At 36.4% G+C, this 243,793-nt stretch overlaps 8 protein-coding genes and 2 long non-coding RNA genes across 11 annotated transcripts; 5 read left to right on the top strand and 5 right to left on the bottom strand.

Moving 5' to 3' along the window:
• The first annotated feature begins 518 nt into the window (after positions 1-518).
• LOC123875696 (G-protein coupled receptor dmsr-1-like) lies at positions 519-31,695 on the top strand. Its single transcript, XM_045921683.1, has 7 exons — positions 519-622; positions 16,744-17,155; positions 21,865-22,023; positions 26,544-26,680; positions 27,699-27,801; positions 29,317-29,888; positions 31,498-31,695. Exons 2-7 carry the CDS (start codon positions 16,838-16,840, stop codon positions 31,517-31,519), a joined length of 1,311 nt encoding a protein of 436 aa, XP_045777639.1. The 5' UTR covers positions 519-622; positions 16,744-16,837; the 3' UTR covers positions 31,520-31,695.
• An 8,079-nt stretch (positions 31,696-39,774) lies between these two features.
• Positions 39,775-40,605, top strand: LOC123875850. The gene has a single exon (XM_045921898.1). It carries the CDS (start codon positions 39,775-39,777, stop codon positions 40,603-40,605), a length of 831 nt encoding a protein of 276 aa, XP_045777854.1.
• Positions 40,606-63,230: 22,625 nt separating this feature from the next.
• LOC123875700 (ejaculatory bulb-specific protein 3-like) lies at positions 63,231-65,793 on the top strand. Its single transcript, XM_045921687.1, has 3 exons — positions 63,231-63,245; positions 64,393-64,597; positions 65,474-65,793. Exons 2-3 carry the CDS (start codon positions 64,408-64,410, stop codon positions 65,671-65,673), a joined length of 390 nt encoding a protein of 129 aa, XP_045777643.1. The 5' UTR covers positions 63,231-63,245; positions 64,393-64,407; the 3' UTR covers positions 65,674-65,793.
• Positions 65,794-69,889: 4,096 nt separating this feature from the next.
• On the bottom strand, positions 69,890-82,958 carry LOC123875703. The gene is made up of 2 exons (XR_006798198.1): positions 82,909-82,958; positions 69,890-69,982 (listed from the first exon to the last, which is right to left on the bottom strand). It is a non-coding gene; the product is annotated as an uncharacterized LOC123875703 (long non-coding RNA).
• Positions 82,959-90,703: 7,745 nt separating this feature from the next.
• On the bottom strand, positions 90,704-148,427 carry LOC123875697 (G-protein coupled receptor dmsr-1-like). 2 transcript variants are annotated; one of them, XM_045921684.1, is made up of 8 exons: positions 148,256-148,427; positions 121,774-122,145; positions 103,532-103,690; positions 102,019-102,155; positions 100,957-101,059; positions 99,753-100,327; positions 98,108-98,179; positions 90,704-91,004 (listed from the first exon to the last, which is right to left on the bottom strand). In XM_045921684.1, exons 2-7 carry the CDS (start codon positions 122,062-122,064, stop codon positions 98,155-98,157), a joined length of 1,290 nt encoding a protein of 429 aa, XP_045777640.1. In that variant the 5' UTR covers positions 122,065-122,145; positions 148,256-148,427; the 3' UTR covers positions 90,704-91,004; positions 98,108-98,154. The 2 variants fall into 2 exon arrangements, with proteins under 2 accessions (XP_045777640.1, XP_045777641.1); XM_045921685.1 differs by lacking the exon at positions 98,108-98,179.
• Positions 139,472-140,089, bottom strand: LOC123875848. The gene has a single exon (XM_045921897.1). The coding sequence runs from the start codon at positions 140,087-140,089 to the stop codon at positions 139,472-139,474; it is 618 nt and encodes a 205-aa protein (XP_045777853.1).
• Positions 148,428-150,448: 2,021 nt separating the features above from the next.
• On the top strand, positions 150,449-161,995 carry LOC123875702. Its single transcript, XR_006798197.1, has 3 exons — positions 150,449-150,616; positions 151,479-151,482; positions 161,523-161,995. It is a non-coding gene; the product is annotated as an uncharacterized LOC123875702 (long non-coding RNA).
• Positions 161,996-166,447: 4,452 nt separating this feature from the next.
• LOC123875692 (tyrosine-protein kinase hopscotch) lies at positions 166,448-189,306 on the bottom strand. The gene is made up of 22 exons (XM_045921678.1): positions 188,843-189,306; positions 187,723-187,874; positions 186,275-186,433; positions 185,669-185,846; positions 184,954-185,108; positions 184,072-184,164; positions 183,420-183,539; positions 183,015-183,163; positions 182,365-182,499; positions 181,315-181,442; positions 180,670-180,806; positions 180,073-180,270; positions 179,480-179,630; positions 178,784-178,922; positions 177,998-178,072; positions 177,601-177,713; positions 176,937-177,161; positions 176,073-176,225; positions 175,451-175,624; positions 171,388-171,560; positions 170,706-170,855; positions 166,448-170,178 (listed from the first exon to the last, which is right to left on the bottom strand). The coding sequence occupies exons 1-22, from the start codon at positions 189,077-189,079 to the stop codon at positions 170,040-170,042; spliced, it is 3,333 nt and encodes a 1,110-aa protein (XP_045777634.1). The 5' UTR covers positions 189,080-189,306; the 3' UTR covers positions 166,448-170,039.
• Positions 189,307-190,091: 785 nt separating this feature from the next.
• Positions 190,092-200,616, top strand: LOC123875695 (ATP-dependent RNA helicase vasa). Its single transcript, XM_045921682.1, has 11 exons — positions 190,092-190,206; positions 191,426-191,461; positions 192,689-192,800; positions 193,241-193,378; positions 193,979-194,259; positions 194,647-195,231; positions 195,468-195,663; positions 196,447-196,644; positions 197,609-197,739; positions 198,646-198,771; positions 200,034-200,616. The coding sequence occupies exons 2-11, from the start codon at positions 191,429-191,431 to the stop codon at positions 200,091-200,093; spliced, it is 1,860 nt and encodes a 619-aa protein (XP_045777638.1). The 5' UTR covers positions 190,092-190,206; positions 191,426-191,428; the 3' UTR covers positions 200,094-200,616.
• A 5,424-nt stretch (positions 200,617-206,040) lies between these two features.
• On the bottom strand, positions 206,041-215,757 carry LOC123875861 (proton-coupled folate transporter-like). Its single transcript, XM_045921915.1, has 8 exons — positions 215,294-215,757; positions 214,080-214,340; positions 212,796-212,970; positions 210,831-211,008; positions 209,558-209,936; positions 208,713-208,953; positions 207,337-207,401; positions 206,041-206,379 (listed from the first exon to the last, which is right to left on the bottom strand). The coding sequence occupies exons 1-8, from the start codon at positions 215,400-215,402 to the stop codon at positions 206,372-206,374; spliced, it is 1,416 nt and encodes a 471-aa protein (XP_045777871.1). The 5' UTR covers positions 215,403-215,757; the 3' UTR covers positions 206,041-206,371.
• Between the last annotated feature and the right edge of the window lie 28,036 nt (positions 215,758-243,793).

Raw genomic sequence — 243,793 nt, 5'->3', positions numbered from 1 at the left:
TTTCATAGAACCTGTTAAGTTTCTGACCCAATTCCGAACTTTGAACACTGAAACCAAACTGACATACGAGATAGGAATAAGTTGTTAGGTAGGTACATTATAGTGTCCGAACTTGTTTCGGACACTAAACTAAACTACTTTACACTACTAACTTATAACATAACTGTGTTTTAACTAAATTTCATGTGAAATTTAGTAAAAAAACAGTTATGTACTAAATTTCATGTGAAATTTAGTACGTAACTACAGTATATACTCATGTGAAATTTAGTAAAAAAACAGTTATGTTATCAGTTTTAACTCCCACACTGAAAAAAAAAATATCGTAATGCATTAAACCTTTTTATTTATGACCGAATTCCGAACTGTAAACATTGATACCAAGCTTAAATACGGGGTAGAAGAGTAAACATCGTTAAAAAGAAATTCGATGTGCGTTTTTACAGGCACAGTGGTATCCCGCGATCTCGTACAATGTACACAATGTGAAGTGGCCGGGATGCGGCATCAGTTGATCACAGCCACGCGACTCGCACGCTGGCTTCAGCCACTTACCTACTAATTTACTGTGTAAATCTTGTTTTGTGACACGTGGAGACTGTAATGTGACTGAGAGAACGATGTAAGTATCTAGAGTGACACAATTATTGAGAAGAGTTACACAAATAGCTAGGTATATCTTAGTTATTAGCGTAGCAGTGTGGTTGTTTTGTTTTGGTTTTGCTAACTTTGTCATAACTTGGATTAATTTTAACGTGCAGCTAAAGTGACTTAAAATAAAAAGTATATAAAAATTATGTGGAAATTTATTTAATGTACAGAATTAGGTATAATAATAATTGACAATTCTATAAATTGAACTTAAGTCTAAATTGTCCTTGTTGTTAAAAACCTGTTGATTGTCCAATTAAATAAAAAATTAAAACTTAAATTCTATTTAATTTAAACTTTTCGGTTTATATTTATGTTTATGTACCGTAGGAACCTACTTACGTTGAAAGCCGAAGTAGGTATAAACCTAACTAAATACAGAACGTGAATTTCAAGTATTTAGCTCTATTATCTTAGCTTGCCAATTAATCTACTCACATATAGTAAGTGAGTAAGTTAATTAGGTAGGCATGCCTCTAAGCTATAGGAAATGCGAATTATTAAACAATGCACCGTAATAGGCATTTGAGGAGATTAATAGTTAGATAATTAATTGATGGACTTGTTGATTGTATCAAACCAATGCCAATGTACCTAACTATGATATATTTAATAAGCTACATATTATACTAATACGGTAATCATGAATTTCTATTAATGAGGTGTACATGAGGAATATATTTATAAATTAATTAACCATTTTTTATTAAATATATATTTTTATCTAAATAGAGTAATAACCTCTATTTTACTAGCTTATATAGCTCGAGTACACAAACGCAATATTTTTAACCCCCGACCCAAAAAGAGGGGTGTTATAAGTTTGACGTGTGTATCTGTGTATCTGTCTTTGGCACCGTAGCGCCTAAACTAATGAACCGATTTTAATTTAGTTGTTTTTGTTTGAAAGGTGGCTTGATCGAGAGTGTTCTTAGCTATAATCCAAGAAAATCGGTTCAGCCATTTGAAAGTTATCAGCTCTTTTCTAGTTACTGTAACCTTCACTTGTCAGGGTGTTATAAATTTTTAATTTACACTTGTACTCCCATTTTCTTAGTGGATGTCTACCTACGTCATAATTGCTATCTGCATGCTCAGTCCGATCCGTCCCACCTTTTTCTTTTTTCGTATATTAAGATAAGATAACATAAACGTATCTGAAAATCTAAAAAGAGGGGGATTTCCTCTTCTGGAAAAGTTCAAACAGGCTCATAAAGAACAAACTGAACAACTTCCTTTACGTTTTCTCCAAGCTACATACATTCCATTGATGAAGTAAATTGTACTTGGTGGCACAAAAAAAACCACTAAACAAACAAACAACAACAAACGTATTTGGTTTTTTTGATAATTTGATTTAATTTAATGTAAGTACGCGTGTTAAATGCTTCCAATAAATACTGTTTTCTAGTACGGAGTTTCACATAGCAGAGAACATATAATTTTATACCAACCTTTGTAATTGTTTATTGTCCCAAATAAATAAAAATAAAAATAACCTAATTACGTCAAAATAATTACACTCACTTACAGATTTTTCATAAAAATATGTTTACGGATCCGCGTCCCATTTCTTATTTGACGGATAAAATGTGCGCTTATTCAAACGTATTAAAAGCAAAAAATCGAAAACCTTTTCAATGACCCTCAAAACTTTAAAGAGTAATGAAAAAATCTCGTTACGTGTCATTCGTCCCTCGAGAACCTCTCTTAACAGGGCTCTCTCCGTCACTTACTCCATACAATCGTAGTTCCGTTTTCATTTGAATATTAAGCAACCAAAGTCCATTGCAGACATATTCTAGAAACTAATATCTGTGCCTGTGGTGTTTTAGATTTTTCTAAAAATATGTAGTTTTAAAATTACAGGGGCTCAAAGATTTGTATGTGAATTTTTAAGACCGCGTAACTTTGAAACCAAATATTTTAACGGAAATCTGGAAAACCACAGGCATAGATATTAATTCCCGGAACGTTTCTACAAAATTCCATTGAGTACGATTGGTTAGTATTCCAATGAGAGACGAACTACGTTTGTATGGAGCGAGTGACGGAGAGACCCCTCTTAAAGAGTATTGAAAAAATCTCGTTACGCGTCATTCGTCCCTCGAGAATTCTTAAATATCGGATTATTCAATTAACTTACCGTTTTAAAAAGAAATTAATTTATTGATAGAGGTGTCCCGTGTCTGGTATAGATAGAGACCCTAGAATTCCAACAAGACTTTTGATAGTTTACCAACTAAGATAAGTAATATAGACAATAGAACTTTAGCCTTTCAAAATAATATGCAGTTTTGAGTAATTGAGGATCGAGGATCAAAGTTTATGGTTTTAGAATATAAAGGTAATAATCTATGCAAGTAAATGAAATTGTAGTCTTTCTATAAATTAGAAATAAACTCACATAAGGATAAAATAAGCTCTTTTATTTTTATGGCACACACTACGAAAAAAACACCATTTTTTTTTAAATTTTCAAATCCTGATTAGTGTCTAAAATGGCTGTAGGTATAAAATAACTTTGTATAATTTAGTTTACAGCTAATTTTATCTACAATAACGTATTTTTAAAACTTATTAGTCCAGTTCAAGTAACTTCATGCTTAGTTGAGTTGAACGACGATTACAATATTTTTACTCATGTCTAAAAAATACCTACCTAATATTTATCATCATTATCATCTTCAACCCAGTGCTGGTTCTGAGCACGGGTCTTTTCTCAGAATAAGTCAGGGTTGGCCACAGTCATGCCATGCTGTCCAACTCTCAGGCTTGTAAGTTTCCTCACGATGTTTTTCTTCACATTTACTGCAAGTTAGAAGTTAGGGGTGCGTAGTCCGTACCTACTCAGGATCGTACCCCCGATCATCCAAATAGGATCTTAACCACTAGGCTATCACGGTTTAAAACCCCTGAGCCCTTAAGTGTATTATTTTTATATTTAAAAAAAAACGGGTTTGCGAGTCGGACTCACACACGAAGGGTCCCATACCATCGTACAAGAAATAACACTTTTCAAGCTTTTTGTCGATGTATCCACAAATTCAAGGATGTCGAATTTTTCCCTTTACTAGTGCTATAAGACATTGCTGCCTGCCTTTCATGGTTCTAGGTCTACGGGAAGTACCTACCCCATAGATTTTGATTCCCCAACGGGAAGTTCCCCATTGGTTTTAATTTCCAGACTGACAGACATAGGCGAAGTGATCTTATAAGTGTTCCTTTTTTCTTTTGAGGTACGGAACCCTAAAATTAGTATACAGCTACTACATCATACACTTATTGACTGGATTCTATCAAAAGAGTTTTATTTATACTTCGCTTCACTCTTTATCGTTATACCTAAAGGAGTGAAGCGAAGCAAAAATAAATATTCAGTATAAATATCTCTTTTTCGCTTCATTTGTACGATTTCGATAGCGAAACCATAAGGTACAAAACGTGTACATTTAGATATAATAGATAACTGAAACAATATTCCATACCCATAATAGGCTTGTAAACTAAACAAGCGCTATTATTCTCAGAATTCCATCCGTTGCCTCAAAATCATTCACGTAATGAATACACGTGCGAGTAGAAATTGAAATTACAGCTGTAATAATGTAATCAAGTATTAATACAGCTTATCTCATAAAATATAATGACAGTGTAAGTATTCAGAAACAGTTGTTACCATTGTTCATACGAGTGCTTCATTTAGCAGAATGGGTAATCCATTAAGGGTAGATCGATATGACGGGATAATTAATGACATGGTATTAGCTTTAAGTATCAATATGGCGGCTAGCTAGAGGCACCATAGCGCGTTTGAGACAAACATTTTTTTTAAATTTCTTAGGTATAATATCTTTCTTAAATGTGTCGACAAAAGTTTTTTATCATATCATGTAGGTACTTAGTAAATAAAAATAAAGATTTTAAATCTATCTTGGCAAATCTCGATAAAAGATGGCGGACTCAAAACAACCATTGTTTGGTGACCATTATAGAATAGGGACTTGAAATAAGACAAATCCGTCCGGAAAATGATAATATGAATTACTCTCAAAAAGTTTCGTTGCGAGTTACACACGATAGTAGGACGGACTCGTTGCAATTGTCTCGTCCGTGCAGATGGCCCTAAGCCTCCGCTTTCCATCCTGTAGTAAAACGACCAGCTGCTCGATAGTGACTGCTTTATTACTTTAATTTCTAAACTACCTACATGATACATACATAATTAATTACTAAGTAGATTTTTTTTTTTTTTTTTTTTTAACTCTTTATTGAAAAGCTTAGTCACTAAGTGACTATGTCGCTTTATTATTTACAATCAACTTCACACTTACATTAACTTACTTACTTCGAATCTTAAAAAATATTCTACTTAACTTATATAGTAATTTAGCTTGATCACACGCAGGAAATGAAAGAAACGTAACACAATCAAAAATATTAAAATTTAAATCAAAAATATTACATAAGCTTAACCTAAACGATTCATTCCGAACACACTCCAACAACACATGGTAAATATCTTCAATTACTCCACACGTGGAGCAATTGGAAGAATCTGACTTTTTCATGAGAAAGGCAAATTTATTAGTAGGAATGTGTCCGGAGCGAAGCCTAAAAGCTGTAATTAGGTCTGATCGACTGGTTTTGTATTTATCAAACCAACAAAACCTCCATGGTTGGGACTGCATCGTCCTGTACCAGATGCCCTTCTCCCTGGATCGCTCATCAAAATACTCGTTCCAGAGAGAATAACACCTCACTCTTACATGCCAAATAAGATCTGAAAAAAAAGGTTCTAGTGCCATGTTCACACCATCGAGGCAGGCTTGTTTAGCAAGGGTGTCCACCTTTTCATTGCCGGTAATGTCAACATGCGATGGAATCCACTGTAAATAAACAGACTTAGATCCTGAATTAAAATCCAAGATTTGTTTTATAATTTTGTAGGCAATCGGGGAGCCTCGATAAGTCGAGGTGCATCGAGCCAAATGCTGCAGGGCACTTTTCGAATCGGTAAGGATAACAATCCTGCTGACATCAACTGATTCAATGTATGACAACGCTTCTGAAATAGCCAATAGTTCAATAACCATTATACAATGGTTTTGATCGTATTTAAATTTAGAGTAGCTATTAGTGTGCTCATCATAAACTGCAGCACCAGATGCGTCGTATTCTTTTGATCCATCTGTGTAAATTGGGTAAAAGCTGTTATAAGAATTTGCAAGAAATTGCTCGACTACTGTTTTTAATTGGTGTGCAGTATACTCTTTTTTAGGTTTATTAATAGAGGGAATATCACATCTAACAAAGTCATTAACATTCAAGTTGCTCACCCAAGTTTCCAGGGAAAACATTTCTAGTTGTCTACTTCTATATATGGGGACAGAATTTAGTTCTTGATGAATCATTACTAATAGAGGTTTACGTTTATTTAACCAATTACTTGGGGTTTCACATAATTGAGATAATTCACTCAGCAGGTCTATCACCTTATTACTATGAAAAGATTTAGCTTTAAACCAAAACTTGCCCGCTAAGTAACGTCTGCGAATATACAGCGGTTGTAGAAACAGCTCGCTTTCCATAGCATGTATGGGTGTCGTTTTAATGAAGTTTCCTATTATTCGCATGGCTCGATTTTGTACCATATCCAGCTTCTTTAGATGACATTTCGCAGCGTTATCGTACAAAAAACTTCCGTAGTCTAACCTGCTCCGAATAATAGAAATGTAAAGACGTCGTAAATGCGTAGGGTGGACACCCCAACTAGACCCTGTTAAAATTTTGAAAATGTTTAAAAATCGTAAAACTTTTTGGTTAGTCTCCTTTATATGTTTACTCCAACGTAGCGAGCGATCAAGCCAAAGCCCAAGGTACTTGACATTTTCCACAAGTTCTAGTTGACAATTATCGACCTCAAGGTGTATAGCACTTTGTCTTCTACCTTTCGAGAATAAGCAAATTTTACTTTTGACTGGAGAAATGTCAAGACCTAAATTATTGATTAACTTATTAAATAATTCTAGTGCTATTTGTACTTCGTTTTGAGCACGAGTGAGATTCTTATCTGAATAGTAAATTACATAATCATCAGCAAATTGCGATATCTTGACACTGTGCAAGGACTGAATCTGTTGACATATCTGTATTGTTGCCACATTAAACAATAGCGGAGACAAGGGATCTCCCTGTGCTAATCCTAAACAAGCAGTTCTGCTTATTTCATCGTCATGAATACGAATTTTAAGTCGTCGCTCGTTAAGGAAATTCCATAAATAATCACATATCTTCACACCAACACCATGATCGTGTAATGTTTTCAAAAGCATTGTTATATTGACATTATTATACGCATTATTTATATCGATAAAACAGGCAAGAGTTGTTTGGTTATGGGAGAAAGCCATCTGTATGGTAGACACCAATCGACTTAAACTATCGTGACATGATCTAGCTTTCCGAAACCCTACTGTAGCCTCGGAGAAAAGATTATTATGTTCAAAATACCACTCTAACCTTTTATGTATAATTGAATGAAATGTTTTACACAAACAGGAAATTAGTGAGATTGGTCTAAAAGATGAGCTTAAATTAGGATCTCTGCCTGGTTTTGGTATTGCAATTATTGTTATATCCCTCCATTGCCATGGAACTACATTAAGTGAAAAAAACAAATTATATAGCTGCAACAAAATAAGCAGTCCCTTCTTGGGTAAATTCCGTATCATAGAGTACGATATACTATCACATCCAGGAGCTGTGTTTTTAGATTTGATTGAGTTTTCCACTTCACATATGGATATAGGGCATTCTAACTGTGGGTTGTTAATATTAAAAATAGGGGCTGGTAGGGAAACATAGTCGGGGGTAAAAGATTTTAAAAAAGAATTAGCATTTTCGTTATCAATATAGGGCCTCGAAACTCTGTGACCTTTAAACCAGCGCATGCGATCCCACATTTCTTTAGCGGTTGAAACCTCATCAAGCGACGAACAATCTTTCTGCCAAGACAATGATTCCGCCCTTCGTATTAATCTTTGGGATTCCTTAATCTTGTTTTGAAGTATATCTAAATTAGCTGGGGTAGGGTTTTTTCGAAATTTTGAAAGCGCCAACCGACGTTCAGCAATTATTTTTGATAAGTTTGCATTCCAATAATGCCTAGGGGTAAATTTTTTAGCAGGGTTCTCATTAATTTTAATAATAGGTATGTATTTATCTGCTGCTTCAATCAAATGATTAATAAAAAGATCATATGCTTCTTGGGGGTCGAGGGGTAGGATAAAGTGAGAAAAAATATTATCCAGATAATCCCTATATTTCGGCCAGTCCGCTTTTCTAAAATTTCTTCTAACAGTGGGCTTAAATGATGGATTAAAGTCTATTGCAATTTTAATAATTAGGTGATCACTGCCTAGTGACTCGTTACACACATTCCAATTTAATTTGAGAGCTAAATTTAGAGATGCAATCGATAAATCAGGAGCAGATTTTTGTAACCTACCATTAACGAGCTTAACACGTGTCGACTCTAGATTGTTTAATGTGACAAAGTTGCTTTCAAATAAAGCATCACATATTTGAGTACCTCGAAGATCCGTCCTATTAGACCAGTTGGAGTGATGGCCGTTAAAATCACCTAAAATTAAGCTATCTTTATCCACAATAGACAACACAAATTCCCAATCACTCTGACTTGTTCTAATAGAAGGAGGGCAGTATACAGCAATTATATCTTTTAAAACTGGACAGTTATAAATTTTAACATGCATTAACTCGATACCTGTATTACTCGTATTTAATATGGGAACTGTTTTTGCTTTAACAGATCGATGAATAAAAACTGCAATGCCCCCATAGCCATCCCACCGATCTTGTCGGAAACATTCGTAACCATAAATATTTAAATTTGTATCGACATCTAACCATGTTTCACATACAACTGCGATATGAATTTTCTCTTGATTTAACAATTGTTTAAATACGACTAATTTGTTTTTGATACTTTGAGCATTCCATTGAATTATTTTTAGACTACTTTCCATTAAATTTATTAAATAACTGTTTAATTAGAGCAAGGCTAGGAAATTTATCTTCAGCAAAAGTTAAAAACCATTCCCATATTAGTTTTAACACTTCTACAGTCTTCTTCGTTATAGAATATGACTTCATAAATAATATTTCAGCAATTCTTTCAAGTAGTTCAGCACAAGAGGCTTTCTTTTTAGTTGTCTCTTCATCTCCACTTTGTGCAAGATTGTCTTTCGTATCTCCTCTTCTGTTCCAAAAATCATCCTCTTCAAATTCCCTATCTTTCTTTTCTTTACCTTTCCTCTTTTTCTTCTTGTTGGATTCATCTCGACGAGAAGTTGTAGGTTTAGGTTCATCACTATAATTTTCTTTAGCAGCTTCGGCATAGCTTCTTCGAGGTAGAGATTCCATAGATTCGGCATGAGATAGGTCAGTATCACAGGATGCAAATTTGGGAAAATCTTTTTGATTCGGCGGAGATGGCGGAGCATACATTGTTGAAGCTTTTTTGTAAGTAACATTAAACTGTGACATTATTTCACGTATTTTTTTCTCTTTTTTGTAGATCGGACATGACTTATTCAGTGACCAATGTGGGCCTGAGCAATTAACGCACTTGAAATTCGTAGTTTCGCAATTATCGTGATTTCCTGTACATTTCGGGCATACAATTTTTTTATTTGGGCAATTATTTTTGCTATGGCCAAAACGCCAGCATTTGGTACATTGCGTGACTGAAAAAACATACTTTTCGATTTGGATTCTCATATCGCAAACATATACATATGGAGGCACTGCCGTACCTTTGAATCCAAGGCGAATTGTTTCGCTTGGTAACCATCCAGTTTCGTCATCATTTCTTCGCATGAGTCTTTTCACTGACACTAGTTCGTGTTCTGTGCGTATGTTTTCTTTAATTTCTTCTTCAGGTAACTCAATTTCTACATTTCTAATTATCCCATATGATATCCCCACTTCATAAGTTTTTTGTATTCTCCATCCTTTTTCTAAAAAGGTATTACACGAAACCAGTTTTTCAGCGCTTTCTATATTACTAAATTGGATACGGACTTTGTATGGATTAACGTATCTAATTCTAGTGACGTCAGTAATATTTTCGCTACGAAGCAATTTAGCCAACTGAAACTGTTTTGGAATCGACTCCTTAGAGTAAATTCCCACTTCTATTGTATTTTCTTCTTCAGTGTTCTTCTCTGTGTACGTTCTGGCCCTTCTTTTGCCGTGTCTACCAACATAAGTCCATCCATTCGTAGAGTCTGACTCCCTCGCTCTTTTATTCGCCCCTCCTGAGTTAGATTCTTCGTTATTATTCATGTTGGAGTGTCGAGATTCGTCGGACATACTCTCGTCCTCAGGCAAGGGCGGATCCAGCATTGTTCAACTTTATACGCCCGAGCGACGCCGTCGACTCCGCACGCGCAGACACTGCCGCGAACGCGCTCTTTCGAATACTATCGGAGCAATAAATACACACCCTCGAGACAATACCGCTCTGAGCGAGCGTTCGGTGCGAACTGAATTACTAAGTAGATAAAATTACGTATATACAATACATCCATTCGTCCGCCCGTCCGTCCGTCTGTCTGTCCGTTTGTATGTAGAGAATTGAAATTTTCACAGAATTTGTATTTCTATTGCCGCTATAACAACAAATAATAAAAAGTACCATAAAAATTGGTTGTCTGTAAAGTCGGTTTACTGACGATAGTTGAACGTGACAACAAAGGCCGATTGTGCTTCTTTGTCGCTCGTTCCGCGCTCTCGCTTGCACTTCAAGCCTTACATGGAACGCCTCAGAGCGAGGTAACGCCGCATGAGTCATGTTTTTTCGTGCGTGCAGCCGGCTCTATCGAATTATAAGACGTTGTCACGTCAAAAAAAATTAAAGTGTTATTTCTTGTTCGATGTTACGGAACTCAGTGTGATCTGGATCGGTTTTCTTTGAGGTGGTTGACCGCACTACCTTCCGCCTTCAAACATACAATTTATAAATTTGGGAAAGGAAAAAACAAAAGAAAGTTTCAAGGAAAACATTGAATAATTTCTAACATCCCATGCATAATAATGAGCTTGTAATAAGTTACCAAGCTTATGTTAAACTAGCTTACTTGCTCTGTCTTCGCATGGATGCCCGCAGCATAAATATGTAAAAGGAACCTTACTAATTTGAATGTCTTATGCATGAAACCTTTTGACTTACAAAAGAAAATTTGCACTCAGTAGACATGGAAACTTACCCGTACGTCATAGCAGTAGCTTACGATTCGTTTGGTTCTGTTCTCTCCGTAATTTAATATTGAATTAATTAATATGTAGGCAGGTGTACATATAATAGATTATTAAGTACGCTACCATTAAAATGTATTTAGCAAATTCCAAGCTCCAAATATTTTTTGAGGATTCTATTAATGAAAACATTTATGGTTTATTGGAATTGGTCTTTATTCGGGGTTTTTGCCCTTGTGTGGGTATTCGACATTAAATGAACAGAGTACTTTATTTGCGCGATCCGGATTTTTAATTAAATAGATTTTATTAGATAGAATACGCCAAAAATATTCTCCTCTATAAATCCATAAGTACCTACGTATAATTATACCCATACTAATATTATAAATATGAAAGTATGTACGTCTGTCTGTCTGTTTACCTTTTCACAGCCAGTCTGTTTAAAGTGTCTACTTTGACGAAAGTTACACAGGTAATAGGTACAGATAATATAGCATGCATGTCGATTTTTTTTATGTGGTAGGCTGGTGTAATATAAGCAAGTATAGGCTCCTATTTATCGCAGAAAATCCAAAAGTTCCTACGGAATTTAAAAAAAATTGTGTAAGTATGTATTCGCTTTTAAAATTAACCGTTCTTAGTTTACTATACCTACTAGATGGTTTGTAACATACATTGCGTGCATTGATACTCGTAACTACACAAAGCTCATTGTGCATGGGTGCTAAATCCGAGGCAGTCAAAGTTACGTCAGTGTCTCGCTATCGAAACGGAAAACAGACCCTAAGCCCCAACACAGACTTGATGTGAGCAAAGTGAATTTCAAAGCAAAGCCATGGTTGGATGGAAACAGGTGTTATTGTGCAGAAGGCCATGGTACACAAGAAACAACAAGCTTGACTCGCTACACTCCGATAAAACTGACAAATCTCTATGGTAGGTACAACGTGCAGTATGCATTATACACCGCCCACCCTTCCATCACTCAACACGCAGGAAAAGCAAGCAAGCAATACCACACCACACAACACCGCAAAACTCTTTTAAAATACACTCATTCTAGGTTCATTTCACTCCGACAAGATACTCCATCTTCAGGAGTTATAGACTGCACAATGCACAAGTCAAAGTCTAAGCCATTTATTCATAATAGGTACCATTGTACAATTTTTTATTTATTTTTTATCTATTGTTGAATTCGTATGATATAATTGTTATTTCTACACGCAAACTTATAAAATGAAAGCTACGCGGGTTCCAAACGCGCCCTGGTCTAAGAAACCCACTACATACTCAGCCGGGTATTTTTTTACCTAAAACTTATTAGAAGTCGTTCTTTCTCTAGCTTTCTTATCATTGTCAGAACTCGCATACCAAGTGAGGATACCTGCATACCTGAGAGTTCTCCATGGGGTCTTTCAAAGGTGTGTAAAGTCTGCCAATCCGCCTTTGGCGCTAGTGGTGGACTATGGCCAAACCCTTCTCTTTCTGAGAGGAGACTCGTGCTCTGTAGTGAGCCGGCAATGACTAAGATGATGATGAATCTGTAGCTATTTAAGACACCACCATTTTGTTAAAAATTAATTAAATTCTCAGAAAAAAATGGTTTTTACATTTTATAAATAGCTACTCAGTAATTTGTTGTGAATTTTTATCCAACTTTTCATACAGTTCATACAAATAACTCGCAACATCTGTTTCCCCTGCAGTATTTTGTTCAGTTTGGAGTTCACACATAGTTATTTGTCGACCTATTCCATTTAAAATCTGGTTCAAAAACACTTTTATCACAAATCATTTATTAACTCTTTTGAATGGTAATTAAACATAATATATTCCATATTAGCAATTTTCCTAGCGCACTGGTTTTTTTAATCGATTATAAGTTAGCCTTTAACTGCGATCTCACCTGAGGATGCAGTCTAAGATGGAAGCGGGCTAACTTGGAAGGGGTATGGAAGTTTTTATTAAACCCATACTTACCCCCTACTGGTTTCTACACAGCAAACCGCTTGGCGGCATGGCTTTGTCTGTAAGGTGACAGCTAGCCACGGCTGAAGCCTCCCACCAGACCAGACCAAAGACGGAATTGACGCCGGGAGCTACCTCTTAGAAGACCACATCGCTCACCACTGCACCAAACACTGGTGAGCACTGCAGTGGTCTTACAAATGGGGTCAGGGTTCAATTCCTGGCAGGAGCGATTAAGACATTTGTTAATTCTAAATTGTCTCAAGTCAATTCTGGTTCAGAGGCTTCAATCGTAGCCAGTAATCGCCCTACCAGTAATGGTAGAAGAATAAGTGGTAGAAGAAGCCCGCATTGTATATTTTTTATAAAAAATCTGTCCGTGTTTTGGTATTTTCAGCTCAAAGATGTCTGTTTTCCTAATTGGCTGACCAGATAATAATTTTACAGAAAGGAAGAAAACGTTGTATCGAGTTATCCAGATTTTAGTAAAGAGTAGATATTAGAAACACGCGTAGGTACAAAGTAGCGAACAAGCGCAAGTCTACAATATAGGTACAAATTACTCGTACCTATTAACTTTAATTAAGTGCTTTTACTTTAATTGCATTGTATCTCATCAGAAGGAAAAGCTAATTGGAGGTTACTGGTAATGTCTCTACCGAGAGAACTCTCCTGCCAGATTTAAATTACTTAGGTACTTAGATGCATAAAATAAATATTAATAAATATCTGCTAGGTTTTTACAGTTATATCGTCTACGAAGTTCGCTTTCTTATTCATTTTTATTAAGAATTAATGAATTTAATGACGATACTTTTGAACTTATCTCATAAAATGGATAACTTATACCTAACATCTAGGTATAAAAAGTTCTGTTTATTTTCAATTTTAATTTGGTTCCTTGATGGGCAACGTACAAAACGTTTTTAGCTAGAAATTGGGATCGATTTTATTCATTCTTTTGAATGATAAGACCTTTTAAAATATTTTTGAAGCAAACGTACCGATGAAACATTCATAGAATTAAGAAGAAGGTCTTTGGAAACACCTTGTTGTCTGGGCTCTAATTAAATAAACGTGGGTCAATGCCACCTGGGTGCCTGGTGCACTTCGACCGCCCGTTGTGCCAGATCCTTTTTTCCACGCACATGCAAACTGTGGAATCAACTCCCATCGGTAGTGTTCCCACTAGATTACAACGTGGGGTTACATACAGCGGTACATCTGGTGCTGTAAATGTTCATGGGCGGAGGTAATCACTTCTCATCAGGTGACCCGCCTGTTCGTTCGCTCGCTATATATATATATATTAAGTTAATAATGCGACAATTTGAATGATAAAATTGTCGCATTGTCACGACAAGCGCTGTTTAATAAAACCGACATTTATATATGTTATACCTACTTACTAATTAAATGTAGTCGAATTGTTTCACAAACCGTGTTTAGCAAAACCCTAAAATTGTTAAATATGTTGACTGTGTAGCCGACAAGACAGGCAGGCGACAATAAAAGTGGCTGTTACTGAAAAAATAGTTATGATAAAAGTTATATATCAATTATTTTTAAGTATGTAACAATCGGGTTGTCGCTTCCGTGGATATAGTAAATCTCACTTCACATTGTTTAGTAAAGCTCAAAAACTGTAAAATATGTACACAAAAAGAGAATAAAACTGGCTGTTACTTGACGAAAAAATTGGTATAATTTATTCGACCCATATCAGGTAGACCAAGGATTATTTTTAAGTTTCAAATATCAATCTTTCTTAACCTATAAGACATCGGAGACCGGAAAATAGCTTTTTGATGTAAATTCTGTTTCACCTGAGATGACACGGCTCTATAATGGCGAACACCTTTGAAATAATAGCAGTGGAAAATTGCTTTACTGAAACTTGATAAAACGCTTACTTACTACTCGTCTACTGTGATCGTAAAACAGTGTTCGATCATAAGTTATCTCGAAGCAACTTATCCTTTAATTTTTTTGTTTTGCTATTACGCTGGGTAAGCAACGTCTCAAATTGGTGACTGGATGGGTAACCGATCTTTTAGAGAAGAAAACCTGTATCACCAGTAGCTTTCCTACAGATCAATATAAAAATTTATTCCTATTATCTAGTGAAAATATCCATACCCGCAAGCAAGAGTTTCCAAAGTTCGATTTCCGGTTCGCTCAGTTAAGGAAATGCTATTTTCCAAATGGGGTCGGGAAGTCGATTCCTATCTACTAAGCTTTGCAAGCGTTTCGGCGAAGCCTTAATGGGAAACAATTTACTAGTTGCTCTGTATGCTATGCTGTACAAAGGCCGTTGCAAAACCAAACGCGCCTAATCCCATAGCAGTTGACCTGGCACAGCTTTGCAGAGCTGGGGCTTATTTTGTGGTGCTATTCAATATGCTATACGAGTGTGTTAAATATCATTACCCATATTACAAATGCGAGAGTTCGTTTGTTGGTTTGTTCATCAGTTACGCCAAACTAGAGCCACGCCGTTGGTACGGATTTTTTGGATGGATATAGTTGAAGACCAGCCCGGCTAACATGGGCAGTAGATAAAAATTATGTCCCCCGATTATATCCACTGATGTCATAGAAATCAGTGGATAATATAATCGGGGATATAATTTTTATCTACTGCCCATGCTAGCCGGGCTGAAGAGGGGCATATGCTACTTTTTGTCTCGATAAATCAAAGAGTTTCTACGGGATTTTCAAAAGCTAATTCCTCGCTGACGAAGTTGGAAGCGTCAGTTTGTTGTTAATTTTTTTAAATATAGTGAAATATAGGTATGTTTTAAATTATAGCGAAAACTGCTCATTCTTAGCTGAGTTTTCAATAATTAGCATAACCCGATAAAATAATACAGAATGTTATTTCTATGAAATTTATTTTCGCGAACTCAGCTCCCAGTTTTCCCACGATAAAATTCCACAACTAGATTCTGGTACAGATTCCATTGAATTATTCATCTTTCGCTACACCGAATTTAATTCGTAGCTGCAAGTAATAAAAATTCAAGAAGCTTCGCGTCGGAAGTCGTTAAGTATAGGTAGGGTAGTATTGATTTTATTTACCACGTTTTCATCCCTAATTTGCCCCTAAGGGCTATGGCACAAGTTTGTGTTTAAAAAAAGTTGTAATGTCTTGAATACTTAATGCATGGGTTAAAAATTTTTGAATATAAAAATACAGATAAAACTTTGTCAATAAACCTACTTAAAAATAGCTAATAATCTGGAACGACCACGGCAACGATACCCATAAAATATAATATATCTATTTTAACGCGATGTTGTATCCAAACGGTAAATCGTTTGGCAACACGACTTTGTTGGAGCCAATTGGAGCCAACTTATAAATTAACGATTGCGGAATTAAACTCGGGAACTACAAATAATACCACAGCCGTATACCGAGTTGGCGTTTTGCAACGCGGCTTTGGCGTTCCACAATTTGGCATATACCTACTAAGGCATTCTGCGTACCGTTTTTTTGGCGTTGTGCGAAAGTTAAAGTAAATTTAGATTAAGACTATGTAATAACTCAAATTTGCTATAAATTGATTGATTGATTAATTTATTGCGTCTAAATGGTCCCCATTGCATCAAGAAAGTCGTTAATTTCTAGTTAGGTACCAACCAATTTCATAGTATTATATGTTAAGCTGGTCATTGACTCTACAAAACAAGGGCTTATTTGCACCTGAAATAGCAAAAAAAGTACAAAATAAACAAGAAAAGAATAAAAGTGTGTTTCCCCATAAAGCTGTGTCAAAGGAAAGTTAGGTTGTTGACGGTAATTTATGAATATTTTCTGACTTGTTACAGGCATCCGAAAACTTTGATCACGGCCGCTGCGCGCATGAATAGTGATCATTCAGGTTCAACGGTTTGGTAGAAAGCTGTTTATCAGACGAAAGAAATGGCGTACGAAGAACGTAGTACCTCAAACATAACTCAGACTCTGTCGAACTTGTTTGAGGAAATGCTATTAGCTACAGAAGAGTCTAATGAGAACAAAACCGTTGATGTGTCGAAATTTTTGGTGGCTTTAAAAGACAAATCTACGAAGAGTAACCATGAGTCCATAGATTTTGGGACGTTAGTGAAACTGGTTGATGGGTGGCGGTCGAAGTTGAATTTGACTAAGCCTACGGAGGCGCCGTGCAACTATTGCGATGGAGGGATCAGGGACGTGGTTCTTGCGTACAACAATATGCATGGATATTTTAGCCTAATTGTAAGTAATGTATTTTTCATAAGAGTGGTGTTAGCCAAGACGTTGGTCTTCTATTCAGAGATCTCTTACTTTTCCAAGTTTCAATTAAATACTTGCTTTGACTGTGAAGGCAAATATCGTGAAGAAATCTGCTTGCCTGAGAGTTCTCCATAATTTACTCAAAGGTGTGCGAAGTTTGACTATAATGGCCTTGACGCTTCTCATTCTGAGAGGAGATCTGTCTCAGTACTGGGAAAGCAATGGATTGATGATGATAATGATACTGACCTACCTTGCGTCTTGTGACTTTTATTTTGTTTTATTTATTGGTAGGCCAAACTGTACTTCTATTTTTGTTGTACACGTTTTTCCGTACCTATTTGTTTTTTTGAGCTGATGTAAGTTGCACTATGAAGCATAATATATTATTCATTTATTCATTCATTGCGTTGTGGCTTTTGCGCCTCTTGTATGTAGAACTGACAGACAAAACTTCTCAGCAACTTCAATAAAATTGTAGGAGAGATAAGTAACAAGTAATTCTTATCTCGTCTGGCACGCGCTGACTCTCTCTCGATCTCTCTCTAATAGAAAGTTGTAAAATACAACTTCAAAACTTCAAAATGAATTTCTTCTCGTCAGTTCGTAGAAAATCTTGTTACATGGTCTTGTCGGTACATGGAGCCTTGTTAACAACCACATATACCTACTTAGTTAATAACAACGTGAAAAGAACCTGTATAAAAATAATAATAATTAAGAACAGCATTGCTCAGCAGAGACGGTATTCATTACAAAAATTTTAACCTACCATAACATTTCATTATGTTATGTTAAATAAATAAAAAAGTAAAGGTTAATAGTAGCGGTATAGTTACTAAGAGGATTAAAGTTATACTTTTATCGTTACTTAACAGTAGGTGAATGTAGGTATATTACAAAATTAAATAAAAAAATAATACCCAGGTATTTTTGAACAAACGTACTCTATCCATATAGGTAGTAGGTACCTCTAAAATATACACTAGCGGAAGATAAAAACTAAAGCGTTGTTCACACCAATAAACGAATTTATACATACTACGCCGGTACATTGAATGCTGCATCCTACGTAAAACTCGTCGGAATAATGAAATTTCACCGAAAATTCGTTTTATTTTCCATATATAAAGTCCCCTGGCGTTTTTTTTCTTTGTATAGTTAGTTTTGTTGAACACAGCGCACAACGCATAATCTTTTGTAGATGTGGATCGCATACAGACGGAGAGACGGAGTGAAGTGCAGCTGATTTTATCCGCAGAATTCTGTGATATACATATGTATGGAAAGCACTTGTTGAGCGTAGTTATACTTTTTGTTCACGTTGATGCGAATTTCTATTATTGCAAAATTTTCTCAGTCAAAAATACCCTCTCACATTTTGGCTAGTAATCAATTTAGCTGTAGTAACAAAAGTTTTGTGAAACCACTTAGGTAACTGAGTTTATAACTCCCTTCCGTTTACATTTAATCACTCCTCACTCCACTTAACAGTTATAAAGTTTGTTTGAATGACGTAAGCCTGACCTTTTGTGGCGGGGGCTATCTCAAAAACCTAACTAGGTAGTAAGGAATATGAAATTTCGGTATATTATGTACCACATACTGTATTTAAACAACAAATATTGAAAACAACGATTTATGAAATAGTTTAAAGCTGCGACCAAATGAACGAACATTTTGGGTTTTTATTTCACGGTTTATTGCGATGTTCTAGCTAGGACAAGAAATATTTCATAAACCCAAAATGTGATACATATTCATAAATTATGTACGAAACCCTACGAGAGCGACGCCCGATCCACACTTGACCGGTTTTTATTCTTTTACATAACTATGAAGTAGGTAGGTACCTATATTCATTACATGTACCTAATAATGATGTTTACCTCAACACGGGGCATTCAATTTGCATCGCTGCCATCGCTGTTCATATACTAGAGACGAATTGCATGAACCGCAGGAGTTGAGCGTGACGCATTTTCAGTGCGTACGTTTTAGTCGTGCTGATAACGTCATTTCCGTCTTCAGTAGGATTAGTAAGAGCTACAAGCTCTTACTAATCCTACTGAACTAACGATGACAAAATTCGAGCGTCGAAACAATAATGTAAAATAAATAAATGAACTATTTAGGTGATGCTTTACTGTGAATGCGTGACTTTAGTCATGCATTCTTATTTCAGTACCGTCGATTCTTAATTTGCAAGCTTTCCGCTTGAAACGCTAGCTGTAGATCTATGGATGAACTTGAGCCATTTTACTTTGATTTCATCAGTACTACTAAAAGGCGTCGAATAAAAGCTGCTGTTGTACACGCATGAATTATGTGACGCCGCCGATGCGGCCAACTCGTGCTGCTGTATCCATTCTCGTTTGAAATTTTTCAGCATTACAATAAGCTCGCACATTCGGTGCGGAAGGGCGTGCTATTTGAGCTGTTGACAACGTACTTAAATTATAGTACTGTAGGGTTAGTACGACTTTGAAAACTCGCCAACGTTGATAGAATATCGAGCATCGAATCACCTTAAAGTTCAGAACGTGATATAGGTGATTGTTTTAAGAACTGATCTATACATTTTATACAAGATTCGAACGATAGAGATTTGTTTGAACTCTACTAAAAGATTTCGTACCCTATCTTGGGCGATTTGTTAAAGTACGAACGACATTATAGGCACGTGTAGAAAAAGCAAATAATTCATGTAAACTTGTTCTCATATAGAGTCGGTATACCATAGAATAAGTTGGTGTCACTGAAATCCACATAATTTAATGGAAATGGTATATGCAGTCAATAGCAATTTTCTCACACAAATATTTGAAAGCTCTGACTTCCAAATAACGAAAATTAAACTGGAATGCTTTGCTTAACTTTGCTTAATTCTTTAAAAAAATTGAACTAAGTTAATACGCTGGCTCAGTGACTCAAAGAGGATTTTGACCTCAGAAATGATTGTAGTGGAATATTATTCTAACCATGCCACAGCCTAACGATACTTCATACAGTCGGTCGACAGAGACAGAGCAATCCTATAGGATCACACGGACGAGATAGGGGAGGGATCATATCGATCTGCAGAAGTCGGTAGAACAAACTGTAATTATTTTTCTTAGTAATGGATCAGTCACGTCACACAACTTGATAGAATACGAGCATCAAAACATGCCAGCATCAAAGTATAATGAAGCTTAACGCCTTGTTTTAAAGTTCAAGTTCATTAATTATACATCTACAGCTAGCGCTCCAAGTGGAAACCAGGCGAAATTAAAACCGGTGGTAATGAATTTTCTACTTTATATTTTTATTTATTTATTTGTACCGGAAAGTTATAACAATAAAAAAAAAAAGTGGACAGGCAAGCACTTATCTCTACCAGTGACCCTTGGCAGTACGAGAGGTTGTAAAGGGAGTAGAATACTTACAACAAAGATAGAATGTCTTCATAAAAAAGGTTTTTAATTCAAGGAAGTAATAGGTTAATTATTTTACTCTGACGTTGTTGTGCTTATACATTCGAATTCTATTAACGTTGGTGCAGATCCCAAATATCGTGGGTCGTCTCTTAAGGCGCATTTTCACTAGGCGACATGTCGCAGATACTTGTCGCTCGACATTCACGTAGTTGTCTCTGTAAAAGTTGTGGGACAATGTCCCGCGACATATGACTCGTTCTCATTGGCCAGTCGTGATCAGTATGTCGCCCGAGGAAGGAGTGTTGTTCAGTGCAGTGGAACACAAAGCGACACACGTTCTCACCACTCAAAGCCTGTCCGGCAATTGTCGAGGGACACGAAGGTCGCGCGCGTCGACGCTCGCAGACCATCGACTCGCGACAAGTTGCGCGACACGTAAATGTCCCAAGCGACGTCGGACGACGTCGGGCGACATGGCGCGGGACACGTGAATTTCGTGTCGAGCGACAGAGTCGCGCAACAAATGTCCCCTAATGAAAATGCGGCTTTACTGTATATATTTACGCTGTGCCTTTACTAAGCATATTAGCTTTTCAAACCTAGCCCGAATATTAACCATGTGTAAATTGGTTTGATACAAAAGTTCACGAACTAATTTGAAACTTTATGTTATGCTTGTTCCAAGCAAATATTATTACGAGTAGTTCGCCCAGTACCTCCACCACCTCTATTCCACGGAAAGAAGTAAGTACACTGAGATTTTTGACATGACAACATCTTATAATTCGATAGAGCCGGCTGCACGCACGAAAAAACATGACTCATGCGGCGTTACCTCGCTCTGAGGCGTTCCATGTAAGGCTTGAAGTGCAAGCGAGAGCGCGGAACGAGCGACAAAGAAGCACAATCGGCCTTTGTTGTCACGTTCAACTATCGTCAGTAAACCGACTTTACAGACAACCAATTTTTTTCTATCATATATGGGATTTCGTAACAGCGAGAGTCCTCCTACTAACTTCTTTCCGCCACCGTACACCGTCCAAGTGATCATTCAATAACTAAGGTACCCAAGGTTTAATTATGTAACTTGACTGTGATTTTCAACACAGAGCCAGAGTGAAATGTAACAAAGCAGAGTGATCTGTGTTTTGACTTTTGACTAGAACATTTTTATTACAGCGCGGTGTGCTACAAGGTAATACTAACGTGCCAGTCTTCTTTTCAAGATATATGAATGGATAATCAATTAAAACAGATGATTTCTTCACACAGGTATGTTTGTTCGGTAGTTTAGCCAATGCGCTGAACGTTGCAGTGTTAACAAGAAGAGACCTGGCAGCGGCACCAATCAACCGCCTGCTCAAATGGCTGGCAGTCGCAGATGTGTTTGTCATGATGGAATACGTACCTTTTGCCATATACAGATATCTAGTGAGTAACTTTGACGTTTATTTTCATTATTGATGTTGTCTTTATTAGTCTGATGACAAATTCATCATCATCATCATCACTATCAACCGATAGACGGCCACTGCTGGACATAGGTCTCTTGTAGACGTGTATGTGTGTGTCTGTGTATCTGTGTATCTGTCTGTGGCATCGTAGCTCCTAACAAATGAACCGATTATAAATTAGGTTTTTTTTTTGTTTGAAAGGTGACTTGATCGAGATTGTTCTTAGCTATAATCGAAGAAAATCGGTTCAGCCGTTTGAAAGTTTTTATAAATAAAATATAAATTTTAATGTTGTAGTACATTTATATTTATGAACTCAGAATTTTCTCTTCTTTCATTTGACACCCCACTCGACACAATAGCAAAAAAAATTTTTGGAGACCCCAACTTTTTTTCATGTAACATCCGTTAGGTAAATTTTTTTCGTATAAAATGTAGCCTATGTCACCCGGACCTTTACGACGAATCGATTGACACCTCATTCATCAAAATCGGCCCAGTAGTTTTGGCGCTACGGTGGAACACACAGAATCAGGATACAAACATACACACATACATACATGCATAGACTTCTAAAATCATAACCCTTCCTTTTGGCTTTGCGGCAGTCGGGTGAAAAAAAAAAACCACTCGGGAGCTCCTATTTCGATTACTATGCCAGAGAGGTTGTCAAGTTCTCCTCAGTATTTACCTAATGTTTTTCCGCTTATCATAAATCTAGTGAATATTCATATAATCTAGTGAATTATCATAAAGCTAGGTTTCGGCATTCTGCCAATTGACCAGTTCGTAAAGTCTTACGACATATTGGAATGTTCTTACAATTATACTGCAGAATATCTGCATCTTTGAGTCACTTAAAACCTTGATTAGTATTGTAATGAAAACAGGAAAAAATAGAGATCAATATTATGTATTTTGTACAAGAAACATTATTTAATATAATAATTTGCTAAACTAGATCATTATAATATAATAAAAATTTATGTTTGTTTATATGTTAATTAATTTGTTCATTTATTTCCTATATATGCGTTCGCGCATCTTTCATCCGGTAAGTCAAGTTCAAACTTTGTAAGTTTTTGTCGACGCGCGCAAGTGCGTGAAGGTTTCATGCACTTGCGTTGCACGCAAGTCCCAATACTATACGCCCCATGCCAGACATTAACTAGTACTAGCCGATGCCCGCGACTTCGCCCGCGTGGATTTAGGTTTTTCGAAATCCCGTGGGAACTCTTTGATTTTCCGGGATAAAAAGTAGCCTATGTGCTAATCCAGGATATTATCTATCTCCTTTCCAAATTTCAGCCAAATCCGTCTAGTAGTTTTAGCGTGAAGGAGTAACAAACATATACACACACACACACAAACTTTCGCCTTTATAATAATAGTGTGAAGTGTGAAGTGTGATTAGTGTTATGAGAAGTGTGATAGTACCAATAAATGGTCCAACATGCAACATAACATAAACGCACTATAATTCATTGAAAAACTAACTTGGTTCTTTTGCATTATGGACTTACAAAAAGTAACACTAATCAAGGGCGAGTATATTTACAAGATACGTTCAATATAGGCAGATAACACTAGGAAAAAATCTCTCATACTCATAGTATTTTGCGAGATTATGCGGAAGCTGTGAATGACATCGAGTGGCGAGCTTGACTGCGATGAAGAATGCACGGAAAAACATTTGGCGCATCAAAACAGATTTGGGTTTCCTTTATGACGTAGACGTACGAGCGTTCGTCGGCTATATTTAATCGTTATTGTAGGTACTTTAATTTTACGAACCACCTAGTATGTCCGACCGAAACTTAAGCACTGCTTGTTTTGTATAGTTATTGATAACTATTCTAACTTTATGAATTAATTAATTGTTTTTTTTTAATTTTTTATGTGTATATGCGCTTTATATCAAACCAATGTACTTACTTGAAAAATTCTTCATGAATAAAATATAATCAGTAAATGAATTATTATTATATCAATGTAACTATAAATGTTCGACAAGCAGTGTGTGTGATCCACCAATTTTAATAACACAATCTGAAATGTTTGATAAATATTTTTATTTTGGACATCCACATACCAAAACAAAAATATAAATCTTGGTTTCAACGACAGCAAAGTTTAGAGATATCGTCAGTGCATTTCCGAAGTTTATTTTTTAACGTTTTGTTGCTGTTAAATAGTGTTTTACATAACTGAGTCGCATAACTTTGAGAAAACTTTTGAAAGGTTTTTCTCCAAAATTCTGTGACATACCTACGGAAATTTTAACGTGTAAAACTCCGCAACCATGTATTGCTGCAGAATTCACCGAACCGCGTCGTGATTTAAATTGTTTTATGCACTATGAAGTAGAAACTAAGACAGGTAGGTAGTAAGTATGGCAAAAATAGCGAGGAATTATAAACTGCCAGAAAAAAAATCTCGCGTATTCATTTCGCAGTGTGAGTTTGCCATCTTTTTTTTTTGTTAAAGAATATTAGCCATGTTAAATGACTAATATTCCCCTTTCCTCTCCAACTAAGCGTCAGGCTTGTGCTAGGAGTAGGTACGACAATAGTGCAACGGGCGGGGTTTGACCGTCGACCTTTTGGTTTTCAGTCCACTCCTTTACCAGTTGAGCTATTGAAGCTCGAAACTTACTTCATTCTAAATTCCAAATCCATAAGTGTTGTAATTAAGGGTCATGTTGAAATCGACCTTTGTGAGCATTTAATTGGCAACTTTAGTCAACAAACAGCTGTGTGACCTCTTAGAAAGTAATTAGATAGGCAGGATATTTGTAGCGACTAAGGGATGAAATATACATTAAAACGAAATGAGAGTTAAGGAATGCTAGAATATAAACAACGATTTATTACTAAAACTTCATTGATCCTAATAAGAAATATTGAGCAAACTTACAAGATACGATAAACGGACTAAGGTTCAAGGTAAAGATTTGTGAGTTATAGTCGATACTAGAGCTAATTTCTCAAACTGGACCCTTTCATGTAAAGATTTTTATTTAAAACTGTGAGGATGATACTGCCATTGGCGCAATTAAAGTGACATAAGCCTACTTTGTCGTATTAGTTTACAAATTGCGAAAAACCAAATTAAATTTGAACTTCGCTGGCAGACCCGTCGCATCCACCTTAATTGCCAGACATTGCCAAACAAGTGTAAATTAAAAATTTATAACACCCCCGACAAGTGAAGTTTACAGTAACTAGAAAAGAGCTGTTAACTTTTAAACGGCTGAACTGATTTTCTTCGATTATAGCTAAGAACACTCTCGATCAAGCCACCATTCAAACGAAAAAACTAAATTTAAATCGGTTCATTAGATTAGGAGCTACGGTGCCACAGACAGATACACAGATACACAGATACACGTCAAACTTATAACACCCCTCTTTTTGGGTCGGGGGTTAATAAACTTCAATTGAGGGAGACGTTAAAAATCTGCTAAAATTTCATATTAGTTAGTTAGTCAATTAAAATTTATTTGGCTACTAAAAATATAAAATCTGCCCTTATTAGTTTATTAATTTTTCTACAGTGTGGACTAGCGCTTGGCCACATATTTACCTTACGAAAAACTTAATAATGTGACGCGCTTATCTTGGGTATAATAGTTACTGCTTACTCATTTTCAATGTGAAGTGAGATCGAAAACCTAGTCTTGCGTATAAATAAAGAAGACGCAAACGGCTTTGTACGATGATGGTAGGATATCGATGACATAGGGATAGAAACAAGTGTCGTGTCTCACGCGGTTCAACGGTGAATTAATAATAATAATTGTTTAGAAACTGGATGATACCCGCGACTTCATCCGCGTGGATTTAGGTTTTTAAAGATCTCGTGGGAACTCTTTGATTTTCAAAGTCAAAGTCAAAATCAAAGTCAAAGTCAAAATCATTTATTCAAAGTAGGTACAATTGTACTCCTTTTGATAGTCGGAATTGTTATTATATTTCCGAAATGAAGGTATCTCATATGCAAACTATCTCTGTACAGCTATACGAGTACCAAAAAGATCATAATCTATCGTTTTTTAAGTATCCCGTAAAAATTCTTTAGTTTTCCGACACATAAATAACTCATGTACGTCCCCAAGATGCTTATCGATGTACCTAATTCTGTCGAAATTGTTCAAATAGATGGGCCATAAAACTAATAGACGGAAACACTTTCACACTTATAATATTAGTATGGATTAAAATCACACTAATTGAAGGCGAAATGTGTGTGTGCATGTATGTATATTTGTTATTATTTCACGCAAAAACTAGTAAACGGATTTCTCTGAAATTTGGAATGGAGATAGATTAGACTCTGGATTGACACATAGGCTACTTTTATCCCGGAAATCAAAGAGTTCCGGCGGGGTATTTCGAAACGTAAATCCACGCGGACGAAGTCGCGGGCGTCGTCTAGTAAGAACGAATCCGAAAAGGTTTTCATTTTTTTTATGTAACCATTCTATTATTTCTACAGATTTTGCCCGGCCAGCGAGAAATGCCATACAATTGGGCAGCATATCTTCTCTTCCACATGCATTTCACTCAAATCTTCCACACCGCTTCTATATGCCTCACACTTTCTCTTGCCGTCTGGAGATACGTCGCAATAAAGTGAGTGAATTTTTTTAATACACAAAGATCATTTTTTTTATTCTATGTCACTGTTTAGGGTTACGTAGAAAAACATAGTTAGTACATATAGTTTCGTCCAATCTGTCTGTGCGTCAGTCCGTGTGTAAAAGTTAATTTAAAAATAAACTATACCTAAGGGTTGTAAAGTTGAAAATAAGCACAAATAAATCTGTCAATCATAGAAATCTTTTACCCATCTTCAAGCGAAGCAAGGTCGGGCTAGCTAGTTGAGGGATATAAACAGAAAATAGGGAGAAATATGTGACGTAATTTTGTATTAGAGGCATTCCCATTAGTCACATAATTGCGTTTTTCCGTTGATATGGTCTGGCTTTAGAGGATACATTATTGCAATCAATGTAATAATTACTACGTTCCTAAATTAATGACATGTATTGGATTAGATAAGCCTCAAGAGTCTCATGATTACAACATTCAATAATTGTTATCTTCGGTTATTACTTACTAGCCACCCGCATCGGCTTCGCACAGGTAGCTCATTTACAATTTTCATAGGGATCTCTAATTTTTTTGAAAATAAAATATAAATAAGTTACTCAGAAATAATGTAGCTTTCGACTGGTGAAACAATTTTCAAAATCGGTTCAGTAGTTCCAGAAATTACCCCCAACAAACAAACTTACAAACTTCACCTCTTTATATAATAGTGTAGAAGATGTAGATTATTCTTGCTCCTTGTACAACTTCTAAATACATGTAGGTATAAAAGAAAAAACTAACTGACTGTTCTATCAACGCGCATCTCAAACTGCTGGCAGTTTTGGGAAAAGCAAAAATGCATTCTTTAAAACAACATTAATTTAAAACGCGTTTTATTTTGTACCACAATGCAGTATTTCACAGTAAAAATCACAGTTTTTTAAGTTATAGTGACAATTCCAGCCACAATAGCGTGCCCATTATGCTACAATTAGTAGCCTGCAATTCGAACGTGACCTGTGCCCAGAGTCATACTAACCGATATAATTGTCCACAGATATTCTGACCGCAGCCACGTATTGTGCACGGAGAGGCGTTGCAGCACGGCCATCCTGACCAGTTTTCTAATACCACCTATACTTTGTATTCCCACATTCATGGTAAGCCTCTTTTGAATTTTAAAGCCGTATAAACAGGGAAATGAGGAGATCCGCTGGAGAACCAAGGTCACTGACATAGCCCTAACTATTAGCAAGCCGAAGTGTCAATGGGCAGGCCATACCTGTCGTAGAGGTAGAAAGTTCAGTGTAGACCGCGTATTTAAGCAAGCGTAGAGTGGGACGCTCTCCAGCACGATGGACTGACGATAGCGGCTGGCGGGAAGTGGCTGGACGAGGAAGGCTGAGGACCGGATATGATGGCGCTATGTAGGGAAGACCTATGTCCAACAGTGGACGTCCACAGGCTGATAATGATGATGATGATAAACAGGGATGTTTTTTTATCGATCACAAGTTAGCCCTTGTCTGTAATCTGACCTGGTAAGTGATGTGCAGTCTAAGATGGAAGTGGGCTAACTTGGAAACGGTATGGATGTTTTTTTTACTAAGCCCATAACCCCTATCATGGCATCGTACCAGAACGCTAAATCGCAGGCGACAAGACTTTGCTGGCAGGGTGGTAACTAGCCACGGTCAAAACTTTCACCAAATCAGAGTAAAGACAATTCGGAAAATATAAATTCCCACATTACCCCTGCTGGGAACAGAATCCGAGTCCTCCCTCTTATAAAAGACTTCTGCGCCAGGGCGGTCCTCTGACCTAGTTGTGACAATAGATATTCTGACCATAGCCACGTTTTGTCCACGGAGAGGTGTTCAGCACAGCTATCCTGAGCAGCAGCTTCCTACTACCGTCTATATAAATTTATTACAGTCACAGTTTTTGTTATGAGCTGTGATAATCCACACCAATAAATTTAATTTAATTGAACTTGTAACCGTTTTTACTGCTCGATGCCTATAGCTAAAGTGTGAACCTCTTGATATATCAACTCAATTCCCCGAGGAAATCCCAATCGAAACATAAAAAATATAGCAATAGATCTATCCCAGATATATACCTTTCTCGTACAGGCGCGAAAAAATGTCTCCCTTGCCGTTCAGTAAAAAACATCTCTTGTTTATCTTTGAAATAGATACCCTCGTTTATAGGTGCCCTATTTATGTAATAGACACCGGCTGTAACACTTCCATCCCTCTATTAAACGACGAAAAAGGTAAACGTTCGCATAATGGCAACACTCCTACTGATTTCACTCGGTTTATTTTTATAACTCTCTATTGTATTTTATATTACACATAAACTCCTATGGGATTAAAAACCACAATGGCATTCTATTGCGAGGGTATCCGTTCAATGGCCCATAAAGACGAAAGGAACCTATGTACATTGTGAAAAGGTTTAATTGAGGGCAAAAGGTTACTGTGCAGTAAAAAAATCTTCCTTGAAGTTAAAGCATTGTAAGACGATAACGAGCTTGTAACCATTTTATTTGGGCCACTAAAACCGAACGAGGCGGGGACAAAATTGTAGCAATTTACGGCCCCGTTTCCCAAATTAATACTTCTAGTTAATTAAAACGGGAATCCTAACAGTTTAATTTTACTCGGCAGGTTTTCGATGTGCACACAGCTGTCATTTTGGAGCCGAATGGACCGATGATACTGTACCACGTGGACTCGGACGAAGAAGGCCAATTGTATCAGATAAACTTTTGGGTCCACGCAGTAGTGATCAAACTCCTACCATGCTTCATACTGACAGTAATAAGTTTATGGCTGATAAGAGAGGTTTACAGCGCGAATGAGCACCAGAAGAAAATAAGGGTATACAACGCCTGTCCGATGAACGATAAGATAATAAAACGGCAGTGCAAGGGAGACAAGAGGACGAATAGGACAACGAAAATGCTGGTTGCAGTGCTCCTTCTATTTCTGGTGACAGAGTTGCCTCAAGGGATATTGGGTCTTCTCAGTGGGGCGTTAGGTCGATGTTTCTTCAAACGCTGCTACGATTTGTTCGGGGAACTAATGGATGCACTGGCATTACTCAACGGAGCTATAAATTTTGTGCTGTACTGTGCGATGTCGAGGCAGTTTCGGATGACGTTCAGACAGCTGATGTGGCGAGCGCATTTACACCGATGGCCTCCACCGCAGGCTTCCCAGTCAGACGCTTTGAATTCGTAAGTAAATTAATATAACTAATTTCTTAAAATTTTGAATGTATGTTTGTGAGTTTATTTATTCGACCATAACTTCTAAATGCCTGAACAGATTTGGATGTATGGTAGGTATAATGTCGTTAGAATCCTTACATCATCCCGAGTGACACTGGCTCATGGATGTACAAAATAATAACTGTTCTTATCTACGAAGTATGAAGTGTACCTACGTACTGCCTAATTCCATGCACTGGCTATAATTATTTGAAAAAAATTCTATGTAATGCCCGTATTTCTCTTTACACAGTTGCTTAAAATATATCAAACAAAATATTAATAAATCGTATAGGAGCCGTTTTGAACAATTTTCCGTTGCACCGTGCTTATAGCCTAGCTTTTATCTGTTTTAGCATTTTGGTTTATTTTTTCTCGTAGATGGTATAGAAATATATAAAAAATGTCTGTAGATTTCTAAGCAAATAGGTTTCCATGCTTGCCTTTGTGTTTAATTTACATTGTTGCGTTTTCATTCATGGAGTTTCAAAAGAACAGAAAATACGAACGCAATTATTTTTTTACCTTTGTTCCATTATGCCGCTTTGATTCTGAATTTTGTTTTACGCTACGATAAATATCACCAAAAAGTATTTTTGTAATACTTTCTTTCAGTTAATTGTTATATTTGTCTTGTTTTCATTCGTATAAGGTTTGTTCATGACCGTGATATCAGTTCATTAAGTAAGAATTTATAACACCCCCGACAAGTGAAGGTTACAGTAACTAGAAAAGAGCTGATAACTTTCAAACGGCTGAACCGATTTTCTTCGATTATTATAGCTAAGAACACTCTCGATCAAGCCACCTTTGAAACAAAAAAACTAAATTAAAATCGGTTCATTAGTTTAGGAGCTACGATGCCACAGACAGGTACACAGATACACACTTCAAACTTATAACACCCCTCTTTTTGGGTCGGGGGTTGCGGGGATAGCCTAGTGGTTAAGACGTCGGCCTTCTATTCGGGAGGTCGTAGGTTCCATCCCGAGCACACACTTTTAACTTTTCCGATTCACTTTTGTATGTGCAAGCAAGCAATTAAATATCACTTGCTTTAACGGTGAAAGAAAACATCGTGAGGAAACCTGCATGCCTGAGACTTCTCAATAATGTTCTCAAAGGTGTGTGTCTGCTAACCCGTACTAGGCTAGACCGACTATGGCCTAAAGCCCATTGTGATAAGAGACGCGTGGTCATGGGTTGATCATACTATTATCTAACTAGATGATGCCCGCAGCTTCGCCCGCGTGGATTGCTCAGATCCCCTGCAGCATCAGGATTGAGGAGTTAGAATCCAAATTTTTATGGAACAATGTCGCAAAGTTCCCTTAACGATAAAAAAATTACGCAAATTGGTTCAAAAATCTGGGAGATATCAGTGTTTATAGGTAGAAAAACACAACTCCTGCATTTTTCAAAGTCGGTTAAAAAAGTAACCTATGTTACTCCTTGGTTAATCCTCTACTTGTCTGCGAAAGTCCCGTCAAAATAGGTTTAGCACACTTCAATTTTATTTATTAGCCTATAGATAGTTACAGTGTAGTTCTAATATAACGCTATTTTCTGTTTTCAGGGCTAAAACATCGATTCCTTGAAATAGGCTGGCAAGGGAGCGGCAAGAGTTTGTTCTGCAACAGTTCGTATAGTGAATACTGAAACCCCGATTTACCTAATGTTGTTTTTATAAGCGGTGTATTATGCATTTAATAACGTGATACCTAGTCTTTTACCTGAGACTCTAAGCGTAAGTTTTCACGTAACAAGTGTAAAATAAAAATTTATAACACCCCCGACAAGTGAAGGTTACAGTAACTAGAAAAGAGCTGATAACTTTCAAACGGCTGAACCGATTTTCTTCGATTATTATAGCTAAGAACACTCTCGATCAAGCCAACTTTCAAACAAAAAAACTAAATTAAAATCGGTTCATTAGTTTAGGAGCTACGATGCTACAGACAGATACACAGATACACACGTCAAACTTATAACACCCCTCTTTTTGGGTCGGGGGTCAAAAAACATGACACCGGAGTGATGTAAAGTTAACAGTGTATAATCACGTTTCGCCGTCCATACTAGAAGATGACAGATTTACGCATAGTGGCCTTTAAAAGCCTCTGAATTTCCTTCCCGCTACTCTTTGCGTGGAGTCCGAATGTTCGTGTTTTTGAACCGTTTTCAAAATTTATTGCGTATCGGTTTTTGCACACTGTACCGCGACGTCACTGGGCCAGGTCTCATATGTTATCGTGATATACACGCTGAAATTTGAATGGTTGTTTTCCCGAAGCGAAATGATTTTATTATAGTAAGTAAGTACTAGAGGATGCCCACGACTTCGTCCGCGTGGATTTAGGTTTTTAAAGATCCCGTGGGAAGTATTTGATTTTCCGAGATAAAAAGTAGCCTATGTCCATCCCCGGGATATAAGCTAACTCTATACCAAATTTCATCAGAATCGATTAAACTGTTGGGCCGTGAAAAGGTAGCAGACAGCCAGACAGACAGATAGACACACTTTCGCATTTATAATATTAGTATGGATTACAATTAATTTATAAGTATAAAATATTATTAGAACCAAAAATGGCACAATCGAGAAAATAAAACTCGAAAGACACCTATAACCAATGGTAATACCGCGTGCGTGCAGGCTAGTTTATACCATACCACTATGTACGAGAGCTTTATCGGCAACGCGGTTCGAGTGAATATACCTACCTACTATTCATGTTATGTCTAGTGAATCACTATTGTTTCTCGCGCTTTCGAGTTAAATATATTTTTTTAATTACATATTTCAAATCAAAAACATTTTTACTTTTTAAGTTTAACTCTATGTGTTGATAGTATTAATGAAGGTAAATCATTCTGTCGCGGGAAGACAACCATTAAAATTTCAGCGTGTATGTAAATATGTAATTAAGCTTCATTTACGCTAGAGCAACATAACGTGACATTGCGGCATACCACCAACACAGGGCCACATGGCATATTAATTATTTAAAATGTATTAATATTCTTCTTGTCCTTTATCTCAAGCTATGTGGGGTCGGGTCGGCACAACATGTGTTTTTCTTCTACTATTAAAATGTATTAATGTAAATATGTACTCGTAAATGTCGTCTGTCGTGCCGTAATATTCCAATTTTACAGCACGGCGTTGTCTCGGCATAAGATGTTTTTTTTAATGTTTCTGTTTTTAAGCATGCCGGGATGCCAGATTGTCGCTTGTTGTTTCTCTAGACGAGTAAACTGCCTATAATGATATTGATTATATGTATTAAATTAAGGTTCAAATCTTTTATTGCCACATTTTAAGTGATGATTAAATCCATGTTGACTGATTTTAAAAACAATAGCTGTCATTTGCTGATTAAAAATCGGCAGTTTATATAAAATCAAAGTGGAGTGCGCAATCATTCTAGAATCTGAATTAATATTATGATTTAGGTAAGACTATTATTATATTATATAATTATTGTGTTATAGATATTAATATTATATGTATAACACAATAATTATTATATATTACAATGACTTAGAAAGTCATTGATATATTATATAAGAATTAGATATGGAAAATATTGATATTATTAAATCTAGTCGTCTTTATATTTATGTACCTAGCTGTCCGTATAGTTAATAACAATAAGGTTAGGTTAGTAGGCACCTAATGTTAAACATTTAGATAAAGAAAAGTTAATAATTTTATTTTTATGGTAACATATTATTTATGTCTTATTTCTATATATTTATGAAATAATTACGTAGGTCAAGAAGAAAAATGCTGTTACATAGCACAAAAGGCTGTTTAAGTTATATTAAACACAGGCAAATAAAATTAACCAATTATGTAGGTACAAACTATTGATATCAATGAACAATCTGTATTAATGTTAGCTGTTAGTTAGCAATAAGTTTCAATCTATTGTTTAACTTTATCTTTTATTGACAATCAACAAGACATTCAAAATTTAATCAATCGATTAGCGAAATAACAATATGTGCGCGTGCGTGTACATACTACATATGCAGCTATAAATAATCAAATAATTATGTACATACACAGTTAACGTTTTAAATAAAATGAAATTAATTTTATACGATGATTATATTAGGTATTATGCATTTTAAAGTGTATGGTAGGTATTATTTCATTAAAAAAATATACCCAATATTCAAAGAATGCAAATAATATAGACTATATCGTAAAGAATACAATAATATCACGCACAAGCATGGCATTATTATTTCTAAACGTCATGTAAGAACAAGTTTTATTTTAACGTAGGTATATGGGGAAAAAAAATTTTCATTCAACGATTTATATCATACGTTCCTAAAATAATATTCAGAGTAAACTCATATATTCTCTTTATAGTAACTCTTTATAACGAATTCAAATGAACCGATCAAAATATTTTCGTTTCGTATAGGGGGCGTACCTACTTGCCTATCTAGCTAATTTCAATGTTATATAGAAAGTTTACACAGTAACAATAAAAAAAGATTTTTAAATTTAGTTACTTTAATCTGTAATAGATTTATGTATAAATTATAAAGAAATGATGTGATGTGATTGAATTTATGAATGCTTTAAATACGACAAAGATGGACTAAGATTAGATATAACTAATAAAGTCTGTCAAATGAAAGCTGAAAGTGATTTATTAGCGTTTTTAGAATCCTGCAACAACATGGAAAATGTTGTTTATTGTTTTTATAACCTTACCAGATTTTGATACTAGATTTAGGCCAGGCAATTAGGCTTATATTCTAAAACATACTTATTTTTGTCATTCAAAATTCTATATTATTCCATTTTAATATTGTATATAATACATGTATATATATTTTTATATTGTAGTCAAGTTTAAATCCTACGTTTTTTGCTATGTGGACCTCCATAGCAGAAAACAGGATTAACACATTCAGCATACGTAGTTAATTAAAATATAATGTATCAAATATGTTTATTCTAAGTTATACATAGGGATACTTGACATAAGCTATTTCTCACTTATCTTTCACTAGACAGACTCTATTTTATTAATAGGTTTGGTACACAAAACTTCAACTTAACAGGGCTCTCCCCGTCACTTACTCCATACAATCGTAGTTCCAATTCCATTTGAATATGGAATAATATAATATAAATATAATATAAGCAACCAAAGTCCATGAAATTGTGCAGACATATTCTAGAAACTAATATCTGTGCCTGTGCTGTATTAGATTTTTCTAAAAATATTTAGTTTCAAAATTACAGGAGCTCAAAGATTTGTATGTGAATTTTTACGCGCAATTTTGAAACCGAATATTTTAACAGAAATCTGGAAAACCACAGGCATAGATATTAGTTTCTAGAATATGTCTGCATTTCATGGACTTTGGTTGCTTAATATTCAAATGAAATTGGAACTACGTTTGTATGGAGCGAGTGACGGAGAGACCCCTCTAATGGATAGGATTATGGCAATGACCTAGGTAGGGTTTTCGTTTTAACTAAATCATTAGTACCGCATAACTGAGTAGGTTCCTGCGGTAGTGGAGCAGAGAGTTGTGATGAATGTTGTATAGAAGCAGGCGTTATTTTGCGGAAGTCCAAGATATACAAGAACCCAAAACCTTAATCACACTAATATTATAAAGGCGAAAGTTTGTATGTGTGTGTGTGTATGTTTGTTACTCCATCACGCAAAAACTACTGGACGGATTTGGCTGAAATTCGGAATGGAGATAGATAATATCCTGGATTAGCACATAGGTTACATTTTATCCCGGAAAACCAAAGAGTTCCCACGGGATTTTGAAAAACCTAAATCCACGCAGACGAAGTCGCGGACGTCAGCTAGTTTGCTATAATCCGCTAAACCAAACAAATCTGTATGGTGTAACATGCAGCATGCCATATGCATATGGCATTGGTTTCTTGGTTGAGGCCGAACTCTAACCACTAGGCCACAGAGGAAGGGCTATTTCTATATACTGTGACTAGGTTAACACCATTTTTCGTAGCCCATCCGTTTAACCGATTTTGACGGGGATAGATTAATTAATTTAGTTTAAGCTTTGTGTACCACAGAATTGATATACTCGTATCTTCAATTACTGACATAGATATATGCTAATTGGTCTAAGCTGTCTTAGCAAACTGAATTATGTAAATGTCTCCAATGTCTCATGAGTAATCAACTCGTGATAAATTGTTATGTCCCAGGTAAAATTAAACAATAAGTAAAGAATATTAAAAACCTACGAATTAAAACTACACAGTAGATTTTAATAAAGTAACGTAACGTACATACTTGGTTTTATTTTCCTTATCTATTTTGTAGTTGGAGTGAAGTTCTAACAGTGCCAAGTATTTTTTTCCATTGGATGAAGAGAATATTCACCCGCTTTGATTCGACCAATCAGAATCATTTTAACGTATTTTATTACATTAATAACTTAATAAACTTTTTCAAAATATTATACATAAAGGGTTGCTAACAATTTTTTTATACAGTTTTATTACTCTCCTGTAAAAACCTGTTAGAACTTCACTGACGATAACTAGAAATGTATGGCATTCGCAATGTAGTGGTCTCCATTACAGAAACTAGATGTCTCCACGAGGTATTCAACCTCTCGCTATAGATTCGCAACCGCACTAACGAAATTTCTCTGCGGAGCACTAACCGGAATCGAACACCTAACCCCCCAAATAGAAGGCCGAAGTCTCAATCACTAGGCTATCACCTCGTAGTATATCTTCTATTATGAGTCATTTGATGGAGTCACAACTCTCCGAAATGACATGACGTGGGGAGGGTGGAGAGTCGATGAAATTGTTCTTACAAGGAACCAAAAGCTTAATTTGCTATAATCCGCCAACCAACGAAATCTGCATGGTGCAACATGCAGCATGCGACATGCACCGCCCGCCCTCCCACTGATAAACACGCAGGAAAAGCCAGCCACCAAGCAAGCCACACGTACCACCACCACGCAGCACCACACAAATCCCAACACCACTCGACGCGCGTTTCGCCCCGACACCGGAGCATCCTCAGGAGATGTAGACCTTACAGTGTCTAATTGCAAAGTGAGAAATTATTGTTCTTGTTTCTATCAGTAGATTTCTGTCCTGCTTGTCCAACATCTCCAAAAGTCAAGTACTATATGACATTTTATTAACATGAATTGAACCGATCGTTGGATGAAGATTACTTATAAATAGGACATATTAATATGGAAACGTTTGAAATATTAGAGGCAGGGTTTGGAACTAGCGGAAAGTATGCGAAGCAGAGTCCAAAAATAACAAAATAATGGTGCGGAACCCTTTATGTGCGAGTCCGAGTCGCACTTGACCGGTTTATATTTGTACTCATCTCACTAATTCTCTCATGATTTACTTGTTGTCATGGGCGTTATCGGCATTTCTGGCAACCGATATATTATAGTTTCAATATCGGAATTGAGAACCGTTGCCGAATACCGGTATTAAATTTGTTTTTCAACAGCTAATATGCGCATCATAACAAGTTGTTAAGTACCTACTTATGTCTGTTTTCTTTTCGCATTCCTTTTCTTTTTTCTTTTTTTATTTGTACGAGAAAGATGTAACACTAATAATAAAAATAAAGTGGACAGGGAAGCATTTATCTCTATATTAAGAGATCTCTACTATACTCTCTATCTCTTTTCTTAAATCTTCGCTAGTTTCATAGCCCTAATGTTTTCAACAAACACACTATAATGTATGTCTGAATATATTAATGGAGAACGTCTCGTATTGGGACACAAACAAATAGGGAGACATATTAAATGGCATAATGCCGTCAAATTGAATGGCTCTTAGTGATAACCTTGGATCCCTGACAGGATTGATATGTTTATGTTTAATACGCTCACAAGAGTAATTTCTTTTCTTTTGGCCTAACTGAGGCGAAGCACAAAAAAAGGATTATGCGTTTGACCTGTATGTATGTAAGTATATTATATTCGTACCAATATTCACTCGTAACTAGGTACTCAACGGTTCTACTGATTTTGATACATCATACGTCAATTAGATTTGTCTTTATGGCGCTTAACAGGGTTCTCTCCGTCACTTACTCCATACAATCGTTGTTCAATTTCATTTGAATATTAAGCAACCAAAGTGCGCCAAAGTGCATGAAATTTTGCAGACATATTATTCTAGAAACTAATATCTGTGCACAGTGTTTTAGATTTTTCTAAAAATATGTAGTTGTAAACTTTTAAACTCCAATCCAAGGTTGCATGGGAACGGCCGAGCTTTGCATTCAGCTTACCACAATGTTACGAAAATAGTTACAATATGTATATTGCTGTAACATTTTATATTTAAAAAAAAAATTGCTGATCCGGCTTTTCTCAGTAGAGCCTACTTTCCAAGTGGTAGAATCTTAGCACAAGTTAAAAACACAAGTTGAATGAACATGAACATTTCTACAAACTTAATAAATTATTTAAAAATAAAAATTGTTTAATAGGTGGTAGGTATCGTAATATAAATACGGTTTGGAGATTGTCATAGAAATAAACATTTTTAAAGGGCTAGAGTCTAGACTCTAGACGATACTCCTGCGACTTCGTCCGCATGGATTTAGGATTTCAAAATTACCGTGGAAAGTCTTTATTTTTCCAGGATAATAAGTAACCTATGTCAGTGACATAAAAACACCTATGCATGCAAAAAAGTACGTCGATCCATTCGCTATGTGGCGTGATATATTATATAGATATAAAAATAAAATTATATGTACCTATGTAATATGTATAAACGATCAGTGTTATAAGTTTATTGATCTGCGATCTAATCAGACCGGTCTGGTTTGGTTGGTGGCCCACGGACGGCACAAGTTAGACAAAAAATAACTGTATCTTTAATAGGGTGCTTTTCCACAGACCACTTCACGACACGACAAACGACTTTACGCATATACATTCTATTTTTCCTAAGCTAATATTAAAGGTTAACTAGTCACTCTTCGCATAACCGGCGAGGGACGTGATATGCATGGTACATAGTTGTAACGATGCAATGAAATGAATGCAATTCAATTCATAGAAGGCTGCTGCCTAAAAAATTGATAAATGCATCTCTTTAAACCCTTATTATAATATGGGTAATCTCTTATATCTTTTCCTCACATAAAAGATAGAGTTCTGAGTTACGCGAGAGCCGTCGAAGGAGCGCGCCGCCGCCGCAGATTTATTTCTCGGGTCGCGTGATCAAGTGAGCAAGGTCTGATTCTTCTCGCGTCTGCCCCTCAATTTGTAGAATCGTGGCTTCCTCGAGACCTTCTTCACGATGTTGCACGATCTTCCCTATTTTAGGCCGTACGAAAGGCATTATAGGCAGGCAATGTCTGATATCGTAACCGCAAATCGTGTCGTGAGGTGGTCCGTGGAAAAACACCATCAAAGCCACCGTGATTGCGTCATTCTAACTACTACATAGTTACAGAAGTTATAGGTACCTAATTGTTACCGCACCTTAGGTAACCAATATCATGAAACGACTGTGGCGAACTACTCTACGAGAGTGAAGTAGGCGCGTGACTTCGGCTATGTTCGACACGGATCGGGTTCTATGACGTGACGCCAGTCGATACGAACTTCCGACACCGCGAGGCCGCGCACGCAGGCCATGTTTGTAAAACGCGACTCAAAAACTCTTTGTATAACATTAATGTACAAGTAACTATTAATAAACAATTTATATATAGATAGGGGTTTCATTCATACGCCTATACCCCTACAGTGGTGACTTTCCGACGATTCAGTTAGTTTTTTTTTCCGTGCTTGTTACCTACGTGCAGTGTACAAAATGGAGGACAAGTCGAACAATTTTACGAATATCGAGACGGTGCGCGTTAAAGTCCCGCCATTTTGGCCGGACGAGCCGGCTTTGTGGTTTGCCCAGTTAGAAGGACAATTTTCGTTGGCAAACGTGAGTGCGGACTCCACGAAGTATAATTATGTGGTTTCAAGTTTAGAATTTAAGTACATTACGGAAATCAAAGACATTGTAAAAAATCCTCCGAAGGAAAACAAATACGAAAAAGTAAAAGCAGAATTGATATCGCGCCTGTCATCCTCACAAGAGCAGCGCGTGCGGCAGCTCTTAACACACGAAGACATCGGGGACCGCAAGCCGTCGCAATTTCTGCGGCACCTCCAGGGGCTTGCGGGGCCGAACGTGCCGGACGATTTTGTGCGGTCATTGTGGGCCGGCCGCCTACCTACGCATATTCAAGTCATCATCGCATCGCAACCTAAAAGTAGCTTAGACGAGCTGGCTACTTTGGCGGACACGATAACAGATGTTATCGGTACATCGCAGATACATCAGCTGGCCGCGCCGCCCGCGCCGCCCGCGCCGGCCCCGGCGGCCGCGCCGGCGAGCTCCGAGATTAAGGACCTTAAACGGGCGATTACCGAATTGACGCGGCAGGTGGCCGCGCTAGCTTCATCGCCACGTACCCGTTCTCGATCGAAGTCGGGCGACACGCGATGGCGCCGACGCTCCCGGAGCCAGTCCCACGATGACGCAGCGTCGGAGGCCTTCTGCTGGTACCATCGAAAGTTTCGCGAGAATGCGACTAAGTGCCGGGCGCCGTGTACGTACACGGCGGAAAACGACAAGGGCAGTCATTGATGGCGGCGGATGGCTGTCTAGAGGTCGCACCTAGCCGCGTTTTCGTGACTGATAGAAATAATAATATTAAGTTTTTAATAGATACCGGAGCGGACTTGTGTGTATTTCCGGTTAAAAATGTGAGTGGTGGTAAAAATAAGGTCTTGGTCAAAACGACCGACTATAAACTTTTTGCGGCAAATGGAACAGAAATTAATACCTACGGATTTATTGTTTTAAATTTAAATTTCGGATTGCGTCGTGAATTTCGCTGGCGTTTCGTTATAGCCGACGTAACCAGGCCGATTATAGGTATAGATTTTTTGTCGTACTATAACTTGCTCGTAGATGTAAGAAACCGTAGATTAGTCGATAATACGACTTCGCTTATTGTTAATGCTATACCTGTTAATTCTTCTTCCGTGTGTTGCCAGGTTAAAACTGTTACAGGTACTTCTCGGTATCATAAATTACTTAGGCAATTCCCTGAGGTCACGCGACCCTCTGGTGAGCCAGGGGTGCAAGAGGTCAAGCATAAAACGCTTCACTACATCCGTACTACGCCCGGACCACCTGTGTACAGTCGACCACGCAGATTAGCACCAGACCGACTCCGCCGAGCTAAGCGCGAGTTTGAAGAGATGGTGAGAGCAGGTATCGCACGTAGGTCAGATAGTCCGTGGGCGTCGCCACTTCAACTAGTACCTAAAAAAGACGGAACCGAACGACCTTGCGGAGATTATAGAGGTATCAATGCGCGAACAATACCTGATCGTTACCCAGTACGACACATCGCGGATTTTTCACACAATCTGCATGGGTGTACGGTGTTTAGTAAAATCGACTTAGTGCGTGCGTATCACCTAATTCCAGTTAACCCGGCAGATATACCAAAAACTGCTATAACCACGCCTTTTGGGTTATTTGAATTTCCGAGGATGAGTTTTGGATTGCGCAATGGAGCACAGTCGTTCCAACGGTTCATGGACGAGATTTTAAGAGACTTGGACTTTGCTTTTCCGTATATCGACGATATTTTGATCGCGTCACGTGGACACGAAGAGCATGAGCATCATGTCAAGCTCGTTCTTGAACGTCTTCAAGAGCATGGCGCTGTTGTAAACTCTGCTAAGAGCGTTTTTGGTGTTCCAGAAGTCGAGTTCCTCGGATATCTGGTTTCGGCAAGTGGCACGAGTCCTACGGCAGAGAAGGTCAGTGGTATTCAGAACTTCACGCAGCCAAAGACCCTAAAGGAGTTAAGGAGGTTTCTTGGCATGATAAACTTCTACAGAAGATACTTGCCAAACGCTGCAAAGATCCAAGCGCCACTGCACCGACTCCTTGCTGGCACAGACACTAAACCGAATACTCCCATCACCTGGACGGACGAGCTGGAGCAGGCGTTCAATAAATGCAAAGAGAGCCTCATGAGTGCTACCCTGCTCGCTCATCCTCACCCAACTGCGGAGCTGATGCTAGTGTGTGATGCATCCGACGTCGCTATTGGCGCTGTTTTACAGCAGAAAGCTGATGGTAAGTGTCAACCGCTTGCTTTCTTCTCTAGAAAATTAACTTTGGCCCAACGGAAATATAGCCCTTTCGATCGGGAGCTACTCGCAATTTACGAGGCTGTCAAACATTTTCGTTTCATGGTAGAGCTGAAGCCGTTTACGATCTGGACGGACCACAAACCCATTGTGGCTGCTTTTCGTAAGACATCAGAAAAATGTTCTCCACGTCAGTTTCGACATTTCGATTTCGTGTCACAATTTACGACCGACGTGCGACACATATCCGGACACGACAATGTCGTAGCTGATGCGCTATCTCGGATCGAAGCTATTTCTGATGATATTAGTTTGGACAAGCTTGCGTCTTCTCAAGAGACAGACAACGAGTTGAGACATCTTTTGCGCACTACTTCTTCTTCGCTGGTTTTGCAGAAAATTAGAGTTTCTGATTCGAGCGCATGCAAAGTGTATTGCGATGTTTCCAGTCCGAAACCTCGTCTGTATCTAACACCGGAGTTCCGCAGACGAGCTTTTGAATCTGTCCACAGCTTAAGTCATCCTGGAGCTGCACCTACTATACGACTGATGGCAGAAAGGTACATTTGGCCTAGCTTACGTAAGGATTGCAGAGCTTGGGCTAAAGCCTGCCTCGCATGCCAAAGATCGAAGGTTGCACGACATACACGAGCTCCAGTTCAAGCTTTCTCTCCTCCATCTTCACGTTTTAGCCACGTCCACATAGATCTGATTGGACCACTCACTATATCGCATGGCTACCGCTATTGTTTGACCGCGGTGGACCGTTTTTCGCGCTGGCCCGAGGTGGTACCGCTTGAAGATATGACAGCTGAGAGGGTAGCCAGTGCCTTTGTGAGTGCATGGGTTGCTCGTTTCGGGTGTCCGCAGCAGATTACGACGGACAGAGGTCGACAGTTTGAATCGCATTTGTTTAAAGAGCTTGCTAAACTTACCGGATCTAACCACCTAACCACTACTGCTTATCACCCCGCTGCAAATGGTTTGGTAGAAAGGTTTCACCGTCAACTTAAAGCTGCAATTATGTGCCATGATAATGAAAACTGGTATGAGGTGCTTCCACTAGTGCTGCTTGGAATACGCAGTGCCTGGAAAGAAGATATTGCATCGACCTCCGCAGAGCTAGTTTATGGCGAAAGTTTAAGATTACCGGGAGATCTTTTCCTGCCTTCTACGCCTGAAGTCACAGACTACAGCGATTTTCTGTCTCGTCTTCGCAATCATATGCGAGACCTGAAGCCGACACCTGTAGTTCGTCATGGTATTTCGAAAACCTTCGTACACAAGGATCTATCTTCCGCGACTGCTGTATTCTTAAGGCAAGACGCTGTTCGCAGACCGTTACAGCCACCGTATTCTGGCCCGTATAAAGTTATTGAGCGTTCAGAGAAGACTTTCAAGATCGATATCGCTGGAAAGGTAGTCACAGTTTCCATAGATCGTGTGAAACCGGCATACGTCATGCACGATCCCGAGCCTGACCCTCTTGCACTCGCGGCTCCGGAACCGCCTGCCTCCAGGCCTCCGTATGTTACTCGCTCTGGTAGGCGCGTTAGATTCCCTCGCGACATTTACGACCTACGGTCTCCGGGGGGGCTGATGTGGCGAACTACTCTACGAGAGTGAAGTAGGCGCGTGACTTCGGCTATGTTCGACACGGATCGGGTTCTATGACGTGACGCCAGTCGATACGAACTTCCGACACCGCGAGGCCGCGCACGCAGGCCATGTTTGTAAAACGCGACTCAAAACCTTATGTATAAACAATATTTTACAAGTAACTATTAATAAACAATTTATATATAGATAGGGGTTTCATTCATACGCCTATACCCCTACACGACCAATAAATGCGCCTAAATTGCGTATTTATTCGGCAAAAGTTATGGACCATGATAAAACACGGCAGTTTTATTGACTGAATCAATAACATTGGTAATCCAGGCTTTGAATTGTTTGGGAAATAACTCAATAACGGCCACGGGCTTAGTAAGTGCTCATTGCATTTTAGTTTACGAGTTTATTTTTGGCAACGTTTTGAACAATTAATTATAATTACTGTTTTTAACGGTGGAAAGTTATTTTGAAACAGAGCTAATAATTGCCATAGCAATGTAATTAAATACCTACTTTGGTTTTCGAATGTAAACGGTAGGTATTAATTTGATGTTTTGAGGAGTTTTCAATTGCATTTTGATTTTTAAATATAATCACAAAAATATTTACAGAAAATGTACATTTTAATTATTTACACGTTGTAGACATTAAAGAATAGAATAAATATTGGTAAAGGTTTATAATAGGTAACCAATATAACTAAAATACGTATAATTGCGTTATGTTCATGACTCGTCGGCACTATAATCCAGGCTGCCAAGTTCGATTTTCGGATATAGGTATGTCTTGATTTAACGTTGATGGAAAACATCGCGAGGAAACCTGCATGCCTGAGAGTTCTCCATAATATTCTTGAAGGCGTGTCTCTAAAAGTCTGCTAATCCCCAATCGGTCAGCGTGGTGGACTGTGGCCTAAATGGTTGTTATTTCGAGAGGAGACCCATGCTCAGTAGAGGGCCGGCAATGAGTTGAGTAGAGCATGATAATGTTAAGTATACAACTGAAAAATCTCGGTAAGTATTTAATTTGGTATCTGAATAGTGTTATCTCAGTGTTTCCTAAACACCTCGCCATTATTCCCGATCAAGTGAAGCGATAAGAAATTCCAGCCGGAGTTAACTAAATTGGAGAAAATGTAAATTGCCCCGTGCCCTGGGTGCCGATATGCTCCGTGATAAGAATGTCACTCAGTCCTCTATGGCGTACTATTGGAAGACGATCCAAAAAATAGTTATTTAACTCGAATATTTATCTAGGTTCCCTCAAAAGTGGATTCGAGAGCGAGGCGATCTTGCTCGGAGATGATACGTCGGGTATCTTGTAAACACCCCCCTCACTCATCGAAGCCTCCGTTAGCAAAAAAAGTTTCTTAACGACTTTTACCAAAATAAAACAAAACAAAGGCAAGACCCTCTGTCGAGGCAACGCCGCAATATCCCTAGATATCAAGACCAGAATTGACTATTTCATGACAATGGCTTACTCGTACCTACTGGCCATACCTATTGTTTATTCCTCAACATTTGTCAATTTGGCCACCAACATTTGGCCATATCATAAATGTTGGATGCTCATGACAGACTTCATAACTAATGCACGAGATCAAATGTGGCTCAGAACGAAATCGGAGTACTCCACCCAGCTCAGTCCACGTACTCTAGTCTGTCCTACGCCTAGTGTTTTTGTAAAGCTCGCGAATGATGTTAGCCTACGTGGCTGAGTGGAGCGAAGTGGAGAGGTGGCGAGCGACGCAAGCTGGTGATATCCACAGCGAAAATAGGCCCGAAAAATCTTGAAAATGTAAAAAATAGAGTTAAAGCCCTATTTTTTTCATGTGCTGGTTGGTAGTCATGGTGCTTTAAAACATTTCAATAAGAGATAGTGGCCTCAAAACAGCTGTTCTGTTTAGCGAATATTTTAAATACGGACGAAATTCGTTCGAATTGTTCACGTTAAAAGCTCGAATAAATACCTAAGTTACTCCCACTCCTAAAGAAGTAAAACTGCTTCAAAAATATTTTATTAAAGCAAAAGAGGTTGCTTAAAATATAATTTCAAAAAACGAGTTCGTTTAATACATAAAATTCTCATTCCTTAGTAGTGGTATCCCTTAACAGGTATGTCTGGGATCTTTATTGTTAGGTAATTGTTATTGCAGCTATTGCGAATCCATTTGTTGGGACCGTGTCCCTAACATAATAATGATTTGGCATTACATGACTCTGCTACATGAACCATCATCGCTTCAACGGATAGACTTCCCTGCTGGAGAAAGTCTCTTGCAAGGGTTTCCACCGGTCTTGTGCCTTTTGCGTCTAGTGATTCTCAAGGTGCTAGAATAATGACCTCACATCGGAAAATGCTACGTTGAAACTCCCTCACTAAGTGGACAAACGACATCAAACGAGTCGCAAGGAGATGCTGTGATCAGTTCAGATGGCGCAAGACCGTAACGAGTAGATGTACAATACAAGAGTGAGGATACCTATGTCCAGCTGTGGACGTCTATCGGTTGACGATGATGATGATGGACTTTATTTTTACTTAGGTTAGTAGTAGTGGGTAGTAGTACGTAGTAAGTAGTATTACTACCTACCTACTATACTACTTAGTTTTATTTGTTACAATGTGAAGACGCTTCGTGTTAACACCCAGTGGAATAAGCTGTTTCGTACTCAAAATCAGTAAACACCGCCCACACTTATTCGGTTATTCTTGGAACAATTAAGTTCTGGCTTGGCATGGAAATATCCTTGTTAACGAAATAGTATGAGTAATTCAAACAATAATAAGAGTCGAAGTCCAATAGAATGGTAAACAACAAACAATAAAAAATACCCAAACACGGAATTGTTTCATAAAAAAATTTCAACGTCATCGTCATAACAATTAAATGGAACGTACTTTTGTATCTCAGCTTCAATCATTTTCGTATTGCTTACAAAAACAAAAGCCATGAGGTGTCGTGGGAAACTCGACAGCAGCGAAACTTCTTTCGCATTGTATACAAAATCTTGTACTTTTGTTCAATCATATGGACAACAATAGGTCATTTCATCGTCGCTGTCGTTGTTCGTATCATTTTTTGCGTGTTGGGTTAGGTCCTCACTTACCACCTGAAGTGTGCTACGTTGCTAAGGTACAGATGCGTCTAACATCTTTCTATTTAAGTATTATCTTAATATTCACCTCGCAGATCATTCTAAAAAAGCACCCTGCTTACGTAATATTATACTTACTAGCAGAAAATTAACATAGAGTTATTTATACGAAAATTTCAAGATCCAATTTTATTAAACAAGAACTCAGCAGCAAGAAGACTTCAACCAGAATCTACGATACGAACAACCATTACCTTAAACGGATCCAGAATATTGCCAAGAACGTTTTACAATCATGGGGTTTTATGTTAATAGTGCCTAAAACAGAGAGATGCCACAATATTACTTACTAGAGGAGAAAACCTCATCCATCACGTCCCAATCCTATGTTTTAAGCGTTCTCATGTAATTGATCAATAGCTTAAAAGTAATTACTTACATATTTCATCTGAAAGTTATATAAATGTAAGTACATTTCGCATTGACATCAACGAGTTTTTTGTAAGGTAAACTTAAATCTAAATTAAAACTCAAAAAAAAACTAAAATGATTTAAATTAATGATAATAAGTATGTATTAAGTATGGAACATAATACCTATATTAAATACGAAAATGGGTCTGCCTGTCTTTCAGCCAACTTTTCACCCACCGTCAATATAATGGCGATATTATTGACCGATAGACTGACAAAAAGTATTTAGCATAAAGAGGTTGGCAGGAAGTGGCTGGACGAGGAAAGCTGAGGACCGGGTGTGGTGGCGCTCCTTAGGGAAGACCTATGCCCAACAGTGGATTTCCACAGTCTGGTGATGATGATTCTGATCGAGGCGGTAGGTCATTGTGGTTGCCGTTTTGGAACATATATTACACCCTCTAGTAATATCATAATAATTATCTCTTTGGTCTACTATGCATGAAATGAAACTCTTACGTGGTAACATAACTTGTGTGCATATTACGATATTAAGTGCCAAAAATGTCTTTGTATTCTTGGAATTTCATATACAGAGCTGACTTTAAAGCCAATATGGAGGATAATAATAGCGAGCAAGTGGTAATCTCAAAAGTGCTTCAAGCATGAACGCATAGTGCTTTAATCAATATTTACGGGCGGGACATACGCAAGACTGAGATTGACGATGTTTTATCAACACAAAAAAAGTTATTAAGTATTTTGAAAACTGATCAACATTTTTAAGCAAACCTAATACATTATTATTAAGTAAAGCTTAAAGTCATTAGTTTTGCAGTTTAATTATTTTTAACCCCCGACCCAAAAAGAGGGGTGTTATAAGTTTGACGTGTGTTTCTGTGTATCTGTGTATCTGTGTGTCTGTGTATCTGTGTATCTGTGTATCTGTGTATCTGTCTGTGGCATCGTAGCACCTAAACGAATGAACCGATTTTAATTTACTTTTTTTTGTTTGAAAGGTGGCTCGATCGAGAGTGTTCTTAGCTATAATCCAAAAAAATTGGTTCAGCCGTTTAAGAGTTATCAGCTCTTTTCTAGTTTTCTTGTAGAAAAGAAGGTTAGATAACCGTTAGGTTCTTAATATTATTTCAATTGACAAATTTATGTCAAGCTGTCAAGATGCCTTCACTTGTCGGGGGTGTTATAAATTTTTAATTTACACTTGTTAAGTACATGGCTTATTAAATTTTCACCCCACACTTGGACGAAGGAGCGATCCGAACAGCTGGCCTACGTAGTTAGATCTCTGTGATACTGTCATGTCGTTGTTTTGGACGTTGTCGGCCTTTACCACGAGATCACAGGCGCCGGACTACTGGTGTCTCTCTTTAACCTTTATACAAGTTGACTGGAAATGCGATACATTCCTTGCTAGGGGTGAAAGTAGAGCTCATTTGTAGCTAATTTTGTCAATTCACAACCAACCCCCAGTTTCAAGTTAAAATGTAACTTGAAAACTGAGAGTTTCGATTGAAATCATTAAATCTTGATAAACTCAGAAATAACCCGAATATGAAAAAAATAGCTGAAAATGAGCTCTACTTTCATCCCTTGCAAGGAATGTATCGCATTACCAGTCACCCTGTAGAAGGCTGCATGGGTAGTTTTCCGCGCCCTCTATATTTGCCATCTTTTGATATGATTCCGCGAAAGGCCCACTCTTGTCATATCGGCTTCTGCAGAAATAAAATTCTAGGTATTACATATCTGAATGGCTTCTTTTGGCATAATATATCTCGTACTATTGATGCTGACTTCCTATCTTCTCTACGTAGAACTGTAGTGTCTCAGAGCTTTTTCCTTATCAGCGGGAAGTTGGTGGCTTTATTCCATTCGTATTTGAGGTAGAAATGAAGTTCCATTAAGTTTTCAATTTCTACTTAATTCCATTAAGTTTTCATTCCCGTTGGATCAGGGAGAGAAAATTCTGAGAAAAAAAAATAATATACTTACCTAGTATCTAATAGGTATTGCCTATTAACGTTAGGTGACCTACTCTTCTTGAAGTCTGAACTTTCGCGGAAAATGCCGAAAATATTGCAAGGAAATATTTGATATAATAATATGTTCGTAAATAAATTGGATCCATCAAGAAAATACGAGTATGTATCGTTAGATCACGTTCGTACGTTATCCTTTCATGTTATCCTTATTTTTTACATCTTTATATCCTTACATTAAGTAAATCGTTATAATATTTTTATATCTTTTCTTCAACATATGGAAGATCCATGTTTTCCCTGAAGCTTTTGTTCTGTTTTTTTGAATCATCATCAATCGATACACGCCCACTGCTGGACATATTCTCTTGCAGCAATTTCCACACGCCACGATCTTATGCTGCCTGACACAATACACGCACTCCGAAATGTCGCCGGTTAGCACCCCAGCCGTTGCACTATTGTCGTACCAACTCCTTGTACAAGCTTTACGATGAGTTGGAGAAGAAAGGGGAATATTAGTCATGATTAACATAGTTAAAATACATAACTAAAAAAACTATTCGAAGACTTTAATCGTCAATCAATAATGCTAAATAATAAATACTTACAGATAACATCCAGGCAGATTGAGAAAAGTCGCGTCGTGTCGCTTCTACTCTTCTGCAAGTATTTCCCATTATTTCTGCTCTGAACGTGAGGGTTCTTATTGCTTCACCCCAGACCAGATGTCGCATAGTTATGCAAACAACACGCCATTTTGTCAAAATGTGTACAACATGGTACCTATTTATTATTGTTAGTGACTAACTCGTTAGTTTAGTGGCTAGCTTATTCAGCTGACCGTCAAGTCCTGGATCAAACCCCGAGGTTGGAATTTACTGTCAAAAACTATGATAGCAGCGCGTAGTTTGGAAGTTGGCGGTGTCACGCCGCCACCGTGCCTTGGACCTTATAATCCGTTGATGATGAGAGTGAGGGAGTAGAAAGTGCACCTTCGTTCACGTACACATGACTATGACGTACTGATTACGAGTAGATGTCTTGTTGCTGAGGATCGTCACCGCTTACATTCTGATGAAGTGTGAACGCATAGTACCTACTCTGTGACAATGTCATTGTATAAAATATGTTCTGTGGCAACTGTCAATCCTTTCTCTTGTTGGCTACGTCCGAATAAATTGCTGTCTGTCATAGTGTTATTTTATTTAAATAATATAATAATTTCTTAATTCACAAAATAGTTCCTTCACATTCAATAACGCAATTTCTTCGTAGAGATAATCGTAGCGGGCATCAGCTAAAGCCTTACCCATTAATAAAGACAGTATGTATAGGTATGTTTTGGCTACACAGGCTCTGCAAGTGTGTGCTGCGCCTGTAAGTAGACTTATGAGCTTATGATTAAGTGTAATTAGATGTATAAGAGATTACGATACATAAAAACTAATTAGAAACGCATTTTTATTTTGGCAGAAGCTAAACCACGAGATTGATTACCCGTCATGAGAATACGTACGTTAAGTTTTACTTATTTATATACCAACAAGGAAAATCGTTTCTTTCGAGTATATTTGCGTATTTTTCTTTTATTTATAACTTTACGATAATACGTCCTATTTTTAGGGTTCCGTACCTCAAAAGGAAAAACGGAACCCTTATAGGATCACTTTGTTGTCTGTCTGTCTGTCTGTCCGTCGGTCCGTCCGTCCGTCCGTCGTGCCTGTCAAGAAACCTATAGTAGGGTACTTCCCGTTGACCTAGAATCATGAAATTTGGTAGGTAGGTAGATCTTATAGCACAAGTACAGGAATAAACCTGAAAACTGCGAATTTGTGGTTACATCATTTAAAAAAAATGTGTTTCAATTTTCAAAATAAGATAACTATACCAACCGTTGAGCTATCGCGAGGCTGTTATGGAGCATGTTAACAAAGGGTCGATTTTACCGGGTAAGTAGCGTTGACCCAAGACGGCAACTTGATGGGTGACTCTTTGTGTTACTCAAACGGCTCACACTCAAAAGGCCCTTTTTCTTTTTTTCCGCAAAAGTATTTTTTCAGCAGTACTAGCAAACTCGCTACAAAACATTTCTTTTGACATAGAAAAACATTATCTCTCCAATTCAAATATATAATGAAGCTAATTCCGTTGTACATAATTTCTAAACTAGACTAAAATGACAGATCTAAATTATTGCTACCCCTTTCATAATGCTCCCACTGCTGCTGCTATTAGTACTTGCAAGTATATTATGTAGGTGTGTAGTTGGTAACCTAAGAAAGAACCGGTCAAGACTGTCGGACTCGCACACAAAGCGTTCCGAGGTTTTCTTGCCATACTCGACAGATAGACGAACAGACGCAAAAACAGACATACAACAAAGTATCAAGGGTTTCTTTTTTTCTTTTGAGGAACGAAACCCCAAAAATACTATTCTTACTACCTAATAGTAACAAAATTAGTAGTAATTCTGCGAAATGCCGTGTTGGGCATTTTCCATTTGCGGGGCATCACTGTCTCTATTAAAATAACAACTCTCGGCTATTCTTATAGCTAACTTCATTTATATAGTTTCAGTAACCTAGGATACTGAAAACCGTCTCGTTTGTTATGTTTTTGGCATTTTGCCCATACAGAGTATGTCGTGAACATCAAACAGTTATAAAATATATGAGTTTATAAAGTTGCCCTAACTTTAATAACCCAATTTGTGTGTTTTAAACAATTAATTAATATCACGTGCATCAATGGTGAAGGAAAACACCGTGAGGAAACGATGCCAATTTGTTCTTGGCCAGCGTGGCGGACTTTGGCCTAAAACCTTCTTATTCTCATATATTCTGAGAGGAGACCTGTTCTTAGTAGTGAGCCGGCGATAGGTTGACTTGAGTACAATGTTTATGATGAATCTTGACGAAGTTTTGTACAGAAATCTCAGAAAAAAAATTTTCACGATATAAAGAAATCTAGTTTTTAATGTAAAATTTTTAATATTTTAGTTAGCGTAAGACCACATAAATTATGAAAATTCAAGCTTTTAAATACATATTTTATATTGGGATTAAAGGTGGTCTCTCCGTCACTGGCCCCATACAAACATAGTCTGCCTTTCACTTGAATATAGTTAGTTTAGTGGCTGGTGAACGGACCATAAGGTTTAAAGGCTGTTCGACTTGTGGACGATCTCAAACTAACTGGCTCGCTGGAAAGCCTGGAGCACCGCAGAGACGTAGCTCACTTTGCGTTTTCTATCGCCTTTATAATGGAGAGTGCTCTGAAAAGCTGTTTGACCTCATTCCCCACTCAACCTCTACTTTTCTACAACCGCACCGCACGCCACCATAAGGAATTTCACCCTTACCACCTGGATGCCTGGCTGTGCAATCCTATCGGCGGTGTTCCCACTGGATTACAATATGGGCCATTCGAGGGATGGACCAACAAATTCCTGAAAGACCGGCAAGTGACAACGCATTGGCGGTTCCACTGGTGCTGCAAATATTCATGGACGGCGTTAAATAATCACTTACCATCAGGTGATGCACCTGCTTATTATTAGTTACTAAAACGTGTCTACAAAATTTCATTGTGTTTGATTGATTAGTATTCAAATAAGAACCAAAATACATTCGTTTGGAGCGCACTACGAAAAAACTCCTCTTAATTCTGTAGTAAATGCAAATGCTCACCGCCTTGAAGCATCAAGCCCTCGGCAACAAAGAGGTTAAGTAGGATAAGTGTGGAGCCGTGGAACTTTTCGCTGAATCAACTCGACTTATCGTGATGCCCTTAATTAAGGAGTCCACCGAGTATCTGAATGACTTACACTAATTACTTTTTCTAAGGGAGCTTAAGGACACTGAATGACATTAGGAAAGGTCTATACTAATCGTAAAATCGCATAGTTCACGCGATCTTGAGTCGGTTCTGTTTACCAAGTTTAGTGAGGAATCACAAGAATAGGGATGTTGCCTGTACCAAAAATAAATTATTTCCCTTTTTTCTGCTCTGAAATGTGAGGGGTTTTATTGCTTCACCCCAGACCAGATGTCGCATAGTTAAGCAAACAACACGCCATTTTGTCAAAATGCGTACAACATGGTTCCTGTTTATTATTGTTAGTGAATACCTCGATGGTTTAGTGGTTAGCTTATACAGCTGTGGATCAAAGGACCCGGTCCCGGAGTCGAATTTTTCTGTCTATACAAATTTGCTACAGGCCGGGAGTTGGAGAGTTGGCCTCGTCACCCCGCCGTGCCTCTCGAATCATACCTATAGTTCGCGACAGGTTGAGATGGCAATCGGGGAATGAGGCGTGCGGGTGTGCGGGGCATCCCCACCCCGATTGCCATCTTGACCTGTCGCGTATTATACCTAACTACCTACTTTGAAATTTCAAATCCCGATTTTCCCCTTTTTTTTAATTATACAAAAATAATTTTTGATTTATTTTTATCCGAATGATGTCAAAACTATTACAATATAAATACAAACATTATAAATACAAACTATTTCAAGTTTCATGTCGTTAGCTTTAATAGTTATGAAGTAATCGACTATGACAGACAGACAGACAAACGGACAGAGAAAGTCGCACCATAAGGGTTACATTTTTTCCATTTTGGTACGGACACTAAAAATACGTGGCTACACCTGTGTATACCTACTAACGTCATACTTGGATAGTATTGCGTAAAGAAGTCGGTAAAAAATCTGATATTTTAATATTTGTGGAAACGATAAATTAAAATTAACGGAACTAAATAAACGGAAATTATATTAAATAATTAAGTTAAAACAATATTAACATTTTTATTTAATTGAGTGTACCTAAACCACAACTTGAGGAATCTTCATTAGCAATTTTTTTTTTGCGTCGAAATAAGATTAACTACATCCTGAAGAAAAATCAGATAAGGTTTCTTGTATTTTATAATTTTATTACAGTGTTTAACCGATACTTTGCTTGTGTATTTAGACGAACTAAAAGTTTATTTTTTGTAACTATAATATGTTTGGAAACCAATACAAAAAACTTAAGAGTTAACGCAGATGATTGATAATACTGAATGAAATAAGATGGGCGAAAATAGAATAAAATTTTACTATTAAGCGTTTCAAGTAGCAAAACCATCAGCAAGGTACTTCGTGACTCTTGGTAGGTACCAATCTTTTTGCCTCTTGCAACAATTTTTGTGATTCGGTTTGTATTTTGATTTTTTATAAATAAACCTACAAAAATACAATATTTGCATCAAAGTTAACTAGGATAACTGAGAAATTACAATTATATAATCCGATTACCTACATCGAACCACATTCGATGTAATCGGAAGAAAAAGGGCGCCAAAATCTAAAGTTTGATTAGGTTAGGGTAGAACATAAATAATAATCATGCCCCCGGCCGGTTCTATTGGGTAATATTATCAGATGCTCAGTATTCTATGATATCACTAGATTTTTATATTGAAATAGTCTAATATAAAGTGTTGTCGTTTTAACATCTCCCGGGCGTTAGCCATATCCCTAAAGGAGTTGGCTAACTCCTGGCATATGCCATTTCGCTGCGACATATACATATATATCTTGGGTCACGTGACCGATTGAGCCCGGCCTGATAGAACTAGACTTAGCGTTGAGTAAGCATAAAATCGGACACCCTTTTTAACCCCCGACCCAAAAAGAGGGGTGTTATAAGTTTGACGTGTGTATCTGTGTATCTGTGTGTCTGTGTATCTGTGTATCTGTCTGTGGCATCGTAGCGCCTAAACGAATGAACCGATTTTAATTTACTTTTTTTTGTTTGAAAGGTGGCTTGATCGAGAGTGTTCTTAGCTATAATCCAAAAAATTTGGTTCAGCCGTTTAAAAGTTATCAGCTCTTTTCTAGTTTTCTTGTAGAAAAGAAGGTAAGATAACCCTTAGGTTCATAATATTCAAGTGTCAATTGACAAATGTCAAGCTGTCAAGATAATTAGTCCAAGTTAATTAGTCCAAGTTAGTTAGTCCAAGAAAATTGGTTCAGCCGTTTGAAAGTTATCAGCTCTCTCTTTTCTAGATACTCTAACCTTCACATGGTCGGGGGTGTTAAAATTTTTTAATTTACACTTGTATATTGTGGCTTCAGTGATGTCATTGATGTAGAGAAGAAAAAGAAAGGGGCCTAATATGCTCCCTTGCGGAACCCCAAAGTTATTGTGCTTGAATTCTGATTGGAATTCTTTAAGTTCCCTGTCGACAATCCTTTTAATTATAACTGATTGTGTACGATTGGATAGGTAAGATTCAATCCATTGAAGCACCAGTCCCCTTATACCTACATTGATATTCTTCTCCTGATTTTTTTAACCCCCGACCCAAAAAGAGGGGTGTTATAAGTTTGACGTGTGTATCTGTGTATCTGTGTATCTGTCTGTGGCACCGTAGCGCCTAAACGAATGAACCGATTTTAATTTAGTTTTTTTTGTTTGAAAGGTGGCTTGATCGAGAGTGTTCTTAGCTATCGTCCAAGAAAATTGGTTCAGCCGTTTGAAAGTTATCAGCTTTTTCTAGTTACTGTAACCTTCACTTGTCGGGGGTGTTATAAATTTTTAATTTACACTTGTTTGGCTTTTAGTGTGGTAAGTGTCTTCTATAGCCTATTCTTATAGTATAGTGTCACAGGTCTGGGAGCATGTCAGCAAAATCCCATAGAGTAAAATATAACATAAATAGATATAATATTATGCTCGGTTACATTTATAGAAATCATAAGAATATTTTCCACGAGAAATAACAAAGTGAGAAAGATAAAATTTGGAATGCGCAAATAAAAATTTTCCTTCGTAAAACTTGTTGTATAAAAGTTGTTTTGCGAGTGAAGGAAACTTCGTAGCAATGCTATTTAAAGTTAATGGAACATAATATTTCATTAAGTTTTATATTAATTTTCGGTACAGACGCTTTGGTCGTATTGTTGAGCAGATTTTTTGGACCAAATCAGCCTCGTAACTTGATGTTTATCTCTCGTTAGAGATAAGTGATAATTCTCAAAACCCACATAATTATGAAAAGTTAGAGTTGCGTGCCCAACATCGAACCTCCGATCCTCCGAATAGGAGATCGATGTCTTAACCACTTAACTAGGCTATCGCCGCTTTTAAACCGACTTCCAAAAAAGGAGGAGGTTCTCAATTCGTCGGGATCTTTTTTTTTTTTATGTATGTTCCTCGATTACTCAAAGGCCCCTGGACCGATTTGGAATTTTTTTTGTTTGTAAGGTTATACTGTGCAGGTGGTCCCATATAAATTTGGTGAAGATCTGATGAATATCTTCGGAGATGGAGAACAGAACTCCTCAATGGATAAGAGCAAATTGCTCGCGATCAGTGTAATACCTTAGTAAACAGTAGGGTTTTAACTGGGCATAGCATATTATAGTACAGTGAGGCCACTAAAAATTGTGAAATAAAAAATTTTCAAAAATTATTTCCCATCTAAAATATTAACGTTGATTACGTCAATCGGTTTTAGATAAATTACAAAAAGCGGTCGTCTGCGTTATTCAGTAGTAACTAATAACGTTATTATGTTCTTGAAGTTTCTACTTAGGTGTGAATTGTTATTATAGAGTCACCACAAACAGGCGACTTTATAGTGGTATAAGAGGTTAAATATAGTATCTAGAATGTGTGAACTTACCAAACTAAGTAAGGGATTTTAGCAGTTTGTGTTGTTGTTCGTACTCCTATGTATGTTTATTTATCGCATCGGGACTCTAAGGCTGAAAATCTATAAAGCGCACTTTGACTTTGCTCTGACTTAAGATTGAGTTAAAACGAGACAGATTTATGTGAGAGATATAGCTCTATCTCGTTTTAACTCTGTCTTAAGTCTAAGCAAAGGCAGAGCGCGCTCTATAGATCTCACCCTTAACTACTTACTTACTGTACTTAATAGTTTTTAGCAAATTGCAATAGGAATTTTCTCAGTGTTCAATGGTGTTCATTGTTCAATGGTAGTTCTAGGATAAAATTTTGATCAGCTGAAGGCTAGATACGTCATGGTTGAATGACTTTTGTATTTACTTTTTTTTACTTCCTTACGACGACCCCTTTGTCATCAATCTTCCAAAGTTTCTTGGGATTGAACCCTTGTGACATATTTGAGTCATTTATCATAATATTATCCGTCATCACACTTTATTTGCCTTGGTCATCATGTTTAAATATGAAATTACTTTTTTAATATCATAGGGGGTTTTATCCCTTAGGGGGTTTCTTATGTAGCCATTTTTTCCGATGACCATGATGTCATCATAATCAGCAAATAGCCAGCTCACTACCGAGCACGGGTCTCCTTTCAGAATGAGAAAGGTTTGGCCATAGTCTACCAAGCTGGCCAATTGCGGATTGGCAAACTTTCACACACCTTTGCGAATATTATGGAGAACTCTCAGGCTTGCAGGTTTCCTCAAGATTTTTTCCCTCACTCTTAAAGCAAGTGATATTAATTAATTGGTTAAAACACCCACAACTCGGAAAAGTTAGAGGTTCGTGTCCAGCATCGAACCTCCGATCCTCCGAATAGGAGACCGATGTCTCCGATAGTGGAGACCACTAGGCTATCTATAGTATCTATCATACCTATATATAGGCTATATCACGGTTTTTTCCCTATAATTAATACTAAATTAAATAAGTTGCAACGGTCGTTAGTGTGCGTTAGATGTTATAAATTAAAACCTACATAATAACTACATTATATTAAACGAAAAACAACCATACTATAACATCCTTACTTACTTACTTCTTACGTACTTCATTCAATGCTGATGACGAATGATTTATCTCCCGGAAAATAAAGGATTTTACACGTGATTCTTAAAAACCTAAATCCTCTTATCAAGACTTGGTACGGATACTGCTTGCATCCTGGAAACGGACATAATTAGGATACTTTTTATCCCGAAAATTAAAGATTACCCATGGAATTTTCAAGAAACGTAATTCCACGCGGACGGAGTCGGCGGCATCATCTAGTATTGTCATAAAGGCTATGAGTTTACCATTTATTATGTGATAGTTGATGAAAAATCATCAACTATCGTTACATTTTAAGTTTTCTTTTTGTTACCTGTCATATTTTGTGTTTTGTGGAGCAATAAAGTATATATGCATACTACATACATATTTTTCTTCACTATCTGCATAATATACCTAGAATCCCAGATCGAGTTCCCGTATTCCCGTATCAAATAAACTGCAAGGGAATGTACCTAACTCGTCGCTATTTCATTTATGGAATATCCTGCCTGCACTAGTTTGTAGCAGGAATATAAGCTGCCTTAAATAGAATCGCTTCATTTTCACAGCTTAACTCAGCTCTGTGTCTCGCTTTTATATCCCGAGGAAAAAAGCCCACTTATAATTTTTTATTAATTTATTTTCAAACCTTCGCACTTATTACAAAATATATTTAATAAATACTTACTGGCAAACTAAAGCTTAGTTCGTTTTTTAAAATTATTCTAGGCATACTTTATTCTAGAGTTTGATTTTATCTACTGATTAAAATGCATAAAGTTTTAATTAGGCTCAGACTAACATGATTATCTACTGGCATTGTTATTACTAATTAACTTAAATATTTTAATTAAAAAATCATAAGTATTGTCTTCCGATCGTAAAATGGTTGATTTGAACAATATTATTATGAAAATTGAGTAGGGGCTTCGGTCGTGGCCAGTTACCACCTACCGGCAAAGAAATATCGCCAAGTTAATAAGCATCTCGGTAAAGGTCTGCGATATCAATACGGGGTATGGTATTGCTTTCCTCCGACTGTATCATCATTCATCACCACCAGTGAGACCGCGCAGTCAAGGGCTAACTTGTTACCTACATTACAATATATTTATATTATACCTATATATATAATGCGGAAGTGGGTATGTCTGTCTGTTTGCTAACTTTGTTTACTTGGTACAGAGATAGCTTACATCCCGAAGATGAACGTAGGTTATTTTTATCTCAGACTAGCAACCCGCCCCGGCTTCGCACGGATGTAATTAAAAAAAAAATTCTCGTAAAATAGTTTAGAATTAAACTGATGCTTCCCTCACTCTAGTTCACACTGACGTCACCCCTATTACTCAAATACCTAATATTTTACAGATTTCGATTCAGGATCAAACAGAGAGCTGACTCACTCTAGTTCACTCTGGCGCCGCGATGTCATCACGCGATGTGTTTGTCCCATAGGTTTGTCCAAGTATTGACAGCTAGAAACCAGATCAAGAATCGTTCAACTTATTCAAAAGGGCAATGGACGCTTAAATTTACCTTTTCGTAAAAAATAAAAACAGCTAGCCTAGCAACAACCGGTCTAACGGCTACTTAGCATTTTAATTTTTAAACTAGCAGTTTCTTACGACTATGTCCGCGCTGGATATTCAATTCATTATTCTATGGGACCATTTTTGGACAAACAGCTTTCACTGTCTTTTTGTCGTGATCCTTAGTCATAGTAGGAAAGGGTTTTCTTTGATTTTTTTTTGGATTTTCAAATGAACTGTTACCTACCTATTTTAAAAATTATAATTTCGTAATTTATAAATTAAAACCATAAATCGGCACTCCTAGCACTATTAACATCAGCATGTTGGTGTCTTGTCCTCAAAGTTTTTACCCATCCCCAAATCGCCCAATGTACCTAAACAAGTTTTCATTTCAGTAGCCTCCAGATTTTTCCACATTCAACTCAAGTCTACTTAGTCCCCACCTATACGAATTTCTGCTATTAGATTTAACGATCAGACTGATTTCAGTGATAACATAACAACAAATACCGACGCGGTTTAACGAAAAGACTAAAATATTCACTCATCCAGGTACCAATTTGGGCAACTATTTCAAAGTAAGGGCCGGCGCACATTTGCCGGAGCGCGGCGGAGCGCAGCGCAGAGCATGCCCGCGAAGTTTTTTAATCGCGTGACACATTAAGCGAATTTCTACCAGAGAATGCGCGAGCACGCGTGGGACTGCCCGCGGATGCGCGAGTATTCGATCGATTTTAGATATTATTTCAATGAGGACAATATCGATAATATTTTGCCTGTGAAAAATGCTCTGCGCTAAGCTTCGCCATATTATGTGCGCCGGCCCTTATAGAGACTTAATTCTGTTTGTATGCAAAGCAGTCGGCGAAATACGTTACTAATCATATATCCATTTTTTGTCGTCCTACGAAAACAAAAACAGCTGTTTATAAATCCATACTATCCATATTAATACTAATACTAAAAATGCGAAATTGTTTGTCTGTTACCTTTCACGGCCCATCCGTATCACCGAATCTGACGTTTGGTACAAAGATATCTTACATCCCGGAGACGGAATGAGGAACTTTTTAATCCGGAAAGTCAAGGAGTTCCCACAGGATTTTAAAAATTGTAAAAGTCCAGTCACTTAGCCAATTTTGACGAAATTTGATAGGTACAGACTACAGAGACAGTTTGCAACTTAGATTAATTTTATCCCGAAAAACAGAATTTATAAAAACCTAAACCCACGCGGTTGAAGTCGTGTACACACATCATCCTAGTATTATAATAAATCTAAAGCAATTTTTGTTACATCATCATCATCAAAAAAATCTTTAACACTAACGTCGTATTTTGTAACTGAAGGAGTTGCCGTCGCGTCGGGTCGGCCAGACCCAGTCAAATAACTTAAGAGTATGATTCGTTCAAAACATTGTTAGGTGGGTACAAACAATGGTAGAGTTCCTGGAATCAAAATGCGGTGACTGTTTAACAAAATGAAAATTGGAGACACTTTTCTTTGGAGGTGCACGGTTTCTTTCACGTTCAAAAAAACCGGTCAAGTGCAAGTTGGACTCGCATAAGATGGGTTCCGTATATTTTAACATTTTCATGTGAAATACTGCAAAATAATGACAACAGTGCCATCTATATGTGATTTAGCAAATATCATATAGATGGCGTTTTAATAATAGAACACATTTTAATTTTTTTTGCGTGATGTAACCACAAATTCACGGTTTTCGGATTTTTTACTTTACTTGTGCTATAAGATCTACTTACCTGCTGAGTTTCATGATTCTAGGTCAACGGGAAGTACCCTATAGGTTTTCTTGACAGATACGACAGACGGACAGACAGAGGGTTCCGTTTTTCCTTTTGAGGTACGGATCCCTAAAAACCACTAATCTTGTACCTGTAAGTAGGTAATCTATGGAATGTGTGATTTGGATGTTTTTTTACTGAAGTTACGTAAACTTTAATAATATAGTCAGCATAGAACGGCAATATCAACTTACTGTAAACTGTCAACTTTAAAAGTTAGACATAAAATACTTAGGGTCTCTTTGAACCCAGAAGCCTCTGTTACAGTGTTAACAAAAAAACGACCAGACATCTAACGAATACGGTGTGTCATGTAAGTAAAAAATATTGACAAACAGCCATGGAAAAGAAAAAAGTTAGCTATTGTAAGAAGTTGAATCAAAAAAAAACTAAGTATTATTATTAGGAAGGTAGGTAACTTAATGAGATCTTGTTTTGTTCTATGAATCTGTTTTTATAGCAACTATGGAAAATTTTAATTACAACTAAGTATGCAACGTAAAGTTCGCGTTACCTATTTATTACGGGCTTTCCTGTTGAAAAAAATTATTTAAGTACGGTGTATTTTTAATAATATTATTTAATAAATGAGTCAGGAAACTTAAATTTATTAAAGAGAAAAAATTAACACTTATGACAAGTGAATAAAATAATACTGAATCATCACGATGTCATCTTGACTAAATTTTTTAGATTTCCGGATTCGAATACGGGCTCTTATAGTTTTGCAACATTTGTCCGTAGCTGTCTGTAGGTATGTTACAGCCATATCCATACTAATATTATGAATGCGAATGTGATGTCCGTTACCTTTTATTCATCCGTTTAACAGATAATGAAAAAAAAAAAAGAGAGATGGCTTGCTTCCCAGAGACGGACTTGGGCTACTTTAGGTATATCCCGAAAATCGAAGTTCCCTTGGAAATTTTAAAAACCTAAATCTCCGCGGACAAAGTCGCAAGCATCATCGAGTTATCCATAAACCACGTATTAAATGTGCTGATGTAGTACAGTTACCCATCTCTTGAATATAAAATTATTATACCTATATACTTGGCTTATGTTATTTTTGAGTAAAATAGCTTGCTAATGGTAAAAGAATTATTAAAATCGGTTCAGTAGTGTCAGAGTTTATCGTATATAAAAAGAAACAAATCTTTCCTCTTTTTTATTAGTAGGTACCTGCTTTTAGAAATATGAAGTTATACTCTCAAATCATTATGAGGTTCATACAGTTTTTCGAAATAACTGCCGTTTGCAAAATAATCCATACTAATATTATAAATGCGAAAGTGTGTCTGTCTGTCTGCTACGTTTTCACGGCCCAACTGCTGAACCGATTTTAATGAAAGGTACAGACTTGGGATACATCCCGGGAAAGGACATAGGCTACTTTTTATCCCGGCAAATAACAGAGTTCCTACGGGATTTCAAAAACCGAACTCCACGTGGGTGAAGCCGCGGGCATCCTCCAGTAAGCAATAAAGTCACTAAAGTTGGTGGTGTTTATGTCATCACCGTACTTCGTGGTCTCTCCGAATCTGCTATATATTAAAATCTGAGAAATCCTATAAAGAATGTGAAGACATGCATGGGTCCATGGGTATGTTATGAAAACAACAAACAAGCCTATTTGTTATGCCGCATCCATGACTAATAAAAACTCCCCAAGTGATTTAGGAAAAAAACCTGTATGAATTCGGTCTCCAAAGTTGATTTATAGGTTTTTTGTACCCTCTACGTCATCCTAGCGCTACGCAGCCTAGCAGTCAAGGACCCCAATTTCGTATTAGTATAAAAAGAAGTCGAAATAAAATCACGCATCATATTGAACTAAGTTGTAAAACACTGAAGGTGCGTATTATACTTATATCATTTAAACAATTATTTATTTTAGTGATTATCAAAAAATAAATATTTTAGTGTATATTATAATAGTACGCTTTTTTGGAGACTATTTTCCCGAGAAATTTTTAATAGTTTTTTCTTTCGACTACTATAATTAACAAGTGTCACACCTATAAAACTTAAAATTATGAGTCGTCAGGTAGTGCAATAATAATTATTTTTTATGTTGCCTAAAACTTTTAGTGAAACTAACATTTATAATTGTCGCGATTTCAATATTTTATTAAATCTAAACTTTCTATGTTTTTAACATCTAAGTTATGTGAAAGAAAATTTTAAAATACATCATATATTTTGTTATTTGGTTCTGAAGTTATTGATCAAGGCAACAATTGTTTAATTTATAGCATTATTTAGATCCGTTCTGCATTTTAATCTATGACTGGGTATCTTACTTTAATCATTTTTAAACTTATATAACTTTGTTGGTAAAATTTTAATTAGGTATATTGTGTTCAATGGATTAGCCTTTAGGCTCGGGTGAGCTAAATTCCTGTACTGTCTAATTAGTATTATTGCTTTTAATTAAGCAACGGATTATTTGCAAGCGGAATTTCTGAAAACACTTTTATTTAGTCAGCTTTTAAGTTTTACAACTTTATTCCACCTCTCATTTATTTGTTATTCTCATATTATCTTATTTTTAAAAAATGTTTAAAATTATAAAATAACAGAAATAACATTAAATAAAATAGCAGAAACAACAAAAAAATTAAATAACAGAAACAACAGAAAACTAAAGTGATTCTTCCTATTAATATAATTTTTATTGCGAGATAGGCTTGCGCTTGACGACAATCATACATTGTTCATCGTGAAAAACTTACAAGTACCCACACTGGTTTTAATGGTTTTATATGTACAAATATATAATAAAATATTAATGAAGTAATTCATAAAGATAGGTAGTTATACAAAAATCATCAATAATAAAAAAAAGAGTGCCTCACTAAGAGCCCAATAAAAAACAATGATGAGTTCTACTCTGCAATTGACTAGAAGATGCATTTTCACTCTTACCTTGAAGGTGTTTAGTTTATACGTTATAATTACTAAGACCGGGAAGAATCAATATGTTGTTTTTATTTTTCAGCTAAAACTTATAATCATGAAGTTCCTAGTGATCCTCGCCCTGGTAGCCTTTGTGGCCGCGCGTCCAGAAGAGGAGAAACCTGACTACAGCCGCTACGAAAACTTCAACGTGGATGAGGTCATCGACAATGACCGCTTCCTGGCCGGCTACTCCAATTGTTTCCAGAGCATCGGCAAATGTACTCCTGAAGCTAGCGACTTCAAGAGTAAGTACATTCACATCTCTAGTCTCTACCACATAACTGATCGTAAGAAATTCACACCGCTTGCTGGTCCGTGCACTGACTCCACGCAGATTTCAACATAAAAATTTATATCTTACTAGCCGACTTCGCCCGCATGGATTTAGGTTTTTAGAAATCCCATGGGAACTCTTTAATTTTCCGGGGTAAAAAGTAGCCTATGTGCTAATCCAGGATATTTTCTATCTCCATTCCAAATTTCTGCCAGATCCGTCAAGAACTTTCGCCTTTATAATATTAGTGTGATTCCGTGTAGGACAATTATTGTCTCTTATGATGCGTCTGTGGCTCTGCCAACGGTTCATAGAGCAGCAGCTCGATTGCAATAGAATGACAGCAACAATGTCACGATCGCAATCACCTCTGATTGGTCGATGCTCGCTCACTATTGACTTCAATGCATTGTTGCAACAAGAATAACATTTTAGCTAATAACAACAATTGCTATTGTAATAATGATTGATGCATGTTTTACGGAATCGAGCTACATATTTACTGAGAAGAGCCAATAAGAAACTCAGCAGTTGCTCTTTTCAAATCTTAAAACAATCCTACATTATTATCAATGCTCACTACAACATATTGTTTGCAACTAAAAGCTCAGTCAGTTGTTTTCACGCAACGTTGTGTTAAATTATTGTATGACATACTTTGACATCCGAGAAAATTCTAATTGTTTGGAAACGGGACTATCGGGAAAAAGTTTAAAAAAGCGTAGAACACGACGATAGACACAACTCGCTGACTGAAAGTCAACGAAAATGTACAATGCCGAAGCTTTGCTTCTGTCCCATGTCCCACAAAACAGCTTTTATTGATTTTTACGCTTCTTGTTCACAGAATGGATTCCTGACGCGGTTCAATCTGACTGCAGCGGATGTTCAGAGCACCAGAAGACTCTCGTGGCCCGCGTCATCAAAGCGATCATGGACAAATTCCCCAAAGACTGGGTGAAGCTAAACGAGATCTACAACGCTGAGGGCAAATACACCGAAGGCTTCAAACTATTCGTTGACAAATACGCTGCAGTCAAGCAATAAGTACTTTTAGGACACCTTGATAGGTCTATGCCAAAAAGTGTGCAAAGTAATATAAATGAGTTTTAATTTAATGGAAACTTGTGATACATCTAGTAATAATTAAAAAATTTAAAACAACTTTATCTTTTATTATTAACCACAAGCCTTTCTATTTTGGGTGTGGTTTTGTGGTTTTGTTGTTTGTGGTTAGTTCTATTAGGGGTGTTATAAGTTTGACGTGTGTATCTGTGTATCTGTCTGTGGCATCGTAGCTCCTAAACTAATGAACCGATTTTAATTTAGTTTTTTTTTTTTGTTTGAAATGTGGCTTGACCGAGAGTGTTCTTAGCTATAATCCAAGAAAATCGGTTCAGCCGTTTGAAAGTTATCAGCTCTTTTCTAGTTACTGTAACCTTCACTTGTGGGGGTGTTATAAATTTTAAATTTACACTTGTTATTAAATTTAATTCTCGCTGGTATCCATTTCACTCATATTACGTTCATTATTATTTATTATGACATTATAGATATTAATTTTCCCTTAAAACTAAAATCCGATTTTAACTTGTAATTAACTTCAGTAAGTCCTGTTCTAAATTTATTATCTAACTTGAATTAGTAGAGATCGGTTGTGTGGACATATTACTGTGCTGTATAGCTTATCTGGTAGTCGTTACATTGAACAAACTAGTTGTGTGCTTGCCAAGTTACCCTCAGCTCGGTAACAGTACAAGCATTAACAACATAGCATAGTGACAGGAAAATGAGATTTGAAAAAGTTGATAAAAATCCACAACTCGAGTATCCATGGAATTTTTATTTTCTGAAATAAAAACTATCCTTTCCACACCCCCGACAAGTGAAGGTTACAGTAACTAGAAAAGAGCTGATAACTTTCAAATGGCTGAACCGATTTCCTTCGATTATTATCGCTAAGAACACTGTCGATCAAGGCACTTTTCAAACAAAAAAAACTTAATTAAAATCGGTTCATTCGTTTAGAAGCTACGATGCCACAGACAGATACACAGATGCACACGTCAAACTTATAACACCCCTCTTTTTGGGTCGGGGGTTAAAAAAGTCTAGAGACTCGTTATGTTACTTATTTCATCCAAACTCTGGTACCAGTGTTTATTATTTTGGCACATTGCACGGTTCCGTAAATCGTAAATATAGGTACTTAGGTTCAAACGCATATATAAACCTGCTCGTAAAATAAAACTTAATTATTATAAAAATAACGTAATTCTAACAGGAGAGTTTCGTTGACATGTTGATGTTTCAGCGTGATTATCTGAATCAATTATTTCAATATGAAATAACTTACGAACAAGTATGTGCATACCGATAGCACACCGCAGTCAGATATTCGTGCTGTTTGAATTTCAATTAACAAACCAAAATGAAAATATAACAATTACATACCGTAACGCAGTACGCACATATCAGTTCTATAGGTATCTATCTGTCTGCCTGTCTGTCTGTCTGTCAGTCCGTCCATCCCTCCGTCCGTCCGTCCGTCCGTCTGTCTGCCTGTCTCTTGGCGTTTTCCCGGGATGCCTTCTTGTTCGTGTGCGAGTCCGACTTTCACATCGCTTGACCATTGAGCATGGCCGTAAAATACCATATCGTCACAGTTATTTTAAGAGGGAGCAGTGCGACGCAGAATTAAATCATTAATTAAGTCCCACACTAAACTAGAAAGCTCCGGTAAAAGCTTACTTTCAGGGTTCCGAACTGCCAGAGAAAAAGGAACCCTTATAGGATTACTTCGTTGTCTGTCTAACCTGTCTGTCAAAACCCATCTGGTACTTCACATTGACCTAGAATTATGAAATTTGGAAGGTAGCAATGGGTTACAGCACAAATACCTAAAGGAATTTTGAAAACCATGAATTTGTGGTTACATCACAAAAAAAAAATTAAAATTGTTCACGATTAAATAATAGGTGTACGCTTCGTGTGCAATCCGACTCGCACTTGACCTGTGATCTTATTATGAAGTATTTTACTTCGAGGACTTAAATAGAACGGGGACAAATAAGATTTCCGTTAAAAGCTCAAGGCACCTATTCGTCCAGAAAAATAATTGGAATTAGCAGCAACAAGATCATTTTCTTATTAGACCCTTGAGTAACCAATAATAAAAATAGTTGTCCTTTGAAAAGGTGGGTTTATCTTAGAGAAAATCACGTTGAAATTGCAGGAAGTTTTCAATTACTTTACTAAACTTAGCACTAACATTTTTTATTTGTTGACAAGCTGTTGATTGCGATCTCAATTGGTGTTAATTATTATTATCAGTGATTATCTATGGTGACGATAATGTCAGATTGAAGCGAGTTAACCTGGAAGGCCATGGCTGTTTAATATAAAACCTATACTTACCTTAATCAGTTCCTACGCAGCGTTGTATCAACGAATTTGCTTCATGGTTTTCCCGGTAACGGTTGAAACCCCCACCAGATCTGAGCCAATTTCTAAATTATGAATGCCCAAATTGGTGTATGGAGTGAAAACGTGGTCACTGACAGTTCGTCCACAAATTAAAAGTCGCTCAGCGCGCTATAGAGCGAGCTATGTTGGGTGTTACTCTCAGGGGTTAAATTAGGATCAAGGAAATTCACAGAAGAACAAAAGCGATTGACATAGCTCAAAGGATTAGCACGGGGAAGTGGTATGGGCAGGTCTTGCCTGTCGTAGAACGTAAGCGCAATGTGGGACTGGCCTACCCACACTGCGCTGCCGCAGCCCGCTGGACCGATGAATTGTTGTTAGATAGCAAACTGGTAGTTCGAAGAGGCAGTGGAGATCTAGAGATAGCTGGATAATGGAGTAGAGAAGGACCTAAAAGGAGGTAAGTAAGAGTTTGGAATGAAGCTTCTTCTGACCTAACGGGGTGGTGTGTTTGTCTGTTGGGAGGCTTCAGCCGTGGCTAGTTACCACCCTACCAGCAAAGCCGTGCCGTCAAGCGATTTAGCGTTTCGGTATGATAACTTGTAGAAATCAAAGGGGTATGGGTTCATAAAAACTGCCATATCCTTTCCAGGTTAGCCCGCTTCTATCTTAGACTGCATCATCACTTACCACAAGGTGAGATTGCAGTCAAGGGCTAACTTGTATCGAATAAAAAAAAGCGTAGATCATAGATGCATACCTAGACTCGTAGCACCCGCAGTGTGACGGTTACTGTTTGACGATCGCAATCACCTCTGATTGGCAAACCCTCACCATTGGTTAATATTCGTAGTTGCGGCAAGAATACTAATTCAACCAATCCGAAAATAAAATCAGAAAATAATTTAGAAAGTGTCTTTGTTTGTTAACTTGTTGGTTTGTTTTGTCCTTCAATCACGCGGCGTATGCGTTTTAGTCTCTCAGATTCTAAATACAAACATAGATACGAAACGAAACATAGGAACGAAATGTGCACAAAGTAAGTACCTAATACCTAAATACTTCTAAACAGATTTTCACAAGTTATTTATAGCTTAGGCTATTTTAGACTCTCTTGGAATTTGGGATAAACAGAATCCCTATAAATCCATTTTGATTATCTTTGTAAGTCGCGAAAATAAAATTCCTTTGTATAGGAACCTACCCATACTTTTTTATTTTTAGCTTAAAACAACCTCAAAATAAAATTAAGTATAACTATCATATGATATCACATGCCTTCGTGATACATCACAAACCACGTTTATATCAGCATTTGATTTATTATGATTAGGGTGCTTTCAGATGCACCACGCCCACAAATAACGGAAGCGACGTTATCTGTGAATACACCACAACTACACACACAACAAAGACAAAAATATTGTACAGCTCATAAATATTATGAAAATGTATAGTTTACATGTAAAAATATTACAAGCAAATGATGTAACTTATGAAAGTTGCAGTCGTATTCAACGTCTGTCGCAATCGCGTGGTCAATATCTTCCAATGAGATCGCAGATACAACCAACAACGCGACACTCATACGACCACCGTATCTCCTCCATGTAAATGCTAAAGTGCGTCTGTGTGTCTGTCAGTCTGCTAGCTTTTCACGGTCCAACAATTTAACCGATTTTGATGAAATTTGGGACACTGATACCTTACATCCCGGAAACGGACATATCAAAGAGTTCCGAGGAGATTGTTAAAGGTCCAACTTGTACCAACCAATTTGTATGAAATAAGCCACAGAGGTAGCTTGCGTCTCGGCAATTGAGATGGGTAATTTATTTCCCCGGAAATTTAAGAGTTCCCATTGGATTTAAAAAACCTAAATCCACGCGGACGAAGTCACTGGCAACATCTAGTTCTTAATATTTTGTGGCTATGACAATGCAACTTCAGACACCGAGACCATTCATGCAAGACCACTACAGATGACATTTTTGCCGCTATGTGTGGTTGAGATGTGGTCCGTCTGAATAGACACTTATATGGCAATAAAAACACCTTTTACGGATCCATTTATCACCTAAACATATTATTATAACCCGGCTAGGGCTGTTTTGTGTCTAGTGCACACAGCAACGCGACCGGGAATTTTGTGTCTTTTAGTGTAAGCAGACATTTTTAGGGTTCCGTACTTCAAAAGGAAAAACGGAACCCTTATAGGATCACTTTGTTGTCTGTCTGTCTGTCTGTCCGTCCCTCCGTTGTAGAAAACCTGTAGGATACTTCCCGTTAACCTAGAATGATGAAATTTGGCAGGTAGGTAGGTCATATAGCACAAGTACAGGAATAACTCTGAAAACCGCGAATTTGTGGTTACATCATTAAAAAAAAGTAAAATGTGTTTCAATTTTCAAAGTACCCAGTAGTAAAAGTAGTGTGTTTCAGTTTTCAAAGTATTTATACCCAGTGGGGTGTCATAGTCATAGGGCTTTACCTATAGATTTTTGTTTATTTTTACGCACAATAGTTTTTGATTTATCGTGTGAAATGTCAGAACAATTACCCGAGGACGGAACCCTCGGTGCACTAGTCTGACTCGCACTTGGCCGGTTTTTTAATTCGAGTTATTATGCGAAATATGATTCATACTCGTAGTACACCGCCGCGTGGATCCCAAATATTCTGTATACATCACGGTTCGCTAAACCGCGGACACCACAACGCGCTCCCCAGCGTTTTCCGTACAAATGTTATACAAAATGTAGTTTGTATCTCATGTGAATATTAACCAAACTCAATGAAATTTTATGGACACGTTCTAGAAACAAATATCAGTTTCTTTGGTTTTCCAAATTATCGTTTTAAATTTTAAAGTTACACTGGCTCAAAGATTAGTGAGTGTTCAAATGAAAACCAAGCTACGTCTGTATGGAAAGCGCTGTGAGTGCTAGGGTTAGATACTTCTCTTAACAGCCCGGTTCGTTCTAACCTGAACCCGAACAGCTCGCCCACACAATATTATCGTTAGTGCATTAAAGCGGAAGTGGCTGGATGAGGAAGGCTGAGGACCGGGTGTGGTGGCGCTCTATAGGGAAGGTCTATGTCCAACAGTGGACATCCACAGGCTGATGATGATGATGATGATGATGATTAAAGCGGAATTTACATTACGAAATTAGTGGCATGAAAGTAGTTTCACGACATTAATTTCATTATCAATTGCACGTGTAAACGTTTAATTTTGAAACTTTACGAAACATTATGAAATTAGACATTTACACGTGCAATTGATTGATTGAACTACTTTCTTGCCACTAATATCTTAATGTAAATTCCGCTTTAGATTGATTTTGGAATAATGGCAACCAAAGAGTCTGAATCTGAGTCCTAAGTTTAACTATTCAAGTCTATGATTCAAGTTAAAGTTCAAAAGTATGGAGTTCATACTAAAACATGACAGAATTAGTTTACTTATTCAAAGAATTATACTTGTTACTATAGAAAGGCATGCTTAGGTACATGACCTACGCTACCTTTTTGCAGCATTACCGAAGCAATTAAGTAAGATTTGCGAGTTCAGTTCGTTTACAAAAAGCCGTATTGATCGCCAGGGAGTGTACCTTCATCCATGAAATTATTAATTTACGACAGGCAAATGTACTCAGCTTGCGTCATAATATGCAGATTTTATGACGCTACACTTTATTATAATTTTTAACCCTATAAACCATTTTAAGCGAAGCATTCATAAATATTCATTTAGCAAATCCAGGGCTGCTTATTTTTCTATACCTGCCGGATTTGATAGGACGGACGGACGATCCGTTTTTATGCAGAGTGTCTGGCGCCTGCCTTTTGAATTTTGATTTCTGCATGATGACCTCCTTGGCGCAGAGGTCAGGTTTGTGGTCTCCTCAGTGAAAGGTGAACTCGGAGTTCAGTTCCTGGCAGGGACATTTTTTTTTAAGATTACTAGCCATGCTTATCATGACTAATAATCCCCTTTCCAATTCAATTAAGCGCAAAGCTTGTGCCAGGAGTGGGTACGACAACAGTGCAACGGGTGGGGTTTGAACCGCCGACCTTTCGGAATTCAATCCGCTCCTCAACCGTTGAGCTATCGAGGCTCTAAAGTGAGAATTTATTATTTCTAGATTTTCTCTGGTTTGGTCTTGGTGGGAGACTTTGGTCACGGCTAGTTACCTACTGGTAAAGCCGTGCTGCCAAGCGATTCAGCTTTCCGATACGTTGCCGCGTAGGTATATATTAGTTTAATGAATCTATTATACCCCTTCCAAGTTAGCCCGCTTCCATCTTAGACTGCATCATCACTTACCACCAGGTGAGATCGCAGTTAAGGGCTAACTTGTGCATGAAGGCCTATTAACCATTAAGTAGTACGTACCTATTTACACCTTATTTCGACTCTTGGGGTATTGATTAAAGGTTGAAGAAAGAATGCTATGAAGGCCAAAGCAAAAAAATAGCAGAATAATTCAAAAGGAATCTGTAGTTTTGAGTAAGTTATTTAACTAACGAATCTACCCATTTTTGTAATAGCCTTTACGAATGTTAGTTTTACTGTAGCAATATAAGAACAGATAATCTACATGATAATAAAAACGTAATAATTATTATCATGGAAGACTTGTTTTATCACAGTTTTTATATGAAAGATGATTTAACTCTTTTCGTGAAGGTTTTTACGAGTTCTTTTGTTGCGATGCAAGCCTCATTAATTCTAACAAAAAATATTTACCTATTTTTAAGTTAAGTATAATTAGTATGCTGTTATTTATTTGTAAGTGTAAATAGGTATTCGTTTACTTAATATTATATTTATATGTTCACAAAAAACTTCCAAAAAATAATAATCTGATATATAAGTGATATTTAAAAACGTACTAATGGGTTATTAGTAAGTATTGTAATACCCACAGATATTGGCACAACTAGATTGCGCATGTTCATTAAATATTTGATACAAAAATTAACCGTGCTTATTTTATGGGTATATATTATTTTGATCCTCTAAAATACTAATTGGTATATTCAAATGAGCACTTTTCAAAAGTATATGATAAATTTTTTAGGGTTCGGTAGGGTTGTTGTCTGTCTGTCCATCTGTCTGTCTGTCGTGTCTGTCAAAAAAACCTATAGTCTCAAACGGGCTCACTGGACGGGCGTGGGCGGCTTGCGATATCTAACTAATCCAAGTCCGTGGTAATACCATCATCATGACATGATTGTTTTTTACAATCTATTCACATGTTTTTTTTTTTCTCTCTCGTCTGGCTTTACAAAGATTAGCCAATGTCAAGTTTGTAGTTATTTGTAACAAGTTAGGGAAACTATATAAGTATGGACTTCGTCTGTGCCGGCGCCCGCTGACACACGCGCAGTACCCCCCTAGAGCGCTTCCCAGTCAGTTTTAACAAAAAAAACACTTCAAAAAGGCACAGCACGCGCGCCAGCTAACACCAACATAGACGAAGTCCATTCACATGTTTACTTATCACACTAATCGCTAGTGACTTATCTTATCCATTGAGGAGTTCTGTGCTTCTAAAGACAAGAGAACCTCTTCTTTTTGTAGAAGTCACTTTAAAAAAAATTAGAAAAAAAGAACACTGGACGGCTCGATATGATACGGTGACGATTCCTTTCCAAGTTGATGTATTGTGTGCTGTGAACTATAAATAATAACTGTGAAATATAAATATAATAATAGCTAAGTATAAATCGTCAAAGAAGTCGTTCACTTTATATGTAATAGGCTAATTTATCAGAAATCTTTTATATTAATTGATGAACATCTTTGCCGGTAGGGTGGCAATAGTAACTGAGATTAAGAAATTATAAAATCCCAAATTGACCATTACAGGAATTGAACCAGGAATATTTTTCTTATTAGACTCATGTTTTCTTTTGCTAGATTAATAAACAAACAGCCACTTTATCTAATTAAAGGTAAGTCACAAGATAAAAAATGTTAAAGAGCTGTCAATAATGATTAGCACCTAATATGAGCAAAATAAGACATTCCTAAGTAATTAATTCGAGTGGATCTAAGAGAGTGATAATTTAGGTATTTGAGATGTTAATTAACATGTAAATTGCGTTAATGAGTGTCTCAGTCTAACGTCTAATATTAAACCGATCTCACACGATGTGGTTAATAAAGTTACAACAGGCTTCAAAGCTCAAGAATATACTAGCAAGCTAAAATCTGAAACGTTCGAAATTGCGAAAATGTTTCTTTGTTGTAAAAATCTTGTTGTAAAATTGTGTGTAAGAATATTGTGTTAGGTATTCAACTTTATTTGTATTGATTTTATAATATTAATCGATCACTGAATACTTAATAGGTGCCGTATACTATAAATATCCCTCAATATTGTACCGCGTCTAGTAATCGTTGAGAGCACGTCGTAGCAATCGTATTATGTCCAGCTGTGGACGTCTATCGATTGGATCATGAAGCCCTCGGCTACCTGGGCGGTCTACTCGGCTTTTGGAGTGAGTTTGGAACGCACGCACAACAGACGGAAACGTTTAAGTGCGGAAACCAGCCCAGAGAGAACTGCAACTATCGGTTGGTAATGATGATGATGATGATAATAATAATATTATACAAGTACTTATAATACAAGTGTAAATTAAAAATTTATAACACCCCCGACAAGTGAAGGTTACATTAACTAGAAAAGAGCTGATAACTTTCAAACGGCTGAACCGATTTTCTTGGATTATAGCTAAGAACACTCTCGATCAAGCCACCTTTCAAACAAAAAAAAACTAAATTAAAATCGGTTCATTTGTTTAGGAGCTACGATGCCACAGACAGATACACAGACACACAGACACATAGATACGCAGATACACATGTCAAACTTATAACACCCCTCTTTTTGGGTCGGGGGTTAAAAATAATATACAAGGTCTATGTAGGTATCGTATTTTGTGAAGAACATTGTTTTTATAATAGAAGGGGTACTTATTCCGAATATAAAGAGTAAATAGATACTTCTTGTTTTACAAACAAACCGTTTTAGGTACTTTTCGTAAGTAATCTTACACTGCACCGGATCCTCCCTTTGAATGTTAAAAAGCTCATAGAAACACCTATAAGATTTTATTACGCCTTGTTCTCAATACCGAGTTTAGAGTTTCCCGTTTCCTCGATACATTTCGAATCCTTACTATATACCTGCTATATTTATCTTAAAAGCTCAATCGCTATAAAAGCTGCTTTAACGGTTCGTTGCTTCGCATTTTAACGCATTGCTACAATAAAGTAAGCCAAGTTCAGACTTGTAGAAGGCAATTCTGCCAATTACAACTTATAGTATACAAAACTTTCAGAGATTCACTTGCTGCGAGTATTTACACCGTCAAGTAACTTGCCAGAGCTGACGTCTTGTCATTGACAGGGCTCTCTCCGTCACTTACTCCATGCAATCGTAGTCCTAATTTCATTTGAATATTAAACAACCAAAGTCCATGAAATTTTGCAGACATATTCTAGAAACTAATATCTGTGCCTGTAGTGTTTTAGACTTTTCTAAAAATATGTAGTTTTAAAATTACAGGGGCTCAAAGATTTGTATGTGAATTTTTAAGACCGCGTAACTTTGAAACCGTATATTTTAACGGAAATCTCGAAAACCAGGCACAGATATTAGTTCACGGAACGTTACTACAAAATTCTATTGAGTATATTCTCAATATTAATATTCGAATCAAATTTTTAAAATTCCGTGGGACCTAAATCTGAAATTATAAGTAGCCTAAGATGTCAATCCTAGATCTTTAACTATATCCATGCACAAAAACCATGAACTTACAGCTAAATTATGTTATCTACGTAAATACGTAGATAACATATATATATAAATATCTACGTAATAGTGGAAACGAGTGACGGAGAGAGCCCTCTTAAGAGGGCTCTCTCCGTCACTCGTTTCCACTCGTTTCATACAATCGTAGTTCCAATTTCATTTGAATACTAAGCAACCTAAGTCCATGAAATTTTGCAGACATATTCTAGAAAGTAATATCTATGTCTGTGGTTTTCCAGATTTCTGTTAAAATATTCGTTTTCAAAGTTACGCGGTCTTAAAATTTTCATACAAATCTTGGAGCCCCTGTAATTTTAAAACTACATATTTTTAGAAAAATCTAAAACACCACAGACACAGATATTAGTTTCTAGAATATGTCTGCAAAATTTCATGGTCTTTGGTTGCTTAATATTCAAATGAAATTGGAACTACGATTGTATGAAACGAGTGGAAACGAGTGACGGAGAGAGCCCTGTTAATGGACTCACCTCCTATTCCTTATCAATTCATTTTACTGCAGACAAGTGACGGTAAAAAATGATAAAGTAAAGTGTTGTGCCATAAAATTTACATATTATCATGACGAAAACACATTTTCCTGTGTCATGCAGTAAATTAATAATTTCACGGTTGACAGTCCATACTTTCAGGAGGGATGAGTTGGATTTTGTCTGGATTTTGTTGGAAAAATCCTAAAACCATACCATGACAATGGGATTAATAAATTGTGCATCTAAAAATGAGCGTGTTCTAAATGTGGCACGTAATTAATTATTTAACAATTTACATAATATTTATTTCATTATTTCGTCCGCGTGGTTTTCACAAACTCTGGAAATCTTTAATTTTCAGGCATAAAAAGTAGAGGTCGTCTTTACCTATAACCATGAAAAAAATTACGTCGATCGTTGCGGCGTGATTGAAGGACAAACCAATAAACAATTAAATACAAATGCAAATGTGTATTAAATAAATAAATTCGTAATCAGCACCCTAAAATTTCTCGGAAATGATATCACACATAATATGTATTTTCTTCAGTTTATTCAAAGCATCGTCGGTCGGGCGGTCAGTAGACAATTTCTTTTGGATTGAGTTAAATACCCATCAAGGAACCTCTCTACTCTAGGTAAAAGAAAAATATTCACAACAAACAACAGCTAACTTGCTACCTTTTACTACTAAAATTCATTTATATGCAGTCCATAATGTTCAGGTTAGCCAACTTCCATCTTAGGTTGAAATCTATAGACAGCACTTTGTGTTTGCTTAGACTTAAGTTTCAGTTCGAGACAGATTTATGCCAGCGGTATAACGCTGCAAAGTTAAAGTGCGCTCTATAGATCTCAGCATTAGACTGCATCATCACTTACCACCAGGTGAGATTGCAGTCAAGGGCTAACTTGTATCTGAATAAAAAATAAAAAAGACAAATAGGTATCTATTCCTTATATAACATCAGTTTATAGCATAATAATTTCTGAAAAATACTTACGTCCCTCAGAACCATCGAAGTAACCCCATTACATATTTTAGCGTCATCAACTTCGAGCTCCCATTCACAAGGAAATCCTGAGTGCCCTTGTAAGAATTCCGCTTTGTATGGCTCAAATTATCAAATACTAGCTTACGTCCGCGACTCCGTCCGCGTAGACTACACAGTCAGTCCTTTTTTACCCTCTTAGGGGTTGAAATGTTTAAAAATCCTTTCGTAGCGTCATAATAGATCTGCATACCAAACAGCCCGATCCCTCCAGTCGTGCGTTGATAGACCAGTCAGTCAGTTCATCATCTTCATCTTTCGCTTCTTATATTTAACTTCAACTTTACTCAACGGGCATGATTTGTATCGTAATTAGATAGGGCCTAGCTATAAGTTTTATTGTAAAATTTTCACTTGACATACCTATTTAGCTTTTGCCTGAGACTTCGTCCAAGTGAGTATTGTTATAAACTAATTACCTAAGGAATTCTTCGTGTTTTCGAGGATATAAAGTATTTTTTTCCGTGCCTAGGATACCAGCAGCTGTACTCATCAGAATCGGTTTAGCGGCCTCACCTTGAAAAGATAAGACGGATAAACTTTCACATTTATAATAAATATTTTAGTTATAGATGTAGTAGAATGATAAAATATTATATAATAGATAAAATATTTAAAATGTACACGAGCCTTTTACAAGCTTATAAAGAATAGGTCGCCCTGAAGACATTTTTCCTTTGATAAGAAAACTTAGAAACAATTATTCCTTCAAAACACAATTTTAAACAATTAGAATATTAAGATGATTTGGTAGAGTACCTACCTATTCTTTTATGTAATTGTATTTGGTGTTGGTGAATGCACTAAATAACAAGTATTGCGTATTAAAATACCATACCTACTTGACTTACATACATTCAAATTTGAATTCTAATTTTTTTTATTATTTTCCCTGTAACTATTTGTGTGTTAAAGATAAAGACTTTCGCATTTAAAACAGCTATATAATTATAATTAAGTAGTACCAAGTATAAAATACTCAAAAAACACGAGCTTTTTACAAGCTTGTAAATAGGTCACCAGAGGAAATTGTTTTCCCCGTACAATTTGTATGTTAAAAGATAACAAGCGATATCAAAGTTGAAGTGGAGGCGTGTTCCATAAGGACGGATAAAGCGTAGATAATAACTACGCTTATCACGGTATCGAATAAGTGATGAATAATTGCAATATTTTCTACTAGCTTTTGTTAGCGATATCGTCCGCTTGATTTTACCGAAATAGCGGTTACGCACTCATCTGATCAGAGTCCGTGAAAATACGTTTCGAAGTAGTCACAGAACTATTTGTATGGTAGCTTACGCACTTGATCCTACTTTCGTCATCCGAGTTCTAAATCTCGGATGTGCCTCAGATTCAAATATATGTGATAGATGCCCACTCAATAGCTTGGATTCAGATCAGAGATCGGATTAGTGCGTAAGCAATATCCGAATCCTGTCCCAGTTTTTTGGTCCGTATTTTCACGGATTCGGATCGGACGAGTGCATAACCGCTCTAAGACATCGTCATGGTTTGCACCCGTATGCAGTCGAATTTCCACACATAATCAATAGTGAATAGGCATCTTCTAGGCAAGCGCGCTCCAATTTTATGTAGGCTACATCATCACATGCTAGCAGCATCCAGCCCTAGTCTATATATTAAAAAAAAATGCCTAATAGATGATGCCTGCAACTTCGTCTGCGCGGATTTAGTTTTAAAAATTTCCGGGGTAAAACTCCTTGATTTTCCGGGATAAAAAGTAGTCAATCTAAGTCTCGAAGATGCAAACTATCTCTGTTCCAAGGAGATGATCCTTGCAACTTCGTCCACGTGGATAACCTTTAAAAATTCTTTGATTTTCTGGGATTAAAAATAGCCTATGCCCATCCCCTGGATGGAAGCTATCTCAGTACCAAATTTCGTCAAAATCGGTTCGGATGGACTATGCAAAGCTAGCAAGATAGCAGACAAACAGACAGACAGACAGATAGGCACACAGATACACTTTCGCATTTATAATGTAAACTTTGGACTGAGTCTAGCTCTCGGGGATCAGTGAATAAACAGAATCCGATCATTATTTTCGCAGATTACCCCCTTATTATTATGAACATCTACTTACTCTTACTACTTTTACTTTTTTTTATTGAAATTCTAGCTAAATGGCTAAAACGTAATTCGATCGACAGCAATAATTGCTACGCAAATTCTTTTGCTTCTTATTATCCTTTGTAACGGCTTTTAGGAGTACGAGAACAATCTCATAAGCAAAATTTCATGTCACAAAAAAAATTACAAGGGCTTGCCTCTCTTGCTTTGGCTTTTCTTTTGAACTTTTCACTAAGCACGTTCCGTTCTTGTTCAACTTAAGAGTTCTGTTGACGTGAGAAAGGGACAAACAGTCTAGTAATTGACGCGAAGATCAGTCTGACTTCATAGTACAGTGGAGGTTGAAGTGGAGGTTTTGAGCGTGACTTGAGAGGGTCGGTCATCAACGTCTTAGAGGGTGCTTAGCTGTGGTCGCCTTGAGCATTATTGGAGATCAGGTATATGTATATGGAGAAATATAATAGGCACATTATTTTTAAAAACATGTATATTATTACTACCTAGGTCCATTTTGCCAGCGTTGAATTTGACCATTTTTTAGGGTTCTGTACCTAAAAAGAACCCCTATAGAATCACTTCGTTATATGTTTGTCTGTCTGTTTTTCGGTCTGTCCATTCGTCATCCGCCAAGAATAAATAGCTAGCCGTTGAGTCAAATAAGTGCCAGCTCTTGGGTCACCAGACGCGTGAGTCAGCTTTTATAAAAGCTTTCGTGTCCGATGACCATGGGCCCAAAATTAATTACGCATCCCACTTTTATTTTTATTGGTACCACGCAACAGTACCTAGATCAGTATGATTTGCAAAATAAATAAGTACAACGGTCGGGATTTATTTTGTATGCTTAGACCTATTAAATGTAGTCAAAAAGGAAAAATAATTAAGCATACGAGAACAGCGAAATTAATGATCACCGTATGAGTCGAGTAGATTGTTTGTACGTTGCAACCACTCCATTAAATTCACATCAATAAATTCGTTGGGCGCGTAACTTCGCCGCTGCAATGCAATCGGCTCGCCATCCACGTTCATGAATTTTCCTCAGTTCCTATATTTATTTTATACCTACACACCCTTTGAGTTTAAGTGGAATTTACATTACGAAATTAGTGGCACGAAATTAGTTTCACGACACTAATTTCATTATTATCAATTGCACGTGTAATTTGGCGAATGCATTACAAATTAGACGTTTACACGTGTAATTGATAATGAAATTAATGTCGTGATACTAATTTCGTAACATAAATTCCGCTTTACTGTAAGTATTTTTGTAGGTTAAAATTAAAATAAAAGTTAAGTTTTGTTGTCTTCATTTATATTAATCATAATCTAAAGAATTCTTAGTGGTGGGCCCCGGCCGGCCCAACGGGTCTCTTTTCTAATTGAAAAAAAAACTTTTTTTTGGTAGACTTATCAATACCTTACTCAGGGGAACTCTCAAGCCGACGACTTAACCAGTAGGCTTTATTATTTCATTATTTACTGTAGCATTATTTACTGTATACTGTGTACTGTAGCAGTTTGATTATTTACTGTAGCAGTATAAAAAGATTATTTTCGTGAAGCGTTCTCGGGAAGCCCTGTATGAAATCATTTTCCGATAAAATCAATCAATCGACCCGATTGCGTCCACTGAATACTCTGTCAGTGGACGCAGTTAATTTTAAACCTTCCAAGCCGTTATTTTATCTCTTAACTCATGGATGTAGAAAGTAATAATTCGGTCATTGCGTAAATTTTCAATGTTTCTAAAAATTAAATTAAATCAAATTAGTACCAAATTGAGGTCGTCAAATAACTCTATTCTAACCTAGTTAACAAAGGCCTTAATTTTTCGTTATTATTCTCTCCGCAGACAACCCTTTTAGAAGTTATAAAACTTCACCAGGATAATTCAACCTTTTTGTAAAATGCTGAATGAATAAGGGATAAAAGGAATCGTCTGTTTGCACGTTGCCTTTGCGTAATTAATTATCACCTAAAAAATCTTCCTTCAATGCAAATATCAGACTCATCAAAATGATCAAATTACTGCTATACATTTGATCATTTTGATGAGCCTAATATTTGAATTGAAAGAGGATTTTTAGATCATAAATTGTGCTTACTTGCTGCCTACTTATTGACTTTACTGATTCTTTATATTTTCTTTGTCTAGCTAGAGATATGAGTAGGCAATTACATTTGCGATTGTAAAAAAATCCGTTTTAGCTCAAGTTTTATTAATCAATTACTTAAATGAAAAAATGTACAAGTTAAAATCAAATTTTAATTTAGTTTATACGATACAAAACGTTATTTATTTCACTTTTTTAAGAAGGTCGGATGAAGGACGCGTATAATTTTCCGGAGAGGGACAGACCATAAACAGACTTGCATGCTCTCCCATGGGTATTTTGTGAATTTGGCAAGACCCGACACATCCAAAGCCACATAAAATTCCCTTTTTTATTATATGAAACAGATGGTAAGGGAACTAATATTTACTATTAAATACTGAAACAAAAATGAACTGGGTCCAAATTGTTAAATACGGCATACCCTTCAGTAAAGTAAGAAAATAACTTTACTACTTACTTCCAGGCCCAGGCTCACATAATCACATGCCCCGCGAAATATTATATGGTATCTTATTTTATTTATACTCTTTTTTACCCGACTACGGCAAAGCCGAAAGGAAGGGTTATTATTCAACACAAAGGCCGTGGTCGTGCGTTGTCGACAGCAAAAAGAAAATATTCTAATTTGGTAGACAAATAAAATCACTGGGAATTCCGTCAATCAAGGATAAGAAATACGCTGTCGACAACGCACGACCACGGCCTTTGTGTTGAATCTCAATCAAGACGATGATAGCACTAAGCACAATCTTGTTTCTTTCTTTTTAGTTTATTTTACTTGTACCAAGTCGGGTTCAAGTTGTCTTATTTTTTCCGTCGTCGGGTTGTAGTTTTTTCAACTTTTTTTTATTAATATGTAATATTTTTTTGATTGAAAATTTACAGCTAGCCTTATCTAATAATTACACAAATCATGCCCGCGTGGAATGGTACCAATTTCCGCGCTGGACAGCCAGGCTGATCCGTTGCACAAAACATGAGCCAGCCCTTCTGTCACCCGATGAGGTTCGTGGTGAAACGTCTCGTAAAAAAAATTTTGCACTAAGACTCCATGGCCCCAGGGTCTTCACGGCAAATAAAAAAAAATGTAACTCTTGATAAGAATACTTGTGCCGTTTGCTGTTTTCAGCTATTTCTGCTGCGGCTCCCGGTCTTGATGCTATTTCTCTGATATGTTCTCTCTTACCATCATCCCGACTAATCTTATTATATGGTAATTATGGTATCTTATCAGTAATCATCAGTAAATACTTACTATCACCTGTCTTCTTTTTGCTAGCATTCTCATTACATCCTGTATAATATACGTATATAGTTTTGATAAACACATTTTTGTAAAATAGCACTATAGTTTTGTAATACAAAACTTATAACGTTTGATAAACAGGACACAGTATAGAATGTCTTTACTATATAATAAAGATAAACGCTGCAAAGGAGTTCTTAAGAGAAGTAAACAACTAACCTACGTTTAGTGAGGATTATTCTGTATTCAGACTTCAAATAATTAAATCTTGTTGAACAATCTTGAAGATATTACTTACGATAATAATTGTTCAAGCGTTGAGCGTGAGCGAGCGGTTGGATGCTGAGTACTTACCTAACCAATGACCCAAAGAACATTGATCTACGTAATCCAAGAGATTTGTGCCTAGGCAAGTTTACGTAGCAATTAAAAAGGTTTCCTAACTGAAAATTATTATTGTTTCTGCCCATTTCGCAAAAAGAAGAGTGCCCAAACTATTTAATTAACTTTTACGCTCTTGCTACGCTCATATATTATGTCTCTTCCACTTTTGGCGGGGCTCAACTACATGGTGTGATGAACTCCGGGCTATAGTCCGCTACTATCCTGTATTGAATCATCAATTACTGAATTGCCAGATTAAATCGCTGTCAAAATCTAACTAATAACGTGAATTCAGCCAAGATTACCTAGTCCAAAGCTTTGAAATTGTTGAAAAAGAATTGAAATTGGGTTTCGGCTTTGAACTAAAAATTTTGAAATTCCGGGAATGGACCAAAAAGCAGGCTGAAGCCAAAGTTTTCGCTTTGATCTAAGTGATCTAGGCATCCCTGGGAATTGGCCAAACGCAATTCGCCAGCATTTCGGCTTTGAACTATACCTAATATCATAAGTGTTATACGTATAACATATAAATAAAACTACTGAACATTTCAAATAGCATTTATTCAATAAACATCTTTTACGAATTACAGAACAAATACATTAAAATAGCTTAAGACTAGAATGTAGACCAGAATAAACATTCAAATACATTAGTGGTTAGATACCTACTTTAAAAAAATTGGAACGGATTAACAGCAATTTTTTTCATGAATATTCTCATATTTACCTATAGGTATATAGGTATATAAATTAATAATTAATTGTTTTTTCTTAATAATAAATATATTTGTCACTATCTAAAAAATTATTGAGTAATTTCATAAAATTCAACAATTTTTTTTTCAAATTTCTTCGTGAAATATTAATAGAAAACAGATTCGTTAGCCACAATGTTGCGTTTGCAATTACCTACGTAAAATTAGCTATACTAAGGTAACAGTCATTATAATCTAAATTTTAAATTCATTTGTGTATCCATTCTTAATATTTACAATAGAGCCTACTCATCAAACATTCACATAGGCGCAAAGCATATTGTGAGAGAATCAAAGCTTCCCTAGTAAATTGAAATTTAGCTCTACATTTTTACCTGGTGTAAAAATGGAAAAGGGGTACAAATGCGTGCAGTTGTATTAAAATTCAATTTTGAAAAGATGCATCGCTTCATTTTGATTTTCCCCGCACTCTATCTACCTTCAGCCTTATTCAGAATAATTAATTTTAGAGCAAATAAATGTAACCAAAAACCAAGATTACTACAAGCAAAGTACGCCCTGGAATGAGGTTAAAATACAATTCAGAGCATATTTACAAAATATAATAAGGTTACTGAAAAAAGATTGTCTTCGTTTATTGGTATTTGTTACGCATTAATATTAAATAAAAAAGAGGGGAAATTATTATAATAAATCATTGTTGTTAGGTAGTATTAAAAGTAAAAGTATACAAATAAAATAAAATTTTGTTGAGTTTATTTATAAACCATATTTTAATATAACAATAATTGAATATGAATGACTTATGTCTATAAAGGGATCACAAAAACTTATTAATACAGTCCAAGGAATAAAATACTCCTCTTGGAAGTAATCACTATGTAGAAATTGATTGTATTGGAAAAATAATGAGCTTATAGCACCTGTTCCACCGACGACGATTAGCGAGAAACGAATTGAGCTAAAAACTAGAAATAAATTGGCGAGCAACGAGAATCGAGTGTATAGTTGGGATCTAAGTTTTGTCGCTGGGCTATGAGCGAGTGTGCGAGTGCGTCGGAGACTTGCATTCGCCGGTCGCTCAGATAGGCAGCCGAGACATAAATAGGTACCTACATTCAATGCCTACGCAAACTGCATGAGTGTTTTTCACAGCCAAGAGGGCGTCGCCGAGCGACGTTTTTTCTTTGAAAGCTCTTGTTGTTGCAACAAACTAGTAGAAAGAGAATTCTCGCTGATCGCTAGCTACGCATCAACTATTAATATATTTAACTCTTTTACAGACCTGGAATCATACATCAATTATTGTACGCGTCTCGAGCGAGAAAATAGTCGATAGCTAGTAATTTTTTCGTCGCCGGACAAACAAATGCCTAGCTCATTATGATGGCATTTATCCGAAAATAAGCGATAGTAAGTAAAAAATTCGACCAATAAGATCGATTCATGCCCTAAAAAACTCTTCTGGAGACCTAGCCTTATTATAATAATATTACCACAAAATACCTTCCAGGTTATAACACTACTGGCTGGATAAAATAATGGTCATGCAATGATCCCACATTAGGACATTAATTTCCTTTCTCTTGGTTTCATTTACATGATGTAATTAGGCGAGCCATTTGCACTCTTTGTTTACTTGCCACGATTGATAAAACCTCAAAATAAACAGGAGTGTTTCTAAAATCAATGGATAAAACATACGTTTCATTTGATTAACAGATGGGTGAAGAAGGCCGACCTTTTTCCCTATCTCGCACAGCTATCTCGTAATACAAGCTGAACAATACGATGAAACAGGGAATTTGGCCGAGTAACCGTAGAATTAACTTCTTGATTGCGCATGTTAAATTACATAGATTGTAATATGGGTGCTTAACCCACTGTGATTGAAAACAAAAGATTACCTCCCTAATCCTCGACTTCATTTAACTTACTCTAATCTATGATATATCGCCTATCTACACTCAGTTTATCGAACTTCGCAATATACAGAGATTGTAGATATCATGATACTCTACACTTTAAATTGTATCGTAATATGCTACTTATACAGATACTAGGTATATGGACTATACCTAAAGCATATCTTTGAAGTTACGGACAAACGGACGCACTGCGAAGGCTTAGTAATAGAGTTCCGCAAAATTCAGAAAAGAAAAAGATGGAACAAGAAATAATAATTATTTACTGAGAAAATATTATGTAGATTCTGTAGATTAAATCAACTGAGCGTAACTCGACGGTCGTCTCCAAAAATTAATTGAAATTCTTAGGGAACTGAACAAAATTGAACTTTTTTTTTCTTTCTCGTTGACATCTTTCACACGGTCATGCCTTAGAGAATTCCTCATTCAATCTTGTGGGCGAAAGGTAAAAAAAATCCGTGTGAAATGGTTAACCCCAGACTAGGCTTCGTAGTCCCCTGGTGCTACTATTTTTGAAATTCGGTGCCTGTTGCTCCCAAAAGGGACGTAAAAAGGAACATAATAGAAACGCAACCTTTACAGAAGATTTCTAATCAATAGTTAGCTTACTACAGCTTTGGCTGGGTATTGTAGAAGGATTTTAGAATACCAGGCATATTTATAAAAATTTGTAGATTAAAGTCATTACAGTATTCAAATCTAAGAAAGGGATAAGAAGATCATATTACTGTAATCTATAGTGGTGTCACTATAGCGGGTCTTAGTATTCCTGGTTTACTTAGAAAAAAATAAAATCGATTAGAACTGTTTTTTTTTTTCGTCAATATGGAGAAAGTTTCGGGTTTCATTATAAAAAGCTGAACCATTATTTTCTTGTTCTACCTTTTAGTTCAATGGAATTTGTTAGAAGTATTCCTTTGTCAGAGTTCCGTAGACGAAGGGTGCAAACCTGGACGGCCTTAGAAATAGGGTCGTGCCCTATTTCTAAGGCCGTCCATATGTCCATCTGTCAGTCCACCTATCCTTCTGTTTGTCTGTCAGCAGGCTGTATTTCATGAAACACAATAGGTAGAGAGTTAAAATTTACACAGAGAGTCCCTGTATAACAAAAATACTTAATAAAAATTTCGAAATGGCCGACACGAAAATTAAAAAAGTACAGTGTCATGAATAAAACTTTAATATGAAATATTAAAAAAAATAAAAAGTACACAGTGTTATATCTTGTACGATGGTACCTACAGAACCCTTCGTGTTCGAGTCCGACTCGCACTTGACTGATTTTATTTTTCCAGCTACGTTCGTGATCAGATTCATCGAAGTTTACAATAAATTTAAGTGAATAATAGATATCTATTATCCTTTTATTGGTGTCTTAAATTTTTTCGATTGGTCCTACTAGAAAAAGCGGATACTATTTTAAATCAAGTTATTTTTATAAAAGCCTACTCTAAGCCATATACTTCTACCTACTCTAAGCAATCTAAATAATTAAAATTGCATTTTGTTCTGTGGCCAAGATTTTTAATTAATGAAAGTACGAACAAGATAGTAAATCTGAAGATTTCCTTTGCTGGCACATATCCAAACGATGAGATAACTGTTGCAGCATCCAATAAGGAGTTTCAACAGACAAGCTATAACGTACATTAGTAGTAAGTACCTCCTAAATATAGACATACGTGAAAATAAAGTAGGTATGGGTACAGGTAACTTTGCCAACCATCGATTCAGAATGAGTAGGTAGGTAATAGATTTGCGATAACGCTTAAAAAAACCGGCCAAGTGCGAGTCAGACTCGCGCACCGAGGGTTCCGTACTCGGGTATTTTTTCCGATATTTTGCACGATAAATCAAAAATTATCACACTTCACACTATATTATAAAGGCGAAAGTTTGTATGTATGTGTGTGTGTGTGTATGTTTGTTACTCTTTCACGCAAAAACTACTGGACGGATTTGGCTGAAATTCAGAATGGAGATAGATAATATCCTGGATTAGCACATAGGCTACTTTTTATCCCGAAAAACCAAAGAGTTCCCACGGGATTTCGAAAAACCTAAATCCACGCGGACGAAGTCGCGGGCGTCAGCTAGTTATGCATATGCATAAAAATAAATAAAAATCTGTTTTATGAAGTACCTACCTACCTGCTAAATTTCATGAGTCTAGGTCAACGGGAAGTACCCTACAGGTTTTCTTGACAGACACGACGGACGGACGGACGGACAGACAGACAGACAATAAAGTGATCCTATAAGGGTTCCGTTTTACTTTTGAGGTACAAAACCCTAAAAACGGCCCAAAAATAAGGGCACACAATTAATTGTTATTATTGTGCGATTTTATTTCAAATTGGTACCTATAGTTCAATCATCAGTATCACAATATGCTGCAACGTGCCTTTAAAAATTGCCCATAAAACTGTAAAACCAAGATTTCGGAGGAACTACTTTTGAAGTGGACCCATCTAACCAATGGTTTTGTATTGCAATTAATGAAAATATATTGTACTCTGAGTTAGGCTAAAATTTAAAATAAATATAATAAATAATAGAGATAAAAGAACTTGGTCTAACGAACTCTGTCGTTGATTTCATCGAAAAATTTATGGTTCAAAATCGGACCGCACTTTTTCTCAAAAAAATCGTTAGTGATTGAGTTGGGACTATGAATTTTATTGATGATTCCATGTGAATTTTATGTTTCTATGTGAACAAAAATCTCCTGGCTGTTGTAACCCGAGAAGCGGTCGTTATACCTTCGAGTACCTACGGCCTACGCATGTTTCATGGTAACAAAGGTGTTAATGGAAGTGTGCGATACCTTTGTATCTACATGTTAACTATTCAAATAACAACAGAACAGAATCAGAATCCTATGATGGAAGTTCGATTTAATCAAAGGGACATTAGATATAATAGTTGTTTGCTTAGTTTACACGTGCTTACTGAAAATAAGTTCAAGTGAGGTGGCCATATAGGTATAATATTTTAATGATGATGAATAATAATATTATTATTATGAATAAATCTTTTTCTTTTTAAAAGTACTAAAGTACCTTTCCTGAGTCTTTTGATCTCAACTTCTAGGGCTTTTGATAGAAGCCTTCTAAGGAGATTTTTTTTTTAATTTAGAGACTAGCGCTTGGCTGCAATCAGACCTGCTAGCAAGTAATGATGCAGCCTAAGATGGAGCGCGCTTGCCTAGAAGTTGCCTATTCACTCTTGACTTGAAGGTACCCATATTATTTATTTATTTATTAAAAGTTGTCCTTGTGCATGTCACTTCAATAATAATAATTATCCTTTGAAACAAAATAAAATTAAAAAAAATTCACATTCTTTGAAGCGTATTTATTTTTAAAAATCGAACTACACACTTCTACAGGTTTGTATCTGTAGATATTTCATTATTGTTAAAAATTGCCAAAAGCGGTCAAGTGGAGATCTGTTAGATGGTTATGTATCGTTTAACTGTTAACATGTATTATCATAATAATTATTTACTATTAAAATATGTATAAGCCAGCATTAGACAATTAGTTGGCCATTATATTATTTTTTTGGATATTGCCACCTTATTTGTGTCACAGCAAGGCATGAATTTTAATAACAATTTGTTTCTATTTACTTACATGTCCTACATTATTATTTACATAAAATATAGTTTTTTGTGGACATCGATTTAATAAGTATTTCTCGCTTTACATACTTAGTTAAATTTCTATAGCCTTACGTGGTGTGGTACACATGGTAGGAAATATACAAAAAATACCGACTACCTAACTTACCTACCTTATGCTTAAGCATAACAACTGCCTACTTATTATAATTTATTGGACTTGCATCATATTGAAAAGCTTGGCAAACCCCTTCACGTATCTAATATTCGTATGTAAAACCTTAAGGCTAAGAATTCGGGATGAATTCGAAACTAGTGGGTATCCCGAATTTTAATGATTTGACGACCGTGTTTCACTTTTGCTATACGGGCCTACTTGCACAAGGATATTTAAAATTGATTTTCGCATAAAAGCAACCTCACAAAATTTTATATTTGGTGCTGTTAGTCTTTAATTCTTGTATATAGTTTTTAACAAACTTATCAAACTTAACAAACTTTTTGTGCTTTAAAAATTTATTTAAGTTTTAATTCCTTTTACGCTGATGTCAGTCGCGTATGTCAGCTGGGTGTAGGACGAGTACACATTTTAAGCTACTAAGAACCAGTCTCCAATGCCGTCGTAGACCGTAGTAAAAAAAGTACTTACGACCGAAAGACGTAGATTCCAAATCATGAGATATCAGCGTGAGAGAAAACCAGCTGCTCGATTCCGGTAGAATGACAGCTACAAAGTCACGATCGCAATCACCTCTGATTGGTTGACTGAGCCGAGTTTCTTGCTGGTTCTTCTCGGTAGGAACAGCATTCCGAACCAGTGGTAGATTATTTTGACGATTCAAAAGCACTTGTAAAAGTCTAATTGAATAAAAATAATTTGAATTTGAATTTGAATTTGACGCTTGCTCACTATTGGCTACAATGCATTGTTGCAACAAAAATACCATTAATTCAGTCAATCACAACAAATGCGATTGTAATAATGATTGCACGAGCAGCAGCAGCCAAGCCACGTTATGACGCTGATAAGGCTGACAGTGTCACCATTTGAATATAGGCTGACCTCATAGGGTCAGGTCTGCCGGGTGATTCGCTAACTCTGTGTCTAGCACTGAATGAGAACCAAAGAAAATCTTCAATGGAATAAATGTCAAATGAGCTTAGTGGCTATCAATCAATGTTAGACGCTGAGTTTTAGCAAATCTGTAGGCTGATAATAAATACTCCAGCTATCATTGACAAAATATTATAATAAGTAATTTATTTATATTACCTGCATTCTTAGGTAAGATATTTCGTCCAAAATAGACAATGGACCCTATTTACTGCTATATTAACGTACAAAAACATGTTAACACTGATCACTTCAATCATCAAGATTGTCATAGAAACTGTTCACATACAGGAGCGGTCCCCTTCGCAATCCGGCCTCACGGCACTGAAGTTTTTGCTCTGGAACAAAATATTCATTTTAATAGTCACACTCATATATTTTATCAAAGTAAGTAGGTTAAATACAGTGTTTTTCAGTCATAACCAACCCTGCTAACGAGTCATTGTTTGAAGCACACTCGAAGGTGTCATATCTATGTAGTCTGTGTCACTACGCGTATGTATAACACACCCAAGCGTACCTACCTAATTTTCTTCACTTTTTAAAATACAATTCTTTGTTGTAAAACAAAAAAATAGGTATTAATTTTTAATTTTAATATTGCACATTTCAAAACATAACTTAAAATTAAAAAACCCCCGACACAAAAACCTCTATAAAAAACTCGAAAAGAGTAGATAACTTTCAAACGGCTGAACCGATTTTCTTCAATTATAGCTAAGAACACTCTCGATCAAGTCACCTTTCAAACAAAAAAGACTAGATTGAAATCGGTTCATTCGTTTAGGAGCTACGATGCCACAGACAGATACACAGATACACACGTTAAACTTATAACACCCCTCTTTTTGGGTCGGGGGTTAAAAATTGAGGCAAATTAAAGTCCGTTCAGCAATCTGCCAACTCCGATAAAAGAAAATCCTGTCCCATTAACTAAGGACCAAGTAATTAATTCATTATAGTTACCTACTTACCACCGTAACTATCGCTTAAGTGATCTTTGACCTTAACTTGAAAGTTTTGGCAACGATAGAGGGACAAAATGAAGGAAATCATAAAGAGGGTAAACAGTTATGAGGGTATTCACGAACCGCGTTTAACGAGTATTCCCTTAACCGTAGAATATATTATTATAATATAATCTTAACATATAACATTCATTATGAAAGGAATTTCCTATGTATATTAACAAAAGCGAGTCAAGAAAAAGATGGGTAGGTAAATTTTGTAAGAAAAGAATCTGCGCTTCATTCGGCTAGATTATGATGGATGAACTTATGCGAGAGAACGCCATCATAGTTATATGTATAGTGTATTCAGAGAAAACCTTTGAGTTAAGGTTTTAGTTAAGTGTGGCTCTTAAAAGTACTTACGTTTAATTCTGTAGTAGGTATATATTTAAAAAAAATCAAAATGACTTCAATATCTTAATATTCACAACTAACAACCACTACAAAAATGTTTTATTAAACATTTTAGACTTATTGATATGAATATCTTAGCAGTACAAAACCATAAAAGTCAAACTTTAATGCTGCTTCAGATTTAAAGGTCAATAAATTTTCCTCCGTGCTACGTAAATAACTGACAAATAAAAGTTACTTTTGAAAATTTCCAATACGAAAATTATCATCATAATCCACTAGATGAAATAGAATTTAAATTACTAAGAGATAGATGCGAAATTATTATAAACATGGACTATAAAAGATATTTAGAAAGAGTAGAGTACAATATAAGAATAAATCCAAAATTTTTCTACTCACATTTAAAAAAAATGCGTAGCAACAAATGCGATTACCCTAGCTTAATGACATTTAATGGTCATTCATTCACCGATGGCTCTGATATTTGTAACCAGTTCTCGATTCACTTTTCAAAAATATATCAACAACCTAAAACATTACAATATACAATATGTAACAATACGCAAAACAATTCACAATTAAGTAATATAATGTTAACTGAGAAAGAGGTACTAAAGCAATTAAAATGCCTTGACGTGAATAAAGGCCCAGGCCCGGATGATATTCCGTCTGTTTTCATTAAAAACTGCGCTGCATTATTAGCAAGGCCTCTATTACTGATATATAACAGATCACTATCTGAAGGTGAATTTCCAAGGATGTGGAAAAAGGCTAGGGTGGTCCCGGTTTTCAAAAGCGGGGACAGAAAGGACATAACTAAATATAGACCTATATGTATTTTATCGGTGTTTTCAAAAGTGTTTGAATCATTAATCTGTCCAGTATTAACGTGGTATATGAAATCAACAATAATAGAGAACCAACATGGGTTCATTAAGAAAAGATCAACTACGTCTAATTTAGCACTTTTCGTTGATGACTTATCAAAAGCCCTCGACCAATCTAAACAAATAGATTGTGTTTATACTGATTTAGCCAAAGCATTTGATGTAGTCGATCACAATATCCTGTTGGCAAAGCTTGCAAAATACGGTATTTGTGGAAATCTTCTTAATTGGTTAGAGTCATATTTAAAAAACCGCAACATGAATGTGGTCATCGGAGGGTATCAATCCAATTCCTTCGTTGCAACTTCAGGAGTACCACAGGGATCCATTCTTGGCCCTACGCTATTTGGTATTTTCATTAATGACATTGCCGAATGCTTTTTGTACTGTCAATTCCATCTTTATGCAGACGACCTCAAATTGTATAACACAATTAATAATGTTAGTGATGCCATAAACATGCAACAGGATATAAATAGACTTTCAGTGTGGTGTAATAATAATAATTTAAAATTAAATTGCTTAAAATGTTATAGTATAACATTTAGCAGGAAAGTAAACAATATTAACTTTGATTACAGCATTGATGGCAACATTTTAGAAAACGTTAAACAAATAAGTGACCTTGGGATCATAATCGATCATAAACTCAGCTTTATACCACATACGGATTACGTTATTACAAAGGCACTTAAATTATTAGGTTTTATTATTCGAAATACCAAAGAATTTAAAAAGTCATCAACGAAACTAACGCTTTTTAACTCATTGATCCGAAGTAGACTCGAGTATTGCTCTGTGGCTTGGAATCCGTACTACCAAGTGCATAAGGGTAGGATAGAGAGGGTGCAAAAGAAATTTTTACGGCACGTAGCCTACAAAGAAAATATTTTGAAGGAAATTTATAATTATAATGATCTTTTAAAACGTTATAAAACCCTTTCACTATCCAATCGCAGAGAAATGATGGATCTTTGTTTTTTACACAAGATTATAAATGGGGATATTGATTGTCCAAATTTATTAAATAGAATACAACTGTCAGTACCAAAGCAAAACGCAAGATCGCTTATAAAGAGCAAGCAAACATTTAGGGCCAGAATATGTAAAAGTAACCTTGGTAGTGCTGCTCCTCTTAATAGAATTGTGATATCTTATAATAATGTATTCAGAAAAGCTAACCTAGATATTTTTCAACACCCCGCTTCGTTATTTAAAAAGAAAATTAAAAACCACCTAATGAGTCTTTAAATATTCCATAGTAAGTCTAATATAAAATGTTTAAAGATTCATTTTGAAATTGTAGGGTACTATTGTTAGTCTTAATTGTAGTTTTTATTGTTAGTTTTAAGAATTATTGTACTTTTGGCTTTTTGAGTAGTTAATTTATTTATTATAGAATTTATGCAAAGAATGTCTTAGGTTAAGTTTTACTATTTAGAAGTTGTAGATTAAGCATGTTGAGTTAGCCTGTAAGTGAGTATACATTGATAGTCCTAAGTTTATATAAGTCGTCATAATTATTTTTCTTTGTATACCGTTGGCTTCCTATTAAATAAAATAAAATAAAATAAAATAAAATTATCATAATGTTAAATGTTAAATCCCTCAGATTTAAAATACTACCTAGGACCTAGGTACATTTTTGCGATTGAAAAAAATCAACTCTAAATCATTATATAAATGAGGTGTCGTTGGTTTAGGAATGTAGGGGAAAAACTGCAAGCATGAGAAATTAAGATCGAAAATAATTATTTTTCCACGCGCCACCTTGAGTGAGGCCTCGTTGAATCATTCTTCTTTAGGTTTCTTTTATAGTTTAACAGCGATGCCACTCAAATTTTGATACAGACATATATTATGTATGATACGCGACATGTTGAGATGGCAATTGGGAGAGGTACACCCGCTTCATACCCCGTTCTATACTTACACCTTAAAATATTACCCTCCTGGTGCGGTCGGGTATTAAACCTTTCATGGCATACTTTGTCTAAACCTTAAATAAATAAGTACAGATATTTTCCGTGTAGTTTTTGTACAGAGATTTCACAAAAGTAAAAATGTATTGTGCCTTTAAAGTTCTCATTAGAGCAAAAAACGGTACAGGCACACTGGAAGACAGCAATAATTTCATTTTTAAGTAAACCTTTAATGTTAACTCAGTTTTAATTTTTCTGGATTCCTTACCCGAAGGGCGCCAATGGGACCCTATTTTTAAGCCTGCGCAGTTCGTACGTCTGTCCATCCGTCCATCTGTCTGTCAGCGGGCTGTATCTCATGAACTGTATGTAATAGGTAGAGAGTTGAAATTGTCAGTGTGTATTTCTGTTGCTGCTATAACAACAAATATAAGAAAAACCAAAATGACAAATTTCAAAATGGCCGCCATGCAAATTAAAATTTAAAAGTAGTATTATAAATCTTATGCGATGGTACGGAACCCTCCGTGTGCGAGTTCGACTCGCACTTAGCCAGTTTTTAGAGTTTTATAGTAAAGCAAGAAATCCTTAGATATAATAATTTCGTCCAGTCCATCTGTCTGCATGTAGGTCGTTTGAATATCACAGCCCCTTTAAAAATAAACTTTTACGAGTAGAGCTACGAGTACCATTATAATTCAATGAGTAGAGCATTAGGGTTAATAAGCACAGTTATATTTACAAACCTGTTATCGCTACACACAGCCATATTTAATTTTTTTAATTCACGCTACCTGCTGAATATAAAAGAGAGAACTGAAAAAAAAAATGGCTTACCCCCCCAAGTGATACTTAGGAAGAGTAACAGGTAAAACTAGATCAGAAACGATTATTTCTTTACTTTGAAGTTTTTTTTTTTTTTAAACTGTTTTTCAAAAAGGATAATTTTAACTATTGTGAATTTTTTTTCGAAAATATGATTACTTTTTGTCGCAGTGAGTGCTCGAAATTGTCAGAAATTAACAATTCTTTAAGCAAAGGAAAAATAATCCTTTACAAAATAAACCTGTAAACGGATGAGGCTTTAAGGACCCTGTTCTACAATTATTGAAGGTCATTTCATAATTAAAATGTATTTCAAAAGCACTTTCAAATTAACTTTTTCCACTCATTTTAATTAATTTTGCCCTCTGCTTAACTCAATTTTCTTTAATCATGATGTAAAGGAAAAATAATTGTAACAAAAAAAAATATTTTTTGGCAAATGATCTGTTAATCCACCATTGTCATAAGACAAACTATACTATTATTTGATTACTTATATAATTGGAAGGGGTTATAACCCTCAACAGTCAACACTGTAAAACGATGATCGATGCAAAGTGAAAATTATTTAGGCAAAGATACTATATTCCAAAATCCAGATAGATTCATATTCTAGCAAGTGAAGACAAATTAGTACGCTTATATTATGTGTGTGACACGGAAAAGCGTAATGGTGCCATTGATGTTGGAAGCGCCACCCCTAAAAGTGGTACAGAGTACAGACTAAATAAATAGTGCGTGGCGTTTACGTACTCAAAGGTGTCGTCGATACCCTTATAGTTTTTAGAGTAGGTAATAAACTAAAAGTTGTCTCAAACTCATCAGTTTCCCATTAAAATTAACGCCAAGATGTTATTATTCCTAATAGAACCATTAATCATAGAACAAATAATAACTAAAGCCACGATATTTTCAATTTAGAACAAAACTTTATTAAAACGAAACGATCCGGAACACCAAACTGTGGAGCTGTGAATTTCTAAAATAACATAGATAAGTACTTTGTTTCGCGACAAAGCGTCGACAACGAGCAAAATTTACGATTTCTCAAACAAGCCAAGTTTGTATAAATCGTCAGTGTGCCCGCCTCTGTTTTGACCTTTTTCGACGATATTTAAAGTTATTTTTAATTTAAGCTGTTCCTTAGCGGGTTGTACTTATATATTAAATATTCGTGGGAAAACTTTCTGATAAATGTTAATTTTCTTTCTTTGAAAATTTAATTTAAAGAATGAATAAACTTTGAACAACTCTCAGTGCGGTTTCCCTCGATATCATATGGACTATTAATAAAAAGAAATATGTCGTTGATCTGAGGTTTTGTCTAGCGTAAAGGAAATCTTTAATGGGCAAAATTATTGTATACAACCATTTTTTTGAAGCACGCTTAGTTAAAAATGCGTAAACCCCGCGTCAATTAAGTCTGTGTCGCTATGCGTATGTGTGACACACACAACTGTACCAATTTGTCTTCACTTTTAGAAATACAATTTTTGAGTTTTATCTATCTCGAGTTTTATAATACCTATTTTTCATTATCTACTTAAAATTGTAAGAAATATAAAACTGAGTAGCATCACCGTTTGAGCGTAAAATAATAATTTACATTCCATTTTTACTTGAAATAAAATACTCTACTTTTTCCTTTCTTGACTCAATTAATCAATGTCGCTTTAGAGTGTCAAAAGCATCAGAGCGTGAACAAAGACAACCAATTACAATTTTGAGACAAACCAACTTTCAGATCTTCTTTCAGACATTATTAAAAATTGTTAATGATGGCTCTATCTCATTTTTGCTAATACATATTATTTTAGCTTTAAAAATATACTTGATTCCCACTTCTTGCCTCGGTCTTTGTCTACCAGTGAAATATTATACTATAAATCTTTTAGATTTCCCTCGGCTCTTGTCTACTTCGAAGTAAAGATTTTCGAGTATCTAGAGCATCTAGACAAATAACTTTGGTGTGTGAACAGCTAATGCTATAAGTAGGTACAATTTGTTGTTATTCTTTATTTATTTTGTCGTTTCAAACAAACTTTTCCTAACAAACACAAAAACCACTTAATGGTGGGGTTATATGATTAATGGAAGCGGTCACGGTTCACAGAAATGAGGACGACGCAGAGAAGTGCTTGTTGACAGGCGTGCTGTGGGAAACGACTTGCAGGATAATCCCAGAAAAGGTGCATCAATCATATAGCAAATAGCGAAAGAGTGTTGTCAGGTATTTTTGCTGCAACAATGAATTTTAGCAAATAGCGAGGGAGTGTTGGCCAATCAGAGCTGATTGCAATCGTCACACTGTAACTATCAAAGGGAAGGGGGTCCCTGTTTCTACGGCATTCTGCACTAATTACAAATAGTTTGTACTGCAGTACAAAACTTCCGCTCACATAGTTTCAGTATCGTAATGTCAAAACAATTTTCAACTTACTCACGTCACACGTTAGCAATTCACACTTTAGTGTCGCTCTGCAGTGGTTATCTTTTTATCTTTTCTGTGCACCTGTAGGGAGAAAATAATTTCATGCCTTTCTTTTTTGTCTTGCTTGATTAAAGCACCCAGAGAGAAGCAAAATATTCATCAACATCAACAACCTATTACCAGCCAACTACTGAGCACGAGTCTTTACTTATTCTAAGAAAGGTGTTGACCATATTCTACCACGCTAGCCTAGTGTGGATTGACCGACTTCACACACCTTTCTGAAAACAAGGAGCTCTCAGGCATGCAGGTTACCCGACGATTTTTTCCTTCACCGTTAAAAGAAAGAAAAAAAAAAAACGTTTATTTTTGAAAGCTGTGCCACACATTACCAGTTATACCTACTACGGGTTAGGTTATCCCGGCGCCTCTAATACTTGAGCATTAAAGTCAAAAGACCTCAAGCAGAAGAAGCGCCGGAATAAACTGCCTCATGTGTGGCACAGCCTGAAAGAAAAGGTCCCAACTCAGCATAACTGACTTGATAAAGCGTTGAAGGTTGATATTTGTATAAAAAGCTCCAAAAAGTGAGCGGTGCATATATGTGATCGAAGCTCAGACCTCCCGAATAGGAGGCTGTCGTCTTATAGGCTATAAGGTCTCTCTAATTTTTTTCCCTTTACCTACTCATTTCCATCTTCCAAAAGAATGTTAAGAAAAGATAACAAAGCATTAAATTATTACTTGGATTATTATGAGTTAATTGGAATGTTAATAATATAAAGTGACAGCTCTAAAAAATAATAGACACATCACTATCGCTAAGTTAACACTAAATTACTAACTATTCGTTAAAGCGAATATTCATGATACGGGTAAAAACGTTTAATATAATTTATTTTTTACTATAAAATTTATTTCGTTTTTCACAAAGATGAACGTATAATATTTAGCGTTATTTTCGTTTAATCCAGGGTAAAGTTCTCAAATTTCAATATTTTTCAGTGAATAAATTATCTTCGGGCGTAACATACACGCTGGATAAAGCGAGGATATCAATAAATTGGACGTCATCTGTAAGCTCAAATAGAGACCCATCGACACTTTTAACATGAAAAGAGTTTTATGTTATACCCACGCTAAAGCTTTGTAGATTAAAATTTACTATGAAGTTTATACAGACTTTTAATCCCTGATGCAATAACTCAAAATTTAAAACCCCTGTCACAAAAACCTCTATAAAAAACTAGAAAAGAGCTGATAACTTTCAAACAGCTGAACCGATTTTCTTGGATTATAGCTAAGAACACTCGACTCGATCGAGCCACCTTTTAATCAAAAAAACTAAATTTAAATCGGTTCATCCGTTTAGGAGCTACGATACCACAGACAGATACACAGATACATACGTCAAACTTATAACACCCCTCTTTTTGGGTCGGGGGATGTGGAAAAGGGATGTGGTACTTGACCACATTATTTGTTTCTATGCGTGTATGCCTATGACTTATGACATTGGACTCAAACGATGGCCCGATTTATTTGTTTTATTATTTGCTAATTTTAACCGAGAATATTCCCCTTAAAGAAAAGAACCGTTAAACGTTATATACAACAACACATATAAGGTAATCACTTAATGGAGCGTACATACGTGTTCTGGTTATGAGAATCCGAGTGGGAAGCAGTAGGAGGCAGGAACCGAGCAAGATGCCTTTGGAGAAGCAGCGCCCTGAACGTCTGTCTAAACTGCCTGGACATCGAACAGTACAGTATGAAGTTAATCGCACCATTCAACAGCGCCAAAAAGTCCATCAGCTCTCCGAACAAATTGTAGCATTTATCGAAAAAGCATTTCCCCAATAATCCGCTCATCAGGCCGAGAATTCCCTGCGGCAATTCCGTGACTAAAAACAATAGTAACACAGCGAGTAACATTTTTGTTGTTCTATCCGTTCTTTTGTCGGCTTTGTGCTGCCGTTTCACCATTTTCTCAGCAGCTGGACAAGCGCTGTAGTTCCTCAGATTCTTCTGGTGCTGGTTCGCGCTGTACAACGCTCGTATTAGCCACAGGATTATCACTGTCAGGATTGAGCAAGGCAGCAGTTTTATGGCAACTGCGTGTACCCAGAAGTTGACTTGGTAGAGTCTTCCCTGGTTGTCAGAGTCCACGTGATACGCGACATCGCCCGGTACGTCGCTGACGTTCTTTGTGTGAATATCGAACACCTAAAATATAGAAGGCATTTGAACGCATTCGATGATAATTTACATTGTATGGAAAGCGGGTGCAACGAACAATATCAGTTATGCAGAGAACAATCAAAAGTACCTACATCAGAATGAAAGCGAGTATTTCACAAAGAGAATTCTGAGGAGGGAAGGAATGTGTATTCAGATAGAACTTTACCGCTTCTATTCGAATATTATTTGAGACTAGCTGACGCCCGCGACTTCTTCCGCGTGGATTTAGGTTTTTCGAAATCCCGTGGGAACTCTTTAGTTTTCCGGGATTAAAAGTAGCCTATGTGCTAATCCAGGATATTACCTATTATCTATATACCTATCTCCATTCCGAATTTCAACCAAATCCGTCCAGTAGTTTTTGCGTGAAGGAGTAACAAACATACACACACACACACACACACACACACACACACACATATTTTAACGGAAATCTGGAAAACCACAGACATAGATATTAGTTTCTAGAATATGTCTGCAAAATTGCATGGACTTTGGTTGCTTAATATTTAAATGAAATTGGAACTACGATTGTATGAAGCGAGTGACGGAGAGAGCCCTGTTAATGTAATAAAATAAAATTTACGAATATAAAAACAATATACTCCACTTACCATAAATGTAGGAATACATAATATCGGTGGTAGAACAAAACTTGACAATATGGCTACACTACACCGCCTTTCCGTACATAAAATATGGCTTTTGTCTGAATACCTAAAAATACAGAAAATATCATTTTAATTAAATAAGATAGGACGAACGAAAATATCGTAACAACTAAAAAATCAATGATTTAATTAACAGTCTTTGTTATCTGATATTGCGTAAAACGTTTAGGGCCTCTCTTTGGAAGAATAATTTGAAAACAAAAACAAAAGCATTATTGAAAAGGAACAAACACAAAAAGTATATAAGTAGGTATTCACTCTGATGTTATCAACTATTTCGTTATAACGAAAATTATTTATTTTTAAGGAAATTTTTATTCAGTGTAAATTATACATTTTTATTTAAATATTATTGAGAAAGTCAAAAATGTACTCAAGTTAGCTTTTGGCAGAAGGAACATAAAAAATTAGTCTAACAACTAGTTTGTAGTAAAATCAGCCTAAATAAATAATTGGGGAACCAACACTCTTTTGGGTTGTTTCTACATGTTCATAGTTCAAGATGTTGATTGATTTTATAGTAAGTAGTTTATTTGGTACTGAAAATGCCCCCGGGCGACCCTAATGCTGAGTTGCTCGTTTATATCCAAACTAATATTATAAATGCGAAAATGTCTGTCTGTCTGTCTGCGTGTCACGGCCCAACTGTTTAACCGATTTTGATGAAATTTGGTACAGAGTTGTTTACATCTCGGGGAAGGACGTAAACTACTTTTTATCCCGGAAAATCAAAGAGTTTCTAGGGATTTTAAAAACCGAAATCCACGCGGACGACGTCGCGGGCATCATCTAGTATTGAATAATGCCATGATGGAGGTCCTCAAATTCTACCAAGTCTGCAATTTTGATAACGTTGTCGTTTGAATCGATTATATAATTAAATAGAATTTTGGAGGGTTCTTACTAAACGACATCGTCCGCAAATTTTATTCCCTTTTTACACCCTTTTTATGTCCTATCAAGATGGTATAGTATGTAAAAATTCAATGAAAATATCCAACTCACTTTATGGCAATATATCTCCATATCGCCAGGGAGAGAGTGAGACAAATCGATGCGGTGTGCAGTATTTGAGCAAAATGCATGTGGAAAAGTAGGTATATAGCCCAGGAATACCGGAAATCCAACGTCTCTGGTAGAACCTAGAAACAAAACTAATATTATTTACATTATTATTTAAATGTTCAGCAAGTTTATATTTTTCATAGACACTCGTATTTTCAATCGTCTTCAAAAGAGGAGGTTGTTGTCAATTATTATTATTTCCATACGTATTTTTTGGCATCGTTACTGCATAGCTAAATAAATAAAATAAATAAATAAGTTCGTTTATTGAGCAAAAACATAGTTAAGTTATAGTTACATCTGCATATAAAATGTACTTAGTTAGTATTTATTATATTCTCAACTTTAGCTCTTTCAAATCTGACCCGATTTCAATAACTGTTTTCTTTCGAATATATACCTAATATACTTAAATAGATAGAGCTATAGAGGCTGTTTTTTAGATAATTATTCTAGAATATTTAGAATAAAACTTGAGATCTCTTTACTGAACACTGGACATGTACGATAAGTAGTGTATTTATGAAATATTATATTTATTAAGTTAGGTACACTTTTTGACGAATGAGAACTTTTAAACTTCCTGAGACCTTCCAAAGAACTAACTAGTGGGATTTCAAATTGGTTCCTAAATATTGTATCCAACCGACCAGCAACGCGCGACTCAATCAACAGAGATCGTATATCGTCTCTACAATATTACCTAGGAGTCAAAATGGAATACCCTTATTAAATAGTTTACAAGTCTAACACGGCTTATTCACTTTCTTCTCCAGTTAAACGTAAAACCGTAACTCTACAGCAAAGGTAAATGTACGAAAATAGCCCAATGCGTAGGACTTGAACCCACTTCTATTCCGATTTCTACACGCCCCCGCTTTATTTGTTGAGACGAAGCTAAACATGATTGGAAACAATTTTCATGACAGATTTCAGGAACGCTCCAAAATGCTAGTTTTATTTTCTCAATCAGAAACGGAAATTAATGTCTTCTATTCTATTTTTTTGCTATTTATGGTTAGGTTAGAGTAGAAATCGCACTCTCAAACGTTATGTGCAAAAATCTAGTGCTCGATTATCATCGCAAAAAGCTGAAAAAGACGCAGTGCAAAACCGCAATCGAGATTTTATTGAAAACTTTTTAAATTACTTATTAGTTAGATAAGTTGACGGAATGACACACTCGTGGTTTTTGCTGTATCTAAAGCAGACTTGTTAAATTCATTATGTATGATAATTAAAAAAAAAAGTTCGGTGGCATCCTCGTCACCAATAATGAGTAATCGAAACGACCTGTTTATAAGTCACCCATTTATTACTGGTTCATTCGTTGCACACGCGCGCTGGCATCGTAGTACATTGGTATTCATAACTACTTTACTACGATGCCAGCGCGCGAGTCATATCACTATCGAAAACGCCTTTTAAGAATCGTTACTTCAACTATACTTACCAAGTACTTGTAAATGGCGAAGGGAACGTATTCCAGCATGACGAACACATCTGCGACCGCCAGCCACTTCAACAGGCGGTTGATGGGTGCCGCTGCCATGTCTCGTCTGGTCAGCACGGCCACGTTCATTGCGTTTGCCAGAACGCCAATTGTGCATACCTGTGTCAAAAAACGGTAATTATTTACAGGTAGGTACAGTAATATGAAAAGTTTTTAAAGTGAAAACTTCTTTAGGTGCGCTGGGCGATTTTGGGATGGTAAAAACTTCAACAAAATATTATAGTCCATAATTTAAGGCTCGGAGGACCGAAACACTATATAAAAATCACACTTCACACTAATATTATAAAGGCGAAAGTTTGTATGTGTGTGTGTGTGTGTGTGTGTGTATGTTTGTTACTCCTTCACGCAAAAACTACTGGACGGATTTGGCTGAAATTCGGAATGGAGATAGATAATATCCTGGATTAGCACATAGGCTACTTTTTATCCCGGAAAACCAAAGAGTTCCCACGGGATTTCAAAAAACCTAAATCCACGCGGACGAAGTCGCGGGCGTCAGCTAGTTAATAATAACTGAAACCACCCCTTGTAAAAACTAAACGAAATTATGAAATTTATGTTTTGATACTACAATGTATTAAATATATAATTTATATAATTTATAGCCTCAATAGCTCAACTGGTAAAGGAGTGGACTGAAAACCGAAAGGTCGACGGTTCAAACCCCGCCCGTTGCACTATTGTCGTACCTACTCCTAGCACAAGCCTGACGCTTAGTTGGAGAGGAAAGGGGAATATTAGTCATTTAAAATGGCTAATATTCTTTATTAAAAAAAAAAATTCCTAATCTAAAAATCCAATAAAACCACTGTTATTTCATAGTTTAAAGTTTTCACTATTTCAGCAGTCTCCACTGACTGTCATTTTTTTCTTAAGTATCTTCGTTAGATATACATAGTCTGGTCATTTGATTCGGAAATTTTATACCAACCTACTTTTACAACTTGATTAACATAACAATAAGTTCGACTTTCATTCGAATCGGCCAATCGACAAACCCGCCAGGTTTATTCAAGCTTCGTTCGGTTTTTAGCGTTTAAAACATATTTTCCTCGGGTCAGTTTGCCTGGCCATGCCGTTTGAAGCCAAATCAAGCATGTATGTGCGCAAAGGCTGAGCGGCCTTTTTGTCAAACATTCATCTACATAAATCAACATACAAATCCAATTCTTTTGCTTGCTGAGCAATACCGTGATGGCCTTTCCTAATGAAGACCAACTACGCACGAAACATTATAGTGCATAAAATGTTTGCACAAACAAAGATGCACTCTCTAATACCTCATTTTTATAATCCGTTAGAACGGCAATCAGGCACGACCGGAGAGAACTCAGGCGCAAAATCAACAACTTTCACATGCTCTATATCCCTCAATAATATACATGGTTAGTCAAGTAAGTTTTTTTTACTAAGTACCTACGTCACAGAATTGCAATTCGGTATTAGAAGTTGATTGTCACGGCACAGATGAGTGCGTCTTGGAAATCGTAGCACGTGCTACGCGATTCGTAGCAAACCGCTATGACTATTTATATACTCTGAATTTCTGACCCTGAAACAACCAATTCTATTCTTTTTTTCAATTTAATGCGGAATCACAACAACAGACTATACGATATCCGAGTATTACCACATAGTTCCCCATTATCACAGTAATATTATAAAGGAGAAAGTTTGTATGTGTGTGTGTGTGTGTGTGTGTGTGTGTGTGTGTGTGTGTGTGTGTGTGTGTGTGTGTGTGTGTGTGTGTGTGTGTGTGTGTGTGTGTGTGTGTGTGTGTGTGTGTGTGTATGTTTGTTACTCCTTCACGCAAAAACTACTGGACAGATTGGGCTGAAATTTAGAATGGAGATAGATTATACCCTGGATTAGCACATAGGCTACTTTTTATCCCGGAAAATCAAAGAGTTCCCACGGGAATTTTAAAAAACCTACATCCACGCGAACGAAGTCGCGGGTATCAGCTAGTAAAGTAATAAACAGAAATCAAAAACAAGCATTTAACAATGTTCAAAGTCACAGAATATGTAGGCAAGTAATAACTACTCGTAAGTCGTAACTACAGTTTTAATTTGAACTACGAAACACAGCTTTCTAACTTTATTCCGACTCGCCTGCAAACAATATGTCACAGTGCAAAGTGGAGACTCACTCAAAGGTCTGTTTAGTGCCAACAATGTACTCAGCACGGCGAATTTAATTGTGCTGTGTTGTGTTCCACGTAACATTGATTTTGGAACAGATTTATTTAGCTCTACCTACATTTTTAGATACTTATTTGATAGCCCTCGACGGCAACTTCACCTGGTGGTAAGTGATACAGTCTAAGATGGAAGCGAGTTAATCTAGAAGGGTTATGCCAGTTTTTTATGAAACCCTATGGGATTCTACACGGCATCGTATCGGAACGCTAAATCGCTTGCCGTAGCTAGCCAAGGCCGTATCCTCCCACCAGACTAGACCAAAGATAACTTAGAAATTATAAATTTCCAAACTGTCCCTCCCGGGAATCGAGCCGGGGACCTCGTACTTATAAGACCACAGCGCTCATCACTGCTCGTGGAAGGTATTGAACTCTAGCTCTATCATTTAGATATTTGTAAGCCCTTGCATGCACTCTCACCTAGCGGAAAGTCATAATGCTTTCTAGAATGGAAGCGGGTTAACCTGGAAGTTTTTAATCCATACCTCTCATTAAGCTCTACGCAGCATCATGCACACCGGAATACTAAATCGTTGAAAATTGAAAATTATTTATGCCCCTGCCGGAACCGTATCCGGTACCTCCCATGTATAATACCACTATTTCAGGGAAGTCGTCCAATATTGCAACGGATTTTCCAATAATTTTTACTGAACCGATTCATAACTACCTATATCCCGTCGTTTTAGTACTAATAGACGAAACAATATGACAAAGACTGTTAATGGTATAAAACTAAATTATCAGGCACAAACAAAACATTAGGAGAGCTTGCTTTTTTCCAATATTATTTTGTTCGACATATCAGCGCCATCGTGATACCTGGCCTTGTCACCTTGTTCACCCTTTACCTATCAATCTCATCGACGAGCTAATCTAGTAATCGTATACGTACTGAAATTGCCACTAACACCCGATCTGCTAATTATAGGAAAATTTTCTCGGTCGACGAATAATAAATTATCTACGTCGATTTTATCAATATACTCGTACCTGTGAAGCAGAATTTTATTAGTAGGTACGTTATAAAACTGTCATGATCATGTTAGTTTATGGCAAACGATATATTATGCGAAATTGCGGTTCCTAAGCCAGTCCCGAGTAAATAAGTATACGAACAAAAACAATATAAACATGGCACTAGAAGCCTGCATATTAAACTTCATCCACATTCATAGTTTAATAGTTGAGCCGCCCTAGTTTTGCTAAGGTGGATGACATGTTAGAAAAACGTTTGCATGCAAAATCTCAAGTTTTTAGACCTAATTTAAGCCTACGTTGATTTTATGTCAGTTCCTTCATATATTTATATAACTAGCCTTTGTCCGTGACTTTGTCCGCGTAACCTGCAATACAGTATACGATATATGTATAATAATAATAACGGTACGGTATTTTTTCCGGTCTGCTAGACTAAAACTGTGATAGCTCGGTTAAAAGTCACACAATTCATAGGTATCTATATAATTTATAGTCTATACCACTTGGGACTACGTAGCTATTTATCAGTGAAAGAATATTCAGAATTGGATCATTAATAATAATAATAATAATAATAATAATTTTTATTTGATACTTATACATGGGTTACATATCAAGATTGAGATTCCTACCTTCTGCACTAGGAAATACCTGTATTGCAGAAGGTAGGAGTACAAAGTTTACTACAAGTACTTGTGTTTGTTTATGTGGGCGTGTGTGTGTGTGTGTGTGCGGTGTGTACGCTCGCGCGCTATTTCTTGACTATTAAAATATTTTCTGTTTCGTCATAGCCCTTAGCTACCAGCCAGCTTTTAACTGCTCTGGTTAGATCGAATTTATTTATTCTGCTTATGTTGATACCTTTGCTAACCCTGTTAAATATATTATATGCATATGATGAGCGAAATTCGAATTGTGTTCCAGCAAAGCATGTATTTGTAAAATGTGTAGGGAGTTTGATTACTCTTTTGCTATTGTTTATAGTGCAAGGATCAATTTTAGAGTGGAAGCGCAAAATTATTGAACATAAGTATTGTTGTCGGACATTAAGTACATTGCATTCTTTATATAAATCATCAGTGGGATATCTAAATGGTTTTTTAAAAATAGTTTTAAGTAAAGTTCTGTGAGCGCGTTCTAGCCGCAACATAAAAGTTTTGCCAGCCCCACCCCATGCACATATGCAATAGGTCATAATCGAAAGACATAGTGACTTGTAGACCATCATAGTTGTTTCGATAGGGGCAATATCTCTTAGATTCCTAAATAATGGGATGAGTTTCTTGATTTTATTAGAAGTGTTATGGATATGAGTTGACCAGCTAAGGTGTTCATCTAATGTAATTCCAAGATATTTAACAGTTGTCTCTTTGGTTAAAATGTCACAGCTACAACAAGCGTCTAGCCCACTTTTCCGATTACAAGGATAAGTGTGAATAGGAAGTTTAAAGTCTTTGTCTGGGTTATTCCGAATTGATGTACTGAAACACACATACTTTGTTTTCACGGTGTTGATTGTAAGTAGGTTGTCCTCTAACCATGTCGTGATTTGCTTAAGACCTTCTTCAGCAAGCAACTTCACTTCTTTCCAATCACTGCCTTCAAATAAAACCACAGTATCATCGGCAAAACAAAATATGCGTCCAGATTTTGGGGACAGATTACAAAGTGGATTTATATAACTAAGAAATAAGGTGGGGCCCAGAACACTCCCCTGGGGGACACCATATCTAATGTTAGTAAATTCACTGGTAACATTACCAATTTTAACGCATTGTTGTCTATCCCTAAGGTAGCTCTTGAACCAGTCTAATGTAATACCCCTAACACCCATGTCGGAAAGTCTGTCAAGCAAGATAGGGATTGACACAGTATCGAAGGCCTTTTGCAAGTCAAGGAAAATACCAATACATTTCCTTCCCTTATCAAGGCACTTTGTAATATGATTAGTCACTTCTAGTACCGCGTCCAAGGTAGATCTATTGGCTCTAAAACCGAATTGGTTGGATCCAAGGAGATTTTTCTGTTCAAGGTACTTTATTAGTCTAGCGTTCACCACTTTTTCCACTATCTTACTTAATACACTTAATAGCGATATACACTTAATAGCGATTATTAGTTTTGTTAGTTAGTTCTGGAGATTACGCCCTACATCCAAACATACAAACTTTACCTCTATAAAATATAAGTGTAGATAGATTATATCATCACACTAATATTATATCACATTACACTTCACACTAATATTATAAAGGCGAAAGTTTGTGTGTATGTTCGTTACTCCTTCACGCAAAAACTACTTGACGGATTTGGCTGAAATTTGGAAAGGAGATAGATAATATCCTGGATTAGCACAGGCTACGTTTTATCCCGGAAAACCAAAGAGTTCCCACGGGATTTCGAAAAACCTAAATCCACGGCACCACATCGGCTAGTAATAATTATAAAAATACAAGAACCCATGAGTGTCGTCAGACCCAAAATACACCGCCAGATACATAAAAACCAGCACTCAGACTTTAACAACAGTGAGTTGTGTTTTACGTAGGTACGCCTCTAGCAGCCGATAACTAATTGGCCATTGCCACAAGCTAGCATATAATATGCGGACGTTAATATTACATACTAATACTACTAACTTATCCCACACATTTTGTTCCTCAGAAAATAAGTAAAGATCTTGCGGTTCTGGGATATCGCTCTAATGACTACGTTGCGCAATAATTGATGGCTTAATTCATCGTGTAAATGTGTTATATCGTTCACGCACTAACAGCTGAACCGGTAATAAAGTGCGCTATTTATCAGTTCAACAGTCAACTGCAGTGACCAGTGATATAAATGTTCTACTAAATGGGGTGCTTCATAACTACAGTCATTTAAGCTTAAATTAGGTAAGAATCTCGGAATTCGAGATACCCAGCTGTAAGTCTGTAAATACTTGTATATTGACACCCTAAAAGTTGTCTCAAAACCTACATATGGTAGGGTGTACGCAGTGACGGATTAAGACTACTTGGTGCCCTAAGCAATCCATGCCTGTGGGCCCCCCTATCCGTATGTCAATTTGAATCGGTCTTTAATTAAACCTTTACCGCCTAAAAACATTTGTTTTTTGTAAAATAAGATGATGAGATGTAACGTACTTTATAAGTGGAGTAGGTGCGACAACAATAAAAACCAAAGGATAGTTATTTATTTATTTATTGAAATGCGTCTTGCGGCTTTCGGGGACATTCGAATTGTCGGGCAGCGAGTGGGCAAGCGGGAATGGGGTTATGATTCTAGATCGGACTCTATCACCCGTATTCACAAACGTTACTATGAGGTCTCATAGTGCCCTCGCACGCAGTGTCCGTTCCACCAATCAGATGACTGTATCACGTCAATTTACAATGATCTGATTGGTGGAACCGACACTATGCGTTCGAGAGGACTGTACGACCTCATAGTAACGTTTGTGAATACGGCCGTATGTCAACTTAAAACGCGCGAATTTTCAAATTAGTCCTAGAAAAGTTTCTCCTCTCACGTCACCAAAAACCACACCAAAAAAAGTTTTTTGGTGTGGTTTTTGGTGACGTGAGAGTGAGACGTGATGCCCTAAGGACGGATTTTTTGTGCTTCTTCTGGTGCCCCCTCAGACGTGATGCCCTAGGCAATTGCTTAATTTGATTAAGGGTTAATCCGTCACTGGGTGTACGCAACTATTAAATTTCAAGATCAAAGGTCACAAAATCTGTTTTTTGCGCTTTTTTGTAAATATCTCATTTCCTATGGGTTTTTTGCTATTTTTATTTATTATAAATCATCCTTTAAGCGTCTGTACTTGTATAATATTATGTTAATTTCAGTGAATTGAAACTGTAGTCGAGTGATTCTTAATATTATGTCTCAAAAAAGATCTTAATAAAATTACCATACAAAACTAGATATTATTCTCTCGAGGATCATAGCAAAACCATTTGCAAATTCATAACAAGAACAAAGTGAAGACTATTAGGTATATAAGTATAATAATTTAAAGGTAACTAGAGATAATGTATAAAGTTTATATAACGGATCTAGAGTGGTGGGTAATGTAAGCGGGGCCACGCTTTATTCGCGTATAGGTATATAGTTTTTGTACCTTAGATTCCGATTTTGGTTCCGATAAAAATCAAAAAAGTTATATCGGAGGTTGAATAAGCTGATGCTGGTTAACTTCACTACTAGGTAGCACTGTTTAAAAATTTAATTCGATTTTCGATTTCGATTTCTTTTTATTTTCAACGTACGGTATAGGTACGCCTACCAGTATTATTTTTTGAATTTATAATAAGAAAATAACTGATGAATATTGCGTGTAATGTTATTTTATTAGACCTGTCCTTAATATGAAGGTACAACTCTCTTCTGCCTCTGCCTCCGCCTCCGATTCCAACATATCAAAATAAAAACTCCGCTTCTGAATTCGGACGAAATCGCTGATATAATATAGACAAGAAGATCTGCGCAGCCGGATCGCGCGGCTTGCATTCGCGCAACATGTGCCATATTTACAGTCTAGACTAGCTCTTATAAAGCTCATTCCGAATCGTTAAGAGCGTGCAACGCCCGACTCATTATTCAGCTTGAACGCCAATCCTGTTGTTCGCAAAGCTAAATTGAATTTATAGTGCTGAAAGTTCGCGTCCGTTTTAACAATATACTGGGAGAAAAGCTTATTATAGCGAATGTAGCCTGCGTACTAAAACAGAAGTTGAGCCATTATAAGAAAACTCTATTTAATTTTTAACCCCCGACCCAAAAAGAGAGGTGTTATAAGTTTGACGTGTGTATCTGTGTATCTGTCTGTGGTATCGTAGCTCCTAAAGTAATGAACCGATTTAAATTTAGTTTTTTTTTGTTTGAAAGGTGTCTTGATCGAGAGTGTTCTTAGCTATAATCCAAGAAAATCGGTTCAGTCGTTTGAAACTTATCAGCTCTTTTCTAGTTTTCTTATAGAAGTTTTTGAGTCGGGGGTTTTTTAAATTTTGAGGTATGTAGGTATAACTGGGTCGCACTAAGTTTGCACCTCGCTGGAATGCGGTGCCTCTCCCACACCCGCTCTCTTCCCCGCGGTCATCTTATCACGTCATTACGGTTCGCTTCCGTACCTAAACGTCAGTGTGACGTAATCGACGCGAGGTGCAAACTTAGCTTGACCGAGTAATACAGGCGTCGCGTCTTCCTAAAACAGTCAAGAATTCTAAGCTCAGAAGCGATGTTTTTTATTCTTCTTTTAGTTTTTGATCTTCTAAGCTGACTGCTTATTAAAAAATTATATTTAGGCATGTTTAAACATGACTGGGTGGGATTTGAAGCTATAGCCTTACAGAATTCACTCCACTCCTTGAGCGATTGCTATCAGCTCGCTTTCGTGTATTCAAGTACCTAGAAAAAGAAAAAAAATTGCCTTTGCGACCAGAGCCAGTCTAAACGCCGCCCCTTTGATCTTGACTAAAAAAAGTGGACTAGACCATAAATGACTAGATAAAATGGACTAGATCATATGTTTTTAATATCTGTTATAAAATAACGTCGGAAGCGTAATTTAAATCTGTTTATTCGCTTTTAGTTTCCAAACTTATAAATGGATTTCACTGCAGCTTTCACATCCATAAAAACAATTTCACGTGAAAGAGACCTTACCTATCTACTCGTATCTATAACTCGTTCACATAATATTGAGGTCGCGGGTAGCTCCTGGTAAACACATTCATTTTAAAAGCTTCATGTGGAAATACCTATTATTATGAGTGACAAGGAGTATTTATTTCCATACAAATCCAGAATAAATATTTATTTTAATTATACTCGTACCTATACAATTAATATACAGCTTGTTTACGTAGTGCTACCATGTTTAGCATATTTATTTGGAGGGGAGCTATATTTTGGAAGGAGGTATTTATAATCGTTCGCGTGGATTTCGGTGTTCAGAGTTCCATACCTCCAAATGAAAAAGGGAATCCTTATAGCATTATTTTGTTGTATGTCTGGTTGTGATGGTTCTCAAAGGTATGTAACATTTTGGCGGCCTCCCTGGCGCCCTAGGCGTTGTGGTCTTATTAGTGGGAGGTCCCGGGCTCGATTCCCAGCAGGGGTTTGGAAATTTATAATTTCTAAATTCCTGGTCTGGTCTGGTGGTAGGCTTCGGCCGTGGCTAGTTACCACCCTACCGGCAAAGCCGTGCCACCAAGCGATTTAACGTTCCGGTACGATGCCGTGTAGAAACCAAAGGAGTATGGATTTAATGAAAACTGCCATAACTCTTCCAGGTTAGTCCGCTTCTATCTTAGACTGCATCATCACTTACCACCAAGTGAGATTGCAGTCAAGGGCTAACTTGAATCTGATTTTTTTTTAATGTGAAGTCTGCCAATCTACCTATGTGTGAACTATGGTCAAACCCTTTACATTCTGAGAGGAAACTCGTATTCCTGTGAGCTGGCGATAGGTAGATGATGATGATAACAATAGGTATATTTCATGATAGCAGCAAATAGTTAAACCATAATTTCACCAGAACGCCCAGTCCATTATAAGCTTGAAGGAGTATCGATCAGAAATTTAGATTGGATACATTTCAACATTGATTATTTCTCACAAGATTGATTCGCCAAAGTTTACATCTGCTAACACTCAATCCTCCCGGAGCCATTTTGTAAAACATATTGCTCGGCCAACATAAACTTAATATTACTTACTTATTTATTTTACAATACAATAAACTACATATATATGTATAGTACGTATACAACATACAAACATCACAAATAGTGTAAGCAAATAATAAAATACAGTTATAGGCATCACATAAAAAGATCATTAACCTGCGCAGCAATCTATTTGGTAATTCATTTTCTAGCAGAAGTTTGCAGATACGAAGCATTTCTTTCAGACTACTTCTTCTCATTTGCGCTTTGCATTTAATTGAATAAGAGCAACTTTTTATTGAAGTAAAGTTACGTTGACTTAAATAATTGCAAAATAGAAAACGGAAGCTGAAAATGAAAACAGCCATAAAGACTAGGAAACACACAACGTGAAGCGACAGTGACGTGCGAGGGACTTCGTCTATGTTGGCGTTTGCTGGCACGCGTGCTCTGCCTTTTTACCCGACTGCGGCAAAGCCAAAAGGAAAGGTTATGATTTTAGCAGTCTATGTATGTATATATGTGTGTATGTATGCCTGTGTGTGTGTATGTTTGTATCCAGATTCTGTGTGCTCCACCGTAGCGCCTAAACTACTGGGCTGATTTTGATGAATGAGGTGTCAATCGATTCGTCGTAAAGGTCCGAGTGAAAAAGGCTACATTTTATACGAAAAAAATTGACCTAACGGATGTTACATGAAAAAAAAATGTGGGTCTCCAAAAATTTTTTTTTGCTATTGTATCGAGTGGGGTGTCAAATGAAAGAGGAGAAAATTCTGAGTTCATAAATATATATGTACTACAGCATTAAAATATACCAAGCGACAGAAAAACAATTTTACTATAATATTTCAGCGTTTATTAAGACGATCGCAGTCGGGTTTTAGTTTTCAACTTTTTCTAGTGTTTTTTTTTGTTTTAAGTGGCCGGGTTTTGTGTTTTACTGGTGTTTTTGGTGGTTTAACTTGACTGGGAAGCGCTCTAAAGGGGCGCCGCACGAGTGTCGGTGGGCGCCGGTACAGACGGGGTCCATACTTATATGGTTTTCCTAACTTGTAAATAACTACAAACTTGACATTGGCTAATCTTTGTAAAGCCAGATGAGAGAGAAAAAAAAGTGACGGCATTGAATCAACTGCGTCTTCTAGAAACTGTAATAGGAAGATAAAATCAGCTGTATGAAGCCATACACTGCGAAAGACGCGGAGCAACCGCGTCTGCAGTCAATTTTTTTAATATTTTCTTCGGAGTAGTTTTAGAAATCACGTCATGCATTGCCAGACAGTGCAGTGGCAACACTCTAGAACATTCCACACCTTTCCGGTTCGTATTGTAACCGTTGAGCAAAAACCTTTCATACGAGTAAATTGGACCAAGTACCACGTTTTTGGCAGCTATCCGATCCTTTGATCCTTTGACCCGATGCTTTCACGAAACTGAGGCCTAAAGCGAACGTAAAAAGTCAAATATATTCAGTTTATTATTATTAGTATTTATTATTAACATTAATCTTATAACTATTTACATTTAATATTCTTAGCGCCCTTAAGTCTTGTCGACTTGTCTGTTAACGCCAGACGCCTAGTAACCCTAGTCGTGGATCACTGCTGTCGCACTTTGTTTGTCCGAGCCTTACAAAACCGAAATGCTTTTTACCAATTTAGCAACATAAAGTTGTAAGAAAAGCTGTTTCCGCCACTTAAAACTTTTTAATTAAGTTCTTAACTTTAACTTTCCAAAAACATTCTATTATATCAAAAGTATAATTAGATTTAGAGCTTTAATTACACCTTCCATATTTCGCTACTTTTATAACTTATGTAAGCTTTTATTTTTACTTTTTAAGTTAGCTGTAAAGAACTCTTAATAATTTATTTAAGTGTATGGTTAGTTTAAGGAAAATGTTTATGAAATATGATTATTTCTTTCATGAATCCAAAAGTATTTCTGTAGATGTAGATTTCCACTTTCTTTTTAAGCTAAATGTCGGATTCCCGTCCAGTAAATCAACTCGTTTCTTTGTCTTTATCAATAAGAGCTGAAAATATTTGTGAAGTTATGAAGTGATTTCGCCGAACCCCGAACCTACTCTAGAAAGATACGGACTTACCATCAATCTCTGTCAATAGAGAACCGTATAAAAGATAAATACATAGGAAATAAATCGGACGATCTGACGCGTAGGAAGAAACGCAATAAGGTAATTAATGAAAGCTTGAGTTACTACGCGGAAATCTAACCAGTTACTATGGGCCTCATAAAAAAGTTGAGAATCACTTCTCGGGCGATCGAGAGAGATATATATGTTCATAGCTTAGATTACAGGGTTTCTCGACGTGAGAAATGAGGAGATCTATGGAAGTACCACATTCATTCGTCGATATAGATGAACGAGTTTCAAAGAAATCTGACATTAAAATCACTCTTCTGTAAATGATCGCTTTAAACAGGCTCTAATCGAATTATAATACACGGATTACCTATTGAACAAAATCCGAATAACCCAATCGCGTACTTAATGATAGGCAGTAAATCTCGGTTCCCTTCAACTCTATTAATAATTTTATTGAAAAATCGACCGCGCGTGAAATCGACGCGCCGTCCGTCTACTCAATAATTTCACAGTTGTTGCTTCTTATAACGTAATTGATTCCTCTTTCCAGTGATATTAAGCAAAATAAATCATGTAACCCGATCGAATATCGATTTTTATTCCCCTGTCCCCTACTTAGACGTATACCTATTATTTTACGCTACGGTCCTTACCCAGTAAAACATAAGCCCGTAACGTACAGTTGTACTCGCGTAATGTAAGCGAGTCGGATTCGCACACGAAGGATTTCGTATAATCGTACACAAAATAAAACTCTTTTTTTTTAATTTTCATGCTAGCTATTTTGAATTTTTTATTTATTTGTTGTCAAAGCGGCAATAGAGATACACTAACTGTGAAAATTTCAACTCTACCTATAAGGTTCATGAGGCACAGCCCACTAGCAGACAGTCCAACGGATGAACAGCGGAGGATTAGGAATAGCACTCTTCGGGTATAGAAGCCTAAAAACTAAATCCACGCGGAAGAAGTCACGATTCAATAAAATCAACATTTACTTTGTGAAATTAAAAAAACATACATCGCCTTCACCATTAGAAGTGATCGATACAGTGAAATGAGCGTCATTTGTCATCATTTCACCGACGCACATCGGTCTCCGATCATCAATCTACTGCCTACCTATCGAACGGAAAATTTGCCATTCGTTAATTACACAGCTGTCGGTAATTAAGGTCTGTTACGTTTTAGGAACCTAGTGCGACTCACTCGCACGAATGGTTTCGGACCATTGGACAAGAATTCTTTTTGTGATGCAACCACAAATTCACGGTTTTCGGATTTTTTCCTTTACTTCCTTCTGCTACCCGCTACTTTGCTACCTGCCAAATGTCATATACTTAGTATTTGATTCGTTAACAGGGCTCTCTCCGTCACTCGCTTCATACAATCGTAGTTCCAATTTCATTTGAATATTAAGCAACCAAAGTCCATGTGCATACATATTCTAGAAAGTAATATCTGTGTCTGAGGTGTTTTAGATTTTTCTAAAAATATGTAGTTTTAAAATTATAGGGGCTCAAAGATTTTTATGTAAATTTTGACGCCTAACTTTGAAACTGAATATTTTAACAGAAATCTGGAAAACCACAGACATAGATATTAGTTTCTAGAATATGTGTGCAAAATTTCATGGACTTCGGTTGCTTAATATTCAAATGAAATTGGAACTACGTTTGTATGAAGCGAGTAACGGAGAGACCCCTCTAGGGGTGACAATGACAAACTATTCTAGAAACTATCATTGCTCTTCTTTGGGGGTTGGAATTACTCATTAAGGTTACATAGCAATATTAGTTAGGTTATAATAGGATATTATGTAAATTATTAGATTTCAGAAACTACCGTAATATATTCAATATTAGTTTGATCAAGCTTTAACGGATATTGAAATCCAGACCATTGCTCTACAATTACTCCAGACCAAAGGAGAAACCTTCTAATCCCAGAAACCAGATCCCGAGCACGAAATTGCATATAAAAATCCTCTCGTATATATAATAGAACTGAAACTCTACGGAGAACAATAGTCAATATTTTTAGCAGGTAGGTATAACAAAATATGCTACGCGGATCAAGTAACTATACGTAAAAGTGGTTAGGTACCTAATACCTACTAATAAAAAATATTATTTATATTTTTTTTTTTCAAAAAATTCAAAATTCAAAATTCAAAATATTTTTATTCAATTCAACTTTTACAATTGCTTTTAAATCGTCAAAATAATCTATCTACCACTGGTTCGGAATGCCGTTCCTACCGAAAAGAACGGTAGGTACAAAGTGTTTTTATTGGGCATAGAAAGTAATGATATTGAAATTATATATCTAATTGAATTATTATTCCTTTCCTAAGTAAATGTACCTAGGTACTAATTGGATTGTAAAAACCTACATCCACGCGGTCGAAGTCGCAGACATCAGCTAACTAGTAATAATATAAATCTTAACGAACAAAAATCTAACTCGAAATGGTTGAAATTGTGACTTAGGTATGTAGGTAACACAGCAGAATAGTACCTAACATCCTGTGATTAATGATTGCTACTAATTTCGATTGTCCACACAGTGATTAATTTGCTACGCTTGTATCCCAGTTTCAGGCCGCATATTATTATCAGAAATTATTGTCTGTTGGAAAACTTGGACAGGCTGGTCGACCTACGCACGCCCAACACGTCCTCCACAGTTTCGCTTCGACGAAGCTTTTTAGTTTGCAGGGTCTAGTATGAAATGTGTGTCTTTAGTCATTCTGTCCAGGCAAATTTTGGACGTCCGGTTGCCATATTGTATCTGAAGATACAATAGTACAAATTGTAATAGGATTTTTTTTATTTCTATCCTAACCTAACCGATTTTTATACTTAAGTTATCTTTTTGAACCTATAATTTAGTTTAAAGAAGAAATGAAAATTAATGCAATCGTTGTGTGACGTGAAAATTAATGTTGTTTAAGAGGGTCTCTCCGTCACTCGCTTCATACAAACGTAGTTCCAATTTCATTTGAATATTAAGCAACCAAAATCCATGAAATTTTGCAGACATATTCTAGCAACCTATCTATATATCTATGTCTGTGGTTTTCCAGATTTCTGTTAAAATATTCGGTTTCAAAGTTACGCGGTCTTAAAAATTTTCATACAAATCTTTGAGCCCCTGTAATTTTAAAACTGCATATTTTTAGAAAAATCTAAAACACCACAGACACAGATATTAGTTTCTAGAATATGTCTGCAAAATTTCATGTACTTTGGTTGCTTAATATTCAAATGAAATTGGAACTACGATTGTATGAAGCGAGTGACGGAGAGAGCCCTGTTAACAGACAGCCGTTGCCTGCCACGTATAGCCATAGGCATAGCTTTTTGCCACGCATAAAGCCTTCAAGGCAAGAATAAGACAGAATAAGCATCTTTTATGCATTGCTTTCCATAAGGCACGATTGTCGTAAACCGCAAGCATTTCACGCAAAAAAAAATCATCAATTTATCCAATCAAAATTTCTAATTCGTAAAAAAACAGTTGTTTACTTTTTACGCGGAAATTGAAAACGGCAAATTTAAACACAATCAACAAACAATTATTTTAAAAAGGTTTATGCAACACCCATCCAAATTGGACCATTCTAATTTTGTTAAAGCCGCTCTCCCCCACAGAATGGCTAAAATCGTGGCAAACCGCGGGCGGAAGAGGCTTAACTATTTCGCTTTGCTGAATACCTGCGGCCCACGAATTAATTACAAAGCTCTCATTAAAACCATTGTCCCTATTAACAATGATTTATGTTCTACTAGCCGATGCCCACGACTTCGCCCGCGTGGATTTAGGTTTTTTGAAATCCCGTGGGAACTCTTTGATTTTCCGGGATTAAAAGTAGCCTATGCGCTAATCCAGGATATTATCTATCTCCATTCTAAATTTCAGCCAAATCTGTCCAGTAGTTTTTGCGTGAAGGAGTAACAAACATACACACACACACATACAAACTTTCTCCTTTATAATATTAGTGTGACTAGCTGATGCCCGCGACTTACGCGGTACCGCAGTATGCGCTACATTCCTAAATAGCGAAAACAATGTGTAGTGGAATAGTTCTTCTCAAGCTACCAATGCGACGCTGCGCCGCGTCGGGTCGCTAGTTATGTGGTTGATTAAATGGTTGGTCCTTAACAGGGCTCTCTCCGTCACTCGCTTCATACAATCGTAGTTCCAATTTCATTTGAATATTAAGCAACCAAAGTCCATGAAATTTTGCAGACATATTCTAGAAACTAATATCTGTGTCTGTGGTGTTTTAGATTTTTCTAAAAATATGTAGTTTTAAAACTAAACTTTGTAACTTTGAAACCGAATATTTTAACAGAAATCTGGAAAACCACAGACATAGATATTAGTTTCTAGAATATGTCTGCACGTATGTACCTTGGTTGCTTAATATTTAAATAAAATTGGAACTACGTTTGTATGAAGCGAGTGACGGAAAGACCCCTCTTAACTTACGCCGCCACGAAGCAACGGATTTTAACATGAGTGACTTTTTAATCTGGAAAATAAAAAATTCCCACGGGATTTTAGTAAATCTAAATCTACGCGAACGAAGTTGCAGGCATAGCTAGTATTCCATAAAATATAATAATATTCCTATATTCAGATTCTATTATAGCGTAATGCTAAATATATTTAGCGCTTACATAAAGTCCTCAACGCCTCATTAAAATCAAGTTAATTTATCAAAGGATCTTAATTTAACGTTACTGTACGCTTTATAAACTTATACATTTTCAGCGCCTAATTCTAAATTCATGTCGAGCTTCTATTGACAAAACGAACTTAAAACAACTGTAATACAATACTATTATAAGGAAAACAACTATTAGGCTCGAATCAAAAACAGCATTAGGTATACCTACAAGCTAAGCCAAATAATCAGCTTTGCTCTAAGCCTAACAATCGGTTAAAAAAATAAAGCTTGAACGTTTGGACTTTGTAGTTTGAACTATAAAACGTTTGGTGTGAAAAAGTACTACGGATAGATAAAGTAGGTAATCAAATATAAAACATGTATATATTTATTACTATAAGTATATATTTATGTATTTAAGTATGTATGAATACTGTCTATCTTTGCTGAGCTCCTAAAAATACCACTACAGAAGGAACAGTTCGTATGTTCAGTATTATAAAATATCTTATATTTTCAGAATCTACGCAACCTTTCACTATCTACCTTTCCACTTAGATACCAAATTCGATAAATGTATCGTAATTTTTTTGACATATTTTTATTGTCCCGCTATATTGGATTGGTCATATTACATCATATTGGACGAGGGTACCTAATAAGAAAAAGTCGACGAAACCTCATTTATCAAAATCGGTGGATCACACTAATATTATAAAGGAGAGAGTTTGTATGTGTGTGTGTGTGTGTGTGTGTGTGTGTGTGTGTGTGTGTGTGTGTGTGTGTGTGTGTGTGTGTGTGTGTGTGTGTGTGTGTGTGTGTGTGTGTGTGTGTGTGTGTGTGTGTGTGTGTGTGTATGTTTGTTATTCCTTCACGCAAAAACTACTGGACGGATTGGGCTGAAATTTAAAATGGAGATAGATTATACCCTGGATTAGCACATAGGCTACTTTTTATCCTCGAAAATCAAAGAGTTCCCACGGGAATTTTAAAAAACCTACATCCATGCGAACGAAGTCGCGGGCATCAGCTAGTCATCTATACATCAAAACATTCAGTACAATAGCACTACATAGCCAAGGACACCATTTATTCACCTCTGTTCGGAGTGCTCTTCATAAAAACAGGCTTTGCTAGGTTTATTAGGTACACGGCTGCCCAAAAAATCGGTCAAGTGCGAGTTGGCCTCGCACAGGAAGGGTTCCATACCATCGTACAAGAACACTTTTTAGTTTGTAATATTTTTTTTTAATTTTCATGGCGGCAATTTTTTTTTAAATACAAATTCGTTAAAAATTTCACTGTACCTATTGTGATTCACGTGATATATAAGTATAGCCCGCTGACAGACGGACGGGCAGTGGTTCTGTCTCGGTCTGTATGGAGAGCGCTCTAGTAGACACTTGTAACACGACAACGACACTGATCATAGAAAAGGTATTGTTATAAGCACAATACTTTTTCTATGATTCGCCGTAATCCCAATAAGATATGATCGAAATACTTATCCCAGGTACTTACCATAAGGCTAACATATCCGTGAATACCGTTATAGGCTTCAACCACTTCCCTAAAACCGCCTTCGCAGTACGTGCAGGGCTCAGGTTTGATCGTAAGGTTCAGCTTGCTCTGAGCATCGCTCACCACTTTTACAAGAACTGAACCAATGTTCTCTTTCCTTTCTTTAAACGCCTGTTCCTTGAGAACTGTTAAGATTCTCGTCTCATTTATGGCCTTGGTGTCAGAGGAATTGCCAGACGCCGCTAGGATTTCTTGGAATATATCCATTAAAGTTTGTGATTTGTTCGACATCTTGTGAAGTAGTTCTCTTCAGTTCAACTATGTGCCGTATGAAATCGATTCGCCCATTAGATGCGCCGGTACCAAGGATATCTGGAAACAAAACCTATCGTTAGAATTCATTAATTGTACTGTCATTTTTCTCAACCACTAGGCAAATACACAATTGTCCCACCACCGACGAGGAAGCGACTAGCTATTGACTATTTTCTTGCTCAAGAAACGTACAACCGATGTATAGTTCCGTGTCAATAAAAGAGATAAATTAATAGTAATTCGCCACTAGTTTTCTCAGTGACACTATTATAGAAAAAAACTCGCTCAGCGACGCTCTCTTGGTAGCAAAAATACTCGCGCAGTTTACGCAGTAATTAAATGTAGGTAAGCTAGGTATGGCTCCGCAACCGGTGCAAATAATCGCCCGTCAAAATCGCACACTGTCTGCCCAGAGACAAAACTATCGAAACACACTCGCTACTCGTTCCTCGCCAACTCGTTCCTAATTTTTTAGTTCAACTTGTCTCTTATCGTCGGCGGTCTGAAAAGTGCCTTGCGGAAATTTATTTTCATACACCCAGCATATACGTAGCCAGTTACCTATAAATATGTAAGTAAAGTTTTCGAACATCCTAAGTGACATGACATTATAACTAAAATTATGTGAAATTAACACGCAATTAACTTGAAATAATTTGATATACCCAATAGGTATAATTTGATTCAGTAATCAGATTTGGTAAAACTGTGGAATTTCTGTTGGGTATTTTATATTCAAATTGTATTACTATGTGATTTTAATAGGATTAACAAAGTATAAACCAAATAGGTACAGTAGGTAGCATATTATTTTATTTTATAGTTAATTCAAATTCACAGCTCTATATTAATGATCTATAAATACCACTATATTTTAATGTTAAACCACAAATACGATCGTATATGGTCAAAGATATTAAAAGTCCTTTGCTCACAACACAACATAAACCTAGCATAATCTTGTATTGTATGTAATAGTATTAAAACGGTCAAATAGACCAAATCTTTTTTTTTTGACATATTAAAATAAAAATCGCTTCTAGCTTTGCATCATATTCCTCATCACATAATCTCCTTTCTTAAAATAATAGTGCTATGGACGATCGATGGTCACCCAAATCCTTCTGCTCTGCTAGAGAAGCTACGATTTGAACTCCTAAGCTAACATTTGATTTTATCCAAATTACGAGTAATAATATGTAAAACTAGAGGATGCCCGCGACTTCGTCCGCGTGGATTTAGGTTTTAAAGATCCCGTGGGAACTGTTTGATTTTCCGGGATAAAAAGTAGCCTTTGTTCGTCCCGGGATATAAGCTATCGTTAGAATCGGTTAAACTGTTGGGCCGTGAAAAGGTAGCAGACAGACAGACAGATATACTTTCGCATTTATAATATTAGTATGGATTAACTTAGCAGTTACCGACTTGGGTCCGAGTTTCTTAATAACCAACCCAATCAAATGAATTAATATGCATTTTCAGATGAAATCATGTACCTTTGAAAATAATACCTGTTAGCTCTAAAAATACCTATTAAGTAGGACATCGGTCCTTAGGACCAATATCTAAATGGGTAGGTATTAGGACCGCAGTAAGAGGGGTATCTCCGTCACTCGCTTCATAAAAACGTAGTTCCAATTTCATTTGAATATTAAGCAACCAAAGTCCATGAAATTTTGCAGACATATTCTAGAAACTAATATCTGTCTGTGGTTTTCCAGATTTCTGTTAAAATATTCGGTTTCAAAGTTACGCGGTCTTAAAAATTTACATATAAATCTTTGAGCCCCTGTAATTTTAAAACTACATATTTTTAGAAAATCTAAAACACCACAGACACAGATATTAGTTTCTAGAATATGTCTGCAAAATTTCATGGACTTTGGTTGCTTTATATTCAAATGAAATTGGAACTTCGATTGTATGAAGCGAGTGTCGGAGAGAGCCCTGTTAAATGGTGTCTCCCTGATTCATTATTTATTATTTTATGGCATACCATCGAATGTTTCTTGATAATACCAAAATGGCAATCTATAAAAACTATAAAAACAAACGCAATACGATTGCTCTGGCCACACGCCAAGTTGTCTACATCAAAGCAAATAAACGAGTCAAAAAATATTCCATTTCGTTTATCATCAAAGGACTGTGAGATTATTTCATATTTCTATAATAGACTATTTTCATTTGCGTAGCTCATAAATATAGTTTAAATTTTTAGTTTTTTTACCCTACCTAACCTATACTTATAATCAAGAAGTCCTCTTGTCTCTTAGATTGCATCTCAATAGATTGAATATTAAGTAATTTAGTATATTTTCTATCCAAGATGTTCTACCAATAACGTATAGATTTAAGAAGGTAGGTATATGGGCGAAGATTAATGACGCGACTGCCTTCCGTATCAAACTATTCTCGAAACAAAAGAATAGATAGATGCGTAACGATCTAATACAAGTCACGAATCGTTAACCAGAAGTGACCGACAAAACCACTTAAGTAACCATAAGTAACCATAAGATAAGGATTTGAAGGGACACGACGAAATAATTAAAGAAGCCAGCTAGGCCGGCTTAAGATGGCAAGCGAAAGCAATGTTTTGTTTTACTGAAAGAGTCAATTCTAAAAAATCTGTTCGAAAAAATAAATCGAAAATTAATGGAAGTGTGTAGTCATTACCTATCATTATAAATTTTTAAACTATTTTAAGTCAATAGTATTTTTTTTCCTCTCTCGTCTGGCTTTACAAAGATTAGCCAATGTCAAGTTTGTAGTTATTTGTAACAAGTTAGTTAAACTATACAAGTATGGACCCCGTCTGTGCCGGCGCTCGCCGAAATACGCACGGCACCCCCTTAGAGCGCTTTCCAGTCAGTTTTAACAAACAAAAACACTCCAAAAAGGCAGAGCACGACCGCGAGCTAACACCAACACAGACGATGGACCATTGTATTTTCGTTTATATGGCATTTTTATGATTGATAGTAATCATATCACCCTGCTAGACACTGAGACTGAATATTATAATATCTATATTATCAAACATAACAAAAATAAATCCCACATTTATTCATGGTTATTGCTATTGCATGGAATTGACCAGATAAAATCTCGAAAACTTTGCGAGCTTTAAGACAAATAGTTTTTAATAGCAATGATGATAATTAATTGATGTTGTATTTATTAAAGTTAAATAAGCGTGCGAGCCAATTATCAAATATCAATATTACAGACTGAAAATAAAGCTGGATCGATGAGTGAGTATTTTCTCTCCTTTGTATCGAAACTGTTTAGTAACTCAAGTGTTTAATTACTTATTAGTGACTGTAAGTGTTCTGAGTGTTTGTCGAGTGTGAGAAACATTCGCACTGTAATAGTACTAAGTAAACAGCAAATACGATTAATAATTGTCAACACGTCGACTGTAAGTTGCGAGACGTCTTTTAATTTTATTGATACCTAACACTAATGGATATAATAATTTTAATGCTGTAACAAACAGCACCTGTGATGGCAACGGGGTTTTTAGACGATATCTCAGAAAAAGGAATATAATATTTTGAGGGTATTTATGTGAGTTTTTGCTCCACCATAACTTTTAAATGCCTGAAAAGATTTGGGGTAAACGTTAAAGAAGTCGTCAAAAACAATTAAGTAAGTTGCAGAACTGTGCGAACTGCGCGCTACTGCTACATACACCATCACGCGCTGCGTGCTGCATACCCAGTTAGTAGTTACAATTCCCGTACACACGTACGCGCGCGTTCACTGGGCCGTGCCACGGTAATATTATGTATTATTACCGTGGCCGTGCCGTGTGTTCCTGCCGTAATTTATCGCCACCCATAGCAAGCCCTTGCGTGTCTTTAAGGGAAGTTACCCTACCATTTGAACCACTGCTGCCTTTGATCATTACGGGATAGAAAAGTACAATAAACTTCCATGTAAGTAACAAAGTATGAATCAGATTTACTTATTTATCTATCACAGCAAACTTGGTTTTGTCTTCTCAACAAGAAGTATACCTAGTTAAGTATGATTCTTAGTTAATTATATGTGACGATAAGTGCTCCCCATCGAGGAATTAATGCCTCAATAGTGCTCCCCAATGTTTGCAGAATGTTAAAAACTTCCCGTGTCTACAAGCTGTTAATAAAATTAATCAAGTGTAGCGTAAATTGCCGAAACTACTAACAACACTAATTGCACTTAGAGGACAGAGCTGAGGTACAAGTTTTATTGGCTTCAAGTTTCTATCAATGTTAAATTAGATCCTAGTGACGAGAAGTGCTTCAGAGTTAGAAAACTTCGCGAAGTAGCTAAAACTAATATTTTATGAACATATTAGTGAATCCAGTGTGATTAACGAAACGACTTAGGCGCAACGCACATCAGTAGAGTGCCGAGCTGCGGCATTTTTCGTAGAAGTAACAACTTAATATAAACTTTATTTACATCGGCCCGGTTGCGGCGGCGAGATGGTTAGATGGATATACAAAAACCTCTATAAGAAAACTAGAACAGAGCTGATAACTTTCAAAAGGCTGAACAGATTTTCTTCAATTATAGCTAAGAACACTCTGGATCAAGCCACCTTTCAAACAAAAAAAAAACTAAAATAAAATCGGTTCATTCGTTTAGGAGCTACGATGCCACAGACAGATACACAGATACACACGTCACACTTATAACACCCCTCTTTCTGAGTCGGGGGCTAAAAATGCTCCGCACGATTGCAGCCCGACCCGTCTCTAGTGGACAACAGCTTAATATTTTATTCACACGAATAAATAACGAAAATATCAAAATTCATTGCACGACTCCCACGTAATTTATATAAATAAACAAACAAAATGTTTTGAAAGGAAACATTGGATTGCAGATGTTCTGTTGTTTCAAACGCTGGATAACAATATTATCCCAACCAAAACAAACGTCGCCTCCCAAATAAAAAACAATACCTATAGAATTTTTAACATGGACATATAAAATACAATAACTTTCACCTTTTGTAAAAGCTATTTGTAATAAAAATAATAAAAAGTGACACGAACAACATGGTTTTTCTGACACAGCGTTGTGACTTGTTATATTGAGACATCTGAATCTATAGCAAGCTAAAGCTTCCAGGCTAAAATAAGTCCTTTTGTATGTTACCACAACAGCATTTTTTAAACTTAATGTCGACATTTAACTTGATTAATTTGTATGAGGTTGTAAGCAGTTTATACGAGTAGATGCCTGAGAGGTCTCCATTATGTTTACAAAGGAGTGTAAAGTCTGCCAATTCACACTAAGTACTTAGACATGGCCTAAGCCTTTCTTAGTCTAAGAAGGTGAGGGCTGGGATGAGATGATGATGATTAAAGATAGCCAGTGGACCATTCCTACCGGTAGTAATAGTGCCTTCTATACAACTAACATAAGACTTTTATTTCTGTAACGATTTTAATTTAAACTAGCGGATGCCCGCGACTTCGCCCGCGTGGATTTAGGTTTTTTGAAATCCCGCGGGAACTCTTTGATTTTCCGGGATAAAAAGTAGCCTATGTGCTAATCCAGGATATTATCTATCTCCATTCTCAATTTCAGCCAAATCCGTCTAGTAGTTTTTGCGTGAAGGAGTAGCAAACATACACACACACACATACAAACTTTCGCCTTTATAATATTAGTGTGATGACGTGAAAATAAAATGAAATGACGATCTACTAAGTCTTGCCTAAGTTGTATACCTTTTTTTATTCTGGATTTATTTTATTTGAATCGTTATTACAAAAGACACTAACAAAATCAATAGCAAAAGCAAAAGAAATAGGATAAATCAAGTTGGACCATTGTATAAAATGTCTAACCATTCTCGAGCTTGCATCATGTGTTTATTTTCATGCTAATGTAAAGAGCTTGTTTATGTAAGTAGCACGTCATTTTCAAGCGTCGGAAAAGATTTATTACCCAGCATTATTTAACAGCTTGTAGCTCGTGGTTGGTACATCATTTAGTTTAGATTTGCCCATATTTTTTTATTTTTTATTCAGATACCTACTAGATAGACCTTGACTTCAATCTCACCTGGTGGTAAGTGATGATCCAAATCGCTCGGCGGCACGGCTTTGCCGGTAGAGTGGTAACTAGCCACAGCCGAAGCCGCCCACAAAAAAAAAACATGTACATGAGATGTACTTTTAAAGTTCCCATTGTGATTATGCAGGCAAGCAGCCCTAAGAGTATGTGGTAATATTATGTCCAGCTGTGGGCGTCTATCTGTTAACGTCGAAGCAACTGAGACCTTGATTTTAGCAGGCAGACAGCGCCGTCCCCCTGCTAAAATTGATATTATACAATAATAATAAAATTATACCTACCTATAATTGTAGTACCTAATTGTTGAATGAATATTGGAATGCATGAAATAAATAAATGACCAAATGCCCACTATCTGCAATTTTAATTATTTTTCAAGCAGATAGTGAATACATTAGGCATATTTAATTCCCTGAGCTATTATTAAAAGGCGCACTCGGTATTCCTAGAATTCTAGCGCCCTAGATATTTCTTTGAAAGTTATTCGTGGTGAAACGCAAACTAGAATCGACAGAAAACGTTTCAAGTCGGCCGATTCCAATTAATTTTAGCAAATACTTAAAGTGTTAATTAAAAGTTATTTAGTAATATCCCTTTTTACTTTATATTAAAAAAATACTTAAAAGTTAAAGCGAACTTTAAAGATTAGCATCTAAGTGAGTAAATCTCTCAGAATTTCCCCGATCATTGTATTGTTCTATGAAAGAAGCATCCTGTACAGATACATAAAGCATTTGAGTTTTTATAATTAGGGCGCGTATATTTGACACGAATTTCTTCACACGTTTGCACAGACGTTTGCACGCGAGGGTGTCTGCGGACCGCGCTGTAATAAACAAATAAGCTTTATTTATTAAAAAATCACGGTTGTGCGGTTAGACTGTTCCTAGGAATTTGAATGTTTAATAGAAAGAAGCAGGCGTTAGTTTGCGAAAGTCCCTGATGTAGGTACAATTTATAAAAGGAACTCAAAGCTTGACTCGATATAGTATCTATAATACTACGTACAGCATACGATATACATATCGTTACTACCTGCCCTTCCACTACGACAGAAGCAGGAAAAGCAAGCAATGCACATCACCAACACACAACGCTACACAAATTTTTTGAAGCACAGCTGTTAAGGCCTACATTTACTCATGAGAATGCTCCGATATCGGAGTGAAATAAGTTTGTCTATTTGTCGGATTATAGCGAATTATTCTTTAGGTTCCTTGTTAGGGTTCAGTACCTCAAAAGGTAAAAAGGTGTTACGTCCTAATAAATAAAGTTAATAATAATCAAACTGTATTGTTCAGCGATCCAAACGAGCAGTTAACACGGCGACTGCATGAAAGTGTCGTGTAACTGCAGCCTTAGGCAGATACGCCTATTCACATTAAAAGTCTTATAAACTCGTAATATTGGTTCTGTATCAAAGGAGCCATGGGATATTTTCATCAAAATAAGATCTTTTACGAGAAAGTATTCAAAAGAAAGTCTTAGTCTGAGAATTCGCAAAAGAAAGAGCGAATACAGAAGAAATCGTTAAATTCTTAGGCCCTTACGGTCTACTAGGAATAAAAAAATATTATGATGTTTGTATGTAGCAGTGATATTAAGTAGGTATATGTAAGTAGTAAGTACCTATTAAATAAATATTTTACATAAATAAATTAACTTAACCCGTCTGATTAATTATTATTATTAAAATTTTAATTTCAGACATTTTTTAGATTTGTGTGGGTGTGGTGATGGTCCATATTGCTTTGCATGCTTGCTTTTCTTGCATGATTAGTACTGAGAGGACGGGTGGTGAATAGTGCATATGCAGCAAGTTGTAACAAACAGGCAAAGCTTGTTATTTCCTGTGTATCACATGGACTTCTGCAAAGTAATGCTTGCTTCTATTCAACAGGCAACAGTAGTGTCGCTATACCTTAAAGAACTCTATAATAGATAAAGTTATAAATTACAAAAGCTAAAAAAATTATAAACTTTCTGGAAAGATTTTGTACTTACTCAATTCGAATACAAAAATAGTCTCTCATGATTCATTAATGCAAGTTTTGATCTCGCATGTGGAATGACTACAATAATTTCCACCACCTATCTACAATGGGGATTATTGCTAAACGAAACCTAACGCTTAGGTATGGTTCATGGTTGTCTAAACGGCTGAAATTACCTAATAAACAACCCTATTTGTACTTTGTCGATATGTAAGCTACTTAGCTACATTGTTCTTTGTAAAAAAAAATGTATGGTCTTTTCGACAAATAATGTCCGGATTAAAGAAGAAAAAGTGTTTTGATCACAAGTGTAATTACACCGTTTGGTTCGTCAGCTCCTTTAATCCTATATTGTCCTGCCTATAAATATAAGCTCATTTGCATTTAATATGTACAGGAATGCAAATTAATGGAAGCAATATTGGGCTATGAGGAGTGCGCTATTTACAAGGATCTAAATAAGGAATGCCTTGGAGAATAATAAGGTAAAATAATCTTCTACATGAAATAGCTACAAAATATTTGATCAAATAAGATATTCAAGATGTCTTAAGAAAATATTTTACCAAAAATACCGTAGTACCTATGACTATTCTTAGAATATTTTTCGGCAAAAACTATTGTACCTATGTGCGGAAAAATATTATAGACGTACGCCAGAGAGTTGTGATGTTACTAGAGACTCTAACAAAATGGCCTTAGTGTTACTTTTTGTCAATCTGTAAATTGGCGGTGCTGGTCTTACTTTTACTTATTTTTACTCTATCTATGAACTATCTTCTACAATTCTTACGGTAGTATAAAGTAATAATGATCTATAATGTCTTATAGGTAGGTTTTGACTTTAAAATGCTTACTATTTCCAAACTTAGGTCTAAAATTACTGCGCAGGAGGGGCCTGGGGGCCTGGGGGGCTTCAATTCTTTGCAAAATTATGTATTTTACTGATTTTGATAGAATTTAAGCCACTCAGAATCAGATCAGACCATCACATTGGTACTGTCAAATTTTGTGCTACTTGACGCTCTGTCGCGGCGTCACTAACTTACGCGACAGACGCTTTACTCGAAAATCCACCTTGATTTCTGCCTATCTTTTATGAGTGTGTGTGAGAGAGAGAGAGAGAGAGAGAGAGAGAGAGAGAGAGAGAGAGAGATCAGTGTTTACGCGATAGAAAGGTAAACTTCATTAAATTTTTAGGTAGCTGAATATTGTGGAGTGACAATTCTGTAGTTGGAAAGTACTAAATATTCTATGGCGCTAGATCAGCAGATGTACGGGGCTTGCCCCTCGTGGTAGAGGATAGATATGGCTCAATGCCAAAACATTCCATATATGTATATCCGTCATATTAATTAAGGAATAATACAGTATATGATATAATGGAAGGCGATATTTCCACTTGAGCGTCCCGTGTGGGCGTGATTTTTGCTCCCCTGGCGCGGCGGCGGCGTTACTTGACATTTTCGTTCCTTGTAACTTGAGACCTTGTTGTGATCGTTACTGTCCACAAACAAATTACTAACCTAATACCGGGGCCACTATTTCTGATAACCTGAAACAGATAATCAGGCATACATCTATCCTTCTTTTTCCGATACAAGTTGGACCTTGACTGCGATTGCATCTGGTGGTAAGTGATGATGCGATCTAAGATAGAAGTGGGCTAACTTAGAAAGGGAATGGCAGTTTCATTAATCCCCTGACGGTCTACGGCTTTGCCAGTAGGGTGGTAAGTGGTAACTAGCCACGGAAGAAGTCTCCCACCAGATCAGACCAGAGACAATTTAGAAATAATAAACTGCCGGGAATCGAACCTGGGACTTTCCACTTATAAGACAACATTGCTCATCAGTGCGGCAGGAAGGCCGTCAATATTCACTTTGTGTACACGTATTGCCAGTTCCCACCAACAGAAATCGCTGGAGTGGGATCGCCCGAGTCGCAAGGAAATAGATTTCATAGCCAAGTCACTCGGCCAAGACTGAACTGTTGAGAAGATGAACCTATTCATTTTACGACGAGGCTATTGCCGCTTTATCAGACTTTATTTCTGCATAAATATTATAATGGTTTCAGTTACAGGTTCCTTGTAACTAGAAGCTATAGTGGCCATTATTCTTCGTACACTGATTTCTGAGCTCGACCATAGTATTATATTTCGAATTATGATACTTTAGTTAAGTCAGTGTAAACTACACGCGAGGAAGATGATTAATGTGAAAGGGAAATCCTTCCTGGCTATTTCCTACCAAACATGATTCTAAGTCAACGGGAAGTACCCTATAGGTTTTCTTGACAGTCACGACGGACAGACAGACAGACAGACAACAAAGTGATCCGGGGTTCCGTTTTTCCTTTTGAGGTACGGAACCCTAAAAACGGATTCAGAGAGCGAGAGATTTCTTGATATCAATTAGTCAGAGTTTGGACGTTACTAACTTCCTAGATGCACACGATAGGTTGGTAGAGTTGGTTTGGTGAAATAACCCAACATACACACATACCTTTGGCTAGTAGAATGTGACATCTTCTATATTAAAATTGTTCGCGAAGTTTGACGAAAGCGGAATTTGGTAAAGTTTGATGTTACTAAAGAATACCTATCGCGTTGAAATGAACTTAGACAAGTAGGTACGCTGGAAGAGGGCGTGTGCCATACAAAATGACTATTATTTTTTGAGCCGATTCGAAGCCGTTCTACCGAACGTACGGGGAATTAAACTTTTACACTTAGTTTCAAATGGCCTACGCTTTGATACTAATAACAAATGCCTCATCAGTCATCACTAACATATAAATGTTGGTGATGAAGCATATTTTGTGTTCCGAGTGCGCTCACATGATGACGCTCACAGCTGCTATCAGCTCCAAAATTTGAAGCATCTTGTTTCAAAAACAGGCCAGCAATCGCAAATCCAGCGTAAGTATATTAGTAGAGGTCAGTGAACTACTGTATAAAGCTAAGTAGGTAGGTAATAGGCATACATTGTGGATTTCGAGTGCTAACTGTTAACGGAAGGAAGCGAAGCTTTGCTCTGAAAAGTTTGACGTCACTAAAGAATAATGTATAAAGCTTAGTTTATTGTTGAAGTTTCACACTTCAGCTACTTAAGCAAAACTTTGGAATATTTTTCATAAGTCCCTAGATAGAGTGTTCCTCAAAATGAACATAAAAGTTTTCGTATGAAGCTCCGTCTTCACCAATAAAAACTTGGTTTAAGGTCGTGTTTGGCGGCAAAAAATTAAATCATAGCACAAATTTCAGAAAAGGCGGTGATAGAATAGTGGTTAAAATATCGGCATTCGGGGGTCCGGGGTTCGATCCCGGGGACGCACCTCTAACTTTTCGGACATTTTAAGTAGGTAAGTAATTAAGTAGATAGATAGATAGTTAAAAACTTTATTGCACACAAAACATGAAATTATCATCACAAAAGGAAGAAACAGAAAAAAAATCAAAACATGTGTATGCAAAGGCGGCCTTATCGCTCAGAGCAATCTCCACCAGGCAACCTTCACTCTATCACAAAAAGTATCACTTGTTTTAACGGTGAAGGCAAACATAGTGAAGAAACCTGCATGCCTGAATGTTCTCCATAATGATCTCAAACGTCTGTGAAGTCTGACTATCGGCACTTGGCCAGCTTGGCAGACTATAGCCAAACCCTTCTCTTTCCGAGAGGAGATCCGTGTTCAGTAGTGAGCCAGCAATATAGGTGCGTACAGTTGGAAGTAGCCGAAAAATCAGATACCAATTCCGATGGAAGTCAACCAGTCGCTTTAGGATCGTATGCAAATAAAAAATCTTGAATCTTGAATCTTCACACTAATATTATAAAGGCGAAAGATTGTTTGTGTGTGTGTGTGTGTTTGTTACTCCTTCACGCAAAAACCACTGGACGGATTTGGCTGAAATTCAGAATGGAGATTGATAATATCCTGGATTAGCACATAGGCTACTTTTTATCCCGGAAAATCAAAGAGTTCCCACGGGATTTCGAAAAACCTAATTCCACGAGGACGAAGCCGCGGGCGTCAGCTAGTTAATAATAAAAACAGCAACAAGACCTGGCAATAATATATTCTAGCGAGACAACATTTTATCTTGTTTAGTACTTAAGCTATCGCGCTTACGTAAAAGGAGACTTATTACATTATTAATGTGATACAAAGCACTTCCCTATATACGAGTATATAGCCCCTGTACAAGTTGAAGAAGTTTGTAAAATACTTGAACTTGTATATTGTACAGCTTATTGACTTACGTCCTACGACGTTTCTATTGTTTGTTGTGAAAGGCTGAAACAAATAGAGCGCGTACAAGCAACGCGACGCGAGGGCGACGCGACGCGTCCAAAGTGACTTGGCCAGAGTAAGTCTAAATAAATTCAAAGCATGCTCTATAAGATCTAAATAAAATTATACTTAGAGTTGTAGCAAATGCGTTAAAGGGCCTAGATACAGTTGCGCGCTGTAACTTAACGTACCTACTTCATAGTGTTGGTCGTATCACAAATCGTACAAACTTAAGAACGTTTTATGCCACAGCTACACAGTGTCCTCTTGGAGCATGCCACAGAACTGCATGCTAAAAAATTATGGTAATAAAAATCATAACCCTTCCTTTCGGCTTTGCCGTAGTCGGGTAAAAAATTTAAAAATATAGATAAGAGGATGCCCGCGACTTCGTCCGCGTGGAATTAAGTTTTCAAAAATCCCGTGGGAACTGCTTGATTTTCCGAGATAAAAAGTTGCCTATGTCCGTCCCCGGGATATAAGCTAACTCCGTACTAAATTTCGTCAGAATCGGTTAAACTATTGCGCCGTGAAAAGGTAGCAGACAGACAGACACACTTTCGCATTTATAATATTAGTATGGAAGTATGGATTTCTTCGGTGGACTGTCATACCCTAAAATGTTTTGATTTTACAATCTTATCTTGGCATAAAATAGACTGCCGCCTTTTCTATTTATAGTAGCTATGCAGCAAAGTCGCATATTGTTGCTGCGGCGTAAAACAACCTTTACGTACACATGCATTCTATAGGTATTGTGATGTCATGTGGTACAGTTTCCGTCGCACGTTTGTTTCAAGCTTAACTAAATCTATTTAGAAACATTCTCATCAAATATTTGGATAGTTATATTAAATCGAATAAAATGTGTATCTAAGGCGTATAAGTACAGATTACCAAAATTCTTGAATACATACTCATTCCTTTCTTAGACCATGATCCGACTAATCCAACTACTTACTATTTTTGTTCAGCAAAAATCTTTTCCTGTAAATGCTATGACGGAAATACGGAGGTACTTACCCACTTTTCCGGGCGTAATCATAAATGGCGAATCAGAGCGACATACTCATAAAAATAGCGTATTGTTAGAATTCCCCTTTTCGTTTATTTATTGTACCCTAGCTAAATAATATGTCCTTAATTCTTAAGAGGGGTCTCTCCGTCACTCGCTTCTTACTAACGTAGTTCCAATTTCATTTGAATATTAAGCAACCAAAGTCCATGAAATTTTGCAGACATATTCTAGAAACTAATATCTATGTCTGTGGTTTTCCAGATTTCTGTTAAAATTTTCGGTTTCAAAGTTACGCGGTCTTAAAAGATTACATACAAATCTTTGAGCCCCTGTAATTTTAAAACTACATATTTAGAAAAATCTAAAACACCACAGACACAGATATTAGTTTCTAGAATATGTCTGCAAAATTTTATGGACTTTGGTTGCTTAATATTCAAATGAAATTGGAACTACGATTGTATGAAGCGAGTAACGGAGAGAGCCCTGTTAAAGATATTTGTTCATGTAATAAAAATACAATATATTATACGTGAAAAATATGAAATACCTACTGTTTTATTTATAGAACTTCTTTAATATACATTTCTTCAATATATGGCATATTATTGTAAATTGAATATGTACTTGAAAAGAGCAACCGCCGAGTTTCTTGCTGGTTCTTCTCGGTAGGAATGGCATTCCGAACCAGTGGTAGATTTTTTTGACGATTCAAAAGCACTTGTAAAAGTTTAATTGAATAAAAACATTTTGGATTTTGAATTTTTATATTTTTCGTAGGGTGTCTACTGTCTATACAATATTTTTCTAACACTGCGTTTCCGGTGCGGGGTTGTATGCTTCGCCCACCAAGACCGCCAAGAACTAAACTTTGCATATAAGTACCACTACATTTAGATGAACTTATTTAGAAGTAACTTCCGTTTATAAATAGCAAAAGCCTTGGAAGTGTTAAGTCGCATATCTAGTTGATTTTTTATTTGTTGAGAAAAAGTGTAGCACAAGCTTGATGCTTAGTTGGAAGAGAAAGGGGAATATTAGTCATGGTTAACATGGTTAATTAATATTCTTTTTTTTAACTTGGCGGTCGCTCCTTTCAACAAGTGTAAATTCAATAATTTATAACACCTCCGACAAGTGAAGGTTACAGCGACTAGAAAAGAGCTGATAACTTTCAAACGGCTGAACCTCTTTTCTTGGATTATAGCTAAGAACACTCTCGATCAAGCCACTTTTCAAACAAAAAAACTAAATTAAAATCGGTTCATTAGTTTAGGAGCTACGATGCCACAGACAGATACACACGTCAAACTTATACCACCCCTCTTTTTGGGTCGGGGGTGAAAAATTCACATTAAGTACAATAAATTCGATAGGTATAAATTATTAGCACGTAGCTACCTAATTTGTATCCAATATTTCGGGAATTCCTGCTTTTAGCAACATTTACTGAATTTCAGCTTGAAACAACGACCGCAACGTGTGGTCGCCTTTAACTCGGGCCACTTTGAAACTTTTAACGAGTCTAGTAATTATTTGATAGCCAATAGGGTTGGAAACATTGCAGCTCCAGTTTAAATCAACTGAAACTGCTGAGATATATTCATTTTGTAACAATAATACTTCCTCTCATCAGTTTACTGTTACGTTAGCAGTATTATGAGGATATTCACTGGTAGACGAAATATATTTAGGTAAGTGCTACTAGCCGACAAACCGGTCCACGTGAGCTTTGCAATTCGTTTAGGTTACTCTGGTTCTCCTACGGATCTCTTAATTTCTGATGACAAACTCCAAACATACATTTCTTCATCGCCCGCTGAGTGACTCTGACCTATCCCATAAGGGCAGGACACAGTTCGAAAAAACTAGAAGTCCTAGAATGGGCAACCTCGCTTTGGAAAGCGCAGCGTTAAAAGACGCCCCACTGTAGACAGACGACATCAAACGAGTCGCAAGGAGCCGCTGGATTGAGGCGGCGCGCGCTAGACCGTAGCGTGTGGAGGTCTCTACCAGAGATCTATGTCCAGCAGTGGACGTCTGCGGTTGATAATGATGATGATGATGATGACCAACCGAGGCTTTGCTTACATGCTGAAAATCACTTTTTATTGGTTTTTTTTATTTATTTTATTCTCTACTTCATAGAGAACACCTACAATCTACATATTATTCTAATTTCTGAACTCAGCGGTTTGAGCTGTAGTTGACAATATAAGTCAGCTAGTTTTTTTTAATTCATAAACTAGCGCTTAGCTACAATCACACCTGGTGGTAAGTGATGATGCAGCCTAAGATGGAGCGTGCTTGCCTAGAAGATGCCTATTCACAATTGACTTGAAAGTACCCATATTTGCCACATATTGTTCTTCTATACAGTTTATGGGTGAGGGGAAAAGAGGTGTCTTATGCGTTATCACCTATTATTACATAGCCATGGCCTTATAGCCTCTAATTGGTAGGTATCTATCACATGTCCATTTAGCATTTAGACCGCCTTTTTGTACCTATATTTTAAGTTTTCTTTTTTGTAACCTGTGTGTTTTTTCGTGCAATAATATTATATACATACATGCCCATTGCTTACAACTGCAATTAAAACTACTTAGGATCGAACAGAGATGAAGCCTAACAAACTAAGTTATTTTGATAACAACGCTTCGAAAACACTGTAGAGCTCCTTCAGCCACTAAAGATTGCACCGAGAAGATAGCTGTGATTGTGTTGTGTGAAGGATACCATAGCAAGGATAAATGAGTTTGATTTAACTTAGTTACTCTTGGATTTAGGTTTATCTCGCTCTCGTCGAATAACTTTAATTACTTCAGTCTACATACTTACTAAGTTTAGTTTGTGGCAACTTGTTGTGTTAAGTACTCGTAAAAGCACTAAACTGTCATTCAGAGTGCTTCACTAACTCTACTATAAGTTTGCCTCAGCTGAAACTCCAATGAAAAACAAATGGGACACGTAGTTAGGTTCAGTACATCAGTAGACAGGGCAGACCCAAACTTTTTAATCAAGATCGAAAGGTAGATAGATAGAAGACATTATTGCAGACAAAACAAGGTAAAACCAAGACAAAACAAGAAACTATAAACTAAAAAATTGTATGCAAAGGCGGCCTTGATACTTAGAGCAATCTCGACCAGGCAACCTTTGGTGAAAGGATTCCTTTCCTATTGCTGTTTAGGATTCGTATAGGTCGCCTAGCCAAAGTACGAAATAAAAAATATTTTATACATTGCTTGAGTGTTTTAGGTATTCTATAGAATGCCTAGGTGTTCTATACAATATCACAGATAGCCGTTGACATATACAGCCGATAACGAATTGATTCTTTTTCCTTTATGAGAAAATGAAAAGCGCTCTTATGTGAAGCTTCATTATTATTATCATAACCATGCAATTTAAATGCAAATGTGATAAATTAAAAACTCAAGAGAGAGACTAGGAACTACGTTTTCCTGTCCGCGCGACTAGCTGGGTACCTATTTAAAGATAGTTAAATGTATTTAAATAAATATAATTAATTACGTTATACGTTTTTTTTAAATAAAACACCCTCAGATTTAAACTTCACCGTCATCATGATCAACCCATCGCCAGTTCAGACCCGACCCCTCAAGACGTCTTAACCACTTGGCTAACACAGCTTATTTAAACTTGGAATTTATTTTCTTTTCTACTTTAAAGAAAGAAAATGAAAATTCATGCAGTCTAAAGTTTTTAGATCCAACAATCTATCTAGGTATAGGTACTCGTAGGTACCTAAAGGAATCCTCGGTGCGTTGGTGATAAAGTAATTAAACGACACGAGTTCCTTCGTAAAATTTAGTTTTAATTTTTTCTCACAACATAAATAAACAATGATGACAAAACAGTCTTGACGTATATATTTTGAATGATGATTTTTTCTTTTTCTTTTTTCAAACATTTATTTTTAAATATGTGTGTAACCTACATCACTCCCCTCCAGAGGCCGTGTCTACGGACGATAATAATCCGGAAACCGTACTCTTCTACCGGAACGCGTGGTTCGCAATCCGATATTGTCTCCAGCTTGTTGCTGGGGAACATCTGGAGGTTTAGGTTGGGGAGGATTAGGTGGTTTGGGTAAGGGAGTATCGTCGGACAATATGTAGGCTGGTTTAAGTCGGTCAATTGATACAGTCACGTCTCGGCCCTTAACTTTTAATCTAAAGGTTTTAGCGCCTCTCTTTAAAACCTCGTATGGCCCTGTATAAGCTGGCTGCAAGGCACCATGTAGCGTGTCTTCCCTAAGGAATACATGGCTGCAGGTGCTCAGCTCTTTAAATACGAAGGTTTTAGGTTTAGAGTGGTGCTGAGTTGGTACTGGTTGTAGCTTCTCGGCAAAGGATCTCAAGCGAGCTGAGAAGTCGGTGATGTCAGTGGTGTAGCTTGCGATATTTTGGCCAAAAAATTCGCCAGGTAAGCGCAGTGGCTCACCGTACACCAGCTCGGCTGATGATCCTTTGCCGTACCTACTTTGATATAATATCAGTCCGTCGATTTCTCCCAAAGGTATTTCTGCTTTAGGTAATCTCTTGTTCTGTTTGCAAACGAAAGGATCTCGCATAGTCATTATACACTAGCTGTGCCCGCGACTTCGTTCGCGTGGAATAGTGACCGCGCTTTATATAGCCACGGACGCTCAGGCGCCGTGATTCTTTAAATTGACATAACTTTTTTATTTATGAACCGATTGACATGAAATAAACACTAAATGTTAAGTGAAGCTTACTACAATATATTAGTGAAAACCGTATCTAAATCGAATAAGCCGTTTCTGATATTAGCGTACACAAACACACAGACAAACAGACAAACAGACAAACAGACAAACAGACAAAAAAAAAACTTAATTACAATTTCGGGTTCGGCATCGATATAATAACAACCCCTGCTACTTTTTTTTTATATATTTCTATTGTACAGACACCACTTTTCTACAATTTTATTATATTATGTATAGATTTCCATACCAACGCTGTGGCTAGTTGATTGAGCGTAGAATTAACCAAGCGAACCTAACATTTCTCAGCCTGCCTCAGAGATGTTCACGTGGCAAGCCTCATGAATATTTATTATTAGACCTATCAGGTACATCAGTTACGGTATCAAAGGTTTATAAAATAAGGTAAGTATCGCGGTTAGTAGCCTCATCGGTTGACAGAAGGGCTGGCTCATTTTTTGTGCAACGGATCAGCCTGGCTGTCCAGCGCGGAAATGCAGCCAGTCTAATACAAGTAATATCACCCTACTGTCTTTGATATTGGAATAGGTACTGAGATTTTTACACGACTGCCCAAAAAAAGGAGTGTTTTCAGGGTTCTATAGCTTAAAATAACACCCTTCTGATTACGTCGGGAACAAGGAAGTCGATTAAAAGGAAATCAGTTTCCAATTGAGTGCCACTATGACTAAACTCTAAACACAAGCATTCGACCGTCAAAATTGTTTTGGCAAATCATTATCATATTTATCTTTTATATTTGGATTTTAGGAATCCGTACCTCAAAAGGAAAAAGGAAAGAGTCTATCTGTCTGTCGTGTCTTGTTATTCGGGGAATCAAAACTTATATTAGGTACTTAGTAAAGTAAAGGAAAAAATCTGAATACTATGGATTTTACATCGCAAAAAAAAATTGTTTTCATGACCAAATAATAATTAGTTTATTTGGTAACATGTGCCCACTCTTTCATCTGAGTAATCTATATCCATACTAATATTATAAATGCGAAAGTGTGTCTGTCTGTCTGTATGTCTGTCTATCTTCACATACTGACACTTCACTGTGGACATAGACTACTTTTTATCCCGGAAAATCAAACAGTTCCCATGGGATTCCTAAATACCCATCCGCTTACCGATTAGCATGAAAGGAACCGAGGTAGCTTGCGTCCTTGCAATTGACATAGGCAATTTTTTATCCCGAAAAATCAAATAGTTCCCATGGAATCTTTAAAAACCGAAATCCACGCAGACGAAGTCGCGGGCATCCTCTAGTTATTTGATAAAGTAAAAATGATGACGACCGACATGAGCTTTTGATCATATTTTAATCAATGTTCAGTATAATATTATGATCACTAAAGTGGGTCATGTAGGGATCATACATAATTATTACTATCGAGGATCGACGTGATCAAATAAGAAGCCTTCTCAGTTAAGTTTGGTAACTAAGGCGAGTGGGTAGGTACCTTCATCGGGAAGCCGTGAGCAATTAAGTTTATCAAATTTCAATAATAGCTGCTTACTTTAAAATAATTTGAACTACATGTTCAACATTATCAAGCGATAAACGTCCACAGTTGGGCATAGATCTCTTGTAAGGTGTGGTCTGGTGAGTGGCCTCGGTCGTGGCTAGCTACCACTCCACCTGCAAAGCCATACCGCCAAGTGGTTTAGCGTTCTGGGACGATGCCGTGTAGAAAACCAAAGGTGTATGGATTTAATAAAAACTGGCATACCCCGTCCAGGTTAGCCCGCTTCCATCTGACACTGCATCATCACTTATCAACAGGTGAGACTGCAGTCAAGGGCTGACTTGTATCTGAATATATAAAAAAGCGCGTAGTAGAGCCAATCCAATAGGTACAGTAATTGCAAAGCATTCTCACGGCTGTCTCATTTCTCCGCAGTAATTGCGTTGCAATCCTATTATCACTACTGAGTGGATTCAGACTTAATATCATTGTGACTTTGCAGCTTAATTTCATTAAGAGGGCTCTCTCCGTCACTTGTTTCATACAATCGTAGTTCCAATTTCATTTGAATATTAAGCAACCAAAGTTCATGAAATTTTGCAGACATATTCTAGAAAATTATATCTATGTCTGTGGCTTTCCAGATTTCTGTTAAAATATTCGGTTTCAAAGTTACGCGGTCTTAAAAATTTTCATACAAATCTTTGAGCCCCTGTAATTTTAAAACTACATATTTTTAGAAAAATCTAAAACACCACAGACACAGATATTAGTTTCTAGAATATGTCTGCAAAATTTCATGAACTTTGGTTGCTCAATATTCAAATGAAATTGGAACTACGATTGTATGAAACGAGTGACGGAGAGAGCCCTGTTAAGCATCGAAAATCTGTTTGTGTGAATGAGTATAACATTTTCTAACCACAGTCAATTATGGATTCGCCTTTACTAAAATCTGGCAAACCATAATAAGTAGAGACAAGCTATATTTGTGTTTCTAGAAAGTATCTATAAAATATTGAGTTCGATTGTAATGAAAATCAAACTACGTTTGTTAAGATTAAGCGTTGCATGGGTAGCACTCTAGGGTAACATATTCGTAACTTAGTTTCAGCATTTTCGCAAGGACTAAATCCCAAATCGCTTGAATGCTCCATCGATCTAAAGAGGTATTTTTGTTCTATTTATAGTTCTTCTTTCGGCATTGTACTAATTACTGCAGTGTGCAAATACCAGCTTCGTCTTTCCTAATTCGAACCGCTAGGATATGGAACGCCCTTCCGGCATCAGTTTTCCCTTCCATCTATAATGTGGGTACCTTCAAGTCAAGAGTGAATAGGCAACTTCTAAGCAAGCGCGCTCCATCTTAGGCTGCATCATCATCACTTGCTAGCAGGTCTGATTGCAGCCAAGCGCTAGTCTATATAATTTTTAAAAAAGGACGGTTTTTTTGGAATAAAAATGCGAAAAGCTCCCAAAATCTTACACATTACTACAGCTCTACATTTACTATTATAATATTTACAGTTTGTGTGTTTGTTTATGCACGCATTTCGAAAAACCAGGATGAAGTTTTTGTAGTAACTTATCGCTGCGTTACAGTTTACAAGTCGGACGATAACATCAGCGAAGCCGTGGGCAAAGCAAAGTTAGTGGGTAATACTATTAGATTAGCGTATTTGCGCTAATTCATATTCCTAAAAGCAATAAAACGTGACGGTGAATAATTATTATATTTCGAAATGTTTATTAGTTCAAGTTATTAGTAGGTACCTACGAGTAAGTACTACCAGTATAGTATACTTCAATAATTACACATTAAGTATACCTAATAAGGTTTTATTGAAACACAATTACATATATATTTCAGTGGGGATCAGCTGGTACCTCGTAAATAATATTTTAACTGGTATAATAATAATATTGTGGACTAATTTATTTTATCCTCGTATTTTTCGTTCCTTCTAATAATTTTTATTACTAAGTAACAGAAATGGCTTTTGCCTGCGACTACTTAAAATTTCCCTAGAAAAAGTCTATTTTCGGAGATAAAAGTACCTATCCCAGGATGTCTTTTATCCGTGGGGTAAATCCATTTGTTATGAGTTGAATAGTTAAGGCATAGAAAAGTAACAAATAAATAAAAACAGTATTTCTGAAAATATCAAATAGGTCATATCGGTCATAACTATATTGTATAGGACATAATGAAAACTTACAATGGACTGTATTATTTGAATAGATTACTTACCTACGTCAGGGAGTGTAAATCGTTGGCACGTTATTAAAAATAACAAATAGCACTACTAGCTCATCAAAAAAATTTATCAAAAGTGACAAAACTATCTACAATGATACAATGTTTTATCCAACTAAGTAGGAAATATACTAGGTAGCCAATTTAAATGCAAATACGTTTTTAGGGTTCCATACAAAAACGGGTAAAAACGGAGCCCTATTAATGCCACTCTGCTGCCTGTCTGTCTGTATGTCTTACACGTATCACAGCAGCAGCAGTAGGTCTCTAGCTCGTACCTAGACAAAATGAGTTGCAAACCTGAAATTTTGGTATTTGATGTAAAACGTTGACCTAAAACCAAGTATTAAATTAGAATAGTTTCAGACCATTTTTGTGAAGAGGGCTCATCTCAAAACTAAACTAGTCTATACTAATAGGTAAATAAAATTGGAGTGTCTGTCTGTAATTTCGAAATAACTACCACATATTGAGGTCATATGGTTATTTGAACGATACCATAACTGAATCACACGTTTTTAAAATTTTTGTCTGTCTGTCTGTCTGTCTGTCTGTCTGTCTGTTTGAAAAGGCTAATCTTCGGAACGGCTGAACCGATTTTAACGGGATTTTCACATACAAGTAGAGGATTGACCAGGGTGTAACATAGGCTACTTTTTTAACCGACTTTCAAGAAGGGAGTTGTGTTTTTCTACCTATGTACACCGAAATCTCCGAGATTTCTGAACCGATTTGCGTCATTTCTTTTTTAATCGATAGAGGAACTTTGCGACATTGTTTCATAAAAAATTTGGATTCCAACTCCTCAATCCTGATGCTGCAGGGGATCTGACCAATCCACGCGGGCGAAGCTGCGGGCATTAGCTAATTAAGAATATAAATTATGGGATATTATATGTACTTAATACTATATTTTAACAAAAAATACTGAAAACAAGGATCAATAAAATAGTTTTTTTAAAGAATTTAGCCATGCTAATCATGACTAATGCTCCCCTTTTCCTCCAATGAAGCGTAAAGCTTGTGCCAGGAGTGGGTACGACAATAGTGAAACGGGTGGGGTTTGAATTGCCGACCTTTCGGAAGTTAGTCCGCTCCTCAACCGTTGAGCTATCGAGGCTTAAAAGGAGTTCGTAAGCTGCGACCAAAACAAACGGGCATTTTTTTGGATTTTTCTTTCACGGTTTATTGCTATGTTCTAGCTCGGAAAAAAATATTTCAAACACCGAAAATATGATGTTCATAATAATTATGTACGGAACTCCCGACGTACGATGTACGGAAAGCCCAACTCGCATTTGACCGGTTTTTGAAATTAAAATTATATGGCACATTATAATTATGTACTCGTATTTTAGGTTTGCGATCCCCGACTTACGTAAATATTATTTTTAATTAATCACCATACAGTCCTTTGTTTAGTTACTGAAGATAAGATATGGGAAAATTTGTATTTGCAAAAACATGAGATAACCAGTGGTTTTTCAATAATTACCAAAAAAAAGGTAATTGGTAACGAGTATTATGATATCAAAAGCTGTTTGCTTCTTTTTTGGAGGTTGGCCGTCATATTCAATTCATAATTTTATAAAGAAAACCTCCGAAAAGTGGAAAAGATGTTCTACATTGGCTATCCCTGTCCATTCATAGATCATCCTAAGGCAAATCAAAAGCTTTAAATTTTTTTTTACATGTTGATCATCCTATCAGATGAATGAAAAATGTCTATTATTTTATCATTCATTATAGAATTGTCGAATAAATAGAAATAGGTATCTATTAAGTAATACGAAATAACCAAAATCATAGATAAAAATATGACAAGCTAAGCCGATTCCTAGTTCCATGATATATTTTTATAACTTACTTTCTCTTGAAAGAATAAGTTCTAGTAGTAGTAGTTATAAACCTATAGTTTAGTTAAGTACTTAATCGAAAATAGTATAAAAACTAATATGATAAATGCGAAAATGTGTCTTACTCCTTGTGTGTTGTTACCTATTCAAAGCCTATTGATTCAACCAGTTTTGACACAGAGATAGCTTGCATCCCAGAGACGAACATAAGCTACTTTTTATCCCGGAAAATCAGAATCAATACGGGATTTTCAAAGCCCTAAATCCACGTGGACGAAGTCGTGAGCATGCCCACGTCCAATAAATCATAAGAAGATGTAGGTAAGCGATAATGTCAACGACATACAAATTAATTTGGTCCGAAAACCCCAGGTAAATGTTTACATTTTTGCTTATCGTCATTACGCCTACCAACCAAAAGTATTTTATGTGGAACTAGCTTATTGCCCGCGACTTCGTCCGCGTGGACTACACAAATTTTGAACCCCTGTTTTACCCCTTTAGGGATTGAGTTTTCAAAAATCCTGTCATAGTGGATGTCTACGTCATAATAGCTAACAACATGCCCAGCCCGATCAGTCCAGTAGTTTGAGCTGTGCGTTGATAGATCAGTCAGCCAGCTTCTCCTTTTATATACCTATACAGACTAGATGATTCAGCTTTGCCCGCGTGGATTGGTCAGATCCCCTGAAGCATCACGATTGAGGAGTTGGAATCCAAATTTTTTATGGAACAATGTCGCAAAGTTCTCTTAACGATTAATTTTTTTTTAAGTCGGTTAAAAAAGTAACCTATGTTATTCCATGGTTAATAAGTACTCTACTTGTCCGTGAAAGTCCTGTCAAAATAGGTTTAGCCATTCCGAAGATTAGCCCGTTTAAACCTACACGACACTTCAGTTTTATTTATTAGTACAGATTTAGCCATTTTTAGAAACCCATAATAGGATTTAGGTTTTTTTAAATCTCGTGGGATTTTTGTCCTAAGATGTATCTATCCAGTCAAAATCCCGTTGATCCGTTACTCCGTTGCAACGTGATTGAAGCCAAAAAACTAACAAACAAACAAACATATTATTTCGCATTTCTTATTCGGATTGCAATCCTTTAAAAATTGTTTAAGATGCATAAAGTTAGTTCGAAGTGATTCCTTCTAGAAAACATTAGTTTTCATTTCCATGCAAATCCCCTACCTGTCTATCGATTCAGTCTGCCTGAGATCGTACTGAATTAGATTTGTTTTAACTTCAATTTAAAATTAGGTTGCTGTTCTTTAACTTAAAAAAAACCGGCCAAGTGCGAGTCGGACTTGCGCACCGAGGGTTTCGTACTCGGGTATCTTTTCCGACATTTTCGGAACCCTAAAAATAGGATAAAACCTCCAAAATATCGAAATAATCGTGAAACAAAAATGTTAATTTTAAAACGCATAGCTATGTTATAGAATGAGTAAGTATACATATGTAAATTAAAAATTTATAACACCCCCGACAAGTGAAGGTTACAGTAACTAGAAAAAAGCTGATAACTTTCAAACGGCTGAACCGATTTTCTTGGATGATAGCTAAGAACACTCTCGATCAAGCCACCTTTCAAACAAAAAAACTAAATTAAAATCGGTTCATTCGTTTAGGCGCTACGATGATACAGACAGATACACAGATACACACGTCAAACTTATAACACCCCTCTTTTTGGGTCGGGGGTTAAAAATAATATTATGGCGTTTGGTCTGAGTAGTACCTACTTAGGTACTTACGTAAGTCTTTCATTGTCATTACGTCAAAGAAACTTATAATAAAGAAAATTTATAATTTAGAATACAAAATATTGCGTATAATAGCTTGAAATAGAAATAAAGTAGGTAAACCTTACAAAAGAAGCCATGAAAACATTTTGAAGGTTTTTGCGCAAAAAGCTTCATTTTTTTATGTCTGGCTACGCGAGTAAAGCCTGCAGGTATAGAGATCCTATAAACCTTCCTACCTATCATTAAAAAACAAAAAGTTTTATTTTAATAAATAAGTGCTTCAATAAAAACTTTTCAATAACAATCGCTGTCCGAAATCACAGACGTTGGATTCATCGTTCATATGATGGTATGAGAGAAATATATTTATGAATATTTTTTTGTTACTTAGCTTACCTATAACTCTTTATAAATATGTATTATGTTCTGATATAAAATCAATTTTTCTTAAATATTTTTATTTAAAAATCATATAGGTATTTTTCATAAGTTATTGTCATTGGGGAACTTTCATTTCTCGTGAACTTTTGAAGAATGAGGTGCTTTGTTAGTGTTTCTGTTGAATATTTATAGTTTTTGGTTTAAATAATCATAGATAGTTTTAACGCTGACATGTAGGCCACCCATTAGTAAAGGTCCGATAAAAAACTTTTCAGGACTTCAAATTTTCAGGACTTACCTGAACTTTATTGAGCGCAAACTTCTAAAAGTCCGTAAACACCAGTGTCGCGAGAAACTTGATGATTACACTCAAAACACATTAGTTAGGAAAGTTTATCATTCGTTATCATACTAGATAAGCAAGATCTACATGAACGCCAGGCGTCCCGCTCTATTCAATCTACGTGAGCGACTGAATTGTGTCTGACAGAACCACGCATCTGCTCCCTTTCGCGTCTTGATGCGAATAAAAATTGCCATCTGATGACTACTCAGCCTTTTAGTACACAGAATTCAGATAGAAGTGTCAAGGGAGCGTGAGATTTTCAACTCACAGATGTTCAGTTATCCATCAGCACACAAATAGTGTGACTACCTAAAAAAAAATAGCGGTGATATCAATCACTGATATTCTAGTGGTTAAAACGCATCCGAAGTACAATCCTGGGCACGCAACTCTACTTTTCGGAATTATGTGCATTTAGATTCCCGTGTTTTAATGGTGAAGAAAAACATCGTGAGGAAACCTACATGCCTGAGACTTCACCATAATGTTCTCAAAAATGTGTTGAGTCTGTCAATCCGCAGCGTGGTAGATTATGGCATAACCTTTTGATTCTTGATTGTTTCTTATTTATTCTTATTTATTCTTTGATTATTGATTCTCGTGCTCAGTAGTGCGCCGGCGACGGGTTGAGGCAATGATGTTATATTGACAGGTTTAGCTGTAACACATATTTTGAAATATTTATGTTTTGAAAATAATAACTGCTGGGTTCCTAACCCACTCTTCTCAGTAGAATCTATATTCCCAACGAGAGCAGAAAGTCGGTCTACAGAAAATAAAGATGTTTAAATTAAGTATTGAAAAAACGGCTATACTTAATATGTTATAATATAAACTGCTTTGAGTGCTATAGATACTTAATAAAATAATCTGTCAAAGTTTTTTTGCATGTGTTGCTCAAAATCGGCAATACGCCGATAAGACAGCAGGATCCCTACTATTTCTATTACCTTATTTAAACTTCTGCGGGTATAAGAGTACATTGCTATATTAATATTACCCGTGACATTGGCCCTGTCGCCAAATAAGCTGTGAATATTTACGACATTATACTTTTGCCGACCATTTGAATTTCTTTTGTACTCATTGTTTCAATTTGGATCACCTTAAAAGGCCGAGTGATTTTGATATTTTCATTTCGGTTCCAATACAATTTTAACGTCAAGCCTATTGTTTAAATTACTTTTTTTATATTCAGATACAAATTAGCCCTTGACTGCAATCTCACCTGATGGGAAGTGTGATGCAGTCTTGAGTCCGCGTCTATTCCATTGAAGGCTTTAGTAACTGGGAACGATTTTACTGGGAACAAATTGTATACCTACCTATTACTTAGTGGTAATCTGTTGCTTTCCACATAGGTAGTTGTGTGTACGTCAGATAGGTATTCGTACTAAGTATTCGTATTATACCTACTTGAGCATTATCCGGAGATCGTGGGCAGAGATTAGTTCTGATCAGTGTTCCCGATACAGGCAAAATAGGCTTTAATGAAAAACGGCTCAGGCATTGATGCAACCATGTTTTTAATTAAAGAGCATTTTCGCCGGAACAAGACCGCTTCGATAGCGCAGTTGGGTGTATTCCGGAGTCTACGCTAATCAACTCTTATAAAGAAAAAGTATAGGAATAAAGATGTGACTTGACTAATGACTAGTGACATAGCTTTTGCCTGCTACTTCGTCTGCGTGGTATAATTTATTAGGTATAAAGGATTTTCAGAATCAGATTATTAGTTTCGGTACAAACTAACTTTTACTCTTTACAGTATTAATTACTAGAGGATGCCCGCGACTTCGTCCGCGTGGATTTAGGTTTTAAAGGTTTTAATTTTTTTAAACTGGTTGATTTTCTGGGCTAAAATACCTATGTCAATTACAGGGACGCTACCTATCAAATTTCATGCAGATCGGTTAAGCAGATGGGTTTAAGGAATCCCGTAGGAACCCTTTGATTTTCCGGGATAAAAAGTAGCCTATGTCCATCCCCGGGATATAAGCTAACCCTGTACCAAATTTCGTCAGAATCGGTTTAACTGTTGGGCCGTGAAAAGGTTGCTACCTTTGAGAGACAGACAGACGGACAGACAGACACACTTTCGCATTTATAATATTAGTATGGATCAGATACATATAACACCATATAGTGCGCGACAGGTAGAGATGGCAACCGGGGTGTGGACGCCCCGCACATCCGCACAGCCTCCGCACTAACCTGCTGCGGGTGAGTGCGGGTGACGTACGGGTGACGTACGGGTGTGCGGTGCGTCCCCCCGCCTCGTACCCCGATTGCCATCTCAACCTGTCGCGTACTGTACATACATGTAGGTAAATCAAATACCTACCTAGGCAATACCTCAAGCCAGAAATATATCGCGCGCTTTTAAAATAAACTCTATTTCCACCCTATTCCATCATTTGCACTTTATGAAGACGCTGAGTTTGTACCTAGTATGTTATTGTGTTAAACATCTAGGTTCGAGAATTGAGTTTGAAATTCGAAATAGGTGTTAATGTGTGAGTTTTGTGACGGAACGTTCTAATTCAATTTATTCTGGGGCATTAACACAGCAGCTATATTGACAGGACGTGGCGGAAATTTTAACATCTCATATTCTTTTACTTAAGGCCAGGGACATATCTAGCTCAAAAACGCGCGCGGAATTTCACTCAATAATTGTCCACTTCCTAAGGAGACTTCTTTGGATTGGATCACGGCCAAAGCGATTGGACCTACCTGGACTACTACTAGGAAAATGTCCTGAAGGCGTAGTTGGCCACAAACATCTGACGCGGAGGGCTTGCGTGATGTGTCATAATATGATCTCTTGTTTTTATAGTTTTGAATTTTTAAGAGTAATCAGTAATGACTTATGACCAACATATCCATCTGGCATTTTGTAGAACTTAATCCAAGTGAGACGCGACAAATCCTATTTTGTAAGGGATAGTGTCTATGAAGTTTATTTAGTTTAATTTGTTACTTAGAACCCGTAGAGTCCATTATCCTTAGAGATACTTAGTTGGGGGATTAGCTTGTTTCTTTTAAGTTTGGTGCTTTCTATGATTTTCATATTAATAATTTAGAATCAGTGATGTACAGTCGGCTTCAAAAGTCCATATAGAATCTTTTGATGTCGACCGTACTTAGTCAAAAACGATCTAGGTATAGATAGATAGGTACATACAAATAAAACATCTGTTTGTGATTTCGAAATAACTGCCTTTCAATCAGGCTCGTTATTATGGTTAGGTTGTTCCACGCATCGAAACCTAAAAGCTATAAAAGCTTTTAAGATAGTTGTAGGTAACACAGACGGGCAGAATTATGGAACTATAAAAATACTCTATCAGCTTTACGCATGTTTTACTCAGACTCATTTAACAACTGCTTAAAAAACCGACCAAGTGCGAGTCGGACTCGCGCACCGAGGGTTCCGTATTCGAGCATTTTTATCGACATTTTGCACGATAAATCAAAAACTATTATGCATGAAAATAAATAAAAATCTGTTTTAGAATATACAGGTAAAGCCCTCTCATATGATATCCCACTTGGTATAGTTATGTTACTTTGATTTAAACACATTTTAATTTTTTTTTAATGATGCTACCACAAATTATTTCTTTACTTGTGCAATAAGACCTGCCAAATTTCATGATTCTAGATCCACGAGAAGTACCCTATAGGTTTTTTGACAGACACGACGGACGAATGGACGGTCGGACAGACAGACAGACAACAAAGTGACCCTATAAGGGTTCCGTTTTTCCTTTTGAGGTACGGAACCCTAAAAAAGAAACAAATGCATTTTCTAGTCATGTCTTGTGTCTGACAACAGTAATCGCAACGAAATGGGAATACCTTTTCGTTTCCTTTTCTTATAATATCTAGACCAGCATACCGGGCACTGAAATAGGAATAAAATCCCGAGTACGAGCAGTGCAACATATCTCTCTTAAATAAGTCTAGCGGCTTTTGGAACGGTTTGTCGAGAAAATGTCGCGAGATATCATTGTCGCCCTGATTGTGCTTGGTCTGCTGCGAACTTTATAATACCCAATCTACGTTGCACATACGAGTACGTTGAATGTCAACTGAGGCTATGCAACTTTTTCGTGACCATGGATGGAGGAAATAATTCTTTTGTTCGTGGTGACATTTAAGTATACCTAGGTAGATATGGAATAGTTCACTCTTGAATGGATCATCTCAAGATCAATAGCACTATTAGGTATTGTAACTTTTACAAGTATACTAACATGACTTAGGTACCTACATATAACATACCGTAAGTATTAAGTATCATTTACCTAATATTATAATCATACAAGCTGCAAACGTCTTGCAGTTTTCTTGCAGAAATTGATTTTTCTGCGATTACTAGTATTTACCTACACAGTGCTAAACCTGACTTCTCGAAGAAATTGCGGATATAACTTACCAGTGGACTAATAATAATTTGACCAGAGAAATATAACAAATCAATTGAAATTCAAAGATATAAAGCTATCAACTAGTAAAACATAATCACTGTTATATTTGTCTAATTTTTTAAGGAATATACCTAATTCCGATTAGAATATTTTTCCCACCAACATACCTATTTATACAAGGAACCAAAAGCTTAATTTGCTATATATATAAATACATACCTATTTATGTAAAGTGCGTAGGGTATAAAATTAATTTCTACTTAGATGTTTGATATCTAATTACTTAAATTAATGTTTAATGAACAAACCGCCCTTAATTCCTGCTCGCACCTGTCTACGTACCGAAACTCGCAAAACAAATTAGCGAAATCCTATGGGGCTATGACTTCGCCAAAGTTTGTAAGTTCAGAAGACTCATCATAAATCTATAAATGATGAGGTAATTTATTTCAGTAATCTGTAAACAGTGATCCGATGGCGTTTTAATGGCCACTGTACGGTATACCTACGTATACCTAAGTATTTATTTGCCAAATACAATAATTAAAACAAATATTTATAACTCGCCATTGCTGCGCAGAAAGCAATAGCATAGTTAAAAACCGACTTCAAAAACCAAAAACCAAAAACACTAAAAAGTAGAAAATAATTTTTGAAATTTTTTTATTTCACAATTTTTAGTGGCCCCACTGTACTATAATATGCTATGCCCAGTTAAAACCCTACTGTTTACTAAGGTATTACAATGATCGCGAGCAATTTGCTCTTATCCATTGAGGAGTTCTGTTCTCCATCTCCGAAGATATTCATCAGATCTTCACCAAATTTATATGGGACCACCTGCACAGTATACCCTTACAAACAAAAAAAAATCCAAATCGGTGAAGGGGTCTTTGAGTAATCGAGGAACATACATAAAAAAAAAAGATCCCGACGAATTGAGAACCTCCTCCTTTTTTGGAAGTCGGTTAAAAAGCGGCGATAGCCTAGTTAAGTGGTTAAGACATCGATCTCCTATTCGGAGGATCGGAGGTTCGATGTTGGGCACGCAACTCTAACTTTTCATAATTATGTGGGTTTTGAGAATTATCACTTATCTCTAACGAGAGATAAACATCAAGTTACGAGGCTGATTTGGTCCAAAAAATCTGCTCAACAATACGACCAAAGCGTTTGTACCGAAAATTAATATAAAACTTAATGAAATATCATGTTCCATTAACTTTAAATAGCATTGCTACGAAGTTTCCTTCACTCGCAAAACAACTTTTATACAACAAGTTTTACGAAAGGAAAATTTTTATTTGCGCATTCCAAATTTTATCTTTCTCACTTTGTTATTTCTCGTGGAAAATATTTGTATGATTTCTATAAATGTACCAGAGCATAATATTATTATATCTATTTATGTTATTTATTCTATGGGATTTTGCTGACATGCTGCCAGACCTGTGACACTAGATAAGAATAGGCTATAGAAGACACTTACCAAACTAAAAGCCAAAAAAAATCAGGAGAAGATATCAATACCATCAATACCTTATCATGAGAAAATAGATAAATTCAGAATAGATTAAGTTTCTCTATGCACATAATATCAACCAACCGTCACACATTAGATGTCACACATTAAGAAGAACACGCAGCACTTGGTAAAGTCCTAATTATTAAAAATTAGGACTAGGTAGCTACATTCAGGTGCATCTCTGCTTTGTTTTATAGTTTTTTTTTCTAATCAAAGTTCCATCTCACCGTAAACGAAAGGAAGCAGAAAATCGTTACAGCGCCTTTTATATCCTTTGCAACGAATTCTACCAGTGGATCCTTAATTTAATTCCGTCGTGGAATCTTACGGCTTAAGACAATGGCTTCCTGTTGGTCCTGCGGCTTTAACCTTTACGGTATTGGGTAAATTTTCGGTAACAGTACGGGTAAATGGAATGAAATGAGCTTTTATTATACTTTTATGATTCAACAAGCAAGGCTACGTCCTACACATACCAATCGGCTCTGGACTTCTTTAACTGTTACGGGCATTGGGCCAACAAGCGCGGGACTTCAATTGCTTCTATACATGGCATAATATTGTATATCAAATCTTTGAAAAGAGCAACCGCCGAGTTTCTTGCTGGTTCTTCTCGGTAGGAAAGGCATTCCGAACCAGTGGTAAATGCTTTTGACGATTCATAAGAACTTGTATAAGTCTAATTGAATAAAAATATTTTGAATTTCAATTTGAAGCAAGTGATACTTAATTGCTTAGAACGCACATAACTGCGAAAAGGTGAGGTGCGTGCCCAGTAACGAACTCGGGATCCCTGACTAGGAGGCCGACGTCTTAGCCGCTAGGCTATCGCCTCTTACCTATGCAAAGATGACCTTTGGTTTACAAAACCTGCCTCAGTTAAAGCACTGAATTTATCTCTATTTATCACCAAACTCTCGTGTCAAAGTATCCTGCCATTCTTTTTCCATTAGGTACATCCAAAGTTTATATCTGACATCTTTTGAGAGTACATTAAGTGTCCAAACATCTAGTTCAGTTAGTAGCAGCTTTTACGCTCTTATCCGAATATTGTTATTGGTATGAGATATAATTTTATAGTGAAGGAGTCGCAAGGCATTTCACGTGGGACGTGGCTTAAAATTAATTGAGAAACAATACTCTAAGATCTAAACGCAAAGAAACATTTTATTTATCAACGAAACAACTCTTTATTGAAGCGAGCTTAGTCTTGTCTTCTTAGTCCATGGTTAATCCAATAATGTGGACGAACAACGGTTCATCCAATAAGGTTTGATGGAGATGAGCTTAGCGTCGCGCCGTTACGCAATGGCAAGAACATATCAAGAGGACTATCTACCTAACGGCTAACACCACGGAATAGATAGCTAACACCCAGGATTAACCCTTAATAATAAGACCATACAGCTGGTAGTTGTATGAAATAAAGTTGAAAACTAAAACCCGACTGCGATTGTCTTAATAAACGCTGAAATATTAGAGTAAAATTGTTTTTCTTTCGCTTGGTATATTTTAATGTTATTGTACATTTATATTCATGAGCTCAGAATTTTCTCCTATTTCATTTGACATCCCAATAGCAAAAATTTTTTTTAGAGACCTCCACTTTTTTTGATGTAACATCCGTTAGGTCAATTTTTTTCGTATAAAATATAGCCTGTCACCCGGACCTTTACAACGAATCAATTGACACCTCAATAATCAAAATTGGCCCAGTAGTTTAGGCACTACGGTGGAACACACAGAATCTGAATACTATTGGCGTCACTCAGAAAAGCAGGTATTATTTAAATATTTTTATCGAATTATTGGAATGTCCTCTCCAAAACCAACACAAAAAAAACACAAGTTTAATGTGCAAGGTTATCCGAGAGTTTTAATCTAAACAAACTAATGCCAAAATAAATAATTTAATTAGAGCGTGATTGCTATCACAACATCTAATTATCCAGTTCACAACCCAAATACCGAAAATATGCGATATCGCTCTGAATCTCAGAAGGAGACTAAACTAAAACCTTCGAAACACCCGTATTTATGCAAGTTCAATCTTGTTGGCCGGCTAGCAACAGATTGTATGACATCGAATGAACCAAATATCGATTTCATCAAACTACCTTCATCAGCTAAATTAATAATTTTATATTATTTTTGACAACTCAAATCAACTTTTTAAAAATAACCTTACAATACAAACATACATACACATACATAGACTGCTAAAATCCCTTCCTTTTGGCTTTGCCGCAGTCGGGTAAAAATAACGAAAACGGCGATTCCTCACAGAAATTGTAGGTAGGAATACCTACCTATTCCATACTAATATTATAATTATTGAGGAAGTTATCATTTTACGGCCCACCGAACCGATTTTGACGTTGCATACACGATCAAGTTTGCTGTCAAGTTTGCACCCACTCATTGAAGCGGCGCGTGTACTTTGCAGTGCATCCATATAGGCCATATCTTATTAGTGTTTGGATTTCTGTGGGCTATACACACTCAAGATCGCCGTCTTGCCGGACCAGTTGAAACCATGGCGTCCGTTACTACTCACTAGAGTGACTGGATGATGACTCGTTAGCCATCCTAGCCTTATACTCGCCATGGAAGCTAAGCTTATGATCGAAATTCGATTTTTAACCCCCGACCCAAAAAGAGGGTTTTCTAAGTTTGACGTGCGTATCTGTGTATCTGTCTGTGGCATCGTAGCTCCTAAACTAATGAACCGATTTTAATTTAGTTTTTTTTTGTTTGAAAGATGGCTTGATCGAGAGTGTTCTTAGTTAGAATCCAAGAAAATCGGTCCAGCCGTTTGAAAGTTATCAGCTCTTTTCTAGTTACTCTAACCTTCACTTGTCGGGGGTGTTATAAATTAATTTACACTTGTTGTAGTGGGCTTGTCATACACTAGTCTTGAGGCATACACCGTCAAGTTTGCACGATCGTGTATGGCTAGTCGTATATTAGTAGAGGTCAATGTATATCTAAATTCATACACATGTTAGGCCGAGGTAGGTTGTCTTGTTCCATTAAAACGTACTAATCCTGACAATTAGACCGCAAACAGTTAATCCCTGGAGTCTGGACACGCTCAGGTGATTTAGTGGCTTTGTAGATATTTATTACCGATTTAAAATCAATTTACCCGTGAACACTACATGGACAGGATACCATGACATTGAACCTAACATCATCATCCTACTGATGCTACTGACAGAAGTCTCCTCTCAGAATGAGAAGGATTTGTAGGTCATAGTCCAACAAGCTGACCAAGATTGACAGACTCCACACACCTTTGAGAATATTGTAGAGAATTCTCAGGCATGCAGGTTTCCTCAAGGTGTTTTACTTCACCGTAAAAGCAAGATATTGAGTTGCATAAAACGTACATAACTCTGAAAACTTAGAGGTGCGTGACCGGGATCGAACCCACTATCTCCCGAATAGAAGGCGAACGGCGTAACCACTAGGATATAACGTTTTTTAGGGTTCCGTACCTCAAAAGGAAAAACGGAACCCTTATAGGATCACTTTGTTGGCTGTGTCTGTCTGTCCGTCGTGTCTGTCAAGAAAACTTATAGGGTACTTCCCGTTGACCTAGAATCATGAAATTTGGCAGGTAGGTAGGTCGTAGGCACAAGTAAAGGAATAAATCTGGAAACCGTGAATTTGTGGTTACATCATTTAAAAAAATTAAAATGTGTTTCAATTTTTAAAAGTAAGATAACTATGCCAAGTGGGGTATCATATGAAAGAGCTTTACCTGTACTTTCTAAAACAGATTTTTAATTATTTTTATGCATAATAGTTTTTGATATATCGTGCAAAATGTAGGAAAACATACCCGAGTACGGAACTCTCGGTGCGCGAGTCTGACTCTCACTTGGCCGGTTTTTTTTAACCAAACATTGAACCTTACATAGCATGGATCAATCCTTCAAACCTAAAATATACTTATTATAACTAATTTAGACACCTATAAAAAATCTAATAGAAGATCTGATACAAGAAAGTGCTTTGTACGTTATAAAACCACAGGCTATAAACTAGGTATAAGCTTTTATCACAAACTTTCATCCAACCGCTGAAGCAGCGGTAAAATTAAGCAATATTTTGTAGAGAAAAATAGCTGACTCTATTCAAGCACATTTTGGTGTTGCTATTTTGTTTAAAACTAGGTGGTTTTAGGACTCTGAGGTTATTATACAAATGTACCTAAGAATATTATACTAATAATAATAATACTTATCTCCGTGCATTTACGGTTCGCTGTCCGGTCAAAACAACGGAATAAACAAGCGGCCTAAGACGTTCGCCTCCTACTCGGAAGGTCGAGTTCGATTTCGGGCACGCACATCTTTCCAGTGTTATCTATGTATGCCTATGTGCGTATTTTAGCAATTAAATATCACTTGCTCTTACGGTGGAGGCATGCACGAAATATCGTGAGAAAACCTGGCATGCCTGAGAGTTCTCTATAATATTCTCAAAGGTGCGTGAAGTTTATCAATCCGCACTTGGCCAGTGTGGCCATAGAGCTAGTAATCCTTCATCCAAGAGTGTGGCTGACTGTGGCCTGAACTTTTATCATTCTGAGAAGAGAGTATCACTTGTTGTTATAGCGGCAGTAGAAATAAATAAACATTCTGTGATTTCAACTCATTATCACCTCTCTTACCTACCTTTTACTGTTCACGAGACATGCCCGTCTTTCGTGTACCGTTATAGACGGACAGGATAGGTTCCATTCACGAAGTAATGCCACGCAGTTCCGTGCTCACCTTGGCAGACAAGGGGATGTTATTTTAGTCCGTGCGAGTCGGACACACCTTGCCAACAGGCTGAAGTCCGTAGGGATTTTTTCCACCCCCGAAATAAAAGGTTCCATTGGCACCCTTTAGATACGGAACCGCAAAAAATTATAAAAGTATTATGCCTACTTAGGTAAATCAATTATTATTCTGATTTTTCTTATATTATGGCGTCAGGTCTTGTCGTAACTTCATACTACTTATTTGACGATCACTCGTAGAAGCGACCGGCCTGCCCGCGAAATTCAAATTTAATTTGGTTTTTCGCAATTTGTAAACTAATACGACAACGTAGGCTTATGGCATTCTGATTCCGACAGTGGCAGTATCATCCTCACAGGTTTATATAAAAATCTTTACTTGAAAAGGTCCAGTTTAAGAAATTAATTAAAGTATCGACTAATTTGTGAGAATAGTCGATACTTTAATTAATCACATCAATAAACCAAATTAAATTTGAATTTCGCGGGCAAGCCGGTCTCATGCCCCTTAACCCATTAAAACCGCTTCTCTTAAATCTAAACAAGGCTTGTGTTTCTTGTCAGTCTTGCATTGTTATTATTCCACTCAAGATATTGTTTTGCCTTGAACCTTATTGCGGAACATTTCCAGAATCTAATTTGCAGACTATCTTGAAAATGTTCCATGCATAAGAGGAAAATTCATAAAGATTTTCTTCAATATTATTGGCAGCTATAAAGATTTTCTTTAATATTATTGACAGCTCACTCTACATAAATAAGACATAAATCATATCTATTCACTCCAGCGATTCACTCTCTCCGAGTCAAGATCCCGCTATAGAACAATCTTCGCCCCCCTAATAACCAAATGAAAGGTGTTTTTATGGATGGGTAGGTATGAGTTACGACGATTTAATGTTTTCAATTCTTAAATTTTAAAATTATTTAATCCTAAATTTTAGTTTTTTTTGAACCACATACAGATTGATATTTTTGGAAAAATCTTAGTCGTTGTCGTCACAACTACCTACCTTCCTAGTTATACCTAGGTTACTAGGTATCCTATAAGTTTTCAAAATCCGATATTTCGTACGTCCATCCTCGGTAATAATATAGACAACTAGCTGATACCCGCGACTTCGTTCGCGTGGATGTAGGTTTTTTAAAATTCCCGTGGGAACTCTTTGATTTTCCGGGATAAAAGTAGCCTATGTGCTAATCCAGAATATAATCTATCTCCATTCTAAATTTCAGCCCAATCCGTCCAGTAGTTTTTGCGTGAAGGAGTAACAAACATACATACACACACACACGCACACACACACACACACACACATACAAACTTTCGCCTTTATAATATTAGTGTGATGAAATCTACCTACGGATAATACCGTAGGAATAATCCCCTAGCAATTTTTAAATCTAAATAGGTATAGGTAAATAGGTGTCAGTATTTTTAGTAGGCACTAGACTAAGAGGATGCCCGAGACTTGGTCCGCGTGGATTTAGGTTTTTAAAGATCCCGTGGGAACTGTTTTTCTGGAATTTTCTGGGATAAAAAGTTGGCTATGTCCATTACAGGGATGCAAACTACCTCAGTACCAAATTTCATACAAATCGGTTAAGCGGGTGGGTCTTTAGGAATCCCGTGGGAACTCTTTAATTTTCCTGGATAAAAAGTAGCCTATGTCCATCCATGTGGGATATAAGCTAACTCTATAAGTACCGAATTTCGTCAGAATCTGTTAAACTGTTGGGCCGTAAAAAGGCAGCAGACAGACAGACAGACACAATTTCGCATTTATAATATTAGTATGGATTAATTACAGCATACTTAGTATAATTTATTATTACCTGAATTTGCTTTCTCTGTTTGTTCGGCAACGGCATTCTTTAAGGCCGGTTTGGAGGCCTTAAGGTCGGTCCACACTAAACACGCGCACAACCGTGCACACAACATAATGTGGACGTGTCGAGCAGTGGTTTGCGAGCGGTTCACATGTATGTTGTACATTTCACGGCGTAAACATATTCTTGAGTTTGTGGGAGTACTCGTATAAACATGATAATATTCGAGTTCGCGACATGTGCACACAGACAGTGACGCGTCCAAACTCCAAAGACGTTCGCTGCGCGTTGTGTGCGCGGTTCGTGCGCGTGTATACGCGTGTAGAGTGAATCTGCCTTTACTCCGACTTTGGTATGACAGAATTTTTGGACCTACTGAATTATCTGTGTTCTATTTTCACTTTACTCGAACCGAAATGTTCATTCTTTATGGGCTAGAACAGACAGGTTAGAAAATAATAAAGTCGTCATGTGTACTGAATTCTTAAACGTTTTCTTTATTTTATATTACATATATAAATTGAGGCAAATTTCAATTTTTCACTGCTTACGTCATTTATATAATACATTTACAATTAAAAAGTAAGAGCGATCACTTACGAATAACAATATAATTCGAATAACGTTACTTAGGTACCTTTAATATTTTTTACATAAACTCTTTCAATAGAAGCTCCCAGATCGCAATACTAAAATATTATTTTCGAGTGGTTATTTTTTCAACATATTTAGTTAGTATAATGAAATAAGAATAGAACTTATGTTTTTTTTAAGTTAAATGGAAATATTTTTAGCCAAAAGATCTTTTGTAGAGCTTGTATCGAAACAGATATTTGTTTTGTGTTATATTTATTTATAGTATATTTTCATGTGCATTAATTTTTATACTTAGCAAGCATCAATTGCACATAAGTTATTGCCATTTGCCGTTCAAGAATAAATGTTTGTGTTTGAATTGCAAAGAAAATTGGTAAGTTTCTTAGGAAGCTTAGGCCACAACTTATTGAATTAAAACAAACATAAATAAAACTCGAAAACGAATAATTACTACAATTAAACAAACTAATAATTTATAAGGACAGCATCATCCATGTTGATATCGAAATCTACAAAACCGGCCAAGTGCGAGTCAGACTCGCGCACTGAGGGTTCCGTACTCGGGTATTTTTTCCAACATTTTGCACGATAAATTAAAAACTTATGCATAAAAATAAATAAAAATCTGTTTTAGAATGAACAGGTAAAGCCCTTTCATATGACACCCAACTTGGTATAGTTATCTTACTTTGAAAACTGAAACACATATTATTATTATTTTTTTAATGATGTAACCACTGATTTATTCCTGTACTTGTGCTATAAAACCTACGTACCTGTCAAGTTTCATGATTCTAGGTCAACGGGAAGTCCCCTATAGGTTTCTTGACAGACACGACGGACAGACAGACAACAAAGTGATCCTATAAGGGTTCCGTTTTTCCTTTTAAGGTACGGAACCCTAAAAAAAATTAAATAAAAAAAAAATCAGCCGTTTAAATATTTATTACAAGAGTCCAAAAGATTTTGCAGAAATAAGTAACGTCTGGTGACACTGGGGTCTTGGACCACTGTCTATTTTCTGTTATTCTATCAATTTCTCTTGTCATTAGCTGTCTATAGTTTATGTTTATTCGTTCTCACAGTAATTTTGTAGCCCAAACTTGCCAATCTCTTTTTTGTCAATATAAATAGCAAAAAATACCAATAGGATTTAAATTTATAACGTTTGAAGCCTTTCAAGAGAAGTATGTATGAGACCTTTTTTAATTTTCATATAAAACAAAAGTCAACAATAAAAATGGTTAGTAAAATTACAAAAGTGTGCTATACTTATTCATATTTTTCCAAGCTTATCAAAACAGAGCCTTAACAGCCTTGCAAAAGCAAATCCTTCCTAGATTACACAACTTATCATTGGTGCTTTACGATCGTCGCAATCTGTCCTAATGAGGTGCTTGTGTGAAAACTGTGCATTAAAGCCAATAGCGCAATAGCATCAGCCAATAATTGCGACAATCGCAATGACTAAGTTACATAATCTGACCACGTATTTTACGTCAACTTAAGGCATAGCACCGATTTAACCAAACATCAGTCTCTCTTTAAAATCACATTATCGACATATTCGTTTTACTTTCCAAAAATATTTTAATCCTAAGTATACAGGGTGCAACCAGAATGCTAGCAAAAAGTTACCGTTATTATTATACTACCTAAACACAATCGAATGCCAATAACCTTAATAAGTAAATTGCCTTATTTTTCAAACCCACAATGTATATGCAAAATTCGAGTCAATGTCCACCTAGGACGCGGCATTGACTTCAACTGACCTATTTACTCAACGTTCGTTGACCTCTAGCGTCAGTCAGATGTTTTATTTGCAATATATTGTGACATTTTAAAAAATACAGGTTATTTTCCTAATTACTTTATGGTATCTTATCGGTAATCATCAGTATTATCACCTGTCTTCGTTTTTGCTAGCGTTCTGGTTACACCCTGTATGAACAAACAATATTCAATTACGTACAGCATCAACCACTTGCCAAATTATACAGCACATCACTTGGGCATATAGACAGTATGTCTGTGTCACACCGCACACCCAAATTGTAGGGCCAATCGATAAAAAACTGGTATCGGATTGAAAAATTGGACGGATCACAGAAATCGATATAATGCATATAAGTAGCCTCAATAGCTCAACATAGTAGCATAGAGCCTCAATAGCTCAATCGGTAAAGGAGTGGACTGAAACCCCGCCCGTTGCACTATTGTCGTACCTACTCCTAGCACAAGCCTGACGCTTAGTTGGAGAGGAAAGGGGAATATTAGTCATTTAACATGGCTAATATTCTTTATAAAAAAAAAGTATGCTGATAAAAGTTTGCCAAACCATTGAAACCCCAATAGCTCAACGGTTAAAGGAGCGGACTGAAATCCGAAAGTTCGGCGGTCAAAGTCAGTTGCACTATAGTCGTACTTACTCCTAGCACAAGCTTTACGTTGTTTAACTGGAAGGGAAAGGGAAACGTTAGTCATCACATGGCTAATATTCTTTTTAAATAAAAACAAATACAAAATAACTTTAAATTTAAAAAACCCCCGACACAAAATAGCTTGTTTAGGAGCTACGATGCCACAGACAGATACACAGATACACACGTCAAACTTATAACACACCTCTTTTTGGTTCGGGGGTTAATGACAGTCATACACATCAGCGGAGCAACATTGCACATCTCTAACGGAAAGGCATTACGCCGGATATTTAGAAAATGAAATCACGTAATGCCGCGGTGACGAAGGCCAAGAGATAATTTTAATAAATCATCTAAAACCCCAGCTTTTTTGCATTTCGCTTGAAACGTTTTCATAACATTGTCCTATACATATAAATGGAACCCGTGATTGATTGGCATACACCGCACAGCCTAAGCCAGTGGAGGGTAGGGTTACTAGGGTTTGAAAGGAGGAAATATTCCTTGAGAGTACATAAAAAATTAGGGTAGGTAAAGAGCCGTGATAGCCTAGTCGGAGATTCGATCACGCAACTCCACTTTTCTGAATTATGTGCGTTTCAAGCAATTAAATATCACTCTGTTGTGAATTTTTTGTGGGCTCTTCTCAAACCTGGGTGCGTTTGAAACCCTCGTAGCTTTAGTTTTAAGTTTACGTAATATTATCACCACTATATAATCTTACAAATCTAACAATTCTGACCATCAAAAGGTGTACAATAGTACCTACTTTGAATAAAATAAATGATTTTGAGTTTTTTTATTTTTATTTGCTTTAACGGTAAAGGAAAATCGTGAGGAAAGAGTGAATAGGCACCTTCTAGGTAGACGCGTCCCATCTTAGACCACATCATCACTTTCCATCAGGTGTGATTGTGGTCAAGCGCTTACCTATAGTGAATATAAAAAAAAACCTGCATGCTTGAAAGTTCTTCATAATGTTCTCAAAAGTGTGCGAAGTCTGCCAATCCGCACTTGGCCAGCGTGGTAGACTATGACCACAATCCGGCGACCACAAGTGGGCCGGCGATGGGTTGATCATGATGATGAAGGCCTTAAGCACCTAAAGAAGCCTTTGATCCTAAAGGATTTTGAGGAATTCCAACGAGATTTTCTGGAATAAATCCACGTGGACGAAGTCGCAGGAGTAAGCTAGTTGGGAATACCGGGGAATACTCATAAAATCCAATTAACGCTAGCGGTATACTGAGAATTGAGACCGCGTAACACCGAGATCTTCAATTTTCTATTACCAAGACAACTTATTGTGTTGGATTAAGGATCAGAACAAATCTGAATGGCACAGTAATTTCACCGAGTGAGCGCATCCGTTCATTCGGTCTTCGGCCCCGGAAATTACGTCTCATGATTGGATTCGTTTAAATATTTGTAGGGTAGATCTAATATTTTAAGTTTTAAGTTAATATTTGTTTTCCGCCCTTTACTTACAACCACCTGATGCCCGCGTCTTCGTCCGTGTGGATTTAGGTTTCTAAAAATCCCGTGGGGACTCTTTGATTTTGCGGAATAAAACGTAGCCCATACTACTCTCCAGGTCTTTAACTACACCCATGCAAAAAATCACGCCGAATCGTTGCTGCGTTGCGACGTGATTGAAGGACAAACCAAGAAACACACTTTCGCTTGGTAGTGATGTTTAAAAGAAAAAGATGCAGATATACTTGAATTTAGTGAAAAACATCAGAATCGATATTAACGCCAATAACAGTAAAATTACAAACCACCCATGAGATTGCAAGCCTTAATTATTACGGACGGTATCGCGGGCTAAGATAACAATAGTACGTAGTTTGGCCCTACAAATCGAGTGTAAGGCTGAAGGCACATTGCGCGACGCGTGTTTTCTAAAATGTTGCAAAGTTAATTACAACTAATCTCCACTACATAATGTACAGATTTGTAAATAACAAACTTAATAAAAACGAAATCAACGCTCAGTGATCGACGCGTTTTTGAACTTTTTTAGGCGCGTTGGGCGATTTTGAGATGGGTAAAAACTTCAAGGTCGCGGCATCGGACTACCTTTAGATTAAACAAATCAATAATGGCGTAGTTAACCTTAACTAACAAATTATGAAATTTTTACTTTCATACTACAATCAATTTGAAAATCCAAAAAAAAACCACTGTTGCATATTTCATAGTTTTAAGTTTTCACTTCTGCCGGTAGTCCCCTCTGACTGCAAACTTTTCTCAATTTCATTTTCATACACATATTAAACACATTCTATACACCGTGTAGGTACTGCTCATTGAATTCACTTTGAGACATTTTAGAAAGACGTAATAAAGTAATTTCGCTTTGACCCTGCCGCAATGTGCCTTCAACTTTACCTACATAAACACATCTATACACACCTTTAAAAAAATTCCAACACATCTAGTATTCATACAACTATACCTGCTTAAACAGCAGATTGCAACTTACCATAGACTTAAAACTTATCTTAACATAATAATTAATAATAATATAATTAATTACGCCTATAAGTAATAAAATTGTATTTCCATATAACAATATTAAAACATAATTTAATATCATCTTTGGTAAAATCGAAAATTATGTCCGTGACCATTCCTAAAGTTATAAAATAGAGTTATTAAAATAAATCAATGATACAGACTATTTATTTCGTTGTATTCTTAGGACATACCGTTAGTATAATTTGTTCTTAAAACTACATTGTCATGAATTCATACTTTCTCGAATGAAAACACCTATATTATATAAGAGATGTTAGACGATTCATTCTAGCTAATTCTGTTGAACACAATCTCTAAACCTAGTGGTATCCTTGTCTACAACAAGTGGTATAAAAGGGATAGCAATACATTTAGAACTATCATTTTAGTTAAGTTTAGAGATTATGTGCAATAAAATTAGCCACATTGGTGCATATTCGGTTGAACACAAACCAAAGTAAACTGACTGTTTCAAAATATTCTATGCACAGAATTCTAACACTACTTTTAGTCTAATTAGTTTAGAGATTTGTTGTGTATAATCAAATAAGCACCATTACAATTTTTAACTGACTTTATTTTGTATCAAACCAATCATAACTTTAAGAATGGTATCAGACAAAACTCGTAATTTTTGTTATCTCACACTAAAATTATTATATTCTAAAATTGACATAACACAGTCACAATAAAATAACAATTCTAGGGGCAAGTACATATTATAATTAATATATCTGTTGTCATAAAAAATAAAAGATTTACATGCATAATTTGTTTTCGATCACCAATTCATTCATTCATTACTTCAAGTGGCCCAAGACCACGTGGGAATTTGTGAAGAGGCTCTTGATGCAAAGATGTTTGTAAGGTGGTTGGTACTTGTGTATGGTAAACTAGATTAGAATGACCCAAGTTTTGAGATAGTTCAAATATTTTAACTAAAAACGTTTATAATATATTTCAAAAATTAAAATATATATGTATTTACCGATATAAAAAATGCTAAGCGTTTCTAACAGAACATAATTTTAGGTGCCAGGCGTGTTTAAAGATGTTTTAGAAACATTACAAAAATGTACTTTATCTACAGGTTCAGTTACAATTTGAAAACATATTGATTTACAACAACATAAGAAAATGCCCGGTCGTAAAAATTAAAATTAGACAGTATTCGTTGTATGTCACGTATGAGTAAGGAAACCCGAAATAGTTGAGTTTGTTCCACCTAACATTAAAAAACTGTGAACCTACCACATACTAGTTCTGCAGATCTAGTTTGCCATAATCAAACAACGCGTAAAAACGCCCAAACCAACTTTCTGCTTTTATCCAAGCACCGCTTCAAAATTGCCTACAGGCTCTCGGCTTTTGAAGTGTCTATAATATAACTGCTTATAAAATAAATAAATCTAATGTGATCTTATTATAATTGCATGGAGGTATTATTAATTTACTTCAAAAGAAGTAAACATAATCTGTCGTTTCATTTGATTGCACTTATGTATTAAAAACAAATATTTACAAATATGTAAAGCAAAGTAAGGCAAATGCGTGAAGGAACCACAAAAACACGTAAAAACACTATTATATTACATCTTGGTTTAATAATATTGTAGTGTGAGTTTGTGCAACGAGTGATATGTGTAACGAAAATTATTCATTTTGTAGTATTGCAAACCGGAAATAATTTTAGGCTGTAATTCCGTTGATTTTTAAGTTAACAAACATGGCGTGGCGTTGCCTTAAATCTGTCATTTTATACGAACGGCTTAAGAGAAGTTCATTCGTAGCCTGCTTTAACAAACGTACAAGTAATGGTTCTCATTTGAATTCTTTTTTCTTTCTGTTGTTGCAGTATTGAGTATTAAGAGCTCTGGGTAGCGCGCTAAAATGACTTCTCTTAAGGGTCTTATACTGTATGCATTTATACTGGGTGGATTACAGACTGGCACAAAAGTAAATCACAAAAAACGTACCACTGGGGATTTGGTAATCTACACAAACTTGTTTTTTTTTATTCATTCTACGCAAGCGCTTGACCATAATCACACCTGATGGAAAGTGATGATGTGGCCTAAGATAGGACGCGCGAGGAATAATGATGCAAACGTGGCAGAAAATCCTCAGTGGCGCATTTTTTTACTTTAAAACTTGCAGACTTTGAGCTTTTTAAAATTACTTTTCATCGCCACGCGCACTGTTCGAATTACGATTTGAAATTCAAGGCCTTCTTAACACATATATTTATTTTTTCAGATGTAAACCTATTGCCAACTTAGTTAGGAGTATATATTTTATAACATTGAAGCCGCTTCGGGCCTTTGTACTGACGCATTTAAGGTTAGGTCGAACTGGAGCGAATTCCGCGCAGGGTGTAAAAAAAAGATTGCCAAATGTATGTACACGTGACAATGGGATGATGCCTATCTCAAAACTAAATTATTTTTAGCAGCACTGAACAGGGGCTTCTAAAACACGTAAAATCTACGCCCGATGTTAGTTTTATCGATAACCATTTTTAAATTATCTATTAAACTACAAAAAGGAAGTCAATTGTTTATGATGTCATAAGCTCCTAACTAAGCGCGCGTTTTAATTTTTACTAAAGAGTTGCTGATTTGATTATAGTTGGCAACATCACAGCGAATCGCACTCCATATCCTGCGAGAAATTCGTCACAATTCGACCCAACCTTTACTGCAAACTCGTTGTCCTGTAGTTCACTTAACTAATATTATTATACAAATAGGAGAAAGAGCCTCTCTGTCCGTCAATTTCTGATAGCTCGGCCAATGAACCTATCCTGACGAAATTTGGCATCGTTGAGACGGACATTAATTTATTCCGGAAGAACGAAGGGGGTTTATGAAACTTTTTAAACTTAGAATTCGGTTGAAATCACCCACAAAAGCTAGCATTCAATTCAATAATTGACAAAAAATATTGTCCATTTTGTAAAACAAAAGGTATCACCCATGATTATACTTATATATCTAAAAACTCAAAGATCAATGGCATCTGAATAGTCGAGAAATCAATCTCTTTCTTATGTTTGTTCAGACGGACCACACCAAAACCATGTCACAGAGATCAAAATGTTGACCACTAGTGGATCTGTGTGAAAGATCGCAGGCTGCAGCCACAAATGACTAAAAATTTATAATAAAAAAGGCTGATCCACACCTGCACAGCGCACGAACCACAAAAAATATGTGGATGTGTTCACCAGAGGTTCGCGTTCATGTTGTACAAGTCATGGCGTGCATATGTTCATGAGTTTTTAGGAGTTATCACATACATGATATGCACATGCGCACAAAGACAACGCCACTTCGGATAGACGTTGTGTGCAAGGTTCGCGCGCGTACGCAGGTGTGGACCCACCTTTATGTACGGTGGTCGCCATGCGATGGGTATTGGCCATAGAATCCCGACAGCCGTTGACCGCAACTGGGTGGTAGGAGTGTAAATGGAATTATGCGTTTTCGTATAATTTCGTGCCTAGCGACGTTTTTTCCACTTTGGTATGTTGGTATGACCCAAAGTAGCAGGTCATATCAAGGTAAATCCAGTCTTATTGCAATGCAATAAAGTGCAAACCAGCTCACTTGTATTCGTCCATGAATCGCTTACACATATGCACGAGGTCTATGAACTTTGGCCGCATGTTTGGGTCGAGGGCCCAGCAGTCTTTCATTAGATGCCTGAATATTTCTGAAGGGCAGCCTTCTGGTATTTGAAAACTGAAACAAACACGGACAAAAACAAGGTCAATGTTGAGGATCACTTGCCTTGTACACCCTGTACCTATACTATACCCTATCTGCGGAATGAATAACGTTCTTTCTGTTACATAATCCCATACAAATGATAAGAGCCAATAATCTGTTATATATCGCAGCTAATTAACAAGATCCTATACGATATCGAAATAATTCGAATAACGATCAATTCAAAGTGAAACAAAGCAAGTATGGTTTAGTACCATTTTGGCGGTTTCCTTCGTTACTTTGTGACTTTTATGTAGGGGGTAATTTCAGGAACTACTGATCCGATTAGGCAAATTCTTTCATTGATAGATTATCTCCGAGCGCTATTGGCTATAAATTGAGTATATCACGCAGACGAACTCAAACTAGTGAGAACAACTAGGATGGAAACTCTTTCATTGATAGATAGTTACATTATCTCAGATTGATAGTGGCTATAAATTGAGTATACCAGCAGACGAAGCTGCGGCTCAAAGCTAGTGAGAGATAAAACGAGTTACCAGGACGCCCTCTCGCGCGGCCGATCCACGTCGAACTTGGGCACCTCGTGTCTCGCGCGAGTAAATATCTCCCACGCCGTCACGCCGAACGACCACACGTCGCTCATCGTTGAGAAGTGGTACGGCTTCACGGCTGACTCGGGGGCGTACCTAAACAAGACATTTTTTTTTCAGTCAAATTACAGTAAGCAAAATCAACCACACATAGAAGTTGTTATGTGAAAAGGATTAACTCAGAACAAAGTTCAGACTTCAAAGTTTAGTATGTATCTAAAAACCGGTCAAGTGCGAGTCGGACTAGCAAACGAAGGGTACCGTATCATCGTACTAGGTATCACACTATCTGCTTTTATTTCATTTTAATTTGCGTGATTAGTTTCGTCTATTTTTTATCACGGTCGAGAAAAAAAATGTGAAAAATTACGCTGACGGTCTTGAGCCAGTTTATTATAGTTTGGTTCACGTGAGGGACAGCAAATGCGAAATTTATAATCCTATCAAAGTGCATATAATCATATAAAATGTGTAAAAGTCAAAATTTGTAATTCAATCATTCAAAGATCAAAAATATTCAGCGGTCCAAGATTCGACCGTTCGAGGTCCGTTTTCGGACCGCGGTCCGCCTGTTGCCAACTGCTGTTATGGACCATTCTGACTTGTAAATATTACAATTGATACTCACCAGTTAATAGGCAATAATCTCTCAGTCTTAATTCGGTACGCGTTCTCCTCTTTCGGAATAATCCTGGCGAGACCAAAGTCGGATATCTTCACGTGATATTTGTTCACTACTAGGATATTTCTCGTGGCCAAGTCACGATGTACAACGTTTTTAGCTGATACATGGTCCATACCCTAAAATAAATTGGTAAATTTAAGGCTGAGATCTACAGACCGCACTTTGACTTTGCTCAGACTTAAGAGTGTTGAACCGGTATGAGCTATTCTTAAGCTATTTTGCCCCCCTATATTTTATTAAACACTGCATTTATGTAAAACATTTATATACTACTTTGTAGAATATCTCCTGTTTTATTAAATTGACAGACAACATTTTGCAATTTATTCATAGTTTATCTTTTATTGCCTAAAATACCAAAAGACTATTACTGAATTTTGGATTTCGTGTCATCTTTGACGTTCACTACATCAAAAGTTACTTGGTAGATTCTCACAAAGAAATATATTTACCAAAGAAAAGGTCCTGAACTAATAAGATGACAGAACCAAATCTTTCGTTTGGCATTTTTTACATTATAAAAATTCAAACAAAAAAGTCATAATTTCATAAAACTACAGACACATAAAACTGTCATTTAGGTGGGTTATTTATCTTCATTTATAAATAAAACTAAGTACTCATTAAAGAAGAACATATTGGCAATATATACAGAAAAAAAAAATTTAAATTTAATTAATATTTTTTTCCAAAAAATAATCTTGAAACACACTACAAAACCGTGCAACGAGCAGTAGTAAATTGAACTAGGAACTCAGTACCGGCCGAGGCCTCTCCGAGAGCGGACGTAACGCTTGTTTGCTTAGCAATTGTTATCGGATTATTTACAATTTACCTGAAATTGTAGTGCGACTATCACTTCTCAATACTAGGTATTTTTAATACTCGCTATTTTTTCTTAAAGATAGATAAAAACTTTTTGTATGTTTTTAAATTGTGTTTATATGATGCTGTAAGGAATTGCATTCCTAAATCCTGGTGATCCCTCGGGATTTTTAAAGGATCATCCGTTTAGATGTTTTTACGTGGTACAGAAATGCGTTGCATCCCGGGGACGTGCTATTACGGATAGGCTACTTTTGTCCTGGAAAATCAAAAGTTCCCACGGGATTTTTAGAAACCTAAATCCACGCGGGCGAAGCTGCGGGCATCAGCTAGTTAATAAATAAGTATTGCCTCGAGCAAATAGCTGCATTGGTATCTATTGTTCCCTTTCATTGAAAGGGAACAATTTAATTTTCAAAATTTGAAAAGATTGTAAAACGCGATTTCGGTAGAGAATAGATTAATGCCTATCAGAGCAGTGGCATTGATCTATATTTTTAATAATTTCTAAAAATAAAATTTTTAACTGTTTAAATTTTACATGGGTTTGACATTTATTTCAAAAGCTTTTATAAATTTGTAAAACTTAATACTCAAGGTTTCATTATACTGTTTGTGATAAGGAAAACCATGTTTTTTAAATAAACAGAAAGTTGAATTTTGTATAATTAGTTATTGACTAGAATTATAACTTTTCAGAATTAAATATTCTTAAAGGCTTATAGTTTTACAGTTATTACCGGCTGACAATGCTATATGCCAATACCCTTGCTATTTGTCCTAGCCGCTAAATAAAATTTTGATGATTCATCGTCCTTTTATGGCATTAGCGCGGTTTCTTGTATTCCATTATTTCTTTTTTTGCATTTGCATAATAGCATTAGTTTATTGTCTTTTACAGCATTAGTACGGTATTTTGTATTTAGATTTTGGTTGTATACATTGTACACTCTAGCATAACACCCGAAACAATAGGATAATTACTATCATTTGCACGTGGTCATCCCTCGTGGATCTTTATGATGGTTTTATTTTTGAATAAAACAATTCTTTATCCAACTAAGGGAGGACTGAGTTTTCGGCAGCTATGTATAGTACGTGACAGGTCGAGATGGCAATCGAGGTATGAGGCGGGGGACGTTCTGCACACCCGCACGTCACCCGCGCTATCCCGCACCGGATTAGCCCAGGGATTGTGTGGGTGTGCGGGGCATCCCTACCTTGATTGCCATCACAACCTGTCACGTGTTGTATTGCGTGTTTGTTTGTTTATCGACTCATCAATTCACTTATTACTGTCAAACAGCACATTAAATTTTGATAAATGAGATCTCTCTTTGGCTTAGCTTTACCATTCCGTATGTTAGAGGCTATATTGTCATATGTCATAAAATTTTCCGATATGTCATAAAAGAACTTATCATAATCAAAACGAATGTAAGAGATATAACCTACAAAACCCAAAAAGTATATCGAAATTGGTATTACCTACACAAGACATGAAAAAGAAATGTATATCAAGAAAAAATAAACTTGAAATAGATGGATTGAGTTCGATATCAAATCATAGCAGTTACTATGAAAATTTCGAATACACGTATTTAATGATTTATACATATTCAAATATAAATCAATCATCTGCGGTGAAGTCTTTAAAAGTAGTTGGTGGGTTTTTGTACTTTCAGTTTTGAACTTTATCTTATTTTGTTTTTGTATCCCTAGTTGACTCGCGTAGCAGTGCACTTATTTTTGATAAATAAATACCTACTCAAGTGTAACATCTGCATTTTTGTACCTGTTAATCCCTTTCATTGTACTGTCCATTGTTTTGCGCTTACGGTAAGTACGATTTAGTACTAACAATAAAATTTGAAAAGAAATTGCTCAATGTCTTTATGAGTATTAGTAGCATTGCATTATATTTTCGATAATATTGCAAATTAAATATTTAAGACTGTTTAAATTTTAGACGGATTTCACATTTATTTTACCAGCCTTTATAAATATATATGTGAAAATTAATATAGTAGGTGTAATTATTTATACTGTGCATGATAAGGGAACCATATTTTCGTGAATATGTATAAGGAAAGTTGAATTTTGTATAATTTCTTGACTCTCTTATACTTACACAAGTATATAAAAGATTAGTATTAAGTACTGACTACAATTATAAGTTTTATTCACTCGTACTTAATCTATAAAGACAATACACTGTTTTAAAAAACATCACTGTTTTAAAAAAACGACAAACTAACACCACATACTTAAAAATATTGAAAAAATAATCCGTTTGAAAATCGTCTAGGATCAAAACGGTTTGTTATAAACTAAACTGAACTCGGTACGTCCGTTCACGGAAACAAACAAAGAACCTCGGGTAAATACCTAAACTTGCCAACCAGGGTCATGCGTTAACGCTCTTAAGACACTGTTAGAACGAGACAGCTATATACCGTTGGTATAAATTTGTCTCGTTTTAACTGAAACTTAAGTCTAAGCAAAGTCAAAGTGCGCGCTCTATAGATTCAACCTTAACAGTCGTTCCAAACAATGAACATTGTGGCAAGGATAGCATGCATTGAGACCAGCAATTTAGTAAGAGGGATAGCACTTTTACCACAGTCATGTGTGTCGACAATACAATAGGTCCAAGACAGAACTTTTTGAATAAAATGTTACTAAGAGTGAAGCCACACGATGCGATGACGGTGCGGCGCCTGAGCGGTGCCGCTGAGTCATCCTACATAGAAATCGCTGTACCACTAGCTGATGGCCGCGACTTCATTCCCGTGAATACAGGTGTTCAAAAATCCCGTGGGAACTCTGATTTTCCGGGATAAAAAGTATCCCATGTGTTAATCAAGAGTATGTACATTCTAAATTGTAGGCAAATCTGTCCAGTAGTTTTTGCGTGAAAGAGTAACAAACATACACACATACATACACACAAACTTTCGTCTTTATAATATAAGTGTAATGCCATACAATGCGTTACAATGTCGTGCGGCGCCACACCGCACGCGCAATGGACTTGGGACCAGAGAGACCATATTTTTTGACGGAGCTGACCGGCAACGCAATACCCTCGTGGCACCCAATACTCAAATCCACAGCAGAGGTGCGGTGCCGCAACGCACCGGAAACCATCGTGTGGCTTCAGCCTTAGTTATAAACTCACCGTGGCGATGTCTTTGGCGTATTTAATCAAGTGCGATATCCGAAGCTTATCGCCTTGGAACTTGAGGTAGTAGTTGAGAGAGCCTTCCTCTAAATACTCCATAACTATCAGCACATCCGACCCGTGGTCCCAGGAGTAACCGAGGATCTCCACTATGTTTATGTGTTGTAGCGACTAAAAGATACAAAGTACTTATTTGGACTATTTAGGTTTTGAATTTTCAAAAATATTTTCTTCGCGCATGTCTACGTCATAATAGCTATCTGCATGCCAAACAACCCGATCCGTCCAGTAGCTTGAGCTGTATGTTTATAGATCAGTCAGTCACTCAGTCAGTCAGTCAGTCAGTCAGTCAGTCAGTCAGCTTTTCCTTTTATAGATGATGCCCGAGACTTCAACCGCGTGGCTTTAGATTGTTCTCTAATCTCGCTAGAACCCTTGTAATAATGGCCCTAATGATATCACTAGATTTAGATTTATTCATAAATTAAATATGGCGGATAATGGCGTATGTGGAAGCACCTTTAGATTTTTATTTTAGAATCAACCTAAGTATAAATTAAGACGCTTAAATAGATTATACATTTTCATCTTTATCTGATCTTGTATTCAAAGAGATTACCTTCATAATTTCAAGTTCATTTTTGAAGTCTTCATATAAACTGCCGTTTCGCTCGGACTCTTGTCGCGTCAACTTCTTAATAGCTACTTCTTTCCTTTGAGATTCTTGGTTGTCGCGCTCCATCCAGCCCTTGAAGACATGGCCATAATTACCCTACAAAAAAATATACGATTCATCTAAAGTAGACCCATTTCTCTGGCTTCTTTTTGCTATACTTGAGCTTTCATTGAGTTACGGCGGCATACCGCCGTAGATCACACTAATATTATAAAGGCGAAAGTTTGTATGTGTGTGTGTGTATGTTTGTTACTCCTTCACGCAAAAACTACTGGATGGATATGGCTTAAATTCGGAATGGAGATAGATAATATCCTGGATTAGCACATAGGCTACTTTTTATCCCGGAAAACCAAAGAGTTCCCACGGGATTTCGAAAAACCTAAATCCACGCGGACGAAGTCGCGGGCGTCAGCTAGTTGATAATCACAATCACAGTGTGACAATCACAATCACCTCTGATTGGCTCGCACTCTCTCATTGTCAACTAAAATGTTGTTTTTGTTGTTGCATCAAGAATACTACAAATTCAGCCAATCACAACAATAGCGATTGTAGCAATAGTGATAATGCACTGGGTTATGCAACACACTGGGTTGTTTGCTTTACTGTTACTTTGCTTGTTGCTTTAAAAACTACTTGCTGGCTAAGGTAAAGTCTTTCTCCATTTCAAATTTAATCCAAATCCGTCCAGTAGTTTTTACATGAAAGAGTAACAAACATACACACACACAAACATACATACACACAAACTTTCGCCTTTATAATATTAGTGAGAGATTAGTGAGAGTAGACTACGTCACTCACGCTGCCGATCTTCTTCGTGATGGTGACGAGGTAGGTCTTGCCCTGCGACACGATGGACTCCATGAGGCGCGGCGCGGCTAACGCAGCGAAGTCGTCGGGCGTGTCCGCGCCGCCCGCGCCGCACGCGCTGCTGCGGCTGCTGCGGCTCGCGAGCATCTCGTTGCGTAACGCGTACGTTAGTGCGTTCATACTCTCGAGGGAGTTGGAACTTTTGTTGTCCGCGAACTGGAAGGGTTATTTTGGATTACAGCTCGCGCACAATATACTCGGAATTCATCGGCCAAACTCGGCAATCGATACGGACGAATCGGACGAAATATTAGCAATCGAACAATAAGTCCGAATTTGTTGTTGGATCTCTTACCTAAAATTCGCGACAGGTCGACATGGCAATCGAAGTGGGGACTCCCCGATAGATTAAAAACTTGCAGCAATTTTAAAATCTGACAAGCCTGACATAATATTTTTTTAATTTCTTTTTTTCTTTTTTCTTTTTTTTAAAAAAAAAAAGAATATTAGCCATGTTAAATGACTAATATTCCCCTTTTTAATGAAATTTTACTTTAGTGTTTATGTCGAATTTTTGAACTTCTTCACGATTCTCCATGTTTTATGAGATTAATAACCAATATTTTAATAGATTGTGTAAATGTCAATAACTTACCGGATTATCATACTGATCAGACATGGTGCCATTCATTGAAGCTGCGCTACTGTCCATAGAGATGAGGGATTTGTTACTCCCCGCATCGCTTTCACTCGGAATAAACCTATCACCTAAAACAATACAATCAAAATGAGCACGATCTCATTCATCATTTTTAGTGATATGTATTTTTTTTATTCAGATACAAGTTACCTCTAGGCTGCAATCTCACCTGGTGGTAAGTGATGATGCAGTCTAAAACGGAAGCTAACCTAGAAAGGGTATGGCAGTTTTCATTCCACCCATACCCCTTTGGTTTCTACACGGCATAATACCGGAACGCTACATCGCTTGGCCGCATGGCTTTGCCGGTAGGGTGTTAACTAGCCAGGTATCGCCAATCGTGAAAACTTACTTGAAACCGTTTCTGCGTGTTCCATGTGGTCTAGAGATATCTTTGGTTCTTCATATTCGTGCACTGGCATATATTCTGGAAAATCAATTTGTCACTATAGGTGCATCCTGTTTGGGAGGCATTAAACGGTAAAACTTTGTCTCAATTTAAATTAATGTAACAATCGGGGCTGACTGAAACATTCATTAGCATTTTAATTTTTTATCATGTGATTTTTCTACATGTGAAACATACACCAGCCCCTATAATTCGCAAAATGTTAGACATCGAAAACTAGCTATACAACTTAGAATAACTTACATAGTAATTAATTAGTGCCAGATGATGCCTGCGACTTCGTCCGATTTAGCTTTTCAAAAATCCCCTAGAAACACTTACTTATTTTCTGGTTTAAATTCTTTCTATCCCGTAAAATACAAGAAATCCAATGTTATTTTTCCAGAATGCAACTATCTCTGTACTAAATCGGTGAGGCCCACGATTTCGTCCATGTGTTAATCCACGTGCACTTAGGTTTTTAAAAATCCTGAGGGAACTCTTAGATTTTCTGGAATACAAAGTAGCTTATGTCCATCTCAACTACTAAAAGAATGAGCAGTGAACAGGTATCGGACATACTTTCGCATTTATAAAATAAATTTTGTGGCTATCACAATCAATTGGAGATGGTCTTTAAAGTATTACAGTATATATTATAGTATATTATTATAGTATATAATGTAAGGACCTACGTAGCCCCAAAGATGATAGATGATGGGTCATAAGCATGAATCACAATTTAAATACCTCTGTGCAGCATGTGGTTCATATCTCGCATGATCTCCTGCGGCCGCAGCGGGTCAGTCTGCCAGCACTGCCGCATGAGAGCCCACACTTCGCTGGGGCATCGCGCCGGCCGGAGCAGACGATCGCCCATTTCGTAACTCTACAATACCAATGTACTCATCATATACAGGCACCTTCTAGGCAAGCGTATGCCTATTTAGTTACAAAAAAACCCATCACAACCCATTAGTGAGCACAGAGCTGAGCTCTCCGAATGATAAGAATATAGCCATAATCCACCACATCGGATTGAAAGACTTCACACACCTTTAAGAACGTTATGGAGAACTCTCAGGCATGCAGGTTTCCTCACGATGTTTTCAATAACCATTAAAGTTTCATAACTGAAAAGTGAGAGGATTTCGGATCGAATTCCAGACCCTCCAAATAGGTGGCCGATGTCTTAACCATTGGGCTATCCCCTTTATTATAAAAATATATAATTGAAATAAAAGCTCTTTAGGCGCGACTTCAGAGTAACTCACTTTGAACGGTAGCAACGTTCAAACGTCAATTCCACCGAAAATGGCCGCCAAACATAACAGCTGTTCTGAAGCCACCATTTTTAATGCATATATACTTCGCTACGCATCTTCGCCCAAAGCTGGTTTCCTGCTGGAAAGATAGTCCTAAAGCCTAAAGTAAATTATTTCTTACCCTAGCGGTGAGCACAGGGTTCGTGTCGCAAGGAGATTGTCCATACGAGAACACCTCCCATAGGGTCGTGGCGAAAGCCCAGATGTCACCCACGACCGATCTCTTAGCGAGACTCATGTCCGGAAAGAACTCAACCGGCATCCAATGTACACTGCAACAAATAGGCTTTTTAAAAATCTTTTTTGAACATTGGGTAATTTTTCAAATCCAGAGATTTTTTGGCTAATATCATACGTTGGCATTTAGATCTGAATAAAATCATTTTCAGCCCTATTTTATTAAACTTACTTTGCGAATTCATAAGCCACCGTTCACAGAATAGCATACTTATTCGCTAACTCAGTGTCAACACGAATGATATCCACCGAGCTCATTTAAAATTTATTTTTAATCCACTGGAGGGTTTCTACGTAAAAATATTTTAATATTACTCAATGAAGCAGCAATGTAGAACCAACCAATGTCAAATGGGCTCAGTGACTATCATTCAGTGTTGACAACTGAGTGGCTTCGGACAGGCCCCAAAAAGTTTTAGCCAGTAATTCGTGGCTACTATTTTTCTGCATAAACGAAGTTGCTCAATGTATACTTACTCTTGAGGTGTATACTGCCTCAGGGTGGGCCCAGACAGTTTAACAATGATCCGGTCAGCCTCAAGCGAGGACAGGAGCAGTCTCCTGCAGCGGATGGTGCCGTGGACTACCCCGGCTTCGGACAGGTCCCATAACGCTCTCGCCAAGTTCGCCGCTACTTTTTTCAGGTGTATGGGTTTTATACGCTCCTCGTTTTTCCTGGTAATGCAAATAAATCAAAGTTAAAGGAAGGGAGGCGACACATACACGAAGATTTGTGTATATAAATTCATAGGGGGCAATTTATGAAAGTAATTGGGTTTGAGATGTTATCAAAATTCAGTCAAGTGCGAGTCGGACTCGCACACAGGGTTCCGTACTATCATACAAGAAATGAAACTTTTTTTATGGCAGTTATTTTGATAATTTTATTATTTGTTGTTATAGCGGCAACAGAAATACACATTCTGTTTTCAACTCTCTACCTAATGCGGTTCACGAGATGCGGTTCACTGAAGGGATAAAACAGGGGTTTAAAATTTATTGAGTCCACGCGGACGAAATCGCGGGATTAAATTTAGTTAGTAGTTGCTGTAAAAACATACAGTAATGATATACCTGAGATAAACATCGAATGGTCCATATGGCAGAAATTCGAGCACCATAGCCGTGGGTGAGCTGAGAGTCACGCCGTATAGTCTGACTATCGAACTCGACTGAACGCAGGCCCATTTGCTCGCTAATTCGATAAAATCCTGTGAAAATATACTTTGAAACAATTTCGTTCGAAACATCAACAACAACAATCGATTCATTATAAACATAATTAATGTAATTATATTAATATTATATAAACGCAAAAGTGTGTCTCTGTTACCTTTTCATAAACCATCTGTTCAACAGATTTTGATGAAAGTTACAGACAGCCCTACCAGAGATGGACTAGGCTACTTTTATCTCCGAAAATAAAAGATGGGACCAACCATGGGATTTTAAAGGCGATAGGCCTTTTAAATCCCAACCAATTTTTTACGAAAGTTTCAAAGATAGCTTGTATCTCGGAGAGTGAACTTTATCCCGAAATCTCAAAGTTCCTCAAAGCAGTCATGGGCATCATCTAGTTTTTTATACAACTGATCTCATTAATTTACAACTTCGTTCACTAAAGTACTTTTAATAAATAAATAAAGTAAACTGAATAAATTATAAATCCCTCCCCAGTAAATTTTTACCTACGATCTCGATACTATCCCATCTACTTACTTTCAAATAGTCATTAGCTCGGTCCCTTTGAAGAGTCTTAAATGCGACTAGCAACTTTTTAGTCTCATCAAGCCTCCACAGCGCTTTGTACGTCGCTGTTATATTCTCAGAGCCAACCTTTTCTGAACCTAAAAATCCAATGTTCAAAGTTCAGTTAAAATAATTATGCCATGTTTGAATATACTTTACCCACGGAAAAAAGTTAGTATAGCGCTTTCTCTATTACATAATCTTATACAAAAATGATAGAGCCAAAAATCTCAGTGGGTTGTTAACCATTTTGAGACACCAACCAATTGCAAAAATATTTTCAAAGAACATTCGAAATTGAATTCTAAAATGTTTTCAAAAAACATTTGAAATTCAATTCGCAAACAGTTTCATTTGTCACACACATTTTATAGGTGTAACGCATAGACTAGAATAGAAACGGTGACTAGATTTCTGCGGTAGTAAAGCGGTGCGGGGGGGGATGTTATGACGTCACGTCATCACAGCCCTTAGTGATTTGTCAATTTGTGACAGCTGTCACTCTCCCGCACCACTCGACCGCTGGAGCCTCCTCGGTTATGCGCTATATCAGAGTCAACTAGAATGAGAGACTCTGGGTTTGATATCGACTATATGTCAAATATTAAGCTATGGGTGACGTGAAAACATAGAAAACCGAGGCTACTTTAAGGGCTACAATCGTCAAATGTACTAACATTTGACGCCTGCCAGTGACGCGGTGCGGGAGGGGTGTGATGATGTGATGCGAGAGCTCAGTGATTCGTCAACTTGTGACAACTGTCACCCTCCCGCACGGCTCCACCGAAAGACCTCCTCTTTTATACATATACCTCACTATATCAAAGTGAACTAGAGTAAGGGAACTCTCGTATTTAATCCTGAATCAACGATATATTAGGCTATGGGTGACATGAAATCATAGTAAAACAAGGCTACTTTAAGGCTACCAGTATGCCATAGTGACGCCTAAGCCTCGACGCTTTATCTGTCGTGAACTGTGGCTATACCTATAGTATTATTTAATTAATATAAACTAACCTGTATATAGTAGGATATCTTTGTTCGGAAGACATCTAGGACTTTTGTTGTCCTTTAATATCTCTTGTAATTCTGCCTGATCGATCCGGACGCCTTTCTTTAGCGGCTCACCACATAATAGTAGCTGCGATTTGTCTACAAAAATTGTTTTAAATAATGAGGTACTAGTTACTCTTAAGGCGGAAGCGTTTAAGAAATTAGCTCTAGTATCGACTAATTTGTGAGAATAGTCGATACTAGAGCTAATTTCTTAAACTGGACCCTTTCAAGTAAAGATTTTTATATAACCCTGTGAGGATGACACTGCCATTGACGCAATTAAAGTGCCATGAGCCTACGTTGTCGTATTAGTTTACAAATTGCGAAAACCAAATTAAATTTGAATTTCGCGGGCAGGCCCGTCTCATGCCCCTTAACCCTGCAATGGGATGCCAACACCAGAGGGATATGAAAATACACACGTGTAACCAGAACGCTAACAAAAACGAAGACAGGTAATAGATGATTACTGAAACCTTACCACAAAAAAAAAGAAAAAAAATGTTGTATTTTTAAAAATTCACAAAAAATAAAACTGAAAATCCAGCGAGGTGATTTGATTTTCCAGAACAAAATGTAACCTGTGTCCATTGCTCAAATTATTTACTTACCATATTCTGAAGGAGGTATGCATTCGTTTAGAAATATTCTACCCTCAGGGTTTTGGTGACAACTGACTAGCCTCTCGATGCTGAAGTATTCCTCTTTGTTGAATATGTAACAATGGCCTTTGAATTCCAATCTGTATGTTTCTGTGGTACTGAAATTAAGAATATCAAGACAAAAATTTCAAAAATACTGTTTTGAGGTCTATATTGATAACAAAGCTTCCTCTTAGTAAATTTTCAAAATATATTTAATGCATAGAAATCGTCCAATTACAGTTTTAAATATAGCTTTCAAAATAATTTTCCCAGCCTCGTCTACACCTACTATTATAAGTCAATGCTTATTATAGGTTTCAAAATCAACAAATCACTGACAAAAGAAAGAAATAAGTAATTATGCTAACTTACCTGTTCTTTGTGCACACGTCCAAGTAATATACATTGTAGTCATCTTGGCACTGTCTCAGGATGTAACAGCCATGTTTCTTTCCGCGTTTCTCTTCCAACTTTCGGTAGGAAAACGCACCACTAAGGACGAAATTATTTCAATTAAAACAGTACAAAGATCTTTAAACAAATCTTAAATAAATAAACAAACACTCTCTTATACCTATTTTCACATAATATTATATGTATACTATTGTTATTTTTACTATATTTTCAGTTACTCATATTTTGGTGTGCCATAAAAAATGATTCATTCATTATTACTCATTACATTTTTATTTATTTAATTAAACATCTTTATTGTTATCAAAATTACAAAAAGTAAGAATACTACACTTAAAAAAAACAAAGGGCGACCTTATCACTAAAGGGATCTCTTCCAGGCAACCCATACTAGAACTTATAGAACTGTAAAATGGTACATATTACCCTTCTGAAAAAATTCAAGCTATCTATCTTACTGTCTGATATACTAATGATCTGATTCTGTAAATTCTTTCACTGATACATCACATCATATCACCAAGTGCTAGCCTTATATGCTATTAATTATATCACACCTAAGAAGTAACAGAAAAAAAGTTAAGCTAGTTGATAATATTTTGCAGCTTACCCAACTGGACCATGGCATTTTATCCTCTGCAGTTCCTTCAATGATGGAGTTTCATCATCTTTGGAGAGATTAAATGTCCATTTTACCATTAACCTGAAACAATGTTATGTTTCTTAGATAAAAAAAATTAAAAAAGAAGCTTTACTTAAACTAATAAAGTGATTATTAATAAGTCTGGGCTTATTATTAATTTTTCATTTTCAGCAGAACCTCGAGAATCAATGATTGATCAATGGTAGGGGTCAAGACTCTTAGGTAGAGATCAATAGAGTGTACTTTGCTCAAACTTAAGATTGAGTTAAAACGAGACAGATTTATGTGAGAGATATATCTCTGTCTCGTTTTAACTCAATCTTAAGTCTGAGCAAAGTCAAAGTGCGCTCTATAGATCTCAGCCTTAGCCATGCGGACTACGACACAAAGGGAATCATTGTTCAGTGCAGATTATTTCCATTGACTGAGAGAGTTAATGAGAGACAGACATAGGACAAAGGAAGCAGATTCATCATCATCCTCACCAACTCATCACTGGCCAGTGATTGGTTCGTGATGGGTTGGCGATAATGATGGTGCTTTAACAGTAACATTGTGAAGGAACTGTGACAACATTATTTCCTGAGTATTCTCAGGCAAGCAGCTTGAGACTCGCCATAATGTTCTCAAAGGTGTGTGAAGTCTGTCATTTCGCACTTAACTAGCATGATGGGCAAAGCTAAACCCTTCTCATTCTGGAAAACTTGTGCTCAGTAATGAGCCGGCGATGGTTTGATGATGATGACTCCTAATGGTCAGTTCCACACATTCTTTGCTGCTCATCTCCATTCGGAGAACCCTGGTGGAAATGTGGCCTTATTATGTGGTATGAATAATATGAATACTTACCTATAATATCCATCGCACAGAGATATGAATGACGAGAGTTGCTCCTCAGATTTGAATGTGAAAAACAATGGTGTTCCTCGTCTCGATACTTCCAAACAGTTATCTGCATTTCTTGTCAAGTATATTAACTCTTCTACTGCACACACATGAAACCACTGGAAGATTTAATAACAATTTAACTGGTTAACAATTTAATTGGTTACATATATAATATAGACAATAATGACCAGTCAAAGGTGATTGCAATCGTGACATTGTAGCAGTCATATTACTATTATATTATTATTATATCTTGTGAATATCAATCCATACTAATATTATAAATGCGAAAGTGTGTCTGTCTATCTGTCTGTCTACTACCTTTTTACGGCCAAACAGTTTAACCGATTCTGACGAAATTTGGTATAGAGTTAGCATATGTCCCGGGGAAGGACTTTTTATCGCGGAAAATCAAAGAGTTCCCACGGGATTCCTAAAGACCCTCCCGTTTTACCGATTTGTATGAAATTTGGTACCGAGGTAGCTTGCGTCCCTGTAATTAACATATGCAACTTTTTATCCCAGAAAATCAAACAGTTCCCACGGGATTTTTAAAACCTAAATCCACGCGGACGAAGTCGCGGGCATCCTCTAGTGTAACATAAATGTGACTGGGGTACCTAACCACTCTGCCACAGTAGAGTGGTAAGGAAAACTAGATTTGAAGCATATTCACCTCTCTTTTGACAGTATTATATAGCCGTATCCCAGGCTGATGCGGGTGGAATGGTGCAACAATAACCTTCACGGGGACTACCTCACTGCCGTTCTGCCACAGAACATTGTCGAATTCTTCTGCCAGGTAATTAGGCGCTAGCCCATATAATTGTTGCAGGTACAGATTTTTTATGTAGCTGAAATATGTACATAATTTGGTATTTCAGAAATAAGTGCTTAATGAACTAAGTAAATATTGCTGCTTTTCAATGTTGTTATGTAAAAATGGAGAGAGATTATACCCTGGATTAATTCATAGGCTACTTTTTATAGCGGAAAACCAATGAGTTCCCACAGGATTTTTAAAAAACCTATATCCATGCGAAAGAAGTCGTGGGCATCTGCTAGTAAATTATAAATTTTAAAAAAATATATGTATATTAGCCATGCTAATCATGACTGATACTCCCCTTTCCCCTCCAATTAAGCGTAAAGCTTGTGCCAGGAGTGGATATGACAATAGTGCAACGGGTGGGGTTTGAACCACCAACCTTCCGAAATTCAGTCCGCTCCTCAACCATTGAGCTATCGAGACTTGAAAATTCTGGAGTTCATTAAAACTTACTTGACATTGTGTCCAACAGAACACAGCTGTGGCAAATAGTCATGAGCATATTTCTTAGGAAAGGGGCCGTGTCGTCTTACAATCACTTTCGGAATATACTTTTTGTAGTTTCTAACTACATCATTTAATGGCAATTTCTCTTCCGATATAGCTCTTGTCCTGCAACAAGCGAAAAATGTTACAGAGCTACAAATACATCAAAATCTTATATACCTAAATAAATAAAAATAAAGTACAATACTATGATGATCAAAGGTACTTAATAACTTGCATACATGAACTACTAAGCTACTAAATTATGAAACAATGAAAAAAACATAAATATATCAATTACTTTAATAGCACACACTAGGAGTATCTAAAACTATACTTTTTTATTTTAATATTAATTTCTTTGAGCAACTACCAGCGCCAGGCTAACTTCTAAGTAAATACATAAGTATTATAATAGTACATATTGTGGGTCACAATGATGTTAGTAATTTTTTTCTTTCTTTCTTTTAAATGTTTATTTTTATATTCAAAATATAATATAAAAATAAATATTCTATATTGAAACATTTATATCCTTTGCTTCATGAAATATAGATACTGATTACAATTGACTTTTAATGAATATAATTTACAATCATAAATAAAATGCTTATCTAGACTAAATATGGGAAAGATGTGAAACAATAGGTATCTGTTATGACTGTCCACATGACATATTGTTTTTGCTTTGGATACTATCACAGTGCGCCCATTGTCTCTTGGACAGGTGGTTGATTATATTTTATGGACAATTGTTTGACTTGAACATAATGCTACTAAATCCATACTATACTTACTAATATTATAAATGTGAAAGTGTGTGTCTGTTTGCCCGTCGAGTACCTATTCACAACCCAACAGTTTATATGATTTTGACGAAATTTGGTACATAGTTAGCTTATATCCCGTAGACAGACATAGGCTACCTTTTATCCCGGAAAATTAAAGAATTCCCACAGGATTCTTCATGGTTTACCCAGTTTATATGAAATTTGGTACAGAGGTAGTTTGCATCCCGGAAATTGACATAGGCAACTTTTTATCCCAAAAAAGCAAAGAGTTCCCATAGGATTTTAAGTAACCTAAATCCGAGCGGACGAAGTCGCCGGCATCATATAGTAATTTATAATGACTAGTTACCTAGCATGTTTATACAAACCCAACACTTTCTTTGTGAAGCAAGTAATTTTTTGAACTTATATAGACTAATATAGACCTTATAAAGTACACTTCAATAAATTGATTTAACACAAATGTTTTTCTCGCCATAATTTAGCAGTGTTTTGAGTGGGATTTCAAAACAAACGTAGGTTTTTCCAAGTATTGAGAAAGCCCAAGAGAATACAAAGATTATCAAGAGGCAGGTATGCACCTAACAAAAAACGATACTGTGAAAAAACACATTTTACACTCACATATCTGCAATACCAAGACCTAGCAGCTCTTGCTTATGTTCTGGATACTTAATTTCTGGTATTTTGTTCTCATTTACGTCATTTCTTGCTTGTTGAAAATAATAGTCATATGTGGTCTCATCCAGTGTTATCAAAAGACTGAGTCGAGGTACCTGTGGACAGTCATGTAATAATAGAAATAGAAAGATTTTTTATTCAAATAAACTTTAAATCTACGATCAGTTATGAGTTAGCTAACAGTTCCCTGGTTGAGGACTGCTCCAGACATCTAAAAAGAAAACCCATTCACATCCTTGTTCCCAATAGCTAAATTTTAAAAACTTAAAATTAGTAGAACTAAATAATTATGATATCTATACTCTGAACTAATATTATAAATGTGAAAGTGTCTGTCTGCTAGCTTTTTACGGCTCACCAAAATCAACCAATCTTGACAAAATTTGGCACAAAGATAGCTTTTACTTACATAGCAGGCAAGAACATGAGCTACTTTTTGTCCCAGAAAATCAGAGCTCTTACAGGATTTTAGAAAAATCTAAACTTATGCAGGTAATCTCTAGCATCATCTGGCATTGAATAAGTATTTAAGTAAAAAGGAATTGAAATTTTTTAAGTAGTCCCATCATGACCACAATCTATGCAAATGAGTTGAAATATCAATATTTTAAATCATTATAATGTTATTTAAAAAAAATATTGTATTTTCAACTATAAAGTGAATCTAGTACTGATTAAGAAAATCTTTTATACTACGAAAAACAGAAGAATAGCCGGGACTTATATTTTAGTCATTATAAGCAAAATGACACTATAAATGATGTTGTTTCATACAGTTTTGACTGTAGCTATAAATGCTAGTGTTTGGTTAAAGGTTTATCTTTCAAGCAACTCACAAAGTAGCAATGGATTGATGAGATGTGATATTGTGTGCATAATGCATATAATAAAAGACCTGGAGTATCTGAAGACCATCTATATTCTATATAATATAATCTATAAAATTCCAAGCCATTAGACGATGTCGCGGGCACTATCTAGTAGCGAATAATATAATTAATTGAATTTAAAACTTGATAATAAAGACTAATGTTAATAAAATAGATAATTTCAGGGGTCTCACCTTGAACCGTATTCTCAGTTCGTAATCTCGTGAACTCGAAAGAACTTTGCTGTTATCTTTGAGGAAATAGTCCGTGCCTTTAATCCTCAATGCAAACAGCGTACGCGTTAGTGGAGGAATTTTGTACTTTTTACACAAAACAATGCACAACTCCTCAGCAGTAAACGTACTCGAGCACGAGATTATGTTGGGCATAGGATCAATCACCACCAATACTTTAACTGTATCCCCTGCCATGGTTTATTTTGTAAGCTGGATCGCAAAAAACAAGACGGCGACGCCAACATCGACAGTGATAACGCTTTAAACTACTCCATTTCTTTCAAAACTACACCAAAATACTGTTGAAATATTTCGCCCATCTTTTCTCACAATAGAGATAAATAATGCACATATTAAATCAATGAAATAATTAAAATGTTTATTTATAAACCGACTAAGGTCACCAGTCACCACCGCTGCTGTTAAAACCACAGACACAAAACTCAAAGCTTCACAGACTTATTGTCTGTTTGACATAAACATCGATATTGAAACCTAAAACATCGATGTAACATCGTTCTTCATGAACGATGAGGCGGTAAAATAAGTGGGATGGGTTTTTAGAGACTTATATTTTTAAGGGTATGTATTATTAGGGATTTTTTTACGTGATATTTTTTCGTGGCAACTTCGGTAACCAGTGAGCAGTTATTTTTAATAATATCATATCATTGAGTAATTATTCTCTGAAGCTGGGGCTACAATCACTCAGGAGTCAGGAGCACAGCTCAGGAGAGAAACCACTTACTGGGCACCAGGTTGTCAAATATATCATTTTTAAAATATGCTTGTTACTACCATTGTTAAAATAAAATAATGATTATTCTTTAAAAATAAATGTTAAGTTACTTAAATGAATTTGTTCAAAAAAAACATTGATAAAACATCAATATAGGTATCATAATAATATGTTTAAAAAGGTTTTTAGGGTTAGAATGGCTAGAACTTTTATCGTATTAATTATAAAATTAGTTTTTGCCGGCAGGGAAGTACATAGATCGTTGCAATTACAACGTATTTACTAGTTGCTTTAGTTATATGTTTGCAAATTGCAGGTAAAAATTTGTTTTATTTTGTTAATATTTCCATTGAGCCGTTCGTCGACTCACTATGTTTGACATGTTTACAATGTTACCCGTGCTGACTGTATATCGTTTGGCTTACTGTTGTACATGTCTTGGTCTGTGATTTTGACTTGACATTTCAATATTTCAACTGTTTTTCATTTTATTTGTTCTTCTTTTTTCAGGCCAGGCGCCGCCATCACAAAGCTCGTCTTTGTCTCTAAACTAAACTAGTTAGAAGCAACTATTCTAACCGTGGTAAGTTAAATTGATTTTGTAAGAAATTCCACGATATAGGGATAGTTATATCTTATTTTCACAGTAACTAGTTTCCTGGTGATAGCACGTGTGAGCCATTGATGCCGGTACAAGCTTTGTCAGCTTATTTTTGTAACCGACTAAATCACAACTGCAATCAAAATATCTCTATCTTTTGTGTATATTGAAAGTTGAACAATCCAATGAATAACAAACCGACCAAGTAAGGAATTCCTTACTTGGTCGGTACTTTAGGAGAATAAAACTAACTAAGGATTCCGTAATTACGGAATCCTTAGTTAGTTTTATTCTCCGCTTACAATTTAAAATGAAGGGTAGAAACAGAAAAAGAGCAATGAGTACATTTTTGGTTTTTCTAGCACACTTTTTCAATTGCGATAAAATACCTATGTCCTATACCTATATACAATACTAATATCAAGTGAGGCTAGGGCTAACTTTGTTAAAAATCCATTAGTTTTCAAAAACCTTTCTATCCCTTAGCCTATCTCATAGCCTTGAAATGCACTTTTATCCAGTTTTAAGTAATTGGTAATAATCTATAATATGAATGTGTTATTATTCCACAATGCAGAATGAAAATTTTTCAAAAATATAAAAGCCCTAAGCTAAACCTAATATTAGTCATTATGATAAAGTCATTTTGTTCTAAAGTAGGATGAAATAAAAGTGGAAACTGCTGCACCTGTACATTTAAGTCAATAGGTAGCGAGATGTGTAGCTGGAGCAGTGACAGCATAGTAGTTAAGATGTTAGCCTTCTATTCATGGGGTTGGAGGTTTGATCCAGGACATACATGATGCATCTCTAACTTTTTGGGTGTTATGTGTGTTTTAAGCAATTAAATATCACTTGCTTAGCAGTGAAGGAAAACATTGTGAGGAAACCTGCATGCCTGAGGGCTTAGAGTTTTCCATAATGTTCTTAAAGGTGAGTGAAATCTGACAACACCTACTTGGCTAGCATGGTGTACTATGGCCAGTCTCAGTAGTGAACCAGCAATGGGTTGATGATGATGTGCAGCTGCCAAACTTGGTTCGGCCGTTTGAAAGTTATCACCTCTTTGTGGTCAGGTGTTATTAATTTTTAATTAACACTTGTTAAAAGTTATCTACTGTTAAGTAAGTACATTAGTAAGTAGATACATTTAATATAAATTACATTTCCAAGTTTGAAACAAACATGTATTTGTTAACAGATAATGGATGACGAATGGGATGACTCTTGTGATGTTGTAAGTACAATCGAATTACTACTAAACATTGGTTGTCATTTATGTTTGTGTCTGTGCAAAAACCAGAAAGTTGTGTTAAAATCACCTACTCAGATTTAAATACTGCTTTGATATCAATCTAAATTAGAATCTGAAATTCTAGTTGACTAATTTTGAACATTATTTTGAGATATACCTACATGAGTAGTAGTACCTGTATGAGTGATGTGAGTGGTTAACACTTCACTTACTGTTGAACACTTTGCTTTGTAATTTTATGACTCAATTTATTCAAGACTTTTGGTTTCGGCAACCATCGGCCAAAGTGGGCTGAAGTTTTGATTGAAGCCGAAGATTTCTAGCAAGCACCAAAATTGAACAAAAGAGTTTGAGAGTTCATTTGCTAGTATAGTTTCACTCTAGTTGAGAAGAAATGAAATTGATTGTGATAGTTAAATTAATTTTAAGTACATAAATATTATAAGTAATTATTAACATTATTTTGGAGTGTTATTATTTTTAACAAGCTTAAAAAGTCAAGCTAAATTTAAGAAAAAAAAAAATTTATACACTTTAATTACTTTTAGCCAATCTTGAACTGAATTCCTGAGGGTTTATTAAAACTTTGGCTTCAACCAGAAATCAACATTTAGTTAGACACTAATATAATAAATAATAACTTATAAGAGAGTAAAGACCTGTATAATTATGTATTGTTAAAGCTTAGAAAACATTCAGTAAATAAATAATTTGATTTGATTTGAAAGTATTATATACTAGAGGATGCCCGGGACTTCGTCCGCGTGGTTTTAGGTTTTGTAAGATCCCATTAGAACTGTTTGATTTTCCAGGATAAAAAGTTGCCTATGTCAATTACAGGGACGCAAGCTACATCGGTACCATTTTCATACAAATGGGTTGGGTTTTCGCGAATCCCGTGGGAACTCTTTGATTTTCCGGGATAAAAAGTAGCCTATGTCCCCGGGATATAAGCTAACCCTGTACCAAATTTCATCAGAATCGGTTAAACTTTTGGACCGTGAAAAGGTAGCAGACAGACTGACACACTTTCGCATTTATAATATTAGTATGGATTAGTGTTGTGTTGTGTCATGACACATCAGAAGTATACTCTCAGCCGTGGGCACCATCTAGTTTTAAATGGTGGTACTCTTTTTAGCTATAACATATTGTAGTTATAGTTATAATTCAATAGTTTTAAAAATCAATTTGTATATTTTTCTTAAGGTGGCGCAGCCTCCCCCTCCTACAATTAATAACTACGGCAATGATGTAGATGGCGGCCACAGTCTATCCATGGGTAGAGGTTTTTCATCCTTCATTGAAGACAACAATGATGGTATGATTTTTATTTCACTTCAAAAGCAACTTTCAAAAGCACTTGTAAAAGTCTACTTGAATAAAAATCTACTCTCAGGATTGATGGCTGTGTAGTGTGCTTTTTTTTTAATCTCTTTTTTTTTAGGGATTTGTGTCAGGATCGTGTCAGCGCCATTGTAAAAACACACACACAAAAGTAAAATAAGTAAGAAGTAAAATAATTCAGGATTAGATAACCCTAAATATATATATATGATAAACACACTGTCATCAGTGTCATCCTAAATTATTTTGATGATTCAAAATCACTTGTAAAAGTTTACTTGAATTCTTTTCTATTTTGTCACCCCAAGTCAGATCTCTATTTGTAGATTTGGAAAAAAAAATGTATTTTGCTGAGGAACCCACAAACTGTACTAACAAAAGTACCCACATTTAACTGATGAAAAAAATCTGCAGATTATGATAAGGGTGGCAGCAATGGATACGGAGAAAGGCGCGGAGGTCGCGGCGGCGGACGAGGCGGTGGCCGAGGCCGAGGGGGCCGCGGAGGACGGGGCGGCGGTGGCAGAGACAGAGGCGACTATGAGAATGGAGGTAAGGGTCCTCCTTTATTCAGCAGAACAAGTGGAGCTCTCTTCTGGACCACAGCCGAACTCATTCCAGAAATCAAGCAGATCATTATACCATTGTTAATTCTTTATACTGTACTGATGGCTAAGTTTGTTGTGGTCTTCTCAGACCAGGGCATGTTTGGAACCCTTGTACGTTTAAGCTTACGTAATTGATTACATCATTGTCTTATAAATTTGACTGTCAAAAAGTGTACAATAGTAAAATTGTATTGTCGACTCCACAAAAGATTTTTGTAGCTTTCGTAATTCAATTGGTTGTAACTAGATTATGACGATGTATGTATTGTGGATTGTGTGTAACACTTTGTATTGCAATTTCATTTATTTATTTTTATTACTAATGTACTTACCAAAAAATTGTAGTTACAAAGTAAATCTCTAATAGAGATTTCTTCCAGCTCCCCAAAACTAAAAAGTAGTTACAAGTGTTATAGTTCTTCCAGCGTGTTGAATTATAATAATAAAATAATAAAACAATACATCTGTAGTAGTCAATTTTACTTAGTTCAATTTGTATTGCAAAGTGGGAACTGATATCTTCACAATATTCATTTGATTACAGGAGACAACTATGGCAACGGCGACAGGGAAGACAGGGGAGATAGGGGTGAAAGAGGAGAGCGCGGCATGGGAAGGGGCCGCGGTAGAGGAGGCCGGGGTTGCTCTCGACCCACCGGCGGCAGCGACGACGGCGGCGAGAGGCCCGAGGGTGGCGAGGAAGGCGAGAAGAAGCCGCCAGTCACATACGTGCCGCCGGAACCCACCGAGAATGAAAGCGAGATCTTCAGCAGTACTATCAGTTCTGGAATCAACTTTGATAAGTTTGATTGTATTGCTGTGAAGGTGAGTTTTCTAATAGTCTAAAACTAAATGGTCTATTTGGGGGCTTGCCTTATTTTGAGCGGGTTTCATTCGCTTACACTTTTGTTCCACCAATGCATTCGCAAGCGATATGCACTGCTCAAACTATTTGGCTGGTCAGGCTGAAATTAGACATCTTCTAAGAAAGGATTTTTGAAAATTCAACCCCTTATAGAGGTTTGAAATTTGTGTAGGCCACGCGGACAGCGTCGGATAAGCTAGCACTTAATAGTTTTGCTACCGTGTGCGATTGCGACGATATTCTAAAGTCGTAAATCAATTCAACTTAGATATTATGATGGCAACTTGTTTTGGTTTATGAATGCTTTACTTCAAATATCTTCAAATCTTTCACTTTACTTTTTATAGGTAACCGGCGAAAATCCACCTCGCGCTATCGATAGCTTTGAAACAGCAAACTTGCGAAAGTATGTAGTGGACAATATCCTCAAGTCAGGCTATAAAAAACCTACGCCCATACAGAAGCACGCGATTCCGATCGTCATGGCTGGCAGAGACTTAATGGGATGTGCCCAAACGGGGTCGGGAAAAACTGCAGCCTTCCTTCTGCCTATAATCAACGTGCTTTTACAAGATTCTCGTGAGCTGGTGGTTGGGGCCAACGGGGCACAACCTCAGGTGGTTATCGTATCTCCTACCAGGGAATTGACGCTGCAAATATTCAATGAAGCCAGGAAGTTTTCTTTCGGATCCGTCCTGAAGATTGCTGTGGCCTATGGAGGTACAGCTGTACGACACCAAGGGGACTGCATCGCTAGAGGCTGTCACATATTAGTGGCGACTCCGGGACGCTTGCACGACTTTGTGGATCGCGGCCGAGTGTCGTTTGAGAGTATCCGATTTGTGGTGCTGGATGAAGCGGACCGCATGCTGGATATGGGCTTTATGCCCAGCGTTGAGAAGATGATGCAACATCCTACTATGGTTCCTCCTGTAAGTATAAAATGTACTTCGAAGTATATGTTATAGTATCATTGTTACTTGGTTTCAAGATATTAATAATGAAATAAAATGAATTTATTTCATGTAGGATAACCCGTGCCATGTATTAGCAGTTTAAAAAAAAAACAAAATGTTAAAATCTGATGGTGCAACCTTTCCAATAAAAAAATTGTCTAAATCAGATCTGATGGAGTCATGGAGCAACAAATATTTATTTATATCAACAGTCGGAGCGCCAAACACTGATGTTCTCAGCCACATTCCCAGAAGACATCCAGCACTTGGCTGGCCGCTTCCTCAACAACTACCTGTTCGTGGCCGTGGGCGTGGTGGGCGGCGCCAGCACAGACGTGGAGCAGATCTTCCACCAGGTTACGAAGTATGAAAAGCAGAAGACGCTGCAGAGCCTCGTCGAGGAGTATGGTAAGTCGAGATAACGTCCATGTAGCAACATTCTCAGTAGACAACTAGCACTTATCGCCGCTTCCTCAACAACTACCTGTTCGTGGCCGTGGGCGTGGTGGGCGGCGCCAGCACTGACGTGGAGCAGATCTTCCACCAGGTTACGAAGTATGAAAAGCAGAAGACGCTGCAGAGCCTCGTCAAGGAGTATGGTAAGTCGAGATAACGTCCATGTAGCAACATTCTCAGTAGACAACTAGCACTTATCATTGACTTGCAATTCTTGACTCTGTACTGAAATTATTTTGAATAAGATTATTAGCTTGTCCAGATCATTAATACAACTGGGAAAGTTCAGCAAATTCCTCATAACAAGAACGAATCTACCATTTTTATGGTTCCATAACTCAGAAAGAAAAACGGAACCCTTATAGGATCACTTTGTTGTCTGTCTGTCTGTCCGTCCGTCGTGTCTGTCAAGAAAACCTATAGGGTACTTCCCGTTGACCTAGAATCATGAAACTTGGCAAGTAGGTAGGTCTTATAGCACAAGTAAAGGAATAATTCCGAAAACCGTGACGTTGTGGTTACATCACAGAAAAAAAATTTAAATGTGTTTCAATTTTCAAAGTAAGATACCTATACCAAGTGGGTAATCATTTGAAAGGGCTTTACCTGTACATTGTAAAACAGATTTTATTTATTTTTATGCATTGATTTATCGTGCAAAATGTCAAAAAAAAATACCCGAGTACGGAACCCTCGGTGCGCGAGTCTGACTCGCACTTGACCGGTTTTTTCCAGATGGAAAGCGTATCCTCGTGTTTGTGGAAACGAAGCGCAACGCGGACTTTATAGCGGCCATGTTGTCGCAGAAGCAATTGCTGACGTCATCCATCCACGGCGACCGCCAGCAGAAGGAACGCGAGGAAGCTATGGACAACTTCAAGAGTGGCAAACACTTCATACTTGTGGCTACCGCTGTGGCAGCTAGGGGATTAGGTAATATCATCAAGCTCTCAGAAACAAAAGGGTATTTTACACCAAGCGAGAAAAAAGTGTATAAACGAGATAGTATTAGCAATAAGCAATCTAAAATAATTTCACTTTACAAAATTATATAATGAATTTTATAATTTACTAGAGGATGCCCACGGCTTCGCCCGCGTCGATTTCGACTTTTTAAACCCGTAGGAACTCTTTGATGTATGTCCTTCTATGTCCTTCCCCGGGATGTATCCCAAGTTGGTACCAAATTTCATTAAAACTGGTTCAGCGGTTGGGCCGTAAAAATGTAGCAGACAGACACACACTTTCGCATTTATAATATTAGTATGGATTTTAAAGATTTTACTTTTTTTTCTGTTCTACAAATTTTCAAAACACACGAAACTGTCGCCGCCATGACGAACTCCACATCTACGCCGTCACGGAACATGGATTGGAGAAAATTTGTTGTTTAAAAATCTGTATGACGTTATGACAGCTCATGAACCCAAACAAAATGGCGGCATGGTGCCATTTTTGAGCTTGAGTTACATATTTCCTTAAATATTGTTATTCGTAGCCAAAAACTATTTTTTATTGAATTTATGTGGCCAATTCAGTTATACATAATCATTAAACTTAATTGACAATCTATCTTCGACGTCAGGCTATCTTTTTCCGCTGGAAGCATTATGAACGGACATACATTTTTAGTTGTCATTTTAGTTTAATTTAGATATCAGCCCACATAATATCTCCAGTAAATTCAAATTTCATTTGACATTAAGGCTGAGATCATAGAGCGTACTTTGACTTTGCTCAGACTAAATACACTGTTAAAACGAGACAGCGTTATATCGGCTGGCATAAATCTGTCTCGTTTTTACTCATACTTAAGTCTAAGCAAAGTCAAAGTGCGCTCTATAGATTTCAACCTAAGTTAGGGCCACTTTTCACAGTTTTTTTTTTTTTTTTGCAGATATTAAGAACGTGGATGTCGTGGTGAACTACGACTTGCCCAAAAGCATTGATGAATACGTACACAGAATCGGCAGGACGGGTCGCGTCGGCAACAGAGGCAAGGCGGTGTCGTTCTTTGATGCTGATCAAGTATGTGGCATTTCTTTCTACCCATCTACAGCAAAGCCAAAAGGAAGGGTCCTTCCTCTTTACTAGCCCTTATTAATCCATTGTTGGACATAGGCACGTCACGTGCACACCATTCTTTTTAGTGTACTCTCATTATTCTTAGTGATTATCTCATTATCACACTAATATTATAAAGGCGAAAGTTTGTATGTGTGTGTGTGTGTGTGTGTGTGTGTGTGTGTGTGTTTGTTACTCCTTCACGCAAAAACTACTGGACGGATTTGGCTGAAATTCAGAATGGAGATAGATAATATCCTGGATTAGCACATAGGCTACTTTTTATCCCGAAAAACCAAAGAGTTCCCACAGGATTTCGAAAAACCTAAATCCACGCGGACGAAGTCGCGGGTGTCAGCTAGTTCTTGATAAATGAGGTGTCAGTCAATTCGTTATTATGTCCCGAGTGACATAGGCTACATTTTGTATGAACAAAGTCAAGAAGTTATATCCATCAGGGTGAATTAAAGTGAGGAAGCTCTCGGTTTTGATCCTGAATCGGCCTAGCCTACCAAGCGTCAAATGTAGGTAACTGCCTACTGCCGCTTCAGCTTGATGGATTCCCAACGAGTCACACTAAATCGTGTCACAGTGTTACTTGTTTGGAATAAATCATTTTCCCATCAAGTCACACTATTACTAGCAGCAACGTTTTTATCCATTGTAATTCCCAATGAGTCACTCTGTTACTCAGGGTGTGACTCCTTGGGAAGATTTATTTTAATTTAGTTACATTTTTAGTCACATTTTTTACTTGAGTGGTGATATAATCAATATGCTCATGGTAGGGTTATGGCAGTGACCTTGATTCTGCTGCCGATGATAAATGTTAGTATGAATATGGGTATTTCAAGTTACTTGTTCTGGCAGGATGCCGCGCTAATAGCGGACCTGGCCAAGATCCTGCGGCAGGCGGAGCAGTCGGTGCCCGACTTCCTGCAGGGCGGTGGCACTGCCACGTACAAGGGCAACAAGTACGGCGGCAGCGACATTAGGGTGAGTCTGCACTGTTTCAACTGTTACACTGTGTAGGAGTCTGCACTGTTTCAACTGTTACACTGTGTAGGAGTCTGCACTGTTTCAACTGTTACACTGTATAGAAACCAGGGCTGTTACGGAAGTGGTTATATTAAAACCGAATTCGGAAGCAGTTTTTAATTTGGTTTGTCGGGACCGGAATTGGAGGCGGAGGCAGAAAAGAGCAGAGAGATTAAGAGAGAAGAGAGAAAAAGAGGAGAGATTAAGGGTAGGTCTAATAAAATAAAATTACATACATTATTCATCTGTTTATTCTTGGTAGGTGTATATAGTCCGTACTAAATGACTCACGCGCCATTTTAACTCTATAAAGTGTATTATTATTAGGGTCAACTGTCATGTCCAAGTACGGTTCACCTTTAAAACAGAACTAAAATCGTACTTTTGGCATGATATTTGACACTTAAAATCAAAATCGCTCGTGAGAACTCAATTGCACTTTATACCGGACTTTGGAATGGAACTTTCGAAATCAGAATCGAACCTCTGTAACATCTCTAATACAAACCTGTATTTATTTGGCGTTACGCAACTTGACATTTCATTTTGGTGGCATTAGGTATGTAAAGGGATCCTGCGTACCGTTTTAAGTGAATTCATTATTTCATTAGTGCTCTCCTGCTATTACTATACACATTCTTAATACTCTGTTTATTTGTTCTGTGCCTTCATTGTAGAGGACAGTAGAAAATACGGTATGTATAAAATTGTAGTAGTGATCGTATTAGTAGAGTGAAGTAGAGTGAGGTAACTCTCGGTAAGATCCTGAATCAACGATATGTCAAATATTAGGCTATTGCGTGAAATCATAGAAACGGGCTATAATACGCCTACCTGCGTCAATGTACTCATTTGACACCTGCCAGTGACGTCGTCGCTTCAACGTTTTGTCAGAAGTTCCATAAGTGTTGTGAACTGTGGTATTAGGTGATATGATTAAAAATCAGCCCTTAATAGAAGTTCATCAGTGGTGATATTTTTAAGTGTAGTTTATTCAGGTTTTTAGGGTTTCATACCCGATGAGTGCCGACGGGACCCTATCACTAAGCCTCAGCTGTCCATCCGTCTGTATGTCTGTCAACGGGCTGTATTTCATGAACTGTAATAGGTAGAGAGATAAAAAACAAGTGCATTATATTTGAAGACGGTACGGAACCTTTCGTCTGCAAGTCAGGCTCGCACTTGACCCCCGTTTTTTGAACTACATCTTCTTGTTTCAGGATTTCAATAATGCAACCTCGGCTGCAGAACCAGGCCAAGAGGCTGACGAAGAGTGGTAGACGTACGGACCTCTTGATATTACACCCAGTGACCTTAATTATGTCCTCAGTGAATTTTTGATTAATGGTGATTATTGTGCAACTAGTGGTGCGTGTATATCATTGGTGCTTGACTGACCCGCGAGTGGAAAACTTGAAAAACACTGAGTATGTGAGACTCAACCCCCTCCCCTTCCGTGACTAGGGGTAGAAACATATTGTTAATATGCCCACAGCACAACATAAGTACCTATAAATTATTATTGTCTGCCATTTTTTGTGCAGCTAAGAAACAAATTAATCTAGTCTTTTGTAGCTTTTAGGTCATTTAAGTAACACACATTATACAAAACATCTGCTTGGCTGGCCCACCTCTTAATAGAGCAATCGTATAAAGCAGGGTTTGGAAACCCTTGGAATAATTCAAAGGGCCCAAGATCTATCTAGAAAACTAGAGAACATATTTTTTGTATGACTTTCCTACATAATAATAAACTATGGTGGGCCAGATATTGGACATTTTCAGCTGAAATATTTTGCTTAATAAAGCAGGCTCTTACATTGCGAAAAAAAGTAATAAAGCAGGCTCTTACATTGCGAATTGCGATCAGTTTCATAACACAATCAGACTTAACATTAAGTTAAGGTTGTAGAGTCTAAAGCTGAGAGACAGAGCGCACTTAGCTTAGACTTGAGACAGAGTTAAAAAGAGAAAAGATCCATGCAGAGATATAAGTCTGTCTCGTTTTAACTTTGTCTTAAGGGTCCAGTTTAAGAAATTAGCTCTAGTATCGACTATAACTCACAAATTAATCGATACTAGAGCTAATTTCTTAAACTGGACCCTTTCAAGTAAAGGTTTTTATATAAACCTGTGAGGATGATACTGCCATTGGCGCAATTAAAATGACATAAGCCTACCTTGTCGTATTAGTTTACAAATTGCGAAAAACCAAATTAAATTTGAATTTCGCTGGCAGACCCGTCTCATGCCTCTTAAGACTATGAAAACAAGACAGTGTTATATCGCTGGTATAAATCTTAACTAAAACTTAAACGTAGTTTTAACTAAAAGTTAAATCTAAGTAAAGCCAAAGTGCGCTCTATCCTAAGAGGCCTTTTGAATTACAACGGAAACTCCGCTTTATTAATTTTGGGATATGGTTGAAATTGGATTCAATGAAAACAAAACACAGATGTCATCTCCTTCCTCCTTGGGTTGGTATATTTCGACCAGTTATTTCGGTAAATAAAGTTGAATTTCGGTTGTTATCTAAAAGGCTGATTCTGTTCAAATCTGCAAAATTGACTGTTGAAAATAGACTTTTAATAAAGTAAATACAAACAAAAAAACATGTAGGTAATTGGAATATTACTCAGGTTTATATTGGTGCTAAATTGGTTGTGCATAACTCTTGAACTAAAAGAACATTGTTTTATATAATAATTCATCCTTTGATTTCAATATATTAAAAATATGTTTCTACCTTCGAATCGATGTTTTACCCCTAAGCGTTATAGAAGACTGTTTCACTGTGACAAGTATTGTAGAGTTAAGAACTAATAAAATAATAATTGTTAGGTTTTGATTTGCAAACTATTCTTTTGCACAACACCTTTGATTTGAACAAACCATTTGGTTGTACTTATTAAAAAATAAATAAATAAACGGTATTGTTTTTATGTTCTTTAAAGGGCCGATTTTTCAATCTTCAAATAACTTTTATATAACGAATAATATCTCGTTCACACAGGCTGCGTAAGCGTTGCGTAAACGTAGACGTAGCGCGTACCATTGCGTTGTAATGTATGAAACATGGCACACCACTTGCGTAAAGCGTGGACGTATGCGTAACGTAACTACGCACGTGTCACGTGTACGCAATTAATGTGAATCAGCCTTACATGTTTTGACAGAAAAAATTTATTCCTCACATAAAAGTTATTTGACGATTGGAAAAATCAGCTATACGTCTTGTGTTCTGAGTGACGGCGCACTGTAGAGGCGGAATGTAAGCAGCATTAAGCCGAGTCCAAACGAGTGTAACGTGCAATGTAATCCACCGTATAATGTAACACTAACTCTACGTGACGGCACTACGAGCGTTTCATGTAACGCTCGCCCCGGCGCCCGGGCTGATCCATCCGCTGTCGGTTTTTGCGCAAACACAAAGGCGCTTGCAGTGCTCGTTTGGACTTAATAGATTCGCATACTCAATTCGCCTTGAGTTCGTGTGCCGTCCACACTTACACTCGTCTGGACCCGGCTTTAAACAAATGTTCTCGTTTAAACCTGTCCAGAGTGCATGGTCACTTGTCAAGGTGCATACTAAATTCGGCGTGTAAAACCCCTGCAAAAAAAATTGCAAAAAATGCGCCGTACGCGCGTGGTTATTCAGGACACTGAGTAAGGCTGAGATCTATATGGAGCGCTGTTAAAACGAGACAGCGCTATATCGCTGGAATAAATCTGTCTCGTTTTAACTGAAGCTGAGTCAATGTGCGTATATAAATCTCACCCTTAGTGTGTTGATTTAAGTTTTCTATTTTTATTTTTTCTATAAACTAGATATCACATCCAAATTCGAAACAGTAAGTCTCCAATGTGTGACATCTTACGAGAATCTGTGATGTTAAATGTTAAAAGTTGCTCAGTTTAAATTTTAACATAGTTACACATAATGTTAAGTCTATTTCTACTCATTTTGTTAGCAATTTACATCTTGAAATTGCTTAATCTTTTTATGTTAAAATTAAATCGCCTATTAGTTGATAAAGAATCTCATATTGTATGTACTTCATTTTCATCATTAGTGTTGTCAGGTGTCGTGTTAAAGAAGCGAACATCTTTTTAAGTAATTATGCGCAGTGGTGAGCATTATCAGTGGGAATCCCAGGTCCAATTCCTGTCTTTTGTCAAAGTCTTTTGAGGATTGAGAGGGGTACTCGAGGTTGTTTTCTATTGAATTCTATGTGTCAAAATTGAAAAGTAAGCAAAGCTGCCAAGTTACGTTCCGGTACGATGCCGTGTAGAAACCAATCTGGGATATGGGTTTAATGAAACTGCCATGCCTCTTCCAAGTTAGCCCCCTTTTATTTTGGATTGCATCATCACTTACCATCAGGTGAGATTGCTGTCAAGTGTAAGTTGTACTTTTAGAATTAAAAAAAACCCACTGGCCAGGTATCCCATCAATTTGCGCAAAAAAAATAATCTTATGAGGATTTGGTTAAGGCCCTGATAAAATCGCGACACATTCCCAGTATGCTTCAAATCCGAACAAAAAAGAAATGTCATTTTGTATGGCACGGCAGATGTATACAATATGTAAATTAAATTAATAGTATATACTATATATCTATGAGTGAAAGGTTAACTTCAAATGAAAAAACTTATGTTTTATTTCGCTTCTGTTAGTAAAACACCTGACAACGCTACTGGTAACTATCATTTAAATAAGTTTTATACATAAAGTCAAGTCTTCGGAATATTATATAAATATATACTATAATGAATAACCCATTTATTTTATATAGTAATGTACAAAATAACCAGAAAACCATATTATGTCTATTGAAAAACTGTGATGATTATTATTACTAAGTAGAATAGTTTTGCTTGTTATATTATGCATTGCCATTTGCCCTAGGCGCACCTTAAATTGTTTAGTTTACTTTGAAAATGGCGAACTTTTTCATATTAAAAGTTGTATCCAAATTTGAACGAATGCAGGGTATATTATGTAAATCAATACAACAGACAATTTGATAAACAAACATAAATCCTGAGGGAATCCAATAAGTACAAAAAGATGTGTAACTATGTACTAATGACTAAGGACAAGTTTTAGTTTGTAAGACGCTTGTTTTCGTTTGCGACAAATTACTTTACGAATAAACATAACTTTAAAATTTTATTTCTGTTTGTTTTTGTATTCCTTTAAGGGCGTCGATCATGATGTTTTTCTCTTAGTATCTGCATCTTTTTCTTTTTAATACTGCTAAAAGAAGACAGAAAATGAATTTTAAATTAAAGACTAAATTTTAATGCTATTCTACGAAACACTATGGACTAAGTTTAAAAGTTTAATGGTGCCTGGCAGGGTTAGCCCCGATATCTATGAGCACTCTTGGACCTTGCTCAGCCTAAAGACTTAAGACAGCGTTATACTGCTGGCATAAATCTGTCTCGTTTTAACTGAAACCTAAGTCTAAGCAAAGTCAAAGTGCGCTCTATAGATTGCAACCTAAAGGTGCCCACGCACTCGAACTGCACTGCAGCGGAACTGCGCGTCGCGTCAGCGCCCCGCACGATATTCTCTCCAGCCGCCTTTTCCTTTAGTGTCTGGCAATGTATGACGTGATTTCTTATACTGTTCAGAATAAAATATTAAAATGTTGCGTGTACATGCAACAAGTGGTGACCCCGACGTGTTTATTCCTTTTAATCCTACTCTATGTTTCCCGGTATATCCTGTCCAAGAAATAGGTATCGGTAATGTTTCTTGAGGTAATCGACGGGCAGGCGAATGTGCAGGAACGACGCGACGAGCATAAAAAATTGACTTTTTTTTTTCTCTCGTCAGGCTTTACACAGATTAGCCAATGTCTGGTTTGTAGTTATTTACAAGTTAGTGAAAAGCAAGAAAATTTCACGTCCGCTAAGTACCAAATTATACTTTGACGTAAGATTTTTACACCTTTGTTACCTGTTGCTGTTGTGTCCCTAAGCCACAATGATCCAAACTTCATAGTCTGATCGTTGCTCTCTGTGTTGAGGACAATACGCGGAGAAACTTTCAGCTTTTGTAAAATACCGAAGATCTGGCACTCGCTGACTCTTTACTATATGCTCAAGACTGGCACCTAGAGTCGTCTTTAGGTGCCAGTTTTAAAAAATTAAGTTTGTCTGTCCTTGTTTTTAACCCCCGACCCAAAAAGAGGGGTGTTATAAGTTTGACGTGTGTATCTGTGTATCTGTCTGTGGCATCGTAGCGCCTAAACGAATGAACCGATTTTAATTTAGTTTTTTTGTTTGAAAGGTGGCTTGATCGAGAGTGTTCTTAGCTATAAACCAAAAAAATAGGTTCAGCCGTTTAAAAGTTATCAGCTATTTTCTAGTTTTCTTGTAGAAAAGAAGGTTAGATAACCCTTAGGTTCATAATATTCACGTGTCAATTGACAAATGTCAAGCTGTCAAGACGGACGTTGCCTAGATATACATAATTATTTATTTGAAAATGATTTGTCGGGGGTGTTGAAAATTTTTAATTTACACTTGTATTATATTACATTAGTTGGAAAAAGATGTGAATACTCTATTGGGATCAGAATCAGCACCATTTCATTTCTGCTGTAGACACGAATCGCTAAAAACAGGGATTTTCATCAGTGTGTCAGATTCATTAATTTCGGCGGTAAGGGAGTACGGTGGGATGTCTTTGCCCGCAAGTAGATATTCAATCAATCCACTTATCGAATTACCTATCAAGTTATTTTTTAAATGACGCAGACGTGATAAATTTTATTAGTCATATTTTTCATCGAAAATCATATTTTTCGATCGCTCCAGTTGCTTAAGTGGAAATAGGTAGGTATTCTTAGCTAACCACCTTCACGCGCATGCTTAGTGAAAAGATTAACTTTTATCTGGAAGTATCTAATGACCTCTGAAACCTCAAAAAAACTATCTACGTTTTTCTCTTTTTCTCTTTGATACGATTGAACTGGTTTTATTGCAGCGATTGACATGAACTTGCAATTAAACTGGTTTTACTGCAACTTACGAAATTTAGAATTTTATTAGGGTTAGGGTATTAAAATGAAAAATATACCTACCTTGTTATTTTTAATCTCCCATTTATTTATTACCATATTTTAACAAAATGTTTACAAAAATAAAATAACAGAAACAACAAAAAATAAAATAACTGAAACAACAGAAAAATAAAATAAAAGAAAAAAACATTAAGTTATTAAAAATATGGTAGGTACAATGGGTCCTAGTTATTTATTAAAATTATTGTCTCAAAAAATATTTAATTCTAAGTATCACAGAAATTCTTTTAATACAACATGTCTAAAAATGTGATTAAGTACTTTAACCATTTTTGTTATAAATAAAGTAATTATTTATCTTTTGTTCATGTGTCGATATTTTCGTATGCATCCTATCACGTAACTTAATACGTGAAATTCGTTAATGGTAAAATTATTACTTCTTTAATAATTTCATAATTGTTAAAAAATGCTCAAAATATTCGTCCATGCGCCGCCGTATCTTCTCTTATCATGTTATTTTAAGTATCTGTAAATAAAACAGCCAGTTTTAAAACATATCTTATCGGGTAAACGGAAATTAATCTGCCTGCACTTAAGGCCTTACTACACACATTTTGTGACGATTTGTACAAGTAGTTTGTAGAAATCGTCACAAAATGTGATGTGACAATCTTAACTAAAGCTGAGCCCTAAAGAGTTGTAGGTACTTTAACTTAGCTCAGACTTAACAGGACGCTCTCCGTCACTTACTCCATACAATTGTAGTTCCAATTTCATTTGAATATTAAGCAACCAAAGTCCATGAAAATTCCTGTGGTGTTTTAGATTTTTCTAAAAATATGTTGTTTTAAAATTACAGGGGCTCAAAGATTTGTATGTGAATTTTTAAGACCGCGTAACTTTGAAACCGAATATTTTAACAGAAAACTGAAAAACCACAGGCATAGATATTAGTTTCTAGAATATGTCTGCAAAATTTCATGGACTTTGGTTGCTTAATATTCAAATGAAATTGGAACTACGTTTGTATGGAGCGAGTGACGGAGAGACCCCTCTTAAGTTTCAGTTAAAACGAGACGGATTTGACAGCGATGTAACAACGATGTCTCGTTTTTACACTCTTAGGTAAGTCTGAGCAAAGCTAAAGATCTCAGCCCCGTTATACTGATGTTAATGCTGATTTGTGAGACTTGAAAATGAGGTTACAATGTTTCATCGAAAACGCTTCAGAAAAATTACTAAACTAGACAATAGCTGATGCCCGCAGCTTCGTCCGCGTGGATTTAAGTTCTCAAAAGTGTGTGAAGTCTACACATCCGCACTTGGTTAGTGCGGTGAACTGAGGCCGACAACGTACAGCTTAAACCGCAGTACCTGTCAAGAGTTGTTTTGTATGTAGTTTTTAAGATATTAGGATTTTCATAAAAAATTACACCCGAGTGAAACCGCGGTGTAATTATATATGTAGTAATGCTATAATTACCAATATCATTATTAATTGACTGATAGATGGCTGATGATCCTCTCCTTGAATATATTAGCACAAATCTGTAAAAAGTAAAAAAATGATAGATTTATTATAAATACTTTCATAACCTTTACTAATAACAAGTGTAAATTAAAAATTTATAACACCCCCGACGACCCAAAGTATTTGAGTTTTCCAAAACATCATTTTCAAATAAATAATTATGTATTTAGGCAACGTCCATCTTGACAGCTTGACATTTGTCTATTGACATTATAATTATTATGAACCTAACGGTTATCTAACCTTCTTTTCTACAAGAAAACTAGAAAAGAGCTGATAACTCTTAAACGGCTGAACCAATTTTTTTAGATTATAGCTAAGAACACTCTCGATCAAGCCACTTTTCAAACAAAAAAAAAACTAAATTAAAATCGGTTCATTCGTTTAGGCGCTACGATGCCACAGACAGATACACAGATACACAGATACACAGACACACAGATACACAGATACACAGATATACACGTCAAACTTATAACACCCCTCTTTTTTGGTCGGGGGTTAAAAATGTACATAGATATAGCTATACCTACATGTGCATACATGGATACATGGCTTATTAGTAAGAGCCATAATCAAGTAGGTAGTAACTAGCAATGCAGAATTTAAATGATTTTATACATAGTATGACTAATTAAAGTATTATTCATATACCTACTTATAAAACAAACAGATATCTATAGTGCGCGACAGTTCGAGATGGCAACCGGGGTGGGGACGCGTGGTGACGTGTGGGTGTGCAGGGCATCCCCCTGCCTCATACCCCGATTACCACCTCAACCTGTCGTACCTTAGTAACTGTAAAAACCCGGTCAAGTGCGAGTCAGACTCGCGCACTGAGGGTTCCGTACTCGAGTATTTTTCTAACATTTTGCACGATAAATCAAAAACTATCATATATAAAAATAAATAAAAATCTGTTTTACAATGTATACGTAAAGTCCTTTCATATGATACCCCACTTGGTATAGTTTTCTTACTTTGAAAATTGAAACACGTTTTAAGTTTTTTTTTAATGATGTAACCACAAATTCGCGGTTTTCAGATTTATTCCTGTATTTGTGCTATAAGACCTACCTACCTGCCAAATTTCATGATTCTAGGTCAACGGGAAGTACCCTATAGGTTTCTTGACAGATACGACCGACAGACAGACAACGAAGTGATCCTATAAGGGTTCCGTTTTTCCTTTTGAGGTACGGGACCCTAATAACATCGAACGTGGATTTTACGAATTTTGAAAGTCCCTCTAATGACTCCTAATAAATAGTTTATTTTAGACATAGGCATCATCCCAATTATAAACCAGACATCACGCTCTTACTCACCCTAACATAACCAAACAAGAGGTGTTCATCACGCTGCTAAGAACGTAAACCGCTCCCGGGAAGGTCGCCAGCGTAACACTATACAGCGAGTTGAAGAGAATCGGTGCCAGCATCGGGCCAATGCTCTCGACGGCGCACAGGAATGCGAAAATTTTGGCGATGTCCTCCATTGGAAAGTTTTTAGTGATAAAAGACCGTAATAGCGGTCCTGATAAACCTTTAAACAACGATATCGCAGAACCTGAAACATTGTTATTCAATCTCTACAGGGTGTTTGGTAATTAGTATACATGTATGGAAATTTTTATAATTTTATTTCGTCATTTTACTTCAGCATTGTATTTATCAGATCAAAGTAACATGGGTACGTTTCGTCATTATATACTAATTACCAAACATCCTGTATATTATATCGAATATTGAAACCAAAACTGACCCTATTTTGCCTACCTACATAGGTACCTACCTGACCCAGGGTTTGGAATACTCTTCCGAAATCAGTTTTTCCTGCCTATTGTGATCCGGGTATCTTTAAAACAAGAGTAAAGAACCTTCGACATCTTCTAGGCAAACGCCTCCCATCTTAAGCTACATCATCACTTCCCATCAGGTGTGATTGTAGTCAAGCCGCAAACCAAAATCTCGATTATTCACCATGGTCATTTAAAGATTTCCGTTTACTAAATACTGCAAACTGCAGTAGGTAAGTATTTAGTACCTAAACGAAACTGACTGAATACTGCAAAGTATAAAGTGACGCTAGGTCATCAAATTTCGTCAAGCTAGCAGATAGACAGACAGACACACTTTTACAATTATAATACTAGTATGAATTAGGTACTTACCTAAGTACATATACCATGATTCAACCGCAAACAGCTTCAACAGATTATCGGCCGTGGCCGTAAACACCGCTATCATTGAAAACGACACATCACCAAGCCGTAGTACTTTTTGCACCACAATAACACCCAAGAAACCTCCCAAGAACGTTATCAGCGTACTGACTGATGTATATGTTGTGTATTGTCGCAATGACCAATGGAACTTCTGCCTCGAGTACATGTACTCTAAACTCATTAACCCGTATATGATCATGATCATAAGTATTCTAACGACTGCAAGGAGCATGATTTGTGCACGGCCTTTGTATGGCCGCTTTTTGAAACATTCGCGGGTCATTTCTCTAACGTACAATATGTCTAAAACTCTCGTTGCTCCACCCTGCAAAAAAATATGTAAGTATGAATAGCGAGCAAATGAGGTGGCGTGGGTGGTTCACCTGATGTACGGTGATTACCGCCGCACAAGAACATTTGCAGCAACAGGAACCGCCAATGCGTTGCTGACTTTTCAGGAATTTGTTGGTATACCCCTTGAATAACTCCACACCATGATTTGACAATTAATGTTCGTGCAAAAAAGATCTGGCACAACGGGCGGTCGAAGGACACCAGACACACAGCGGTAAAGGTTAAATCGCTTTCGGTGGCGTGCGGTGAAGTTGTAAAAAGGGAAGGTGAAATAAGGTCAAACAACTCGAGCACTTTCCGTTATAAAGGCGATAAAACACGTAGACAGATTTTATGTCCTAGAATTAGGTGCTCTAGAATTTTTAAGTTTCAACGAGCTGATTAGTTTGGGATTGTCCACAAGTCGGACTGCCTGCCTTTGGATCCGATCAAATGGAAGGAGTTGGTACCGCTATCTTGCAACTTCAGATCGCACTACTTGTTTGGCGCGCACTTTGATATTTGCTGAAACAGCCTAGTGGACGTCCGCCTCCTATTCGGGAGGTAGAGGGTTCGATCCCGGGCACAAACCTCTAATTTTTCGGAGTTATGTCTGTTTTTAGCAATTAAATATCACTTTTTTTAATAGTGAAGAAAAACATCTTGAGAAAATCTGTATACCTGAGCGTTCTCAAAGGTGTGTGAAGTCTGCCAGTCCTTACTTGGTCAATGTATAAGTAGACTATTATGGCCAAACCCCTTCTCATTCTGAGGGGAGACCCGTGCTCTGTAGTGAGCCGGCGATGGATTAATCATGATGATGATAATGATATAATGATATTTTGATTTTGAATAAAGAATATCTTACTTTTACTTTTTACTTTACCTGCAATGCCCCTCTTAGTGACTCCATTATCCATATATTCGCAAAGGCGTAAGCTATCACGTTAATTGTAGCGGTGAACAAAAGCAAATTTACGTTTCCAATGGTCAATATTAGGTATGTACTGAATAAACTCCCACATATAGTACCCAATGATATCGTCGCATCCAGTATTGTCATTCTGCAAATTATAAGTAGATAAGTACTGTAAAACAAGCTTAGTCATTTATTTATTATGGGTTATCTGCTCGTTTAAATAAAACCCGAACGTGGGGATTTGCTGAGTTTGTTGTGGGATTCTTCTCACGTTTGGAATCACATGGATGCGTTTCCATAGACATCCGGTCTATCTTCAGATTCAGATGCCTTTAAGCTAACCCGAATTCATAAACGAATGAACATGTCATGCTGTTTAAGGACATTTGGGTACCTACATCTACCTAGCTATTTCTAGATTATATTTAGATTGGTATAATTAAAAAAGTTAATATTAAATAGGTAGGTAACTACTGGCGGAATTCAAGGCTATATGAGCATTTTCCAATAGGAAAACTACCTACTGTACAGTCAGTGTAATGGTGTTATGTTGCAGACCGTGGTTCGTGCCGTGTAGGTTTGTAATTATAGCTATAATACCTATATATCTAGATAGATAATATTATCATGGTAATATAGACTGGATAAATATACTTACCTAGTCAAAATAATTTTATATCTAATTCAAATTCAAAATATTTTTATTCATTTAGACTTTTACAAGTTCTTTTGAATCGTCAAAAGCATCCTACCACTGGTTCGGAATGCCTTTCCTACCGAGAAGAACCAGCAAGAAACTCGGCGGTTGCTCTTTTCAAAGATTTGATATACAATACTATGCCATGTATAAAAGCAATTGAAGTCCTGCGCATTGCTGGAGCGAATTGCAGGTCAAATCCACGCTCTTTTATCATTTACATAATCTTCGATAGTATGATATGCTTTTCTCAGGAGCATAATTTTAATAGATTTTTTGAACCTGTGTAAAGGCAAGTCCAAAATTGGCTGAGGAATTTTGTTATAAGTAGACATAATAGGTATATAGGTACTTACAGCATCAGGGGAAACTGTATGGATAAATAATCAGTAGTTTTTACGATTCAAATTGTAGGTACCAACTAAATGTTTTATCTATAGGTCAATAATGGTCCAGACTAGGTACCTACCTACGAGTATGTGGTGCAGAGATAAAAATAAGAAGACAGGTATAATCAAATGTGAGTGGCCGCCGTAAAATATTTTGGCAATATTATTTGGCAAAAATAAAATCATTAGTGAAACAAAGATGAGAATGCAAATATGCAATTAGTTAGGGTTAGCTACCCACGTTGTACGTGAGTATACCTAATTTTATGTCTATCTGCAAAATATGATAGGGCTGCAGCGCATGTGTTGCATACCTACCTATAAACACATGTATTGCCCCATTTTGGGTAAAGTCACCATGACATTATGTTGTAATTTGTTGGTTTTAACCGTTTTACCCAAAATGTGACCACTGATCATCAGTCATTTACGATAGAATGTAAGGCAGCCCGCGAAATTCAAATTTAATTTGGTTTTTCGCAATTTGTAAATTAATTCGACAAAGTAGGCTTATGGCATTCTAATTCCGACAATGGGAGTATCGTTTTCACAGGATTACATAAAAATCTTTACTTGAACGTGTTGAGTTTAAGAAATTAGTCAAAATAATGAGTTTGACATGAGTTATTCACAAATTCGTCGGTACTATAACTAATTTCCCCTTTCAAGTAAAGATTTTTAAATAAACCTGTGAGCATGATACTGCCATTGGCGCAATTAAAGTGCCATAAGCCTACTTTGTCGTATTAGTTTACAAATTGCGAAAAACCAAATTAAATTTGAATTTCGCGGGCAGACCTGTCTAATGCGCCTTAAAAATCAACCTGTTAATAAAAGGTAGCCTACCTAAGAGACGAACTGCTAGTAGAACTGGTATCACTGATATAGCAGTACGCACCGGTGAACATGACTATGTATCCGCCGGTGAGGGAGAACGGAACAGACGTAGCGATGAACCACCAGGCGCTCAAGCTTTTCATCATGGCGAAGATGACTATTAAGATACCCGATATCGCCATACCTACAAGTAATAAATATACATATTATTTTTTAACCCAATAGGTAGCCGTGATAGCCTAGTGGTTAACACTTCCGCCTCCTATTCGGGAGGTCGGTGGTTCGATCCCGAGCATGCACCTCTAACTTTTCGGAGATGTGCGTTTAAAAAAAATAAATATCACTTGCTTCAACGGTGAAGGAAAACATCGTGAGGGAACCTGCATGCGTGAGAGTTCTCCATAACGTTCCCAAAATTCTGTGATCTGTGAAGTCTACCAATCCTCACTTGGCCAGCGTGATGGACTATGGCAACATCCTTCTCATTCTGACAGGAGACCCATACTAGTAGTGCATGAACTAGCGATGGGTTATGAATCATAATAAATAATGATGATGACATAGGCTTACGCTTGACTGCAGTCAAGACCACTATTTGGTGAGATAAATATAGTGGTGATGAGATGATGCATGGCAGTTTAAGGGTCTCGGGTCGGCGCTCTTCCTCTTCTCTTTCGAGTGAGTATAGACCCTACAGGGTACCCGCGCTCAATCTTAGGCTGCATATCATCACCTGCTTGGTAGTTATAAAAAAAATCGTGCAATTAGTATTAGGTAGGATCATTTGTTCGTCTAAATTAGTTCCGAAAGTGGTCCAGGTGGACCCCTGGGGGGTCTACGTTGGCGTGAGAAAAAAATGGGGTTTCAAAATTCGTAATCGGGGGTCCACGAAAATTTATCTGCTTTCGATAGAGAAGAACTAAAATGTTAGCTTGACTTCACCTAGCAATGTAGGCAGATAATATTTGAAGAAGCTCAGCGACTGTTACTAGTAAAAACTTGCATATTCCATATTCATTTTTGACATTCGCTCACAGAACAGTAAATTAATTAATTAGGTAACCAATCTTTTCTCACATTTTTTTCGAAAACTATTAATTCAGCGTTGGAACTCAGACGCAACGCCCATACATCTAATCTTCACATTTTTTGTCGTGTTTTCAGAATATATGGTAGAAATGTAGCTGCATTGGGTCCATCGAAACCAGTAAAATTTTGAAAGTGGCCTATGGAAAAAAAGTTTGGGAACCTTTGGTCTAAATACTCCTAAATTATTATTTTCTGCAGACTTACCAAACATTGGCCACACTATTAAAGGCTTTCTACCATACGTATCCGACCAGACTCCTAAAAACATAGACAAAACTGCCGGACAGATGTACTCTAGCACCATTTTCACTGTAGATATATAAGTAGAGTATCTTTGCACATCTTCCTCTAGGCCTGCAGTGGCATTAGTCTTTATGGGTGACAGAAAAGGTTTGCATTCTTCTTCCGTGTGGCCCAAGGAGTGTACACACGTTCGATAGAGAATTATATTGCTAAGTGCCGCACCTAAAACAAGTGAACAAAAACACTTTTAAATAAGTACCTACAACTTTTAACCAACAAGAAACTCGGCAGTTACTCTTTTCAAAGATTCTATTTACAATGTTCTACCACGTGTAAAAGTAGGTAGGTAATATCTAGATTACCTACCTGCCTAGGTATACAAATGAATTTTGTTCGGTAATTCAATTCTATATTTAGTTTTTTTAGTGCTTCATGGTGCAAGGTCACAGAACCAGTTTAATGTAACCTAATATCGGTACCTACAGAAATATCATACCTACCTATTTATTAACGAACAGAAGCTTATGAACCATTACGCACGGGCGACTAGTCGCCCGGCAACTCAGTCGACGGCGATCGTTACAATCTGCAAATCATATAATGGAAGTTGCAGTGTGTATTACGCACGCAGTCGCCGCAACTTCGATCGCATAGACATATATGGCGACTTCCATAGTTCCATATTTAAAATTACAGAATCTATCGGTCGCCGTTGCCTGGCAACTAGTCGACCGTGCGTAAATGGGTCACCTATACTTACCTTCCTAGTTTCTACCTGCTGAAAAAATAAATATAAGAGCAGGAATCGAAATGCAACCACTAAGAATTCAAACATGAGTTTTAAGTTTTAACCATTATACCTACCTACTATAACGATAAACTTTCTTCGACGGGTCTGCCCGCGAAATTCAAATTTTATTTGGTTTTTCGCAATTTGTAAGCTAATACGACAAAGTAGGCTTATGGTACTTTAATTGTGCCAATGGCAGTATCATCCTCACAGGTTTATATAAAAATCTTTACTTGAAAGGGTCTAGTTTGAGAAATTATCTCTAGTATCGACTATATCTCACAAATGAGTAAGTTAGTAGTTGCCCCTTAAGGACTTTTTTTTGGAGATAAATATCTAAGAGAAACAAAATGTGTTTGTTTACAAAATCTATTTAAAAACATACCTGTTAAAGACACAGCTATCATATTAAGGAGAAATGGCAACTCTATAGTTGTTGCTATCGATCTCTTCGGCAAAGGTAAAAGGCTAGTCCGATCCCCATCGTCTGCCATTCTTTTCCCAAGAAATATTAATTCTTCACGCACTAAATTAGCTAAACATAAATAAAATAATAAAAAATACACCCACAATTCACGCTATAACTAAAAGGAAAACCAGTCAACTGAACAATAGACAGAGAATTAAATGAATAATTCAATAAATTCTGAACAGAAACACAAATAATTCACTGCCGTTTTTAAATTCCTTTTGTAATGATCAACTTCGACAAAATTCGCGTTGTTATAATACTACACAGCTGATATGTACTGCTGATTTCCTTTGTTTTCGTACCTATACATACTATACAAAGATATCATGTTCAATTTTATCATTATGACTCAATCGCGATATAGCGCAAATCTAGATGGATCAAACATTCAATAAAGTATTATATCGCTATATCGCCTTACAATGTCTTGTTACCGGTCTCCATAAACTCACCTAGGTATGCAAATTAGCTGATTGGCCTCGGCTTCTCTTTCTTTGTATGGGTTTATGGGTTTTGGTTTGAATGGGTTTATAGGTATATTCTTCAGACCATTTCTATCTAACCTAATAGAATATTTTTTATATCTAAATTGGAGTACTGTATAAGCAATTCTTCCCAATTATCGAAAATATCCAATGGTGTTGAAAACCGCATTAAAATTGACTAAGTTTAAAACTTGAGACTTTATTTTGTTGTTTTTGTACCATTTGGTATCACGAATACCATGATTTAAGATGCAAACGTATTGGGTAGGTAGGTACTCTGTTGTGGTTTGTCGTGGTGAGAAGACAGAAGTAACGGAATAGAAGGTGATCGGAGACATAAATATTTATGAAGACGTGTGATCGGGTTGCCATTCTAAGCGTGTGATATTTTAGACTGCCGTGTCTTGGCGCTCTGACGGATGCTAGAATTGTAGATATCGCGGAAGATTGCGTTGCAACTAGTTAAATAAAATAATAGGACAGAAACCGCGTTTCTAAACAATTTCGACGTGTGCGGTAGAGTAGGAATATGCACCGTTCTCTAGTCTCTACGATATATAGAGATTTTGTTACGGGATATACAGGTGTAACCAGAACGCTAGAAAATAACTTGTATTTTTCGAACCCGCAATGTATAGCGTGCAAATCTCGAGGCAATGAGGCACCTACGACGCGGCATTGACTTCGAGTGACCTATTTACGGAATGTTCGTTGACCTCTAGCGTCAGATAGATGTCTTATTTGCAATTGTGAACTTTTAAAAATACTTACAGGCTTTTTTTTACTTTTTTGTGATGTCTTATCAGTAATCAACAGTACTAGTTATTACCTGTCTTCATTTTTGCTAGCGTTCTGGTTACACCCAGTATATCTATTCCCTATTAGAAAATGGTCTTATTAGAACTTTATTGTTCACTGATTCATGGTTGCGCCACACCACAACACAGTAATGTGTCTGCAGCTTTATAGGCAGGTAGATTCTCTGAAAGGTCCGACTCAATGATTACAAAATGGCGGTCTTGATGGCCTTCGTACTCACACAACGAGATAAGTAATAATTTATTACTTGTCATCAAAATCCTACGATAAAATATTAGCAAATTCTCAACAAAAATTAATTCGCTTTCAGTGGTAATATTGCTATCGAAAAGCTATTCTTGATGGGTAGGTATTTGATATATGTTTATGCTTGGACAGCTATACCAAATATGATGAAACTATTACTTATCATCTGAAACCATAATATAATAGGTACGGGCAGCAAGCCACCTACCTAGCCACCTAGTCATGCTCCTTGAATTAGGAACCCTGGTCCCTGAACCATTTCCTGAAATAAAAGTACTCAACTACAAAATATATCAACATAATTTTGCAAATAGGAAGTATTTATAGAATATTATTAGTTTCTCTACTTACCTAATTTAAATTAAAACTCAAGGTTCAGAATAAAAAAATACTTAAATAAAATAGCATATCATTCTCCCCACTTGCTTTTTCATTTTTAGGGTTCTGTAAAAACAAGGAACCCTCAGTACATTGTCCAGTCCGTATTTTGTACTACCGCCATTTTGAATCTTTAGAACTCTGAAGAACATACAATGCATAATATACATAATATAGAAACCGTAAGTCCTAATTTACGTACGTAAATACTTAACGTAGGTAAAGTAATACGTATTAAATACATCAATTTACGTAGTGTAAATTGATGTATTTAATAACAATCATCTTGTAAACACATAACAAAGTATTATGTTATTTTTATTTTAGTGTTAAAGTACCTCCCCACATATCAATACTTGATAAACTATTTAACCTGTCTGCCGGAGTAACTACAAACATACCTAGTTTAGACTTTAGCAAGCAGGCCGCAAGCTGCCCGAAATAAATTAATGTCCCTCCTGTAGCCCTTGGAAGAAATGCCTTCGAATGTGAGATCGTTTGTAGTAAGTAGTACTTACCTATACTTATTGTTTCGAATAAAATCATAATAAATTCCTCATTCTATTACCATACTATAGTATCTTGCGGACTTGTAGGTAAAATTAAATTAACCTTACTTGTAAAATCAAAAACCTGTACTTTAGTACTGTATTGTCTTTTATTTTTTAAATAAAAGTCTATCCACACTGGTTCTTATAATCTAAGTCCTTATAAAACTATTACATGAGTGACTAAATAGCAGCCATTATAAAATAGATATTTTTATATATCATGATTAACTTGTCTGTATCACAGAATATTTGACAGCAAAATTATTGTTTACGTTTGACGTATTATTAATTTTATTGATACAATAATTTTATTATTGATAGGTAGACGCCTTTGTTGTTCAGTGGTTGTTCATTATATTATGTTACAAAACGCTTGCTATTATATTATACTATATATAGCTCAATTACCACTGACTGACTCACTGACTCATTGACATAATTGTTCTCCTAGAAGGAGACGGAAAATGATATAATGATGTGGGGGAGTTGTGTTCGGTTTCGGGAACCCTCTGGGGAAAAATTATGACATTTCGGAAAAACAAGATGGCGGCCGACGTGATTTTTGCAGCTCCGTTGTTTTCCAACCGATTTTGTTGAATTTTGCAAACTTTGAAGAAAGGAGTAAATGGTTAACAGAAAATGTGGAAAAAATTGGAAAAACAAAATGGCGGCCGAGCCGTAGCGTTTTAAAATTTTTGATTTTTCGACCCCGAACCGCGGCGCCACAGATCCGAGACGGGGTAATCGAGGATAATTATTTTTTTTGGTTTCGCCCACGATTATCCTGTATTTTGACAAAACGGGAGTGGTTTTTAAAAATTCAAGATGGCGGCTGTCATGGCGGCCGATTTGTTCGAGGTACGAAAAAACGCAATTTTAAATGTTAAATATCTCAAAGTTGGCAACATCGGAGCGATTCGGTTTTTATGAAGCGATTGTACGTATAGGCTCGAGGTATAGATTGGAGGAAAAAAATTACCCCATTTTTAGGGAAATTTCAAGATTTTCGGGAAATTGTAAAAAATCGAAATACGCACTTTTAGCAAAATCCGAGTATGAGCGATTACGTGTTTTGGTCGTGCAAATGACATTTAGGTACTTTTGTCGCCGGCGACTGGCAACACTAAAATTTATCAAAGCAAAAGTGATTTTCGACATGGTCTTTTTTAGGGGCGATCGGTTCGCCTGGGTGCGAGCGAGATGAGAGATTGAAACGTCATCGGGAGCGGTATATCCTGTAGTTAATAGGAAAATTATGAAACCGTGTAAAATCTTTCTGTGAAACGAGTTGGCGGCCATTTTGTATTTTTTTTAATTTTTCGAAATTTTGATCGCGTTTTTGAGGCAGTTGGCAACATTTTGGAAAGTTAACATGTATGAATCGATTGTGTATCTCGGCTGGCAGTATGGAGATATGCAACCGGTGTTGCCACTTTTGGGGAGATTTTCGAGATTTTCAACTAAGAAACTCCTGTAAAATTTTGTATGAAAATTTTTTTTTTCACTGATGGTGTCGTATAGAAAACAAAAAGTTAGTAAGCCAAAATTATGGAGAGAGCTGATGATTGAGGGTTTCGGAGACGGGTGAAGGGTCCGCTCAAGGTATTGAAGATAGGTGGGGGGTGCTCGACCAAATGTCATTCATGACGTCATCCAATTGCCAAAAAGCTTAAAAAAAATTCAAAATGGCGAAGAAAAGATGGCCGCCATACAAATTTCGCCGGTGTCCAGCTCGGAGGATATAAAAGATGGAAGTGGGGTTTTTTGGCAAAAGAGAATCAGGGTCCGAAGGTCTACTCGATGAATAGAAAAAAAAATCAAAATGGCGGAATTTATTTTTACATACATTTTGTATGGCGAATATTGAATGTCTCATTCTCCTAGAAAGAGACAGAAAACGATACAATAATGTAGGGGAAATATGTTCGGGTGGGAGAGGCGAGTAGGGAAAAATTATGACATTTCAGAAAAACAAGATGGCGGCCTATATGATTTTTGTGACTCTTTTGTTTTCCAACCGATTTCGTTGAAACTCGCAATCTTTGAAGAATGTAGTAAACGATTAATAGAAAAAGTGGAAAATTTTGGAAAAACAAGATGGCCGCCGTACAAATTTCGTCGGTGTCTATCTCGGAGGCTATAAAAGATGGAAGAGTAGTTTCTTGGCAAAAGATAATCAGAGTCCGAAGGTCTACTCGGTGGAACAAACACTGCATGCTCGCGGACCACTTTAGTGGTCCGCGCACCCACGCATCCTACTTTATTAACCTCAACTACCCCGTTTTTACAAAAAATAATATGGATGTCGTTTTCAGGGTTTTCCAGGGTGCTGATTTTGATAATGTCATTTATTTTGAAATCCAAGATGGCGGACATGCACTTTTTAAGAAAAAATTTATATGGGTGTCGTTTTGTGGGTTTTTTGGGGTGAATTGTGTATCTTAATAAATAAATTTGGTTTAGTATAATAAAGTTAACCCAACCACGTCACGCGAGCTGCTTTAGCAGCTCGCGCACCGAGTATGGCGATTATGAATGTCTCATTCTCCTAGAAAGAGACAGAAAACGATACGATGATGTTGGGGAGATATGTTTGGGTGCACGATATGAGTAGGGGAAAAAAATCAAAATGGCGGAATTTAGTTTCCCGTAGAAAATGTATGGCGAATATCAATTGTCTCATTGACATAATTGTTCTCCTAGAAAGAGAAAGAAAACGATACATTAATGTATGGGACATATGTTTGGGTACGGAATATGAGTAGGGAAAAATTATGACATTTCGGAAAAACAAGATGGCGACCGACGTGATTTTTGTTACTCTTTTATTTTCCAACCGATTTCGTTGAACTCCAAATCTTTGAAGAAAGTAATAAGCGATTAATAGAAAAAATGGAAAAAATTGGAAAAACAAGATGGCCGCCATACAAATTTCGTTGGTGTCCATCTCAGAGGGTGTAAAAGATGGAAGAGTGGTTTCCTGGCAAAAGATGATTAAGATCCGAAGGTCTACTTACTCGGTGAAACAAACTCTGCATGCTCGTGGATCACTTTAGTGGTCCGCTCACCCACGCACCCTACTAAATTGATATCCTCAACTACCCCGTTTGTACAAAAAATAATATGGACATCGTTTTCAGGGTTTTCCAGGGTGCTAATTTTGATGATGATATTCATTTTCAAATCCAAGATGGCGGACTCACACTTTTCACAAAAAATAGATATTGGTGTCGTTTCCAGGGTTTTCCAGGGTGCTGATTTTGATGATGAAGTTCATGTTCGAATTCAAGATGGCGGACATGCATTTTTTGGAAAATTATAAATGGGTATTGTTTTCAGCGTTTCCCAGGGTGTTGATTTTGCTGGTGGAATTTATTTTCAATTTAAAGATGGCGAACATGCATTTTTTATAAAAAATACGTATGGGTATCGATTTCTGGGTTTTCCGGCGAACTGATTTTTTTATGACATTTATTTTGAAATCCAAGATGGCGGTCATGCACTTTTATCAAAAAATAGATATGGGTGTAGTTTACTTGGTTTTGCGGGGAGCTGATTTTGATTAAGATATTTATTTTGGAATCCAACATGGCGGACATGCACTTTTTACAACAAAAAAAATATATGGGTGTTGTTTTATGGGGTTTCCGGGGTGAATTTTGTTTCTTAATAAATAAATTCAGTTTAATACAGAAATTTTGATTTTTTTTAGAATTTTTTGAAATTTTGATCATGTTTTTGAGGCGGTAGGCAACATTTTGGAAGGTCGACATGTATGAATCAATTGTGTGATTCAGCTGGTAGTATTGAAATATGTAAACAGAGTTGCCACATTTGGGGTGATTTTCGAGATTTTCCCCAAAAATTCCTTCTGTAAAATATTGTATGAAATTTGTTTTTTTCAAAATAAATAAGAATCTGTTTTAGAATGTACAGCTAAAGCCCTTTCATATAATATCCCACTTGGTATAGTTCTTACTTTGAAAATTGAAACATTTTTTTTTTTGTGATGTTCCACACCACAAATTCACAGTTTTCAGATTTATTCCTTTACTTGTGCTATCAGACCTACCTACCTGCCAAATTTCATGATTCTAGGTCAATGGGAAGTACCCTATAGGTTTCTCGACAGACACGACGCACGGACGGACGGACAGACAGACAAACAACAAAGTGATATTATAAAGGTCCGTTTTTCTGTTTGAGGTGCGTAACCCTTAAAATGACAAATCCCCAGGAGACGATGGCATAACAAACGAGCTTCTTAAAGTTAGGTACCAGATGTTCTTACTTCTCTCCTCACCACACTTTTTAAGAAAGTTTTAAATACGGAAGAAGTTCCAATACAGCGGCCACAAACAAAAATAATTCTAATTCATAAAAAAGGATGTAAGTAAAGACCAAATTAATCCAATAAAATAGAAAATCCAATAATCTTGATAAGAATCAGCCAAGAGAACAACGAGGTTTCCACAATGGATACTCAACCATTGATCATATTCATGTCTTAGAGATGGTAGAAAAGTATAATGAGTACCTAGGTCGAGTAGATATATGATATACCATTTAATATAACCTTTATAGACTGCAACAAATTTGACTCAATAAAATACAACAAGATATGTGGAAAATTCTATTAGAACAGGGTATTGCCAAAAAATACATGAAAATCATAAAAGAAATATACAAAAACAGTACGGCAAAAATAATTCAACTTGAGCAGCCGGGAAGAAAGTTTAGGATTCTAAAAAGCATGAAACAAGGAGGACCCATTATCATCAAAGCTTTTCTCGAGAGTACTTGAAAATAATTATATCCAGATTTATTTGGGACAATTAGAAAAACTGAATCACCTAAGGTTTGCTGATAACCTGATCCTATTATCAAATAATGCACAATTGCTCCAGATTATGGATAAAACATGGATAAAACAATAAGACACAGAAAGTGAAAAGGATAGGTTTGACAAACTCTCAAAAAGAAACTATCAGGCTAAAAATTCAAATATACTGGAATATGTTGATGAATACATATCTAGGATATCTAGAACAAACAATATCACAAACAGATCAAACATCACAAAAATTAAACAGAAATTAAATTATGCAATACATGGAAAAAATACTGGGCTCTAAAGGAAATTATGAGAAACAAAGAGATTCCCATATCTAAAAAAACCCATCGATGAAAAAACCAAAGTATTCAATGTATGCATCCTTCCATGTCTGACTTATGGTTGCCAGACAGAGTCTAACTGATAAAAACCTTAAGAAATTTAGGATTTGTCAAAATAGTATAGAGAAGTATGCTTCAAATTAAAAAAAACAAGCTCTCTACTATTAGAAACAGAACAAAAGTGAGAGATTTGTCAATCATCATTTAAAAACTGAAGTGAAAATGGACAGAGCACTTTATGAGAGACAAGAGAAATAAGTGGACAAAAGCAGTTACAGAATGGTACCCAAGAACGAGAAAAAGAAGTCACCCTTGTCACGAGATGGGAGGTTGACATACAGAACATAAGGAAATACATGGCAAAGAAAAACCAACGAAAGACATATATATAGCTCAATTACCACTGACTGACTCACTGACTCATTGACATAATTGTTCTCCTAGAAGGAGACGGAAAATGATATAATGATGTGGGGGAGTTGTGTTCGGTTTCGGGAACCCTCTGGGGAAAAATTATGACATTTCGGAAAAACAAGATGGCGGCCGACGTGATTTTTGCAGCTCCGTTGTTTTCCAACCGATTTTGTTGAATTTTGCAAACTTTGAAGAAAGGAGTAAATGGTTAACAGAAAATGTGGAAAAAATTGGAAAAACAAAATGGCGGCCGAGCCGTAGCGTTTTAAAATTTTTGATTTTTCGACCCCGAACCGCGGCGCCACAGATCCGAGACGGGGTAATCGAGGATAATTATTTTTTTTGGTTTCGCCCACGATTATCCTGTATTTTGACAAAACGGGAGTGGTTTTTAAAAATTCAAGATGGCGGCTGTCATGGCGGCCGATTTGTTCGAGGTACGAAAAAACGCAATTTTAAATGTTAAATATCTCAAAGTTGGCAACATCGGAGCGATTCGGTTTTTATGAAGCGATTGTACGTATAGGCTCGAGGTATAGATTGGAGGAAAAAAATTACCCCATTTTTAGGGAAATTTCAAGATTTTCGGGAAATTGTAAAAAATCGAAATACGCACTTTTAGCAAAATCCGAGTATGAGCGATTACGTGTTTTGGTCGTGCAAATGACATTTAGGTACTTTTGTCGCCGGCGACTGGCAACACTAAAATTTATCAAAGCAAAAGTGATTTTCGACATGGTCTTTTTTAGGGGCGATCGGTTCGCCTGGGTGCGAGCGAGATGAGAGATTGAAACGTCATCGGGAGCGGTATATCCTGTAGTTAATAGGAAAATTATGAAACCGTGTAAAATCTTTCTGTGAAACGAGTTGGCGGCCATTTTGTATTTTTTTTAATTTTTCGAAATTTTGATCGCGTTTTTGAGGCAGTTGGCAACATTTTGGAAAGTTAACATGTATGAATCGATTGTGTATCTCGGCTGGCAGTATGGAGATATGCAACCGGTGTTGCCACTTTTGGGGAGATTTTCGAGATTTTCAACTAAGAAACTCCTGTAAAATTTTGTATGAAAATTTTTTTTTTCACTGATGGTGTCGTATAGAAAACAAAAAGTTAGTAAGCCAAAATTATGGAGAGAGCTGATGATTGAGGGTTTCGGAGACGGGTGAAGGGTCCGCTCAAGGTATTGAAGATAGGTGGGGGGTGCTCGACCAAATGTCATTCATGACGTCATCCAATTGCCAAAAAGCTTAAAAAAAATTCAAAATGGCGAAGAAAAGATGGCCGCCATACAAATTTCGCCGGTGTCCAGCTCGGAGGATATAAAAGATGGAAGTGGGGTTTTTTGGCAAAAGAGAATCAGGGTCCGAAGGTCTACTCGATGAATAGAAAAAAAAATCAAAATGGCGGAATTTATTTTTACATACATTTTGTATGGCGAATATTGAATGTCTCATTCTCCTAGAAAGAGACAGAAAACGATACAATAATGTAGGGGAAATATGTTCGGGTGGGAGAGGCGAGTAGGGAAAAATTATGACATTTCAGAAAAACAAGATGGCGGCCTATATGATTTTTGTGACTCTTTTGTTTTCCAACCGATTTCGTTGAAACTCGCAATCTTTGAAGAATGTAGTAAACGATTAATAGAAAAAGTGGAAAATTTTGGAAAAACAAGATGGCCGCCGTACAAATTTCGTCGGTGTCTATCTCGGAGGCTATAAAAGATGGAAGAGTAGTTTCTTGGCAAAAGATAATCAGAGTCCGAAGGTCTACTCGGTGGAACAAACACTGCATGCTCGCGGACCACTTTAGTGGTCCGCGCACCCACGCATCCTACTTTATTAACCTCAACTACCCCGTTTTTACAAAAAATAATATGGATGTCGTTTTCAGGGTTTTCCAGGGTGCTGATTTTGATAATGTCATTTATTTTGAAATCCAAGATGGCGGACATGCACTTTTTAAGAAAAAATTTATATGGGTGTCGTTTTGTGGGTTTTTTGGGGTGAATTGTGTATCTTAATAAATAAATTTGGTTTAGTATAATAAAGTTAACCCAACCACGTCACGCGAGCTGCTTTAGCAGCTCGCGCACCGAGTATGGCGATTATGAATGTCTCATTCTCCTAGAAAGAGACAGAAAACGATACGATGATGTTGGGGAGATATGTTTGGGTGCACGATATGAGTAGGGGAAAAAAATCAAAATGGCGGAATTTAGTTTCCCGTAGAAAATGTATGGCGAATATCAATTGTCTCATTGACATAATTGTTCTCCTAGAAAGAGAAAGAAAACGATACATTAATGTATGGGACATATGTTTGGGTACGGAATATGAGTAGGGAAAAATTATGACATTTCGGAAAAACAAGATGGCGACCGACGTGATTTTTGTTACTCTTTTATTTTCCAACCGATTTCGTTGAACTCCAAATCTTTGAAGAAAGTAATAAGCGATTAATAGAAAAAATGGAAAAAATTGGAAAAACAAGATGGCCGCCATACAAATTTCGTTGGTGTCCATCTCAGAGGGTGTAAAAGATGGAAGAGTGGTTTCCTGGCAAAAGATGATTAAGATCCGAAGGTCTACTTACTCGGTGAAACAAACTCTGCATGCTCGTGGATCACTTTAGTGGTCCGCTCACCCACGCACCCTACTAAATTGATATCCTCAACTACCCCGTTTGTACAAAAAATAATATGGACATCGTTTTCAGGGTTTTCCAGGGTGCTAATTTTGATGATGATATTCATTTTCAAATCCAAGATGGCGGACTCACACTTTTCACAAAAAATAGATATTGGTGTCGTTTCCAGGGTTTTCCAGGGTGCTGATTTTGATGATGAAGTTCATGTTCGAATTCAAGATGGCGGACATGCATTTTTTGGAAAATTATAAATGGGTATTGTTTTCAGCGTTTCCCAGGGTGTTGATTTTGCTGGTGGAATTTATTTTCAATTTAAAGATGGCGAACATGCATTTTTTATAAAAAATACGTATGGGTATCGATTTCTGGGTTTTCCGGCGAACTGATTTTTTTATGACATTTATTTTGAAATCCAAGATGGCGGTCATGCACTTTTATCAAAAAATAGATATGGGTGTAGTTTACTTGGTTTTGCGGGGAGCTGATTTTGATTAAGATATTTATTTTGGAATCCAACATGGCGGACATGCACTTTTTACAACAAAAAAAATATATGGGTGTTGTTTTATGGGGTTTCCGGGGTGAATTTTGTTTCTTAATAAATAAATTCAGTTTAATACAGAAATTTTGATTTTTTTTAGAATTTTTTGAAATTTTGATCATGTTTTTGAGGCGGTAGGCAACATTTTGGAAGGTCGACATGTATGAATCAATTGTGTGATTCAGCTGGTAGTATTGAAATATGTAAACAGAGTTGCCACATTTGGGGTGATTTTCGAGATTTTCCCCAAAAATTCCTTCTGTAAAATATTGTATGAAATTTGTTTTTTTCAAAATAAATAAGAATCTGTTTTAGAATGTACAGCTAAAGCCCTTTCATATAATATCCCACTTGGTATAGTTCTTACTTTGAAAATTGAAACATTTTTTTTTTTGTGATGTTCCACACCACAAATTCACAGTTTTCAGATTTATTCCTTTACTTGTGCTATCAGACCTACCTACCTGCCAAATTTCATGATTCTAGGTCAATGGGAAGTACCCTATAGGTTTCTCGACAGACACGACGCACGGACGGACGGACAGACAGACAAACAACAAAGTGATATTATAAAGGTCCGTTTTTCTGTTTGAGGTGCGTAACCCTTAAAATGACAAATCCCCAGGAGACGATGGCATAACAAACGAGCTTCTTAAAGTTAGGTACCAGATGTTCTTACTTCTCTCCTCACCACACTTTTTAAGAAAGTTTTAAATACGGAAGAAGTTCCAATACAGCGGCCACAAACAAAAATAATTCTAATTCATAAAAAAGGATGTAAGTAAAGACCAAATTAATCCAATAAAATAGAAAATCCAATAATCTTGATAAGAATCAGCCAAGAGAACAACGAGGTTTCCACAATGGATACTCAACCATTGATCATATTCATGTCTTAGAGATGGTAGAAAAGTATAATGAGTACCTAGGTCGAGTAGATATATGATATACCATTTAATATAACCTTTATAGACTGCAACAAATTTGACTCAATAAAATACAACAAGATATGTGGAAAATTCTATTAGAACAGGGTATTGCCAAAAAATACATGAAAATCATAAAAGAAATATACAAAAACAGTACGGCAAAAATAATTCAACTTGAGCAGCCGGGAAGAAAGTTTAGGATTCTAAAAAGCATGAAACAAGGAGGACCCATTATCATCAAAGCTTTTCTCGAGAGTACTTGAAAATAATTATATCCAGATTTATTTGGGACAATTAGAAAAACTGAATCACCTAAGGTTTGCTGATAACCTGATCCTATTATCAAATAATGCACAATTGCTCCAGATTATGGATAAAACATGGATAAAACAATAAGACACAGAAAGTGAAAAGGATAGGTTTGACAAACTCTCAAAAAGAAACTATCAGGCTAAAAATTCAAATATACTGGAATATGTTGATGAATACATATCTAGGATATCTAGAACAAACAATATCACAAACAGATCAAACATCACAAAAATTAAACAGAAATTAAATTATGCAATACATGGAAAAAATACTGGGCTCTAAAGGAAATTATGAGAAACAAAGAGATTCCCATATCTAAAAAAACCCATCGATGAAAAAACCAAAGTATTCAATGTATGCATCCTTCCATGTCTGACTTATGGTTGCCAGACAGAGTCTAACTGATAAAAACCTTAAGAAATTTAGGATTTGTCAAAATAGTATAGAGAAGTATGCTTCAAATTAAAAAAAACAAGCTCTCTACTATTAGAAACAGAACAAAAGTGAGAGATTTGTCAATCATCATTTAAAAACTGAAGTGAAAATGGACAGAGCACTTTATGAGAGACAAGAGAAATAAGTGGACAAAAGCAGTTACAGAATGGTACCCAAGAACGAGAAAAAGAAGTCACCCTTGTCACGAGATGGGAGGTTGACATACAGAACATAAGGAAATACATGGCAAAGAAAAACCAACGAAAGACATATATATAGCTCAATTACCACTGACTGACTCACTGACTCATTGACATAATTGTTCTCCTAGAAGGAGACGGAAAATGATATAATGATGTGGGGGAGTTGTGTTCGGTTTCGGGAACCCTCTGGGGAAAAATTATGACATTTCGGAAAAACAAGATGGCGGCCGACGTGATTTTTGCAGCTCCGTTGTTTTCCAACCGATTTTGTTGAATTTTGCAAACTTTGAAGAAAGGAGTAAATGGTTAACAGAAAATGTGGAAAAAATTGGAAAAACAAAATGGCGGCCGAGCCGTAGCGTTTTAAAATTTTTGATTTTTCGACCCCGAACCGCGGCGCCACAGATCCGAGACGGGGTAATCGAGGATAATTATTTTTTTTGGTTTCGCCCACGATTATCCTGTATTTTGACAAAACGGGAGTGGTTTTTAAAAATTCAAGATGGCGGCTGTCATGGCGGCCGATTTGTTCGAGGTACGAAAAAACGCAATTTTAAATGTTAAATATCTCAAAGTTGGCAACATCGGAGCGATTCGGTTTTTATGAAGCGATTGTACGTATAGGCTCGAGGTATAGATTGGAGGAAAAAAATTACCCCATTTTTAGGGAAATTTCAAGATTTTCGGGAAATTGTAAAAAATCGAAATACGCACTTTTAGCAAAATCCGAGTATGAGCGATTACGTGTTTTGGTCGTGCAAATGACATTTAGGTACTTTTGTCGCCGGCGACTGGCAACACTAAAATTTATCAAAGCAAAAGTGATTTTCGACATGGTCTTTTTTAGGGGCGATCGGTTCGCCTGGGTGCGAGCGAGATGAGAGATTGAAACGTCATCGGGAGCGGTATATCCTGTAGTTAATAGGAAAATTATGAAACCGTGTAAAATCTTTCTGTGAAACGAGTTGGCGGCCATTTTGTATTTTTTTTAATTTTTCGAAATTTTGATCGCGTTTTTGAGGCAGTTGGCAACATTTTGGAAAGTTAACATGTATGAATCGATTGTGTATCTCGGCTGGCAGTATGGAGATATGCAACCGGTGTTGCCACTTTTGGGGAGATTTTCGAGATTTTCAACTAAGAAACTCCTGTAAAATTTTGTATGAAAATTTTTTTTTTCACTGATGGTGTCGTATAGAAAACAAAAAGTTAGTAAGCCAAAATTATGGAGAGAGCTGATGATTGAGGGTTTCGGAGACGGGTGAAGGGTCCGCTCAAGGTATTGAAGATAGGTGGGGGGTGCTCGACCAAATGTCATTCATGACGTCATCCAATTGCCAAAAAGCTTAAAAAAAATTCAAAATGGCGAAGAAAAGATGGCCGCCATACAAATTTCGCCGGTGTCCAGCTCGGAGGATATAAAAGATGGAAGTGGGGTTTTTTGGCAAAAGAGAATCAGGGTCCGAAGGTCTACTCGATGAATAGAAAAAAAAATCAAAATGGCGGAATTTATTTTTACATACATTTTGTATGGCGAATATTGAATGTCTCATTCTCCTAGAAAGAGACAGAAAACGATACAATAATGTAGGGGAAATATGTTCGGGTGGGAGAGGCGAGTAGGGAAAAATTATGACATTTCAGAAAAACAAGATGGCGGCCTATATGATTTTTGTGACTCTTTTGTTTTCCAACCGATTTCGTTGAAACTCGCAATCTTTGAAGAATGTAGTAAACGATTAATAGAAAAAGTGGAAAATTTTGGAAAAACAAGATGGCCGCCGTACAAATTTCGTCGGTGTCTATCTCGGAGGCTATAAAAGATGGAAGAGTAGTTTCTTGGCAAAAGATAATCAGAGTCCGAAGGTCTACTCGGTGGAACAAACACTGCATGCTCGCGGACCACTTTAGTGGTCCGCGCACCCACGCATCCTACTTTATTAACCTCAACTACCCCGTTTTTACAAAAAATAATATGGATGTCGTTTTCAGGGTTTTCCAGGGTGCTGATTTTGATAATGTCATTTATTTTGAAATCCAAGATGGCGGACATGCACTTTTTAAGAAAAAATTTATATGGGTGTCGTTTTGTGGGTTTTTTGGGGTGAATTGTGTATCTTAATAAATAAATTTGGTTTAGTATAATAAAGTTAACCCAACCACGTCACGCGAGCTGCTTTAGCAGCTCGCGCACCGAGTATGGCGATTATGAATGTCTCATTCTCCTAGAAAGAGACAGAAAACGATACGATGATGTTGGGGAGATATGTTTGGGTGCACGATATGAGTAGGGGAAAAAAATCAAAATGGCGGAATTTAGTTTCCCGTAGAAAATGTATGGCGAATATCAATTGTCTCATTGACATAATTGTTCTCCTAGAAAGAGAAAGAAAACGATACATTAATGTATGGGACATATGTTTGGGTACGGAATATGAGTAGGGAAAAATTATGACATTTCGGAAAAACAAGATGGCGACCGACGTGATTTTTGTTACTCTTTTATTTTCCAACCGATTTCGTTGAACTCCAAATCTTTGAAGAAAGTAATAAGCGATTAATAGAAAAAATGGAAAAAATTGGAAAAACAAGATGGCCGCCATACAAATTTCGTTGGTGTCCATCTCAGAGGGTGTAAAAGATGGAAGAGTGGTTTCCTGGCAAAAGATGATTAAGATCCGAAGGTCTACTTACTCGGTGAAACAAACTCTGCATGCTCGTGGATCACTTTAGTGGTCCGCTCACCCACGCACCCTACTAAATTGATATCCTCAACTACCCCGTTTGTACAAAAAATAATATGGACATCGTTTTCAGGGTTTTCCAGGGTGCTAATTTTGATGATGATATTCATTTTCAAATCCAAGATGGCGGACTCACACTTTTCACAAAAAATAGATATTGGTGTCGTTTCCAGGGTTTTCCAGGGTGCTGATTTTGATGATGAAGTTCATGTTCGAATTCAAGATGGCGGACATGCATTTTTTGGAAAATTATAAATGGGTATTGTTTTCAGCGTTTCCCAGGGTGTTGATTTTGCTGGTGGAATTTATTTTCAATTTAAAGATGGCGAACATGCATTTTTTATAAAAAATACGTATGGGTATCGATTTCTGGGTTTTCCGGCGAACTGATTTTTTTATGACATTTATTTTGAAATCCAAGATGGCGGTCATGCACTTTTATCAAAAAATAGATATGGGTGTAGTTTACTTGGTTTTGCGGGGAGCTGATTTTGATTAAGATATTTATTTTGGAATCCAACATGGCGGACATGCACTTTTTACAACAAAAAAAATATATGGGTGTTGTTTTATGGGGTTTCCGGGGTGAATTTTGTTTCTTAATAAATAAATTCAGTTTAATACAGAAATTTTGATTTTTTTTAGAATTTTTTGAAATTTTGATCATGTTTTTGAGGCGGTAGGCAACATTTTGGAAGGTCGACATGTATGAATCAATTGTGTGATTCAGCTGGTAGTATTGAAATATGTAAACAGAGTTGCCACATTTGGGGTGATTTTCGAGATTTTCCCCAAAAATTCCTTCTGTAAAATATTGTATGAAATTTGTTTTTTTCAAAATAAATAAGAATCTGTTTTAGAATGTACAGCTAAAGCCCTTTCATATAATATCCCACTTGGTATAGTTCTTACTTTGAAAATTGAAACATTTTTTTTTTTGTGATGTTCCACACCACAAATTCACAGTTTTCAGATTTATTCCTTTACTTGTGCTATCAGACCTACCTACCTGCCAAATTTCATGATTCTAGGTCAATGGGAAGTACCCTATAGGTTTCTCGACAGACACGACGCACGGACGGACGGACAGACAGACAAACAACAAAGTGATATTATAAAGGTCCGTTTTTCTGTTTGAGGTGCGTAACCCTTAAAATGACAAATCCCCAGGAGACGATGGCATAACAAACGAGCTTCTTAAAGTTAGGTACCAGATGTTCTTACTTCTCTCCTCACCACACTTTTTAAGAAAGTTTTAAATACGGAAGAAGTTCCAATACAGCGGCCACAAACAAAAATAATTCTAATTCATAAAAAAGGATGTAAGTAAAGACCAAATTAATCCAATAAAATAGAAAATCCAATAATCTTGATAAGAATCAGCCAAGAGAACAACGAGGTTTCCACAATGGATACTCAACCATTGATCATATTCATGTCTTAGAGATGGTAGAAAAGTATAATGAGTACCTAGGTCGAGTAGATATATGATATACCATTTAATATAACCTTTATAGACTGCAACAAATTTGACTCAATAAAATACAACAAGATATGTGGAAAATTCTATTAGAACAGGGTATTGCCAAAAAATACATGAAAATCATAAAAGAAATATACAAAAACAGTACGGCAAAAATAATTCAACTTGAGCAGCCGGGAAGAAAGTTTAGGATTCTAAAAAGCATGAAACAAGGAGGACCCATTATCATCAAAGCTTTTCTCGAGAGTACTTGAAAATAATTATATCCAGATTTATTTGGGACAATTAGAAAAACTGAATCACCTAAGGTTTGCTGATAACCTGATCCTATTATCAAATAATGCACAATTGCTCCAGATTATGGATAAAACATGGATAAAACAATAAGACACAGAAAGTGAAAAGGATAGGTTTGACAAACTCTCAAAAAGAAACTATCAGACTAAAAATTCAAATATACTGGAATATGTTGATGAATACATATCTAGGATATCTAGAACAAACAATATCACAAACAGATCAAACATCACAAAAATTAAACAGAAATTAAATTATGCAATACATGGAAAAAATACTGGGCTCTAAAGGAAATTATGAGAAACAAAGAGATTCCCATATCTAAAAAAACCCATCGATGAAAAAACCAAAGTATTCAATGTATGCATCCTTCCATGTCTGACTTATGGTTGCCAGACAGAGTCTAACTGATAAAAACCTTAAGAAATTTAGGATTTGTCAAAATAGTATAGAGAAGTATGCTTCAAATTAAAAAAAACAAGCTCTCTACTATTAGAAACAGAACAAAAGTGAGAGATTTGTCAATCATCATTTAAAAACTGAAGTGAAAATGGACAGAGCACTTTATGAGAGACAAGAGAAATAAGTGGACAAAAGCAGTTACAGAATGGTACCCAAGAACGAGAAAAAGAAGTCACCCTTGTCACGAGATGGGAGGTTGACATACAGAACATAAGGAAATACATGGCAAAGAAAAACCAACGAAAGACATATGGAGAACCCTGGAGGAGGCCTATCCCATGGGCACACTAAATAATGAGAAAAAGAAAAACAAATAAAACACCAGTGTTGAAAACTAAAATATTATTTATTTGTTTGAAATATAATATTATGTACATAGCATTAATATAATTTAATTCAGTTAATAAAGGCTTATCTTATCTAATAATAATCTTTCCAGTGAGTTAGTCTAGAAAAAAATAATAGCCTTGGGTATCTGGTCTTCTTTTCCAGTTCGGTAAAACAATAATTGGTAATCCTTGTTCGAGGTGGTTCAAGAGCATGTGCTCTCAATTGATCACTTCTCTGCCAACAGGGGTGGTAGATTTCATCAGATCCATGCAGCTAAAATAAACAGATAAGCTTAGAATACCATACCATGTAATGTACTAAAATAAAAGTATTTATTTATTATGACAACAGAATGAAGTTAAAGGCATTTTAACTATGTAAGACATCATCTCAATCTTATTGCTGCTTACTACTCAGTATGTCTCTTCTCAGAACAAGACAAGATTTGGCCATAGCTCACTTACATGCCCAAATACAACAAACATTTGTTTACTTTTTAATGAAACACTAAATAGAGTCCAGCAAAAGAGGCACACTGGTGGTCTCAGTCACCTGTTAACAACAAAAATCTTGTCACACTCAAAAAAATAAGATTAACCTAATAAAGATAGTAGGTACTATTTTTATTATGAAATATGAATAATGAATTAAGGCGATGTTACTGCCCACAAGCACAATCTGCATTTGTCTTCAATGAAAATGTTACTAGGTATCATCCCCTGATAATAACCATGTATTCATTCAGAACTTATTCAACAACATATTTGCGACTCATGGAATACCCCCTAGAGAGGTGGTCTGTGCTGCGACTTTATCCTAAACTAGCTGATGCCCGCAGCTTCGCCCGCGTGGATTGGTCAGATCCCCTGCAGCATCAGGATTGAGGAGTTGGACTTTCAAATTTTTTATAAAACAATGTCGCAAAGTTCCTCTATCGATTAAAAAAGAAATGACGCAAATCGGTTCAGAAATCTCGGAGATTTCGGTGTACATAGGTAGAAAAACACAACTCCCTTTTTGAAAGTCGGTTAAAAAAGTAGCCTATTTTACTCCCTGGTCAATTCTCTACTTGTCTGTGAAAATCCCGTCAAAATCGGTTCAGCCGTTCCCAAGATTAGCCTTTTCAAACAGACAGACAGACAGACAAAAATTTTAAAAACGTGTGATTCAGTTATAGTATCGTTCATATGACTTATGACCTTAATATGCGGTAGTTATTTCGAAATTACAGACAGACACTCCAATTTTATTTATTAGTATAGATGAACATTTAAGTGAAATCAAAATAGCTGTACTGAATACTTACCACTTGGGGTGCAATCCAGTTTTGTATTACTTACATAACCTCTACAAATTCAAGGCTATTATGCCTACTCCTTTGATTTAGGTACAGCGGTGCCACAATTAATACATCTCAATTCAGTGGGAGTCGTGGGTTCCGTATTCAATCCGTGATCAATAGTAGGGCTTCGATCAGTAGTCAGTAGCCAGTACCGGTAGGGATACCAGGGTCTTCATAAATGGAGTCATCGGTGTCCCAACTCCCATTATTAATAACAAAAGTCGAGATAAAAAAAATAGGAAACCAAACAACAACAAATAAGTAATATTCACTAATCAATATAAGTACAAGTACAGTAAAAAAAGACCACAATAAACCTGTGCAATAAACAATGCAATACTTAGTACAAATACAATCCGACAACTGACAAGGCTCTTTTGGCGCAGGGCCAAAAAATCGGAATTAAAGCCGCCGCCCGCCACATAAAGAAGTCCATTTGTTGATAGTTCTCTAATTCTCTATGTTGAGTCGGTATAAGCTACAACAGCGCCCTCACTCAAGTGCCAAAAGAGCTTTAAGATGAACACACACTTATCCGAGCCGAACGCGTCGAACGAACCGAACGAAACGAATTTTAGAATTCTGTATATGAAATCTCATGAAACCTCAATAGTTCCAATTCGAACAATTCGACGCGAGGAAATGTGCGAGATTTCAAGAAATTGTCATATACAAAATTTTAAAATTCATTTCATTCGACTCGTTTTCGACGCATTCGGCTTGGATAAGTGTATGTTCAACTTTATCGAACTGTAAACGAAAATGACAAGTCAAAAGCAACAAAAAAGTTTAGTATTACTCTATGGTCTAGAGTTGCCATTTTTAAGAAAAAAATACATCGATTATTTAATCGATTTAATTTTTTTTTCGAGCAATATTATTTAGTCGTAGAGGCGATGACCGTTGGAGCCGGAAAGTCCTTGAGTAAAGATCACGTATAAGCAAGCGTAGTGTGAGACGCCCTCCAGCACAATGAACCGACGACATTTAATAAAATTCAAAATTCAAAAGATTTTTATTCAATTAGACTTTTACAAGTTGTTTTGAATCGTCAAAAGCATCTACCACTGGTTCGGAATGCCTTTCCTACCGAGAAGAACCAGCAAGAAACTCGACGGTTGCTCTTTTCAAAGATTTGATATACAATATTATGCTATGTATAAAAGCAATTGAAGTCCTGCGCATTGCTGGAGCAAATTGCAGGTCAAATCCACGCTTTTTATCATTTACATAATCTTCTATAGTATAATATGCTTTTCTCAGGAGCATATTTTTAATAGATTTTTTGAACCTGTGTAAAGGCAAGTCCAAAATTGGCTGAGGAATTTTGTTATAAAAGATTATACCCATTCCCACAAATGACTAAATAGAAAAGATAACTTTTATATTTAGGAAATATATTATACATTTTAATAAAAAAATAATTTATTCTGAAAATCATAACCAACTCGTCACTGGTGAAAGTGATATGCATGTCAAAACGCGTTGTTTAATTAAAAATTCAAAATAAAACTGTTCCTTTATTTTAAATTCAATGTAAAGATATTTTTGAATCGATTATTTGTCATTAAATAATTATTTTTTAAAGCTGGCAACGGTACATAATCAAATCACCAAAAGAAAATAAACCGGTATTAAATAATTAATGGATTAAAATACTTAAAAATAAAGCTTTTATCAGTTTATATTGATACAACTGGATATCACAAATAATCATGATTTAATTTACGACAGTTTTTGGTATAATCGTTTTTTTGTATGAATTCTGTTCACGTCTAGCCAATCTTATACTATTCCCTTTATGGTTATTAACATAACAAATTGAATCTCGATTTTCTAGCAAGTTTTTTATCGATTTTTCGATTAATCGATTTTAGTTTTGACCGCAATGTCTCATCTCTAGAAAGCGTCCTTTGGCGTCCTTTTTAAAAATTGTTGTGGTCGGTTAAGTTATTTCATTTTTATAAAAATGCAAAATTCATCCGTGAAGAAGTCGATTAACAAAACCAGTGAACCCGTAAGGGCAACAGCAACTGCGGCCATTGTAAAAGGTATTCAATTAAATAACTTATTAACATTGCAATTAGACATTTTAAGATTTACATCTGAGGATACTTCCGTGTCAGAACAAAACGTACGTCGAGTGGGTTTGGGATCTGTGTGGTGCTGCGTGGTACCAACTACCATATAGATCTATCTGGTTTAGCGGATTATAGCAAACTAAGCTTTTGGTTCCTTGTAACTTATAAGTAGTTAGTAACACATACATATCTATTTTACTATGAAATACTACTGAAGTAGATAGGTAATACTTGTATATGAAATAATACTTGTATAAATTATTTAAATCTAGATGTAATTTTTCGTGTAACTTACACGACCTACTCACAGAATAATTATTATATTATAATATACTTAAAGCCATGATATCTTAATGGTTAAGAGTTAAGATGTCCGCTTCCTATTTGAGAGGTCGAAAGTTCAATCCCAGACATGCACCTCTAACTTTATGGAGTTAATTAAGTATGTGTATATTAAGCAATTAAATATTACTTAGGTATTTTACCATTAATGAAAACATTGTAAGGAAATCTGCATGCATGAGAATTTTCTTTATATTAGAATACTATTAGGTTAATAGTAGTAGGTAGGTTAGGATAGATTAGATTGCTAACCCACTCTGGCCTCGCATAGGTATAATGCTGATACTATATATACTACAGAATATCTTTATATACAAAGTTTACAGCTATTTTTGTTATTAGACAATACAAATATGTTTTCTGTAGAGGTTAGTCTTAATTGGATTAAGATTATTGCTGTATTGTATAAAATCGCTTCATAAATAAGCAATTATTTCTCGTAAAAATTAAAGGATAAAAAATGATGATTGTGGGTTATCCGTAAAAGTTACACATATAAACCATTGCAGACTTTTTTATAGACCTTTTTATGGTGTAAAATACTGTAGTACATAAATTATTTTGATCTATCTCCTAGGGTTCAGCCAGCGTTTGCAATGTAAATGCAAAAAAAAATTTTATTTACAATATCAGATTAGAAACCTCTAAAATTACCAGTGTTTCTCTATTATATTATAGTGTAGTGATATGTGTGAAGTCTGTCAAACTACACTTGGCCACCGTAGCCACCGTAGCGGACTATGACCAAACCCTTTCTCATTCTGAAAGGAGACCTGTGCTCAACAGTAGGCAGTGGAAGTCAGGATTTTTTAATTTTAATCTTTTTAGTGTTATAAAAGTCAAAATAGTCATTATGTAAATCTAAAATATTTATTTACCAACAAAACTTTACAAATCACAGCTAGAAGTTCAGTACCTTGTAGCATCAGGATTGAAGAGTTGAAACTTGAAATTCAATAAAAGAGTATATGTTCGGCATTTATTTACAATATTACATCACCAGAAAGAGTTCCTGAATCCCTATGGTTTAGGAGTTATGTACCTTGCATCATCAGGTTTGAGGAGTTCAGATACTTCGTTTAAGTTAAACTTTCCCTTTTTTTTTCTTTAGTCCCACCCTGCTCAATAATGAAGAAAAAAAAAATGTTAACATTTAATCTTGCATTCGGTGTGGTCAACAGTGATGCCAGGGTTACATACTGCTGTACCTATGCAGGGCTATAAGTTATAATGAGTTAACAGTTTAGAGCTGCCACAACTACAGTGATGTGTTATTTTATTTTAACCCAACTGTAACAAAGCCAAAAGGAATGGTTATGATTTTAGCAGTCTATGTATGTAAGTATGTATATATGTATGTATGTATGTATGTATGTTTGTATCCAAGTTCTGTGTGTTCCACCGTAGTGCCTAAACTATTGGGCCGATTTTGATGAATGAGGTGTCAAAAAGTAGGGGTGTCCAATTTTTTTTTTGCTAATGTATCGAGTGAGATGTCAAATAAAAGAGGAGAAAATTCTGAGGTCATGAATACAAATGTACTAAAAAATTAAAATATACCAATGAACAGAAAAACAATTTTTTACTATAATATTTCAGCGTTCACAGTCGAGTTTTATTTTTTCAATCTTATCTTGTAATTTTTAAAGATTTCATACCTAAAAAGGAAAAACAATCTTTACCTTAAACCTCAAACCTTATAGGATCACTTTGTTGTCTGTCTATCTATATGTTTGTCCATCAAACCTATAGGATACTGCCCATTGATCTAGAATCATGAAATTTTGTAAGTAGGATAAGTCTTATAGCACAAGTAAAGGAAAAAAATCTGAAAACTGAATTTATGAATAACAAAAGAATATTAAAATGTGTTTGTTTCAATTTTTAAGTAAGATAAACTATACAAAATTGAGTAACATATGAAAGGGCTTTATTTGTACATTCTAAAAACAGATTTTTGTTTATTTTTATGCACAATAATTTTTGATTTATCTTGTAAAATGTCGGTAAAAATAACCAAGTATAGAACCTCAGTGCACAAGTCTGACTCGCTTTTGGCCGGTTTTTTTTCTATCAAATTGTGTTATCATAGATATCTTTAGACATAAACTACATAATTATTAGACGAGATGTTAACTTTGCATAAAGGTGATTGAAGTTCATTTACAGGCAAGTTACTTGTATCATTTTATTGTGAGTCAATCTCAAAAGACTGATGTACCTATGCTATTGAGGATTTTTTTTGAACTTTAAGAGAAACAATTTTATCATATACATTATTTTCATCTAACTAAAAAACCAACTTTCAAAACCATTACAAAGTAGAAAAATATTTTTTGTTTCTACACGTATATTTACCAGGGCATATATATAGCTTTTTCATCGAAAACTACATAATTCAGTGCTTTTTCTAGGTCAATATCATAGCGATGTAAGCAGATAATTTCAAGAAAAATTACGGTTTTAGGTAGGTTAAGTGTTAATCGTATGTATAGCGTGTAAAAAATATAACTTTTACAAAATCAGGGTTTTCTAGGGTGATAATTTTGGTAGTGACATTTATTTTGAAATCCAAGATGGCGGACATGCACTTTTAAAAAAAATTGATATGGGTATCGTTTTCAGAGTTTTCTAGGGTGCTCATTTTAATAGTGACATTTATTTTGAAACCCAGAATTGCGGACGTATTTTTTTTTTACTAAAAATAGTTACGGATATCGTTTTCAGCTTTTTCTAGGGTGTTCATTTTATTAATGACATTTATTTTGAAATCTAAGATGGCGGACATAAACTTTAAAAAAAATATATATGGGTATCGTTTTCAGAGTTTTCTAGAGTGCTGATTTTGATAGTGACATTTATTTTGAAATCCAAGATGATGGACATGCACTTTTTAGAAAAAAATAAATATGGGTATCGCTTTGAAGGTTTTTTAGAGTATTCATTTTGATAATGACATTTATTTTGAAATCCAAGATGGCGGACATGTACTTTTTTACAAAAAAAATGGATATGGGTATCATTTTCAGGGTTTTCTAGAGTGCTCATTTTGATAGTGACATTTATTTTGAAATCCAAAATGGCGGACATGCACTTTTTCAAAAAAATAGATATGAATATTGTTTTCAGGGTCAGGGGTTTCTAGGATGCTAATTTTGATGATGACATTTATTTTGAAATCCAAGATGGCGGACATGCACTTTTTACAAAAAATATATATTTTAACACAGTTTTTTCTGATTTTGACAAAAGTTTTCACTTTTAGGATCACGAGAAACCTTTAATATCGATTTTGAAAGAAATCTGTGTATTAACAAAAAAATAACACAAAATAGCTACAATTTTATCTGATTTTGACAAAAGTTTTCTGTTTTAAGATCACAGGGAACCCTAAATATCAATTTTGGAAAAAATTGATCCAATAACAATAAAAAAACCTAAAATAGAGCGAGCATAAAAAAAAAAAAAAACTAAAAATCCAAGTGTGAAGCTCGCCTGACTTCATACATACATTACATGTGTAGAAACAAAAATTATTTTTTACTTTTTAGTGTTTCTGGTTTTTGAAGTCGATTTTATTTTTTTGATTTTTTTTATGTTACAATTTTTAGCGGCCCCACTGTACTTTGCTATGCCCAGTTAAAATCCTACTGTTTACTAAGCTTTTACACTGATCGCGAGCAATTTACTCTTATCTATTGAGGTTGAATTCTATTCTCCATCTCCGAAGATATTCATCAGATCTTCACCAAATTTATATAGGACCATATGCACAATATACCCTTTCAAACAAAAAAAAAATTTTTTTAAATCGATCCAGGGATTTTTGAGTAATCGGGGAACATACATAAAAAAAGATTCCGACGAATTGAGAACCTCTTTTTTTTTAATCGGTTAAAAATGATTCGTGTTTATGGTTCAACCTCGAGCACACAGAGGGACTATAGTAATATGCGTCAATACTTTAACATTCTAGCGATCGAATAGATTTTTAACTTGAACTAAATCCTATATGCAGCCTTAATTATTGTATGTATGAAATCGGGCGAGCATAATAAAAGAAACTGGAAATCTAAGTGTTAAGCTCGCCCAACTTCATACAAACATTCACGTGTAGAAACAAAAAATATTTTATTTTGAAAGACAGGTTTAAAATTTTTTTTTTTTTGAACAATTATCGTCATATTTCAACAAATTGATATATGACAATATTTTAATTAAACTATACATTTAAAACTTCCTTTTGAATAGCTATATCTAGGAAAACCGCTCTTGGAAAACCGCAATAAAATCCGTTGCGTAGTTTAAAAAGCGGGAAGCGACTTTATTTTATACTATGTAGACATCTCACATTTCTGACGACAAAATTTCAAAACCTCTAGCTTCCTTTCATAAATAGAAAATGAAAATTATTACTATTCACGCAATACACCTTTGTAGTAATTGCATGCATTATAACATATTTTTATTTATAGGTTCGATGCATCAGGCACAATTGCGTTATGATTCATCAACTGGCAGAATGGTCAACGCGCAATGTGTTGCTATCTCAGCATACGCATCTATTTATTCAAGTCTCAAACGGAGACTCAATTTTACCTCCCATGAAATTGATTCAATTTTATGTTGCGGAGATGAATTATACGCGCGAATCATTGAAGATTTGAAAAAAACTAATAGATATCAAAGCGATTATTTAGATCCTGAATCAGAATTGCCGTCTGATATCCGCGTCGGTAATTTTTTGGCTCATGTAACCAACAATTGGGTTGCAAATAATTTATTTCCACTAAATGGAAATAATTGGAATGTCAGAAACTCGATACTTATTCTAAAAAACCTTTTAATTGAAATTTTTAGCGAAACGCATGATGACGCCACGGACAACTATTTGTTTACGGGCCAACTAAAAACAATGTCGTTTTGGCGTCACCATGGCAAATATTATTTATTCAATAGTCACGGAGTTGATGAAACTAACAAAAGAAACAACGTCGAAAATTTGAACGTCGCACGGCTATTTTGTTCGGAAAATGTAGAAGCATTGGCTACATTAATAATTAAAAGTTATGCACCCTCAAACGATCAATATCAGATAAATAAAATCCGTGTAGAAAATCTCTCCGATTTTAATGAAAATTTACCCACAAGACAGTTAGAGTCAATGCTTACTGATCCAAAATTTACAATTTTAAAACCAGTCGTTGTCCTGGAAAAATTAGACCCGCGTAAAATCAATATTTCAAAATCTCTTAAACGAAAAGCGTCCACCGAGACACCCGCGAAAAAAATTACAGTTGACAAAATAAATGACATAAAATTAAAAATGAACCCAGTTGTTATTGTTAACAAAATTGAAGATGTTGTTTGCAAAAAACAAATCGGTAGACCAAAAAAACAAAAAAATACAGTTGACAAAATAAATGACATAAAATTAAAAATGAACCCAATTGTTATTGTTAACAAAATTGAAAATGTTGTTGGCAAAAAACAAATCGGTAGACCAAGAAAACAACAACGGGGACGTGAAACAACAAAAGAAAATGCGCATTTAGATGCATCAAAAAAGTATAACAAAAACAACCCAGCAACAAATAGAACCGCAGTAAAAAAGTATATGACTAAAAAACCACAAATACATCAAAAAGCCGTGAAAATGTACTCCGCAAAAAAACCCGAAATAAATCAAAAAGCCGTGAAAATTTACACAGAAAAAAACCCCAAAATACACCAAAAGGCCGTTAATACATATAACACTAAAAAACCAGAGATACATCGCAAAGCTGTGAAAAATTACTCCATAAGTCATCCGGAAATAAACACAGCTTCCGTTCAACGGTATAATACAACAAACAGAAACGTCGAGCCTGAATTGCGAGAGTTAAATTTAATTGCCCAAAAACGCGATGAAGAACTTAATATAGTTAAATTGTTTTCATTGAAAAAATCGTCACTATTAGGTCTTGATATACACGTGTGTTCAACCTGTCAAACTCGACTCTTTTTTGAAGAAAAAACTCGCACAAAATGGTGCTGCGGACAAGGCGCCTACAATGTCCAAAATTTAGAACCCCTTACCGAGGAATTTTATAGCCATACGTCGTTTTTAAATAGACCACGCGCTTACAATAACTTATTCGCTTTCTCTGCGTTAGGCGTTTCTCATGGATACCAACAACCTAACACCGGAATAA

This window comes from Maniola jurtina, chromosome 20 (genome assembly GCF_905333055.1).
Source record: "Maniola jurtina chromosome 20, ilManJurt1.1, whole genome shotgun sequence".
NCBI lineage: Eukaryota > Metazoa > Arthropoda > Insecta > Lepidoptera > Nymphalidae > Maniola > Maniola jurtina.
This window is presented reverse-complemented; position numbering and strand designations above follow the sequence as displayed.

Excerpts from the sequence above, each read along its gene's own strand:
- LOC123875696 (XM_045921683.1), top strand. The coding sequence starts at position 16,838 with ATGGCGTACGAAGAACGTAGTACCTCAAACATAACTCAGACTCTGTCG. Across the intron at positions 22,024-26,543 it reads TTGCCATATACAGATATCTA|ATTTTGCCCGGCCAGCGAGA; the intron begins GTGAGTAACTTT and ends TTATTTCTACAG. Across the intron at positions 29,889-31,497 it reads CAGTCAGACGCTTTGAATTC|GGCTAAAACATCGATTCCTT; the intron begins GTAAGTAAATTA and ends TTCTGTTTTCAG.
- LOC123875850 (XM_045921898.1), top strand. The coding sequence starts at position 39,775 with ATGGAGGACAAGTCGAACAATTTTACGAATATCGAGACGGTGCGCGTT.
- LOC123875700 (XM_045921687.1), top strand. The coding sequence starts at position 64,408 with ATGAAGTTCCTAGTGATCCTCGCCCTGGTAGCCTTTGTGGCCGCGCGT. Across the intron at positions 64,598-65,473 it reads TGAAGCTAGCGACTTCAAGA|AATGGATTCCTGACGCGGTT; the intron begins GTAAGTACATTC and ends TCTTGTTCACAG.
- LOC123875697 (XM_045921684.1), bottom strand. The coding sequence starts at position 122,064 with ATGTCGAACAAATCACAAACTTTAATGGATATATTCCAAGAAATCCTA. Across the intron at positions 103,691-121,773 it reads ACGGATATGTTAGCCTTATG|GTATGCACAATTGGCGTTCT; the intron begins GTAAGTACCTGG and ends TTTTTGACACAG. Across the intron at positions 102,156-103,531 it reads TCGCCATTTACAAGTACTTG|GTTCTACCAGAGACGTTGGA; the intron begins GTAAGTATAGTT and ends TTTTGTTTCTAG.
- LOC123875848 (XM_045921897.1), bottom strand. The coding sequence starts at position 140,089 with ATGACTATGCGAGATCCTTTCGTTTGCAAACAGAACAAGAGATTACCT.
- LOC123875692 (XM_045921678.1), bottom strand. The coding sequence starts at position 189,079 with ATGGCAGGGGATACAGTTAAAGTATTGGTGGTGATTGATCCTATGCCC. Across the intron at positions 179,631-180,072 it reads AGGCAGTATACACCTCAAGA|TGTACATTGGATGCCGGTTG; the intron begins GTAAGTATACAT and ends TATTTGTTGCAG. Across the intron at positions 177,162-177,600 it reads CTGATCAGTATGATAATCCG|TTCGCGGACAACAAAAGTTC; the intron begins GTAAGTTATTGA and ends TAACCCTTCCAG.
- LOC123875695 (XM_045921682.1), top strand. The coding sequence starts at position 191,429 with ATGGATGACGAATGGGATGACTCTTGTGATGTT. Across the intron at positions 194,260-194,646 it reads TTGATTGTATTGCTGTGAAG|GTAACCGGCGAAAATCCACC; the intron begins GTGAGTTTTCTA and ends TACTTTTTATAG. Across the intron at positions 195,232-195,467 it reads ATCCTACTATGGTTCCTCCT|TCGGAGCGCCAAACACTGAT; the intron begins GTAAGTATAAAA and ends TTATATCAACAG.
- LOC123875861 (XM_045921915.1), bottom strand. The coding sequence starts at position 215,402 with ATGGCAGACGATGGGGATCGGACTAGCCTTTTACCTTTGCCGAAGAGA. Across the intron at positions 211,009-212,795 it reads ACTAGCAGTTCGTCTCTTAG|AATGACAATACTGGATGCGA; the intron begins GTAGGCTACCTT and ends TATAATTTGCAG. Across the intron at positions 208,954-209,557 it reads ATCATGGTATATGTACTTAG|GTTCTGCGATATCGTTGTTT; the intron begins GTAAGTACCTAA and ends ACAATGTTTCAG.